We start from the raw sequence: 288358 nt of genomic DNA, 5'->3' as shown, positions 1-288358 counted from the left end.
GCTCTTTTTATTGAAGACTCAGGATCTGTGCAATAACGTGACACTTCCTACGTCGTCCATAGGGTCTCAGAGCCCGGGAAAACGTTGAACGATATCGAGGCAGGCTCTGGCTGAAACACTTTATCGCTTTTGGCAAGTGGCCACTCAGAGTACTATGGGCTTAGGCGCGTGCCCGCTTCGACCGAATGGTTTCTTTTCCTTTGTCTGTTTATCTAAACGCAGATTCCCGGTTGGAATATTATCGCTTTTTTATGAGAAAAATGGCATAAAAATTGATTTTAAACAGCGGTTGACATGCTTCGAAGTACGGTAATGGAATATTTAGAATTCTTTTGTCACGAATTGCGCCATGCTCGTAACCCTGATTTAGCCTTTAGGATAGTGTCTAGAACGCACGAACAAAACGCCGCTGTTTGGATATAACGATGGATTATTTTGGACCAAACCAACATTTGTTATTGAAGTAGAAGTCCTGGGAGTGCATTCTGACGAAGACAACAAAGGTAAGAACATTTTTCTTATAGTAAATCTGACTTTGATGAGTGCTAAACCTGCTGGGTGTCTAAATAGCTAGCCCTGTGATGCAGCGGCTATCTACTGAGAATATTGCAAAATGTGCTTTCACCGAAAAGCTATTTTAAAATTGGACATATCGAGTGCATAGAGGAGTTCTGTATCTATAATTCTTAAAATAATTGTTATGCTTTTTGTGAACGTTTATCGTGAGTAATTTAGTAAATTCACCGGCAGTGTTCGGTGGGAATGCTAGTCACATGCTAGTCACATGCTAATGTAAAAAGCTGGTTTTTGATATAAATATGAACTTGATTGAACAAAACATGCATGTATTGTATAACATAATGTCCTAGGGTTGTCATTTGATGAAGATCATCAAAGGTTAGTGCTACATTTAGCTGTGGTTTGGGTTTATGTGACATTATATGCTAGCTTGAAAAATGGGTGTCTGATTATTTCTGGCTCGGTACTCTGCTGACATAATCTAATGTTTTGCTTTCGTTGTAAAGCCTTTTTGAAATCGGACAGTGTGTTTAGATTAACGAGAGTCTTATCTTTAAAATGGTGTAAAATAGTCATATTTTTGAAAAATTGAAGTAATAGCATATCTAAGGATTTGAATAACGCGCCACAGGATTCAACTGGCTGTTGAGTAGGTGGGGACGCAGCGTCCCACCTAGCCCAGAGTGGTTAAAATGTAATATTGTCATTCAAAGAATTATAGATTAACATCTCGTGAATGCAACCGCATTGCCAGATTTAAAAAGAACTTTACTGGGAAATCACACTTTACAATAAACGACGTGGTATGCTCAGAAAAATAGGCTAGGCGATACATGTTAGCGCCATCTTGGAACCATCTACAATCAAAAATACTATCGTAAATATTCCCTTACCTTTGATTACCTTCATCAGAAGGCACTTCCAGGAATCCCAGGTCCACAACAAATGTAGTTTTGTTCGAAAAAGTAAATCATTTATGTCCCAATAGTTCCTTCTTGTTAGCGCGTTCTGAAGGCTACTCATAATGTACTGAAGTGCGCGGGACTTGTCGTCACGAATGTGCAAAAAAATATATTTACGTTCGTTGAAACATGTCAAACGTTGTATAACATAAATCTTTAGGGCCTTTTTCAACCAGAGCTTCAATAATATTCAAGGCGGACGATTGCATTGTCTTACTAAACGTTTCGAAAGGGGAGGGTAGCCATGGGCGCCTGCGTCATAGTAGTAAATGGCTTCCCCCTGTGACCAACTTCCCAAGCCTCTCTTTGGGTCAGTTTCTACCATAGAAGACTCACACCACTTTGTAAAGACTGTCGACATCTAGTGGAAGCCTTAGGAAGTGCTAAATGATTAATAAGTCCCTGTGTATTCTCTATACTGGGGCCATGAGGCAGGATCTTCTCATAGGAATTTACGACCTCTTCTGACCTCAGCAGCCTGGGTGTGGGAGACAGAGGTAGGGGGATGGTGCATAGAAAACCCAAATAGGGCAACGTCATGACAAAGCACTGTTCAGCAATATGTTTCTATTTCACACTGAGGTGTGGTGCTTAGCCTACTTAGGCCTATGGAAAAAGGACAGTGTTTTGTTAAGCATTTTCAAATACAGTAACTATTGTCGTGTAATCAGACTTGTCTATACATGAGTAAAATAACTATTAACAGTGTAAAAAACAAATTGGTCCTGTGTGGCTCAGATGGTAGAGCAGGGCGCACGGTTGTGGGTTTGATTCCCACGGGGGAGTAGCATAGAGAAAAAATATAAAAAATGTATCTTTATGTTGGCAAATGTTGGCAAATGTATTGCTAGCTTGATGTTTCTTAACATTACAGAATGCAATATGCAAATAACACCAGATCTCTCGTTTTCAGAGAACAAAGGATACACTTCCTTTTGTCTCAACAGACCTCAAAGTATTATTCTGACATTATGTCGGAAGGTCTGTTGCTGACTAGTTCTTCTGGAATATTTCAACATAGTCATGAACATAAAATATTTCCTGTAAACTTTAACCCAAAATGCATCTCTCATTTTTTTTACCCCACCTGTAAGCTCGAATTGTAACAACTTGTCAACTGTTGTTGTCTTTTTCTACATAGAGCTCAGTCTTTTGTTGCTGTTTGTTTGACTTATAAGTCCAGTCTTTGAGGTTTAACTATTGCTCGCCCAGACCTTGTTCTGGGTGTAGCAGGTACATCCGTGAAGACCTTGGTTGTTGGTGGTTCTGGCGATGCTGTGAAGACACTTGAATCTTCTCATGCAGAGCTTTTTTGTTGTCTGTTCGTGCGGACAGTCCAGTGGAGAAATTCCAGCATGTAGGATCGTGGTGCTGCATGTTGCCTCAGCACTGTTCCTTTGACTTTTGAGTCAGTCACCCACACCTGTTTTCTAGGTTGGAATTTGCTGAGGTTGGTATTTGCTGAGGTTGGTGACTCTGTGATGCTTGCTGAAGCATTGCTGATCTGCACTCCTTCTCTAATTTTCCTTTGACCTGACCACTGCTCTGTTTGGGAGTGATGGGTCTAGCATTGATGGGAGTATTGGCACTGTGGTACGATGCAGTTGTCCCATCAGCAGTTGTGCCGGGCTGAAGCCATTCTGAAGTGGAGTTGACCGATAGGCCATCAAAGCAAGGTAAGGGTCTGCTGTTTTCTTGAGGAGGTTCTTCACCATCTGAATGGTATGTTCTGCCTATCCTTTGCTTTGAGGGAACTTTGGACTGCTAGTGACATGGCAAAATCCATACTCTGCAGCGAAGTCCGAAAGGGGTCTTCCAGAGAACTGAGGACCATTGTCCGTAAACCAGGACCTTAGGTACTCCAATGTGAGCGAAGATAGTCTTCACATGGACTACGACGTCTGCAGACTTTATTAGTGACAGGTTTGCGATTTCCACATACCTTGAGAAGTTGTCCACTACTAGCAGGAAGGTGGTGCTTTTCAGAGTGAACAAGTCCGCTCCCAGTCTTTGCCAGGGTCTCTCTGGAAGTAGTGATGGTATGAGTGGTTCTGTGTGGTTTGTGAGCTCTTTGATGAATGTCCTCCAGTTAAACACAAGTTAATTCAGTTGCTGGCTGAGGCCAGGCCACAACACAGCTTGTTGTGCAGGTTCTCTGCACTTTACTACACCTTGATTAACCTTGTGAAGCTTGGTGAGTACATCATTTTGTTAGGCAGATGGAATAACAAGGCGTGTTCCTTTCAAGAGGAGACCATTGTGCACTGTGAGAAAAGCACATTCTGCCCTGTACAGTTTCAGTGGTCCTTCACATCCGCTGAACTCAGGCCATCTTTCCTGACACATTGTCATCACTTCTGAGCACACACTGTCAGCTTTGAGTGGTTCTCTCAGATTGTCCATGTAGGAAACACTCACTGGAAGCTGTTCCATGATGGCATCCGCATAGATATTTGTGCTCTCCATGAGCTCCTTTTCTGTAGCAGTAGCTTTGGCTTCGACTGGCGCACATGACAGGGTGTCTGCAGTCCACAGACTCTTTCCAGGGACATGAGCAATAGTGTAAGAATATCTCATCCTATCTCATAAGTCTCATCCTGAAGAACTGGATTCAAGGGGGAAGGATGTCCAAGGGTTGGCTCTCCAGAAGGTTCAGGAGAGGTTTATGATCTGTTTCCAACTGAAAGTGTTGACCAATGAGAACGCCCCAGAGCTTCTTTTTCCACTTGAGCATATCTCTGCTCGGGTGGTGTGAGAGACCGGGAAGAGTAGGCGACAGGTCTCCATTCCTCATTTCACTTCTGCAGCAGTACTCCTCTTTGTCCGTAGAAAGAAGTATCAGCTGACACCTTGAGCTCTTTGTTTGGGTCGTACAGGGCTAACACGGGTGTGGATGTTAGCTCCTCCTTCCGCTCTTTGAAGGCTCTGACTTGGTCGGCCCCCCAGTACCAGTGTTTTTTCTTTGAGAGTAGGTCTCTGAGAGGTTTGTCCTTTTCTGCTAACTGGGGGGATGAACTTTTCCAGCTGGTTCACCATTCCTAGGAAACTCTGCAATTTGCTGATGTTGGATGGCTCTGCCAACTCCTTGACAGCCTCTGTATTTGTCGGGTCAGGCTGTACTCACTTCCTGCTTTGACAGTTCACATTTGTCTATGTTTGGAGTTAAGCCGGCATTTTCCATCTTCTGAAATGCAGCATGAAGTCTTGCATCATGCTCCTCCTGTGTTTGGCCCCAGACTAACACATCATCCATGTAACAGATCACACCTTCCAGGCCTTCAGTGACCTCTGTCACCATTCTGTTCTGGAAGTGTTCAGGCACTGAAGCGATGCCGAAAGGCAGGCAGTTGAAGTAGTAATGTCAGATATATATACTGCTCAAAAAAATAAAGGGAACACTTAAACAACACAATGTAACTCCAAATCAATCACACTTCTGTGAAATCAAACTGTCCACTTAGGAAGCAACACTGATTGACAATACATTTCACATGCTGTTGTGCAAATGGAATAGACAACAGGTGGAAATTATAGGCAATTAGCAAGACACCCCCAATAAAGGAGTGGTTCTGCATGCCCAGGCGTTGTAGGGAGGTCATACAGGCACGTGGAGGCCACACACACTACTGAGCCTCATTTTGACTTGTTTTAAGGACATTACATCAAAGTTGGATCAGCCTGTAGTGTGGTTTTCCACTTTAATTTTGAGTGTGACTCCAAATCCAGACCTACATGGGTTGATAAATTGGATTTCCATTGATTATTTTTGTGTGATTTTGTTGTCAGCACATTCAACTATGTAAAGAAGAAAGTATTTAATAAGATTATTTCATTCATTCAGATCTAGGATGTGTTATTTTAGTGTTCCCTTCATTTTTTTGAGCAGTGTATATATATATATATATATATATATATATATATATATATATATATATGGAATCAAATGTAAATGGAATGGCTAAAATGTTCTTCAGTATCAAAAGTAAAAGTAAAATTATGAATAATTTCAAATTCCTTATATTAAGCAAACCAGACGGCACAATGTTCTTGTTTTGTTTTTATTGACGGATAGCCAGGGGTACACTCCAACACTCAGACATAATTTACAAACAAAGCATTTGTGTTTAATGAGTCTGCCAGATCAGAGGCAGTAGGGATGACCAGGGATGTTCTCTTGATACTGTAAATGTGTGAATTTGACCATTTTCCTGTCAGAATGTAATGAGTACTTTTGGGTGTCAGGGAAAATGTATGGCATAAAAAGTACATTATATTTCATTAGGAATATAGTGAAGTAAAAGTTGCCAAAAAAGTAAATTGTCTAGTATAGTACAGATACCCAAGAAAAACTACTTAAGTAGTACTTTCAAATATTTTTACTTGAGTACTTTAAACCACAGCACCTCGGACAGGCAGACGTGGATTTAAATACTTATTGTTGTCAAAAATGGATGACCAGAGTTACACTGTTAGAACTGAGGCGGTGTGCCATAGTAGGAAGACCACTTTATGCTTATCACCTTGCACTATCAGCTCCAATGTAAATAACATGAGTCAGTCTACCTCTGACATAATGTCTAGCAACATTGGGCTATTGTGTTGATACAGCATCAAGGCTCTTTTTCTGCCGCTCAGGTATGGCCGTGTTGAGTTTGAGCACTTCCTGGGCGGCCTCATCACCACACACAACTACGATGCACTCTACACAGAGAGCAGAGTCACCCTCTACATTAATAAAATGTAGCAATTACAGTTAAGTGCCTTGCTCAAGGGCACATCAATTGATTTTTCACCTTGTTGACTCAGGGATTCAAACCAGCAACCTTTCAGTTACTGGCCCAATGCGCTTAACCACTAAGCTACCTGCTGCCCTCTACACACCTGTCAACCTAGAACATAATTTCCCATGGCCAAGTCAAGTCCTTTGTCTGAGAAACACACATCTGCATTAAAGACACACATCTGCATTTTTTCAGTAATATTAAATAATCACATATGTGACCCACCGCATCAATTTGGTCTTTTGTAGCAAAATTTCTATAAAAGTAGAGACTCAGAGCTACAAAATGATATATCATACAGTGCAGTTGAGGAACAATGGGAAAGTAATTCTGCTTAGAAAGTTGATAAACTTGTAACCCAACTTTTGAGAAAATGTCCCTTGAATATTTTTGGTACACCTACAGGACAGCTCTTCCTTGTCTACACCTATTCATTATCGTTCACACCCTCTGAAGCCCCACCCATCTCTTTAAGGATTCACATGAGGCAGACAGAGTGAGTAAACATCCAACGATTTCAAGACTAAAAGTGGTGAAAGTAGTAGCCTACAATAAGGAAAAACTCCAGAAACAAATACACTTTACCTAGTCCTTGGCATATATCCTAATCTGACTTTGAAAGTGTCCAGATAAAAATATTGTATAAATATTAGATGATGCTTACTCAGACACTTGTCTAAATTAATGGGTCATGTGAAAGAAACGCTATAACCACCCCCAGCCACATCTAGCTAAACTGATGGGTCACTATTGTCTAGACATGTACACATGTTCATGAAATACAATAGATGGCCGTAATCACCCCAGACACACCTGGCTAACATGTTGGGTCTGTGGTGGCTAATTTCTGCATTACCAAATGAGGAGAGTTACAAACTTCACACACCAGTCAGAGTTATACTTAAAACTACATCTTTAATAATTAAGATGCTTTTGCAAAAGCACTTTGACTTTCAATGATGCGCTATCTCTAATGAACCATTGCAAAGTGACTACACAAAAGTACAAAGATCTTTTATAGCTAAGATACACCCCTCTCAACGTACATGATGAACCACAGATACATAGGATTTGTCACAAGGTTAATTTTTGTATGAAAGATATTTAGAAAACATATCAGACAGCAACTGCTGTATCAACAGTGTTCATTGTATAGACCAGTGTCTGGTCCTCCTACTCCAAACTGGAACCGTCTCTCCCTGGTACGGTATAGAACAGAACCATTAGCTCATGTCCTCTGGAATGCTCTTTAGGCATTATTATCAAAAGACATCGTAAATCTCCTATGTCAGTGCTTAAATATTTAAAAAACAAAAAAACACCTGGAAACCATGTGCTTGTTGTATTTGATACCATTCCACCAATTCTGCTCCAGTCATTAACCTGTTGGGGCTAGGTGGCAGTATTTGCACGGTCGGATAAAAAACGTACCCGATTTAAACTGGTTACTACTCTTGCCCAGAAACGAGAATATGCATAGATTTGGATAGAAAACACTCTAAAGTTTCTAAAACTGTTTGAATGGTGTCTGTGAGTATAACAGAACTCATATGGCAGGCCAAAACCTGAGAAGATTCCATACAGGAAGTGCCGTGTCTGACAATTTGTCCTTCTGTTGCATCTCTATCGAAAATACAGCATCTGTGCTGTAACGTGACACTTTCTAAGGCTCCCATTGGCTCTCTAAAGCCACCAGAAAGTGGAATGGGGTGTCTGCTGTCTCTGGGCAAAGATTTGTATTTCGCGCCACACGATTCCACTGGCTGTTGACTAGGGTGGGACCTAGCCCATAGAAGATAACACAATCCCGTTCTCCCCAATTAAAGTGCCACCAACCTCCTGTGATGGTAGACCAATCTAAACTTATCTCTCGGCATGTCCAGCCCAGCCATTACCTCAGACAATCATGGCTAGCGGGAATGTTTCTCTCTTGTAAACACATTTACAGAGTGAGGCTCTCAGCCTTTTACCTCCGCTTGGAGGAGACGTTTCTACTTAAGAAGACGAGATTCTATAAAACCCAATGACCTCTGGGGTGGTCTGTTATGTAAGCGAGCGAAACAAAAACTCCTTGACTAAACTCGGATCTACAGGCACTCAGACTGTGTGAAACCAGCTGAACCCAGAAATGTGCTCAAAACTGAGACCCAGCAAAGATGCCTGGGTAATGTCTCCTTTGCAGCTCACCTATTTTGTCGCCGGTGACATTTGTCTGAGTCAGGTAACTGACTAAATTACAATTAGCCACACAGGAGTGTCGTGACGTTGTATTAGTTAATGTGACGACTGTTGCTCATGGAATGATTAACAGTTTATAATTGCGTGATTAAATGAATCAAGCAATTAATCAAGCAATTATTAAGAGCAAGGCCTAGATTTTACTCAAATCCAATTTTAGACAACTAACTTCACATTTCATCTTTACCAAAACATTATCTTTGATTTGGATATTTTCCACACAACGTACAATGTATAAACATCAGGCATATACTGGGAAAACTCTTAAAGGTACAATGTTTTCATAATAACGTCATCTGTTAACCTTTAATAACAAAACAAAAATTACATACATTTTCATATTCCATCTCTCGTCATGACCACCATTGTGGCTGACGGAAACCATTGTTCCAAAGTCCCTTTATTGCATGTTTAATGTTCTGAGGCCAGTTCTCCATAGTGAGGACAAAGGAATTTCGACTGTGGCCTAAGATTTATCATGGGCGTGAGGGGTCATAAAACCCCCACATCCTCATACCCCTAGATCTCTCCTCCTCTGTTGGGGGTTGAGAGATAATCTGTAGGGTTGTGGTCTCCTGTAACCTGACCTGATCAGGACAGTCATGACAGTCCCCCTCTGGTAGGTTCAACTTGGAAGAATTCTGCATGTTGCAACCCACCATAAGAATGACCATCGGATGTTCTGGTTTGTGGATCATCATAGCAGCTCCCCCCCCCCCGTGGTTCACCCTGGTAGGATTTCCACAGGCTGCGGATCACCACCAGAATGGACCTGGGAGGTCCGGCAGTGGCTCTGTGTTCCGTCCCGTCGTCCGGTTATCCCGGCTAGTGGACCTAGGCAGTAACTTGGCAGACGTTAACGCACAACACTCAGGAAATACATCATTACATTTCCCCCCCAAACGAGCGGAGTTTTGGCTCTACTGCTTCCTAAGTGTCAAAGGAAATGAAATGAAAAATTGGAGTAGAGACATGAAAGTATACAAAATGTGTCTACCACACCTTAATCATCTAATATAGACTATGTTCTATATATGTCCAAGGTCTTGGCTAAATGGCTCTATCATGGCATTGTCTCTAATGTCATGTCTAGGGTGATCCTACTTGCAGGTGGGTAGTTAAGGCACTTGGAAAAACTTGGCCCCTGAAGGCCAAAGCTTACATCGGGGACATTACTGGGCTGACCTAGCGAGTTTGGGAGAGGAGGCTGGGACTGGGCCCCCCAAGGGGGTTTCCGCATCCATTGCCAACTTTCCAAAAATCGGGATCGCATCCGTCCCACGGGTGATCCTAGTATAAGACCTCATTAGGTCTTCCATTGCACGTGTGCGCCTGTGTACGTAGTAGGTGCACACGCCAAGGGAAATAAGTCCAAGGATCATAGTAACAGTCAGGATACTGTCCGGCACCGTCCAAGAGCGGGCGACAGACCAATCTTTTTGGTCTGTAGTCAGTCGGGTCGACTAAAAGTGCCTCATCCAGTACGCTAAGATCAACAGTCATGGGTCCCTCGTACTGGATTTGGTATTGAATGGCTTGTGGTAACTCAAGGGAACGTTTAGCAAAAGTGTCCGGCATTTCAATCTCTGTGTCTATCCTGTCGTCGGGAAGTTGGTATAGAGCGAGGTCGTCTATGTGAATAATCGCCCCTCTGGTACCTTAAAAAAACAGTCTGGTTGGGGAGGTTCAATTGGGTGATGGAGTCATGGCATTCGTAAGTCATAGTGGCGGACGCGAACGGTGTGTTGACCAACCATCGGTTCCCTACCACCTCCACTTGTGTGGTGGTGGCCCCATCCCTGGCTGTTAGTTAGGCTCTACAGCGTTCTTCGCTGGTGATAGCTTTAATACCACAAAGACGCTCAGTGTTATCCCTGACTAACGGTTTGCTAGGACAGAGGTAGTGGACATCTTTGGTTAGAGTACACATTAGCAGGTTAGGGGTGAGATAGAAATCTGGGTTGTTTTCCAGGTAAGCTACAACTGGGGGCGTGGCAATCTTTACGTGGGTACTGCCGCGCCAAAACCCTACATTGAGAACCGTTTTCAATCTATAGATATTCTCCAGTTCAACAACCGGCAGCGTCAGTAGAAAACCCACTTCATTAGGATCAACATCAACGTGTATTGGGATGGCGGACCCCAGACTATAGGCCAAATGTGACTGTAACGGCCTTATCGTGGTTGGAGTAGCTGATGTCAATATGTCGTGCACCATTGAGAGGGGTGCTAGATATGAGGGGATTCTTTTCATGGCCAAGTGGTCCATAGAAGAGCTAACTTCACGGAGAAAATCCTCCAGTAACAATCATACCAATTGGACATAGGCATAGTCATGGTTCATGACCTCTGCTAGCTTTCCAACAGACAGGATAGTTTTGTTCAGGAGAGTAGTGTGTGTGTTGACCACCAGAATAGTGTCCTGGAGAGACTTTCCCACATGTTGCAACCTGAGGGCCTGTGCCTTCATCTGCTGCTGGATACGTGGCATCTCTTCCATAATCTCCCTAACATTCCTCTTGACTGTGGCTAGACTGACTGTGTTGATGGCAGTGGTACCTAGGGCAAATAGTGACCCTACGGCTGCCCCTATCGATAGTAGCGCCCCGACGAATCGTTTTTCTCGCCTGGGCTCGGCTAGTTCTGACTGGGTTACTGTGAACTTTTGGAGTTGGGCCAACATATGGGCAGTGTCTAGCTGGGCGTGCTTAATTGCCTGGCTGGTCCAGTCAGCCCCGGCCCAACTCAAATGCGCCGCAGGTGGAATGTGTTGGCGGTACACATTCTCTGCATCTAGGCGGACATATACCCTCTGTGTGTGTACTCTCCAGTTAGTTATGAGGAGTCCTGGATTGTCGCGGAGAACGATTCCCGTAGGGGAGTCCGTTCGTGATTACGTCTGCTGGGTTGGTTTTGACCAGGGTGCAGAGTGTCAGGATTATCCAAAGGAACTCCATCCTACAGAAACGCATAATCAGAGATTGTTGGATTATTTCAGTTATTTGTAAACAAAATTGTTTTGACCACTATTTTTCTGGTTTTCTTATTTTGAAACAGTACAGCGCAGGACGATATCAATAGTGACAACAGATGTATATCTGGTAGCTGGGAAGAGAATAAAAGATATTAGGTGCAACGTACTGATCTCCTGGAAGGGATCAGCTGAGGGTACTTAAGCATTTTCTTAGTACCTCTGGCTTTGCTAGGGTTTAATCTATTCGGTGCTGGCTAGCACCCCTACTATTCCCATGGGGGGAGTGTACAACTTGATTTGGTTCCGGTGGACCCACTTTAATGTGTCGTTTTGTCGACCTTTGCTGATTTTGATCTGGTAAGCTACAGGTGATAGCTTCACCACAATCTCGTGTGGCCCCGTCCAGTGGGGCAGGAACTTTGTTGCGACGCCCGCGGGTTTGGTGTATATGTAGTACCACACCTTATCCCCGACCTCGAACACCTGGTGTGAGGCTTTTTTGTCGTAATAGGTCTTGTCACCTTCTGCACTTCTTTCCAACTGTCCTTGAGCATACGCAAAGGTAGTCTGGAGATGGGTCCGCAAGTCGGTCACGTATCGATGAACCGTGTAGGCGGTGGCTGCGGCGACATCTCCTGGTTGGTACAGGAGATGCAGTGGAAGTGTCATTTGCCGGCCCGTCATCATCTCGAAGGGTGTTATTCCCGTAGACCTGTTGCGTGTGGCTCTGATCTCCATCAGTACCAATGGGAGTTTGAGGTCCCAATCTTTGTGGTTGGCTGCCACATATTTCTTCAAGATTCTCACGATTGTTTGGTTCCTTTCTACCCTCCCCGAGCTCCTAGGGTGGTATGCAATGTGGAGTTTAGCTTTGACTCCCAGAAGCCTCCACAGTTCGGTCATTACAGCTGCTGAAAAGTGGGTTCCTCTGTCGCTGTCCACGGTTTCTCCTGGCAGGCCGAAACGACTGAAAACCTGGTTTAGTAAAAGAACGGCTGTGGTTTCCGCTGTGTCATTGGTTGCCGGCAGGCACTCCACCCACTTTGAATGCTCGAGTCACTGTGAGGAGATACTTGTTGCCTCTGGCTGACCTGGCAACTGGGCCGACCCAGTCGATCTGGATCGAGCTCCAGGGGTAAGACACACCCTTGCGTTGCAGGGGTGCTCTGTGAAGTGGCTTGGAGGGTTGAAAGTGGCAGCAAACTAGACACCCCCTCACGTATCGTGCCATGTCTTGTTCCATGTGAGGCCAGTAGGCCACCTGTCGCAATGTTTCACATGTAGCCTTGACCCCCCTATGGCCTCCACATGGCTCGTCATAGACATGGGCTATCATTATCCGCCTCTGTGTTTTAGGAACCACCCACATTTGAGCGGTGTCGGTTTCTGAAACATACACCAGTAGGTCATCTACAAGTGTGAGGTGCTGTTTAGTTGTGTACAGTGAACGCAAGTCGTGTGAACCTGCCAAAGCCAGTTCGGACACTGGGTGGTTGACAGGATCCGACAGGAACGCCATCAAAGTGGCGAGGGACTCGTCTTGGTGTTGCATTGCTACCAGGTCGCCATTCAGGAATGAATGCGTTAGCAACACAGTATGTTAGTGCGAAGACGTTTTCCGTGGTGCTACATGGCTACGCGTTACCGGAGACACAATAGCTTCCTCAGTGTTTTTTTTGTCTCAAGCATCAAACACCTAAGGGGTGCCGTGAATTGCACCGGATTTCGCCATGCTGTCGGCATGGTCGTTGCCAAGTTTGTCACGACCAGGTGATTTGGAGTGTTCCTTGACTTTCTTCCAATACACCTGTATGTCGTGTTTGGTGATGAGGTAATCACAAGCTAGAATGAGCTCTTTGTTTTCAACCTCTTTACCACTTGAAGTAGTCATGTGCTTTTGTTTCCAAAACGGCAAGTGGCATAAGAAGGTGCGTCGGTGCAGATCGCCAGTTCTGGCAATTCGTGTTTCACCGCCGTTTGCAGGGTGATCAGCACGCCAGCCACTTCTGCAAACTGGCTGGTCTTGTTGCCAAGTTGAAATTGAAGTGGTTTGCACGGAATGTCGTTGTGCCATACCAATCCCACCCCAGCTTGCAAGTGGTCTAGATGGTGGTAAGAACAGCCATCTACAAATGTCATCGGCATGTCGAGACACACGTTCTCTTTGAAGTAGTGATGGTTCGAAGGCAATGGCGGAGCGATGTCATGCGGGGGTGGTGCGGAGTCGGTTTCATCGTCACCACAGTGTTGACACACCGCCAAAGCACTGCCCAAAGGCAGGTTTTTCGCTTTTGCGTTGTTGATTACTACATCATGGCTCTGCAGCGTCATGAGCCAAGCCGCTATCCTGCTATTGTGTACAGCACCCTCACGGATTCGTTGGCTTTTCAGAAAAGTCACAGGCTGGTGACATGTTTCTATGATCACCTTTTGTCTGCCGACATAACTGGTGAAGTGTTTGATTGCCCAGACTGTCGACAGCAGCGCTTTTTTCGCAGTCTGAGTATTTGTGTTCAGCAGGGTTGAGTGTTTTGCTCGCGTAAGCAACCACGCGTTTGTCTTGGTCGTATTTTTGGTACAACCTAGCGCTAAGGCAGTGCTCTGAGAAACCGACTTCCAAAAATAATGTCTTGTCTTTGTTGGGGTATACCAGGCAGGGTGCCTCGCAAAGCAGTTTTTTCAAGGAAGCCACAGCTTCGTTGTGAGTGGCATCCCAAACGAATGGCGTGTCTTTCTGAAGAAGACGAGTCAACGGTTTTGACAAGTCGGCGTAGTTTTCGATGAATTGACGGGAGTAATTACATACTCCCAAGAAGCTGCACACCTCGTGAAGGTTTGTAGGTGTTTTGATGTTGCGGACTGCTTGGATTCTGTTAGACTGTGGCAGGATGCCTTCGGCACCCACCAGAAGCCCAACGGAGTTTACCTTGGTCCTGCAACATTGTCCTTTCATGATGGCCAACTTAGCTCCTGCAGTCCCGAGTTGGGTGAGAACGTGGTCCATTTCATTTAGGTGATGTGACCAAGTCTCACTTCTCATGAGAACGTCATCCACGTAAATTATCGTCCCCCTAGAGGCTGCGTCGGGCATTGCCTTGTGCAGGAAGATGTTGAACTCTGAGGGGGAGTTCGCATACCCGAATGGGCAACGATTGAACGTAAAGAGCTTGTTCGAGAAAGAGAAAGCCAACTTGTGTTGGTCATGAGGGTCGACTGTCATGGTCCAGAAACCATTCGCCACGTCGACGGTGGAGAAGTACTTGGCGTTTGCCACCTTTGGCAACTCTTGGTCGAGCTGTGTCATTGGCCAACGAGACAACAGAACCAGTTTGTTGAGTTGTCTATAGTCAATGGTAAGACGCCATTTACCCGTTGGTTTTAGAACGGGCCACACGGGAGCGCTGTATGTACTGTTACATTCCCTGATTATCCGTTTAGCTAATAAGGAATCTATAATCTCTTGTACCGCTGCGTATGCTGCGAGCGGGATTTTGTATTGTCTAACAAACGTAGGAGTTGCTCCGGGTGGCGTAGGAATACGCACCACCTGGAGACCCGTAACCCCACAATCCAGTGAGTCTGTCGACCAGATCTCACTGTATTTGTTAACCCCTATGGGCTAGGTGGGACGCTTGCTATTTCACAGCATTTTAAAGACAAGACTCTCCTTTATCTAACCACACTGTCCGATTTCAAAAAGGCTTTACAGCGAAAGCAAAACATTAGATTATGTCAGCAGAGTACCAAGCCAGAAATAATCAGACACCCATTTTTCAAGCTAGCATATAATGTCACAAAAACCCAGAAGACAGCTAAATGCAGCACTAACCTTTGATGATCTTCATCAGATGACACACCTAGGACATTATGTTATACAATACATGCATGTTTTGTTCAATCAAGTTCATATTTATATCAAAAACCAGCTTTTTACATTAGCATGTGACGTTCAGAACTAGCATACTTCCGGGGAATTCGCTAACATTTTACTAAATTACTCACGATAAACGTTCACAAAAAGCATAACAATTATTTTAAGAATTATAGATACAGAACTCCTCTATGCACTCGATATGTCCGATTTTAAAATAGCTTTTTGGTGAAAGCACATTTTGCAATATTCTAAGTACATAGCCCAGCCATCACGGGCTAGCTATTTAGACACCCGGCAAGTTTAGCCTTCACCAAAATCAGATTTACTATTATAAAAGTTTGATTACCTTTTGTTGTCTTCGTCAGAATGCACTCCCAGGACTGCTACTTCAATAACAAATGTTGGTTTGGTCCAAAATAATCCATCGTTATATCCGAATAGCGGCGTTTTGTTCGATGCGTTCCAGACACTATCCGAAATAGTAAAGAAGTGTCGCGCGCATGGCGCAATTCGTGACAATAAAATTCTAAATATTCCATTACCGTACTTCGAAGCATGTCAACCGCTGTTTAAAATCAATTTTTACGACATTTTTCTCATAGAAAAGCGATAATATTCCGACAGGGAATCTCCTTTTCGGCAAACAGAGGAAAAAAATCCCAAAGGCGGGGGCGGTCGGGGTCACGCGCATAAGCCCAGTGTCCCTTGATCGGCCACTTGAGAAAGGCGATAATGTGTTTCAGCCTGGGGCTGGAATGACGACATTCTGTTTTTTCCCGGGCTCTGAGCGCCTATGGACGACGTGGGAAGTGTCACGTTAGAGCAGAGATCCTTAGTAAATGATAGAGATGGAAAAGAAGTTCAAGAAATGGTCAGACAGGCCACTTCCTGTAAAGGAATCTCTCAGGTTTTGACTTGCCATTTGAGTTCTGTTATACTCACAGACACCATTCAAACAGTTTTAGAAAATTTAGGGTGTTTTCTATCCATATGTAATAAGTATATGCATATTCTAGTTACTGGGTAGGAGTGGTAACCAGATTAAATCGGGTATGTTTTTTATCCAGCAGTGTCAATACTGCCCCCTAGCCCTAACAGGATAGCATTCACCTGGATTCACCTGGTCAGTCTATGTCATGAAAGGAGCAGGTGTTTTGTATACTCAGTGTAGATTTTTCACTAATTCAATGGATTTATTCGACGAGGGATTGCAACGAATGAATGTATTATAAAGTGTGTTAGAGCCCACATTTACATCGGAACAACTAATTATTTTTCGTGTACATTGCTATATTTGTACCCTATAGTGTCCAGGCACCCCATTTTAAGAAGTTTGGCCACATTAGAAAGCCAGCAACACTCAGTATTATTCAGAGCTGTTTGTGTAGGGGGACCGAAGTGCTGTACAATGAGCTGTTGAGGGGCAGGCAGAGGGGAGGAGGGGGGTCCAGTCGGACGCTGTGCATCCCTGGAGGGTGTGGGGGAAGCTGCTGTCAGTACCTGGGACGCCCTGGACCATGATCTACGTTCTCACATACAAACTGGGTAAATCTGCTAGTCAGTCTGACAACCATGCACACTCTTTTCTCCATTCAGCTGTGGACTCATTTCTTACCACGAAATGTCCCTGTTTTCATGTCTAAGAGGGCCCATATCTAGGTTTTCCACTAGTTACGACAGCCACAGAAAAAATGGGCTATATCATAAACATGTATGAAAACATAACTTAGCTTTTTGGTCTTAATATAAGGTTAGGCATAATGTTAGCAGTGTGTTAAAGGTTAGTGTTAAAATCACATTTTAAGAAGAGAAATTGTAGAAGTTAAGCAAGGTTCATGGCTTTGTGGCTGTGGTAGTGACGACCCTGATCAAGGGCAGATCAACTAGTCTGATGATGAATAAAGGGAATGAGTGGGTTATTACCAGGCACTTGGTAGTGAGTCCAGAATCTAGCCTACTTAAAATTCTGTTTTTGGAAAATATGACATTTTGAGCTGTGTGAATAGCATTTATGTACAAAGAAACAGGTACATACATTTATATATATTGTGTGTGTGTGAGAGCAAGAGTTGATATGAACAGAGTTTAGTGTTTGGCAGCAGGAGGGGATTATGTAAGGATTAGAGTGTCTGTGGTGTTTTATTCATGGAAATTGAAATGGAAGACGCAGCATCACACTGGTGTTTGGGTGTTGGGATAACATGTTCTATGTACATGTGCATACATGTGCTTGTTTTTGAATGTTGTGCTATTTATTATAACCCACCCAATAATTACAATTTCTTGTTGCTGCAGGATTATTTTCCTGTTGTGGGAAACTGGTCCCCTCCCTTCCATGCACAGCCATACTTGGAGGATAGACTATGAGACACGGGAGAGATGATGGCAGAGCATGGGTGAGGGGAAGAGGGGGGAGGGATGTGGGGTCATTTTTAAGAGGGAAAAAGGAGGATGGCAGGGAGGCTGAAGGGGCGATGAATTAATGAAGAACCACCACATGGTGCCCAGAGGGAGACAGACAGCGATGAATAAAGGCAAAGAGGCCTAAAGAGAAAGGACAGTATTGGGATGGTACAACAGGATTTTTTCAATACTGGAACCAAACCAACCAGTGACCCTGTTTGGTTGTCCATAACACTGCTCCCCTAGATTGCATAGTCAGTGTTTGTTTGCTTTGTCAACAGCATAGATATCAATCATTGGTCAATACACTGGTGACATGTAGTTAGGGCTGGGTGATATTTCATATTTCAAGGTATACCGGTTTTGTCCTAGTTTGGTTGAGTATAAAGCAATCAGAAAGGAGAATGACCATTAAACCAATTAGAATGAATCTGTTGCCATCCTAGGGTTATGCACTACTCATAAAACATATTTAACTTGTTTTATTCAGAAACATAGAATACCGTCAAACACTGCCATGCAGTCAAAACATTAGAAAAATATTGTGATATGTTGATATGTAGGTTGATACATTGCTATGTTTTCATTTATAAAGCCCTTTTACAAAAAGTCCCACTGTCACGTTCCTCGTATTCTCCCTCATCGGAAGATATGTCGAAATCACTCGATGACCAATACGCAGCGGGTTGACTGTTCCACATCATATTTATTATAGATGGAAACGACAAAACAAAATAAACACGCAAAGGAGAAAGGTGACAGTTTCACAGGTGAAACGAAACACAGTGCAACATACAATTACCCACAAACACACAGACAAACACACCCTACTAATATAGGACTCCCAATCAAAGACAACTCAACACATCTGCCTTCAATTGAGAGTCCAGCACCCAACCTACACATAGAAAACCTAACCAAGAACCTAACCCAACACTCACAACCCCACTATACCATAACCAAACATAACTCTACCATGTCCTGACCAAAAATAATACAAAAATACCTAAGTATATGGTCAGGACGTGGCACCCACTCTACCTAACTTTATTTCCAACCTTTAGACATACGAGATACCACACCCAGTCTCAGGGATGGCTAACTTTGGAAATTCGTTTGTTCTCTAACCCTCTTCTCTCTGTCTGTTCATGTTTGTCCCTTACCCCTCTCTCTCTGTCTGTTCATGTTTGTCCCTTACCCCTCTCTCTCTGTCTGTTCATGTTTCTCCCTTACCCCTCTCTCTCTGTCTGTTCATGTTTCTCCCTTACCCCTCTCTCTCTGTCTGTTCATGTTTCTCCCTTACCCCTCTCTCTCTGTCTGTTCATGTTTCTCCCTTACCCCTCTCTCTCTGTCTGTTCGTGTTTCTCCCTTACCCCTCTCTCTCTCTGTCTGTTCATGTTTCTCCCTTACCCCTCTCTCTCTGTCTGTTCGTGTTTCTCCCTTACCCCTCTCTCTCTGTCTGTTCATGTTTCTCCCTTACCCCTCTCTCTCTGTCTGTTCGTGTTTCTCCCTTACCCCTCTCTCTCTGTCCATATTTGTCCGTTACCCCTCTCTCTCTGTCTGTTCGTGTTTCTCCCTTACCCCTCTCTCTCTGTCTGTTCATGTTTCTCCATTACCCCTCTCTCTGTGTCTTTCTCTGTTATCCATAATTTTTCTCTCCATCTTTCTACCTTACCCCTCTCTTTCTCTCTCCACCTTTTCCCTCTTTATGTCTCTGTCTTTCTGTCTCCCTCTCTCTGTCGTTCTCCCTCTCTGTCTCTCTGTCGTTCTCCCTTATTCTGTTTCTATGTCATTCTCTGTCTCTTTCTCCCTCTCTCTGTCTTTCACCCTCTCTATGTCTTTGTCTCCCTCTCTCTGTCATTCTCTCTCTCTGTCTGTCTTTCTCCCTCTCTCTGTCTCTGTTATTCTCTCTGTCTCTTTCTCCCTTTATCTGTCTCTCTCCATCTTTCTATCTTGAGTCCGCCTGCATTCCATCTAAAAAAGTTTGTAACAGTTCGTGCATATATTATGATGACATTTTGTGAAATTTTGTTTGTTTTGGTCTTTGGCATAGTTTTTTTCCACTGTTTGTGTACGAGCTGAAGTCGGTAGCTGAGGTCGGCCCCTTCGTTGGTGATAGGTCAACAGTAGGGATTCTTCAATTAAGTGTTTGTTGTCATTCAACGATAGATTAATCATTTTCATGCACATTTTTACACTTGAGAAATACTGCACCAAACATCTTAGTTAGATGTGAAATTGCCGACTAAGATCTCCTTGGCAAAAACGTCAAAATGAATGATAGATTTCTGGAGTTATCTTAGATTAATTCGGACTATTTTGAGGCTAAGGTGTCTCAAATTGAACAAACAGTTCTATTGCAATTTCTTTCTAGTTTTACAAGCGAATGTATTTTAAGGGAGTATGCGAGTATGCTGATGCCTTTATTACTCATCTCTCCAGGTTTCTCCTTTACCCCTCTCTGTGTCCTTCTCCTTTACCCCTCTCTATGTCCTTCTCCTTTGCCCCTCTTTATGTCTTTCTCCCTTACCCCTCTCTGTGTGTTTCTCCCTCCCTCTGTCTTTCTCCCTTACCCCTCTCTGTGTCCTCCTTTACCCCTCTCTGTGTCTTTCTCCCTTACCCCTCTTTATCTCTCTCTGTCTTTCTCCCTCTCGCTGTCTTTCTCACTCTCTCTCTCTCTCTATCTATCTTTCTCTCTTACTCTCTACTAGTTTCTAATTTGTGGATGCCTAATAAAATCCCCACTGAAATGGACAATTGTTGCTTTGAGAATATTTATAGAATTGAATAATCAGCCCTGTTGTGTTTGTCTGCACTCCCCTTTTAAATAATGAATGAGTTTGAATCAGTTGGAGCACTAAAAGCTGTAGAGACACAGAACCACTAGAAAAGAATCAAGAGTTGATTATTTCAGTGTAAGAAATATGATGAACTGCACAGTAACCTGCTGATTATTAGACATTATAAAGGCTTATAGTGCTTATAACATGTTATAACACATTATACCTGCAGGATTTAAAAGGGCAACCTGCTGTTTAAACAACCACAAAGGTTTTACCCTATCCAGTGTTTTGGTAAATAGCTCAGGGATGGGGTTGGAGGAATGTAACCACTCTCAAATCCATAGATAGAGCTATGGATGGAAGGACTGACCCTCCCATGAGATCAAAATTAGAGTTCTAACCATATTTTGAGGCTATACAGTGTTTGTTTACAATAAGGCCTACACTGTTTAAAAACAAAGGAGTAAAACAAGCTTATATTTTGGGTTTTTATGGGGTACGACAGTTTCAACTGGTGCTGGTGGGGAATAGTGATTAGTAGAGTAGCTGATAGCTGTTGATTTTAGCGCTGCTGTGGAATATAGAATATAGACGTATTGAATATCATCATAGCAACCTCTGTTTATCCCTCTCATTCTCCTGCCATAAGTTTAGCTGTCACATAGTAATGTCAGAACGTTTACGTGTGCGTTGTCTTAGCGTTCCCTCGCTCCAGGAGGTTATCAGCATCTTCTCTGAGAACTATTTTTGATTTCCTTCCTGAAAATAAATACCCTTATGAAAATAATCACATTTGCTACACATGGCAGTTGGTTCAGTCAAAAACATGAATCTCTCCTCCACCTGTCTGCCTCTCTCTCTGTCTGGCTTGAGCTGACGCTATAGTGAACTTGCAACATTGTTTCAACTGGGCCCTCAATGTTTCCCATGCTAATGAGCTCAGAACAGACATAGCTGTATTTGAGTAAGACAGAAGTGTTCAGGTAGCCTATTTTATGACGTGTCCACTGGAGATATATAGTGACAGCTCAAGCCAGACAGAGAGAGAGGCAGACAGGCCAAGTGGCACAGCAGTCTAAGGCACTGCATCTCAGTGCTAGAGGAATCACTACAAACCCTGGTTCAATTCCAGGCTATATCACAACTGGCCGTGATTGGGAGTCCCATAGTGCAGCACACAATTGGCCCAGGTCGTCCGGGTTAGGGTTTGGCTGTGGTAGGCTGTCATTGTAAATAATAATTTGTTCTTAACTGACTTGCCTAGTAAAATAAAGGTTCAATAAAATAAAGATATGGGATCAGCAACAGTGCTTGGCTTGGACTGAAATACAGTACCAGTCAAAAGTTTGGACAGTTACTCATTCCAGGGTTTTTCATTATTTTTACTATTTTCTACATTGTAGAATAATAGTGAAGACATCAAAACTGTGAAATAATACATATGGAATCATGTAGTAACCAAAAAATTGTTAAACAAATCACAATATATTTTAGATTCTTCTGTCATGCCCTGACCTTAGAGAGCCTTTTTATTTCTCAACTTGGTTAGGTCAGGGTGTGATTTGGGTGGGCATTCTAGTTTTTGTATTTCTTTGTTTGCCGGGTATGGTTCCCAATCAGAGGCAGCTGTCTATCGTTGTCTCTGATTGGGGATCATATTTAGGCAGCCTTTTTTCCCACCTTAGTTTGTGGGATCTTGTTTTTGGTATTGTGCTGTACGCCCTACTGAATGTTACGGTTTCGTTTGTATTTGTTTTGTTTTCGGTGTTCATTTAATACATTTAAAATGTACGCCTAACACGCTGCACCTTGGTCCTATCCTTCCATCGACGAGCATAACATCTTCAAAGAAGCCACCCTTCGCCTTGATGACAGCTTTGCACACTCTTGACATTTTCACAACCAGTTTCACCTGGAAATCTTTTCCAACAGTCTTGAAGGAGTTCACACATATGCTGAGCACTTGTTGAATTCTAAATACATTACAGACAGTGTCACCAGCAAATCACCCCAACACCATCACACCTCCTCTTCCATGTTTCACGGTGGGAACCACACACGCAGAGATCATCTGTTCACCTACTCTGCGTCTCAGAAAGACACAGTGGTTGGAACCAAAAATCTCAAATTTGCACTCATCAGATCAAAGGACCTATTTCAGCCGGTCTAATGTCCATTGACCATGTTTCTTGGCCCAAGCAAGTCTCTTCTTCTTATTGGTGTCCTTTAGTAGTGGTTTCTTTGCAGCAATTTTCTCTGAACAGTTAATGTTGAGATGTGTCTGTTTAATTTTGAAAAATATGTTTAACCTTTATTTCACTAGGGTAATTTCACAAAAATATTTTTAACCTTTATTTCACTAGGGTAGGGGGCAGCATTCGGAATTCTGGATGAAAAGTGTACCCAAATTAAACTGCTAGGTACTCGGGCCCAGAAGGTAGGACATGCATATTATTAGTAGATTTGGATAGAAAACACTCTGAAGTTTCTAAAACTGTTTGAATGATGTCTGTGAGTATAACAGAACTCATATGGCAGGCAAAACCCGGAGAAAAATCCAACCAGGAAGTGGGAAATCTGAGGCTTGTAGTTTTTTCAAGTGATTGCCTTTACAGTTTTCAGTGACTTAGGGTTCATTTTGCACTTCCTAAGGCTTCCACTAGATGGCAACAGTCTTTAGGACGTTGTTTCAGGCTTCTACAGTTAACAGAGAGCGAACGAGAAGGCCGGGAAGTTGGTGACTCAGAAAATAATATGACTTCCGTGGCGCGCATTCACGTGAGAGGTAGCTGTGTTCCATTACATTTTTGAAGACATTGGAATCTTCCGGTTGGAATATTATTGAAGATTTATAACCTCTCTAGGATATGTGGGACGAAATCTACGTAACAGCCAGTGTAATCCCGTGGCGAGTTATTCAAAAACCTAAAAAATGCAAAAACTTCAATTTTTCAAACATATGACTATTTTACACCATTTTAAAGACAAGACTCTCGTTAATCTAACCACACTGTCCGATTTCAAAAAGGCTTTACAACAAAAGCAAAACATTAGATTATGTCAGCAGAGTACCCAGCCAGAAATAATCAGACACCCATTTTTCAAGCTAGCATATAATGTCACATAAACCCAAACCACAGCTAAATGCAGCACTAACCTTTGATGATCTTCATCAGATGACAACCCTAGGACATTATGTTATACAATACATGCATGTTTTGTTCAATCAATGTTTTTTATCCGGCCGTGAAAATACTGCCCCCTATCCATAACAGGTTAATATCAAAGACTTGTTCTTATTCTGTCGTTATCGATAGTCTAAGAGTTTAACCACGTGGTATGGTTAAAGTTCATAAAGAGGAATGCATGGTCAAACCTTGGCCCTCTTGTTATCGAGGTAAGCTGGTCTCCAACCTTTAGCCATCTGGTAATTGAGGTAAGCTCGGTCTGGTGATAGAAAACCTTGGTAGGGGTTTTATTCGGAAGAGCAGAGAAGGGCATGTCCCATGACGCCAGACCATAACTGTGCTCATGGGCGGTCCTCGAATTTAGTTAAGACTCCAAAGGGAATTGGAGTGTCCTTCATTAAACAGTCCAAAATCACATTACACAATTTCACAAACAGTTCCATCCTTATTCATTCATTTTATACAACCATTTAGATGTAAGTCTCATACCTGAGACTCTTCTATAAACATGAATATGGTAATGTGGCCGTATTGGCTCTCATGAGTTTCACAAAATTGTACCAAACGGACCAGTTCGTTGCTGGATTCTTCACCGATCTTTTATACCTTCTCCAGAACTTAAATGTCATTCGGTTATCCAGTTCTGTGAGGTGGAAGAACTCCTTTTTTCTCTATGAAAACTCACTCTCTCTCTATACTGGGGCCATGAGGCAGGATCTTCTCATAGGACTTTACGACCTCTTCTGACCACAGCAGCCTGGGTGTGGGAGACAGAGGTAGGGGGATGGTGCATAGAAAACCCAAATAGGGCAACGTCATGACAAAGCACTGTTCAGCAATATGTTTCTATTTCACACCGAGGTGCGGTGCTTAGCCTACTTAGGCCTATGGAAAAAGGACAGTGTTTTGTTAAGAATTTTCAAATACAGTAACTATTGTCGTGTAATCAGACTTGTCTATACATGAGTAAAATAACTATTAACAGTGTAAAAAACAAATTGGTCCTGTGTGGCTCAGTTGGTAGAGCATGGCGCACGGTTGTGGGTTTGATTCCCACGGGGGAGTAGCATAGAGAAAAAATATAAAAAATGTATCTTTATGTTGGCAAATGTTGGCAAATGTATTGCTAGCTTGATGTTTCTTAACCTCTTGGGGCTAGGTGGGACGCTAGCGTGCCACCCGTGGTGCACTCCATCAACAGCAGGTGCATTTCAAGAGCGGCAAATTTGAATCCAAATAAATGTCAAAATTCAAATTTTTCAAAAATACAACTATTTTACACCATTTGAAAGATAAACATCTCCTTAATCTAACCACGTTTTACGATTTCAAAAAGGTTTTACGGCGAAAGCATAAATTTAGAGTATGTTAGGACAGTACATTTACAAGAGTTGTGTGTAATGTTTTGTCAAGTCAAAGACAGGGTCACCAAAACCATAAAACCAGCTAAAATGATGCACTAACCTTTTACAATCTCCATCAGATGACACTCCTAGGACATTATGTTAGACAATGCATGCATTTTTAGTTCTATCAAGTTCATATTTATATCCAAAAACAGCGTTTTACTATGGCATTGATGTTGAGGAAATCGTTTCCCTCCAATAACCGGCAGTCAAGTCAGCGTCACAAATTAAATAATTAAAATTAGAAAACATTGGTAAAATATTATATTGTCATTTAAAGAATTATAGATTTACATCTCTTGAACGCAATCAACTTGCCAGATTTAAAAATAACCTTACTGGGAAATCACACTTTGCAATAATCTGAGCACTGCGCCCAGAAAAATACGGCGTTGCGATACAGACTAGACGTCATGTTGGGGAGATCTAAAATCGAAAATACTATGTAAATAATCCATTACCTTTGATTCTCTTCATCAGATGTCACTTCCAGGTATCACAGGTCCATAACGAATGTAGTTTTGTTCAAAAAAGCTCATCATTTATGTCCAAAAATCTCCGTCTCGTTAGCACATGATGTAAGCCAGCCGGACTTCTCGTCATGAACGAGGGGAAAAAATATATTTCCGTTCATTCAAACATGTCAAACGTTGTATAGCATAAATCATTAGGGCCTTTTTTAACCAGAACATGAATAATATTCAAGGTGGACGAATGCATACTCTTTTATAACGTATTGGAACGAGGGTACCCAACATGAACTCGCGCGCCAGGTGTCTAATGGGACATCATCGTTCCATGGCTCTTGTTCGGTCAGATCTCCCTCCAGAAGACTCAAAACACTTTGTAAAGGCTGGTGACATCTAGTGGAAGCAATAGGAAGTGCCAAAATATTCCTAAACCCCTGTGTTTTTCAATGGGATAGGTTTAAAGTCAATACAACACATCAGGTATCCACTTCCTGTCAGAAAATGTCTCAGGGTTTTGCCTGCCAAATGAGTTCTGTTATACTCACAGACACCATTCAAACAGTTTTGGAAACTTTAGAGTGTTTTCTATCCATATATAATAAGTATATGCATATTCTAGTTACTGGGTAGGATTAGTAACCAGATTAAATCGGGTACATTTTTTTATCCAGACGTGCAAATGCTGCCCCCTAGACCCAACAGGTTAACATTACAGAATGCGATATGCAAATAACACCAGATCTCTCGTTTTCAGAGAACAAAGGATACACTTCCTTTTGTCTCAACAGACCTCAAAGTATTATTCTGCCATTATGTCGGAAGGTCTGTTGCTGACTAGTTCTTCGGGAATATTTCAACATAGTCATGAACATAAAATATTTCCTGTAAACTTTAACCCAAAATGCATCTCTAATTTTTTTTACCCCACCTGTAAGCTCGAATTGTAACAACTTGTCAACTGTTGTTTTCTTTTTCTACATAGAGCTCAGTCTTTTGTTGCTGTTTGTTTGACTTATAAGTCCAGTCTTTGAGGTTTAACTATTGCTCGCCCAGACATTGTTCTGGGTGTAGCAGGTACATCCGTGAAGACCTTGGTTGTTGGTGGTTCTGGCGATGCTGTGAAGACACTTGAATCTTCTCATGCAGAGCTTTTTTGTTGTCTGTTCGTGCGGACAGTCCAGTGGAGAAATTCCAGCATGTAGGATCGTGGTGCTGCATGTTGCCTCAGCACTGTTCCTTTGACTTTTGAGTCAGTCACCCACACCTGTTTTCTAGGTTGGAATTTGCTGAGGTTGGTATTTGCTGAGGTTGGTAACTCTGTGATGCTTGCTGAAGCATTGCTGATCTGCACTCCTTCTCTCCTTTTCCTTTGACCTGACCACTGCTCTGTTTGGGAGTGATGGGTCTAGCATTGATGGGAGTATTGGCACTGTGGTACGATGCAGTTGTCCCATCAGCAGTTGTGCCGGGCTGAAGCCATTCTGAAGTGGAGTTGACCGATAGGCCATCAAAGCAAGGTAAGGGTCTGCTGTTTTCTTGAGGAGGTTCTTCACCGTCTGAATGGTATGTTCTGCCTATCCTTTGCTTTGAGGGAACTTTGGACTGCTAGTGACATGGCAAAATCCATACTCTGCAGCGAAGTCCGAAAGGGGTCTTCCAGAGAACTGAGGACCATTGTCCGTAAACCAGGACCTTAGGTACTCCAATGTGAGCGAAGATAGTCTTCACATGGACTACGACGTCTGCAGACTTTGTTAGTGACAGGTTTGTGATTTCCACATACCTTGAGAAGTTGTCCACTACTAGAAGGAAGGTGGTGTTTTCAGAGTGAACAAGTCCGCTCCCAGTCTTTGCCAGGGTCTCTCTGGAAGTAGTGATGGTATGAGTGGTTCTGTGTGGTTTGTGAGCTCTTTGATGAATGTCCTCCAGTTAAACACAAGTTAATTCAGTTGCTGGCTGAGGCCAGGCCACAACACAGCTTGTTGTGCAGGTTCTCTGCACTTTACTACACCTTGATTAACCTTGTGAAGCTTGGTGAGTACATCATTTTGTTAGGCTGATGGAATAACAAGGCGTGTTCCTTTCAAGAGGAGACCATTGTGCACTGTGAGAAAAGCACATTCTGCCCTGTACAGTTTCAGTGGTCCTTCACATCCACTGAACTCAGGCCATCTTTCCTGACACATTGTCATCACTTCTGAGCACACACTGTCAGCTTTGAGTGGTTCTCTCAGATTGTCCATGTAGGAAACACTCACTGGAAGCTGTTCCATGATGGCCTCCGCATAGATATTTGTGCTCTCCATGAGCTCCTTTTCTGTAGCAGTAGCTTTGGCTTCGATTGGCGCACATGACAGGGTGTCTGCAGTCCACAGACTCTTTCCAGGGACATGAGCAATAGTGTAAGAATATCTCATCCAAGTCTCATCCTGAAGAACTGGATTCAAGGGGGAAGGATGTCCAAGGGTTGGTTCTCCAGAAGGTTCAGGAGAGGTTTGTGATCTGTTTCCAACTGAAAGTGTTGACCAATGAGAACGCCCCAGAGCTTCTTTTTCCACTTGAGCATATCTCTGCTCGGGTGGTGTGAGAGACCGGGAAGAGAAGACGACAGGTCTCCATTCCTCATTTCACTTCTGCAGCAGTACTCCTCTTTGTCCGTAGAAAGAAGTATCAGCTGACACCTTGAGCTCTTTGTTTGGGTCGTACAGGGCTAACACGGGTGTGGATGTTAGCTCCTCCTTCCGCTCTTTGAAGGCTCTGACTTGGTCGGCCCCCCAGTACCAGTGTTTTTTCTTTGAGAGTAGGTCTCTGGGAGGTTTGTCCTTTTCAGCTAACTGGGGGATGAACTTTTCCAGCTGGTTCACCATTCCTAGGAAACTCTGCAATTTGCTGATGTTGGATGGCTCTGCCAACTCCTTGACAGCCTCTGTATTTGTCGGGTCAGGCTGTACTCACTTCCTGCTTTGACAGTTCACATTTGTCTATGTTTGGAGTTAAGCCGGCATTTTCCATCTTCTGAAATGCAGCATGAAGTCTTGCATCATGCTCCTCCTGTGTTTGGCCCCAGACTAACACATCATCCATGTAACAGACCACACCTTCCAGGCCTTCAGTGACCTCTATCACCATTCTGTTCTGGAAGTGTTCAGGCACTGAAGCGATGCCGAAAGGCAGGCAGTTGAAGTAGTAATGTCAGATATATATACTGCTCAAAAAAATAAAGGGAACACTTAAACAACACAATGTAACTCCAAATCAATCACACTTCTGTGAAATCAAACTGTCCACTTAGGAAGCAACACTGATTGACAATACATTTCACATGCTGTTGTGCAAATGGAATAGACAACAGGTGGAAATTATAGGCAATTAGCAAGACACCCCCAATAAAGGAGTGGTTCTGCATGCCCAGGCGTTGTAGGGAGGTCATACAGGCACGTGGAGGCCACACACACTACTGAGCCTCATTTTGACTTGTTTTAAGGACATTACATCAAAGTTGGATCAGCCTGTAGTGTGGTTTTCCACTTTAATTTTGAGTGTGACTCCAAATCCAGACCTCCATGGGTTGATAAATTGGATTTCCATTGATTATTTTTGTGTGATTTTGTTGTCAGCACATTCAACTATGTAAAGAAGAAAGTATTTAATAAGATTATTTCATTCATTCAGATCTAGGATGTGTTATTTTAGTGTTCCCTTTATTTTTTTGAGCAGTGTATATATATATGCTTAGGTATCAAAGGTAAATGGAATGGCTAAAATGTTCTTCAGTATCAAAAGTAAAAGTAAAATTATGAATAATTTCAAATTCCTTATATTAAGCAAACCAGACGGCACAATTTTCTTGTTTTGTTTTTATTGACGGATAGCCAGGGGTACACTCCAACACTCAGACATAATTTACAAACAAAGCATTTGTGTTTAATGAGTCTGCCAGATCAGAGGCAGTAGGGATGACCAGGGATGTTCTCTTGAATTTGACCATTTTCCTGTCAGAATGTAATGAGTACTTTTGGGTGTCAGGGAAAATGTATGGCATAAAAAGTACATTATATTTCATTAGGAATATAGTGAAGTAAAAGTTGCCAAAAAAGTAAATTGTCTAGTATAGTACAGATACCCTAGCAAAACTACTTAAGTAGTACTTTCAAATATTTTTACTTGAGTACTTTAAACCACTGCACCTCAGCCAGGCAGACGTGGATTTAAATACTTATTGTTGTCAAAAAAGGATGGAAAGTGCTGCTAGGGTACACTAGGAGATCTACAAATCTCAGATCCCCCCCACCTCTCTCTCTGCTCTCTCTCACAAACATCCCATTTTAATCTCATCCAAATCATCTTGGCTTCTGGACTTCAAGGCTGTGTTGAAACAATGACTGGTAAATGTTCCAAGACTAGCTCAGTTAATCCCTACCATTGTGACAATGAGTCGTCATAATGCTGCATCAAATGTACATGATCTTAGGGGCATTGGAAAACACAATGGAAGTGATTTAATTTATGTACCCCTAATTGCACCGAATACATCTGTTTATCCTACAGCTACTGTAAGCAGTAATCATGAGCCTATAAACCAGAGTTACACTGTTAGCACTGAGGCGGTGTGCCATAGTAGGAAGACCACTTTATGCTTATCACCCTGCACTATCAGCTCCAATGTAAATAATATGAGTCAGTCTACCTCTGACATAATGTCTAGCAACATTGGGCTATTGTGTTGATACAGCATCAAGGCTCTTTTTCCGCCCCTCAGGTATGGCCGTGTTGAGTTTGAGCACTTCCTGAGCGGCCTCATCACCACACTCACAACTACGATGCACTCTACACAGAGAGCAGAGTCACCCTCTACATTAATAAAATGTAGCAATAACAGTTAAGTGCCTTGCTCAAGGGCACATCAATAGATTTTTCACCTTGTTGACTCAGGGATTCAAACCAGCAACCTTTCAGTTACTGGCCCAATGCGCTTAACCACTAAGCTACCTGCTGCCCTCTACACACCTGTCAACCTAGAACATAATTTCCCATGGCCAAGTCAAGTCCTTTGTCTGAGAAACACACATCTGCATTAAAGACACACATCTGCATTTTTTTCAATAATATGAAATAATCACATATGTGACCCACCGCCTCAATTTGGTCTTTTGTAGCAAAATGTCTATACAGGTAGAGACTCAGAGCTACAAAATGATATATCATACAGTGCAGTTGAGGAACAATGGGAAAGTAATTCTGCTTAGAAAGTTGATAAACTTGTAACCCAACTTTTGAGAAAATGGCCCTTGAATATTTTTGGTACACCTACAGGACAGCTCTTCCTTGTCTACACCTATTCATTATCGTTCACACCCTCTGAAGCCCCACCCATCTCTTTAAGGATTCACATGAGGCAGACAGAGTGAGTAAACATCCAACGATTTCAAGACTAAAAGTGGTGAAAGTAGTAGCCTACAATAAGGAAAAACTCCAGAAAAAAATACACTTTTCCTAGTCCTTGGCATATATCCTAATCTGACTTTGAAAGTGTCCAGATAAAAATATTGTATAAATATTAGATGATGCTTACTCAGAGACTTGTCTAAATTAATGGGTCATGTGAAAGAAACGCTATAACCACCCCCCAGCCACATCTAGCTAAATTGATGGGTCACTATTGTCTAGACATGTACACATGTTCATGAAATACAATAGATGGCCGTAATCACCCCAGACACACCTGGCTAACATGTTGGGTCTGTGGTGGCTAATTTCTGCATTACCAAATGAGGATAGTTACAAACTTCACACACCAGTTAGAGTTATACTTAAAACTACATCTTTAATAATTAAGATGCTTTTACAAAAGCACTTTGACTTTCAATGATGCGCTATCTCTAATTAACCATTGCGAAGTGACTACACAAAAGTACAAAGATCTTTTATAGCCAAGATACACACTTACATGATGAACCACAGATACATAGAATGGGTCACAAGGTTAAGTTTTGTATGAAAGATATCTATAAAACATATAAGACAGCAACTGCTGTATCAGCACTGTTCATTGTATAGACCAGTGTCTGGTCCTCCTACTCCAAACTGGAACCGTCTCTCCCTGGTACAGTATAGAACAGAACCATTAGCTCATGTCCTCTGGAACGCTCTTTAGGCGTTATTATCAAAAGACATCGTAAATCTCCTCTATCAGTGCTATCTCATAGAGGCCCATCCTCAGTAAAACACACACACATATACACACACACATATGAAGACAATGTTCCATTCTGTCCTCTTCCCTTTCTGTTATTCTGCTTAGCACCAGAGACAATTAAAGACAAGCCTGACCTCTCCCCTCTCTGGGCCCCAAGTGACTGAGCCCCAGCTGAGGGAAAAGTGCAACTGAAAGACACCAGAGTGCAAAGGGATATGTTACCCAACTAATTCTGATTCATCCGCCACAGGTCATGTAATCAATATCTTGCAAAGTGAAATATTTTTTAGCTAGCTATCTATAATCCCAACCCATTATCTACAGTATTAATGGATTGTTATAGCCAGCCACTATGCATTATGCTGGAGTATAAATCTGCAAGTAGCTAAAGCTAAGCAATTAGGTTCAATGTTAGCTAGCTAGCTCACGTTGGGCTATAACTAGTAATGCAAATGTATTTCTGACAAAATTAGGAACATAATATCTGAAAATGTAGTTAGACCTTTATCCGTATACATGCACGAATGCTTCCATTTGGTTTGTAGCTAGCTACAGATTGTTTGGCCCGTTGTTGTGTCAAGTCACTCCGGTTCACACTGGCCATGTGCATAAAGTAGTCCATCACATCAATTCTGGGCAGCAATGTTGTTGAGAGCATTAGCAACACATTTGCAGATCTCCATGGCTAATGTTATATTTTTCAAAAAAGCAGCGGTAGCAAGGATTATCGAAACATACTGAGCTGCTCATGTTATAGACAGAATCATGCAGACACAGGAGGCTGTTAAGGAGGGAAGGGGTCATAATAATGTCCGGAACGGAGCAAATTGAATGGCATCAAACTTGCCAAACTGACATGCCTAGTTAAATAAAGGTTAAATAATTAAAAAAATAACACCTGGAAACCATGTGCTTGTTGTATTTGATACCATTCCACCAATTCTGCTCCAGTCATTAACACGATCCCGTTCTCCCCAATTAAAGTGCCACCTGTGATGGTAGACCAATCTGAACTTATCTCTCGGCATGTCCAGCCCACCCATTATCTAAGACAATCATGGCTAGCGGGAAGGTTTCTTTCTTGTAAACACATTTACTGAGTGGGGCTCTCAGCCTTTTACCTCCGCTTGGAGGAGACGTTTCTATTTAAGAAGACGAGATTCTATAAAACCCAATGACCTCTGGGGTGGTCTGTTATGTAAGCGAGCGTAACAAAAACTCCTTGACTAATCTCGGATCTACAGGCGCTCAGACTGTGTGAAACCAGCAGAACCCAGAAATGTGCTCAAACCTGAGACCCAGCAAAGATGCCTGGGTAATGTCTCCTTTGCAGCTCACCTATTTTGTCGCCGGTGACATTTGTCCAAGTCAGGTAACTGGCTAAATTACAATTAGCCACACAGGAGTGTCGTGACGTTGTATTAGTTAATGTGATGACTGTTACTCATCGAATGATTAACGGTTTATTATTGCGTGATTAAATGAATCAAGCAATGAATCAAGCAATTATTAACTCATTAACCTGGGCACCATGGGAAAATTTGTTTTATTGAGTTTCTATTTCCCAAATTAACTCAAAGAATATCAGATTTTACAACAGTCGCTAAATTAATCAACCTCTAGTCTCATGTCTGAACATTGCATAATCCGGGAATCTGCACGAACCCGGGCTACACCAATGAGTTTACCACACCAATCTTAGTTGATTATTTATTTACTAGCAAGCTAAAATGATGATAAAAATACACATACACAAAACACAGTCTAGGCTATTGATTAGGACTTAGTATAACGGGCCAACACACTATGGCGCGTGTTACCCAAAATGGGGATTTCAAAGAGAGAGAAACAAAGAAAGTACACGAGAGAAATATACATTTGGGTTCATTTGTCAGCTATGCTTATTTAAACCTAGCCTTGCCCCGAACTGCTGCTCTTATGGGTCAGAATGTAATGATGTAATTACGTGTTGGAGGTCTCAGATGGGAATCTCCGCGTGGGTCGTTTAGGCTTCTCAATGACGCACTTCTCCGGCGCAACTCTCTGGTTGTCCTCACAATGTCAGTGTCCTTCTTGGCTTAGTGGTCTGATCCCTCGCCCTTGCTATGAAAGGGGTCTTCTGAGGACAGACAGCTCTGTAGCTCAGAGCTCACAGCTTAGTAATGGAACAGTGTAGATACCACGATTCAATGGAGAGTGGAGGCTAGGTGGTTCGGCTTGAATTTACCCGCTTAGACACAGCTACTCATCCGTAGCTCGTGTAGAAAAATATTTCTTTGTCTTCAACCTTGTGTTAAAGTTGCGACAGTTCGTTTCTGGTATCAGAACAAAATAGTCAGCACATAGTAACTTCTGATTTATTTGTACTTTAATTAATGCAAACACGTGTGTGGTAAATGGGTGGTTCGTATATGGTCTCACTGTTTTACCTCGCAGGGCAAACAGAGAAGAGAGCGTCACATTCTATTGTTCTCTCTTTTATACTCTGACAGAGATAGTTCCCGCTCAATGCTGGCCTGTCAGAGGGAGGAGGAGCGTGGTTAAAACTTGCTCCTCCTATCGTCGGCATGCAGGCTGGTCCCAGCGTCGTGACGCACTTCCTGTTGCCGGTTGTAGTTCTGGTCTTCAGCAGTTGATTTATCCATAGTTTATATACTTAACATTGTAGCATAGCTTCCCCAGTATATTATATAAGTTAAGCATACAAATAGCCAGTTCAACCCTAACACTTGTGTTTCGTTTTGGGGTTCGTTGACTTTGTTAGACCTCCGCTGCAGCTTGGGGTCACTTAGTCTGGTATGTTAATTCTTCACTCTCCTGTCTTATACCCTCAGGTCAGAAGTGGGCGTAACCGCCTTTAGGGCAATTCTCTGGGCGTACCAAGTTAAGGGACAAGGCCTAGATTTTACTCAAATCCAATTTTAGACACTAACTTCACATTTCATCCTTACCAAAACATTCTCTTTGATTTGGATATTTTCCACACAACGTACAATGTATAAACATCAGGCATATACTGGGAAAACTCTTAAAGGTATAATGTTTTCATAATAACGTCATCTCTTAACCTTTAATAACAATACAAAAATTACATACATTTTCATATTCCATCTCTTGTCATGACCACCATCGTGGCCGATGGAAACCATTGTTCCAAAGTCCCTTTATTGCATGTTTAATGTTCTGAGGCCAGTTCTCCATAGTGAGGACAAAGGAATTTCTCTGTGGCCTAAGGTTTATCATGGGCGTGAGGGGTCATAAAACCCCCACATCTTCAGACCCTTAGATCTCTCCTCCTCTGTTGTGGGTTTGGGAGATAATCTGTAGGGTTGTGGTCTCCTGTACCCTGACCTGATCAGGACAGTCATGACAGCACTATGGTTTTGAACACTGAGCTGTAGTCAATGAATAGCATTCTCACATAGGTCTTCCTTTTGTCCAGGTGGAAAAGGGCAGTGTGGAGTGCAATAGAGATTGCATCATTTGTGGATCTGTTAGGGCAGTATGCAAATTGGAGTGAGTGTAGGGTTTCTAGAATAATGGTGTTGATGTGAGCCATGACCAGCCTTTTAAAGCACTTCATGGTTACAGACATGAGTGCTACAGGTCGGTAGTCATTTAGGCAGATTACCTTAGTGTTCTTTGGCACAGGGACTATGGTGGTCTGTTTGAAACATGTTGTTATTACAGACTCAGACAGAGAGAGGTTGAAAATGTCAGTGAAAACACTTCCCAGTTGGTCAGAGCATGCTCGGAGTACATGTCCTGGTAATCCATCTGGCCCTGCGGCCTTGTGAATGTTGACCTGTTTAAAAGTCTTACTCACATCGGCTGTGGAGAGCGTGATCACACAGTCATCCGGAACAGCTGATGCTCTCATGCATGTTTCAGTGTTACTTGCCTCGAAGTGAGCATAGAAGTTATTTAGCTCGTCTGGTAGGCTCGTGTCACTGGGCAGCTCTCTGCTGTGCTTCCCTTTGTAGTCTGTAATAGTTTGCAAGCCCTGCCACATCTGATGAGCGTCGGAGCCGGTGTAGTACTTCACCACATTCCTAAAGAAACATTTAAACTTTTTACTCCGTACATTTTCCCTGACACCTAAAAGTACTTGTTACATTTTGAATGCTTAGCAGGAAATGAAAATGGTCCAATTCACACACTTATCAAGAAAACATCCCTGGTCATCTCTACTGCCTCTGATCTGGCGGACTCACTGAACACAAATGCTTAGTTTGTAAATTATGTGTCACACGCTGATCTGTTTCACCTGTCGTTGTGATTGTCTCCACCCCCTCCAGGTGTTGCCAATCTTTCCCATTATCCCCTGTGTATTTATACCTGTGTTCTCTGTTTGTCTGTTGTCAGTTCATTTTGTTTCGTTCAGCGTTTTTCCCTCTGCTCCTGTCTCTCGATTGTTCCTGTTTCCTAGTTTTCCCGGTATTGACCATTCTACCGGCCCTGAGCCTGCCTGCCATCCTATACCTCTGCCCCACCTTTCTGGATTACTGACCTTTGCCTGCCCTGACCTTGTCCTCCCAAGGAGCCACCATTGGTAGGCACGAGGAATTGCTTTGTGGCCTTATGGAAGGGATCCACACCTTGGCCGAACGACAAGGCCGGGCGTTGGACCTCTTGCTGGAGCAATTCCGTGGGTTGGCTGGGAGGCAGCCTACTACGACGGTAACCTCACAGCCCCTCAGTAACTCGGCTGTTAGCAGCATCGCCTCACCGGTCACTCCGCCTTCCCGGAAGCCTCGCTTACCTCCCCCGGAACGCTTCACTGGAGAGCCAGGCACCTGTCAAGTGTTTCTAGCTCAGTGTGCCCTCATCTTTGAGTTTTAGCCCACCTCTTTCCCCTCGGCCCGCTCTAAGATAGCGTACCTAATCACGCTGATGTCCGGTAGGGTGCTCACCTGAGCTACAGCTGTATGGGAGCAACAGCCGGCCATATACGTCAGTCTGGAGTAGTTTGTGGGAGAGGTCAAGAAGGTGTTTGATGCCCCATTCTCCAGGAGAGAGGCTGCCCGGAAGCTACTGCAGCTTCGTCCGGACTCTCGCAGTGTGGCGGACTATGCATTGGATTTCCGCACGTTTGCAGCTGAAAGTGCCTGGAACCAGGAAGCACTGTTCGACATGTTCCTACACTGAGTCTTGGAGGAGGTCAAGGACGAGCTTGCAGCCCAGGAATTACCGATGTATCTCGATTCCCTAATCGATGGGTGACTACAGGAACGACGGAGGGAGGGGAGTTTCGATTTCACTCGCCCGTCCAAGGCATCTCGGAAGTCCCCGACGGCTCTGTTGCCGAGAGAACCCAAGGCTACTCGAGGTTCCCCGAGAGTTGCCGAAGACAGCAGAGTCACCGTTTCCTGAGCCTATGCAACTAGGCAAAGCTGGGTTGTCTCCAGCGGAACGGCTATACAGGCTCAACACTAAGAGTTGTCTGTATTGTGGGACTCGTTGTCATTTTGTGTCCTCTTGTCCGTTAACCTCTATGGGCTAGGTGGGACGCCTACTCAACAGCCAGTTGAATCCTGTGGCGCGTTATTCAAATCCTTAGATATGCTATTACTTCAATTTTTCAAAAATATGACTATTTTACACCATTTTAAAGATAAGACTCTCGTTAATCTAACCACACTGTCCGATTTCAAAAAGGCTTTACAGCGAAAGCAAAACATTAGATTATGTCAGCAGAGTACCCAGCCAGAAATAATCAGACACCCATTTTTCAAGCTAGCATATAATGTCACATAAACCCAAACCACAGCTAAATGTAGCACTAACCTTTGATGATCTTCATCAGATGACAACCCTAGGACATTATGTTATACAATACATGCATGTTTTGTTCAATCAAGTTCATATTTATATCAAAAACCAGCTTTTTACATTAGCATGTGACTAGCATGTGACTAGCATTCCCACCGAACACTGCCGGTGAATTTACTAAATTACTCACGATAAACGTTCACAAAAAGCATAACAATTATTTTAAGAATTATAGATACAGAACTCCTCTATGCACTCGTTATGTCCGATTTTAAAATAGCTTTTCGGTGAAAGCACATTTTGCAATATTCTCAGTAGATAGCACGGCATTACAGGGCTAGCTATTTAGACACCCAGCAGGTTTAGCACTCATCAAAGTCAGATTTACTATAAGAAAAATGTTCTTACCTTTTGTCTTCGTCAAAATGCACTCCCAGGACTTCTACTTCAATAACAAATGTTGGTTTGGTCCAAAATAATCCATCGTTATATCCAAACAGCGGCGTTTTGTTCGTGCGTTCTAGACACTATCCTAAAGGCTAAATAAGGGTGACGAGCATGGCGCAATTCGTGACAAAAGAATTCTAAATATTCCATTACCGTACTTCGAAGCATGTCAACCGCTGTTTAAAATCTATTTTTATGCCATTTTTCTCATAACAAAGCGATAATATTCCGACCGGGAATCTGCGTTTAGATAAACAGACAAAGGAAAAGAAACCATTCGGTCGAAGCGGGCACACGCCTAAGCCCATAGTACTCTGAGTGGCCACTTGCCAAAAGCGATAAAGTGTTTCAGCCAGAGCCTGCCTCGATATCGTTCAACGTTTTCCCGGGCTCTGAGACCCTATGGAAGACGTAGGAAGTGTCACGTTATTGCACAGATCCTGAGTCTTCAATAAAAAGAGCCAAGATGAAACACTACTTCTCAGACAGGCCACTTCCTGCTTGAAATCTTCTCAGGTTTTGGCCTGCCATAGGAGTTCTGTTATACTCACAGACACCATTCAAACAGTTTTAGAAACTTTAGGGTGTTTTCTATCCAAAGCCAATAATTATATGCATATTCTAGTTACTGGGCAGGAGTAGTAACCAGATTAAATCGGGTATGTTTTTTATCCAGCCGTGCAAATACTGCCCCCTATCCCCAACAGGTTAAAAGACCAGGCTCACCGGTAGGAGCGAGTACTTTGTTGGGCCATATGGAGAACTTTTCTGCTTCCCTTACTCACACTCCGTTTCATGCCATTCTGCTGTGGGGAAACCAGTCAAAATCTCTCCGGGTCCTCATCGACTCTGGGGCCGATGAGAGCTTTTTGGACTCTACCCTGGCTTCCGAGATGAGCATCCCCACTCAGCCCCTCTCCATTCCCATGGACGTTAGAGCACTGGACGGGTGCTCTATAGGCCGGGTCACCGACAACACCACCCCCATCAGGGTACCACAGCAAAGCTATCCAGTTCTTGCTCATTAAGTCTCCTCAGATTCCCGTGGTATTGGGATTCTCATGGCTTCAGTGACACATCACCTCATTTACTGGTCTACTAGTGCCATCATGGGCTGGAGCCCATTCTTCCACGCCTATTGCCTGAAGCCAGCACAACCTGCCCCACGACGTCTTCCTGGGGGCTCGGAAGTTGCCCCGGACCTCTCTGCCATTCCCGCGGAGTACCAGGACCTCCGGAAGGTGTTCAACAAGGCCCGGGCCACTTCACTTCCGCCACACCGACCATATGACTGCGGGATTTACCTTCTCCCTAGCACTACTTCGACCCAGGGACAGCTGTACACTCTGTCAGGACCAGAGACCATGGCGATGGCGACCTATATGGGGACTCCCTAGCTCCAGGATTCATTTGTCCTTCTTCCTTTCCTGCCGGGGTCTCAACGACATAACGGTGAAGAACTGCTACCCGCTATCCCTCATCTCCTCGGGCTTCGAGCCACTTCAGGGGGCCACCATGTTTCCAAGCTGGATCTACGGAACACCTACCACCACACCAGGGACAAGTGGAAGACCACCTTCAACACGGCCAGCGGTCACTACGAGTATCTGGTCATGCCATTTGGCCTTACCAAGGCCCCTGCTGTGTCCCAGGCTCTGGTTAATGATGTTCTCCGTGACATGTTGAACCGGTTCGTCTTTGTCTACCTCGATGACATCCTTGTCTTCTCCCACTCCACCCAAGAACATGTGCTCCATGTCCGACAGGTTCTCCAATTCTTCCTGGAGAATCAGCTGTTTGTAAAAGCAGAGAAGTGTGAGTTTCATTGCTCCACCATCCCTTTTCTGGGTTACATCATCGCTGCAGGGAGTGTACAAATGGATCCCGGGAAGGTGAGAGAGGTGGTGGATTGGCCCCAGCCTACTTCCAGGGTGCAGCTGTAATGTTTCCTGGTGTTCGCCAACTTCTATCGTCGCTTTATCCGAGGTTACAACACCGTGGCTTCCCCCCTGTCAGCACTCAACTCCCCCAAGTTTCCATTCACGTGGTCTTCAGATGCTGACCGGGCATTCCGGGACATCAAACAACGCTTCACCACAGCTCCCATCTTGGTTCATCCTGTTGTGGGGGTGCTTTGCTGCAGGAGGGACTGGTGCATTTCACAAAATAGATGGCATCATGAGGTAGCAAAATTATGTGGATATATTGAAGCAACATCTCAAGACATCAGTCAGGAAGTTAAAGCTTGGTCGCAAATGGGTCTTCCAAATGGACAATGACCCCAAGCATACTTCCAAAGTTGTGGCAAAATGACTTAAGGACAACAAAGTCAAGGTATTGGAGCGGCCATCATACAGCGCTGACCTCAATCCTATAGAAAATTTGTGGGCAGAACTGAAAAAACGTGTGCGAGCAAGGAGGCCTACAAACCTGACTCAGTTACACCAGCTCTGTCAGGAGGAATGGGCCAAAATTCACCCAACTTATTGTGGAAAGCTTGTGGAAGGCTACCTGATACATTTGACCCAAGTTAAACAATTTAAAGGCAATGCTACCAAATACTAATTGAGTGTATGTAAACTTCTGACCCACTGGGAATGTGATGAAAGAAGTAAAAGCTGAAATAAATCATTCTCTCTACTATTATTCTGACATTTCACATTCTTAAAATAAAGTGCTGATCCTAACTGACCTAAGACAGTGAATTTTTACTAGGATTAAATGTAAGGAATTGTGAAAACTGAGTTTAAATGTATTTGGCTAAGGTGTATGTAAACTTCTGACTTCAACTGTAAGTATATTTACTTTTAGACTTTTACTTAATTAGTATTTTACTGGGTGACTTTCACTTTTACTTGAGTCATTTTCTATTAAGGTATCTGTAGTTTTATTCAAGTATGACAATTGCATACTTTTTCCCTCGCTGATCATGCGCAAGAATGTGAGGTGTTTTCAATTATGGAAACCAGTATCCGCAAAGAGCAGTGAAAAAGAGAAATTGATTACCCAAATGTAGTAACGCAATCGGATTACTTTCAGTTACTTTTGGATTCGTTATCCCTTAAGAGGCATTAGAAGAAGACAAAAAGGATCCATGAAATGCATTTGGTGTGTCATCTGACTTGTGATCAGACTCGCTCAGGTGAAACAAACTTAAACCTGCACCTTTTTTCAAAGCTGAATTGAATGTCATTGAAAAAACAGAAAGAATTTCTGAATTTAAAAGTAACTCAAGTAATTCAGTAATCATTTAGTTTTTCAAAAGTATCTGGAAGAGTAGCTTTGGAGAGGTTGTAGTGTAATCTTTCTGAGTAACTTGTCCAAAAATCTCCATTGGAATGTTCAAACAAGTTGGACAGGTAGCTTACAGTTAGTGTCCGGTCCCAGACCGTCTTGTGGCCTTGACAACCGCAAGGGGTAGCTAGTAAACCACACCCTTTACCACCAGCTGCAAAGGAGGATTATACATGAGATCAAAATGATAGTTTTAACCATGTTTTGAAGCTCTACAGTGTTTGTTTACAATTACATTGTTTACAACCAATGTAGTAAAACAAGTTTATATGTTGGGCTCTCATGGGTAAAACAGCTCATTTATAGGTTATATCCTTCAAGACTCAATGGCTAATTCATTTAAAAATCCAATAATGAATCTAGCTAATCCCATTTAAGTGAACCCCTTTTGGTCTACCGGTAATTGCGCCCCCCATATTGAGGCACAACTTCCATAGCCTAAGAAATCCCATTTTACTTCAATTTATAGTGTCTACATTAAATATTGAATTTGTTAACATCAACTCAAGAGGGAACCTTTCTAAACAATACACATCTGTTTTCATGTAACCAAATTGTGTCAGTTTTCTTCTACTGCTGGCTGCTGTTAATTTACTGACAACTTTATTGCGTTGCATGGAAAGTTTTACACAGTCTCGCAACCAGCAATGCCTGTCCAATGATAGTGTTGAATGTGGGCTGCACCATTTCTAGGTGGGGTTTTTCATGTATATAAATATATGAGTGCATCTTCCCAAGGCCCATGCAATCTGTCTGAGAAAGTTTCACAGTCTCTACCTTTGTCTAGCTGGTAAGATATCCCTTTTTTTATTCAACAGACCTTCTCCAGGAAATTGAGCATCTCGACTTCCAATTCTAGGTAACAATCATTTGTTCACTTCTCTCCTTTTTAGGGACTTTGAAACCATGTTTAGATGGGAAACTAACTTCACAGCTGTATGAATACATTCTAAATGCAGTGTAACGTTACCCTAGAGAACTTTACCATGCGTACATCCCTGTTTCTTTGTCACTCACGTCGCTCATATCAGATAGCCAGTGTGGCTGTGGCGTAGTGGTGATATTTCAGAATTATTTTTGATTCATTATTTTCTGTAACGGATCCATATACCTCAGATCCTGTTATGTCTTGAAAAGCATTGTGAACTAACTGAGTAAAAGTGACGAAAAGGTTCAAGTTTTGGGTGAGTTCTATCTACATGATTCCAGTTAGGTGTGTTCAGCACCAGATTTTTTGCCAACATTGTGAAATAGATGGTGCAGTGACAAATAATTAATCTGTGCACCCTCATAAACACACACTTCTATCCAGTTGTTCTAGGAATATAATTGTATTCTATGGAATGATGATTAGCCGATATAAGTGGCAGCCTATCATAGGCAGAGAAATGGTTTACTTTTGTGTTGGGGATGAGTCCATGAAATACAGTTTGAGAAATATATACATGGTCTGGTACTGTTACTGTAGCATATTCTGGCATCAAAGAAGGAGCTTTTCAACTCTAATTATTTTAGAAATTCAATAGACTTTGGTGTCAATATAGAGGATATTATTAATACTGTACTGTGGTTATTACTGAATCGCCCTGTTTCTCTCTGCAGACCTGTGCCACCATGTCCTTCTTGCAGCAGACCATCTTTCTGGGCATGGCAGATGACTCGGTAGGGTTCTGTTCCACTTGCTTGAGGGAAAGCCTAAAAAGAAAATCTTGTGGAATGTGGAAAAACTTACCAGGCTATGTTTGTACACTTGTAGCCAGTGATGTAAAGTACTTTTGTAAAAAACAAACGTTAAAGTACTCTAAGTATTTATGTAGGTTTTTGGAGTATCTTACTATTTATATTTTTGCCAACTTTTACTTTTACCCCACTACATTCCTAAAGAAAATAATATATTTTTTACTCCATACATTTTCCCTAGCAACCAAAAATGCTCGCTACATTTTGAATGCTTAGCAGGACAGAACAATAAGCAAATTCACATACTTATCAAGAGAACATCCCTGGTCATCGCTACTGCCTCTGATCTGGTCGACTTACTAAACACAAATGTAAAAAAACAAGAAAGCCATGCAGTCTGGTTTTCTTAATATAAGGAATTTGAAATTATTTAAACTTTTAGTTTTACTTTTGATTCTTAAGTATATTTTAGCAATTACATTTACTTGTGATACTTTAAGTATATTTAAAAAACAAAAACTTTTAGACTTTTACTCAAGTAGTAATTTACTGGGTGACCTTTACTTTTACTTGAGTCATTTTGACAATTGGGTACTTTTTGTAGCCGGATAAAGATTAGGGGGAAGGGGAGGGTGGAGGACAGAGGAAGAGTGAGCGAAAAATAGACGGATGTTGAGGATAGCGACAGAGAGGGTCAAAGAGAGTCTGAGAAACAAACTGCACAATTCCTTCTCTTTCCCCCTCTTTCCCTATTCCTTGTATGGGATGTTTCTCCCTTTGCTTCTGAACTATTCTCTACATTTTGTGAAGGTATCCATTGATTCACTGCATGGCAGCTAAATGAAATTGTTCTCTGTCTCAGACCCAACTCAATCAGGGCACTGTGATTCCCTACCCGCATTTCAGTGCCGATGGGGATGCAGGCATCTTGGATAAGGCCATCAAGGCCAAAGGTGAGGTTGACACACACACACACACACACACACACACACACACACACACACACACACACACACACACACACACACACACACACACACACACACACACACACACACACACACACACACACACACACACACACACACAAAAAAAAAAATAATGTTTGAATGTGTTTCATAGCAGAGAAGCTTAGTTGAATAGAACTCATTCTGTGTGTAACATGAAGCAGCATAGAAGGACATTCTGAGGGAATGTGACCGTGTGTACATTTCCGGGTCCGTGTTTTCATTGTCTCTTGCTGGGGAGTAGTCAGAGCTGCCTAACTGTAAACCCGGGGCCACACAGACACTTAATGTTCATAAAGAAATTGATAAGAGCTCATGGATTAGAGTACGCAACAACGCTTCTTATTGAGTCCTTCCATCTTGTCTCTGTGACCTAGGTGTAGATGAGAACACCATCATTGATGTGCTGGTGAAGAGGAGCAATGCCCAGAGACAGCAGATCAAAGCTAGCTACCAAAAGGCTAGTGGCAAGGTAAGACGGGACACCCCTAGGTGCGTTTGGTTTAGCATGTGCGGGTGGCGGCTCGTGGGTGGAATTCGCACTTTAGGACTAATGGAACAATGCAAAACGTGCAAAATCCAGGCACCTGGCGTACCTGGAAAGCTAAAACACACACTTGTGTATGACTGTGGAAGTGTGTATCAACCCTCTATCTGCAGCCTCTGGAGACTGCCCTGAAGTTGGCCCTAAGTGGAGAGCTGGAGGATGTGGTTCTGGCACTGCTCAAAACGCCAGCCCAATATGACGCCCAACAGCTCAAACTGGCCATGAAGGTACACATGCACTCACTCACTCACTCACTCACTCACTCACTCACTCACTCACTCACTCACTCACTCACTCACTCACTCACTCACTCACTCCTACTAAGAATATACAATACTACTTAGAATACAAACAAATGTGTATCTTTCCCTCCGTTCGGGTGACCTAGAGACGGTAACAGATACAATACAAATAATTAAAGAGTAATGATTACCTTCTAAAGAGGACACTGGGATGACGTCATGCTGTATTCTTGTTTAGCTGTTTAGTCAGACCCACCCACTTCCTAACACCCTACCCATAGTGACACTATTCTGCTGTATTATTGTATAGTTGTGTAGTAACGGTGGGACTTTTAAAATGGGTGGGACTGTCTGTCTGTCTTAATATGTGAGGAGACGGTAAGAAAAGTGGTGATGAGTACCTACTATACTTTTTGTTTAACGATACACAAGTCTGTGCATGTGCAGTGTGTGTGAGCCCAGCTAGCACATTTGGTTCCTTGGAAGTTGTGGGAATGTACGTTTTTGGTTTCCCATTGGTTCTGGGAACGAAGCCATAAGTTTCCTGACTGGTAAAATGTTTGCAGGGAGGTTCTGAGAATGTTGTTTTAAACGTTCTGAGAACGGAAGTGAAAGTGTCTTTTTCTGGGAACGTACATTTTTAGGTTACAGGAGGTTCTGGGAATGTTTAGAAATCCAAGCACCGACGGGACACATGGAAATTCATTTGCTTAAGCAATAATAATGCAAACACATTTATTTTTTATTTTGGCAGGCAGTGAGATTTGAACCTCTGACCTTTTGTTCTCTATCAATGGAATTATATTTTTAGTGAAGTTTCTTAAATGTGCTGAGAATGTTTCAACGCCAAACAACTATCCAGCACCATTCCCAGAAAGTTATGGGAAGGTTGTATGCAGAATAACCATGGGACAACCACCGTTTCACCAATCTCTAAGAAACATACGGTGCTCACAACGTTATGTGCTAGCTGGGAGGTGTCTGGCATAGTGGTAGACCTGTAAGTGCAGGTAGTGCCATGCTTCAGTCTGTTCTGTTCCATTTGGGGTATAATGAACATGGCCCAGCTCTTTATGTGTTTGTGTCATCCAATCCTGGGCTCTTTTTTCTCAGCTTTATGACTGATGTGACCCTTTTGTCCTTGTTGACCCTTCGCCCCTCTCACCTATCTCTCTCAGGGATTGGGCACAGATGAGGATACTCTGATTGAGATTCTGGCCTCCAGGACCAATAAAGAGATCAGAGAGATAAAGAAGGTCTATAAGGAAGGTGTGTAATATGTTTATGTCCACAATATGTAAATGTCCTGTACGTGATATGATAGTTACAACAAGACAATAATCATGGCTTTTTCTTGCTAGAATACAAAAACGAGCTGCAGAATGACATCAAGTCTGACACAGGCGGAGACTTCGGAAATGCTCTGCTCTCGCTCTGCAAGGTGTGTGTGTTTATTTATTGTTTCTTTAACCTCAGATGAATAGTATGGCACAATTAACCTCACTGCCCCCGCTCTCTCCCTCACATACTGTAGGCTACTAGGAATGAGGACTCCATCGTGAACCAGGAACTTGCTGAAAGAGATGCCAAGGTATGGAGGAGAGCTAGAGTGTGTATTTGTGTGTCAGAATTTTTTAAGAAATCAACGTTTGGCACTGGCACCCAGTGTCAATGTGTAATTTAATCCCTGTGTGTGTGATGCCTGTGCCTACTCTATCGATCCATAGGCCCTGTATGAGGCTGGAGAGAAGAAGAAGGGAACAGACTGCTCTGTCTTCATAGACATTCTGACCACCAGAAGTGCTCCTCAGCTCCGCCAAGGTGAATATGTGACAGCACAGCTCTATGTGAGCTAAAGTCTACTTTTATAAAAGTACAGACTCAGAGCTTCTGGTATATCATACACTGTAGTTTGACGAAACATGGTAAATTATGCTGCTAAACTTGTAAAACCACTTAGGAGACAAGTAGTAGCAATGCCCTTGCTAGAGTGCTCCTCTTTGTTTATGCCCATTCAGCATCGTTCACACCCTTTTAAGCCTTAGCCACACCTATTTAAGTATTCATATGTAAACACATGTAAGTCAGCATGGCATTGTCTTCCAGAAACTAGTCTCGCTACTTAAACTTTCTCCCACTGAACTTTGTCGATAAATAGCACCTGCTCAATTGAGGGCAGAAATGTTATTGAGAGTTGTAGCAACACTTTTGCAGTTGTCCAATGCTTTCCAAAAATATGCAGTAGCAAAGATGATCTATATACTGACCAGTATATTAATGTGGATGCTACCGTGATTACAGATAATCATTAATTAATTGTGAATAATGATGAGTGAGAAAGTTAGAGGGATAAATATCATACCCCCCCAAAATGCTAACCTCCCGTGTTATTGGTAATGGTGAGAGCATGGCCTGCAAACGTGTGGCAAGCAGGCATTTTCCCCAGCACTTTTACATTAGATGAGGTAGTGCTCCACCACTTTTGATTTTGTTTAATAATTTTTTTTACGCAAATGTGTTGAAGTCAAGGACAAACTGTTTCTTTGATTGACTTGCCTTGTCTGATAATTTGTCAACTCACACAATTAGTAGCCTATGTCCTTCTCATCAGAGTACTCCAGGATATCGGTGTGGGCTCACACCGTAGAACAGGGTTTCCCACACTCAGTCCTGCCCCCCCCGTGCACGTTTTGGTCTTTAACCTAACACTACTAAAAAATAAACGTCCACCCAAGGGAGGCCCCAAGACCGAGTTTGGGAAACTCTGCTGTAGAGCAATAGGATAAAGTGGCTTGCGCTCTGCTCACCCTGACCAAAAGTTACACTTCCAGTGTAGCAGGTTTAACAAAATTGACTGCTTTTGCACAAAGACCCCATCACCTCCTCCCTCCCGACACACTTGACCCTCTCCAATTCGTCTACCGCCCTGACAGATCCACAGACAACGCAATCGCCAATGCACTGCACCCTGCCCTCAAACACATAAACAAAAGAAATGCATATCTGAGGCTGCTGTTAATCAGTTACAGCTGGGCCTTCAATAGCAAAGTGCGCTCTAAGCTCATCACAAAGCTCACAACCCTGAGACTGAACTCCATATTCAACTGGTTCCTGGACTTCCTGACAGGCCGCCCCCAGGTGGTGAAGGTAGGCAACATTACCTCCATCCCACTGATCCGCAACACGAGGGGCCCCTCAAGGGTTCGTCCTCAGTCCCCACCTGTACTCCATGTATACCCACAACTGCATGGCCTCACGCCGTTCCAACTCCATCACCAAGTTCACAGACGGCATGACAGTAGCAGGCCTGATTACCAACAACGACGAGACAGCCTAGGACGTAGGCACTCTGATGGTATGGTGCCAGGTAAACATCCTCTCCCTCAACGTCAGCAAAACAAAGTAACTGATTGCGGTTTACACATCTCCAATGAGCTGAAATGGTCATATCCACACAGACATCGAGGTGAAAAAGGCACGGCAGCGACTCTTCAACATCAGGAGGCAGAAGATATTAAGCATTTGCCTGAGGGTCCTCACAGTCTCCTACAGGAGCACCATCAAGAGCATACTGTCAGGCTGCATCATGGCCTGGTACGGCAACTCCACCGCCACTGACTGCAAGGTTCTACAGAGGGTGTAACACTCAGCCGAACGTACCATTGGGTGCTCATTGCCTGCCATCCAGGAAGGCCAAGAAGATCATCAAGGACCTCAGACACGCAAGCCACAGCCTGTTCTCCCCGCATCCATTACTCAGACGCGGGCAGTAAAGGAGTATTATGGCAAAAACTGTCAGACTGACCAATAGCTTCTATCCCCAGACCATCAGGCTGCTGAATAGTCACTAGGCAGCTACCTGCCCCCCTCCTGCCCCCTTTGCAGCTCTCCCTATGCGTATTCTACCCCACCCCCCCCAACGAACATTTATGTACGCTCAAGAATTTCACTGTACACTACGATTACATCTGTGACCCTGTGCATGTGACTAATAAACTCATCTAATCTACTCATCTAAAATAATATTTAAGGGTGTCAATAATTTTTGACCCCTACCTTTTTGAATATTTAACAAGTATTAGCTAAAATCTCTTTATTTGAGCAATAGGACAAATATAATCACCCACAAAATTATAATTATTTTATTCCACACACACACTTGTTTTCTCACCACCTGTTAATTACGTTGTAGCCCTATCTATAGGGTTCTTTGTTTTTGTCATCACTTAGACACTGATGAATACTACTACAATCTAGATGTGCGTGTGTTTTCCCTTTTTTGTACACTGCACGTGCAACCACAAATTACTTGATACTGTTTGCGCATTTCAAGTACATCTCTCTCTCTCTCTCTCTCTCTTTCTCTCTCTCAGCGTTTGAGAAGTACTCCAAGTACAGTAAGGTGGATGTGACAAAGGCTATCGACCTGGAACTGAAGGGAGACATTGAGAACTGTCTGACTGCCGTAGGTGAGATAGCACTGCCAGGACCAAGCCTAGTAATGTTCCAATGTCTTTTAAATAATCTGTGCATCACTCTCAATCCATGTCTTCTGCTGTATCACACCCTTCACTGGGCATCAGTCCTGTAATATTACACTATCTCCTTCATTTTCCTCATGCAGAAAAAGCTCACGCTGTGAGCAAATTAACATTGGTCTCTCAAGACTAAAATAATAATAACTTTTTAATAGATGGGATGGCACATTATCCAAGGCACATTCACTATACTACAACTCCTGCAATGCACTGGTCATGTCATGGCCATTCCGATACCCTTGCGACACCTTTGGAGAATGCTGCCTCTTGTCTATGCTGCCCTCTCTTTCTATCTGTCTTTCAGTGAAGTGTGCTGGAAGCAAGCCTGCTTTCTTTGCTGAGAGACTCAACTTGGCCATGAAGGTCTGTTTACTGTTAAACATTCTTACAGTATGTTTTATGTGCCACATAAGAGTTTGCCCTGGGTCGTGTTCATTAGGGTATGCAACAGAAAATGTTTAAAAAATGAAAATAAGTGTTTCTTATCGGACAACTCTAGGTACCTGTTACAATCCATTTTCTACCTAAATAAAACGACCATGTTTTAAGATTTGACAATCTACAGAAGAACATGCAAATACTGTACAAGAAAGCACAAACAGATCTAGGTTCAAGCTAAGGACCTTGCACTATCTGGTTATAAATCTTCAGTTTGTGTGTCTGTGCCATACCCCAGGGTAAAGGAACCTGGACCAAGATTCTGACTCGTGTCATGGTGAGCCGTTCTGAAGTGGACATGGCCCGGATCAAACAGGTGTACAAGAAGACGTTTGGGAAAACCCTCTACCAGGAAATTCTGGTGAGCAAACATCTCAAAGTAGCAATAAAAGACAAGGAACTGTTCTCCCGACCCAGATTAAGCATAGTACTAGACTAAAAAGCTATTTCAACAGATCCTCCATTGAGAATGAGTTTAAATCCAGGACTAGACTTAATCGGGGTCCAGAGTTTTAAGGACATCATTTTTTATTTAACCTTTATTTAACTAGGCAAGTCAGTTAAGAACAAATTCTTATTTCCAATGACGGCCTACACCGGCCAAACCTGGACGATGTTGGGCCAATTGTGCGCCGCCCTATGGGACTCTCAATCACGGCCGGTTGTGATACAGCCTCTTGTCTCTTACCCCCTTAGAATAAGACCAATGGCGACTATGAGAAGATCCTACTGGCCCTGTGTGGAAGTGACTGCTAACTTTCTCTCCTCTCTCACCTATCGAGAATGGCATTCGCACCATTTTAGAAAACTGTACATGATGAAACAATGTGCACTTCCGAAAAGCAAAATATAATGGTTCATGACAAATATCTAAAATGGCAGTTCTGATGTATTTTTCGCTACATGCTAACAGCAATAAACACAGTTAGCATGTTAAGCAGCATTGCATAATTTAGCCTAGCTTCAGCAGACTTGGTGATCCATAGTGCAATATATCGCACACCAAGGATATACAGTGGCATTGTACCCTGGTTGGATAACTGGTCCTTTGTGAAAATAAAGCTTTTTATGTGGATCCAAATTGTCTGAATTTGACTGTGTATATATTTTTCATTCTAAAAAAAGAATGTTTATTATTAGTATACTTTTTTGCAATGCAGCCTGTAGCCTGTCTATGAAAAGTTATAATTTGATAATGACCCACCGAGAATGAACCACCTCAGACCATGTCATGAGTTACATTTACAACACTGTAAAATACAGACAGACATTGTGTAATACAAATGAAGATTCATCTCACTCTAGAATTTAGATGTACTTATTTGTATTAGGTCTACAGTAGCAAGACGTAATTTGGAAGGATGGTCACATGAGACTACAGTTACATGTAAGGCCATTCTTGAAGAAGACAGAGGAGAGTAGAATACATGTTTTGAACAAACAACTGACTTCTTAATCTTATTAACATAAGCCTAATTCAAATTCCAACATAAAGAAAAACTATGGAACCATCTCAGAGGCAGAAATTAACGAAAATATGTGTTTGTTCGGACCTGGGTGGTGTAATCAATAACACATTGTTAACCATGTAAGTAAAGAAACGACATTCAAACGTATGAATTTCAACACATTTTTTACATTTACATTTTAGTCATTTAGCAGACGCTCTAATCCAGAGCGACTTACAGTAGTGAATACATACATTTCATACCATGCATTTTTTTTTCTTTTTGCACTGGCCCCCCGTGGGAATTGAACCCACAACCCTGGCATTGCACACACCATGCTGGCGTTGCAAACACCATGCTCTACCAACTGAGCAACAGGCCTACACAGTAGGCCTACATTCTCACGGTCACGGAGGAATGCCGTGTCATGAACCACAGATATAGTAGGCTACTAGTAACAGTTTTTATTAGGCCTAAACAGAGAAAGATGTTTGTTTGAGTCTTGATTAAACTGAAAAACCCTTGTGGTTTGCTGCAAAAAAAAGACGTCCATTGTGGTATGGGTCAGATTGACCAGCACAGTTTAAACACACTCAAGACAGTCAAAGAATCACGTAAAAACAGCCAATACTTTATTTTGTCTTGTCAGACCTTTCAGAAAGAAGAAATACAAGAACATTTGATTTCAAAAACTCTATATTTAAGAACTATTTGTTAAAAATATTTCCTTTCTCACAAACAAGCATTTTCTGGACCTCATTTTTGAATGTCTGTCAGAGATCTGCTGTTCTCGCACTGAGAAGGAGAAGCTTGGGAAAGCTCCTTTTCTCCCAAAGGTAATGATAAAAGTGCAACCAGAACCAGTAAAAAAAATTACATCAAAGACACTTGTTTAATTTGGACCTGTGCAAATATCTATACAGATGAAAGCCTCCGGGTCAAAATGACCCACAACAACATGTTTGTATACAAAATCTACACAGACATTCCACAACACATCAGTGTGTCCACATTTTGAAGTTAGGTGCATGACCTAAATGAGGAAAAGTAACTTCATTTCATGGAGAAAAAGAGAGGTTAACTAGTATTTTGAACAACTCAAAAGTGGAAATGTGTCAAATTGAACCACAACATAATAGTAGGGTTAAATAATGTTAACTAGGTGGGCAGAGAGGTGGGTGAGGTGATGGTAAAAAGGGGGTACTTTGCATATTCTGAGCATAGAGATCCTTTTCAATTACCAGAGGGGCTTAGTCATAAACCCCTTAAAGTTCTACAAGTGGATTATAATGGCAGCCATTGTGGTAAAGGAGAAATCCAAACCAGGAATGAAGGACAGTAGAGGCATAATTTATGGTCCGTGCTTTCTGGGTTCCTTGGGACATCCCTACCCCATTGAGGTTTACATTTTAAATGGTTAAGGGTTAAGATTAGGGTTAGGGTTAGTTGTGGGTTATGGTTAGGGTAGGGGTTAAGGTTAGGGTTTAGGGTAGGGATGTCCCAAGGATTCCGTATAACACTGATCCATAATTTATGGTTGACACAGCTTGTTGTCCATTCAGGTCGTCACTATTTACCACAGCCACAAAGTAATCAACAACGCCTATTTCTACAATTTATCTTCTTAAAATGTGATTTTATACCCAGCCCTAACCGTAACCACACTGCTAACCTTATGCCTAACCTTAAATTAAGACAAACAACAAACAAATCTCATACATTTTGACGATATAGCCAATTTGCCTTTGTGGCTGTGCTATTTAGTGGAAACCAAATTTTTTTGGCCTTTCGCAGGTCGCAGACAATTCAGGAAATACGTAATTTTACCCTGAAGCTGGCGTTGTTCGATGGCTGGTGGCGAAGATGGATGGATGGCGAGGAGGAGACCTGTCTGAAGACTATGGCACGTTTTGGGAGCATGGAGAGGCCAGCGATAGCTAGACTAGTAAATCCAAATTTGTTCTTAACTGACTTGCCTAGTTAAATAAAGATTAAATAAAATAACAAAAATAAATAGTAAATTGGGCTAAGGAAGAGAAGGAGGGTATTTTTTATTTATTTAACCTTTATTTAACTAGGCAAGTCAGGTAAGAACAAATTCTTATTTACAATGACGGTATTGGAGAAAGGCAATCAGTGCGTCGTATGCAAGCAGTACACCAGATGAAGGCGCGAACTGAGGGTGGTGAACGAATAGACGTGGTTATGGACAGCGAGGAAAAGGAGAAGAGCAGAGTGCAGTGGGAAGATGTGTGTTGAGAAAGAATAGCGCTAAGTACAAACCGTATTCTGCTGTCCCTAATGTCTCAGAAATTGAACCCCAAAAGAGTGAGGAAGAATTACCTGTGGTGGCAGGTGTGGTGAAGACCTCTGAGTCCGAGCCTCGTCCGGATAGTCATTCAAAGGATGATTCGGGCCCAGTGGGAGTCAAATTTGGAAAGTGGATCCCTGCCTATTTGTTGATCCATATGCACTCTCAGGCTGGGTAGAAAAGAAGTTGGGTACTGTTAAATCAGTGAAGGTAGCTCGAAGTGGACTTGATTTTCTGTGTTTCTTCCGTCCAGAGGGAGTGGGCGCTTCTCGTCACAAGACTAGGGACAAGACCTATGACTTGCTTTGCTCTCCGGAGCAGGGCGCCTTTGAAAGGAGTGATTACTGAGGTGGTGTTAAGTGTTGAGGTGGAGCAACTAAAACATGAAATTCCCTGTGTCTGTGATGCCTGCCATTTGGTGCAACGCAGACCCAGTGGCAAACGTGGTGAAACTGAGAAGACATGGTCTGTCCTTTTGAGTTTTGAAGCAGAGTATTTACCTGATAAAGTCATGTTAGGATATGTCAGTTAACATTAAGAGCTTTTGGGCCGAGCCCACTAATGTGTGTCAGATACCCTTCTTAAGGTTATGTTGCAGCAGTGTGTAGGAGGGAGATTCCGAGAAGTGTACAGGTGGGCATGGGACAAAGGAATGTGTAGTATCGGAGGAAAAAACTGTGTGTCAATTGTGGGGGTGCCCATATTACTGTGGAACAGAAGTGCCCGGTGAGAGAGTGACAGGTTCAGGTAGCCAGGGTCAGAGTAGAAGAGAATGTGTCATATGCTGAGGCAGTGAAGGGAGTAGAGGATGAGTGGTAGGCCTGCGTGAAGAGGAGGTGGAGAAAAAGGGGCCGGAGGGCAGGCTGCTTTCTGAGAATTCGTAGGTGATCGAATAAACCCCCACTTCCTTCCATTTTGCTAGCAAACGTGCAATCTCTGGAGAATAAAGTAGATGACCTACGCGGAAGATTAAACTACCAATGGGACATTCAAAACTGTAATATCTTATGCTTCACGGAGTTGTAGCTGAATGACAACACTATCAACATACACGCTGTACGGGCAGGATAGAACAGGAGCGGCGGAATATGTATTTTTGTAAATAAAAGCTGGTGCACGATATCTAAGGGAGTCTCAAGCTATTGCTCGCCTGAGGTAGAGTATCTCATGATAAGTTGTAGACAACACTATATGCCTTACACTTTTTTTAGTGTTGCTGAGACGTTGATATTTTGCGAGTGTCGGCTCACTTAACCGCAGTGGCAAAAGTACTCCAGTATCAGCGTGTGCCAATAGCTAGAAAATTTGGTGGTATCATTTTTATAAATATTATAAAACGTTTATCCGAGTGGAAAGCATCAGGGTCAAATTACGTATTTACTGATATGTCAGCAACCCGCGAAAGTCCAAAAAAGATGAATAGGAAAAGAAGACTTTGCTGCATGAGCCCAAAGACTTATGGTGCTTTCAAGACCATGGGGAACTCTGAATATAACAAGGCCAAATCATGATGTCAGCAATCTTCAGGTCAGAAAGTTGGCGCTCTAGAAAGATGCCTGAGTTCCCGACATGGAATTCCGAGTTGGATGACTTTTCAAAAAGATTTTTCCCAGTTGGAGCTCGTCCCCCCCCTCCCGAGTTGCCAGTTGTCTTGAATACACTGAAGTCGGAAGTCAGAGATTTACGTGTCCCGAGTTCCCAGTTGATTTGAACGTGGCATCAAACATTACATTTGCTTACATGACGCCTGTGCTGACTCCACCAGAGAGGGATGAGGAAGCGACACATCTCACTCGCTCCTTTTTCTGATTGATATACAGTCAATGAACTAATCAGACCAGACCCAGCCCTCTATCATATTGGTGCCTATGGGAGAGCCACCCCTTAAACCTCTTAAGCTGACAGTCCTCGAAATCAGGCACTAGAATTACTTTAAAAAATATATATATATATTTACATTACTTATTTGATTGATTTCCGACTGAAGACAGCCATCCAGACCTTCCTAGGACCATGTAAACGTCCTCTGTCGAATAAACTTGTATCTGCCTCCCTCTATGGGTCGGCTGCATCATTACTGCAACGTTAGGTCAAATGGGCGGTACTTCAAAAACATTTATCCAGCTCAACTGCTTCACCGCACAGACACTGCAAAGCAATCGCTGAATTTGTCTCAAACAGGCAGATCTAACTTTCATAGCTATATGATAAAGAATGCGACCTGCACATGTCCTTAAACATAAAATAATTAAAGAAGTCATTTTGTGTGGAAGTCAAACATATATTTTACGTCGGAGGCAGACAAATTGCATATACTCAAAAAGACAAAATCATACCCTTTACATAGCCCTTCTTCCCTTGTCTATAGAGGGACGCATGCTGTTTAAAATAGCCCAAATGTTGATTTAGACATTCACAAATTTAACAGATTTTGACCATCACAGATGTCATGAGAGAGAGAATACAGTAGACGGCACACGTCAAACGTGTGATTTATGACCTTACTTTATGGGTCAGGTGTGTATGCCCATATATGGGCATCCAGCAGGACATCCTGTCAGGAAGTTCTCACACTCTCTAGGGAGTGTCCATATATGTACATCCTGTCTGGAAGTTCTCATGCTTTAGAGTGAGTGTTTATTTAACCAGATAGTGCATCTGTTCCTTTGAAGCTGTCATGATGATTGATGTGTAGGGACCTTGTTGAACTAGGAAATGTGTTGGAACATTTCAAAGAGTATGGCCCCCCTGTTGTAGTGACCTTAGGGTTGTTGTCTATGAAACAGGAATATCCGGGGTTATTGGGGGCAGCCGCATTATAAAGAAGAGCTGAACACTACAAGCGACCTCAATAAACTCCAGAACACTAAACATGAAATTGAAATAAACCCAGAACATTAAATAACAAATTAAACATGTCTCCTAGGCCAATTGTAGGTGTACTTTGTGCCTCGTGTCAAGAACACAATGACAAAAACATCGAAGACATTATGCGTGATGCCCCTGATTGTTTTAATGGAGTGCTGGATATGAGTGATGGACATATGGGTTACATTTTCCAACCTGAGGATTCAAATGTGAAGATTTTCACAGACAGCAGTCACAGCCCCCTTTATCAAACAAAACATGGGAGTTTTTCTTTTGCACTGCATATGAGAGAATGGCTTAAGATACGGCTAGCGCTATGCCAGATCGAACACGCCCTGAGTGGGACAGACCTGCCCGCGCTGGAAGAGGAAGTGTGCGGGCGAGATGATTTGAAAGCCATAAGAATCTCTTCAGTGGCGTATAGTCCAGACTCCAAAGTGACAATTTTAGCATGTGCCCAATTCAATAGTTCCAATGCTACAAAATCGGTTAGTTCATATGTATTCTCCAAAGCCTGCAAGGATGTGAACTATTTTGTGCCTGTCTTTACCTTTAAGTGGGGCGATTGTCATATATTCCTGGACATGATGAAACAGCTGGACAATCTTTTCCAACATCGTGAACAATTACGCCGCTGGGCGCTTCTATTCTAAAGACAGACCCAGGGTCTGAAGGCAAGACGTTTGATCTATCCTGGTAAAGAAAACATACTGAACCTGGAGTGTGCTGGACATCGTGCAGGGAAGAGACACTTTTTGGGAAGATGGGGAGTTAGACACAGACGGGTGTCTGGGTTAACCATATAGCCTCCCCTTTTTCTGTAAGAAAGGAATAGTAAAATTGCTTAACTAATTATAACATGTTTAAAAGGTCTGTACTAAATATTTAGAATTAAATAAAGGGTTTTCAAATTGTATCTCACCTTTAACGAATGTAATCTCAGTTTCTCTCTCTCTCAGTCTGTCTTGGAGAAAGGCTTTCTGGGAAAGGTGTGTGTGTGTTTCAAAACAATGGGTTTTCCCCAAAAAATTTTGGGGGGGGGTGTCTCTGCAGTTGTTTTAAAACAATGTTTTTTATTTTTATATGAATACAGTCTTTCCTACAACAGAAAGTTATAAATATAAGCATTTAAAGGGTATTAAAGTATAGTACTGTGCTGTAATAATATATATATATATATATATATATATATATATATATATATATATATATATTATATATACACTGCTCAAAAAAATAAAGGGAACACTTAAACAACACAATGTAACTCCAAGTCAATCACACTTCTGTGAAATCAAACTGTCCACTTAGGAAGCAACACTGATTGACAATACATTTCACATGCTGTTGTGCAAATGGAATAGACAAAAGGTGGAAATTATAGGCAATTAGCAAGACACCCCCAATAAAGGAGTGGTTCTGCAGGGGGTGACCACAGACCACTTCTCAGTTCCTATGCTTCCTGGCTGATGTTTTGGTCACTTTTGAATGCTGGCGGTGCTTTCACTCTAGTGGTAGCATGAGACGGAGTCTACAACCCACACAAGTGGCTCAGATAGTGCAGCTCATCCAGGATGGCACATCAATGCGAGCTGTGGCAAGAAGGTTTGCTGTGTCTGTCAGCGTAGTGTCCAGAGCATGGAGGCGCTACCAGGAGACAGGCCAGTACATCAGGAGACGTGGAGGAGGCCGTAGGAGGGCAACAACCCAGCAGCAGGACCGCTACCTCCGCCTTTGTGCAAGGAGGAGCAGGAGGAGCACTGCCAGAGCCCTGCAAAATTATCTCCAGCAGGCCACAAATGTGCATGTGTCTGCTCAAACGATCAGAAATAGACTCCATGAGGGTGGTATGAGGGCCCGACGTCCACAGGTGGGGGTTTACAGTCCAACACCGTGCAGGACGTTTGGCATTTGCCAGAGAACACCAAGATTGGCAAATTCGCCACTGGCGCCCTGTGCTCTTCACAGATGAAAGCAGGTTCACACTGAGCACATGTGACAGACGTGACAGAGTCTGGAGACGCCGTGGAGAATGTTCTGCTGCCTGCAACATCCTCCAGCATGACCGGTTTGGCGGTGGGTCAGTCATGGTGTGGGGTGGCATTTCTTTGGGGGGCCGCACAGCCCTCCATGTGCTCGCCAGAGGTAGCCTGACTGCCATTAGGTACCGAGATGAGATCCTCAGACCCCTTGTGAGACCATATGCTGGTGCGGTTGGCCCTGGGTTCCTCCTAATGCAAGACAATGCTAGACCTCATGTGGCTGGAGTGTGTCAGCAGTTCCTGCAAGAGGAAGGCATTGATGCTATGGACTGGCCCGCCCGTTCCCCAGACCTGAATCCAATTCAGCACATCTGGGACATCATGTCTCGCTCCATCCACCAACGCCACGTTGCACCATAGACTGTCCAGGAGTTGGCGGATGCTTTTGTCCAGGTCTGGGAGGAGATCCCTCAGGAGACCATCCGCCACCTCATCAGGAGCATGCCCAGGCGTTGTAGGGAGGTCATACAGGCACGTGGAGGCCACACACACTACTGAGCCTCATTTTGACTTGTTTTAAGGACATTACATCAAAGTTGGATCAGCCTGTAGTGTGGTTTTCCACTTTAATTTTGAGTGTGACTCCAAATCCAGACCTCCATCGGTTGATAAATTGGATTTCCATTGATTATTTTTGTGTGATTTTGTTGTCAGCACAAAGAAAAAAGTATTTAATAAGATTATTTCATTCATTCAGATCTAGGATGTGTTATTTTAGTGTTCCCTTTATTTTTTTGAGCAGTGTATATATATATATATATATATTGGGTGGGTTACTTTTAAAAAGTAATCCGTTACAGTTACTTGTCTAAAATTGTAACGTAACTTTCAGATTACCTAAACTCAGTAACGTAATCTGATTACTTTCAGCTACTTTTGGATTATTTCACCCATAAAACACATCAGAAAAAAAAGATGACCAATTAAACAACATTTATTGCAGGATGTTTGAGCCACATTAGAACACATCACAAAACATTGTGACACAAATGTATTTAAGCCCTGTATACCTGCCTAACATGCATCCAGCATCCTGATCTTGTCCATTTACACCTAAAAGATCTTATAACAGTCAGACCACAATGCGTCTTTTAATCATGTACACCTGTCTAAAAATGTGGGCACAAACACAACGTGCAGGACAAAGGATACATGTTAAAACTTGGCATATTTGTTCTTAACTGACTTGCCTAGTTAAATAAAAGGTTAAATAAATAAGTAAGGGCTTTAGTAGCACAGCAACATGGATGATACTAAACACTTATCCCAAGAGACACCAGTACAAAAATAAAAATGTATGCACCCTTTACTGTAAGTCATTCTGGATAAGAGCGTCAGCGAAATGACTAAAATTAGAAATAGAAATATGAAGAAAACAGTGTAATCACACATTTAGTCCACCAAGTCGTTTTTTAAGTTTAAGCAAAAAAAAGTGCAGCTTGGTGCAATAAACCCACATATCAGACATTGCATTGCAGTAGGCCTATTTTGAAGCTAGCCTACTCAGCTGATTGAAGGCAGAAATTGCTTTTGTATTGTAGCAAGAGGACATGCTCTAGATGAGCATCAGACATCCTGTTTCACTGAGGGGTAAAGAGGTTTCCACCATAGCTGAAAAGGCTCTCAACTGGGGCACTGGAGGGCAGTGTCGTGTTGTAGTTCAGAAACAAGTTCCGGGCTGTGGGGAATGATTTCAAGGAGTCCAAAGACTTGTCTTTGAGGAACTTCCTCAATACATCCTCTGCAGTGTCACTGGCCCTTGTCATTGCACCTCCGAACACCAAAACATTGTCTTCTGAGTCATCAGACTGGTTCTGTGCTCCCTCATCAACCTCTTCGGAGTGTGTGTTCTCCATAGAAGCTGCTTCTTTAACTAATGTGCTCCACATCTCTATCTTTCAAGGGTTGAGAGGTATTTTCTCTGAGAGCTTAGACTTTAAGCTTAGGATTGTTGGGATAAGAAAGCCAAGAAAACACTTCTCTTCCTGAAGAAGATCAATAGAGAATGCGAGTGGCTGTAGGACTGTACTGTACTCCTTGAGAAAAGCAATCTCACAAGGATGTAGTTTGCTGCTCACACCCAGGTCTTCACACATTTGCCCCAACTGGTCATCTGTGAGGGCTATGAGTTTGGAGATGGCACGGTACTCTGAGCTCCATCTTGTCACATGTTACTTTCATGCTTGCAATGTCCTCTATTACCTCTGAAGCTAATGTGGACCAGTGTGCTTTGTTCCAAATGGAGGAAACATTTTGACATTGCACTTCTGTACAATCGGGATGGACCTTGGGATGCAGCTTTGTTCACCTCATTGGTGGCGATGAGGTTGAGGGTGTGTGCCCCACAATTTGGAGGGAGAAAAAAGTTGCTCAACCTCAAGAATCGCACCCACCATCAAATCTCATTCCATCATTCATCTCACCTCGCTCCTCTTCATTTCCACTGAACTCCCAGAATGCCTTTACAAAGTTACTTCCATTGTCTGTCACTGTGGCCCTCACTTTGTGCTGAATTTTAAAGTCTGCATGTATTTCACTTACCGTGTCAGCAATCACATTGTAGGTATGACATCCTCTCAGTCTCGCACAAGCCAAAGCAGCTAACTTCCTCTCAGGTCTCCTCCTCGATCCAATGTCATGTCATAACGATGAAGCTCCTGTTATGGGCAGACCATAACAGACCATTTTAATCCCAGCCCCCTTCCCCGCAGGAGGCCGTTTGCCTTTTGGTAGGCCGTCATTGTAAATAAGAATTTGTTCTTAACTGACTAGTTAAATAAAGGTTAAATACATTTTAAAAAAATAATAATAATAATACCGGCATTTACTTGGGTTGAAAAAACAGTTGAACAGCAGGAAAACGGCAGTGTCTTTATTGATTTCGGTAGCATGTTACTCTGAAACCATAGCTAGTTAGCTAGCTAACTAAACCTGACAGTAAGCACCTTGCTATGCTGGGTTACAGGGTACAACTAGCTTTCAAAATGTTTTTCAAACCTTTCATTTAGCTATCTAGCTAGGCTATGTAGCCCAGTGAATCTTACCTATCTACAACTGATTGCTTTGTTAAAATAGATTTAATTTGCGAAATTAACAAATTAGCACAATTGCTATGATATCTTGCTAACTAGTAGCTAGCAACCGACAGTGCAAAGGTAAGTGAGCAGCATACCACATAGTGTAGGAGAGTTGGCAAGCAAATTAGCAAACTAAACAGGCTAGTTAGCTAGAAATCTGACTAACTAGTTTGCTAGTGCTGTCCGAAATCCCCGACATATGCTGGAACATTGGTAACATTGAGAAGACAACCTGTCTGTCTCCAAAGACTAGCTAGCTAAGCAAGCTAACGTGCCACACCTGCCAATCGTCATTCTTACCTCCAAGTGTTTTTCAGGTTTGAGGTCAAGTCTCTGGATGTCAACAGCAGCTTTCACCATGGGCAAACATAGTTTGCATTGAACTGTTACATTCCTTCCCTTTCTTCTTTGAACTCAAATTGTTATTTGAAACGCCATTCAAAAAATGCACTGCGTTGGCACGCCATACCTTTTTCTTTTGTGACCATGTATGTTGCTCATGCGGGAACATCAAAGTAGCAGTTTTTCATCTTTTAATCAAGACACAAACAAGCATCTTTCTCCATTTAGGCCTAATCAAAATGGTTATCAGTAGCCAATATCTGTGGTTCATGACACTGCATTCCTCCATGTCCGTGAGAATGTAGACCTACTGTGTTGAAATTCGTTGAGTTTGAATGTTGTTTCTCTACTCACATGGTTAACAATGTGTTACTGATTAGACTTCCAGGTCTGAACAACACATTTTCGTAACCTTTTGCCTCTGGTGTTTTTTTTACAGGTTTTTCCTCATTGAGATAAAATCTATTTTTCAAAGGAGACCTGGTTCGATTGTTAATTAGGCTTATGTCTATAAGATTGAGAAGTCAGTCGTTTTTTTAAAAGGTGTCTTCTACTTTTCTGTCTTCCTCAAGAAAGGCTTTACATGTAACTGTAGTCTCACGGGACCATCCTTCCAAAGCCTGTCATGCTACTGTAGGCCTAATACACACGTCTATCGAAATTCTAGTGAGATGGATCTTAATTTGTATTACACACCATGTCTGTGTTTTACAATGTTGTAAATGTAACTCATGACATGGTTCGTTCTCGATGGGTCATTATCAAATTATAACTTTTCATAGATAGCATTATTTTGTAGCCTAATTATTAACATGCAATGTTGCATAGAATGAAAAATATATACACACAAATTCAACAGACAATATGGATCCACAAAATGCTTTATTTTCACAAAGGACCAGTTATCCAACCAGGGTACAATGCCACTGTATATTCTTGGTGTGCGATATATTGCACTATGGATCACCAAGTCTGCTGAAGCTAGGCTAAATTATGCAATGCTGCTTAACATGCTAACTGTGCTTATTGCCGTTAGCATGTAGCGAAAATACATCAGGACTGCCATTTCAGATAGTTGTCATGAAACATATTCAGCATTTGGCAAGAGCATTTGAGGCATTGGAGGGGAATGTTTCATCATGTACATTATTCTCCATTGGCACTCATGCACTGTGGTAGACATTGTCTCCTGGTGAGATAAGGGAAAAAGTTAGTTGTCACTTCCACACAGGGCCAGTAAGATCTTCTCATAGTCTCCATTGGTGTCATCCTAAGGGGGTAAGAGAGAGCACAGAGTTACTTTACAAAATATAAATAATGTTTAGACACCAAATTACAAAACTGGGTGGTTCAAGCCCTGAATGCTGATTGGCTGAGGTATACCACGGGTATGACAAAATAGTTATTTTTACTGTCCTAATTACGTTGGTAAAGAGTTTATAATAGCAATATGGCACCTTGGGGGTTTGTGATATATGGCCAATACACCACGGCTAAGAGCTGTGTCCAGGCACTCCGCGTTGCGCGTAAGAACAGCCCTTAGCCATTGTATATTAGCCATATACCACACACCCTCAGGCCTGATTGCTTAAATATAACATATTTTGACAATTATTTTCAGATTCCATATTTCTCCATTTCACACATGGTCAGTCTTCTATCCTATCTCGAATTGGACCCAGAAATCGGAATACTTCATACAATGTGATGTCCTTAAAACTCTGATTAAGCCTATAACTGGGTTTAATCTCTTTCTCAATGGAGGATCTGTTGAAAAAGCTTTAAGGTCTAGTACTATGCTTAATCTGGGTTTGGGAAAACAGTTCCTTGTCTTTTATTGCCACTTTGGCAGTGGAGATGTTTGCTCACCAGAATATCCTGGTAGAGGGTTTTCCCAAACGTCTTCTTGTACTCCTGTTTGATCCGGGCCATGTCCACTTCAGAACGGCTCACCATGACACGGGTCAGAATCTTGGTCCTGGTTCCTTTACCCTGGGGTATGGCACAGGCACACAAACTGAAGATTTATAACCAGATAGTGCAAGGTCCTTAGCTTGAACCGAGATATAATTGTGCTGTCTTGTACAGTATATGTGCATAAACGTTTTCTCTAGTTCTTCTGTGGATTGTCAACTCTTAAAACTGAGACGTATTCATTAGGTAGAAAATTGACAGAAACAGGTAGGGAATACCTGGATGTGTCCAATAAGAAACACATTTTTGCTTTGAAAATGTTTGTCTAGTACATAAAACACACTGTAAGTATGTTTAACAGTAAACAGACCTTCATGGACAAGTTGAGTCTCTCAGCAAAGAAAGCAGGCTTGCTTCCAGCACACTTCACTGAAAGACAGATAGAAAAACCAGTCAGATGACATCATAGAGCAGCATAGACAAGAGGCAGCATTCTCCAAAGCTGTCGCAAGGGTATCGGAATGGCCATGAGGTGACCAGTGCATTGCAGGAGTTGTAGTATAGTGAATGTGCCTTGGATAATGTGCCATCCCATCTTATTTTAGTCTTGAGAGACCAATGTTAATTTGCTCACAGCGTGGGCTTTTTCTGCATGAGGAAAATGAAGGACATAGTGTAATGTTACAGGACTGATGCCCAGTGAAGGGTGTGATACAGCAGAAGACATGGATTGAGAGTGATGCACAGATTATTTAAAGACATTGGAACATTACTAGGCTTGGTCCTGGCAGTGCCATCTCACCTACGGCAGTCAGACAGTTCTCAATGTCTCCCTTCAGTTCCAGGTCGATGGCCTTTGTCACATCCACCTTACTGTACTTGGAGTACTTCTCAAACACTGAGAGAGAGAGAGAAAGAAAGAGAGAAAAATAATGATGTACTTGAAACGCTCACACAGTATCAAGTCATGTGTGGTTGCACATACAGTGTATGAAAAAGGGAAAACCCCACGCACATCTATATTCAAGTAGCATTTGTGCTGCATTGACAAACATTTTGCCCAACTTCAGTGTCTAACTGATGACAAAAATAAAGAACACTAATGTAATTAACAGGTGGTGAGAAAATAAGTGTTTGTGTGTGTGTACTTAAATAATAATTTGGTGGGTGCTTATATTCGTCCTATTTCACACATGTACAAGTGAATATTAGATGCATGTGTGACTTGGAAATGTATTTTTTGCACATCCCAAATCTGAGACAACCTCTCTCTCTCTGTGTGTGTGTGTGAGAGAGAGAGAGACGGGATTCAAGAAGTTGGTCATCTGGCGCTGGTTCCCTCTTCACAGTAGGGATTATTATTATTTCTTCAGAAATTCCTTTGTGAACATTCATGTGCCTTAATAACAAACGTGTATATTTTCTGTAAAATATGAATACATCTGAAACATGTTTAATTACAAGCCTAGTTTAGCCAAGGACAAAGTACTGAGTACACTGGAGCAACGAATTCTACTAGGCCTAACTAAAATTACTCTTTGTGGTTAAATTGTTTAAGCAAAAGATAGACAATTTCATCGCATTTACAGCAGCCAGTCAAGTTGAGCAGGCTCTGTGGTTGTCCCATTAGGCAAGAGATTTTTTTTAAACTGAACACAGAATTCCAGCAGCCGAACAGTGCTACATTGGGGCGTCGCAAAAGCAGCAGATTTTTTTTTACATTAGTGTCTAGTTTGAGAAACAGACGCCTCACAAGTCCTCAACTGGCAGTTTCATTAAAACAGTACCCGCAAAACACCAGTCTCAACGGCAACAGTGAAGAAGGGACGGAGTCGCCAGGATGCTGGCCTTCTAGGCAGAGTTGCAAAGAAAGAGCCATATCTCAGACTGGCCAATAAAAAGAAAAGATTAAGATTGGCAAAAGAACACAGACACTGGACATAGGAACTATACCTAGATGGCCAGCATCCATGAGTCCCTTCTTCACTGTTGACGCTGAGACTGGTGTTTTGAAGGTACTATTTAATGAAGCTGCCAGTTGAGGACTTGAGGCGTCAGTGTCCAGTTTGAGAAACACTAATGTACTTGTCCTCTTGCGCAATTGTGCACCGGGGCCTCCCACTCTTTCTATTCTGGTTAGAGCTAGTTTGCTCTGCTCTGTTCTGTGAAGGGAGTAGTACATTGCATTGTACGAGATCTTCAGTTTCTCACATGGAATAGCCTTAATTTCTCAGAACAAGAATAGATTGACGAGTTTCAGAAGAAAGGTCTTTGTTTCTGGACATTTTGAGCCTGTAATTGAACCCACAAATGCTGATGCTCCAGATATTCAACTAGTCTAAAGAAGGCCAGTTTTATTGCTTCTTTGAATCAGCACAACAGTTTTCAGCTGTGCTAACATAATTGCAAAAGGGTCTTCTAATGACCAATTAGCCTTTTAAAATGATAAATTAAAACGCAACGTTCCATTGGAACACAGGAGTGATGGTTGCTGATAATGGGCCTCTGTACTACTATGTAGATATTCCTTTTGTTTTTAAATCTGCCGTTTCCAGCTACAATAGTCATTTACAACATTAAAACCTGTTGGGGCTAGGGGGCAGTATTTTCACGGCCGGATAAAAAAAAAACATACCCGATTTAAACTGGTTACTACTCTTGCCCAGAAATGAGAATATGCATATAATTTGTAGATTTGGATAGAAAACACTAAAGTTTATAAAACTGTTTGAATGGTGTCTGTCAGTATAACAGAACTCATATGGCAGGCCAAAACCTGAGAAGATTCCATACAGGAAGTGCCCTGTCTGACAATTTGTTGTCCTTCTGTTGCGTCTCTATCGAAAATACAGCATCTGTGCTGTAACGTGACACTTTCTAAGGCTTCCATTGGCTCTCTAAAGCCACCAGAAAGTGGAATGGGGTGTCTGCTGTCTCTGGGCAAAGTACAGCAGCTCTGTTTGTGAGTGGTCAGCCTAGGGACAGTGAGACTGAGATGCGCGTTCACGAGACTTCTCCATTTTTTTTCTTTCAGCCTTTGAATGAATACAACGTTGCCCGGTTGGAATATTATCGCTATTTTACGAGAAATATAGCATAAAAATGGATTTTAAACAGCATTTGACATGCTTCTAAGTACGGTAATGGAATATTTAGACATTTTTTGTCACGAAATGCGCTCGCGCGTTACCCTTCGGATAGTGACCTGAACGCACGAACAAAACGGAGGTATTTGGATACAACTATGGATTATTTGGAACCAAAACAACATTTGTTGTTGAAGTAGAAGTCCTGGGAGTGCATTCTGATGAAGAACAGCAAAGGTAATCCAATTTTTATAATAGTAATTCTGAGTTTAGTGAGCCCCAAACTTGGTGGGTGTCAAATTAGCTAGCCTGTGATGGCCGAGCTATGTACTCAGAATATTGCAAAATGTGCTTTCGCCGAAAAGCTATTTTAAAATCTGACATAGCGTTTGCATAAAGGAGTTCTGTATCTATAATTCTTAAAATAATTGTTATGCATTTTGTCAACGTTTATCATGAGTAATTTAGTAAATTCACCGGAAGTTTTCGGTGAAACTTCCAGTGAATTTACCACAGAGGAACTCTGGAGCTCTGTCAGAGTGACCATTGGGTTCTTGGTCCATTCCCTGACCAAGGCCCTTCTCCCCCGATTGCTCAGTTTGGCCGGGCGGCCAGATCTAGGAAAGTCTTGTTGGTTCCAAACTTCTTCCAATTAAGAATGGAGGCCACTGTGTTGTTGGGGACCTTCAATGCTGCAGAAATTCTTTGGTACCCTTCCCCAGATCTGTGCCTCGACACAAGCCTGTCTCAGAGCTCTACGGACAATTCCTTCGACCTCATGGTTTGGTTTTTGCTCTGACATTCACTGTCAACTGCGGGACCTTAAAGAGACAGGTTGTGTGCCTTTCCAAATCATGTCCAATTAATTGAATTTACCACAGCTGGACTCCAATCAAGTTGTAGAAACAGCTCAAGGATGATCAATGGGAACAAGATGCACCGGAGCTCAATTTCAAATATCTACTTATGTAAATAAGGTACGTCTGTTTTGTATTTTTAATACATTTGCAAAATTGTCTTAAAACCGGTTTTGACTTTGTCATTATGGGGTATTGTGTGTAAATATTTAATTAACTTTAAAGTAAGGCTGTAACATAACAAAATTCCGGAAAAAGTCAAGGGGTCTGAATACGTTCCGAATGCACTGTATATATGGAAAAATAAATGAAAATCCATTGAAAATTGAAGGACATCTTTCGGTCGACCAAGATTTTTGTTGTTGTTGGGGACACCCCTAGTGGTTTTACAAGTTTATCAACTTTCAAAGCAACATAACTTTCCATGTTTCGATTAGACTTAAGCTCACAGAGCTGTGCCATCACATATTCACCTTGGCGGAGTTGAGAAGCACTTCTGGTTGTCAGAATGTCTATGAAGACAGAGCAGTCTGTTCCCTTCCTCTTCTCTCCAGCCTCATACAGGGCCTATGGACCGATAGAGTAGGCACAGGCATCACATACAGGATTCGCATTACACATTGACTTCTTAAATTCTCTCTCTTTCCTCCATACCCTGGCATCACTGTCAGCAAGTTCCTGGTTCACCATGGTGTCCTCATTCCTAGTAGCCTACAGTATGTGAAGGGGGTGGGTTTATTGTTCCAAACTATTCATCCGAAGTTACACACACACACACACACACACACACACACACACACACACACACACACACACACACACACACACACACACACACACACACACACACACACACACACACACACACACACACACACACACACACACACACACCTTGCAGAGCGAGAGCAGAGCATTCCTGAAGTCTCCACCTGTGTCAGACTTGATGTCATTCTCCAGCTCCTTTTTGTATTCTAGCAAGAAAAAAAGCCATGATTATTGGCTTGTTGTAACTATCACATCACGTACAGGACATTTACATATTGTGGACATAAACATATTACACACCTTCCTTATAGACCTTCTTTATCTCTCTGATCTCTTTATTGGTCCTGGAGGCCAGAATCTCAATCAGAGTATCCTCATCTGTGCCCAATCCCTGAGAGAGATAGGTGAGAGGGGCGAAGGGTCAACAAGGACAAAAGGGTCACATCAGTCAAAGCTGAGACAAAAGAGCCCAGGATCGGATGACACAAACACAAAGAGCAGGACCATGTTAATTATGCCCCAAACGGAACAAAACAGGGGACTACCTGCACTTACAAGTCTACCACTATTCCAGACACCGCACTGCTAGCATATAATATTGTAAAAACCAAATGTTTCCTAGAGCTTGGTGAGAACGTGGTTGTCCTATGGTTATTTTGCATACAACCTTCCGCGAATGGTGCAGGATAGTTGCTTGGCTTTGGAACATTCCCAGCACATTTAAGGAACTTGACATTACCTTAACATTATAGATCGAATTTAGGCCTAATTTCAGTTTGTGACAAAACAAGCAACTATAGCGTAGAGAATCATTGTACCATCGAAACCGCTATGAAATGTGACCCTTTCAGGACGCTAAACGTATGTCGCACGTCACTACAGGAGAGGCATTTCAATATAAACAAATACATTTTCTCAAAATGCATTTTTGGGCAGAAATGTCTTCTGGAACATGTGAACTTTCACGTGCCTTAACAAACATGTATGCCATCTGTAAATACGAATACAATTTTTAAATTACGAGCCTAGTTGGTTTAGCCACGGAAAAAGTGAGGAACCTTCCCGCTAGCCATGAGTGGCTGAGATAATGGATAGGCTGAGAGAAGAGTTCGGATTGATTGGTCTGATATGTAGCATGCTTCGGTCTATAACATGAGCTGCTCAGTATGTGTCGATAATCCTTGCTACCACAGCTTTTTTTTATATATAGAATTTTAGTCATGGAGAACTGCAAAAGTGTTGCTACTGCTCTCAACAACATTGCTGCCCTGAATTTAGCAGGCGCTATCGACAAAGATCAGTGGGAAACGGTTGTGATGGACTACTTTTTGCACAGTCAGTGTAAATCGGAGTGACTTGACAACAGGACAAACAAGTGTTCATCCATGTATACGGGTAAGAGTCTAGCTTCATTTTCAGGTATTATGCGTTTCTAATTTAGTTATAAATGAGTTGTTTTCATTTTAAGTTAAAGCGTACTGTTAGCTAGCTTGCAAAAGAAAGAAAGCTAGCCAGCCAGCAACCTAACGTTAGGTGGATGATCTGCAATCCATTTCCATTGCAAGAACCTAGTTGGTTCGCTTTAGCTACCTGAAAATTCATACTACAGCATTTCATGCATGGTGGCTAGCTACAACAATCCATTTGTACTGTAGCTATGGCTTGGGATTATGGTTTATTGTTCAGCTACCTACCTGTCTAAACAAAAGACTCAACTTCGCCAGACGATTACATATCCCATCAAGTTAGCCAGCTGTGTCTGTGTCACACCCTGACCAAAGAGAGCCTTTTTATTCTCTATTTTGGTTAGGTCGGGGTGTGACTAAGGTGGGTAATCTAGGTTGTTTATTTCTATGTGGGCCTGGTATGGTCCCCAATCAGAGGCAGCCATTTTGTTGTCTCTGATTGGGGATCATATTTAGGCAGCCATTTCCCCACTGTGTTTTGTGGGATCTTGTTTGTGTAGTTGCCTGTGAGCACTTCGTTTGCTTCATGTTTCGTTCGTTCTTCATTTGTTTTTTTTGTGTGTTTCATTCAATAAACATGTGGAACCAATATCACGCTGCGCTTTGGTCCGAATGTTATTACGACGATCGTGACAGTCTGGGGGTGATTATGGTGATCCATTATATTTCATGAACATGTGTACATGTCTAGACAATAGTGACCCATCAACTTAGCTAGATGTGGCTGGGTTGGTGGTTATAGCATTTCTTTCACATGAACCATCAATTTAGACAATATTTGTATAACCATTTCACTGTTCCGTTTACACCTTGATCCTGTACACGTGACAAATACATTTTGATTTAATATACTGTATATTTACCAGAAACGACAATATGAAGAACAGGACCTGCACCAAAGTCAGATTAGGATATAGGCCAAGGACTCGAGTGTATTTTTACTACTATTTTTGATACTACTTTCAGCACTTTTAGTATTGAAATCTTTGGATGTTTACTACACTACCTTACTCACTCTGTTTAGCACATGGCCTCATGTGAATCCTTAAAGAGATGGGTGGGGCTTAAGAGGGTGTGAACGATGCTGAATGGGTGTAGACAAAGAAGAGCTCTCTAGTAGGTGTACCAAAACATTCAAGGACCATTTTCTCAATGCGGAATTACTTTCCCATTGTTTCTCAATTGCAGTGTATGATATACCACTGTAGCTCTGAGTCTGTACTTTTATCCAATGTAAAAAAACACAATTTAAAATGTTGACACATAAGACTGAATTGAGGTGGTGGGTCACAAATATATTTTCCATAACCAATAATATTGTATTTTCAGCCGTATGAAACTGGTGTACAAAAGTAAGATGCAAAAACAAAACTTACCGGTAAGCATAGAAAAAGTGCACATAGAACAGATCTACTGCTTCTTAGAGGCTTGCTTTCAACGAGAATGACAGATGCATAACTCACATTTATATGGGAATTTGATCGGGTCGCCCAAAAAGTTACACAATGCAGCTTTAAATGTATTAATTGGCCACACCTGATCTTAATGAGTGCTTATTTTCGTTTGAAATGGTGTTTGTTTGAATAGACTAAAATTAACCACTTTGTATGCATTATAAAGATATGGCATGGCGCAATGAACTAATTCCATGGATAGAGAACAGAAGATTATAGGTTCGAATCGGACTGACTCCATGCCACAATAAAAAAAAAAAAAAAAGGGTTTGCATGATTAATAATGCCTTAGCAAATGAAGTTCCATGTGTCCTGTGATTGGAGTTAACGCAAACTAAGTTAGCCGTGTTATTATACTGAACAAAAATAAAATGCAACAATTTTAACAATTTGACTGAGTTACAGTTCATATAAGGAAATCAGTCAAATTAAATAAATTCATTAGGGTCTAACTATGAATTTCTCAAGACTGGGAATACAGATATGTAGTTGTTGGTCACAGACGCCTTACAAAAAAGGTGAACGTGAATCAGAAAACCAGTCAGTATCTGTTGTGTCCACCATTTGCCTCATGTAGAACAACATCTACTTCACATAAAGTTGATCAGGCTGTTGATTGTGACCTGTGTAATGTTGTCACACTCCTCTTCAATGGCGGTTCAAAGTTTCTGGATATTGGCGGGAACTAGGACACGCCATCATATAAATCAATCCAGAGCATCGCAAATTTGCTCAATGGTCTGGTGTGTATGCAGGCCATGGAAGAACTGGGACATTTTCAGCTTCCAGGAATTGTGTACAGATCCTTGCGACATGGGGCTGAAACATGGCAGTGGATGAATGGCACAACAATGGGCATCAGGATCTCGTCATTTTATCTACTGTGCATTCAAATGACCATTGATAAAATGCAATTGTGTTCGTTGTCCGTCGCTTACACCTGCCCATACCATAACCCAACAACATCGACATCAACAAATCGCTTACCCACACAACACCATAAACGCTGTCTGCCATCTGCCCGGAACAGTTTAAACCTGGATTAATCCGTGAAGAGCGCACTTCTCCAGCGTGCCAGTGGCCATCGAAGGTGAGCATTTGCCCACTGAAGTCAGTTACGACGCCGAACCTGCAGTCAGGCCAAGACAATGGTGAGGACGATGAGCACGCAGATGAGCTTCCCTGAGACGGTTTCTGAATGTTTGTGCAGGAATTCCTCGGTTGTGCAAACCCAGAGTTTCATCAGCTGTCCGGGTGGCTGGTCTCAGCCGATCCCGCAGGTGAAGAAGCCTGATGGAGGTCGTGGGCTGGCATGGTTACACATGGTCTGCAGTTGCGAGGCCGGTTGTACAATCTGCCAAATTCTCTAAAACAACGTTGGAGGCGGCTTATGGTAGAGAAATGAACATTCAATTCTCTGGCAACAGCTCTGGTGGACATTCTTGCAGTCAGCAAACCAACTGCATGCTCCCTCAAAACTTGAGACCTGTGGCATTGTGTTGTGTGACAAAACGGCACATTTTAGAGTGGATTTTCCTTGTCCCCAGCACAAGGTGCACCTGTGTAATGATAATGCGGTTTAAATCAGCTTATTGATATGCCACACCTGTCAGGTGGATAGATTACCTAAGCAAAGGAGAAATGCTCACTAACAGGGAAGTAAACAAATTTGTTCCAAAAATCTGAAATAACTTTGGGGGGGGGCGTTCAGCTCATGAAACAGAGACCAACACTTTACATGTTGCATTTATAGTTCTGTTCAGTATAAAAAAAGTCTAATTGAAACATGTTCACAGAACGTTATTAAATTACCTTCAAGTAACCTATAATTTACGTTCTCAGAACATTAATAAAACCACCCAGGAAAACTTTAAAGGAACCATAGGAACCTCCCTGCAACCATTTTACCAGTCAGGAAACGTATGGCTTAGTTACCACAACCAATGGGAAACCAAAAACATACATTCCCACAACTTCCTAGAAACCAAATGTGCTAGCTGGGCTCACACACACTGCACATGCACAGACTTGTGTATCGTGAAACTTAAAGTACTGTGAAATTTACAGTAGGTACTCATCACCACTTTTCTTACCGTCTCCTCACATATTAAAACAGTTCCACCCATTGTATAAAGAAGACAGACTGTCATTTTAAAAGTCCCACCGTTATTACACAACACTATAATAAAGCAGAATGAGTCACTATGGGTAGGGTGTTAGGAAGAACGGCAGAACAAGAATACAGGATGACGTCATCACAGCTTCCTCTTTAGAAACAATTCATTACTCTTTAAACATTTGTACAATACAGTATCTGTTACCATCTGTAGTATTGTATATTCTCAGTAGGAGTGAGTGAGTGAGTGAGTGAGTGAGTGAGTGAGTGAGTGCATGTGTACCTTCATGGCCAGTTTGAGCTGTTGGGCGTCATATTGGGCTGGCGTTTTGAGCAGTGCCAGAACCACATCCTCCAGCTCTCCACTTAGGGCTGACTTCAGGGCAGTCTCCAGAGGCTGCAGATAGAGGGTTGATACACACTTCCACAGTCATACACAAGTGTGTGTCTTAGCTTTCCAGGTGGCTGGATTTTGCACGTTTTGCATTGTTCCATTGATCCTGAAGTGCGAATTCCAACGAGTCGCCACCCGCACATGCTAAACCAAACGCACCTAGTGGGTGTCCCGTCTTACCTTGCCACTAGCCTTTTGGTAGCTAGCTTTGATCTGCTGTCTCTGGGCATTGCTCCTCTTCACCAGCACCTCAATGATGGTGTTCTCATCTACACCTAGGTCAGAGACAAGATGGAAGGACTTCTTCAATAGATGGGTTGGCTGACAACGTCACGAAAATGATGAGCGTGCATCGGTGTGGCCAGAAGGTGTGCATTATGATTCTGAATGGTCAGATAGCTAGCAACAAATAACAAAAAGCTGTCATGTAGGGAATCGTGGGTGTCTCGTTTAATATTTTTATTGATACCATGTCTTGTTTTGACTAATGCCCTGTCTATGCTAATATGGCTAAAATTCGCTAGATAGCTAACCAACAACTTAAGACGAAGTATAGCCAATCCCATCTGTTTTGCCACAGCTGTACACTCGTCGGATTTGTTGTTAAACAGCCAACCCGTCTCTAGGAAACACCATTGCCTAGCCTATCCATGAGCCTTTGTCCATTTTTTAACTAACACAAAACAATCTGTGTGGCCCCAGGCTTACGGTGAGAAATCTTTGACTACTCCCCAGCAAAAGACAATAAAAACAGACATGTACACACATGCTCCCATTCCCTCTCAGAATGTCCCCCTATGCTGCCTCATGTTACACACAGAGTGAGTTCTATTCAACTAAGCTTCTCTGCAATGAAACCCATTCAAACATTATTTGTGTGTGTGTGTGTGTGTGTGTGTGTGTGTGTGTGTGTGTCAACCTCACCTTTGGCCTTGATGGCCTTATCCAAGATGCCTGCATCCCCATCGGCACTGAAATGCGGGTAGGGGATCACAGTGCCCTGATTGAGTAAAGTCTGAGACAGAGAACAATTTCATTTAGCTGCCATGCAGTGAATCAATGGATACCTTCACAAAATGTAGAGAATAGTTCCATACAAGGAATAGGGATAGAGGGGGAAAGAGAAGGAATTGTGCAGTTGGTATTTTTGGTTTCTAATGTTTCTGAACCGAAGGGCTCCACCTACTATATTCCTTCTATGAATCACAAGATAAGTATGGTCATCCATCTCTCCTCCCATGACTCTCTCTCAGACTGACCCTCTTTCTTTACCCTCAACATCCATCACTTTTGCTCTCACTCTGTCCCCTCCTCTCTATCTGGCTAGAAATGTACAAACACAGTCTGGTAAATATTTGCAGATTTAAGGCTATTCCTCAAGCAAGTGGAACAGAACCCTACCATGTCATCGGGCATACCCAGATAGACGGTCTGCTCTAGGAAGGCTGCAATGAAGGACATGGTGGAACAGGTCTGCAGAGAGAAACAGGGCGATTCAGTAATAACCACAGTACATTATTAATAATATCCTCTATATTGACACCAAAGTCTATTGAATTTCTAAAATAATTTGAGTTGAAAAGCTCCTTCTTTGATGCCAGAATATGCTACAGTAACAGTACCAGACCATGTATATATTTCTCAAACTGTATTTCATGGACTCATCCCCAACACAAAAGTAAAATGTCTCTGCCTATGATAGGCTGCCACTTAGATCGGCTAATCATCATTCCATAGAATACAATTATATGCCTACAACAACTGGATATAAATGTGTTTGAGGCTGTACAGATTATGTATGTCACTACAGAACAAACTGCCCCATCTACCACACAATGTTAGCAAAAAATCTGGTGATGACCACGCCTAACTGGAATCATTTAGAACTCACTCAAAACTTTAACCGTTTCGTCACTTTTACTCAGTTAGTTCACAATGCTTTTCAAGACGTAACATGATCTGCTCACTCAGGTATATGCAACCGATACAGAAAATAATACATCTAAATAATTCTGAAATGTTACTACTACGCCACAGCCACCCTGGCTACCAGATCGGAGCGACAAAAAAAACAGGGAAGTTAGTTTCCCCATCTAAACACGTTTTCAACGTCCCGAAAAAGGAGAGTTCCTAAATGCAAAATATAAATGGTATGACAACAACAAATTATTGCTATCTAGGATTGGAAGTCGAGGTGCTCAATTTCCTGCAGAAGGTATATTGAATCAAAAATTGGATATCTTACCAGCTGGCCACAGGTAGGGACTGTGAAACTTTCTCAGACTGAGATTGCGGGGGTTGGGAATTTGCACAACCATATATATATATATATATATACACACGAAAAACCCCACCTACAGTAGCAACGGTGCAGCCCACACTCGCAATTCGTACCATTGGACAGGCACTTCTGATTGCAAGACTGCGTAAACGTTTCCATGCACCGCAATAAAGTTGTCAGTAAATTAATAGCAGCCATGTCGAACAAAACTGATAGTCCTGACACAATTTGGTTAAATGAAAACAGATGTGGATTGTTTAGTAAGGTTCCCTCTTGTGTTGATATGAACAAATTCAATATTTAATGTAGACACTATACATTAAAGTAAAATGTGATTTCTTAGCCTATGGAAGTTGTGCTTCGATCTGGTGTTACAATTACCGTTGGCCAAAAGGGGTTCCCTTGATTTTTAAATGAATGATATTGAGTCTTGAAGAATATAACCTATAAATACTTCATGACCTGCGTTACCCATCAGAGCCCAATATATAAGTTTGTTTTACTACATTGTTTGTAATATTTTTTTTTTATTGTAAACAAACACTGTAAAGCAGGGTCCCCAACTGGTGGCCGGGTGGTTTTATGTGCCCCCCCAAGTTTAATGAGCAAACATAATAGACTGTAAAAACACAAGGAAATAAGCTCCAAGTGATTCATATTTAAGAAATCTGTTCCTGAGTATTCCCATGCATAATAGAGAGACACGTGAACAAATATAAGCAAGGCTTGATATGATCTGTTTGGACTTCTTGTGGTCAATTTGCAGTCTACGTTCCGGCCCCCCGACCATCCGCTCAAGAAAAAAATAAGCAATGGCTGAATCTAGTGGATCCCTGCTGTAAAGTTTTAAAACATGACTAAACTATAAATTTTATCTCATGTATAATCTCATGTATAATCCTCATTTGAGGCTGGCGGTAAAGAGTGCCTCAAGGGTGTGGTTTACTAGCTACCTCCTGTGGTTGTTAAGGCCACAAGTCTGAGACCTGATGCTACCTGTAAGTTGCCTGCCAAGCTTGTGCCTGCCTCTGTCAATGTTTTTTAAGAGTTACCTACATATTTGTTTGTTTTGATACATCTCTATAGATTAGTGAGAGGAAACCACCCCTTTTCACTTCTCTTTGGTACTAGGTAAAACCCTTTTGGTTCCAACCTTTTAGGTTCTGCTTTGCCTCATTGAAAACATCTCAAATTCCTGTGCATGATGACTGACTGTCCATCCACACCTGTACCACACCTGTAGCAGGCAACCAGCAGACACCGCCCATAGATCTGCTCGAGCGTACACTCTTACAAAAAAGGGTTCCAAAAGGGTTCGGCTGTCCCCACAGGAGAACCCTTTTTGGTTCCAGGTACAACCCTTTTGGGTTCCCTCTGTGACATGGAATCCAAAAGGGTTCTACCTGGAACCAAAAGGGTTTTACCTAGTACCAAAAAGGGTTCTACAAAGGGTTCTCCTATGGGGACAGCCAAATAACCCTTTAAGGTTCTAGATAGTACATTTTTGTGTTCTAGATAGCCACGAGTGTTATATCATCTCAGGTTTATGGTGTACGTAAAACCAAATACGCCTGGTTATCTTTAACGTATGCCTATCATCCATGACTATGTGAACAGTGATTCCCAGAGATCCTCCTTTGAGGCTGGTGGTAAAGAGTGGCTCAAGGGTGTGGTTTACTAGCTATCTCCTGTGGTTGTCAAGGCCACAAGACTGTCTGGGACCTGACATTACCTGTAAGCTACCTCTCCAACTTGTTTCAACATTCCATGCTTCATACAATGGAGCTGTTTGTAGAAGTTACTCAGAAAGAGTAGGCTACAACCTTTTCAATGCATGCACATAATAGGGTTGGGGAGAAACTGATTACATGTAATATTGTAGATGATTCATTGTTGGATGACATTTAAATTCAGAAAGGATGTTTTTTTGTTATCGACCAAATTGTATTTATTTTGTAATTTCTTATAATAATCAGTTATCTCAGCAGGGTTGTTGTGAGAAGCTCTGTCACCCTGAGTAACAAGACTATCAGAGATAAAGTGAAATAACTTTCACTGGCAGTTACAATCAAAGAGGAAAAGACTGAGATTGCAGAGGCACAGCTGTGGATGGTCAGTCCTTGCATCCATTTATCTGTCTATGAATTTGAAAGTGGATACATTTCTCCACCCCCTCAGCTGTTTACCAAAAAAGTGGTGGGGTGTCCGCTTTGTTGTTGAATCCCAGATTGATCCTTAATGGACAGATATATTTTCTGAAAATACCTCATTGGACAGAATAAGGGGCACACCTCCCTACGCCCAGCAGCAAAAGATTAATTAACATTTACTGCATCCTCACTTTTGTAACTGTAGTGGTGCAGTCATTTTGTAATTAAACTGCAGTTTAACTGTAGTTATTTTGCAGTTACAGTGCAGTACATACTGCACAGTGGCGACCCGTCCTTCAGGGTGGTCGCCACTGAGCCCCACATTTTTAGCCCCACATTTGGGGGGGTGGGGGTTGCCTGCTTTGCATGTTATTTTGGCATTAATACGTGTCACATATCAGTTTTCAAACTATGTAAAAAAAATATGTATATACATTGAGTTAATATAGCCGCATGCAAACATGGTCTCTTTTTTGCTTTCCTGAGTAAGTGCTTTCTGTGGTGGTGCAGCCAGCGGAAAATACGGAGCGCTGGGGTTGATAATGTTCTCTAGTTGCGCTGTGATTGGCTCAATGTTTTGTTACTCATCGGGACACTATGTCACCGCCAAATCTAAGGGTAGAGCTAGAAATTCAAGCCCCTTGGGTGCTGCCATAGAGTTACAGTTCCCATTAAAGAAGGGTCAATTTCATTGGCCACAGATAAAAGGACGTCAAATCACTTTATAGCCACAGTAGCTTTGATTGGACAGATCATGTCAACGTCATACTTTCAAAATCTTAGCTAGTAGTCATCATCATGAATCAAATCGACAATCTACTGGCAAATCCTTTTTAATCCTTGTCATATGAAGAGAAATTATAGATAAAACGTATCGATGCTCATCGGCCATTGGACATTTTTAATTTTAATTTAATTTATTTAACCTTTATTTAACTAGGCAAGTCAGTTAAGAACAAATTCTTATTTATAATGACGGCCTACTCTGGCCAAAACCGGACGACGCTGGGCAAATTGTGCGCCGCCCTATGGGACATAAACATTACACAACTAGTTGGATATCGCAAATTCAGCAATGAGTGGTTTGGAAGGAATCAGTGGCTAACTGCAAGCATTGCAAAGCAATCACTAGCCTGCTATTCAACGGACCATGTTCTGAATTCTGTCGCTGTACATTTCAAAAGTGCTGAACAATTAGTATTATTGACTACGTCTGTCCTAGCTCGCTCATTAATGTCTTAATCGAAATGACGGATTGCCTCTTATCCGCTTGTTGTCCCTTTAAGCCGTAGTTTGTACATCTCAATTGTCAGTAGGAACCCCATTTGTTTAAGCAAGTCAGCCATATCAGCTATGTTTTTTAAAAAGGCAGTAAATGAGGCTGAATGAACTGTTTCGCTGCCAGACAAGGCTCCGCTGATAGCCAGGTGTAGCAGTGGTAAGGTGTTGGGACTGCTGTTGGGACAGCTTTCTGTAGGCCCTAACAGTTTGTGGGCACCGTTTGTCACCGTTATACTGCAATTCATGTATTTTTTGTGTTGTGGCTTTGCTATAATCGCCACTCATAGAAATTAACACAGTTTATTTTTGTAAAGGTAGGTATCGAGGATTGCCTGTGTCAATGTTTTTTTAAGAGTTACCTACATATGTTTGTTTTTGTCACGTCTTGACCATAGTAAGATGTGATTTTCTATGGTAGAGTAGGTCAGGGCGTGACAGGGGGTGTTTGGTGTTGTTCTATGTTTTCTATTTCTATGTTCTTAGGTTCTAGTTTTTGTATTTCTATGTTGGCTTGTTTGGGATGATCTCCAATTGGAGGCAGCTGGTCCTCGTTGTCTCTAATTGGAGATCATATTAAAGTAGGGGTTTTTCTTCCTGGGTTTTTGTGGGTGATTATATTTTGAGTAGTGTTTGATTCTCTCTGCGTCACGGTTTGTTGTTTTGTCAAATTCAGTTATTTATGTATTGCGAAGTTTCACGGATTAAATAAAATGTGGAACTACAACCACGCTGCACTTTGGTCTGCTCCTTTCGACAGTTTTGATAAATCTCTACGTTAGTGAGAGGAAACCTCCCTTTTTCACTGCTCTCCATAATTGAAAACACATTCCTGCGCATGATGAATGACTGTCCATACACACCTGTAGCAGGAAACCAGCAGTCACTGTCCACTGATCTGATCGAACCTACCTGGCCACAATGGTTATGTAATCTCAGGTCTATGGTGTACGTAAAAACCAAACACCCCTGATTATCTTTGCTGTAAGCCTATCATCCTTGACTGTGCAAGCAATGATTTCCAACTCCTGTCCTCCAGTCCCCCAACACCACACGATTTTGTTGTAACTCCAGAAAAACTCAGCTGATTCAACTCATTCAGGGCTTGATGATTAGTTGACAATTTGAATCAGGTGAGTTTGTCTGGGTCTACAACAAAAATGTGTGCAGTTGGGGGACTGGTGTTGGAAAACACTGCTCTAGAGATCCTCCTTTGACGCTGACAGTAAAGAGTGCCTCAAGGATATGGTTGACTAGCTAATTCCTGCAGTTGTCAACACCACAAGACTGTCTGGGACCTGACACAACCTGTAAGCTACCTGCTCAACTTGTTTGAACATTCCATGCTTCATAAAATGGAGATGTTTGGACAAGTTACTCAGAAAGATTAGGCTACAATCTCTTCAAAACTTGCACTTATTATAGTCTACTTCAGCGATTGGGAGCTCCAGTCCTCGGGGGCCTGATTGGTGTCACACTTGTCCCAGCTCCAGATAACACACCTGACTCCAACAATCAACTAATCATGATCTTCTGTTTAGAAAGCAATACATTTAATCAGCTGTGTTTGCTAGTGTTGGGGTAAAAGTGTAACACCACTCTGGCCCCCGAGGACTGTAGTTGCCCATCCCTGGTCTACCTATTTCATCAAGATAACTTGGTTACTTGTGACATGGCTTAATGGACTCCATGAAAACAAAAGCTATTAATAACCTATCAAACAGATTCAGAATATGCCGTTTGAGTGTTATGAGAATCATTACTGAAGACAAAATTGTCAATGATCAGTTATAATGATCAGTTCTTTCAGTAGGGTTGTTGTGAGCAGCTCTGTCTCTGAGTAACAAGACTGAATCAGAGAAAGTGAAATAACTTTCACTGGCAGTTACAATCAAAGAGGATAAGACTGAGATTGCAGAGGCAGTCAGGCCGATGATGGCTCGCCAAACACAACATCCCATAGCTGTGGCCCTTGGAGAGTTTTGTGGCACTCTTACTTGCTAGTTCCATGGCAGGGAGGCAGGGAGCCTAGTGGTTAGAATTTTAGCGCCAGTAACCGAAAGGTTGCTGGTTTGAATACCCAAGCCAACAAAGTGAAAATCTGATGTGCCCTTGAGCAAGGCACTTTACCCTAATGTGCTCCAGGGGCACTGTACTACTAATATGACCCTGTAAAACAACATATTTCACTGCACCTATCCAGTGTGTACACTGAGAATATCAAACATTAGGAACACCGTCCTAATATTGCACACACCTTTTGCCCTTGGACAGCCTCAGTTCGTCGGGTCAAGGACTCGAAAGCATTCCACAGGTATGCTGGCCCATGTTGACTCCAATGCTTCCCACAGTTGTGTCAAGTTGACTGGTTGTCCTTTAGGTGGCGGACCAATGTTTTGTATACTCAGTGTGTATGGCAATACAACATATTTATATATGTATGTGTGCCTGGCATGCATTGTCAACTGTGAGTTAGTGAGTGACTGGTGACTGACTGACAGGTCTGTATCTGTTTGCCAGGCTATGGATGTCCTCTGGGTATTTTGGGTAGTGGAAGCAGAAGCAGGGATGCTATTAGTCATTTCCTGCCAAGTCAGGGTGTTCATTAAAAAGGCATAAGTATGGGTTTAGGGCATCTGGGTTATATCAGATGCTTTGCTGATGCTCCCTTTGTGCCTTTCAATTCAGATCTTTAGATGGCGCATGGGTGGTTTCATAAGTTTTTTCCTGGCCATGTGACCTGACCAGAAAAACTTAATTACTGCAAATCTTACAGATTGTGGTTTTAAAGTAAGTCACTAATAGTCATCTGACCTTCCTGTTGGCCAGGTCACACTGTTTCTGCTCTGGACAACTCTGCTGTTGTTTGGCATGACAACAACCACAGCAACAACAATAACAAAGTTGGCGAAAGTTACTATTCATAAAGCATCTCAGATCTTGGATCAGTTTAGCCTTTTAGATGATAATTAATAAAATCCTGATGCTACATTTTAGCAGATGCTCTTATCTAGAGCAATTAGGGTTAAGTGCCTTGCTCAAGGGCACATCAACAGATTTTTCATTTAGTCTAGTTACAATCTCTAACTCACACACTGGAAACCCGATGATTGTTTGGAGTTCGTCCTCTGCAGCGAACGGGGCAAGCTAATACCAAAGTGGTAAAAACCCATCTTAAAGTTTAATATTTAAAGTGTTTTCAGAGTTTGTGTCCCAAGAAAAGCGAGCAGCGTTACAGCTTTTCCCTCAGCTTTTATTCAACCAGAGACTAGGCCGACGGAAGGGCGCAGGTGGCCGCAAGCATCGACGAGATGCCGCACCCGACGGGGTAAGAAGAAACGACTATCAGAGGCAGAGGAGACCGTTCACACGGTCCCAGAACCCACGGGACTGAGTGTCTTTAATTTATCAAGCAAGATATTGAGCCCTGCCCATGTCTCTTTGCTTAATAAAGGGTTATATTTTGTGCCTACAACCCAGTGCAACGATTCTGATGTTAAGGTAGACATGTTCAAGTTTTTTAGAAACATCTGTTTAAGGGAATACTTTAGCTCCCCTAATCCTGACACTTCTATTGAACCAGTAGGTTACTCACCTGTACATACTCCGACTCCTTTTAGAAGCAAGAGTTATTTTATACCTCCAGCCAATCGCAATCACTCTATTGAGACATATTTCAGACTTGTTGAAAAAGATGTTGCTCATCTCCTTAAGAACAAACAGGAGTCCAAATCTTTCCATAATTTACCTAAGGATGAAAAACAAGCTTTGCTTGATTTACAATTCGATACGTCAGTCCTTATTCGTCCTGCTGATAAGGGTGGGTCGGTGGTATTCATGGAGGACAGCTTATGTAAATGAGTGTCATAGACAGCTGCTTGACAACACCTTTTACAAGAAACTCAGAAGTGACCCTACTTCCCAATTTCTGAATACTATCTTTACTGTCCTAGATGGGTATTTAAATTCTGGTCAGATAACCAAAAAAGAACATGACTTTCTGGCTATTCAACACCCTAAAATTGCCACTTTCTATACTTTGCCGAAATTACATAAGAATGTTACAAACCCTCCAGGGCGCCCTATTGTAGCGGGCATTGACGCAGTAACGGCCCCTCTATCTACTTTTGTTGACTTTTTTATTAGACCACTCGCAGAACAGCTCCCCTCCTTTGTAAAGGACACCAGCAGTATGATCTCTATCATTGAATCTCTTGATCCTCTCCCTGAGAATACCTTATTAGTTACTTCTGATGTTGAGTCGTTATACACAAATATTCCACACGAGGGCGGTATTGAAGCTATGGAACATTTTCTTCTGCAACGTGACCCTAATGAACTACCTTCCAGTGCCTGCATTATAACATTGGCTGAAATAGTACTCACACATAACTATTTCATGTTTCTAAATGATTTCTTTATTCAGACGAAGGGTACTGCTATGGGATCCCCCATGGCTCCTAACTATGCTAATTTGTATGTGGGTTACATGGAGAAACAGTCTATTTTCAATCCTCTCAAAAATGTTTTCTTGCCTAACATCATTATTTGGAAACGGTATATTGATGATATTTTTGTTCTATGGAGGGGTGATGCAGAACAGCTCCAGGCATTCCATGCTTTTCTTAACTCCTGTTCTGAACATTTGAGATTTACTATGCAATCTGATACACGTCAAATCAGTTTTCTTGATCTTTTGATATTGTGTGAAAATAATGTTCTATACACTGATCTTTACACGAAACCTACTGATCGTAACAGTTTGTTGAGGGCTGATAGTTGTCACCCACTTCCCTTGAAAAATAGTTTGCCCTACAGCCAATTCTGTCGAATCAAAAGAATTTGCAAAAAACAATCAGATTTCGACAGAAATATGGCTGAGACGCACAGAAAGTTCAAGGAGCGGGGGTACAAAAATGATCAGATTAATATTGCCATTGAGAAAATTCAAAATAAAACGAGACATGACCTTTTTCAAGGTCAGTCTCGCAAAAAGACGCATTCTTGCGTTCTAACTACCCGCTATTCAAAGCGCTCTGAACAAATTAAGGGAATCGTTCACAAACATTGGTACATTCTAAAATCCGATGATAGTCTCGGTAATGTGTTTTCGGACCTTCCCTTGGTCGTATTCTCACGGGGCAGAAATCTCAGAGACCAATTGGTACACTCTGATTTACCACCCCAAGATATTCCTGAACAACGTCTATTTGCGCCCCTACTGGATGGAAATTACAAGTGCAATGGCTGTGCTCAATGCAATGGCACTTATAAATGTAGTATCCTCAAACAGGGAAATCCATCCCAATCAAAGGTGTTATCACGTGCACCACTAAGGCAGTTATTTATCTTATAACTTGTCCCTGTGGTAAAAATGTGGGTAAAACAAAGCGTGAATTAAAAGTACGTATCTCAGAGCATCGTAGCACCATTAGGTGCAAAAACTTGACTTACCCATTTGCGGCCCACTTTTTGGAAGCAAACCACTCGATTTCGTCTCTACGTTATATTGGCATCGAACATGTCACCCTCCCTAGGAGAGGGGGTGACCTCGACAATTTATTGTTAAAACGAGAGGCTGCCTGGATCTTTAACTTAAAGACCCTTGCTCCCTTCGGTCTCAATGTAGACTTTGATCTGAAGCCATTCTTGTGATTATTGTGACTTTGCCATTGTAATTGTTTGTAAGCTTGTGTAGTCTAAAATGAATCTATGATCGTATGCTATCCATTTGTTTTTTGTATGTTCTTTGTATGCCATTTTAATATTTCAGAGTTAACCAATGATATTAGGCCACACTTGGCCATGATTACAGACACCTGTGTGTCTTCTGACACTATATAAACGAGTCATCTCGCAGTGTTTGTGATGATTCCCTGATGAAGACAGCTTGGCTGTCGAAACGTTGGACATTACATTTTTGCATCTGAGCTCCTAGGGTGTGCGGCTCTCCCTTATTTTCAAGTTTTCTACTCCGCTAGCCAGCACCTCGCCTTAATAGGTGTGCGTTTCTTTTTCTTCTAGACAGCTTTTCCCTCTACCTACCTGGACAGCAGCAGGTCTCCAACATTGCCACAGCAGGGATCTGATCTAATTTAAAGTGCTCATTTATAATCAATCCAATATTTGATTTGATTGTTTGTTTTTATTGTGACGCTTCATTTAGCTTAATGTCATTAATAAGCTAAACGTGTGAATGAATTTCATACTGTAGTTGAGTGTCAGTAGGCCTACAAGTACAGATAAAAATGATTAGGCTGTGTAGGTTATTGATGATACTATTTGAAAATGTGCTATTGCATAGTGTTACAATGTGAATTACTTTGAGCATACAGATAGTGTAACTGTAAGTATTACGCTAAATGATATGGAGAGAACTCCATGACTGGAATATTTTGCATATCCGCAGAGCCTCTCTAGGACTCAGCATGCAATCTTATATGGTCTGGACCAACCTCAGTGTAAAGTAGCTCAGGCTAGCTGGTGAGATGGACACATGTGCTCCATTCACTGGGGGAATGTGCTCCATTCACTGGGGGAATGTGCTCTGTGAGCTGTTGGACATCTCCAGAATGCTCTGAGCTTGATTAACTTGTGATGCTATTTTTGTTGTTGCTGCATAGACAGACAAACAGTTAGTGTAAACTGCTGTCTTGTATAACACACACACACACACACACACACACACACACACACACACACACACACACACACACACACACACAGTTACTAAGGTTATGAAGGGCATGAGTGTGTCATGTAATCAAATTATGGTCTTTATATAATAGGCATTGCATGTGGTTTTTTCATGAATCTATGTTTATACATTTTTTGCAGCTTGGGACAGGGTTCAAACAATCATACATGCACACACCAATACATCATGTACGTTAACTCTTCGTGAACTGAGAACGTGTCACTGAAGTTTCTGGGGAACGAAGTAGGGAGGCACTGCTCTTTCGCCCTGCCATCAAAACAAAGTAAGTATGCCGCCAACTCACAAACACTTGTGCATGCACAAACACTTTGAGGGAGTTGTAACTAGTGTAGGAATATTTCGAAGGTAAATACAAAACGCAGAGACAGAGTACGAGAGGGCGAGAGTCAATAGAATACTAACGATCAATGGAAAGTGTTTTTTCTGTAATAGGGGATTAATGCAGAGTTTGACTATATATTGAGTCTGAAATAGCATACTTGTTATTTGGCCATTGGCCCCAGTTTTATTGCAAGGAATTCTAATTGGTCAAGCACAGGCTAGGGCTGGGTTATAAACTACATCCTGTCCCTTTGTTCACGGGAGATAATCACTGGAAAGCATCACTGAGGACAGGGGAGAATGACCATTTACTTCCAAGCATGATTTGTCCTAGTTGAATAAACCTATTTTCCTCCCCCTGATTTGCTTTGGGGTCTGTGTTGTTAAAGAATAACATCAACTGCAAACACTAGTCATATGGCAAATCAAATCAAATTTTATTGGTCACATACACATGGTTAATGCAAGTGTAGTGAAATGCTTGTGCTTCTAGTTCCGACAGTGCAGTAATATCTAACAAGTAATCTAACAATTCCCCAACTACCTAAGACACAGGTGAATGAGAATATGTACATATAAGTATATGGATGAGCGATAGCCAAGCGGCATAAGCAAGGTGCAATAGATATACATGTGGTAGGCAAAAGGTATACATGTGATATGAGTAATATAAGATATGTAAACATTATTAAAGTGGCATTATTTAAGGTTGCATTGTTTAAAGTGACTAGTGATCCATTTATTAAAGTGGCCAGTGATTGGTTCTCAATGTAGGCAGCAGCCTCTCTGAGTTAGTGATTGCTGTTTAGCATTCTGATGGGCTTGAGGTAGAAGCTGTTTTTCAGTCTCTCGGTCGCAGCTTTGATGCACCCGTACTGACCTCGCCTTCTGGATGATAGTGGTGTGAACAGGCAGTGGCTCGGGTGGTTGTTGTCCTTGATGATCTTTTTGGCCTTCCTGTGACATCGGGTGGTGTAGGTGTCCTGGAGGGCAGGTAGTTTGCACCCGGTGATGCGTTGTGCAGACCTCACTACCCTCTGGAGAGCCTTCCGGTTATGGGCAGAGCAGCTGCCGTACCAGGCGGTGATACAGCCCAACAGGATGCTCTCGATTGTGCATCTGTAAAAGTTTGAGTGTTTTTGGTGACGAGACGAATTTCTTCAGCCTCCTGAGGTTGAAGAGGCGCTCCTGCGCCTTCTTCACCATGCTGTCTGTGTGGGTGGACCATTTCAGTTTGTCTGTGACGTGTACGCCGAGGAACTTAAAACTCTCCACCCTCTCGACTACTGTCCCGTCAATCTAGATAGGGGGCTGCTCTCTCTGCTGTTTCCTGAAGTCCACGATCATCTCCTTTGTTTTGTTGACATTGAGCGTGAGGTTATTTTCCTGACACCACACTCCGAGGGCCCTCACCTCCTCCCTGTAGGCCGTCTCATTGTTGTTGGTAATCAAGCCTACCACTGTAGTGTCGTCTGCAAACTTGATGATTGAGTTGGAGGCGAGGCGTGCATGGCCACGCAGTCGTGGGTGAACAGGGAGTACAGGAGAGGGCTGAGAACGCACCCTTGTGGGGACCCAGTATTGAGGATCAGCGGGGTGGAGATGTTGTTACCTACCCTCACCACCTGGGGGCGGCCCGTCAGGAAGTCCAGGACCCAGTTGCACAGGGCGGGGTTGAGACCCAGGGTCTTGAGCTTAATGACGAGTTTGGAGGGTACTATGGTGTTAAATGCTGAGCTGTAATCGAGGAACAGCATTCTTACATAGGTATTCCTCTTGTCCAGATGGGTTAGGGCAGTGTGCAATGTGATGGCGATTGCGTCGTCTGTGGACCTATTGGGTCGATAAGCAAATTGGAGTGGGTCTAGGGTGTCGGGTAGGGTGGAGATGATATGGACCTTGACTAGTCTCTCAAAGCACTTCATGATGACGGAAGTGAGTGCTACAGGGCGGTAGTCATTTAGCTCAGTTACCTTAGGTTTCTTGGGAACAGGAACAATGGTTGCCATCTTGAAGCATGTGGAATATAGTGCCCTTGAGTTCCTTTCATCAAAATTGGACATTCTGCACAATATCTTTCAGGTTCTTTCATCTTCCTCCTACTCCGCAGCTCTCTTTTTTTTCTTTCCCTGTCATAGACCATTTCCATAAAACTGGCTATCTTCTCTGCTCTCCCCATCTCGTTCCCTACACGCCTGTTCTTTTCGCTCTTTTTCTCTCTCCCTCTTTTCAATTAAGAGTTTTTCTAGCCTTCTTATTTCTCCATCCACTCTCTTGCTTTTTGCTTCCATTTCAGCTATTATGTCATCTTCCAGTGATTCATCTTCATCTTTTTTTACCTGCATTTTTGCTAAGGCCTCACTTAATCCTTCATAACAGTTCAACTTTTCTGGGTTCCTTCCTGCACCTTGCTCAGTCTCCCCTGTCCTTTCTATGTCCTTTTATTTTACCTGAGAGGGCACAGAGGGAGTCTTCCTCTCCTATTCCACCGCTATTTCTCCCTTTATTTCCACCACTCCTGACACCAGGGGCTATTGCCCACTGGTGTATGGTGGAGGTTTTTCAAACCATTCCACCTTCCTGTCTGACTTTTCATTGTCTTTCTTCAACATTCCTCTAGCTTTCTATATACCTTTCAACAATCCTTCTCCTTTTTTTAAACATCCTCAGGACCCCCTTCTCTTTCTTTCTTGTCCTCTCTCTTCTTCCCTGTGTCACTTGTCTTATATGTTTTTACCAGCGTCTCCATTTCCTCACACACCGTGACATCAAACGTTCCTCCTTCTAGCCATCTCGTGCCCATTTTCTTGGTGCGTTGTTCCCATTTGAGATATTTTAGTAAATTCTTCCCTGCATAGGGGATACCTGGTGGTCAGGATTTCTACTGCCATTTTATTCATTTCTACCGCTTGTTTTCTTGGTCTCTCTACGGCCAGCCTTGGTTTTATTGTTACCAATATTTTCCTTAATGTTAATCTAGTAACAGTCTGTTTTTATTATCATTAATCTTCTATTTGTTATCCACTCTACTTATCTCAGTGCTACTGAAATTTCAACTTCTGGTTCTTTTATTTGTTGTCCGGTTATTCCTTTCCCTCTCTCAAACTCCTGCTCTTCTCCCAATCTCAGCCAAGGCTTTACTTAAATGTCTATGGGTACCAACACAAAATGTAATTTCCTTGATTGTGCTAGTTCCTCTAATGTACATCCAATTTGCCCTACTGTCTAATTCCTAAAACCACTCTCTCTCTGCTTTTATTAAGTATCTTCCAACAGTTTCGTTTAGCTCTGGGTGACTAGACCACACCCTATTTCATCCTACATCGATCCAGGTTACTTTCAATTTTCGAACTACTGTGCTGCACCCAGCATCAGTTGCTTTTTCCGTCTCTTTATTTAGATACCTATTCTCGTTGCATAAATACTTCCACTTTCACAACTTTTATTTTATTTCCTTGACCCAGAGAATGTTCTGTCTTGCAATGGGGTATTCTTTGTTTTGTTTGGCTCTTAATTCATTGCCCTAGTCTAGACATTCAGTTTATTTTATCTCTCCTAGATTCCATTTTTTTTCTGTCCAGTTTCTTAATAAGGAATTTTCTTTTCCTCTGCTAAATTGTGTTTTTGTTCAAGCAAATCCTCGTATTCTTATAATTTTCCCAACAATATGTTTTTATCAATTTAGCTTCTTATAGTGTCCGTACTATTCTTTGTTCCCTATTTTCATTCTGTTCCACCATTCACTTTTATATTTTTCTATCATTTATGTCCGGACGGCAAGTCCATATCCGGAATTCCCCTGCCCAAATTTCTATTATTACTATTTCCTGTGCCCACCACTGTTTAATCAGTTGTGTTTTAAACGTTATTCTTTCTCCTGGTTTACGCCACCATCTCCGAATGGTAAATTGAGGGGTTCTTATCTGTACCCAGTTGGTAGAGCATGGTGTTTGCAACGCCAGGGTTGTGGGTTCGATTCCCACGGGGGGCCAGCACAGAAAAAATTAAAATGTATGAAATGAAATGTATGCATTCACTACTGTAAGTCGCTCTGGATAAGAGCGTCTGCTAAATGACTAAAATGTAAAAATGTAAAATACCCACCTTACTCTTAAGCAGCGATCCAGGAGAGGTGCGTGATACCTTCTCCACCAACGACAGAAGACTTTCACACTCACTTTTACACACTTCTTACGCTAAGCGACCTGCAAATTCATCCCTTTTCTGATTACCCTTCCTCGACACAGAAAAGCGGTATTATACAGGTTTTTACCTGTCTGAGCAGTCCTTTGCTGATTCACTTCAACACAACACAACGGTAACCGCAGGATTTTTGCCTGCGTATGTAGCTGTTTATTGATACACTTCTCCGACACAAAGTGGTGTCTGGAGGTCTTTTTGCCTATCCATGCAGTCCCCTTGTGATACAATTCCTCAACACACCAGAGCATTATCCATAGGACTTTTATTTAATTTTATTCGACCATGCAGACGGACAGTTGCTGCCCCAAAATGGATTGAGCAGAACCGTCAACAGGGCAGACAGATTAATTGAACGAGATCGAACAAATGCCCCAGATGAGCGGCTGAGTGAATTGAATGACCCACCTGACTCAGACTGATTGAATAAGATGAATGAATTGCGCTCGCAACAAATTGCGATCGCAACCTCAAACAGGTTGAACAAACAAGTCCGGCCAAATTTAATCAGACAAAACAATACAAACAGATGTGGCACACAACTCCCCGATTGCAGTGGTCGCACCAATGTTACTACTATATTTTCACTGTTGCAACCCTCAAAGCTTTTTTCACCTTTTTTTTTTCATTATTTTCATGCATTTATTGAATTCAAAAGCTCCCAATATCTTTAGTTTGTTAAATTTGGAGAGACCCACTTGGTGTCCTACCACTGAGGCCGTGTCCTGGAGCGAACCACACAAAACTCTATACTATTTAAGCAAGAACTTTGCTTACCTTTTAAGTGGCCACGTTTGTGTAGTTCATCCAAAAGCGTCCACAACTACAGATTTTCACCGTTTCTGGTCCCCTTTTGCCACTCCTGGCAAGCTCGCCGTTTATGTCGTGGAAATATTGGTTCATAATATCTCTCAGATACCAGAGCCTGTGAATTCAAATAGACTTTATAACAAAGTAACAAGCCGAGTTGCTCCATGGACCAACTCGGCTTGTTACTTTGTAATAGAGTCTATTTGAATTCACAGGCTCCGGTATCTGAGAGATATTATTGAACCAATATTTCCATGACAGCAGGTGTAGTCAAGGGCTCTGGATTCCGCATTGATCTTCGTCAGGACCGCAGGAGATTGTCCAAACAAATTGCCATGCTGATGAGCTGGTCGAGTGACAGGTTGTCGTCACGGCAGGCTAACTCCATCTGTACCTCCTCCCGCAGTAGAATGCGGTGACCAGAGCCGACTCGTTCCATCCGGTGGAGGCCGCGATGGTCCGGAACTCCAGGGCGAACTCTGAGGTGGTCCTAGATACCTGGAGTAGTCGGAGTAGGTGCTCACACCCCTCTCGGCCCTCCACAGGATGATCAAACACCGAGTTGAAGAGGAGAGTGAAGATCTCGTAGGACTCGACCTCAGGTCCGCCCTTTTCGCAGACCACGGCGCCCCAGTCCAGGGCCGTCCGGTCAGTGCCGAAATGACGGTGGCCACCCTGTCTCTCCTATCGTAGTGAGCAATATGTACAGGTCGCATTGCAGAAGGAATCCCTTGCATCTCGCTGGCGCGTCGTCAAAGTGTTCCGGGAGGGACAGGGGTATTCCGCGGGCCGGCTCAGATGGGACAGAGGCAGGTTGTGGTGTGGGGGCTGATGCCGGAACCAGTGCTGGAGACTGGAGGGACTGCACATTCCCCTCTAAATGCAGGACGGTTGCCAGTATGCTGTCCATGGCACTGCCGAGTCTGGAGAGACAGTCCTCGTGATGCTGGACTGTCCTTACGATGGTTGCCAGCTCGGCCTTTCCCACTGTCTCCATTAGATGGTCGGTTATTCTGTCACGTTGTCTAATGATTGGAGACAGGTGCAAGAATACGTAATAGGGTTTTTTTATTTACTCCACCCAAACAAAAGAGTGAGGTGTAAACCTCTAAATAATACACGGGACGAGACCCGTAAAATAAGTGCACAATAGCATGTAGCATGGAAGCCGATACAACAGCACAGGTACTCACACGATCAATGGACATGATAACAATAACCGACAAGGACAATGGGGAACAGAGGGCACATACTGTATATAACATACTAATCAGGGGGAATGGGAACCAGGTGTGCGTAATGAGACAAGACAGTCTGGGGTTGGTGGTAATGAATCCAGTTCAGTGACGCCTAGAAGGCCGGTGACGTAGACCTCCGGAGCTGGTGCACGGAATGAGCAACAGTACCGGGGGGGATCCGTGACAACTAAGTATTGTTGTTGAAAGTGGTGGGCTGCATTTTGCTGCTGGATTAGAGCTGACTGCAGAGAAGAGCCAGGAGGTGGGACTGTGGAGAAAGGTGCTGTATAAAGACAAGCAGGGTGGGCGGTGACCATAAATACATTTGTAGTGGCTGTGTTGCCGAAAACATCGGACGTCAAACCTTCTGCGCATGTATGGGATTCCCTACTTTACAATTGTTTGATCCCACCGCTGCTGCTTCCACCTCCTGTGTGTGCGTGTGTGAAGTTGGGAGAGTTAGCTAAGTGTTAAGGTTTAATTTAGTTTGTATCATTTTTGGATACAATGTTAATGCCATAGTTGACATAACTGTTTGTTGTGCTTTAGCAGTCACCTTGATACATTGGCTGCACTAGCTAGCTGGTGCTTCGCTCGCGGTAAAGTTAACAGAACTGTGGGAAAGCAGTGTTCGACAGGCGCTGACAGTGAGATTTTCTACATTGTAGAATAATAATGAAGACATAACTACGAAATAACACACATGGAATCATGTAGTAACCAAAAAAGTGATAAGCAAATCAAAATATATTTTATATTTGAGATTCTTCAAAGTAGCCACCCTTTGCCTTGATGACAGCTTTGCACACTCTTGGCATTCTCTCAACCAGCTTCCTGAGGTAGTCACCTGGAATGCATTTCACTTATCAGGTGTGCCTTGTTAAAAGTTCATTTGTAGAATTTCTTTCCATCTTAATGCGTTTGAGCCAATCAGTTGTGCTGTGACAAGGTAGGGGTGGTATACAGAAGATAGCTCTATTGGTAAAATAACAAGTCCATATTATGGCAAGAACAGCTCAAATAAGCAAAGAGAAATGACAGTCCATCATTACTTTAAGACATGAAGGTCAGTCAATCCAGAACATTTCAAAAATTTTGAAAGTTTCTTCAAGTGCAGTCACAAAAACCATCAAGTGCTATGATGAAACTGGCTTTCATGAGGACGGCCACAGGAAAGGAAGACCCAGCGTTACCTCTGCTGCCGAGGATAAGTTCACTGCACCTCAGATTGCAGCCCAAATGAATGTTCAAGTAAGAGACACATCTCAACATCAACTGTTCAGACGAGATTGCATGAATCAGGCCTTCATGGTTGAATTGCTGCAAAGGAACCACTAAAGGACACCAATAAGAGGAAGAGACTTGCTTGGGCCAAGAAACACAAGCAATGGACATTAGACCGGTGGAAATCTGTCCTTTGGTTCAGATGAGTCCAAATTGTAGTTTTTTGGTTCCAACCGCTGTGTCTTTGGGAGATGCAGAGTAGGTGAACGGATGATTTCTGCATGTGTGGTTCCCGCCGTGAAGCATGGAGGAGGTGTGATAGTGTGGGAGTGCTTTGCTGGTGACACTGTCAGTGATTTATTTAGAATTCAAGGCACACTTAACCAGCATGGCCACCACAGCGATACACCATCCCATCAGGTTTGGGACTATCATTTGTTTTTCAACAGGACAATGACCCAAAACACACCTCCAGGCTGTGTAAGGGCTATTTCACCAATAAGATGAGTGATGGTGCTGCATCAGATGACCTGGCCTCCACAATCACCCAACCTCAACCCAATTGAGATGGTTTGAGATGAGTTGAACCGCGGAGTGAAGAAAAAGCAGGCAACAAATTCTCAGCATATGTGAGAACTTCAAGACTGTTGGAAAAGTTTTGAAGCTGGTTGAGAGAATGCCAAGAGTTTACAAAGCTGTCATCAAAGCAAAGGGTGGCTACTTTGAAGAATCTCAAATATAAAACATTTGGATTTGTTTAACACTTTTTTGGTAACTACATGATTCCATAGGAGTTATTTCATAGTTTTGACGTCTTCACTATTATTCTACAATGTAGAAAAGAGTAAAAAATTAAGAAAAACCCTTGAATGAGTAAGTGTGTCCAACCTTTTGACTGGTACTGTATATTTTTTTACTGCATCAGGGATAGCGTACACAGACATTTCGGCATTACACTCAATATGGCCACAGGTTCACCCTTCACAGAACGGTGACTTGAACGAAAATGTCCATTCTAGTCCCTCTATTTCTATGGGAGTAGCAAAGGGAGTGTGTTGGAGAGGATTGGTATATTTTGGTGTAGAGAGAATTAGGGAGCGAGTGGGTGGAAATTAAACTATGACTTTTTCTAGAATTCTTAGGAAAGACTGTGTGTGGATTCTCTACCGCTGACAAGCATCTCTGAATCTCTGCCCTCTGGGTGGAAGCAGAGGGGTCATGGAGGACCAGATCTACATCCCCCTACGAGTCAGCTGAACTGCATTATGCAGATACAGTGACATTCATATGTCAGAGAATATCTGGGGAAAATTAACATGAAAGAGTTTTTATGGTAGTATACAGTGCATTCGGAAAGACGTCTTGATTTTTCACACATTGTTACGTTACAGCCTTATTTTTCCCCCTCCTCAATCTACACACAATAGCCCACAATGACAAAGCCAAAACAGGTTTTTAGAAAATAAAAATTATAAAAATACATAATATTCAGAACCTTTGCTATGAGACTTGAAACTGAGCTCAGATGCATCCTGTTTCCATTAATCATCCTTGAGATGTTTCTACAACTTGATTGGAGTCCACCTGTGGCAAATTCAATTGATTGGACATGATTTGGAAAGGCACACACCTGTCTATATAAAGGTCCCACAGTTGACAGTGCATGTCAGAGAAAAAACCAAGCCATGAGGTCGAAGGAATTGTCCGTAGAGATCTGAGACAGGATTGTGCAGCTTCGAAGGTCTTCAAGAACACCGTGGCCTCAATCATTCTTAAATGGAAGAAGTTTGGAACCACCAAGACTCTTCCTAGAGCTAAAACAGGTGAGAGAGGAGAATAGGAAAGTCGTGGAGAACTACACTTCAGAGGACCATGAGGAAGAAATACAACAACATGGAGGACATGAAATGTAGTTATCATTGGGACTGACTAGGTTTGAACGCAGGTCTTCTACGTGCCCAAAGACTATTTCAGCTGAGCTTAAGTGCAATTTCAGTACTGTACAGCTTGACCTTTGCAGTTGTTTTGTCGTGGTGCAGATTACATGTTGGTGTTCTGTCGGATACGACCAATGAGCCAGGCCAAGCCAGCTCAGGGAGGGGCCATTACCGTGGAGCATCTGGACGATTACTCTGTTACCGGGGAAACGCCAAGGGGGCCAAGAGTTCCGGTTCGACTGGGTATTCAGTGGTGAGAGCTCCCAGGAAGATGTGTTCCAAAACACCAACATGTGATGCTGCCAATCTTCACATCCTTTTATTGGTTAAAAGTGAACTAAAGGAAACAAGAAAGGAGGAAAGCCTCTGCCAAAGCCCATCCCTAATCCCTTTACCCCATCGCAGATTCAGCAAGACTGTCACGAAATACAGCACTGAGATTGCTTGAGCGTAATCAGGGGTTGAATAGGTTCAGTTGAGGTGGTGGAACTGGAAATGTACTCAAAGGTATTTTTTTAATTGAGAATTTATCTTCTTGTGCGCATCATTGTTTAACTAAACCCAACCTCCTGCTCTTGATTGTTGCCAATGTTTTCGCTGGCCCACAGTAGCTCGAGGACATTAAGCATACCTGTTTGAACCAGTTATGTTTCCAGCCTGATCCAGTCAGCCATCGACGGCTACAACGTGTGTATCATTGCGTACATTCAGACAGGCTCTAGAAAGACATTCACCATGGGGGGTGACAGACCAGAGTAGCCCAGGCATCATGCATGCTGAGAGCGTTCAGCGCCATATTTGACATCCTCCAGGAGAATGCCACCAAGTTTGACTTTAAGGTGAGGGCTGAGAAGTCTCACTGAGCGAGGAGAAACTATTTGCCTATTGTACATCAGCAACAAGAAGCAAATACACCTTACAGTAAACATAAAAAAACCATCAAATTTTTTCTCCTCTCCCCTGTCCTCTCTCCTTTCCCCCTTGTCTCCTTTCTCCTCTTCGTGCTGGAGCTGTATAATGACTGGCTCCAGGACCTCTTTGTAAGTGGACCAAGGTCCTGAGTAGGCGGGTGGAGATTAAGAGGAACAGAAAGGGGCTTGTGTTTGCCCAGGGAGCAGAGTCAAAGGAGGTCCCCAGCGCCGGGGAACTCTTCACCATGTTTCAGCAGGCCAGCGCCAACCGCCATATCGCAGCCACCAGTACACCCAAACGCCCGCGCCCCATTTCAAAGGGGCCCTGTTAAATTGGTTTAGTCAGAGTGAGTGAATAGTAGGTACATCATTACAGACCCGGGCTCAGAGAGGGATAGCTGCCAAGCAAGGCATACGTAAGAGGAGATCGCGGGGTCTAAGCACAATGACTGGCTCTTTCATGTACTTCAGGGGTTAATGTGACAACCCTGATACCATCCTTCTTAATTCTCCCTCATGTCATAATGCTGTTTTGCAGAGAAAAAAGTAATAAATATATATACAGTACCAGTTAAGTTTGGACACCTACTCATTACAGGGTTTTTCTTTATTTGTACTATTTTCTACATTGTAGAATAATAGTGAAGACAAACTATGAAATAACACATTGAAACGTAGTAATCAATAAAGTGTTAATGAGATTCTTCAAAGTAGCCACCTTTTGCCTTGATGACAGCTTTGCACACTCTTCAGTTATCCCGGGGAAGCTCTAGCAGGGCAGAAATTTGACGAACTGACTTGTTGGAAAGGTGGCATCCTATGACGGTGCCACGTTAAGTCACTGGGCTCTTTGGTAAGGCCATTCTACTGCCAATGTTTGTTTATGGAGATTGCATGGCTATGTGCTCGATTTTTATACACCTATCAGCAACGGTTTTAGCTGAAATAGCTGAACCTAATTTAAAAGGGTGTCCACATACTTATGTATATGTATAGTGTACATCTTTATGTACACTAACTAATATCATAGGCTAATTCATTTGGGGCTCAACACCTGAGGAAGTGGAAAATCAAAACACATTAACTAATACCCACTGCTAGTAGCTAAGTAGTAATCCAACAGTAAATGTAATGTCCTAAAAACTTTAGTTGTAGTCTACTACCAATGAGACCTATAGGCCTATGCCCTCGCAATGGCTGGTGCACATTTAACGCTCACGCCACTCCATATCTCAAAAATTTATAAAATATTTTGGTTGTGAAATAGTTCCCATTGAGCTGAAAATTAAGTTGAGAAATAAAATATCTATATACAGTACAAGTCAAAAGTTTGGACACCTACTCATTCAAGGGTTTTTCATAATTTTTTACTATTTCCTACATTGTAGAGTAATAGGGAAGACATCAACTATGAAATAACACATGCAGTAACCAAAAGTGTTTATTTTAAATATTTTATTTGAGATTCTTCAAAGTAGCCACCCTTTGCCTTGACAGCTTTGCACACTCTTGGCATTCTCTTAACCAGCTTCCTGAGGTAGTCAACTGGAATCCATTTCAATTAACACGTGTGCCTTGTTAAAATTGCATTTGTGGAATTCATTTCCTTCTTCATGCGTTTGAGCCAATCAGTTGTGTGTCGTGACAAAGTAGGGGTGGTATACAGAAGATAGCCCTATTTGGTAAAAGACCAAGTCCATATTATGGCAAGAACAGCTCAAATAAGCAAAAAGAAACAACAGTCCATCATTACTTTAAGACATGAAGGTCAGTCAATTTGGAACATTAAGAACTTTGAAAGTTTCTTCAAGTGCAGTCGCAAAAACCATCAAGTGCTATGATGAAACTGGCTCTCATGAGGACCGCCACAGGAAAGGAAGACCTAGAGTTACCTCTGCTGCAGAGGATAAGTTCATTGGAGTTACCAGCCTCAGAAATTGCATCCCAAATAAATGCTTCAGAGTTCAAGTAACAGACACATCTTAACATCAACTGTTCAGAGGAGACTGCATGAAATCAGGCCTTCATGGTTGAATTGCTGCAAAGAAACCACCACTAAAGGACACCAATAATAAGAAGAGACTTGCTTGGGCCAAGAAACACGAGCAATGGACATTAGACTGGTGGAAATCTGTCCTTTGGTCTGATGAGTCCAAATTTGAGATTTGTTTCCAACCGCCATGCCTTTGTGAGTTGCAGAGTAGATAAATGGATGATCTCTGCACTGTGAAGCATGGAGGTGGAGATGGCATGCATTGCTGGTGACACTGTCAGTGATTTATTTAGAATTCAAAAGGCACACTTAACCACCATGGCTACCACAGCATTCTGCAGCGATACGCCATCCCCTCTGGTTTGCACTTAGTGGGACTATGATTTGTTTTTCAACTGGACAATGACCCAACACACCTCCAGGCTATGTAAGGGCTATTTGACCAAGAAGGAGTGTGATGGAGTGCTGCATCAGATGATCTGGCCTTCACAAACACTCGACCTCAGAGTGAAGGAAAAGCAGCCAACAAGTGCTCAGCATGTGGGAACTCCTTCAAAACTTTTGGGAAAGCATTCCAGGTGAAGCTGGTTGAGAGAAGCCAAGAGTGTGCAAAGCTGTCATCAAGGCAAAGGGTGGCTACTTTGAAGAATAGAAAATATATTTTGATTTGTTGAAAACTTTTTTTGTTACTACATGATTCCATATGTGTTATTTCATAGTTATGTTGTCACTATTATTCTACAATGTAGAAAATTGTAAAAATAAAGAAACCTTGAATGAGTAGGTGTCCATATATATATATCTCTATCTCCCCCATGGATATCATTGTTGAATACTCCTATCTTTCTCTCGCTCCCCCTCTGTCCCTCCATTCCCGCTAATTCTATAAGAGGCTAGCTCCATTAATTAACAAGTCTCTGAGTGCTCTGGGAGATGTGATCTCGGCCATGTCATCAGAACTGCCCTATATCCACTATAGCAGGATTGCCCAACTGGGTCCCGGGGGTGTTTTTTTATTTTATTTGTTTGACCTAAAAGACTAATAACACTAGCAAACAATTGTAGAAATCTGTTCCAAAGTATTCCCCCATAAGAGAGATGATCGTTTACAAATGTCAAGGTTTGAAATGATTACATTAAAGGCCGATAATATAACTGGGCTTCTTGCGGTAAATTATTTGTAATTATGTTTCAGGACCCCTGACCATGCTAATCTCCCTCATGTGAGAGATACTTACACACAAACACACCCCAAAACACCCGGACAACAACACAGACCTATAAACATACTCACCTATAAGAAAATAAACAAAATGGCCCATGCCCATATGGGTACAAAACGCTGAAATCACATCTCTTCATCCTTACCTGGCTGGAGCCCCAGGAAATGGATAAACTGTAGTATGCAAAACATAGGTAACCATTCTGCATAGTATCATGGTTTTGTCCGAAAAGGCAACCCTTGCTTGGGTTTTTCTTTGTATGACAGAGTGAGAGGATTTGATCAGTGTAAGGCGCAATATGATGAAACTTCCACCTAGCCTGTTAGAGGGCAAGGTGGAGCTCTTGATTACACCTGTCAAATCCTCTCAGCTCTCCACTAGTGCATAGGGTGTAGGGCTTACGGGTCCATTTGGGATTGGACCTATGTGTACTGTGTTTGCATGCATGTGTGTGAGCATGTCTGAGCGTGTGTATGTATGTGTGTACAGTATGTTTACTGTCTGGCTGGGGGCAAGGTTTATGGCTGGGGGGGGGGCGGCATTGCGTGCAGGGTGTTAATGGGAGCCCCTGGCCAGCAGAATGGGGCCCACATGGGCCCCCGGAGGACCAGCGGGGCAATTAGGAAGTCACTTGGCCAGTTTGTGCTTCTATTGTGGGAAAATCATTCAGTGTGAAGCGCATTAGCGTTCGCTTGGCAGGTAGAGGCCCGCACTGAGCAGCCCATGGCCAGCCACTGTCACGCAGTCAGATCCCATAGCAGGGAACAGACAGGGTCACACTCAAAGGCCCTGTCATGTTGGTTTTGAGAACGACGGGGAGTCCAATAAAATTAGAGCATTCGGAACAGGCAACAGGAGGAGGGGTGGGTGGGGGCTGAAAGGATGCCTGAGTTTTAGTGGTTTGAGGGGAGTGGATTGGGTACGAACTGGCATTTTTCTGGAAACTGTGTTACCACTGGTTTCTTTCACTAATTTCTCTTCTGGTGAGATATACACACACACGCACACACACACACACACACACACACACACACGCACACACACACAATGTCCCAGCAGGTGTCAATAAAAGTACAAATTCAAAATGGGCTTGTCTGATGTTGTTAGGTTATGAAAAAGATAGTTTTTACTTTGGTATAACACTGGTTCTTGGCGCAGTCTTACTTTAATACAGCAGAGTGGACTGGGTCAATCAGGTTACTTTAGGGGTAATTCTATTTCTGAATTAATATTCTTTTGGTGTTATTGCTTTATTATTATTATTATTTACCATGACTTTGTGTTTTCACCAAACTACAAGTAATGAGTTTAGCAGAGCTGGTATTAAACATTACGATCAAGACTAGAATGGCTCGGTCTGTTTCTCGTGAACCAGTAATATGTTCTTTCCTTCTGCTCCTTTCGAAGATAGTTTTTTTTATGCTATACTTTGTAATTGTGACAGTGTAATGCCACCCTATTTGTGAAATATGTTACTTGTTTTAAACTTGTCATACATTGAGTTGGAAATTTGTTTGTTCAGAATGTTATACAGTACATTCCCTTCCACAATTTGTTACGTTTCAGCCTTCTTCTAGAAGGCATTAAATAAAAAAAGTACTCAATCTACAGATTTTTAGACATTTTTGCAAATGTATTAAAACAGAAATACCTTATTTACATAAGTATTCAGACCCTTTGCTATGAGACTAAATTTAACTCAGGTTCATCCTGTTTCCATTGATCATCCTTGATGTTTCCACAACTTGATTGGAGTCCACCTGTGGTCAATTCAATAGATTGGACATGATTTGGAAAGGCACACACACGTCTATATAAGGTCCCACAGTTGACAGTGCATGTCAGAGCAAAAACCAAACCATGAAGTCGAAGGAATTGTCCATAGAGCTCAGACAGGATTGTGTTGAGGCACAGATCTGGGGGTACCAAAAAATGTCTGCAGCATTGAAGGTCCGCAAGAACACCGTGGCCGCAATCATTCTTAAATGGAAGAAGTATGGAACCACCAAGACTCTTCCGTAAGCTGGTTGCCCGGACAAACTGAGCAATCAGGGGAGAAGGGCCTTGGTCAGACAGGTGACCAAGAACCCGATGGTCACTCTGACAGAGCTCCAGAGTTCCTCTGTGGAGATGGGAGAATCTTCCAGAAGGACAACCATCTGGCCTCTATGGTAGGGTGGCCAGACAGAATCCACTTCTCTGTAAATGGCACAGATAGCCCACTTGGAGTTTGCCTAAAGACTCTCAGACCATGAGGAACAAGATTCTCTGGTCTGATGAAACCAAGATTGAACTATTTTTGGCCTGAATGCCAAGCGTCACGTCTGGAGGAAACCTGGCACCATCCCTACAGTGAAGCATGGTGGTGGCAGCATCATGCTGTGGGGACATTTTTCCACCGGCAGGGACTGGGAGACTGGTCAGGATTGAGGGAAAGCTGAACAGAGCAAAGTACAGTGCAATCCTTGATAACCTGCTCCAGAGCAATCAGGACCTCAGACTGGGGTGAAGGTAGAACAAGATGGCGGCGGGAAAAAAATGGTAGCCGTTTTACAGGCGCCTAACCGATTGTGCCATTGTTTTTTTTTCACGTTATTTGTAACTTATTTTTGTACATAATGTTTCTCTCACCGTGTCTTACGGCAAAAAAGAACTTCTGCATATCAGGACAGCGAGCAGTTAAAATCTTTGTCTATTTCGATGTATCTTCAACAAGCAGGACGCACAGGATGTGTGTCAGACACCCGACAAGGCCGAAATCCCCGTCATTGGCAAGAGAAAGATGCAAGTATAGAGGACACAGGGCGGGGTGCCTCGTAAGGATCCACCAACGGCGAGTGGGAAATCTGCCATTACCATCAATATGACTTGCCAACATACAATCATTGGACAATAAATTAGACAAGGTACGATCACGAATACCCTACCAACGTGACATCAAAAACTGTCCTTGTGTGGCCCAGCCAGAGCCCGGACTTGAACCCGATCGAACATCTCTAGAGAGACCAGAAACTCCCCAAATAAATGTGCCAAGCTTGTAAGGTTGTACCCAAGAAGACTCGAGGCTGCAATCGCTGCCAAAGGTGCTTCAAAGTATTGAGTAAAGGGTCAGGATACTTATGTAACTGATTTCAGGTCGATTTTCTAAACATTTGAAAAAAATATATAACCCTTTTTTGCTTTGGCTTTGTCATTATGTGGTATTGTGTGTAGATTGAGGGGGAAAAAATGCTGAAAATGTCAAGGGGTCAGAATACATTCCGAATGCACTCTATTTGCACAACCTCAATGGAATGTGCGGTTTGGAGCGAGCAGTCGCACTACGCTTTGCTCCACAGGTAATATTACACTTCATTACATTACAACGGTTTGATTTGTTTGATCTGAGCAATTTTTCTTAGCTAGCTACATAGCCGTCTTTGTATCAAAGATAATCGTGTAGTTTAGAGTAATTATCGAGGTTAGCTATCTTCGTCCTCCTAACGTAGTCATCACTGCTAGCTAGCTAGTCAACACTGCTAGCTAGCCAACCAGCTAACTTCTACCGACTAGCAGCACTGTAGAAACTATTACATTACAACGGAACGACTTGATTAGAGTAGTGTTAGTGTTAGTTAGCCAGCTACATAGTTATCTTTGCTGTCTTTGCATCTAAGAGAATTGTGTAGTTAGAGTAATTATCGAGGCTAGCTAGCCAGCCGCGACGCGACGCCAGACTTAGTCAACACACCTAGTCATCATTAACCCACTGCTAGCTAGCCAACCGTTACCGACTAGCAGCGCTGTAGATACTAATACTTTACAACGGAACGATTTGACTAGTGCAGTGTTAGCTAGCTAGCTACATAGTTGTCTTTGATAACTGTGTAGTTTAGTAATTATCGAGGTTAGCTAGCCAGCTATTTCCGTCCCCCGCTATTACCTACTATTACCGACGAGCAGCATTGTAGAAACTAAATACATTACAAAGGAACGTCTTGATTAGTGTTATGTTAGCTAGCTACAAAGTTGCTTTTGTATCATGACAAGGTGTAGTACTGAAACTAGAGGTTACCTAGCCAGCTACACGTTCTAAGTCAACAACGCAGCCACTGCTAGCTAGCCTACTCCACCAGCCAGCAGTACTGTATCATTTGTCATTTTAGTCAATAAGATTTTTGCAACGTAAGCTTAACTTTCCGAACATTCGAGACGTGTAGTCCACTTGTCATTCCAATCTCCTTTGCATTAGCGTAGCCTCTTCTGTAGCTTGTCAACTATGTGTCTGTCTATCCCTGTTCTCTCCCCTCTGCACAGGCCACACAAACGCTCCACACCGCGTGACCGCTGCCACTCTAACCTGGTGGTCCCAGCGCGCACGACCCACGTGGAGTTCCAGGTCTCCGGCAGCCTCTGGAACTGCCGGTCTGCGGCCAACAAGGCTGAGTTCATCTCAGCCTATGCTACCCTCCGGTCCCTAGACTTCCTGGCGCTGACGGAAACATGGATTACCACAGATAACACTGCTACTCCTACTGCTCTCTCCTCGTCTGCCCACGTGTTCTCGCATACCCCTAGAGCATCGAGCCAGCGGGGTGGTGGCACTGGAATCCTCATCTCTCCCAAGTGGACATTCTCTCTTTCTCCCCTGACCCATCTGTCTATCTCCTCATTTGAATTCCATGCTGTCACAGTTACCAGCCCTTTCAAGCTTAACCTGTTATGGCTAGGGGGCAGTATTTTCACGGCTGGATAAAAAACGTACCCGATTTAATCTGGTTACCACTCCTACCCAGTAACTAGAATATGCATATACTTATTACATATGGATAGAAAACACCCTAAAGTTTCTAAAACTGTTTGAATGGTGTCTGTGAGTATAACAGAACTCATTTGGCAGGCAAAAACCTGACAAGGTTTCAGGCAGGAAGTGGCCTGTCTGACAAGGTGTCGTTCTTCTTGTCTCTGTTTATTGAAGAGTGAGGATCTTAGCTGTCCCGTGACACTTCCTACGGCTGCCATAGGGTCTCAGAAGGCGGTAAAAAGCTGAATCGTGGCTTTGCAGCCTCTGGCTGAAAAAAAGTAGCGCGTTTGGGTAGTGGCTGGTTACAGTACTGTGAGACTCAGGCTCGTGCCCGCGTCGACCGAAAGCTTTGTTTACTTTCCTCTGTTTAGCTAAAAGGAGATTCCCGGTCGGAATATTAATGCTTTTTTACGAGAAAAATGGCATAAAAATGGATTTTAAACAGCGGTTGACATGCTTCGAAGTAGGGTAATGGAATATTTCAATTTTTTTTGTCACGAATTGCGCCATGCGCACGACCCTGATTTACCATTTCAGATAGTGTCTGGGACGCACGAACAAAACGCCGCTATTCGGATATAACGATGGATTATTTTGGACCAAACCAACATTTGTTATTGAAGTAGCAGTCCTGGGAGTGCATTCTGACGAAGACAACAAAAGGTAATCAAACTTTTATAATAGTAAACCTGATATTGGTGAGTGCTAAACTTGCCGGGTGTCTAAATAGCTAGCCCGTGATGCCTGGGCTATGTACTTAGAATATTGCAAAATGTGCTTTCACCAAAAAGATATTTTAAAATCGAACATATCGACTGCATAGAGGAGTTCTGTATCTATAATTCTTAAAATAATTGTTATGCTTTTTGTGAACGTTTATCGTGAGTAATTTTGTAAATTCTTAGTGAATTCGCCGGAAGTTTGCGGGGGGTATGCTAGTTCTGAACGTCACATGCTAATGTAAAAAGCTGGTTTTTGATATAAATATGAACTTGATTGAACAAAACATGCATGTATTGTATAACATAATGTCCTAGGTGTGTCATCTGATGAAGATCATCAAAGGTTAGTGCTGCATTTAGCTGTCTTCTGGGTTTTTGTGACATTATATGCTAGCTTGAAAAATGGGTGTCTGATTATTTCTGGCTTGGTACTCTGCTGACATAATCTAATGTTTTGCTTTCGTTGTAAAGCCTTTTTGAAATCGGACAGTGTGGTTAGATAAAGGAGAGTCTTATCTTTAAAATGCTGTGAAATAGTCATATGTTTGAAAAATAGAAGTTTTTGTATTTTTGAGGAATTTGTAATTCGCGCCACGCCTATCATTGGATATTGGAGCAGGTGTTCCGCTAGCGGAACGTCTAGATGCATCCTTATCATTTATCGCCCTCCAGGTTCCCTTGGAGAGTTCATCAATGAGCTTGACGCCTTGATAAGTTCCTTTCCTGAGGATGGCTCACCTCTCACAGTTCTGGGTGACTTTAACCTCCCCACGTCTACCTTTGACTCATTCCTCTCTGCCTCCTTCTTTCCACTCCTCTCCTCTTTTGACCTCACCCTCTCACCCCCCCCCCCTACTCACAAGGCAGGCAATACGCTTGACCTCATCTTTACTAGATGCTGTTCTTCCACTAATCTCATTGCAACTCCCCTCCAAGTCTCTGACCACTACCTTGTATCCTTTTCCCTCTCGCTCTCATCCAACACTTCTCACTCTGCCCCTACTCGGATGGTATTGCGCCGTCCCAACCTTCGCTCTCTCTCTCCCGCTACTATCTCCTCTTCCATCCTATCATCTCTTCCCTCTGCTCAAACCTTCTCCAACCTATCTCCTGATTCTGCCTCCTCAACCCTCCTCTCCTCCCTCTCTGCATCCTTTGATTTTCTCTGTCCCCTATCCTCCAGGCCGGCTCGGTCCTCCCCTCCTGCTCCGTGGCTCGACGACTCACTGCGAGCTCACAGAACAGGGCTCCGGGCAGCCGAGCGGAAATGGAGGAAAACTCGCCTCCCTGCGGACCTGGCATCCTTTCACTCCCTCCTCTCTACATTTTCCTCTTCTGTCTCTGCTGCTAAAGCCACCTTCTACCACTCTAAGTTCCAAGCATCTGCCTCAAACCCTAGGAAGCTCTTTGCTACCTTCTCCTCCCTCCTGAATCCTCCTCCCCCTCCCCCCTCCTCCCTCTCTGCGGATGACTTCGTCAACCAATTTGAAAAGAAGGTTAACGACATCCGATCCTCGTTTGCTAAGTCAAACGACCCCGCTGGTCCTGCTCACACTGCCCTACCCTGTGCTTTGACCTCTTTCTCCCCTCTCTCTCCAGATGAAATCTCGCGTCTTGTGACGGCCGGCCGCCCAACAACCTGCCCACTTGACCCTATCCCCTCCTCTCTTCTCCAGACCATTTCCGGAGACCTTCTCCCCTACCTCACCTCGCTCATCAACTCATCCTTGACCGCTGGCTACGTCCCTTCCGTCTTCAAGAGAGCGAGAGTTGCACCCCTTCTGAAAAAACCTACACTCGATCCCTCCGATGTCAACAACTACAGACCAGTATCCCTTCTTTCTTTTCTCTCCAAAACTCTTGAACGTGCCGTCCTTGGCCAGCTCTCTTGCTATCTCTCTCAGAATGACCTTCTTGATCCTAATCAGTCAGGTTTCAAGACTGGGCATTCAACTGAGACTGCTCTTCTCTGTGTCACGGAGGCTCTCGACACTGCTAAAGCTAACTCTCTCACCTCTGCTCTCATCCTTCTAGACCTATCTGCTGCCTTTGATACTGTGAACCATCAGATCCTCCTCTCCACCCTCTCCGAGCTGGGAATCTCCGGCGCGGCCCACGCTTGGATTGCGTCCTACCTGACAGGTCGCTCCTACCAGGTGGCGTGGTGAGAATCTGTCTCCGCACCACGTGCTCTCACCACTGGTGTCCCCCAGGGCTCTGTTCTAGGCCCTCTCCTATTCTCGCTATACACCAAGTCTCTTGGCTCTGTCATATCCTCACATGGTCTCTCCTATCATTGCTATGCAGACGACACACAATTAATCTTCTCCTTTCCCCCTTCTGACAACCAGGTGGCGAATCGCATCTCTGCATGTCTGGCAGACATATCAGTGTGGATGACGGATCACCACCTCAAGCTGAACCTCGGCAAGACGGAGCTGCTCTTCCTCCCGGGGAAGGACTGCCCGTTTCATGATCTCGCCATCACGGTTGACAACTCCCTTGTGTCCTCCTCCCAGAGTGCTAAGAACCTTGGAGTGACCCTGGACAACACCCTGTCGTTCTCCACTAACATCAAGGCGGTGACCCGATCCTGTAGGTTCATGCTCTACAACATTCGCAGAGTACGACCCTGCCTCACACAGGAAGCGGCGCAGGTCCTAATCTAGGCACTGGTCATCTCCCGCCTGGATTACTGCAACTCGCTGTTGGCTGGGCTCCCTGCCTGTGCCATTAAACCCCTACAACTCATCCAGAACGCCGCAGCCCGTCTGGTGTTCAACCTTCCCAAGTTCTCTCACGTCACCCCGCTCCTCCGCTCTCTCCACTGGCTTCCAGTTGAAGCTCGCATCCGCTACAAGACCATGGTGATTGCCTACGGAGCTGTGAAGGGAACGGCACCTCCATACCTTCAGGCTCTGATCAGGCCCTACACCCAAACAAGGGCACTGCGTTCATCCACCTCTGGCCTGCTCGCCTCCCTACCTCTGAGGAAGCACAGTTCCCGCTCAGCCCAGTCAAAACTGTTCGCTGCTCTGGCACCCCAATGGTGGAACAAGCTCCCTCACGACGCCAGGACAGCGGAGACACCTGAAACCCCACCTCTTCAAGGAATACCTGGGATAGGATAAAGTTATCCTTCTAACCCCCCCCCTTAAAAGATTTAGATGCACTATTGTAAGTGGTTGTTCCACTGGATATTATAAGGTGAATGCACCAATTTGTAAGTCGCTCTGGATAAGAGCGTCTGCTAAATGACTTAAATGTAAATGTAAATGAATGTTCACCATATAATGTTGAGCACGAACTGCTAGCTCTGTTGTTATTAGCATTATATGTTAGCATTTCAGCTGTGCTGTTATTTCAGGTAAACAAACTTGCATTATATTCTCACTGTTGAGGCACTGGAGAGTTTTTGCTTTAAAATCCAACAGGCATGGATACAGTTAAGAGACATTGAACTGAATGTTTCTATAGCTCTATATGCAGGTATTGTACCTTATATTCTCTAGGAAAGGGGGGCAGTATTGAGTAGCTTGGATGAAAAACATGCCCAAAGTAAAATGCCTGCTACTCAGGCACAAAAGAGAATATGCATATAATTAGTAGATTTGGATAGAAAACTCTTAAGTCTCTAAAACTGTTTGAGTGATGTCTGTGAGTATAACAGAACTCATATGGCAGGCAAAAACCTGAGAAAAAAATCCAACCAGAAAGTGGGAAATCTGAGGTTTGTAGTTTTTCAAGTGAATGCCTATCTAGTGTCTGTGGGGTCATATTGCACTTTAAGGCTTCCACTAGATGTCAGTCTTTAGAACCTTGTTTCAGACTTCTACTGTGAATAGGAAGAGAATAAGAGCCGATTCAGTCATGTCTGGAAAATTGGCATGAGCTCGAACATGCGTGAGAGTGAGCTGCCTTTCCTTTCAATTCTAAAGACAATGGAATTGTCCAGTTGGAATATTATTGCAGATTTATGATAAAAAACAGCCTAAAAATTGATTCTATACATCGTTTGACATGTTTCTACGAACTGTAATGGAACAATTTTGACTTTGTCTAGACTAAACTCGCTTAGTGAATTTGGAGTGCTGGACTAAACGCGAACAAAATGGAGGTATTTGGACAAAGATTAACTTTATCGAACAAAATAAACATTTATTGTGGAACTGGGATTCCTGGGAGTGCATTCCGATGAAGATCAAAGGTAAGTGAATATTTATGTTATTTCTGACTTCTGTTGTCTCAAATGGCGGGTATCTGTATGGCTTGTTTTGATGTCTGAGCGCTGTACTCAGATTATTGCAAAGTTTGCTTTCACTGTAAAGCTTTTTTGAAATCTGACACAGCGGTTGCATTAAGGAGAAATGTATCTATAATTCTGTGCATAACACTTGTATCTTTTATCAAAGTTTATGATGAGTATTTCTGTAAATTGATGTGCTCATTCACTGGACGTTTTGGAGGCAAAACATTTCTGAACATTACATGCCAATGTAAAAATGTGGTGTTTGGATATAAATATGATCTTTATCGAGCAAAACATGTATTGTGTAACATGAAGTCCTATGAGTGCCATCTGATGAAGATCAAAGTTTAGGGATTCATTTTAGCTGTATTTCTGGTTTTTGTGACGTCTCTCCTTGCTTGGAAAATGGCTGTGTGGTTTTTCTTGTCTAGGTGCTGTCCTAACATAATCTAATGCTATGCTTTCGCCGTAAAGCCTTTTTGAAATCGGACACTGTGGTTGGATTAACGAGAAGATTATCATTAAAATGGTGTATAATACTTGTATGTGTGAGAAATTTGAATTATGAGATTTGTTGTTTTGAATTAGGCGCGCTGCTATTTCACTGGCTGTTGGCGGGGCGTCCCACATTTCCTAGAGGTTATTCTGTGAAAATGTACAAAATTCTAATTAAAAAAAAGTATAAATGTAATGTGCATGTTAATTGTATTGCCGTGTGAATTGTGTGTGTGTGATTCTGCTCCAATCGAAGAAGGCAAGGTTTCAGTTAAGACACAATCGCTATTTCTATAACTATGCAGGTGGAAAATATGCTGAACAAAATACAGTTGAAGTCAGACGTTTACATATACTTAGGTTGGAGTCATTAAAACTCCACAAAATTCTTATTAACTTCACTAGGGTAGGGGGCAGCAGTCGGAATTATGGATGAAAAGCGTGCCCAAAGTAAACTGCCTGCTACTCAGGTCCAGAAGCTAGGATATGCTACTCAGGTCCAGAAGCTAGGATATGCATATAATTGGTAGATTTGGATAGAACAGTTTCCAAAACTGTTAAAATAATGTTTGAGTATAACAGAACTGATATGGCAGACAAAAACCTGAGGAAAATCCATCCAAGAAATGCTTTTATTTTGAAATTGCTGTTTTTCCATTGAAAGCCTATCCCCCATACAAAGACTAAGGACCCAGTTCACGATCTCTATGCCTTCTACAGCATGTGGCCAGTCTTCAGGCATTGTTTCAGGCTTTTACTCTGAAAAATGAGGGAGAAACAGCACTTTCAATGAGAGGGACAGTGGAAATTTCCAGACATGAGTCCAGCGCGTGACCGGGAGCGTGCCTTTGTTTTTCCTTTTCTATTGACGAAGTTATTGTCCGGTTGAAATATGACTGATTATTTATGACAGAAACAACCTGAGGATTGATTTTAAACATCGTTTGACATGTTTCTAAGAATTCTTATGGTACTTAAAAACAAATGTGTCTGAACGCGCTTTGTTCCATTGGATTACATAAAGAGGGACATTATCGAACAAAACTAACATTTGTGTAACATGGAGTCGGAGTGCAACTATATGAAGATCAAAGTCATATTATCGCTATTTCTGACTTTTGTTACTCCTCTTCTTGGCTGCTAACTGTTTAATGATTTGTCTGCTGGGCGCTGTTCTCAGATAATCACATGTTTGCTTTCGCCGTAAAGCCTTTTTGAAATCGGACAGCGGTTGGATTAACAAGAAGTTAATCTTTAAGCTGGTGTATAACATTTATCTTTTATGCATGTTTATTATGAGAATTTCTGTCTTGTTGAGTTTCACGCTCTGCAATTTCACCGGATGTTGTTTAAGACAGTGTTTTACTGAACAAAACGCGCTAACAAAATGGAGGTTTTTGGATATAAAGAGGGACTTGATCGAACAAAAGAAACAATTATTGGGTAACTGGGAGTTTGAGTGTAACCATATGAAGATCAAAGGTAAGTGTTTCATTTTATCGCTATTTCTGACTTGTTACTCGTCTACTTGGCTGGTTACTGTTTAATGATTTGTCTGCTGGGTGCTGTTCTCAGATAATCGCATGGTTTGCTTTCGCTGTAAAGTCTTTGAAATCTGACGCCATGGTTGGATTAACAAGAAGTTAATCTTTAAACCGATGTATAACACTTGTATGTTTCATGAATTTTTATAATGAGTATTTCTGTTTTTGAATTTGGAGCTCTGCAATGTCACTGGATGTTGGCCACGCTAGCGTCCCACACCCCCTAAAGAGGTTCACAAACTATAGTTTTGGCAAGTCGGTTAGGACATCTACTTTGTGCATCCCAACAATTGTTTACAGACAGCTTATTTCACTGTGTCACAAATCTAGTGGGTCAGAAGTTTAGACACTAAATTGACTGTAGACCTCCACAAGTCTGGTTCATCCTTGGGAGCAATTTCCAAACGCCTGAAGGTACCATGTTCATCTGTACAAACAAAAGTACACAAGTAAACACCATGGGACCACGCAGCCGTCATACCGCTCAGGAAGGAGACGCGTTCTGCTCCTAGAGATGAACGTACTTTGGTGCGAAAAGTGCAAATCAATCCCAGAACAACAGCAAAGGACCTTGTGAGGATGCTGGAGGAAACGGGTACAAAAGTATCTATATCCACAGTAAAATGAGTCCTATATCGACAACCTGAAAAGCGGCTCAGCAAGGAAGAAGCCACTGCTCCAAAACCACCATTAAAAAAAGCCAGACTACGGTTTGCAACTGCACATGAGGACAAAGATCGTACTTTTGAGAAATATCCTCTGGTCTGATGAAACAAAAATAGAACTGTTTGGCCCTAATGACCATCGTTATGTTTGGTGGAAAAAGTGGGTGGCTTGCAAGCCGAAGAACACCATCCCAACCGTGAAGCACAGGGGTGGCAGCATCATGTTGTGGGGGTGCTTTGCTGCAGGACGGACTAGTGCACTTCAGAATATAGATGGCATCATGAGGTAGGAAAATTATGTGGATACCTTGAAGCAACATCAAGACATCAGTCAGGAAGTTAAAGCTTGGTTGCAATGGGTCTTCCAAATGGACAATGACCCCAAGCATACTTCCAAAGTTGTGGCAAAATGGCTTAAGGACAACAAAGTCAAGGTATTGGAGTGGCCATCACAAAATCCTGACCTCAATCCTATAGAATTTGTGGGCAGAACTGAAAAAGTGTGTGCGAGCAAGGAGGCCTACAAACCTGACTCAGTTACACCATCTCTGTCGTCAGCAGGAATGGGCCAAAATTCGCCCAACTTATTTTGGGAAACTTGTGGAAGGCTACACGAAACGTTTGACCCAAGTAAAAAAATGTAAAAGCAATGCTACCAAATACTAATTGAGTGTATGTAAACTTCTGACCCACTGGGAATGTGATGAAAGAAATAAAAGCTGAAATAAATCACTCTATTATTTTTCTGACACTTAACCTTCTTTAATAAAGTGGTGATCCTAACTGACCTAAGACAGGGAATTTTTACTAGGATTAAGTGTCAGGAATTGTGAAAAACGGAGTTTAAATGTATTTGGCTAAGGTGTATGTAAACTTCCGACTTCAACTGTATGTTTTTTCAAGATCAGAGAATTGTCCAGCCCATTGGGTCTCTCACTACACCCCCACATGCCATGTCTTGAAACATGCAGACAGAAGGATTAGAAGTACATGTACATTGTAATACTTCTGACAGCCAACTTTCTAGTGCCACCAACAACTTCCGGACTTCATAGCATTCCCAGAAAGCATGGATTGAGTCATTATTAGTTTTACACTTGAGACATGACTCTGCCATTGTGCTATAGAATTTGAATTTTGTCTCTTGTATAATAAATTCTATACATTTGTTTATACTGGATGAAGCATAAATTTACACTACCAATCAAGTTTGGACACCTGTAATGAATACACCAGGAGAAAGAGGTGTAGATTGATGTGCAGAGCACAGCAGATGTTTGCACAACCTCAGGTTCCCCTCCGACATCCAACGGTGGGGGCGCACTGTGGGTAGGGACTGGAGGATGAAGAGGACTGTGGGTGACCGGTTTTAACAGAGACACATGGAAGGATGAGATTTTATACAGGCGGGGTAACTGGAGGCTGTACGTGACAGGGTTGATGTGATGGGTCATCTTGAAGGGACCAATGAAGCGAGGACAGAACTTTTTGTAGGGGAGGCGGATGTCTCTGGTAGAGAGCCACATGCTGTCCGGGGTGAAGGAGTGGCGTAGGTCAGCAGCATCTGTCAGAAAAAACGTTTCTGGGTATTAGAGGCTTCCTGCAGATGCCGGTGAGCGGTCTCCCATACCCGCTGTGATCAACGTAGTTCTCCATTGCCTCATTTTCCAGGATAGATGGGGGTAAACACAGCCCTTCGGTGGGGACACTCCAGGGAGTAAGTCAATAGCACAGTCTCCTGGGCGATGAGGTGGCAGAGTGGAGGCCTTGGTTTTGCTGAAGACATTGCTGTACTGGGCGTATTCAGATGGTATGGTGGGTGGCACTGCCGAGGCAGATTCCACAATGGTGGTGGCTCTGCAGGGTAGGCTGAGACAACTGGAGGAGCAGGTAGAAGACCAGGACAGTAGTTCACCTTGTTGCCACGAGATGGCAGGGTCATGACGACAAAGCCAGGGGTGTACGAGGATGAGTGGCTGTTTGAGGAATGAGAGTTCCATGAGTGTGAAACTCCAATCTGGAGGGTGACGCTCTGTGTCAGGTGCGCAATGAGGCCCGTGCCCAATGGCTGCTCGCCCAGGGTGTTAATCCTGCATGGCAGCGGGGGGGATCCTTGTCATCCCTCCGTGGGGGGGCGAACAGGGCAATGGCTGAGTAGATTATCTGTCCCTCCACAGTATAGGCAGAGTCCTTCTTGGATTCGCTTTTGACGTTCGATACACGGGAGAGGAGTATGGTCCAACTGCATGGGCACTGGAAGACTCGGACGGGATGACGTAATCATGGAAAGAGAAGGTTTCAGGTTCCTGGATGGTAGAGGTCTTCGGTGGTCGGTGATGAAGTGGTCGATGGAGATATGAATGTACTGATTTAAATCCCGAAGTCACCTCTACAGGACAGCTCCATCTGAAGTTCCCTGTTGAGCCCTCTTTGGTAGACGGTAAGAAAAGCAGCCTCAGTCCATCGAGTGCATACACAGCAGCTGAATTGCATCCTTGTTGAAGTTCTATGAGGAGGTCTCCTATAGAACGACTGGAGGGAGAGTGATCGAATACCTCTGAAGAGGGTGTGGAAATGGTTCTCGGATCCGAGTTCTGTGCTGTTGGCAGTCCATATGGCGGTGGCCCAATACAGGGCTTTGCCTGTGAGTAGAGACAATACAATCCATCCTGCTCTTGTCGGTGGCAAAGTTAGTGGGGTTGTGCTCAATGTATTTGCTGCATTGCATCAATAATCCCTAACATTTCCCAGGCAAACCATCATATTTTCCAGGCATGGGTATGAACAGAGGAGAGCTATGGGTTACGATACCTGGTATTGGAGGATTAGGGATAGGCTGGCAAATTTCCTCCACAAGCTCCTCTTGCTGGGTTAGGCACCGCTGTAGCTCCGCTGAATCCATTCCGTTTTTAGGTGAGGTATTCTGTAATGAATACTCAGGGAGAAAAAGGTGTAGATTTACACGCAGAGCGCGGCTGTCACGCCCTGACCATAGAGAGCCATTGTTTCTCTATGGTGTAGTAGGTCAGGGCGTGACTAGGGGGTGATCTAGTATATCTATGTTGTGTTCTAGTTTCTTTTTCTATGTTGGTGTTTTGTATGATTCCCAATTAGAGGCAGCTGGTAATCATTGTCTCTAATTGGGGATCATATTTAAGTAGTTATTTTTCCCACCTGTGGTTGTGGGATCTTGTTTTTTGTGTAGGTGCCTGTTTGCACTTCACGTTTCGTTTGATTCATTTATTGTTTTTGTATTTTGCTGAAGTTTAACGTTATAATAAAGATGTGGAACGCTACTCACGCTGCGCCTTGGTCCAATCATTACGACGAACGTGGCAGATGTTTGTCAAGCCTTCACAGAAGGCAAGAATCAAACACAGGTAGGCATTCAAAAACAAACAATACCTCACAACCATACAAACAGAAAGAACTGAACTAAATAGGGAGCTAATGAGACCAGGTGAGAAACGAACACAGGTGAAATCAATTAACAAAAATGAAAGACAGGGCTACGTTCCAGAACACAAAGAAACAGGGCTACGTTCAAGAACACAAAGAAAAAGAGCACAAGGTTGACTAAGAAAAGAAAAACAGGACCTTACAAAACCTACTCATTTCAAGGTGTTTCTTTATTTTTACTATTTTATACATTGTAGAATAATAGTGAAGACATCAAAACTATGAAATAACACATATGGAATCATGTAGTAACCAAAAAAGTGTTAAACAAATCAAAATATATTTTAGATTCTTCAAAGTAGCCACCTTTGCCTTGTTGACAGCTTTGCACACTCTTGGCATGGAAGATATCCACACCTGCAGAGCGCGTTACGCAAATAAATAAGGTACGTTTGAATAACAAATACTGAGAAGTGAGTAGGAAAGGCATAAATTCATAAATTTGAATTGTCCCCTTAGTGCATAAAAACCTATTATAAATATGGCCCCAGGAATAACCAGTCTAGTAGTTGACCCTTTATTGGAACCCTGGGCTTGCCTGTGATATATGTCCAGGGATGAGCCAAGACAGCCTTAGGCTAAGACTAGCTCTACCATGCTTTCGGAGCCCTGGTGTTTAACCCTGGTCTAACCCTAACCTAGAACAGTCCAGTGTAAATAAGAACCATATACCGAGCCAAGAGGCCACCATTCTAAAAGTAGACCTCCCTTTGTCTAGAATGGGGTCAATCATAATTGAGTAACATTTTTAAACCATACTGTAACCCTGAGTGTTTACCACCGCATTACTTACCGATTCCTTTCGTGCATTTCTGCTGTATTTGCCCCTTCAGATCAGAGCTGTCTCTACACACGCTCACCCTGGTTTGTTATTCTTAATAACTCCATAGTTTAATCCATACAATGAGCTCTGTGGACTAGAACTAAGTGAGAGACAAAGGGTTGATCACATTGCAGAGGCAGTCAGGGAAATGGGATGAGTGGTGGGGGGGGGGTCTCGTATTTTGCTAATTAACAACCGTTCTTTCAACCACCAAAATGATCTCTGCTTTAACAGACATTGTCGGAGTCTCTCCTATGACCACACACAGGCGAATACATTAAAAATGTGGGTAAGTCATGAGCTTTAAAAAAACTGTCTAAACTGTCTGCCGGAGTCTGAGGTACAGTAGCAGATAACACTCACTACTCCAGACCACACAAGCTCCCGTCCCGATGGGGGTTCAAGCCCCCATATCGGCCACTTCAGTCTATGCCCCTCTAAACCTTGTATCTCCCTCTCTCCATTTCCAGATGTCCTTTCAAATAAAATAAAGAAAAAGTGCTCCTAAACTGCCATGCTTGTACATTTGCAATTCAGAGAGCATGAGTGTTTCTCTGGCTGTTGGCCAATGTGAGTGTTTGTTATAAGATCAAGTTGCATATCCCGTTGTGCCTCTCAGTGGCATTTTAGCATGTAAATCTTGGTGGGGCAAAATCAACATTTTTGTTTTAGATGCATGCCAGCAAAGCCACAATACATGAATTGCACTATGAAGGTGACAAACTGTTAGGGTCTACATAAAGCTGTCCCAACAGCAGAGCTTCATTTTAAGCACCATAGATTGAATTCTTACCCCGCTACACCTGGCTATCAGCGGAGCCTTATCTGAAAGTTAAACTGTTAATTCAACCTCATTTGCAACCTTTTTAAAAAACATAGCTAATATGGCTGACTTGCTTAAACATATGGGGTTTCTACTGACAATTGAGATGTACAAACTGTGTACCATGGCATAAGGGAGTGATGATCCGTAATTTTGATTAAGACAATGAGTGAGCTAAGACGGACATAGTAAATATAACTATTTGTTCAGCACTTTTGAAATGTACAGAGACAGATTTCAGAACATGGGACGTTCTTACGGTATTCTACCTGTACACCAAGTCAGAACTGTATGATAAATAAAGGGGGCATATAAGCAGACAATGAAAGCTCTTACAATATTTGATGATGACATTTCTCTAAAACAAGCTATAGGCTACATGTGCACCACCAAGTGAGAACAGTAAGCTAATTTACAGTATGAGGGGGAAACAGCTTAATACACAACATACACTTAGTATTACTTTCTTAGCTACAGTTTACATATCTCCCGGGAATAATACACAATTTATGCAGAAGCATACAAGACATTTTTGGACTCACAGTTGTTCTGTGCTCACTTGAAAAGGAAGGTGGTGTGGCAGTCCTTCTTGTGGGCAAATTTTGTCATAAAACTTTATCATCAAAGTCTGGCATTCTCTAGATGTATGGTGCTTTCAACTGGGAACTCTGGAAAAAAAACAGGGTCAAATCATCACGTCAGTGATCTCCAGCTCGGAGCTCTAGAAAGAGGCCAGAGTTCCTGACATGGAATTCCATGTTGGTTGATGGTTCAAAATGTATTTTCCTAGTCAGAGAGATTTTTTTTCAGAGTTCACAGTTGTCTTGAACTCACTGAAGTCTAAGATTTCCCAGTTCCGAGTTTCCCGTTGTTTTGAACGCGGCAGAAGTGATACTGTCTTGACCAGCATGGCCAATGTATTCAACCTTTTCTGGCCCATGGTGTTGCATGTGAATGTTTATCCCTTTAAGCTTGGAAAAGAGACCCTTAAACCCAGACTTGGACCAGACCGAATAGCAGGCAAGGGAAGCGAAATAGGGATTGCTTTGCAATGCTTGCAGTTAGCCACTGATTCCTTACAAACCACTCATTGTTGAATTTGCGATTTCCAACTTGTTGTGTAATGCTCATGTCTAATGGCCGATGAGCACTGAGACATTTGTATCTATACAGTGCCTTCGAAAAGTATTCAGACCCCTTGACTTTTTCTACATTTTGTTACGTTACAGCCTTATTTTAAAATGTATTAAATCATTGTTTTTCCTCAACAATCTACACACAATACCCCATAATGACAAAGTGAAAACAGGTTTTTATAAATGTTAGCACATTTGTTTTTTTACATGTTTGCAAAATGTATTTACATAAGTATTCAGACCCTTTGCTATGAGATTTGAAATTGAGCTCAGGTGCATCCTGTTTCCATTGATCATCCTTGAGATGTTTCTACAACTTGACTGGAGTCCTCCAGTGGTAAATAATATAAGAAAAAACATTAAAAAAACGAAATACTGCAAAGTTTCCTATGAGCTAGAAGCACGGCAGCCCTCTCTGTAGGCGCCATCTTATTACATTGTCAGAGGTCGAAGGAATTGTCCATAGAGCTCTGAGACAGCATTGTGTCGAGGAACAAATCTGGGGAAGTTTACCAAAAAATGTCTGCAGCATTGAAGGTCCCCAAGAACACAGTGGCCTCCATCATTCTTAATTGGAAGCATTTTGGAACCACCAAGACTCTTCCTAGAAATGAGTAATCAGGGAAAAAGGGCCTTGGTCAGGGAGGTGACCAAGAACTTGATGGTCACTATGACAGAGCTCTACAGTTTCTCTGTGGAAATGGGAGAACCTTCCAGAAGGACAACCATCTCCGCAGCACTCCACCAATCAGGCCTTTATGGTAGAGTGGCCAGACGGAAGCCACTTCTCAGTAAAAGGCACATGACTGCCCGCTTGGTACCTAAAAACTCTCAGACCATGAGAAACAAGATTCTCTGGTCTGATGAAACCAAGATTAAACTCTTTGGCCTGAATGACAAGCGTCACGTCTGGAGGAAAGCTGGCATCATTGCTACTGTGAAGCATAGTGGTAGCAGCATCCGTAATGGGTCTGCGGTTAAACGACCACCCCTCATCACTGGCAAACGCTCCCTAAAACACTTCTGTGAACAGGCCTTTCTCATTGATTTGGCCGGGGTATCCTGGAATGACATTGACCTCATCCTGTCAGTAGAGGATGACTGGTTATTCTTTAAAAGTGCTTTCCTCACCATCTTAAATAAGCATGCGCCATTCAAAAAATGTAGAACTAGGAATAGATATAGCCCTTGGTACACTCCAGACCTGTCTGCCCTTGACCAGCACAAAAACATCCTGTGGCGTTCTGCATTAGCATCGAATAACCCCGTGATATGCAACTTCTTAGGGAAGTTAGGAACCAATATACACAGGCAGTTAGGAAAGCTAAGGCTAGCTTTTTCAAACAGAATCCTGTAGTACAAACTCAAAAATGTTCTGGGACACTGTAAAGTCCATGGAGAATAAGAGCACCTCCTCCCAGCTGCCCACTGCACTGAGGCTAGGAAACACTGTCACTACTGATGAATCCACAATAATTGAGAATTTCAATAAGCATTTTTCTATGGCTGGCCATGCTTTCCACCTGGCTACCCCTACCCCGGTCAACAGCCCTGCACTCCCCACAGCAACTCGCCCAAACCTCCCCCACTTTTCCTTCACCCAAATCCAGATAGCTGATGTTCTGAAAGAGCTGCAAAATCTGGACCCCTACAAATCAGCCGGGCTAGACAATCTGGACCCTCTCTTTCTAAAATGATCTGCCGAAATTATTGCAACCCCTATTACTAGCCTGTTCAACCTCTCTTTCGTATCATCTGAGATTCCCATAGATGGGAAAGCTGCCGCAGTCATCCCCCTCTTCAAAGGGGAGACACTCTAGAGTCAAGCTGCTACAGACCTATCTATTCTACCCTGCCTTTCTAAGGTCTTTGAAAGCCAAGTTAACAAACAGATTACCGACCATTTCGAATCTCACCGTACCTTCTCCGCTATGCAATCTGGTTTCAGAGCTGGTCATGGGTGCACCTCAGCCACGCCATCGATAAGAGACATTACTGTGCAGCCGTATTCATCGACCTAGCTAAGGCTTTCGACTCTGTCAATCACAACAATCTTATTGGCAGACTCAACAGCCTTGGTTTCTCAAATGATTGCCTCGCTTGGTTCACCAACTACTTCTCCGATAGAGTTCAGTATGTCAAATCGGAGGCCTGTTGTCCAGACCTCTGGCAGTCTCTATGGGGGTGCCACAGGGTTCAATTCTTGGGCCGACTCTCTTCTCTGTATACATCAATGATGTCGCTCTCGCTGCTGGTGATTCTTTGATCCACCTCTACGCAGACGACACCATTCTGTGTAGCTCTGGCCCTTCTTTGGACACTGTGTTAACTAACCTCCAGATGAGCTTCAATGCCATACAACTCTCCTTCCGTGGCCTCCAACTGCTCTTAAATGCAAGTAAAACTAAATGCATGCTCTTCAACCGATCGCTGCCCGCACCTGCCCGACCGTCCAGCATCACTACTCTGGACGGTTCTGACTTAGAATATGTGGACAACTACAAATACCTAGGTGTCTGGTTAGACTGTAAACTCTCCTTCCAGACTCACATTAAACATCTCCAATCCAAAATGAAATCTAGAATCGGCTTCTTATTTCGCAACAAAGCATCCTTCACCCATGCTGCCAAACATACTGTACCCTCGTAAAACTGACCATCCTACCGATCCTCGAATTCGGCGATGTCATTTACAAAATCGCCTCCAACACTCTACTCAACAAATTGGATGCCGTCTATCACACTGCCATCCGTTTTGTCACCAAAGCCCCATATACTACCCACCACTGCGACCTGTATGATCTCGTTGGCTGGCCCTCGCTTCATACTCGTCGCCAAACTCATTGGCTCCAGGTCATCTACAAGTCTCTGCTAGGTAAAGCCCTGCCTTATCTCAGATCACTTGTCACCATAGCAGCACCCACCCGTAGCACGCGCTCCAGCAGGTATATGTCACTGGTCACCCCCAAAGCCAATTCTTTCTTTGGCCGCCTCTCCTTCCAGTTCTCTGCTGCCAATGACTGGAACGAGCTGCAAAAATCTCTGAAGCTGGAGACTCTTACCTCCCTCACTAACTTTAAGCACCAGCAGAGCAGCTCACAGATCACTGCACCTGTACATAGCTCATCTGTAAATAGCCCATCCAATCTACCTCATCCCCATACTGTATTTATTTATTTATCTTGCTCCTTTGCACCCCAGTACCTCAACTTGCACATTCATCTTCTGCACATCCTACCATTCCAGTGTTTAATTGCTATAATGTAATTACTTTGCCACCATGGACTATTTATTGCCTTACTCCTTTATCCTACCTCATTTGGACATGCTGTATTTAGATTTTTCTACTGTATTATTGATTGCATGTTTGTTTATTCCATGTGTAACTCTGTGTTGTTGTATGTGTCGAACTGCTTTGCTTTAGCTTGGCCAGGTCACAGTTTCAAATGAGAACTTGTTCCCAACTAGCATACCTGGTTAAATAAAGGTGAAATTAAAAATATAAAAAATCATGCTGTGGGGATGTTTTTTCAGTGTCAGGGACTGGGAGGCTAGTCAAGATCAAAGCAAAGATGAACGGAACAAAGTATAGAAAGATCCTTGATGAAAACCTGTTCCAGAGCGATCAGGTCCTCAGACTGGGGGACAAGTTTCTGGACAAGTTTCTGAATGTCCTTGAGTGCTCCAGCAAGAGCCATGACTTGAACCGATCGAACATCTCTGGAGAGACCTGAAAATAGCTGTGCAGCAACGCTCTCCATCCAACCTGACAGAGCTTGAGAGGATCTGCAAAGAAGAATGGGAGAAACTCCCCAAATACAGGTGTACCAAGCTTGTAGCGTCATACCCAAGAAGTCTCGCTGCTATAATCTCTGCCAAAGGTACTTCAACAACGTACTGAGTAAAGGGTCTGAATACTTATGTAAATGTTATTTTTCAGTTTTATTTTTTATAAATGAGCAAACATTTCTAAAAACCTGTTTTTTGCTTTGTCATTATAGGGTATTGTATGTACATTGATGACAAAAAATGATTTAATCCATTTTAGAATAAGGCTGTAACGTAACAAAATGTGGAAAAAGTCAAGAGGTCTGAATACTTTCTGAAGGCACTGTAATTTTTCTTCATATGACAAGGATTGAAAATATTTGTGTCACGTCCTGACCAGTATAGGGGTTATTTGTTATTGTAGTTTGGTCAGGACGTGGCAGGGGGTGTTTGTTTTATGTGGTTCAGGGTGTGTTTTGTGTATGTGTTTAGGTAGAGGGGGTATTTGATTTATTAGTCCGGGGTTTGTTAGTCTATGTTCTATCTAGTCTTTTGTATTTCTATGTGTAGTTAATTGGGGTTGGACCTTCAATTGGAGGCAGCTGGTTATTGTTGCCTCTGATTGAGAGTCCTATAATTAGGAGTTTGTTTTCATGGGTTTTTGTGGGAGATTGTTCTTGTTTAGCTGTTTTGCCAAACGAGACTGTCAAGTTCGTTTTTGTTTTGGATACGTTTATGTGTTTTCCTTCTTCACCTAATAAAAAGAAGATGAGTATATATTTTCCCGCTGCGTCTTGGTCTTTACCCTACGACACCCATGACAATTTGCCAGTAGATTGTCAACGTGATTCATGATGATGACTGCTTGTCTAGCTTGCTAGCTAAGATTTTGAAAGTATGTTGACATGATCAGTCCAATCAAAGCTACAGTAGATATAACGTGAATTTACATAATTGTAACCTTTATTTAACTAGGCAAGACAGTTAAGAACAAAATCGTATTTACAATGATGGCCTACCAAAAGGCAAACGGCCACCTGCGGGAAAGGGGGCTGGGATAAAAAAAAAAGTTAATAAAAATATATAAATATAGGACCTAACACACATCACAACAAGAGAGACAACACAACACTACATAAAGAGAGACCTAAGACAACAACATAGCATGGCAGCAACACATGACAACACAGCATGAAAGCAACACAACATGACAACATGGTAGCAGCACAAAACACGGTACAAACATTATTGGGCACAGACAACAGCACAAACGGCAAGAAGGTAGAGACAACAAAACATCACGCAAAGCAGTCCAATGACCTTGATTCTTCTTGGATGGGCATTTCTAATGTAAATCTATGGCATCACCCAAGGGGGCTTGAACTTTCAAGCTCTCCCTGCAGATTTTGCAGTGACGTGGTGTCCCCATGATTGACAGAACACTGAGCCAATCACGGCGCAACTAAAGAAGATTACCAAACCCTACGCTCTGTATTTTCCGCTGGCTGCCCCACCACCACAGAAAGCACTGAGCTAGGCTGAAACACCTGCATTTTGGAGCTGCCTTACTCAAGAAAGCAAAAAAGAGACCATGTTTGTATGCGGCTTTATTAACTCCATTTTTTTTTTTTACATTGTTTGGAAACTGATATGTGAAACGTATTATGGGCAAAATAACAATGCAAAACAGGCAACAACAATAATTTTTTATTTTTTTTATTTAGCTAAACAGGTCGCCACTGTCGGGTGGCCACTGGTGCCTCTATACTGAGGCCTGAGGAATGTGGTTAAAACTCACTTAGGGTCAATATTTGAGAGCCTTTCTTTGTCCAAATTGAATGAAAGTAATTTTTTCTGATATGTTCACCTTGAAAGTGGTCTAAAGTTGAGTTGAGTCCATTCTTCATTCCAATCATGCTCATTAGTTTATCCTATGGCTCATATACTGTAACAGGATCTATCATGTAAGAGATGACATGGAGCCTTAAAACCTCTCTAGGGTAGGGGGCAGTATTTGCACGGCCGGATAAAAAACGTACCTGATTTAATCTGGTTATTACTACTGCCCAGAAACTAGAATATGCATATAATTGTTTGATTTGGATAGAAAACACGCTAAAGTTTCTAAAACTGTTTGAATGGTGTCTGTGAGTATAACAGAACTCATATTGGTGGCAAAAACCCGAGAAGATTCTGTACAGGAAGTGCCCTCTCTGACCATTTCTTGGCCTTCTACACTCTCTTTATTGAAAACTGAGGATCTCTGCTGTAACGTGACACTTCCTACGGCTCCCATAGGCTCTCAGAAGGCGGCAGAACGTTGAATGATGACTTTGCAGGCCATGGCTGAAAAACAGTAGCGCATTTGGTAAGTGGTCGATCTGAGAACAATGAGACGGGGACGCGTGTGCACGTGAAGAGTCCATTTTAGATTTTGAGTCTTTGAACGCAAACAGGGTTTCCCGGTTGGAATATTATCGCTTTTTTACGAGAAAAATGGCATAAAAATTGATTTTAAATAGCGTTTGACATGCTTCGAAGTACGGTAATGGAATATTTTTTTTAAAATTGTCACGATACGCGCAGGGTGCGTCACCCTTCGTTACCCTTTGGATAGTGTCTTGAACGCACGAACAAAACAGAGGATATTTGAACATAACTATGGATTATTTGGAACCAAACCAACATTTGTTATTGAAGTAGAAGTCCTGGGAGTGCATTCTGACGAAGAACAGCAAAGGTAATCCAATTTTTCTTATAGTAAATCTGAGTTTGGTGAGTGCCAAAGTTGGTGGGTGTCAAAATAGCTAGCCCGTGATGGCGAGCTATCTACTCAGAATATTGCAAAATGTGCTTTTGCCGAAAAGCTATTTTAAAATCGGACATAGCGATTGCATAAAGGAGTTCTGTATCTATAATTCTTAAAATAATTGTTATGTTTTTTGTGAACGTTTATCGTGAGTAATTTAGTAAATTCACCGGAAGTTTGCGGTGGGTATGCTAGTTCTGAACGTCACATGCTAATGTAAAAAGCTGTTTTTTTATATAAATATGAACTTGATTGAACAAAACATGCATGTATTGTATAACATAATGTCCTAGGAGTGTCATCTGATGAAGATCATCAAAGGTTAGTGCTGCATTTAGCTGTGGTTTGGGTTTATGTGACATTATATGCTAGCTTGAAAAATGGGTGTCTGATTATTTCTGGCTGGGTACTCTGCTGACATAATCTAATGTTTTGCTTTCGTTGTAAAGCCTTTTTGAAATCGGACAGTGTGGTTAGATTAACGAGAGTCTTGTCTTTAAAATTGTGTAAAATAGTCATATGTTTGAGAAATTGAAGTAATAGCATTTCTAAGGTATTTGAATATCGCGCCACGGGATTCCACTGGCTGTTGACTAGGGTGGGACGATTTCGTCCCACATACCCTAGAGAGGTTTGAAACCAGTTCAAATTTGAATTAATTTAATTGATATATAAATTACTTGAGCTTATACAACTGTATTCAATCTGGGGCGGCAGGTAGCCTAATGATTAGAGGAATTGGGCCAGTAACCGAAAGGTTGCTGGATCGAATCCCAGAGCTGATAAGGTAAAAATCTATCATTCTACCCCTGAACAAGGCAGTTAACACACTGTTCCCCGGTAGGCCGTCATTGTAAGTAAGAATTTGTTCTTAACTGACTTCCCTAGTTAAATAAAGGTTCAAAAAAAATTCACAGTGTGAGTTTTGTAAAACGGCCGCCCCACCACTTGTTTTGGTAAACAGTTGAGGGATGTGGCAGGAGAGATGTAACCACTCAAATTCATAGATGGAGCTTTGGATGCAAGGACAAATTAACCATGAGATGCTTTGAAGCTATACAATGTTTGTTTACAATTACATATTTCCAAACAATGGAGTAAAACAAATTTATTTTGGTTTCAGTTGGGTTTAGGCAGTTATGCTAAGCTTTTGAGGCAAGTTACATTCTTCAAGAATCAGTCTTTGTTAACAGTGTATAGCTTAGAAATGTGTTTAAAATTCTTTCTTTTTTTATCTCAATCTATGAATTTGAAAGTGGCCACATATCTCCAGTTCCATCCCACAGCTTTGTACCAAACCAAGTGGGTAGGGCTGCCGTTTGGCTGAAACACGAATTAAGGATTGTACCTTTCATTCTGGAGAGAATGCCAGTGATTGTGACCAAAAACAAACAAAGAATAACCACATACACAAACTTTCATCAGTTTTTATTCTCAGTCGCACTTTCAGATGCTAAATTAAGACAAAAAAAGACTAACAAATGAAAAAATGTAATTTTCACAAGACACGTGTTAACAGGCATAATTGATATCGGATTTCAAAAAGGGGTCTATTGTAGTCTGAATAAAGACATGTCTCTCAAATGGCTTCACTGCTGTGACATCTGTGGAATTCTTCTTTGAACATATACTGGCAATCAAGTTTAGATAATGTAAGAAACATATCTCATTCAAACACTTATAGTCATGGCTTTTCAGTGCTAGTTTTATCTCATAAAATAGAACATCACAGCATCAAAATTTGAATTTTACAGACGTGTCTCATCTTTCACCTTAACCTCTGGAAGAAGTCTGGTAGAATCCAAAAACTGTGTCTAATCTAGTCTGTTGGAGAGAGGGGAGAGCATATTTAAATGCTGGCAACTACTTACAGTAGGAAGGGGAAAGGAGAGAGAAAGTGAGAAAGAGATCTTCTCTTAAACCCCAGAGTTACAGATGAAGAGAAGGGGGTGGAAGAATGCGTTGAGTAGTAATGAACCCTGAGTGAACGCCGCATAGTGCCCAAGGCTCTGATCACTTATATAAAACAACACTTCCTCTCTCCCTCCCTAAGCATTTAGTTGAATTAATAACTACAGATAAGGATTTTAATAAAAGGCATTTGTAATTATGTTTCACTTGATGAAGGTGGAAGGACCAATCACTGTCCCTAATAGTTAAAATAATACTGGGAATTGCCCTGTATAAATACTGTTTTCAAATAGGCATAGATATTCTAACATTACATGCATATTGAGATATCATAAAAATGCTCAAGTTAAACCTATTCTATATGTATCTTAAATATCTACAATAGGATATAACATACTTCAACTAAAATCTTAACAGCTTCTAGGGAAATATCAATCCATTTGATGACCAACGAGGAAATGTATCTGAACAAATCCTTGGTTATGGCTACTTAATACTATTGCACACTTTGTACCGGCTTAACTCTGTCTTGACTCTTCACAGCTAGGAACTGCGTTTGTGTTTACAGTGGTAATGACGCCACTGCCAGGTAAAGATTTTGTGTTCAGTCTGTATAGTAAATATGTTTTGGTGTCTGAGTTTCCATGGTTTCTGTGCGTTATGATGATGTGGGCAAGGTGTTGCCCAGTCAAGCCAGTTGTGGCCTTATTGTGGTTGGTGCCGTATAGCTTAACGGACAGGACGGATCTAGAGGCGTGACGAGACACTGATCCTATAGGGGCGGGGCTTCATGGTGAGCCCAAAGTTGGTACTGAGGTCCAGCTCCTGTCCCGGAACATTCTCGATACACAGCCGGTGGAGGAGTGTTGTCAGGAATACAAACATCTCCAACCGGGCGAACCCATCACCCAGGCAACGCCTTTTCCCCATCCCGAAGATCATGACCTTCTCTGTCAGGTCTTTGTTGAGCAGTCCCTCTTTACCCAGGAAGCGCTCGGGGCGGAACACGTCTGGGTCACCCCACAGATCTCTACAAATGAAGAAAATGACAGCCAACCATTCACAACCACAACAGGGTTGTGTTCATTAGAGCACACAAAGGGAAACGTTTCGTAACTTGGAAACAAAAATTAGCAGAGTCCAGATAGTCAGTCCCTCACTTTAGTCCCTCCCTGCTGGTTGGTGCCTAGTGAACATGACCAAGATCAGTTGAACACTCAAACACATTCAAATAGATTGTGAGAGAGCTGACATCTCCAAAATGTAATGTCACCTCCTCAGTGTTGGGGAGTAGTGAACTACATGTAGTTCAACAAGTAATTTGAATACATTTTGCAGTAGCTTGGTGGTAGTTGAACTCAATTCAAATCTAGGTAGTCTTTTCAGTAGTTAATTACTTGCTTACCATGTAGTGGTGTAACTATAACTATTGGAACTACACACTACTTAAAAATATATATTTTTTAAAGTGAATTAGGCAAGAATGTTCTTTCTTTTTCGGCATCAGACCTGTTAAATTCTCAATTAATATATATATATTTTTGTTAAATAGGCTAAATTACACATTCTGTTAACATCTAAAATCAGATAAAATCTGACTCCAGAGTGATCTGTTCTTGCAATTTGTAGTCAATGACATTTCAGATTTAGATATGAAAATTCTTCACAAAGTAGTTTGGATATAGTGAACTACTTTTCCAAAGTAACTTCAGTTAAGTAAACTATATGTTTCTTAAGGGTTGCTTTACTGTAGCTTAACCTCTTCCATTCTGAAGTAATTGGTAACTTGGCCAGCTTTACTTTCAGAGTAACTTCCCCAACTCTGCACAAAGGACTAAAATGTAACATAAATTGAGATGTGTGCTTTAAAACACATACAGATAACACTCACATGTCATGATTAACCTGATACTGATTGATGAAGACACAGGTGTCCTTTGGAATGAAGTATCCATTGAGTGTGATGTTTTGTGTGGTGCTTAAGGGAAGAAAAGCACGGGGGAAAAAGACTATGTAAATATCAACTTTCTCAGAGATAACGCTTTGACCTGAACATGCTAACAGACAGGCACCATGCAGATGTAAATATTGCAAATTGTTACTGTGACTGTTATCAGAGCCTCACCAGTGTGGTATGGTGAAGGGGACATAGGATGTGTGACGGAACACCTCGTATAAGAAGGCCTCAGTAAAAGGCATCTTGGGCTTGTCTTCAAACCGAGGTAGTCTGGCTGGGCCAATGTGGTCGTCTGAATCAGAGAAAAGCAAAAACATAGTCACAATCAAAATACCTCGGTGAAGAAAGTGACAACAAAATAATGTACCTGAAAGTGAAAATAAAGAGAAAAGGATCAGAGACATTACAGAGGCAATCAGAAAAAGTGAGACCAAGGAAGAAAGAAAGACGGTTGAATTATTGGCATCTTGTCTTACATTTCCATTCGCAAGTAAGGAGATGATTTGCGTGGCGTGATTCTCGTATGGTGCAATACCCCTGCGTGTGATCCCCTTTGTTCCTGTCAGAGTAGACTGTCCAAGTATCCAAAATCTCTCTCTTTTTTCTCTCTCTCTGTCTCTGTGAATGAATCGTGCTTACTGAACAGACTGTACCAGTTTTCTCAGCCCACTTCAAAAATAGCTCCGGCGTTGGCGAATTCATGACCTTTTGCGTGTTACCATGGCGAGCAATGGTCTCTAGCCATTGAGGACGGAATGGGGGGGTGGGGGGGACGTGTCGCTCAAAGATTAGATCATTGTGTGGATCTGCACAGACGGCCTACCAAACTGGCTGGTACTGTAGGAGACTCTGCTCATTAGGATGTGCTGTTTGACAACACAGGAAGTACTTTCATTCATAAAACTCCTGAACTCTCACCTATTTTTATAAAACAAAGTGATTATTCTTAACAAGTAAAACAGACACACAAGCAGGCGTACAAAGAGACTAAGTATAAGAAGACAAGAAGTCTATTTAGAGCTACAAGGGCAGACTGTACAGTATTACAGTTTTCTATAGGAAAAGTACTCTTCAGTCATACAGGAAGAATTATTACTACACAGAGGATGTACAGTACCAATCTCCTGGTGTATTTTGACCTGGATGTCAGGAAACTTGATGAGGAATAAGAGGCTCCACTGTAAACCAGCTATGATGGTATCGAATCCTGTAATGTAAAAAAAAAAATGAATATGTAACGTTAGTTACAATCATCGTTATCACCGTCGTATCTATGCTATGAACGCCAACTTAATGAAGTTGCACTAGAGTTGGTCTGTTCAAACGTATTGTTCAACCCATCACTGCTGGGATTGGTGATCCTCCAGAAGAAAAATGCATCTGGATTTGGAAATTGAGTCTCAGCAAACATACTACAGCCACAGCCCTGAAATCACCATAATACCAAGGTCTGTTTATAAACTTCTCGTAAAGAATTAACGTACTGTGTAATAGCCTAGTGTTAATATGCTGTTTATAAGCAGAACTTCAAATCATTTGTTGCCAAACTTCTCTGTTCCATCTCTCTCACCTGCGCCAAAGATGTCGATGACAGTGTGTATGATCTGGGAGTTGGACAGCACTGCAGTGTCTTCATCCTCTTGCCGCTCCTCACAGAGCGCAATCAGAGCATCTGTGATGTCACGTATACAGTCCTGGAAACACACACATCATCACAGCTTTAGTTAACACTGTACTTTACACTCTACTTAATACCTGCAGCTGTATTTGTATTTATTAGGGATCCCCATTATCTGCTGCCAAGGCAGCAGCAACTTTTCCTGTGGTTAAAACACATTAAGACAATTACATTGCATATAAAAGAAAAGATAAAACAGTACATCAAACAGTACATCAGACCTCTGGTGCCATGTCTTGTGTGTTATGCATGGGTGTCCGAGCTGTGTGCTAGTAGTTTTAACAGACAGCTCAGTGCATTCAGCTCATCAACACTTCTTACAAAAACAAGTAGTGATGAATTTTCCCAAGTCCCTCTTTGTGGCACCTGACCACATGACTGAACAGTAGTCCAGGTGCAACAAAACTTGAGCCCGTTGGACCTGTCTTGTTGATAGTGTTGTTAAGAAGGCAGAGCAATGCTTTATTATGAACAGACCTTTCCCCATTTCAGCTACTGTTGCACCAATATGTTTTGAACATGACAGTTTAATGCTGTAATGCTTTAAAACTTATTAAAACTTCTTATGGCTTGGGGGCAGTATTTCGACGCCTGGATGAGAAGCGTGCCCAAAGTAAACTGCCTGTCACTCAGGCCCAGAAGCTAGGATATGCATATAATTGGTAGATTTGGATATAAATCACTCTAACGTTTCCAAAACTGTTAAAGTAATGTCTGTGAGTATAACAGAACTGATATGGCAGGCAAAAACCTGAGGAAAATCCATCCAGGAAGTGGGATTTCTTTGATGTGGGTATTTTCAATTGAATGCCTATAGAGTATCTAATGGGTTAGGACCCATATTGCAGTTCCTATGGCTTCCACTAGATGTCAACAGTCTTTAGACATTGTTTCAGGCTTGTTTTCTGAAAAATGAGACATTTTTACATTTTAGTCATTTAGCAGACACTCTTATTCAGAGCGACTTACAGTAGGAATTCACATTTCATACATTTTTTTTTTCTTCGTACTGGTCCCCCGTGGGAATCGAACCCACAACCCTGGCGTTGCAAACACCATGCTCTACCAACTGAGCCACATGGGACCTTTCTGTCAATGAACTGTAGAATCATGCAGTGCTGGTTTGCGCGTGTGACCGAGTGTGCGCCCTTCGTTGTTTTTCCTTTCTATTGAATACGCTATTGTCCGGTTGAAATATTATCGATTATTTAGACAATTGACAACTAGAGGATTTATTATAAACATCTTTTGACATGTTTCGACATACTTTACCGGTACTATTAGGATGTATTCGTCTGCATGTTTTGACCGCCTTTGAGCCAGTGGATTACTGAACAAAACGCTCCAACGTAACAGAGTTTTGGGGATATAAAGAGGGACTTTATCAAACAAAACAAACATTTATTGTGTAGCTGGGACTCTTGTGACTGCAACCATATGAAGATTTTCAAAGGTAAGTGATTAATATTATCGCTATTTCTGACTTTTGTAATTCCTTTACTTGGTTGTAAAATGTTTGTATGCTTTTGTAAGCGGTCCTCAGATAATCGCATCGCATGGTATGCTTTCGCCGTAATGCCTTTTGAAATCTGACAAAGCGGCTGGATTAACAAAAGTTAATCTTTAAGCCGATGTATAACACTTGTATTTTTTATGAATGTTTATTATGACTATTTCTGTATTTTGAATTTGGCGCTCTGCAATTACACCGGATGTTGTTGAGGTGGGTCGCTAGCGGAACGCCTGCGCCAGAAAGGTTAAAAGCATGTACAGTACCAGTCAAAAGTTTGGACACACCTACTCATTCAATGGTTTTTCTTTATGCTTACTATTTTCTACATTGTAGAACAGTAGTGAAGACATCAAAACTATGAAATAAAACTTATGGAATCATATAGTAACCAAAAAAGTGTTGAACAAATCAAAATAGATTTTATATTTTAGATTCTTCAAAATGACCACCCTTTGTTTTGATGACAGCTTTGCACACTCTTGGCATTCTCTCAACTAGCTTCACCTGGAATGCTTTTCCAACAGTCTTGAAGTTCCCACATATGCTGAGCACTTGTTGGCTGCTTTTTCTTCACTCTGGGGTCCAACTCATCCCAAACCATCTCAATTGTGGAGGCCAGGTCATCTGATGCAGCACTCCATCGCTCTCCTTCTTGGTGAAATAGCCTTTACACAGCCTGGAGGTGTGTTGGTTCATTGTCTTGTTAAAAAACAATTGATAGTCCCGCTAAGCGCAAACCAGATGGGATGGCGTATCACTGTAGAATTCTGTGGTAGCCATGCTGGTTAAGTGTGCCTTGAATTCTAAATAAATCACAGACAGTGTCACCAGCAAAGCACCCCCACACCATCACACCTCCTCCTCCATGCTTCACGGTGGGAACCACACATCATCTGTTCACCTACTCTGCGTCTCACAAAGACACGCCGGTTGGAACCAAATATCTCAAATTTGGACTCATCAGACCAAAGGACAGATTTCCTCCGGTCTAATGTCCATTGCTCATGTTTCTTGGCCCAAGCAAGTCTCTTCTTATTATTGGTGTCCTTTAGTAGTGGTTTCTTTGCAGCAATTTTACCATGAAGGCCTGATTCACGCAGTCTTCTCTGAACAGTTGATGTTGAGATATGTCTGTTACTTGAACTCTGTGAAGCATTTATTTGGGCTGCAATTTCTGAGGCTGGTAACTCTAATGAACTTATTGTCTGCAACTCTGTATCTTCCTTTCCTGTGGCGGACCTCATGAGAGCAAGTTTCAATATAGCTCTTGATGGTTTTTGCGACTGCACTTGAAGAAAGTATCAAAGTTCTTGACATTTTCCGAATTGACTGACCTTCATGTCTTAAAACCTCTCTAGGCTAGGCGGGACGAATTCGTCCCACCTACGTAACAGCCACTGCTATCCTGTGGCGCGATTTTCAAAACGTTAAAAATCCTATTACTTCAATTTCTCAAACATATAACTATTTTACAGCCATTTAAAGACAAGACTCTCGTTAATCTAACCACACTGTCCGATTTCAAAAAGGCTTTACAACGAAAGCAAAACATTAGATTATGTCAGCAGAGTACCAAGCCAGAAATAATCAGACACCCATTTTTCAAGCCAGCATATAATGTCACCAAAACCCAGAACACAGCTAAATGCTTCACTCACCTTTGATGATCTTCATCAGATGACAACCCTAGGACATTATGTTATACAATACATGCATGTTTTGTTCAATCAAGTTCATATTTATATCAAAAACCAGCTTTTTACATTAGCATGTGACGTTCAGAACTAGCATACCCCCCGCAAACTTCCGGGGAATTCGCTAACATTTTACTAAATTACTCACGATAAACTTTCACAAAAAGCATAACAATTATTTTAAGAATTATAGATACAGACCTCCTCTATGCACTCGATATGTCCGATTTTAAAATAGCTTTTTGGTGAAAGCACATTTTGCAATATTCTAAGTACATAGCCCAGGCATCACGGGCTCGCTTATTTAGACACCCGGCAAGTTTAGCACTCACCATAATCATATTTACTATTATAAAAATGTCATTACCTTTTGTTGTCTTCGTCAGAATACACAGCCAGGACTGCTACTTCAATAACAAATGTTGGTTTGGTCCAAAATAATCCATCGTTATATCCGAATAGCGGCGTTTTGTTCGTGCGTTCCAGACACTATCCGAAATAGTAAAGAAGTGTCACGCGCTTGGCGCAATTCGTGACAATAAAATTCAAAGTATTCCATTACCGTACTTCGAAGCATGTCAACCGCTGTTTAAAATCAATTTTTACGACACTTTTCTCGTAGAAAAGCGATAATATTCCGACAGGGAATCTCCTTTTCGGCAAACAGAGGAAAAAATCCCAAAGGCGGGGGCGGTCGGGGTCATGCGCATAAGCTAGTGTCCCTTGATCGGCCACTTGAGAAAGGCGATAATGTGTTTCAGCCTGGGGCTGGAATGACGACATTCTGTTTTTTCCCGGGCTCTGAGCGCCTATGGACGACGTGGGAAGTGTCACGTTAGAGCAGAGATCCTTAGTAAATGATAGAGATGGAAAAGAAGTTCAACAAATGGTCAGACAGGCCACTTCCTGTAAAGGAATCTCTCAGGTTTTGACCTGCCATTTGAGTTCTGTTATACTCACAGACACCATTCAAACAGTTTTAGAAAATTTAGGGTGTTTTCTATCCATATGTAATAAGTATATGCATATTCTAGTTACTGGCTAGGAGTGGTAACCAGATTAAATCGGGTATGTTTTTTATCCAGCCGTGTCAATGCTGCCCCCTAGCCCTAACAGGTTAAAGTAGTGATGGACTGTCGTTTCTCTTTACTTATTTGAGCTGTTCTTGCCATAATAAGGACTTGGTCTTTTGCCAAATAGGGCTATTGTCACGGTCGTCGTAAGGAGTGGACCAAAATGCAGCGGGTATAGTGATCATCTTCTTATTTATTAAAGAAAACACCCTTAAAGAAAACAAACGACGAAAACAGTCCGTAAGGTGCACAGACTATACAGGAAACAACCACCCACAAAACACAAGTGAAACAAACCCCAACTAAATATGGCCTCCAATTAGAGGCAACGACAACCAGCTGTCTCTAATTGGAGGTCCTACCAAAACCCCAACATAGAAATAGAAAAGCTAGATAAACACATAGAAATAGAAAATGTAGAACATAAACCAAAAAACCCGAACCACACAAAACAAACACCCCCTGCCACGCACTGACCAAACTACAATAACAAATAACCCCTTTTACTGGTCACAGCTATCTTCTGTATACCACCCCTACCTTGTCACAACACAACTGATTGGCTCAAACGCATTAAGAATAAAGAAATTACGCAAATTAACTTTTAACAAGGCACACCTGTTAATTGAAATGCATTCCAGCTGACTACCTCATGAAGCTGGTTGAGAGAACCAGAAGAATGTGCAAAGCTGTCATCAAGGCAAAGGGTGGCTACTTTGAAGAATAGAAAATATATTTTGATTTGTTTAACACTTTTTTGGTTACTACATGATTCCATATGTGTTATTTCGTAGTTTTTATGTCTTTGCTATTATTCTGCAATGTAGAAAATAGTAAAAATGAAGAAAGACCCTTGAATGAGTAGGTGTGTCCAAACTTTTGGCTGGTACTGTATGAGCCTTTATAATGTCTAATAATAAGGCTTATATGTTATGTCTCTCTAAGGAAGCCTATACATGTGCAGGGGGGAGTCCTAACCTAGCCACTCCAGGTTATATCTGTGTCATATTCCATATACTGATTTCTAATTAAATGTAATCCTTTCAAATTCACAAAACCCTAATACACAACTCGCCAATCAAATGTACCATCAAATTGTGAGAGTGAAACTGACAGTAAATGACAGCATCTTCTAGAAAACATGTGAGCATGTGTCTTCTACCAGATTGATAATTCCTCATTAAAGAGTGCGTGCGAGCATTTTAGCCCCTGCGCAAGAACAAAGGTTCACTTTAGCCTCACCCGATATATATAAGCCTGGTCTGGCCTGTCCTCCTACCTAGAGTATAGGTCTCTTATATTGTAGCTCAACTATTTCAATATTTCAAATAACTGCCTGTTCAATGTATTCCCTGCTGTCATATACAATCTGTTATATGTAACCTAAAATCACAAGCAAAAACATGCTTTCCAAAAAGGAACTTTCCTTTCTACCTAATGTACCTCTGCTCACGCTATATCTCCCTCCCTCTATCCCATCTCTTCCTTTCTTATCCCCCTGCATTATTCCTTCTCTCTCTGTCTATCCCTCTAGCACTGAAACAGATCCCTCAATGGCTGGCTGGTTTTCTGTGCCTCTGTACCAGAAGCTGATTGCACAGATCATATCTTTCTAACAGTTTACTTATCTACCAAATTCAGCTTAAATGTCATATGAAAATAGACATTACCGTCAACTTTCTGTTTCAGTGAATACACATTATAGAATATACGCCTCCAGGCAATAGTTTTAATAACACATCTATCAACATATCTTACCTCTGCCTCAAGCTGTAACAGTAGAACGGTTGAATGTCAGTTGGATATCTTATCATACATTGCAATATTATCATACCGTCTGCTTTCAGGGTCTGTTCAGTAAACACCAAACAGAAGAAAACTGAAACAGGGAGGGACTACGTGGACTTGTCCCAAAAAGGACTCATTTGAAATTTTCCACTGAAAAACTGTAGAAAATGTTTTCTGTGGCATGCTCTAATTTGCATGACTCAGGTGTGGCTCAAACCTTGTCAAAGGTCTCCAGGTGCTCCTCGATGTTGTGTTCCATGAAGCTGTTCATTCTCCTGATGTGCTGGACCATCTTCCGCAGGGACGGGCTCGGCAGGTAGCGGAACACAGGGAAGAAGTCGGCCATGTTGCCTGCAGCGAAGATCCGCAACACCTCGTTGTTGATGTGCACAATAGTGAGGAACTCCTTGTCATTGTAGTCATACCTCTTCCCGAAACATAGAGCACACACCACATTGGCCACCGACATAACCAGCGGGACCACAGGGTCCAGACCTAGCCCCTCGCTCGCCTCTGATCGCTCCCAAATGGCCTCCACCATCCCAGCTGCCTCAGCGCACACGTGCTCCTCTAACAGACAGGTGGTGTCGGGACCCCGCGGCTCTGCCTGCGAGAAGGTGTGTAGGGCGTTCTTGCAGAGCTTCTTGTGGAGCACCCAGGCGGGGCCATACTTCTCACTGAAGGTCATGCTGGTGCCATTGGCCACGGCAGAGAAGGTGAAGAGATCAGGACGTCCAGCGAAAGCCTCGCCCTGCCGAACCAGCGCCTGCCTAATGGTGGCATAGCCGCTAAGCACCACCACCACAAGGGAGCCCATACGCATCTGGAAGACGTCTCCGTACTGCAGCCGGAGCTGCGTCAGTGACAGGTGGATCTGGTCGCCCATCTGGAACAGGTTACCCACCAGGGGCCAGGGAGTCGGCCCCGGTGGCAGGGTGCCTTTTGGGTGTCCCGCGCCCTCTCGCTTGCGGCCCCTGAGAGCCACTAGAAGCAGGGTGAGGGTACAGAGAGCCATGGTGACTCCGGAGAGGGACATACTGAGTCCATCCTTGGGGAATATCCCAAATGTCAGACTCATATTGCCCTCTGAGAGCTCCCCAGCCAGGACAGAAGCACTAAGACACAAACTAGAATCTGGAAGAGAGAGTGAAAACAAATACTTTATCACTTTCATAAACATGAAAGAAAAAGAAAGAAAGAAAGATAATCTGTTCAGAATAGTCCTGTATGAGAACACAACTGTTTAGGTTTTTATTTAACAGAAATAAGAATCTATGATTTTATGGCAATAAGAAAATAATGTGGTATCTCCCAATGAACTACCAACATGTAGCCTACTTTTGTTTAACAAGTAGTCAATGCATAAATTTGATGACAATCAAAAGACAATGATATGTTACTCACCAGACGCGAGCAGTGAAAGTTCTCTGAAGTTGGAGACTCTCTAATGAGTGCAGTTTGACCTACCGCAATGCAAATTTCCGGGGGACGCAAAACTGGATACACTTTGCAAGAGGACTGGCGCTAGGCAGGACCAAGTACCACGAGAGGCAGCGACAAGATCAGCCCATTTAAGCAGACACTGCAAACTGGTGTACATTCAATTGAACAACTTCATAGAGCTTGATCTAGCATCCCATTATCAGCCTGAAAATGTCACCCTGGCACGTTTTTGCAAAAAGATAAAATGTCACAGTAGCTGATGTTTTCTCAATACAATGCAGTTAATGGAAAAAGATGTGTCACAGGGTTGATTTTTATCTCAGTACATTGCATTTAATGGGAAAAGATAAGCATCAGCCAATTTAATCTTATGTCAATAAATTGCAGTAAATGGGAAAATAGCACCATAATATGGATACATAGAGAAAGGCCTCACAGAAAAGACACACTACTCTCTCGCTCTGTCTCTCTCACTCTTTTTTAAAATCTATTTTCCCTCCTGTCTATCTCTCTCTTCCCACCTCCCTTCTTCAACCTCTCCCTCTCTCTCTCCCCTCTCTCTCCCCCTTCCCCCTCCATTATACCTACTTTCATCTTTCCTTCTTCCCTCTAACCTATTTCTCGCCCTCCTCTCTCTCCCTCTTCTCTCTCCCAACTCCACCTCTCTCTCCACTTTCCCACTTCCACAGACAGGATATTCATGCATAGATATGCATCAAGGGAATTGGACGATAGTGCATTCGGAAAGTATTCAGACCCCGTCCCTTTTTCCACATTTCATTACGTTACAGCCTTATTCTAAAATTGAATAAATACATTTTCGCTCATCAATCTACACACAATAGCCCATAATGACAAAGCCAAAACAGGTTTTTAGAAAATAAAAACAGAAATACCTTTTTTGCATAAGTATTCAGATCCTTTGCAATGAGACTCGAAATTGAGCTCAGGTGCGTCCTGTTTCCACTGATCATCCTTGATTGGAGTCCACCTGTGGTAAATTCAATTGATTGGACATGATTTGGAAAGGCAAACATATATAAGCTCCCACAGTTGACAGTGCATGTCAGAGCAAAAACCAAGCCATGAGGTCGAAGGATTTGTCTGTAGAGCTCTGAGACATCATTGTGTTGAGGCAAAAATCTTGGGAAAGGTACCAAAAAATGTCTGCAGCACTCCACCAATCAGGCCTTCATGGTTGAGTGGCCAGACAAAAGCCACTCCTCAGTAAAAGGCACATGACAGCCCACTCAGAGTTTGCCAAAAGGAACCTAAAGGAGGTTCAGACCATGAAAAACAAGATTCTCTGGTCTGATGAAACCAAGATTGAACTCTAAGGCCTGAATGCCAAGAGTCAGGTCTGGAGGAAACCTGGCACCATCCCTACAGTGAAGCATGGTGGTGGCATCATCATGCTATGGGGATGTTTGTCAGTGGCAGGGACTGGGACTGGGAATCTAGTCAGGATCAAGGGAAAGATCAACAGAGCAAAGAACAGAGAGATCCTTGATGAAACCTGCTCCAGAGCGCTCAGGACCTAAGACTGGTGCGAAGGTTCACCTTCCAAAAGGACAATGACCCTGAGCACACAGCCAAGACAATGCAGGAGTGGCTTCGAGACAAGTCTTTGAATGTCCTTCAGTGACCCAGCTAGAGCCCGGACTTGAACCCGAACTAACATCTCTGTAGAGACCTGAAAATTGCTGTGCAGCCCAATACCTTGACTTTGTTGTCCTTAAGCCATTTTGCCACAACTTTGGAAGTATGCTTGGGGTCATTGTTCATTTGGAAGACCCATTTGCGACCAAGCTTTAACTTCCTGACTGATGTCTTGAGATGTTGCTTCAATATATTCACATAGTTTTCCTTCTAATGATGCCATCTATTTTGTTAAGTGCACCAGTCCCTCTTGCAGCAAAGCACCCCCACACCATGATGCTGCCACCACCGTGCTTCATGGTTGGGATGGTGTTCTTCGGCTTGCAAGCCTCCCCCTTTTTCCTCCGAACATAACAATGTTCATTATGGCCAAACAGTGCTATTTTTGTTTCATCAGACCAGAGGACATTTCTCCAAAAAGTATGATCTTTGTCCCCATATGCAGTTGCAAACCGGTTTTGGAGCAGTGGCTTCTTCCTTGCTGAGCGGCCTTTCAGGTTATGTCGATATAGGACTCGTTTTACTGTGGATATAGATACTTTTGTAGCTGTTTCCTCCAGCATCTTCACAAGGTCCTTTGCTGTTGTTCTGGGATTGATTTGCACTTTTCGCACCAAAGTACGTTCATCTCTATTAGACAGAACACGTCTCCTTCCTGAGCAGTATGACGGCATGCTTGGTCCCATGGTGTTTATGCTTGCGTACTATTGTTTATACAGATGAACGTGGTACCTTCAGACATTTGGAAATTGCTCCCAAGGATGAACCAGACTTGTGGAGGTCTACAATTGTTTTTCTGAGGTCTTGGCTGATTTCTTTTGATTTTCTCATGATGTCAAGCAAAGAGGCACTGAGTTTGAAGGTAGGCCTTGAAAAACATCCACAGGTACACCTCCAATTGACTCAAATGATGTAAATTAGCCTATCAGAAGCTTCTAAAGCCATGACATCATTTTCTGGAATTTTCCAAGCTGTTCAAAGGCACAGTCAACTTAGTGTGTGTAAACTTCTGACCCACTGGAATTGTGATACAGTGAATTATAAGTGAAATAATCTGTCTGTAAACAATTGTTGGAAAAAGTACTTGTGTCATGCACAAAGTAAATGTCCTAACCGACTTCTCAAAACTATAGTTGGTTAACAAGAAATTTGTGGAGCGGTTGAAAAACGAGCTTTAATGACTCCAACCTAAGTGTATGTAAACTTCCGACTTCAACTGTATATCCATTTTATGGGCACAGTTTTTTTTTTACAATAGTTCTATTTTGTTTGTTTTTACTCCTGTCCTTCCTCTACCCTCAACCTCTCCCATCTATTTCTGAATTCATCTGGTTCTATTTGCCATATCTTTCCAATTGTGCGCTTTCGAAAAAGTTCTCAACCTGTATACGTTTTACGGGCACAGTATATTTTACATTAGTTAGCTTGTTGTTATTAGTTGTTATTAGTCCCAACCTTCAGCTCCACTCAATGCGTCCCATCTATTTCTTCACACCATCTGTCAGGGGCATCGTAAAGGACAGACCAAGGCGCAGCGGGTATCGTGCTCATCTTCTTTTTTATTACGAGTGAACACTTAAACAAAATAAATAAACCAACGCCAAACAACAGTTCCGTAAGGACACAAGGACTATACGAAAAACAACCACCCACAAAACCCGAAGGAAAACAGGCTGCCTAAGTATGGCTTCCAATCAGAGACAACGAAAGACACCTGCCTCTGATTGGAAACCACACTCGGCCAAACCTGGAAAACGGAACATAGAAAATGGAAACTAGAACCAAAAACCCCAAAACACACAAAACAAACACCCCCTGCCATGCCCTGACGATACTACAATGACAAAAGAACCCTTTACTGGTCAGGACGTGACAACATCCATGTTGGATTTCTATTTGCCATATATTTTTCAACTGTGTTGTGATGTTTCACAAAAGTTCTGAACCTTTCTATTCTCATTGTTTCTACAGATTGTAAATTGAAAATAAACATTTTTGCTGAAAGTATTATTATATTATTGATTGATTGACTATGACTTTTCAAATCGCCCAGTAGTGCTATCTGCAGGGTTAGCTCCACGTAAATGTTGCAATTCTTCAGCCATTCCTGGACCTGTGACCAAAAACAAGCTACATATGGACAGTACCAAAACAAATGATCTAATGATTCTGCCACTTCGCAGCAAAATCTGCATTGCTGGGATGGTTGTATCCCCCATATAAATAACATTCTATACGTTGCAAGAATTTTGTATAATAATTTACAAATTCTAAGTTTTGAATCCGGCGTCGTTTTGTGTATCAGTTCATGAACCATGTCAAAAATCTCTTCCCAACTATTTTGCAATCTATGTGGCATGGCTGTCAATTTTTTTGGTCCTTAAATTAAGCTGGTATACATTCTTATCGATCACGATTTTCTTTAACAAATTATGGTCTTTAATGCAGGGCCGACAGACAAGTTCCTTACTTTTTTCGCTGTCCAATTTCCTCTTCCATTTTTGCAGTAATGTTGCAATTAGTTGGTTATAATTTTGAGTAGAGCAGACATTTCCATATGTTTTTTGTTAGCTGCATGTGTGACATAACTCCAACAGTCGTAATTATGATATAATTTACGAAGATTATACCTTTTTTAAATGTTTTTTCAAAGAATGTTTTTTTTAATCAATTAGTATATTTGAGTTTAAACACAATATTTTTGTATTATTTGTCTGTCTTTACTGGTGGATTAAATTGAAATTGCAACCTTTCTATGGATTGTTTTAAAAATAGCGATATTTGGGAGATTATTTCCTTTTCAAATAACTGATAGTGAGAGGTTGTAAACTGAATAAAGGGGAAAAGGCCTTTCTTGAACATAGGGTGAGACATTCTTACTAATTTTCTAGAGAACCAGTTTGGATTTAAATATAACTTTTGTATGACTGAAGCCTTTAGTGAGAGGACCAATGCTTTTCTGCCCTCCGAATTCATATTCATTATATAAATAGGCCCGTTTACTACATGATAATGTAGAAGTAAAAAATGTTAGTGATCCAATATGAAATATAGTAAGTACTTTTACCCTCTTCACAGTTTTCAACTTTCTGAGAAGTAGCATGATTTACTATTTTACACCTAGGGTGTCACACCCTGATCTGTTTCACCTGTCTTTGTGCTTGTCTCCACCCCCCTCCAGGTGTCGTCTATCTTCCCCACTATCCCCAGTGTATTTATACCTGTGTTGAATGTTGCCAGTTCGTTTTGTTTTGTGAAACCTACCGGCATTTTTCCCCTTGCTCCTGTCTGTTCTAGTTCCTGTTTACCAGTTTTTCCCAGTTTTGACCCTTCTGCCTGCTCTGACCCTGAGACTGCCTGCCGTTTTGGACCTTTTGCACCCTATGTGGATTATTGACCTCTGCCTGCCCTTGAAATGTCGTTTTCCCTGCCCCTGTACTAGTAATAAACTTTTGTTACTTCAACACTGTCTGCATCTGGGTCTTACCTGAAATGTGATAGTATGAACTGGCCGGCACGTCATCCGGATCCAAAGACTGCCAGTGGACGTGGTCTCAGACCGGAGTCCTCAGTTCTCGTCCCAGTTCTGGAAGGCATTCTGCACACTCATTGGGTCGTCGGCCAGCCTGTCCTCTGGGTTCCACCACCAGTCCAACGGCCGTGTGGAGTCCCACAAACTTTCCCCCTGCTTCATCGGGTCTTTCACCATCTCCAAGATCATTAGCCCCTCTGCTGTTTGTCTTCTGTTGCCCCATACCCTCCGTATCCATCCCACTTTTCATGTGTCTAGGATTAAACCTATGTCTCAGAGCCCTTTGTCTCCTGTTTCTGCCTGTCCTGAGCCTGAGCCTGCCTGCTGTTCTGTACCTTATTGATTCTGCCCTGGATTACGGACCTCTGCCTGCCTTTGACCTGTCTTTTGCCTGCCCCCTGTTTGGGTCAATAAACATCTGTGACTCTAGCTGTCTACATCTGGGTCTTATCCTGAGTTCTGATAGACAAAGTATTCTGAGGAATGTACAGAGTGGTCCCTTTATGGATTATTTGAGAAATGATAAGAATTAAAGCATTGCACAAGACTTGACTTACTCCTAACCGGTAGAGCTAATAAATGCTTAGAAGATTTCCTCCTCTCTGGTAATGCATTTTGAAATAAGACCATACCCTGTCAAATAGAACCAATGAATATTGAACATGATTTTCTGTTAACTAAACTTAAAAGGCTTCAATTTATTGTACTCCTGATGGAGTTTTTTTAATATCCCAAATGATGACATTCTAAACCAATTCGTGAGTAGGCAAAATGGATACTGCATCTGTTTCCCTGTTATCTCAGGTGCCAAACTTATTATGGACCAAGTGCGACATCTCCTGGGGACGGAGACAGTGCAACCCAGTTAGTACATAATGATCCCTCCAAGGAATTACATATGAATCCTAAAAAAATTGACATTTAATAAATATTGAAGAATATCCAACAGAGATTGGAAATAACAATATAGAGTAACTTTTTGAAGGTACAGTGGGGGAAAAAAGTATTTGATCCCCTGCTGATTATGTACGTTTGCCCACTGACAAAGAAATGATGAGTCTATAATTTTAATGGTAGGTTTATTTGAACAGTGAGAGACAGAATAACAACAAAAATATCGAGAAAACCTAACAACTTCAATGACCAATTTCTCGGAAACAAGGGAAAAAAACTTAACCAAAATCACTGTGTCACGCCCTGACCGTAGATAGCCTTTTTATTTCTCTATTTGGTTAGGTCAGGGTGTGATTTGGGTGGGCATTCTAGATTATTGTATTTCTATGTTGGCCTGATATGGTTCCCAATCAGAGGCAGCTGTCTTTCGTTGTCTCTGATTGGGGATCATATTTAGGCAGCCTTTTCCCACTGGGTTTTTGTGGGATCTTGTTTTTGTTAGTTACTGTGTAGCCTGCAGAACTTTACATTCGTTCTTGTATTTTGTTGTTTTGACGGTGTTCACTTTATTAAAGGAATTTTGTTTTGCCTACCACGCTGCACCTTGGTCTCATCCTTCCGACGAACGTAACAGAAGATCCCACCAAAAACGGACCAAGCAGCGTGGCCAGGAGGAGTGGACATGGGAGGACATCCTGGACGGCAAAGGACCCTGGACGTGGAGTGGAGAGTATCGCCGTCCAAGGGAGGAGATGGAGGCAGCAAGAGAGGAACGGCAACGATACAAGGAATTAGCGCAACAACGGAAGCCCGAGAGGCAGCTCCAAAAAAAAGGGGGGGGGGGAGGGGGGGCACACGAGGAGATTGGCGGAGTCAGGGTTTAGACCTGAGCCAACTCCCCGTGCTTACCGTGGGGAGCGTGTGACCAGTCAGGCACCGTGTTATGCGGTGATGCGCACTGTATCTCCAGTGCGCATTCATAGCCCAGTGCACTCTGTGCCTGCGCCCCGCATTTGCCGTGCTAGAGTGGGCATTCAGCCAGGATGGATTGTGCCGGCTCAGCGCTCCTGGTCTCCGGTGCGTCTCTTCGCCCCTGGATATCCTGCGCCGGCTCTGCGCACGATGTCTCCGGTGCGCCTTCACAGCCCAGTGCGTCCTGTGCCAGCGCCCCGCATTTGCCGGGCGGAAATAAGCATCCAGCCAGGCCGGGTTGTGCCAGCTCTATGCTCGAGACCTCCAGTACGCCGCCACGGCCCAGTGTATCCGGTGCCTGCTCCACACACCAGGTTTCCAGTACATCTCCCCAGTCCGGTGAGACCTGTTCCGGCTCCACGTACAAAGCCTCCAGTGATGATCCATGGTCCAAAGCCTCCAGTGATGATCCATGGCACGAAGCCTCCAGTGAGGATCCATGGCCCGGAGCCTGTAGTGATGATCCATGGCACGAAGCCTCCAGTGATAATCCATGGCCCGGAGTCTCCAGTGATAATCCATGGCACGAAGCCTCCAGTGATGATCCATGGCCCGGAGCCTGTAGTGATGATCCATGGCACGGAGCCTGCAGCGAGGGTGCCCAGTCCGGAACCTGCAATAACGGTCCCCAGTCCGGAACCTCCAGCGAGGGTCCCCAGTCCGGAACCTCCAGCGAGGGTCCCCAGTCCAGAGTCTTCAGAGACGATCTGCAGTCCAGAGCCTCCAGCGAGGGTCCGCAGTGCAGAGTCTCCAACGACGGTCCAGAGTCTCCAGCGACGGTCTGCAGTCCAGAGTCTCCAGCGACGGTCTGCAGTCCAGAGTCTCCAGCAACGGTCTGCAGTCCAGAGTCTCCAGCGGCGGTCGGCAGTCCAGAGCCTCCAGCGACGGTCGGCAGTCCAGAGCCTCCAGCGACGGTCGGCAGTCCAGAGCCTCCAGCGGCGGTCGGCAGTCCAGAGCCTCCAGCGGCGGTCGGCAGTCCAGAGCCTCCAGCGGCAGTCGACAGTCCAGAGCCTCCAGCGACGGTCAGCAGTTCAGAGCCTCCAGCGGGGGTTCCCAGTTCAGAGCCTCCGGCGACGATCTACGGTACGGTCCGGTCCGTCCGGCAACGATCCACGGTCCGTTCCTCCGGCGACGAGCCACGGTCCGGAGCTTCCGGGGACAATCCACGGTCTGGAGCTTTTGGCGATGTCCCCCGAAATAGAGTTGCCACCGAGGATGGCAGATCCGCGAGCAGAGCGGGGTCTATGTCCCGAGAGAGCGGGGTCTATTGCTCCGGAGCTGCCACCGAGGCTAGATGCCCACCCGGACCCTCCCCTATTGAGTCAGGTTTTGCGGCCGGAGTCTGCACCTTTGGAGGGTGTACTGTCACGCCCTGACCGTAGAGAGCCTTTTTATTTCTCTATTTGGTTAGGTCAGGGTGTGATTTGGGTGGGCATTCTAGATTATTGTATTTCTATGTTGGCCTGATATGGTTCCCAATCAGAGGCAGCTGTCTTTCATTGTCTCTGATCATATTTAGGCAGCCTTTTTCCACTGGGTTTTTGTGGGATCTTGTTTTTGTTAGCTACTGTGTAGCCTGCAGAACTTTACGTTCGTTCTTGTATTTGGTTGTTTTGACGGTGTTCATTTTATTAAAGGAAAAAAAAATGTCGCCTACCACGCTGCACCTTGGTCTCATCCTTCCGACGAACGTGACACACTGAGAATACATTACATAGGATGAAGAAACAATACTCCAAGCCACAGTTCCATACTACTTGTCAGACATAGAAAACTGATACTGTATACTCATTGTTAGGGTGGGATTGATGTGGGGGTCCGTCGGTGGCTTTTGACAATTTATTTGGATTCCTCATGTCTTACTCAATGTTAGAACCAAGTTTTGTCCAAATCAGATGTTAGGTACTATATTTATTGAATATTATATGAATCCTATCAATTAAAATGGCCAATTTGGGTGCAATCCATTAGCTTAATATTTCAGAGATCTAATTATATTTCAACCAAATAATGTTGCAGGAATGTTAATCTTATCTGTTCTAACAATCTGAGATTGGGTGGGTGTCATGAGTTGCAGAAATGACATGGAACGGCCCTAATGTATAATGTTATGTTCTAAAAGCATTTTTAGAACATCACGTTCAACAAAGTTACCCAACATCGACGTGTAAATCAATGTTGTATGTTGATTTGAGCTTTACAGTTCGGCTTTAACACTAATGTAGAAATATACTTCAAACATGCATACAACATTGTGTAAAAGTATTATAAATTCTAACAGATTTGAATGACCCACAATCCTCTACAAACGGGACCAAATGGCAAGTTGTTGCAAAAACGTACAATTGTTAAGTTGATAGAAATATTATGTATCTGGAGTAAATTAAACACAATTTCCTTTGTTGTAGTTTTTACTCACAAATAAACGTTCAGATGTTGCAGTATATTTCATTAAAATAACATTTCTGAATATCATGCCTTTTAAACACATAAATAAGGAGTAAGATATTCAAATATTGAAGCTAATATTAACTAATGTTTTACAGCATGCTGAGACACTCAGTAGTCTAAATAAGCTTTCCCTAAATTGGTCACAGACAATCTGATCATCTGTTTGTTTGTAAATAGGATTTAGGATGCTGTTATGTCATGATTGTGAGGGTGTTACAAATACTGCCTACAGGCTTTAGACCTTTGGCCAGATTCCTAGGGTCTTTTTCCTTAGAACATGCAACACAAAACGTTTTGGAAGGGAAAACGACAAGAAACTTTTCTGAAGTCCAAGTGTTTTAGTCCGTTTTCTTGCTTGTGTAAAGCCTGATTTGTGAAGGTGGTGTGGCCATCTTGGCACCCTGTTTTTCACCTAATTAGCATCTAGGAGGAGGTGCACCCCTCCCTCTGCCCCTTCCCGGCCCTGGGGGTGGTCCTCTGGCGTTTCCAGGCGACCCCCTTGGGCCTGGGGCGCGGGTCACAGCCGCTTGGGAGTTTGGTGCTGCCAATGAAACATCCTTCTGAAGGTTAACCCCCTTGACATTGACAGCTGCTCCTGGACGTTTTGCCACCTTGGAATATTTGCTGCCCTTCTCGCTCATGTTGTCTGAAAAAGCAAAAGACAAAAACGGGGTGGATGTACAGCTATTTATTCCACATATTATTGTGTTACAACCTGAATTCAAAATGGATCAAATATTTATTTTTCTTACCCACCTACACATAATACCCCATAATGAAAAAGTGAAAACATGTTCTTAGATTTCTTTTTGCATAAAACAAAATAAATACATAAGTATTCACGCCCCTGATTCAACGCATGTTATAATCAGTCTTTCTGGGTATGTCTCTATGAGCTTTGCACACCTGGACTGCACAGTATTTGCACGTTATTCTTTCAAAAAGTATGCAAGCTCTGTCAAGTTGGTTGTTGATCATTGCTAGACAGCCATTTTCAAATCTTGCCATAGATTTTCAAGCTGATTTAAGTCAAAACTGTAACTACGCCACTCAGGAACATTCAATGTTGTCTTGGTAAGCAACTCCAGTGTATATTTGGCCTTGTGTTTTAGGTTATTGCTATGCTTAAATGTTAATTTGTCTCCCAGTGTCTGTTGGAAAGCAGACTGAACCAGGTTTTCCTAAAGGATTTTGCCTGTGCTTGGCTCTATTCCATGTATTTTTATTTTAACTCCCTAGTCCTTGCCAATGACAAGCATACCCATAACATGATGCAGCCACCACCAAAAAAGAACAAAGTAACAAATACATAAAATGATGTATCTTTTGTCTCTCTGTGTTTCAGAATTTCCCTCCAATTTGTAAGAGGCTGAATGTATCTCATCAGAGAAAGCATCCAAGCGAGCGAAACATCTCCCCTTTGTCTCTGTATGTGTAGCCCATCTATCTGATGCTGTCTGGTCAAAAATAGTAGGATATTGTTGCCACCAGTAGCATTGAATGTAAGGGAAGCCAGCGAGCATGTGGCCTCCCTTGATTAAAAAAGTATAAATGAATAGCCAATCAGCATTTAGCTAAACTGAGCGAGCTCAACTGTGAATGATCTTGGCGCACCAAAAAAAAGTGTTATGGGAAATCCGTTTGGATTTGGCTTCACACCAATCATATCACAGATGTAAAACATCAAAAGCCAAACATCATTGACAGAGAAAAGTTGAATTGTTGCATCTTGTTGTGTTGTTGTACTATGGTGGATAGCTAGCTAGTTAAAATTGGCACTTTCCTAAATTAGCCATGGATGGAGATAGGGATTTGGACTTGTAGTTTTACTTAATTCTCCATAATGACCAATGATTATAACGGCGATTGGGATCCGACTATAAATTCATATATTATGCCCCTGGCCTGAGAGGCTTGAAGTTCAATATGTAGCTAGATGTAGTAGGCTAATGTTAACTAGCTGGCTCATTGTTGCCAATAAAAGAAAGTTAGCCTTGCGAGCAAGCATTTTAGTCAGGCAGTCTAGGACAATACAAACTAAAAGTGTGTCCTGTATGACAGGCTAATAGACCGTTTTGGCAACATGAAGGAAAGGAGGATGGCATTGGCATTTCTCTACAAGTAGGGTGAGTCAACATGTTTTTTCTACTTATGCACAAACACACACACACACACACACACACACACACACACACACACACACACACACACACACACACACACACACACACACACACACACACACACACACACACACACACACACACACACACACACACACACACACACACACACACACACACAGGAATCAGTAACATGGACAGCCACCTGATATTTAGCTTACATCAATTGGACTAAATTGTTTTGGGAATCTAGTTGTCACTGTATTAGACTAAGCATAATTGATTTGATTGATGATGTTGAAGTTGAAATAGGGCTGTTTTCTTTGTGACTTGCGATAACTGTTCAAAATCAATAGCTGTTTAGTAGCCCGAAAATGTCGGAAACATTAACTTCATTGACCTTCCTGTAGGCCATGTAACTGTTTGTTACGTGCAATATGCATATGCATTGTGGACTCCACCTGAACTATGTTGCTCTCCGTTTTGTGATTAAACAAAGGTGTTGTTGAATTCATTGTCCCACTCTTCTTATTGGCTCGACCTTAGGCCTATATATCACGGTGGCAAGGCATACAGTGCCTTCAGAAAGTATTCAGACACCTTGACTTTTTCCACATTTTGTTAAGTTACAGCTTATTCTAAAATTGATTAAATAAATAAAAATCCTCAGCAATCTACACACAATAACTCAAAATGGCAAAGAGAAAACAGGTCTTTAGACATTTTTGCAAATTTGTAAAACAGAAACACCTTATTTATATAAGTATTCAGACCCTTTGCTCTGAGACTCGAAATTGAGCTCAGGTGCATCCTGTTTCTAAAATTTGATTGCAGTCCACCTGTGGTAAATTCAATTGAATGGACATGATTTGGAAAGGCACACACCTGTCTGTATAAGGGCTCACAGTTGACAGTGCATGTCAGAGTAAAAACAAAGCCATGAGGTCAAAGGAATTGTCCGTAGAGATTCGAAAGAGGATTGTGTCGAGGCACAGATCTGGGGAAGGGTATCAAAACATTTCTTCTGCATTGAAGGTGGCCAAGAACACAGTGGCCTCCATCATTCTTAAATGGATGAAGTTTGGAACCACCAAGACTCTTCCTAGAGCTGGCCGCCCGCCCAAACTGAGCAATTGGGGGAGAAGGGCTTTGGTCAGGGAGGTGACCAAGAACTCGATGGTCACCCTGACAGAGCTCTAGAGTTCCTCTGTGGAGATGGGGGAACCTTCCTGAAGGACAACCATCTCTGCATCACTCCACCAATCAGGCCTTTATGGTAGAATGACCAGACAGAAGCCACTCCTCAGTAAAAAGTACATGCCAGCCTGCTTGGAGTTTTCCAAAAGGCACCTAAAGACTCTCAGACCATGAGAAACAATATTCTCTGGTCTGATGAAACCAAGATTAAACTCTTTGGCCTGAATCCCAAATGTCACGTCTGGCACCATCCCTACGGTGAAGCATGGTGGTGGCAGCATCATGCTGTGGGGATGTTTTTTAGGGACTGGGAGACTAGTCAAGATCGAGTGAAAAATTAAAGGACCAAAGTACAGACAGATCCTTGATGAAAATCTGCTCCAGAGCACTCAGGACCTCAGACTGGGGCGAAGGTTCACCTTCCAACAGGACAGCCAAGACAACGCAGGAGTGGCTTTGGGACAAGTCTCTGAATGTCCTTTAGTGGCCCAGCCAGAGCCTGGAGTTGAACTGATCGTACATCTCTGGAGAGACCTGAAAATAGCTGTGCAGCAACGTTCCCCATCCAACCTGACAGAGCTTGAGAGGTTCGGCAGAGAAGAATGGGAGAAACTCCCCAAATACAGGTGTGCCAATCTTGTAGCGTCATACCCAAGAAGACTCAATGCTGTAATTGCTACCAAAGCTGCTTCAACAAAGTACTGAGTAAAGGGTCTGAATACTTACGTAAATGTAAAATTTCAGTTTTTATTTTTAATACATTTGTACAAATTTCTAAAAACCTGTTTTTGCTTTGTCATTATGGGGTATTGTGTGTAGATTGATGAGGGAAAAAAACATGTACCGTAATTTCCGGACTATTAAGCGCACCTGAATATAAGCCGCACCCACTGAATTTATTTTTTTTATTTATTTTGAACATAAATTAGCCGCACATGTCTATAAGCCACAGGTGCCTACCGGTACATTGAAACAAATTAACTTTACACAGGCTTTAACGAAACACGGCTTGTAACAAAAATTAATAGGCTTTAACGAAACACGGCTTGTAACAAAAAATAAATAGGCTTTAACGAAACACGGCTTGTAACAAAAAATAAAAAATTAGCAGTAAGCTTTAGTTGTCTTTTTGCACTGAGTCAATTCCTCACGCTGCTGTTTCCAACGTCTTATCATCGACTCATTAAGACCAAGCTCCCGTGCAGCAGCTCTATTTTCTTTTCCAACAGCCAGATCAATCGCATTCAACTTGAAAGCCGCATCATATGCATTTCTCTGTGTCTTTGCCAGGATGAGGGTGACACAATGACTACTGTAATTAGAATGATGGGAAGTTTGAGAGCGCTCAATTTAATCTAAACAGTAAACAAAAAAGTTGTTTGACCTTAACCCGTTCGGCAATTTCATTGGTCTAATGAAAGCTTCATGCCGGCAAAAAACTGAGCACGTCACAGAATGTGTTTTTTTGGAGAAAAATAAATTCAAAGCGGGAAAAATCCATATATTAGCCGCGTCATTGTTTAAGCCGCGAGGTTCAAAGCCTGGGAAAAAAGTTGCGGCTTATAGTCCGGAATTTACGGTAATCCATTTTAGAATAAGGCTGTAACGTAACAAAATGTGGAAAAAGTCAAGGGGTCTGAATACTTTCTGAAAGAACGGTATAAACTAACAGGTGTTCGAGCAAATAATGCATCATCACAACCCATAGGTTGCAATATGGCATTTTTTCTTTCTTCCCCAGTGATTTTACCCACGCATCGCTACTGTGATACTCAGTGGTGTGTTGTGTTGGATTTGCCCAAAACATAACGCTTTGTATTCAGGACATAAAGTTAATTTATTTGCCACATTTTTTGCAGTTTTACTTTAGTGGCTTATTGCAAACAGGATCCATGTTTTGGAATATTTATATTCTGTACAGGCTTCCTTCTTTTCACTCAGTCATTTAGGTTAATGGAGTAACTACAATGTTGTTGAGCCTTCCTCAGTTTTCTCCTATCACAGCCATTCAACTCTGTAACTGTTTTAAAGTCACCATGGTGAGATCTCTAAGCGGTTTCCTTCCTCTCCGGCAACTGAGTTAGGAAGGACGCCTGCATCTTTGTAGTGACTGTGTGTGTTGATTCACCATCCAAAGTGTAATTAATAACTTCAACATGCTCAAAATATTCAATGTCTGCTTTTTTATTTTTACTCATCTACCAATAGGTACCCTTCTTTGCGAGGCATTGGAAAACCTTTCTGGTCATTGGGGTTTAATCTGTGTTTGAAATTCACTGCTCGACTGAGAGACTTACAGATAATTGTATGTGTGGGGTACAGAGATGAGGTAGGCATTCAAAAATCATGTTAAACACTATTATTGCACAGAGAGTGAGTCCATGCAACTTATTATGTGACTTGGTAATCAAATGTTTACTCCTGAATTGATTTAGACTTGCCAAAACAAAGGGGTTGAATACTTACTGAAGTGAGACATTTCAGCTTTTCACTATTAATTAATTTGCTTAAAAAAATGTAAAACATAATTCCACTTTGACATTATGGGGTATTGTGTGTAGGCCAGTGACACAAAATCTCAATTTAATCCATTTTAAATTTAGGCTGTAACACAACAAAATGTGGAAAAAGTCCAAGTCGTGTGAATACTTTTTGACAGCTCTGCTTAGGAATGATATTATGATACAATTCACTCAAAACAAACTCTTTCTTCTATTGTTCTTTGAAGTGGGTTCACATTTTTTTCTTAATGCCAAAAAAACATCTAACCACCAGGTGGCGCTGAGTGGAGATGGTAGGAAGGTAGAGTAGGCTATATGAACTGACCTGGTGGGGGTGCTTCTTCCGCAGGAGGGGGGATTAGAGAGCGGTTGGGAAGAAGGCCAACCAGGTCATGCATCACCTGGTTGGTACTCTCCTTGTTGTTTCTCCGGTTCTTCTCCTCATCTCTAGCCTAAACACAACCACATATTGTACTGTCGGTGTTGCTGTATTCATATTTACACACCACCTCAGCATTACTTACATGCATTTAACTTACAGTACTGAATAACATGTCATTATTTACAGTATAGGATTTAAGTCATGAGAGACGGCAACTCAGTTGCTCATGGTCATTTACCATTTGCATCTTCCTCTTCAGTTCCAGGTTGGCATTTTGATAGTTTTTGGAGGTCGCATTCAGATAGTAGATGGCCAACCTGACACAGGATCACAGAACTCTTGATATTATGAGCATGTGTATGTTGCTATGACCATATGCGTGTTTGCTTTAGTGTGTTTGTGTGTGTGTGTACATACACCATCAGCAGCACAGCTGGTATGATCAGCCCAGGATTAGTTGCGTAGGTGAAGATATTACCAATGAACGCTGGTAGGTCCTTCTCTATTGTCTCCATAACAACATCATACATTTGCGCCCTTCCACTAGTAGACAAGAAACCAGCATTAGATGTGTGCCTAGTGTGTATGTGTGCGTGTGTGTGTGCATGAGAGACACCTGAAGGGGCCACAGTCAGAGGAGGGTGGCAGGGTCATTATGGTGTAAACCACAGGCAGAAGGCTGAGAAAGAGCACCAGGAGGAGGAGGCCCATGTAGAAGTTGTTGGATTTGGAGGCCTTGAAGACCCTCTCATGGGGAACGTTACAGCTCATCACGGCCCAGCACTGGTAGTACATCGAGGAGAGGAGACGCAGGACGTTCAGCCCTACCAGGCCAGGGGCATAGAACGCACCCATCCTGAAACAAACACAGACACAGAAATATGTGATAAACACAACTTACAGGGTAAGTGGAAATGTGTTGATGGTTTATGTGGTGTCTCATATTTCCTCACCAAATCATTCCTTGATTGAAGATTAATCCAAGCACGTTGCCGCTGATGTCAAACTCTCCATAAGACGGCTAGAATCACATATATATATTTTAAATAGTGCAATGAATGATATAAATAATGTAAACGTAATTCTGTTCATCGTCCCCCCTTTCTCTCTCCCTCTTCCTCTCTCTCAGTAATTAACTTCCCAGGGCAGTGTCCTGTGTCTTGGTGAATGTGAAGGATCACCTATCGTGCCAGATGTCACTGTGTGGTATCAAGTTTACTTGTTCTCACACATACAATAAGCAAAGAAAAACAAAGTAAAGAGCAATATAGTAGTGCTGGATTGTATTGATAGTGAGTAACTATACCTTGTTACCATACTACCATACATGTTAATACCACTTTATCCCATACTGTAATGTAAAGTGCTACCAAAATGTCTTACGATACAATGGGAACACACACACAGTAGAACAGTAGTTAAGTTATGCTTCGGAAGCCTAGCACGTACAAATCCAGCCTCCAGGTCCCAGCACCAGCAGTAGTTGAGGAAACGCACAATCACGGCTCGCACAAAGTCACCAATGAGGATGGTCAGATATGTCACCTGGATGTCAGAGACGGTGAGCTTCACAAACTCCTAGAGGGGCAGCACAGAAGGGAAACTAAACATGAAATGCCCAGCATGTCACACAGCCTCAGTCTCATCACTGGTGCATAATGACAGGAACTTTATGGGCTGCCCAGGTCAGGTGGAGGAAAAACCAGGAGGAAAAACAAAAGAATAAAAACGGTGGTCTGCCACCGCTATGTTCAGTGATAAAGGGAAAACGGAGGAAGAACACGGGTCGTCCTCACTATGCCAACGTCGGTCTCCCAGCACGGCCCTCTGATGACATCAGCAGGAGGGATCTCCGGAGGGGGGATGTCAGTAGTGTTGTGGTAGGTGCTGTAGTTGGCATAGTACTCCTTCAGACCCCAGATAGTGGCATTCTTAATATTCTTCTCCTGTTCCAACTGTACACATGTTAACACACAAAGACAGGTTCAGGTCAGTAAGTAAAATATACATTCATACAATATGTACTGAACACACACACAGGTGAATAAACACACAAACATCCATTTGCAGGTACATAACACTGACACATTGTCTGGTACCTTTTCGTTGACATCATCAAACAGGGCGAACAGGAAGGTGTAGAGGTTCCCGAGGAACAGGGCAAAGATGCGGCCCAGCTGCCACTTGAGGGCGATACGAGGGTGGTACTCCTCCAGCTCAGCGATAGTCTCAAAGAGAGGGGGGCACACCAGCCCCAGCAGTGACATCACAACCTCCACCTGGAAAGTAAAACACAACCAATCACCAGGATGAAGACAGAAAAAATACTTTAATAAATAAGCATTAAATAGTGAACGTACTATTGTTAAATTAGTATATCATTATAAAGATGTATTAGCATTTATAAGCATTATAAGCATTACATTCATAAACATGTATAACATGTATCATAACATTTATAAACATGTAATAATTTTTAGCAGCTTATTCATGAAAGTTATTAAGTGTAACCCAACTGTGGTATGATATATATTTTTTATAAATGTTATAATTTTGACTATCATGACAACCCAGATAATAGCACAACAACCTACAACTGAAGAAAACAGGACAAACACCAAATGTACATTTCTGGCTCACTCCTTTTGACTAGATGAAACATAGCACAGCATGTATCTGATCATAACAACTCAACCTGCCTCGTTCTTTTCATACCAGGAGAGCGTATTCTGATCTAGTTTTGCAAAGTCCTGAGACCTCTTGACCACAAAATAGATGAGGAAGCCACTGCCCCCCAGGCTGCAGAGAATGAAAAGGTTGGCTAGAACCCGCAGGAACCTCCGCAAGTGGATGTTCTCATCCTTCTGGTTCTCCTGTTCGTCTACTATGGATTCCTACTGAGAACAGTCAATTAGTGAGAAACACAGTCGATACTATGGTTGAAAATAGTAAGTGTCTAGGCCCGTACATGTAGTACATTTTTACATATATATGATTCTTGGGAGATTGAAGATTTTTAAAGATAAGAACAATGGATATTAGTTATGTCATAAACAACAGTATCTTGTGCCAAGCTAGTGGAAGGTCGGTATACTAGCTATGGATAGGCCTAAGTGTTATCTGCTGCTGTGTTTACCTTAAAGCTGGTGGTGATGGAGGCATACTTGTTGTCAGCTGTCTCTGGGTTTCCAATGAGGTAATCCCAGCTGGTGAACATCTTAAAGGCGAAGGTAAACTGTCCATCGTCCCCACCATCTCCTCCCTCATCCGAGTTACGGGCCATCCTGATGGGGGGGGTGTTGCTGGCATCAATATTTCAGATACTGTTTGTGTGTATGTGGATTAGTTTGTATTTACTTTGTGCATATGTGTACGTTCACGTGTGTGTGTTTTACCCACGTTCTAATGACCACCATCAGGCTGTAGCCGAAGATGCCAACACCGACCAGTAGGTAGGACAGTGGCAGTCTGAACTGGAGGAGTCCGATGGTGCGTTCGTCATTATAGTAGCCATAGAACAGAATAGAGTACTTGCAGTAGCCCTGGTGAAATTAAGAAAAAGAATCATGTTCATATGCAAGTCATTCATCCGAATTTAAGCTGACAGTGACAAGTACAATTGACATACTGAAAATGTGTTACACTTTAAAGGACCCCCCATAACAAGTTGCCGCCACTATTTCGACGCCGTTTCCTGTCCGAAGAATGACGAAGGCTACTTACACATATTCAGAAATTGAAATATACATATTCATTGAATTGATAGGCTACAATAGCTTTGCTCATAATCATTCATGCCGCAAATGACATGTAACATGTAACTATAAGTTTCTTGAATTTTCTTTTGCGGGTTCCTTTGCATTATCTGAACAGCCACTTGTGGGTTCTAGCTATCGTTACACAAATCAAAGCATTCATCTTCGGGGGGAATACATAATAACGGTGAAGACATCAAAACTATGAAATAATACATATGGAATCATGTAGTAACCAAAAAAAGTGTTCAACAAATCAAAATATATTTTATATTAATTATTATTCAAAGTAGCCACCCAATGCCTTGATGACAGCTTTGCACACTCTTGGCATTTTCTCAACCAGCTGCTCAGGCAGCCAAGTGGACACAAGGCTGTTTGGCTCATCTCAGTCGCAAAGAGGAATAACTTTGCAGCTGTTTCTGATTAATAAATAATGCCACGCTGGTGGGTGGTAACATTCAAGTAAAACCCAGCCCTGAAACTAAACGTAGGCTGAAAATAATTTGATTGTCCTATAGGATTTGTACGAAGTGGGCAGTACGGATTTGTCACTTCAAGCCCGAATATATAATACTTTGACTAAAACGACGACTTATTGACTTAAATTGTTGTGCAACATCATGGGTAAGCTCTGGCCATCGTCTTTCAGCTTGAAAAAGTGGATTTCTACTGGTGTGGATGTTTAGGTACAATACAGGTATAATGAAATATGATGCTGTTATTCATGAACATGTTTGACCCCTAATGTCTTAAAATCAATCATTTAAAAGTACTGTATGTACTGTAACACATTTTATGTATGTTTGTTTCATATGTACAATCATATGAAATAAACCTGAACCTTAAGTAAACTAAACAAGGTGTTTAAATATGGCATCACTCCAAAGATCCTCACTCCAAAATCAAGGAGGACGGAGTAGTCCATGGCTTTGGCCTGCTGCGCTCTGGGAACAGTTTTCCTGGGTATAGACCCATACGGAAGACCCATCATCACCTCCAGACAGAAAGAAAGGAAAAATGAAAGGGAAGTGGGGAAAAGACTGTAAGAATGAGACAGTGAGTCCCTCCTTCGATATCTCTCCATATGCTGACCAAATGTACTGCAAATATTTTGCAAAACAATGTGCTTTTATGTGCTTAAGGGAAAAAGCTGCTCACCTCTGGGAGAACAACAAGACCAAACATTAACCCAAACAGGACCAGGTTTAGACCGTACATCCACCGCAAGAAGATGAAGTAAGAAGCCACAGATGACCCAAAGTGACCTGAGGGTTAGAGTTCAAACTCCAAAAGTTACATAATGAATAGATAGAACTACATTACATGAACAAGACAGAAACTCATAGCTTTAAATAATGGTACCCACTCTCAACCTCTTTAATCTTTCTTTCCCATGGAATACAGGCTGTTTTGAAATTGTCAAAGTCACGGTTGAACTTGATCATTTTCTGAAACAAAAAAGGTTAAGAGAGAATATTTGAAAATAAAAGTTTATCACAGAAGTACTGTGTAGTTCCTGATGAGAAAAAATCATGAAGATTATGGTGCACTTATGATTTAACCCTTAGCCTACAATTTCTGTGCTCCAGCGGAAATCAAATTAACATAATAAAAAAATCCCCATCAAAATCCGTCTCTTTAAGCTAGAGATATCAGTTTTTGCATGGGCTGCGTCTCAATCCACCACATCTGCCGACATGATTGCAGAGAAGGTGGCAGAGATAGAGTGGTGTTTGTCAGACCATGTGACATCCCGAAACTTCAGAACATACTTCCTTTCGATTATTTTTTTCAATGTTTCATCCAATATATATATTTTTTTAAATAAAAAGCCAAATCAAATAGCTAAATGATCCTTGGTATTACATCTTAAAACAATTCCATATGTTAGTGTAGACCCCCCGTCCCCCCTTTCCCATCCCCGTCCCCTGGTTTAGACAGGGCTTAGACTCTTAGAGGGTTAAATGTGTATTTTACATGCCATATCAAATAACATCAAATAACAGGTGTAGACCTTACAGTAAAAATACTTACAAGCCCTTAACCAACAATGCCGTTTTAAGAAAAAGATGTGTTAAGTAAATAATAGATAAGTAAAAAACGAAATAGTAAATAATTAAAGAGCAGCAGTAAAATAACAGTAGCGAGGCTATATACAAGGTGTACTGGTACAGAGTCAACGTGCGGGGGCACAGGTTAGTCGAGGTAATTGAGGTAATATGTACATGTAAGTAGAGTTAAAGTGACTATGCATAGATAATGAACAGAGAGTAGCAGCAGCGTAAAAAGAGGGGGGGTGGGGGCAATGCAAATAGTCTGGGTAGCCATTTGATTAGCTGTTCAGGAGTCTCATGGCTTGGGGATAGAAGCTGTTAAGAAGCCTTTTGGACCTAGATTTGTCGCTCCAGTACCGCTTGCAGTGCGGTAGTAGAGAGAACAGTCTATGACAGTCTGTGGCTGGAGTCTTTGACCATTTTTAGGGCCTTCCCCTGACACCTGGTATAGAGGTCCTGGATGGCAGGAAGCTTGGCCCCAGTGATGTTCTGGGCAATACGCATAACCCTCTGTAGTGCCTTGTGGCCGGAGGCCGAGCGGTTGCCATACCAGGCGGTGTTGCAACGAGTTAGGATGCTCTCGATGGTGCAGCTGTAGAACCTTTTGAGGATCTGAGGACCCATGCCAAATCTTTTCATTTTCCTGAGGGGGAATAGGCTTTGTCGTGCCCTCTTCACGACTGTCTTGGTGTGTTTGGACCATGTTAGTTTGCTGGTGATTTGGACATCAAGGAACTTGAAGCTCTCAACCTGCTCCATAACAGCCCCTTCGATGAGAATGGGAGTGTGCTCAGTCCTCTTTTTCCTGTAGTCCACAATCATCTCCTTTGTCTTGATCACATTGAGGGAGAGGTTGTTATCCTGGCATCACACGGCCAGGTCTCTGACCTCCTCCCTATAGGCTGTCTCATCGTTGTCGGAGATCAGGCCTACCACTGTTGTGTCGTCAGCAAACTTAATGACGCTGTTGGAGTCGTGCCTACAGCAGAGGACTGAGCACGCACCCCTGAGGGGTCCCCGTGTTGAGGATCAGTGTGGCAGATGTGTTGTTATTTTTTTACATTGTATTTAACCTTTATTTAACTAAGCAAGCCAGTTAAGAACAAATTCTTATTTACAATGACGGCCTACCGGGGAACAGTGGGTTAAATGCCTTGTTCAGGGGCAGAACGACAGATTTCTACTTTGTCAGCTCGGGGATTCAATCCAGCAACCTTTCAGTTATTGGCCCAATGCTCTAATCACTAGGTTACCTAACCTTACCACCTGGGGGAGGCCAATCAGGAAGTCCAGGATCCAGTTGCAGAGGGAGCTGTTTAATCCTTAGCTTAGTGATGAGCTTGAGGGCACTATGGTGTTGAACACTGAGCTGTAGTCAATGAATAGCATTCTCACATGTCCAGGTAGGAAAGGGCAGTGTGGAGTGGAATAGAGATTACATCATCTGTGGATCTGTTGGGGCAGTATGCAAATTGGAGTGGGTCTAGGGTTTCTGGGATAATGGTGTTGATGTTAGCTATGACCATCCTTTCAAATCACTCCATGGCTACAGAAGTGAGTGCTACGTGTTGGTAGTCATTTAGGCAGGTTACCTTAGTGTTCTTGGGGACAGGGACTATGGTGGTCTGCTTGAAACATGTTGGTATTACAGACTCAGTCAGGGACAGGTTGAAAATGTCAGTGAAGACACTTGCCAATTGGTCAGCTCATGCTCGGAGTTCACGTCCTGGTAATCCGTCTGGCCCTGCGGCCTTGTGAATGTTGACCTGTTTAAAGGATTTACTTACATCGGCTATGGAGAGCGTGATCACACAGTCATCCGGAACAGCTGATGCTCTCATGCACGCGTCAGTGTTGCTTGCCTCGAAGCGAGCATAGAAGTAATTTAGCTCGTCTAGTAGGCTCGTGTCACTGGGCAGCTAACTTAAGTCTTAACATATTGAAGTTATAAATGCATAATTTGTGTGAATTATTCATAATGATTCAGTAGGACATAACTATTCTTTAAGACTGTGGACTCAGTTGTCAAGTTAACACTTGGCCTAGGAAAAGTTACCTTAGCCATTATGACTTTGTAGGCGTAGAGCTTCCTCCCTTTGCCCTTTCCCAGAGCCCCCTCAAACTTCTCCACAAACGCCTGGCATTCCCTACAATTCAAACCCACAAAGAATAATGACCCATCAACCAACAAAAAGTATCAATCACTGGTTTGATAAACCACCCACCAATAAATCAGTTAGAAGCTGGTCAAAGAACATCAATCAGCAAAGCCAATGCACAGAACTCGTAAATAGTTCAAAGGGTAATGGACAATCTATCTACTTTGTCGTTCCATAAATTAATTAAAGTATTTCACAAAATAAATGGACATTGGATCAGGCAATGTAGCATCAAAGACAAAATTATATTTGAATTGAATTTTTTTTTAAATAAGATGACATCACAAGTGATACATGAGTTATTGTATAAGCCTTAAGGAATGTGTAAAGTACTGTAGTTAAAGAAAAAAGAGAAAACAGCACAGCAAGAGCAAGTCCCTATGTGAAGGCAATCAGCCAATGGGAAATCAGTGGAGGAATACACATGATGGTGGCCATTTTGTTTACTTGAGGAGTTTAAGCCTTCTCTTCATGCGCCACGGTTTGTTCCTTAGAGTGGCTATCAGCTTCTTCTTCTCCTCCACCTCTTCCTTCTGAGCAGCCATCTCCCCCTCTGACAGAGAATCCTCGTCCCCTGACTCGCCTGAAGAAGAAGAGCTATCAGAAGAAAGAGCTGTTACCAAGCACCAGGGGTCAAGTCAGGGTCAACCATGTGTCAACCAGAGTAGAGTTATAGCTCCGGTCAGACTGTCTTTGCTAATAGTGGGCTGTGTGGCCAGAGGCTTTACACAGTGCCCAATTATCATGGTACAAACTTTGAACTAGTCACATTATGTTGAAATGCATCTGGCAGACCAACAGAAAATACAAAAAGAGAACATTGCTTTGGCAATGTAAGCATATGTTTCCCATGCCAATAAAGCCCTTAAATGTAATTGAATTGAATTGAAATGAGGAGACAAAAGGGGACATATGCAAGTCAAATAACATATCCTAAAATAGTCCAGTAACCTGGTCCTCCCATCGACCCAACCAGACACGAACTCAAACCCCATTCTGACCATGTAATCCCTCAACTCAATGTTATGAACCAACACTACCCCATGATTGAGCCAGCACAAATACCACTACAACCCAACTCTATTCTGGTGAAAAATACTGTTTATGCATTACCAAAACTTTAGTGGGGACATTTTGAGAATGTTAAAATGGTTTGACACTTTTGACAGAGGTTCCCAGGGATGACACAAGGGATGTCCCATCACATGACTATACGTTTTCTCCAATTAACATTTAGTTAACACATTCTAGAAACCTTGAAAACGACCATAATTGGATTATTTCCCCAAACGTTCTTATAACCATTACAGCATCTCCTTCTACTAATGTTTATCAAATATTTTTTTCTGTATTTAAAAAATAAATAAATCAGGAATGTTGTCATGCTAAAGTTAGCTGGAAACCAATTGGACTTAACTGGGACTCAATTGGAACGTTACATTATAGGACCGTTCACTGTTTGCTGGGATGAGACATATTTCTCAAAGTATCAAGTTTTAATATCCCCATAGCCCAATAGCCTAAAATCCAGAATCATGTAAAATGTGGGTTTATGTTTTGAAATAAAAATGTGTTTAGAGTTTAAAAGCGGATTGTAAAAGTTTGTAGATGGTTTATAAGTGGTTTATAGATATTTTATTAGTTTAAAGTAGGGATGCACGATATATCGGAATCGGCCGATATTATCTAAAAATGCCAACATCGGCATCGGCCCGATGTCTAGTTTAATGCCGATGTGCAAAACCGATGTCAAAGCTGACGTGCATACCTATACACGCCATGAAAAATACATCACTACACAGAAAAGTACTAAGCGCACGCTTCCAACAACTAAACAAGTTTAAGTCCAGCAGTCATTTGAAAGATTAAGGACATTTCAGCTAGACAACTCAAAGGCGAAATAATTTAACGCCAAGACAATGGAATTCATTGCCCTTGACAATCAACCATGCTCTGTCATGGATGATGTTGGCTTCGCCGACTGGTCGAGCCCTGGTACACACTATTTCGTACTGGATTTCGTACTGAGGAAAGCCGTATTGCATGCTCAAGAATGTGCTGGTTCTCGTGCCGCTGCTGCCATTTCCATGGCATTTGAGAACATGTTTGAAACTTGGAAACATGAACACTCCTGACTCCATTTGAACAACTGACTCGAGAACTAAGCTCAACTGCGTCTGCAACAGACGTGATACCCATTGAAACTGCTCAACAAAACTGCCAACAGACCGTGGGGTTAAAACTTACAAAAGTACTCGAGGCTGTGAACAAGTGATTCGGTGGCATTCTCTCTGAGCCTCTGTACTGTGTCGCCACCATGCTCGGTGCTAGGTACAAGGACCGTTACTTCGATGCAGACAAGAATCAGAGCTTATGTGAAATATTACAATCACAGCTGGACAAGATGGAAACGGACACAGTGACAGTGCGCACCGAGGAAGAGAGGCCACGGACAGACAGAGCTGAAACTTCACTGCCCCACAGTGACTGTACGTACATACCCCAACCAGAAGCCATGGATTACAAGCAACATTTACACTGAGCTAAAGGGTAGAGCTGCCGCTTTCAAGGAGCGGGACTCTAACCCGGAAGCTTATAAGAAATCCCGGTATGCCCTCCGACGAACTATCAAACAGGCAAAGTGTCAATACAGGTCTCACGTCCTGACCATAGCAAGATGTGATTTTCTATGGTAGAGTAGGTCAGGGCGTGACAGGGGGTGTTTGTGTTTTTCTATGTTTTCTATTTCTATGTGTAAGTTCTAGTTTTTCTATTTCTATGTTGTTGTTTTTTGGGTTGATCTCCAATTGGAGGCAGCTGGTCCTCGTTACCACTGATTGGAGAACATATTTAAGTAGGGTTTTTTCTTCCTGGGTTTTGTGGGTGATTATATTTTGAGTAGTGTTTGTTTCTCTTTGTGTCACGGTTTGTTGTTTTGTCAAGTCAGTTATTTATGTATTGCAAAGTTTCAAGGATTTAATAAAATGTGGAACTACAACCACGCTGCACTTTGGTCCGCTCCTTTCGACAGCCGTGACAACAGGACTAAGATCGAGTTCTACTACACCGGCTCCGACGCTCGTCGGATATGGCAGGGCTTGAAACTATTACAGACTACAAAGGGAAGCACAGCCGAGAGCTGCCCAGTGACACGAGCCTACCAGACGAGCTAAATACCTTCGATGCTCGCTTCGATGCAAGTAACACTGAAACATGCATGAGAGCATCAACTGTTCCGGATGACTGTGTGATCACGCTCTCCGCAGCCAATAAGACCTTTAAATAGGTCAACATTCACAAGTCCGCTAGGCCAGACGGATTACCAGGACGTGGACTCCGAGCATGCGCTGACCAATTGGCAAGTGTCTTCACTGACATTTTCAACCTCTCTCTGTCTGAGTCTGTAATACCAACATGTTTCAAGCAGACCACCATAGTCCCTGTGCCCAAGAACACTAAGGTAATCTGCATAAATGACTACCGACCCGTAGCACTCACGTCTGTAGCCATGTTATGCTTTGAAAGGCTGGTAATGGCTCACATCAACACCATTATCCCAGAAACCCTAGACCCACTCCAATTTGCATACCGCACCAACAGATCCACAGATGATGCAGTCTCTATTGCACTCCACACTGCCCTTTCCTACCTGGACAAAAGGAACACCTATGTGAGAATGATATTCACGACTGAACAAATGAACAACGAAACAGCACAGCAAGTGAAAGAAATAGGTTTTGATGATAATGTTTTACTGGTAATGGTGACATACGTAAATGCCAACTAAATAACTTTTTGGTCAGTGTGTGTGTGTGTGTGTGTGTGTGTGTGTGTGTGTGTGTGTGTGTGTGTGTGTGTGTGTGTGTGTGTGTGTGTGTGTGTGAGACCTTTATTTAACTAGGCAAGTCAGAACTTCTTAGAGCTAGGGTCCTTTTTTCAGAATTTCTGCTTGACTGACGTGCCCAAAGTAGACTGCCTGTTACTCAGGCCCAGAAGCCAGGATATGCATCTAATTGGTAGCATTGGATAGAAAACACTTTGAAGTTTGTAGAAATGTTAAAGAATGTATGAGACTATAACACAATTGATATGGTAGGAGAAAATCCAAAGAAAAACCAACCGGAAATTAGTTTTTTCTTTAGATCCCATGCACTTTCAATGGAAAGCTATGGGTCCTATGCAATTCCAGCTCCCAGATTGCAATTCCTATGGCTTCCACTAGATGTCAAAATTCTTTGTTTAAGGTTTCAGGCTTGTTTCTTCGAAAACGAGGAAGAATTTTGAGTTTTGGTGCAGGGAGTTACAGTTGGAAGTCAGTCTGTGGGCGCGCGACGAAGAGGACACACACTTGCTAATTTTACTTTTCTATTGAACATACCTCTTTCCGAATGAAATATTATAGTTTATTTACATTTTAGGGTACCTGAGGATTATATAGAAATGTAGTTTGACTTGTTTTAACCTCTCTGGTATCATTGGGACGCTAGCATCCCACCTCGACAACAGCCAGTGAAATTGCAGGACACCAAATTCAAACAACAGAAATCCGATAATTAAAATTCCTCAAACATACAAGTATTATACACCATTTTAAAGATAAACTTCTTGTTAACCTGTTAGGGCTAGGGGGCAGTATTTACACGGCCGGATAAAAAACGTACCCGATTTAATCTGGTTATTACTACTGCCCAGAAACTAGAATATGCATATAATTATTGGCTTTGGATAGAAAACACCCTAAAGTTTCTAAAACTGTTTGAATGGTGTCTGTGAGTATAACAGAACTCATATGGCAGGCAAAAACCTGAGAAGATTCTGTACAGGAAGTGCCCTCTCTGACCATTCCTTGGGCTTCTTGACTCTTCCCGGTCGGAATATTATCGGTTTTTTACGAGAAAAATGGCATAAAAATTGATTTTAAACAGCGGTTGACATGCTTCGAAGTACGGTAATGGAATATTTAGACATTTTTTGTCACGAAATGCGTCGTGCGTGTCACCCTTCTTTACCATTCGGATAGTGTCTTGAACGCACGAACAAAACAGAGGATATTTGAACATAACTATGGATTATTTTGAACCAAACCAACATTTGTTATTGAAGTAGAAGTCCTGGGAGTGCATTCTGACGAAGACAGCAAAGGTAATAAAATTTTTCTTATAGTAAATCTGATTTTGGTGAGTGCTAAACTTGCTGGGTGTCTAAATAGCTAGCCCTGTGATGCCGGGCTATCTACTGAGAATATTGCAAAATGTGCTTTCACCGAAAAGCTATTTTAAAATCGGACATAGCGAGTGCATAGAGGAGTTCTGTATCTATAATTCTTAAAATAATTGTTATGTTTTTTTGTGAACGTTTATCGTGAGTAATTTAGTAAATTCACCGGAAGTTTGCGGTGGGTATGCTAGTTCTGAACGTCACATGCTAATGTAAAAAGCTGGTTTTTGATATAAATATGAACAAAACATGCATGTATTGTATAACATAATGTCCTAGGGTTGTCATCTGATGAAGATCATCAAAGGTTAGTGCTGCATTTAGCTGTGGTTTGGGTTTATGTGACATTATATGCTAGCTTGAAAAATGGGTGTCTGATTATTTCTGGCTGGGTACTCTGCTTACATAATCTAATGTTTTGCTTTCGTTGTAAAGCCTTTTTGAAATCGGACAGTGTAGTTAGATTAACGAGAGTCTTGTCTTTAAAATGGTGTAAAATAGTCATATGTTTGAGAAATTGAAGTAATAGCATTTCTAAGGTATTTGAATAACGCGCCATGGGATTCAACTGGCTGTTGAGTAGGTGGGACGATTTTGTCCCGCCGACCCTAGAGAGGTTAACAATAATTTAATATTTTAACCAATATAAGATACTTGTATGTGCATAAATGTTTAATATTACGATTATTTATTTGAATTGCGCACCCTCCAATTTCACCGGATGTTGTCGACAGGTGTCTCGCTGACGGGACGCCTAGCCCTAAATTTAAGATCAAATTCTTATTTACAATGACGGCCTACCCTGGCCAAACCTGGATGACGCTGGGCCAATTGTGCCCCGCCCTATGGGACTCCCAATCACGGCCAGATGTGATACAGCCTGGATTCGAACCAGGGACTGTAGTGACGCATCTTGCACTGAGATGCAGTGCCTTAGACCGCTGCGTCCATGTGTGTGTGTTAACTATTTAACTGTACTAGAATGCTTAAAAGGCAGCAAAAAAATTAAATATCGGTTATCGGTATCGTTTTTTTTTTGGCAAGGAACATTTCTGATATCGGTATCGGCCAAAAATGTCATATCGGTGCATCCCTAGTTTAAAGATATATAATATACAGTAGCATAGCACACACCCCCGCAGCCCACACCCCCGCAGCCCACACGAGGTGGGAAGGCCCCCTAAAGCTCGGAGGCCCTGCCCAGATAGCATATGAGCACATAATAGGCTATAGCATATTGTTTTCAATTACAGGAAATTAGCTTTAAATCTGCAACATTTTCTCTCAGCCTCATGGCAAAATGTGCAGAATTTTAGGAAATTAGCTTTAAAAAGGCAACATTTCATAATTTCATCATATATATGTATGTGTATATATATATATATATATATATATATATGTATGTGTATGTATGTATGTATGTATGTATGTATGTATGTATGTATGTATGTATGTATGTATGTATGTATGTATGTATATATACACATACAGTGCATTCGGAAAGTATTCAGACCCCTTGATTTTTTCCACATTTTGTTACGTTACAGCCTTATTCTAAAATGGATTAAACATTTTCCTCATCAATCTACACACAATACCCCATAAAGACAAAGCGAAAACAGGTTTTTAGACATTTTTAGAAATGTATAAACATGTTAAAACAGAAACACCTTATTTACATAAGTATTCAGACCCTTATGCTATGAGACTCAAAATTAAGCTCAGGTGCATCCTGTTTCCATTGATCATCTTTGAGATGTTTCTACAACTTCATTTAAGTCCACTTGTAAATTCAATTGATTGGACATGATTTGGAAAGGCACACACCTGTCTATATCAGGTCCCACAGTTGACAGTGCATGTCAGAGCAAAAACCAAGCCATGACGTTGAAGGAATTGTCGATAGAGCTCTGAAACAGGATTGTGTCAAGGCACATATCTGGGGAAGGGTACTATCAAAATTCTGCAGCGTTAAAGGTCCCCAAGAACACAGTGGCCTCCATCATTCAGGCAGCCTGGCGTGTAGGAGAGTTGGCCCAGTTACCAAAGGGTTGCTGGATCAAATCCCCTAGCTGACAAGTTAAAATATCTGTTGTTCTAACCCTGAGCAAGGCAGTTAACCTACTGTTCCTCGGGCGCCGAAGACGTGGATGTCGATTAAGGCAGCCCTCCGCACCTCTCTGATTCAGGGGGGTTGGGTAAAATGCGGAAGATACATTTCAGTTGAATGTATTCAGTTGTGCAACTGACTAGGTATCCCCCTTTCCCATTCCTAAATGGAAGAAGTTTGCCACCACCAAGACTCTTCCTAGAGCTTCCTAGAGCTTGCCGCCCGATGGTTGCTCTGACAGAGCTCCAGAGTTCCTCTGTGGAGATGGGAGAACCTTACAGAAGGACAACCATCTCCACAAAACTCCACCAATCAGGCCTTTACGGCCTGATTGGTGGAGCCACTCCTCAGTAAAAGGCACTTGACAGGCCGCTTGGAGTTTACCAAAATAACTCTCAGATCATGAGAAACAAGATTCTCCGGTCTGATGAAACCAAGATTGAACTTTTTGACCTAAATGCCAAGCGTCACGTCTTAAGGAAACCTGTCATCATCCCTACGGTGAAGCATGGTGGTGGCAGCATCCTGCTGTGGGGATGTTTTTCAGTGGCAGGGACTGGGAGACTAGTCAGGATCGAAGGAAAGATGAACAGAGCAAAGTACAGAGAGATTCTTGATGAAAAGTTGCTTCAGAGTGCTCAGGACCTCAGACTGGGGCGACGGTTCACCTTCCAACAGGACAACGACCCTAAGCACACAGCCAAGACAATGCAGGAGTAGGGACAAGTCTCCGAATGTCCTTGAGTAGCCCAGCCAGAGCTCGGACTTGAACACGATCTAACATCCCTGGAGAGAACTGAAAATAGCTGTGCAGCGACACTCCCCATCCAACATGACAGAGCTTGAGACGATCTGCAGAGAAGAATTGGAGAAACTCTCCAAATACAGGTGTGCCACGCTTGTAGCGTCATACCCAAGAAGACTCAAGGCTGTAATCACTGCCAAAGGTGCTTCAACAAAGTTCTGAGTAAAGGGTCTGAATACTTATGCAAATGTGATATTTCAGTTGTTGTTTTTTTTCAATAAATTTGCAAAAAAGCCTGTTTTTGCTTTTTCATTATGGGATATTGTGTGTAGCTAGATGAGGGGGAAAAAATACATATTTTATTATAATGCTGTAACATAACAAAATGTGGAAAAAGTCAAGGGGTCTGAATACTTTCTTAATGCACTGTATATATACATATATATATATATATATATATATGCTGAGAGGAAATGTTGCCTTTTTATATATGTATCTTACAAATCAGTAATACACTATTATTATGGAAAAATTGCAAGATTGTTATAATGCTTTTATTGCATCGAACGGTTGTTTTATTCGACAGAATAGAGTATTCTGTTAACTATTGTGTGTGTGTTCTACTGATGATGGGCCTCTATGAGATAACACTGACAGAGGAGATTTACGATGTCTTTGGGTGATAAAACCTAAAGAGCATTCCAGAACATGAGTTAATGTTTCTGCTCTATCCCGTACCAGGGAGAGATGCTTCCAGTTTGGAGTCGGAGGGACAGACACTGGTCTATACAATGAAAACTGTTGACACAGCAGATGCTGTCTGCTATGTATTATAAGTATCTTTCATACAAATCTTAACCTTGTGACCCATTCTATATATCTGTTGTTCGTCATGTACGTTGAAAGGGGTGTATCTTGGCTATAAAAGACCTTTGTACTTTTGTCTCGCCATTCTCAACGGATCATTAGAAATGGTGAATCGTTGACAAGTCATTGCTATTGCAAAGCTCTCATTATTAAAGATTTAGTTTAAGTATAACTCTGACTTGTGTGATAAGTTTGTCTCTCCTCATTTGATAGTAAAGAAAAGAACCACCACATTGAAATAGTGTTATTGTGTGAAATGTATTGTTTCAGTGCTTGACAGATAGTGAGCTAAGGTCATTGTCGTTGCATTTTGTAACACTTTTGTGCAACCCTATAACCCAATTTCATGACTCAACTCCCTGAACTAATTAATCAATACAGTCTGTCAGACTCCTCCTTCATACATGAGGGTGTGTTGAACATGGAGATATGTGAGAGAGATGGCCCTCTCAAAGGATACTGCACCTGCTGTACTTTGCGTTCTTCATTTTCTTGTCTTTCTCGTTCCCTTTGTCCTTCACTCTTTTGCCTTTAACGTCACTTTTCCCTTTGGCATCGCCCTTCTTCTCCTTGTTCTGCCCTTCTTTCTGGTTCTTGCTAGTCCCTTTTCTGCCTTTCCTTTTCTTCCCTCGTTCTTCTTCCTCAGTCTCCTGCTTGACTGCCTTTTTCTTTCTGCCTGCAGCCTTTTGGCCCTTCCACTTGATGCTCTTCTCCTCTTCCTCATCCTCTTCCTCGCTGTCCTGGACCTTGGCCTTCTTCTTATGAGCCCTCTTCCCCTGTTCCTCGTCCTCCTCTTCCTCGCTGTCTTGGACCTTGGCCTTTTTCTTATGAGCCCTCTTCCTCTGTGCCTCGTCCTCCTCTTTCTCTTCCTCATCGCTGGTGGCCTGTTTGCCATTCCGTCCCCCGGCTCGTGGAGAGAGTTTGACTTTCCTGTTTCTGTCTCTCCACCTGATCTCATCTGACACACACACACACACACACACACACATACACACACACACACACACACACACACACACACACACACACACACACACACACACACACACACACACACACACTTATATATTTCATAGAAATAAAAACAGACAGACAAAGGCTCTGTATATCCATAAATGACATTAAAACCTGAACAATTAAACAAACATCTAAATCAGCCAGGTTGCCAGCCTCCCCATGGTTATTGCTAGTGGTGTAATGGAGGGTAAACGCAAGACAGTTGGGTAGAGGGCACGACAATGCCTATTCCCACTCAGGAGACTGAAAAGGTTTGGTATGGGTCCTCAGATCCTCAAAATGTTCCATAGCTGCACCATCGAGGGCATCCTGACTGGTTGCGTCACTGCTTGGTATGGCAACTGCTCGGCATCCAACCGCAAGGCGCTACAGAGGGTGGTGTGTACGGCCCAGTACATCACTGGGGCCAAGCTTTCTGCCAACCAGGACCTCTATACCAGGCGGTGTCAGAGGAAGGCCCTAAAAATTGTCAAAGACTCCAGCCACCCTAGTCATAGACTGTTCTCTCTGCTACTGCACGGCAAGGGGTACCGGCGGGGCTAATCTAGATCCAAAAGCTCCTTAACAGCTTCTACCCCCAAGCCATAAGACTGCTAAACAGTTAGCCAAATGGCTATCCAGACTATTTGCATTGACCCCCTTTTTTATGCTACTGACTGTTTTATCTATGCATGGTCACTTAACCCTTACATACAGTGGGGAGAACAAGTATTTGATACACTGCCGATTTTGCAGGTTTTCCTACTTACAAAGCATGTAGAGGTCTGTAATTTTTTATCATAGGTACACTTCAACCGTGAGAGATGGAATCTAAAACAAAAATCCAGAAAATCACATTGTATGATCTTTAAGTAATTAATTTGCATTTTATTGCATGACATAAGTATTTGATACATCAGAAAAGCAGAACTTAATATTTGGTACAGAAACCTTTGTTTGCAATTACAGAGATCATACGTTTCCTGTAGTTCTTGACCAGGTTTGCACACACTGCAGCAGGGATTTTGGCCCACTCCTCCATACAGACCTTCTCCAGATCCTTCAGGTTTAGGGGCTGTCGCTGGGCAATACGGACTTTCAGCTCCCTCCAAAGATTTTCTATTGGGTTCAGGTCTGGAGACTGGCTAGGCCACTCCAGGACCTTGAGATGCTTCTTACGGAGCCACTCCTTAGTTGCCCTGGCTGTGTGTTTCGGGTCGTTGTCATGCTGGAAGACCCAGCCACGACCCATCTTCAATGCTCTTACTGAGGGAAGGAGGTTGTTGGCCAAGATCTCGTGATACATGGCCCCATCCATCCTCCCCTCAATACGGTGCAGTCGTCCTGTCCCCTTTGCAGAAAAGCATCCCCAAAGAATGTTTCCACCTCCATGCTTCACTGTTGGGATGGTTTTCTTGGGGTTGTACTCATCATTCTTCTTCCTCCAAACACGGCGAGTGGAGTTTAGACCAAAAAGCTCTATTTTTGTCTCATCAGACCACATGACCACATTTTCTCTTGTCTTTTCCGGTGTCTTGTGTGAATTTAAATATGCTCTCTCTAATTCTCTCTTTCTCTTTCTTTCTTTCTCTCTCTCGGAGGACCTGAGCCCTAGGACCATGCCTCAGGACTACCTGGCTTGATGACTCCTTGCTGTCCCCAGTTCACCTGGCCGTGCTGCTGCTCCAGTTCCAACTGTTCTGCCTGCAGCTATGGAACCCTGACCTGTTCACCGGACGTGCTACCTGTCCCAGACCTGCTGTTTTCAACTCTCTAGAGACAGCAGGAGCGGTAGAGATACTCTCAAAGATCGGCTATGAAAAAGCCAACTGACACTTACTCTTGTGTTACTGACTTGTTTCACCCTCGACAACTACTATGATTATTATTATTATTCCTCATGATCATTGATGCCCCACGAGGTGAGATCTTGCATGGAGCCCCAGACCGAGGGTGATTGACCGTCATCTTGAACTTCTTCCATTTTCTAATAATTGCACCAACAGTTGTTGCCTTCTCACCAAGCTGCTTGCCTATTGTCCTGTAGAGGTTGGACAGGTTGGAGTCTGTTTGATTGAGTGTGGACAGGTGTCTTTTATACAGGTAACGAGTTCAAACAGGTGCAGTTAATACAGGTAATGAGTGGAGAACAGGAGGGCTTCTTAAAGAAAAACTAACAGGTCTGTGAGAGCCGGAATTCTTACTGGTTGGTAGGTGATCAAATACTTATGTCATGCAGTAAAATGCAAATTAATTACTTAAAAATCATACAATGTGATTTTCTGGATTTTTGTTTTAGATTCCGTCTCTCACAGTTGAAGTGTACCTATGATAAAAATTACAGACCTCTACATGCTTTGTAAGTAGGAAAACCTGCAAAATCGGCAGTGTATCAAATACTTGTTCTCCCCACTGTACATGTACATATTACCTCAATTATCTCGACTAACCTGTACCCCCGCACATCGGTACTGGTACCCCTGTATATAGCCTTGTTATTGTTATTTTATTGTGTTACTTTTTTTCTTATTTTAGTTTAGTTTACTTTTTATTTATTTATTTTTTAGCAAATATTTTCATACTTACTTTTTAAAAATCTGCCTTGTTGGTTAAGGGATTGTAAGCATTTCATGGTTAGGTCTACATCTGTTGTATGTTCCAAATAACACATTTTGATTTGATGATTTAGTTTACCCACCTTTTGTGGAAAAATGCATTGGAAGTACAGATGAAGGATCTTAATTTGAGTCAGTTTGCTACAGCATGAAAATAATCCTGCAGCAACAGGAAATGTGAATTATTATGTGGATTTAATGAATGGACATTTTTGTAGGAAAAATCAAGACAGAAATTTCTAAGTGGAAATTACAAACTTCATAAGCATTTTTAAACCTCAAATACACTACACATTTTAAATCTCCTGCATTGCAGGAAAGTTATCCTGTAACAGGGTGATCAAATTAAGATGTTACTTTTTTCACCGCTACTGGCAATTAGAGTTTTCCCACCTATTTCTTTTTACCACTACATCACTGGTTTATGACTATCCTAAAAGTCCCACTCCAGCCTCCCTAGAACATCATTTATCACCTATTTTATATAACCTTTATTTAACTAGGCAAGTCAGTTAAGAACAAATTCTTATTTACAATGACGGCCTACACTTACTTAACAAAAAGCACATCTCCATACGTGGTCCAGGTGTCCTCTGACATGGTACAAGTGAGGGGGTTGGGTCTTTCCTCTTTTTAGCCTTACATTTTTCCTCTATTGTTCCCGCAAGCAAGGGGGGAGGCCAATGACATCAGAGTGCACCATCAAACCAACTCCTTGAATTGCCAAATCCAATTTCGCAAATATGTCTAAAAAACACTATTTTGCTCAAAACATATATTTTTACCCTTAAGTGTGTGAACTTTACTGTATTGATATGTTGAATATCGTTATGCAACGGGAAAAGTTCAAAATTAGCTGGAGTGGGACTTGAATTCTTCGAGGTTATTGCATCCTTGAACTCATCATTTAGAATAGTAAATGTCATAATCTTTTACACAGTGTCTCCCCTTTAGAACGTCATATTTTCAGAATAACACATTATTCCAAAATCCGACATTTGCAGCTGTTGGACAATTAAACAAACAGGTAAACTCATACACACATAAACACACTGTCACGACTTCCGCCGAAGTCGGTCCCTGTCCTTGTTCGTTCGGCGGTGGACGACACCGGCCTTTTAGCCATTGCCGATCCACTTTTCATTTTCCATTTGTTTTGTCTTTGTTTTACACACCTGGTTTCAATCCCCCAATTACTTGTTCATTATTTAACCCTCTGTTCCCCCGTGTTTGTTTGTGAGTGATTGTTTGTATGTAATACGGTCCGTTATTGTGGGCTAGTTTATTGCATTTGTATTATTGATTCTTTGAGTAAATATCGTTGTTTACTCATATCTGCTGTCCTGCGCCTGACTCCTCTACACCAGCTACACACAGGCGTATTACACACACACACATCAAACACTTTCTCCTTCTTATGACTTACCCTCACTCCCACTGTCTAACTCTCCATCGATATCCATTCCCACTATAAAAAATATATATACATTGTCAGTCAAAAGCTCTACAAATATTGTGCTTTGTCTTTGAACCATGAAAAATCTCACAATCTTACTGTTTCATGTTTAACAGTATGGATTATGTTCCATGTTATAGTACATCTACAGATAGGATCTTAATTTGAGCACTCTTTTGTTGCTGAGAAATGCAAACTTGTAGTGTATTTGAGGTTTGAAAAGTATTTTAATGTTTGTAATTTCCACTTTGAAATTTCAGACTTGATTTGACCTAATGAAAAATGTATCAACCCCTTCAAAAATGTCCATTAATTATAATCCACATAATAATTTACATTTCTTGTTAATGCAGAATTATTTTCCTGTTGTAGAAAACTGGCTCAAAGTAAGATCTGTAGTAGTTAGTACATCTGTTCCATATTTACTACAAACACATCAAAGAAAGAGAAAAACTGAATACTCTTCAGTGTTCAAGAGAAATTCAAAAGAATAAATATTTCCACTCTGGAAAACAAAATGGATAAATCCTACCCACCCTCTTCCATTTTAATTGCAATGTCATTTTTCTTCCGAGGAGGCATTTTGGCTCAGTGTTGTCCTCTTATTAAGCTCTTCAGTTCAGCCTGCTCTCTCCTTCTCACGGCAGGTAGATCTCAGGTAAGCAGACAGCTGTCACACCTGTGCAGGTACTCACACACTCTGACAGGTGCACCAGTGTTTGGGCTACTAGACTTGCTGTCTCCCTGACAACCACCAATGATAAGAGATTATAATATTTAGGCCTGAAGAAGAAAAACGAAATCTAAAGAGACAATAAAGTGGTAAGAAAAGTGTGTCAATCAAAAAGTCAGTTGATCTCTGACTTACAGCATGTGTGTAGACACAGATACAATACACTCGCACACGCACACACAAGCACTTATACTCACACACCTTAGACACTTGAATTAGTGCCTTAATGTGTACATATAAACCATTAGTCACCTGTTTTGCAGCAGTACATAGTTTTGACAAACAGTTGGAAAATTCACACCAATAAATTCCATCATATACGCAACTCTTACCCTGAAATTTGAAACCATAGCACTATCTATTTATTTTTTTTATTTTTATTTCACCTTTATTTAACCAGGTAGGCTAGTTGAGGACAAGTTCTCATTTACAACTGCGACCTGACCAAGATAAAGCAAAGCAGTGCAACACAAACAACAACACAGAGTTATACATGGAATAAACAAGCGTACAGTCAATAACACAATAGAAAAAAAGGAAGCCTATATACAGTGTGTGCAAATGGCGTGACGAGGTAAGGCATTAAATAGGCCATAGTAGCGAAGTAATTACAATTTAGCAGACTAACAGTGGAGTGACAGATGAGCAGATGAGGATGTGCAAGTAGTGATACTGGTGTGCAAAAGAGCAGAAAAGTAAATCAAAACAATATGGTGATGAGGTAAGTAGATTGGGTGAGCTATTTACTGATGGACTATGTACAGCTGCAGCGATCGGTTAGCTGCTCAGATAGCTGATGTTTAAAGTTAGTGAGGGAAATATAAGTCTCCAGCTTCAGTGATTTTTGCAATTCGTTCCAGTCATTGGCAGCAGAGAACTGGAAGGAAAGGCAGCCAAAGCAGGTGTTGGCTTTGGGGATGACCAGTGAGATATACCTGCTGGAGCGCGTGCTACAGGTGGGTGTTGTTATGGTGACCAGTGAGCTGAGATAAGGCGGAGCTTTACCTAGCAAAGACTTATAGATGACCTGGATCCAGTGGGTCTGGCAACGAATATGTATCGAGGGCCAGCCGACTAGGTCATACAGGTCGCAGTGGTGGGTGGTATAAGGGGCTTTGGTAACCAAATGGATGGCACTGGGATAGACTGCATCCAGTTTGCTGAGTAGAGTGTTGGAAGCTATTTTGTAGATGACATCGCCGAAGTCGAGGATCAGGAGGATAGTCAGTTTTACAAGGGTAAGTTTGGCGGCGTGAGTGAAGGAGGCTTTGTTGCGAAATAGATAGCCGATTCTAGATTTGATTTTGGATTGGAGATGTTAAATATGAGACTGGAAGGAGAGTTTACAGTCTAGCCAGACACCTAGGTATTTGTAATTGTCCACATATTCTAGGTCAGAACCGTCCAGAGTAGTAATGCTAGTGGGGCGGGCGGGTGTGGGCAGCGAATGGTTGAAAAGCATGCATTTGGTTTTACTAGCGTTTAAGAGCAGTTGGAGGCCACGGAAGGAGTGTTGTATGGCATTGAAGCTCATTTGGAGGTTAGTTAATAACACAGTGTCCAAAGAAGGGCCAGATGTATACAGAATGGTGTCGTCTGCGTAGAGGTGGATCAGGGAATCACCCGCAGCAAGAGCGATATCGTTGATATATACAAAAAGAGTCAGCCCGAGAATTGAACCCTGTGGTACCCCCATAGAGACTGCCAGAGGTTCGGACAACAGGCTCTCCGATTTGACACACTGAACTCTGTCTGAGAAGTAGTTGGTGAACCAGGCAAGGCAGTCATTTGAGAAACCAAGGCTATTGAGTCTGCCGATAAGAATACGGTGATTGACAGAGTCGAAAGCCTTGGCCAGGTCGATGAAGACGGCTGCACAGTACTGTCTTTTATCGATGGCGGTTATGATATCGTTTAGTACCTTGAGCGTGGCTGAGGTGCGCCTGTGACCAGCTCAGAATCCGGATTGCACAGCGGAGAAGGTACGGTAGGTTTCGAAATGGTCAGTGATCTGTTTATTACCTTGGCTTTCGAAGACTTTAAAAAGGCAGGGCAGGATGGATATAGGTCTGTAACAGTTTGGGTCTACAGTGTCCTCCCCTTTGAAGAGGGGGATGACCACGGCAGCTTTGCAATCTTTAGGGATCTCGGGCGAGTCCCAACAAAGCAGAGTTAAAAAGAACATGTGTAAATACATATTTTAAATAGTAACACAATGAATAACAATAGTTTGAAAGAACTTGACGGTCATAGGTGATAATGGTGTGAGTTTTCTCTACAAAAAAGTAAGGATAAACATGAAAAAAGTCACAAGACAGCAAAGTCGGTTGGAGCACGTAAGATGTCGACCATCTCCGTCGGCGCCATCTTGAACAAACTCCTGGAACCGCCACACTTCCTGGAACTATGAGGGTGTGATGCTGAAACCCAAGCCCGCTGTATCTTTCCTCCTCTGCGTAGCTCTTCTTCTCCCACCCTCTGTCCTTCTCAAGTTCCCTTCCAGACACCACTGTAGCTGAACAGTACACACAGTGACTTATGCTCCATGTAAGGTCAAAGAGGACAGCAAAGCATATTTACAGGGGGAAATGAGTTACTGTGTTTACGATTATATCCTTTATTATTAAGGACAGTATCTATCAAGTACTGATGATGATGATGAGTGGGAAACAAAGTAAGGTGTTTGCCAATGTTTGTTGAAGTCTGCGGATTGATCTCTAAAAGTGGTTCCAACATGGTTCATTATGATTCGATTGAGAAGTTGAAAATGCTTTCCTGGACCAGTTGATCTGGGGACCAATGTTCCATTTACCAGAACTTCTTCACAACTACTATTCATGGACCTGTTGAGAATGTATGCAATTCTACACACAACCTCTGATAATATCAAATTGGGCAAGAAAATAAAGCTGACTGATGGCAAGGTGGGAGAGAGAAATCAGTGCCCTTAATTGCCAGTGGTTAATAAGTGATGCCTGTCTGTAGTACTATAACATTGAGATATCCGGTAATCAAGAACCATGCGGTCATTGTTCGGATATCTTGTCCAAGGCAAACACAGTCCTCTCTCACTAGGTAAACAATTAAAGGGGAATTAAACTCAAAAATCTAACATTTTCCAGACCATAAAAATGTAGTTTTTCCTATGGTTTTGCATTAACATGGACCCAAAGGACATCACATTTTGTTCATCTATAATTTTAAAGAGGTGTAATTTTGAGAGTTACAAACTGATAAAAATCTTAAACCTTGGCTATGAATAAATCGATGTAGGCCTAGATTCTAACTGATTAAGCCTATTCAGACTAGAGTGGGATGATAGAAAGTGTTTCAATTTGTGGTGTTTTATTCTGTTTTCTGCCATAGGACTACTGTACAGTGCTGGCGTTGTAGACCATGTAGCGCCGTCTACTTGCTCAGTTTGTGTGTTCTAGCGCTGTCTACTATACAGCCTATTGCATATGTCTCAGTAGCAAATACTGCTTACATTTTGAAGCAATAATCAGTAATCACAAGGTGTTTGTAATGTTATTGTCATAATGCTAGGATGGTAGAGGGCGGGTGGGGGAGGTGGCTGGGGCTAGGGCTGGGGTGGTACAGCAGTAGTGGGCCGGTGTGGCTGAGATGCGAGAACCTAATTTCATTCTCAGGGCTGACCTGGTGAATAATGCAAGGTAACCAGAGACATGGGCTCTATGTAGTTAACACAGCTAATGCCACACTTCCTGCAATTATTAGGGCATGATGCTGAAACCCAAGCCTCGCTGTATCGCTCCTCCTCTGGGTAGCTCTTCTCCCACCCTCTGTCCTTCTCAAGTTCCCTTCAAGACACCACTGTAGCTGAACAGTACACAGTGACTTATGCTCCCTGTAAGATCAAAGAGGACAGCAAAGCATATTTACAGGGGGAAATTAGTTACTGTGTTTATGATTATATCCTTTAATATTAAGGACAGTATCTATCAAGTACTGATGAGGATGATGACAACGAGTGGGAAACAAAGTATGGTGTTTGCCAGTGTTCGTTGAAGTCAGTGGATTGGCCTCTAAAAGTCATTCCAGTTCATTATGGTTCGATTGAGAAGTTCAACATGCTTTCCAGGACCACTTGATCTGGGGATCATGGTTCCATTTACCAGAAGTTCTTTACAACTACTTTTCATAGACCTGTTGAGAATGTATGAAATTCCACACACAACCTCTGATAATATCCAAGTGAGCAAGAAAACGTGGGAGAGAAATATCAGTGCCTGTGATGCTCTGACATATCACGTCACCCTTCTTTAAGGGTGATTGATATGTGATGCCTGTAAGTAACAAGAACATCAGCCACGCTCAAGGTCCTAAACGATATCATAACCGCCATCGATAAAAGACAATATTGTGCAGCTGTCTTCATCGACCTGGCCAAGGCTTTCTACTCTGTCAATCACCACATTCTTATCGGCAGACTCAACAGCCTTGGTTTCTCAAATGACGGCCTCGCTTGATTCACCAACTACTTCTCAGACAGAGTTCAGTGTGTCAAATCGGAGGGCCTGTTGTCCGGACCTCTGGCAGTCTCTATGGGGGTGTCACAGGGTTCAATTCTCGGGCCGACTCTTTTCTCTGTATACATCAATGATGTTGCTCTTGCTGCTGGTGATTCTCTGATCCACCTCTATGCAGACGACACCATTTTGTATACTTCTAGCCCTTCTTTGGACAGTGTGTTAACTAACCTCCAGACGAGCTTCAATGCCATACAACTCTCCTTCCGTGGCCTCCAACTGCTTTTAAATGCAAGTAAAACTAAATGCACGCTCTTCATCCAATCGCTGCCCGCACCTGCCCGCCAGTCCAGCATCACTGCTCTGGACGGTTCTGACTTAGAATATGTGGACAACTACAAATACCTAGGTGTCTGGCTAGACTGTAAACTCTCCTTCCAGACTCACATTAAGCACCTCCAATCCAAAATTAAATCTAGAATCGGCTCCCTATTTTGCAACAAAGCGTCCTTCACTCATGCTGCCAAACATACCCTCGTAAAACTGATTATCCTACTGATCCTTGACTTCGGCGATGTCATTTACAAAATAGCCTACAACACTCTACTCAGCAAATTGGATGCAGTCTATCACAGTGCCATCTGTTTTGTCATCAAAGCCCCATATACTACCCACCACTGCGACCGGTATGCTCTCGTTGGCTGGCCCTCGCTTCATATTCGGCGCCAAACCCACTGGCTCCAGTGTCACGCCCTGACCAGTAATAGGGATTATTTGTTATTGTAGTTTGGTCAGGAAGTGGCAGAGGGTATTTGTTTTATGTGGTTCGGGGGTTATGTGTATGTAGAGGGGTGTTGTATTTTTGTGTTCCGGGGTTTTTGGATTATGTTCTTGTTTTGGTATTCTAGGTTTTTCTAGTTTGTGTATTTCTTTGTTGGTCTGTGTGGTTCTTGATCAGGAACAGCTGTACATCGTTGTTCCTGATTGAGAGTCATATTTAGGGAGCTTGTTTTCACCTGTTTGTTTGTGGGTAGTTGTATTTGCACTGCTGTTTGTTTAGCCTGCAAATCTTTTAAGCTGTCATTCTTTGTTTATTGTTTTTTCTGTGTTCGCTATAATAAATATAACTATGAGCACGCAACCCGCTGCACCTTGGCCAAATCTCTACGACTACCGTGACAGAACTACCCACCATCAACCACGGACCAAGCAGCGGGGAAAGGAGCAGCAGGAGAAGAATTATATGGACTATCTGGAAACCTGGACATGGGAGGAAATTCTGGACGGGGCTGGACCTTGGCATCAGGCTGGGGAATACCGCCGCCCACCGGAGGAAATAGAGGCAGCCAAGGCGGAACGACGCCGGTATGAGGCATTATACGCGCCGATGGGGAAGCCGGAGAGGCACCCCCAATCATTTTTTTTGGGGGGGGGGCACACGGGTAGTTTGGCTGGGCCAAGGGTGAGCCCTAAGCCAGCTCCCCGTGGTTATTATGGGGAACATATGGAGTGGAGAGCGCCGAGGTATGCTGAAGTGCGCACGATCTCGCCCATACGCACGCACAGTCCGGTGCGAGTGATCCCAGCCCCTCGCAAGTGCCGTGCTAGAGTGGGCATCCAGCCTGGTAGGAGGATGCCTGTGCAGCGCATCTGGTCACCGGTGCGCCTCCTAGGTCCAGGCTACCCTACGCCCGCTCTACGCACGGCAACCATCAGGCCCCTGCACAGCCCAGTTCGCCCTGTGCCAGCACTTCGCTTGTGCAGGGCTACTAGTTCCATCCAGCCAGGACGGGTTGTGCAGGATGTGCGATCAAGACCGCCAGTGCGTCTCCATGGCCCGGTATATCCAGTACCGCCACCACGCACCAGGCCTCCAGTACGTCAGCCCAATCCAATTCAGCCTGTTCCCGCTCCTCGCACTAGCCTTGAAGTGCGTGTCTCCAGTCTGATACCTCCAGTACCAGCCCCACGCACTAGGCTTCCAGTGCATCAGCCCAGTCCAGTATGTCCTGTGCCCGCTCCTCGCACTAGCCTTAAAGTGCGTGTCTCCAGTCTGGTACCTCCACTACCAGCCCCACGCACTAGGCTTGCAGTGCGTCAGCTCAGTCTCGAGCTTCTGACGACAGTGCCCCGTCCAGAGTGTCCGACGACAGTGCCCCGTCCAGAGTGTCCGGCGACAGTACACCATCCAGAGTGTCCGACGACAGTGCCCCGTCCAGAGTGTCCGGCGACAGTACACCGTCCAGAGTGTCCGACGACAGTGCCCCGTCCAGAGTATCCGGCAACAGTACCCCGTCCAGAGTATCCGGCAACAGTACCCCGTCCAGAGTATCCGGCAACAGTGTATAGTCCGGAACCGAGTGAGATGGCCTACAGTCCAGAACCAGTTGAGACGGCCTACAGTCCGGAACCGAGTGAGATGGCCTACAGTCCGTAACCTGTTGAGACGGCCTACAGTCCGGAACCGAGTGAGACGGCCTACAGTCCGGAACCGAGTGAGACGGCCTACAGTCCGGAACCGAGTGAGTCTGCCTACAGGCCAGAGCTCCTAGAGTCGTCCTACAGTCCGGAGCTCCTTGAGTCGCCCTACAGTCCGGAGCTTCCAGAATCGCTCTACAGTCCGGAGCTCCGAGAGTACAGTCCAGGGTCTACAGGGACACAAGTCAGGCCGAGGTATTTGGGAGGAGTGGACTGGTCAGGGGGTGATCTTAGGCCCGAGCCTAAGCCACCTCCACTGTAGGAGGTTTGGGGAGGGGTGGTGTAGCACAGGAGCCGTCGTTGACGGCAGCCACCCTCCCTTCCCTCCCTTTAGTTAGGGGTTTACTTTTTTTTTTTTTGAGGTGCATACGGGGTCTGCACCTTTGGGGGGGGGGGGGTAATGTCACATCCTGACCAGTAATAGGGATTATTTGTTATTGTAGTTTGGTCAGGACGTGGCAGAGGGTATTTGTTTTATGTGGTTCGGGGGTTATGTGTATGTAGAGGGGTGTTGTATTTATGTGTTCCGGGGTTTTTGGTGTATGTTCTTGTTTTGGTATTCTAGGTTTTTCTAGTTTGTGTATTTCTTTGTTGGTCTGTGTGGCTCTCGATCAGGAACAGCTGTACATCGTTGTTCCTGATTGAGAGTCATATTTAGGGAGTTTGTTTTCACCTGTTTGTTTGTGGGTAGTTGTATTTGCACTGCTGTTTGTTTAGCCTGCAAATCTGTTAAGCTGTCGTACTTTGTTTATTGTTTTTTCTGTGTTCGCTATAATAAATATAACTATGAGCACGCAACCCGCTGCGCCTTGGTCAAATCTCTACGACTACCGTGACATCCAGGTCATCTATAAGTCTTTGCTAGGTAAAGCCCCGCCTTATCTCAGCTCACTGGTCACCATAGCAGCATCCACCTGTAGCACGCGCTCCAGCAGGTATATTTCACTAGTCACCCCCAAAGCATATTCCTCCTTTGGCTGCCTTTCCTTACAGTTCTCTGCTGCCAATGACTGGAACGAATTGCAAAAATCACTGAAGCTGGAGACTCATATCTCCCTCACTAACTTTAAGCACCAGCTGTCAGAGCAGCTCACAGATCACTGCACCTGTACATAGCCCATCTGTAAATAGCTCATCCAACTACTTGATCCCCATATTGTTATTTATTTTATTGCTCCTTTGCACCCCAGTATCTCTGCTTGCACATTCATCTTCTGCACATCTATCACTCCTGTGTTTAATTGCTAAATGGTAATTACTTCGCCACTATGGCCTATTTATTGCCTTATCTCCCTAATCTTACCTCATTTGCACACACTGTATATAGATTTTTTATATTGTGTTATTGACTGTACGTTTGTTTATTCCATGTGTAACTCTTGTGTTTGTGTCACACTGCTTTGCTTTATCTTGGCCAAGTTGCAGTTGTAAATGAGAACTTGGTCTCAACTGGCCTACCTGATTAAATAAAGGTGAAATAAAAAAACTAATATAAAAAATTTCCCAGGACATAGACATATCTGATATTGGCAGAAAGCTTACATTCTTGTTAATCTAACTGCACTGTCCAATTTACAGTAGCTATTACAGTGAAAGAATACCATGCTATTGTTTGAGGAGAGTGCACAATTTGAACATAAGAAGTTATTAATAAATAAATTAGGCACATTTGGGCAGTCTTGATACTACATTTTGAACAGAAATGCAATGGTTCATTTGCTCAGTCTAAAACTTTGCACGTACACTGATGCCATCTAGTGGCCAAAATCTAAATTGCACCTGGGCTGGAATAATACATTATTGCCTTTCTCTTGCATTTCAAATATGATGGTACAAAAGAATGGTTGGTTTTTTCTTTGTATTTTCTTTTACCAGATCTATTGTGTTATATTCTCCTACATTCCTTTCACGTTTCCATAAACTTCAAAGTGTTTCCTTTCAAATGGTACCAAGAATATGCATATCCTTGCTTCAGGACCTGACCTAAAGGCAGTAAGACTTGGGTATGTCATTTTAGGCGAAAATTGAAAAAAGGAGGTAATCCTTAAGAGGTTTTAAGAAAGCAGAGCAGCGCTTTAGTATGGACATACTTCTCCCCATCTTAGCTACTGTTGTATCAATATGTTTTGACCATGACAGTTTACAATCCAGGGTTACACCAAGCAGTTTAGTCATCTCAATTTCCACATTATTTATTCCAAGATTTTGTTGAGGTTTAGTGAATGATTTGTCCAATACAATGCTTTTAGTTTTAGAAATATTTAGGGCTAACTTATTCCTTGCCACCCACTCTGAAACTAACTGCAACTCTTTGTTATGTTTTGCAGTCATTTCAGTCACTGTAGTAGCATTACATTTACATTACATTTAAGTCATTTAGCAGACGCTCTTATCCAGAGCGACTTACAAATTGGTGCATTCACCTTATGATATCCAGTGGAACAATCACTTTACAATAGTGCATCTAAATCTTTTAAGGGGGGGGGTTAGAAGGATTTATCCTATCCTAGGTATTCCTTAAAGAGGTGGGGTTTCAGGTGTCTCCGGAAGGTGGTGATTGACTCCGCTGTCCTGGCGTCGTGAGGGAGCTTGTTTCACCATTGGGGTGCCTGTAGCAGACGTGTATAGTGTTGAGTCATCCGCATACATAGACACTCTGGCTTTACTCAGTCAGTGGCATGTCGTTAGTAAAGATTAGTAGTCTAAACACTGAGATGCAGTGCCTTAGACCGTTGCACCACTCAGGATCCCCAAAATAAGCGCCTGTTGTGTTCAGTGATTTAAGCAAATAAACACCCAAGTCTATTAATTGAAGTTAAGGTATTTCATCTCAGAGTCTATACCAAGGCCGGAGATAGAAACACAATCATGTATTGATAAACAAACATTGAACAACAATTCTCATTTTGCATAGAATTGTGGGTTGTATGCAGCATTTCTTTTTAAATTGTGCAATTATTTTTACATGTGCTCATTTGCCAGGTCACTCCTACAATCATTTGGACCTCAAAACATGTTTTATTTATTTTTTTGTATTCTATCAGAAAACTGAGTTTGGCCAATATGTTTTTTGGGTGCATTTTCCAATTTGTTAGGGGCCTAATCCTAACAGGGTGGAACCTAACAAGGTTGACATTTTGAGCCTAAATTAGCTCTCTGAGTGAGCAAGATTGAGCTAGCTACAGCTACAGTGCATTTGGAAAGTATTCAGACCCCTTGACTTTTTCCATATTTTCTCACATTAAAGCTTTATTTGAAAATAGATTAAATAGTTTTTTTTCCCTCAATCTATACCCAGTACACCATAATGACAAAGCAAAAACAGGTTTTTAGATTTTTTTTGCGAATGTATTAAAAACAAAACTGAAATATAACATTTACATAAATATTCAGACCCTTTACTCAGTACTTTGTTGAAGCACCTTTGGCAGCGATTACAGCCTTAAGTCTTCTTGGCTACAAGCTTGGCACAGTTGGATTTGGGGAATTTCTCCCATTCTTCTCTGCATATCCTCTCAAGCTTGTCAGGTTGGATGGGGAGCATTGCTGCCCAGCTATTTTCAGGTCTCTCCAGAGATGTTCGATCAGGTTCAAATCCGGGCTCTGGCTGGGCCACTCAAGGACATTCAGAGACTTGTCCCGAAGCGACTCCTGTGTTGTCCTTGCTGTGTGCTTAGGGTTGTTGTCCTGTTGAAAGGTGAACCTTCGCCCCAGTCTGAGGTCCATAGTGCTCTGGAGAAGATTTTCATTATGGATCTCTCTGTACTTTGCTCCGTTCATCTTTCCATCAACCCTGACTAGTCTCCCAGTCCCTGCCACTGAAAAACATCCCCACAACATGATGCTGCCACCACCATGCTTCACCATAGGGATGGTGCCAGGTTTCCTCAAGATGTGATTGGCATTCAGGCCAAAGAGTTCAATCTTGGTTTCATCGGACCAGAGAATCTTGTTTCTCATGGTCAGTCCTTTAGGTGCCTTTTGGCAAACTCCAAGCGGGCTGTCATGTGCCATTTACTGAGGAGTGGTGTCCGTCTGGACACTCTACCATAAAGGCCTGATTGGTGGAGTGCTACAGAGATGATTGTCCTTCTGGAAGTTTCTTCTATCCCCACAGAGGAACTCAGGAGCTCTGTCAGAGTGATCTTCGGGTTCTTGGTCACCTCCCTGACCAAGGCCCTTCTCTTCCGATTGCTCAGTTTGGCCAGGCGGCCAGCTTTAGGAAGAGTCTTGGTGGTTCCAAACTTCTTCGATTTAAGAATGATGGAGGCCACTGTTTTCTTGGGGACCTTCAATGCCGCATACATACTTTTTTTTTTGGTACCCTTCCCCAGATCTGTGCCTCGACAAAATCCTGTCTCGGAGCTCTACAGGCAATTCCTTCGACCTCATGGCTTGGTTTTTCTCTGACATGCTCTTTCAACTGTGGGACCTTATATAGACAGGTGTGTGTAACAATTCCTTAACGCTAGCCTATCAATAAACACTAAGGTGTTGAAGTGTAGCATGTGCTTAGAACAATCCCACTGCAATGTATGATGCAATGATGTCTTGCAAGAAAAATCCTACCACACCGTAGTATGGCAGTGCAAATTCAGTGTTCTCCAAGGAAAGGAAATCTTCGCATGCAAATCTTCGTATTGGTGTCCTGGGTTCGGGCGGCTCACCATCCTTGGTGGAACTGAGTCCATACTCAAAAATCCTGACCAAATCCCGGCGTCAATCTTTCCCTTAAGCCCTTCACAGCACGTTTGTATCCTCATTGAAGATAAGTGAGTGTTAATATATAGTTCTCTCTTTTAGTTCAGTTTTATATAACTTCAACGATTTGAAACATAGTTTTTCTTCCATGGAATGGCGGTACCTCTTCACGCTCCGTTCTAGTTCTTTTTCAGCATGTTGGCGCCGACTGGTGTATAACGTGAAGTTAGGAGAGGGACTAAGAGAATATTGAGTTTTTATTGGCTCAAAATAAACTGCTTGTCATGCATCTTCTGACAGCTGATTTGTAATATCTGTCAACTTAAACATTTTAATAGCAATATAGTATAATATGTTTGGTTACTGGAATCGCACTAGTAACGATAAGTATTCAACATTAGCTGACCTGCATTACATGTGCCTTTCAAAATCATGTCTAATCAATTCAATTTACCACAGGGGGACTCCAGTCAAGTTGTAGAAACATCTCATGGATGATTAATGGAAACAGGATGCACCAGAGCTCAATTTTGAGTCTCATAGCAAAGGGTCTGAATACTAATGTAAATACTATTTCTGTTTTCTAAAAACTGTTTTCACTTTGTCATTATGGGGTATTGTGTGTAGATAAGGAAAACATGTTTTTCATTCATTTTAGAATAAGGCAATAACGTAACAAAATGTGGAAAAAGTCAAGGGGTCTGAATACTTTCCGAATCATTGTGTTTTAACTTTTTTTCTCTACAATATAGTCTAACAGGGTGGGCATTTATGAGTGGAACCTACAGACTAACAACATGAAATATAGATAAATCTGTTTATTTTTATTCAGCTTTGCACCATAGTTTTCCCACCAAAGAAATTATGACACTTCCTGCATGTCAGGTCATTGTAGGAAGGGGGTGTTTTCTTAAACGGAGAATGACAACAAACTAACAGGGTGAAAAGTGGTATCAGGGACATACAGAAAATCTTTAATAAAATTAAAATAAAGATGATAATCATGAAAAAAACGTAATTGATGATAGGACTAAAACATAATGATGAAATATTTTATTATATATTTATGGCTTATAAGTTGATAAATGACACCTGGGGACATGGCAAAAACGCCTACATCCACTGACAAAAAGTGTTTAAAATGCATAAAATTCCCTTTCAGGCTCCATATTTTGGTGTTTTTAAGGTAAAGGACACCTGACCTTATATTTAAAGCCTTTTGGAATCCACATTTTACATTAAATAAGAACAGATATTTCCTGGGGACAGAAAAGGCACAGCATCGAAGGAATGATCCTATCGGTAGAAATGTGTTCAACATCCACTGAAGTAGCTAGCAAGTTTATACAGTAGTTGCATTGGTAACAGTCCTAGCTTGCTATTATGACAATGTAATTCAACAATGCCAATTCCACTTTTGCTTTAAAAAGCAGCTCAAACATAGAACATGCAAGAATGGAATTCATAGCCATTGAATTATACCATGCATTATAGGGAAATAACGCATGCTCTAGAATGCCCTTCAAGCCAATCAGAAACATGTATTCAACAATGCCATGGGGGTCAATAAGAAATAATTTGTTTTCCCAATTTGTGGGCATGGTCGAGGGGAATTCCTTACTATCACGTGAATATCGAGTATTGGAGTATTACACTGTATAATGTATTAACTCATCATAATGTAAAAAAAAACATAATTTTTTATGTAATAGAACTGGATAATAATAAATTTCTGGATAATATAATAAAACTGTTATTAAGATAATATTTGTTTCCATAATATAAGAACTTGATAGATTCATTAGTTAGTATAATGTTATCAGGTCAATAACATTTTGACCTGTCAGTGTCAAAATGTTTTATGTTGCTTAGTGTGCAGAATAGTTAGAACAAATTAATTAGAAAGTAGTACAAATGAATTTAGCACCAATTCAAAAAGTAACACTGGTACAGTCACAGTTCACATAACACTGTTTGAAAAAAAAGGTCCATTAGAACTGTACCTGGTAATAAGGAATCCCTATTACCAGATGCAATATCTCTGATTTCAGTCTGGTCTTAAAGACTATACGTAACATAGTAAATGTAAATCCGGGACACTCAAATTAGTCTGATATGTTACGTTTGGTATGGTTACATGAGAGAGAAGGTTACTTAAGGCAAAAACAAAAGGAGGGTGGTTGGTCGGGCGAATAACGCAAATGTCTAGTAATCCAAAAGTATTCGAATGTCATCACGTTCAACTTTGGGATTTTAAATAATTACTACTTTGCAACTACTTAGCATGTTAGCTAACCCTTCCCCTAACCATAACCTTAACCCTTTTAGCGAACCCTAACCTTAGGTTAAAGGGATAACTCCTAACCTTAACCCAGCCCCTAACCCCTAACCCCTAGCCTAGCTAACATTATCCATTAAGTTAACGTTAGCATTAGCCACCTAGCTAACGTTAGCAACAACAAATTGGAATTTGTAACATATAAATAAAGGTTAAATAAATATCATACGTTTTGAAAATCTGTAGCATGTTGTACGAATTGCAATTCGTAACATATCATACAAAATGGATGATGGACATCCACAAATTAATACATACCATACTAAATGGAATGTCACGGATTTATGTACATAATAATACGAAATGCTCTGAGAACAGGTTGCTGATTTTAAAGTCACTTTAAGTGTCTTTTACTTTCTGTCTCTGACATCAGAGAATGCAGGGCTGGTGTGTGTGTGTCTCTATAAAGTACTTGCCATTTCCACATTTGTGACAGCAGTCATACTCTGTGTCTCTGAGTTTGGGACCCTCTGAACTCTGGGTGCTGGTTGCAGTTGATTACCTGGTAGGGTCTCAGGCATTCTGTGGATCTAGTGGCAGGAGGGGGAATATGATAGCCACTCTTTCTCCACCCTCATTTTCTCCTCTATCTCCTTAGAAAGGAACAGAGGAGAGGACATGAATTATGTAATAACTTGGTGTGAATCAAAGTTTCAGAAACAAAACAAAAATGCTAATTAAGCATTTTTTCACAATTAATTTTTCCATCTGTGATTTTAGAACTACTTCATGTACGGTCTGTTTCGTGTAGGCTTACCCTGGCGTGATGTTTTGATAACATGCAAATCTCTGTCAGACAAGGTAACTTTTATCAATAATTAGCATTAAGAATATTTGAAAGTCAATTGAGGCGAATATATTTATAAGTCACCGTGTCCGAGAGAGAATTACACGGCTATCAAAATGTCACGCCAAGGTAAGCCTACACCAAACACACAATTAATTCACATTTTTTGCAAAATTCATAATGTGAAAAATGAATGGAGGAAAAACCATTGGAACGATTTCCATGTTTTTATTGGTATTATGACATGTCCACTGTGGCGGACTATTCTTTTCACCCCTATGAGATTGCTGAGGCATTGTTTCGCTGTCGCCGTGGCAATTCTAACCCAGCTTTTCAAGCCTCCTTTCAGTGCTGCTATATTACTCTTCTTCTTGCTCTCTTTATTTTGCTGGGGGGGCAGAAGCAGCTACTGTACAGGAATGGCACCAAACTTTATGACCGATATTACAGGGATCACATAATGTTTTGTTTACGCAGTGGCTGTGGTTCCGTAACTTCCTCGAATTCCCCACCCAAAAAAATGTCAAAATGCTACTTGTCTGCCTCCTGCTTATGTTTTTGATATTTGTAATATTGTAGCTTAGATATACTGTCATAGCCTAAATCCCTGGCTATTCCCTATAACATGTAGTTCAACTAGTAATGTAACTACATTTTGCAGAAGCTTAGTGGTAGTTTAACTCAATTCAAATCTAGGTAGTGTTTTCAGTAGTTAATTACTTGTTTGCCATGTAGTGGTGTATCTATAACTACTGGAACTACACTACTTTTTTGGCAAAAATAAAATATGAGGGAAGTAGGTAAGAATTTCCTATCTTTTTCGCCGTCAGACCTGCCTAATTCTCACTTGAAACGTTTGTGTTTAATAGGCTAAACTACACATTATGTAAACATCTGACTCCAGAGTGCTCTGTTCTTGCAATTTGTAGTCTATGACATTCAAAGTAGTTTTAGTTAATTAAACTATATTTTTCTTAAGGGTAGCTTAACTTCTTCCAGGGTGAAGTAATTGGTAGCTTGGTAAACTATAAACTATTTTCAGAGTAGGTTCCCCAACACTGCATTTTGAAATGTTTATTAAAATCGCAGCGAAATGGGCTGTCTATCAGATAATGTAAACTGTGGGACCCTTGTTATTGACCAGTGAAATTAAATACTCTGGCAGTTGCTGCTCTCTCATGGACAGACTATGTCAGTGCAAGTACCACACACGGGCTATAATAGAAAAAGACAGTGTGAGAACCTTTTCATTAAGACTACCAGTTTGAAGTTTCTTCCTTAACTCCTGGTTGGCTTATTTGTAGCTTTTGGATATAGACTGCTGAAATAAATGGCATAACTGTGTGGGGGGGAGACAAACACCAAATATTATTTTTTACATTGCTATCTTGTATATATTCCACATAAAATAGGTAGACAGTCTATAGCCTGGGGACTGCCATGTGAAGCAATAGCCCTGACTACTCAAACCATGAGCAGCAGGAAAGGACGCACCAGGCCAGGGTTGGAGGTGTAGCTGAACACCTTCCCTAACCAGGCTGGGAGATCAGATTCCAGCATCTCCTGGATCACATCAAACATGCGGCTCTTCCCACTGCAATCAGAGATGAGAAACTGTCATCACACAACAACTGGCAATCAGGCTGTCAGGCTAGGAAAGCATGATTCTGAACATTAAGGGGCGGTTTACCGTGCACAGATTAAGCCTAGTCCTGGACTAAAAAACAAGCTCTTTTGAGAATCTCCATTGAAAATTATGTTTTTAGTCCAGGGCCAGGCTTCATTTTTGTCTGGGAAACTGCCCCTAAAGGTTACTGAATAACCCACACCCCAGACTGAAACCTGTGTGCGTGCGAGCGTGCTTGCATGTGTGTGTGCGCATGTTTACATGCGTGTTTTGTCATATACAGAATACAGGTGTTTCTCTGTTACATGAAGGGGCCACAGTGGAAAGAGGGGATGGTGACTATGGTATAGATGGAGGCAGCGTTGAGCGGAAGAGGGTGACCAGTAGCATAGCCATGTAGAAGTTGTTGGAACCTGAGGCCTTGTACACCCTCTCCTAGGGAACGATACAGCACATGACGGCCCAGCACCTCAGGTACATTGAAACATGCCGTCTCAATCAGAGGTGTAAAAATACTTTAAAGTACTACTTAAGTTGTTTTTGGGGTATCTGTATTTTACTTTACAAATTAATAAAAAATGAAAAGCTGAAATGTCTTGAGTCGATAACTATTCAACCCATCTGTTATGGCATGTCACGTCCTGGCCAGTATATAAGGTTAATTGTTTTGTAGTTTGGTCAGGGCGTGGCAGGGGGTATTTGTTTTATGTGGTTCGGGGTGGTGTGTTTGTGTAAAGGGTGTTTGATTTAGTATTTCCGGGTTTTGGTTTATGTTTAGTTAATTATATGGTTAGTCTAGTGTGTGTGTTTCTATGTTTGGTTGATTGGGGTTGGGACTCTCAGTTGAAGGCAGGTGTTGTCTATCTGCCTTTGATTGAGAGTCCCATATATTAGGGTGTGTTTGTATGTGTTATTTGTGGGTGATTGTTCTGTGTGTAAGCCGTATGCTTTACCAGACTGTTTGTAGTTGTTTCGTTTTGTAATTTTGTATGTTCATTTTTGTAGTTAATAAAAATCAAGATGAGCATACACGTACCTGCTGCGTATTGGTCCTCCTTCACCGACGACAACCGTGACATGGCAAGGCTAAATAAGTTAAGGAGTAAATATTAGTTTAACAAGTCACAAAATAAGTTTCTTGGACTCTGTGTGCAATAAAAGTGTTTAACATGATTTTTGAATGACTACCTCATCTCTGTACCCCACACATACAGATAATTGTAAAGTCCCCCAGTCAAGCAGTGAATTTCAAAGACAGGTTCAACCACAAAGATCAGGGAGGTTTTCCAAATGCGTCGCAAAGAAGGCCAGCTATTGGTAGATGGGTAAAAATAAAAAAGCAGACATTGAATATCCTTTTGAGCATGGTGAAGTTATTAATTACACTTTGGATTGTGTATCAATACACCCGGTTACTACAGATACAGGCATCCTTCCTAACTCAGTCGCAGGAGAAGAAGGAAACCACTCAGGGATTTCACCATGAGGCCAATGGTGACTTTAAAACAGTTAGAGTTTAATGACTATGACAGGAGAAAACTGAGAATGGATGAACAACATTGTAATTACTCCACAATACTAACCTAATTGGCAGTGTGAAAAGAAGGAAGCCTGTACAGAATAAAAATATTCCAAAACATGCATCCTGTTTGCAACAAGGCACAAAATACTGGAATAAATGTGACAAAGCAATTTACTTTTTGTCCTGAATACAAAGTGTTTTGGATTTCACCCAAAAATAACATATTACTGAGTACCACTCTCGATTTGGGATATACATCGAAAATAAGGTCTGAGGTTAACACAGGTTTAGGAGATCTTATACGTTTTGTTCTATGAGATAATATCAGTCAGTTAATATGACCTTTATGAATTATGAAGTCTTTGTGATTTATGTGCTTTTTAAAATCACATAAATGCTTAAAAATTCACAAAATGATGTTAGCTGATTCAAATGATCGCATAGCACAAAATGTTTAAGATCTCCTAAACCTGTGTTTACCACCGACCTTGTTTTTGGCGTTTATCCAAAAACCCTACAAAAAAAATGTTTTCCCATAGGCCTTGTCTAATGAACCATGGTGGAGTTAGTGCCTACAAAAAGACACTATTGCTCTCTATACATTAATACATTAATGTACACTCAAACACAGAGACATGTAAGAACATTTTGCATTAATAATTCAAAAGGAACTGTAAACAGGCATTACCCAGGGATTATCACGGACAACTCCTTGCTATCAACCAATCAGCATCCAGGATCCAAACAACCCATTTTATCATTAGGCTAAATGACTGCCAACATTTTAATAAAATGATTAACGACATGTTTTCATTAAATACATTATTTTAATGAATACATTTGTTTTATTTTTGAGGGCCACTTTGAGGACCAATGAGAGCAGTAGTCATAAAGGTACTCACTTCCTTATCACCACCATGTAGCTGTAGGCCACAGTTCCCATGGCAACCAGGAAGTAGGAGAGGGGCATGCAGAACATGAGCCAGCGATGGTGCGCTGGCTGTTGTATTAGCCATATATAGAAGAGTACAGAATACTGGGCGTTGCCCTGGGACACACAAATATGATTCAGATTTCAATTAGTAGTAACAACTTCTCGACAACTTAAAAAACAAAGCACGCACACTGTGGCGCACACACACATTAGAAGAGTCATGTTAGTGGTAACGTTACACAGTGAACACATTACACAAGTGAAAAAAATTATGAATGACCCCCAAAGTCCCATAAGACAGCAAAGTCTATGGCTTTGGCTTCCTCCACTCTAGTGACAGTCTTTCTGGGCATGCTGCCATACAGCCTGCCCATCAGAGACAGAAATAAATCAAGTTAGAGTTACAGTATCTGTAGGTCCTTGAGGTGCTTCAAAAGCCTGGGGCCTCATTTATAAAAAAAATATAAAATATTAGTTTTTATACAATATGTCTGCGTATGATCAAATATGAGGAAATGTGGTTTATATCATGTCCACACCCAAGTCGCACCAAAAAATTGGGCCCAATTTATGATATATTTTTTACTTATAGATTTTCAGATATGAGAACATAAAAACAGTACAACCCCAACCCCTCATTCCCCCATCTATCCTTCCCTCCCTCCCTCCACCCCTCCCTCCACACCTCCACCACTCCCTCTACCCCTCCCTCCACAACTCCACCCCTCCCTCCACACCTCCACCCCTCCCTCTACCCCTCCCTCCACACCTCCACCCCTCCCTCTACCCCTCCCTCCACAACTCGACCCCTCCCTCCACACCTCCACCCCTCCCTCCCATCCCTCCACCCCTCCCTCTACCCCTCCCTCCACACCTCCACCCCTCCCTCTACCCCTCCCTCCACAACACCACCCCTCCCTCCACACCTCCACCCCTCCCTCCCATCCCTCCACCCCTCCCTCTACCCCTCCCTCCACAACTCCACCCCTCCCTCCCACCCCTCCCTCCACACCTCCACCCCTCCCTCCACACCTCCCTCCTATCCCTCCACCCCTCCCTCCCATCCCTCCACCCCTCCCTCTACCCCTCCCTCCACAACTCCACCCCTCCCTCCACACCTCCCTCCCATCCCTCCACCCCTCCCTCCCACCCCTCCACCCCTCACCCTCCCTCCACACCTCCCTCCAGACCTCCACCCCTCCCTCATCCCTCCCTCCACCTCTCCCTCCACCCCTCCTTCCAAATCCACCCACCCACCCACCCACCAAGGCATCATACAAGGATAACATATATAAAAAATAATAATAATAGGACAGAAACATAAACAGTAATAGAAACAAAAACAATGGAAAAATTTAAATACAAATAAAATCGGTGTCATAATTATAGATGAATCTTATCAGCACAATATATGTCCACTAGAGCAGACATGACTGCTTACCAAAATATGCAAGTTACACTAAGTAAAATACAGGCTCTTCACGTATTGTATTAATGGAGACCAGGTTAAGTCAAACTTTTGTCAGAACCCATGCACAGTGTACCTAACCTTCGGACACTGTGCTAACAAATCTCCAAACGAGCTTCAACGCCATACAACACTCCTTCCGTGGCCTCCAACAGCTTTTAAATGCTAGTAAAACTAAGTGCATGTTCTTCAACCGATTGCTGCCCGCACTCTCCCGCCCGACTAGCATCACTACTCTGGACGGTTCTGAACTACAATATGTGGACAACTACAAATAGCTAGATGTCTGGTTAGACTGTAAACTCTCCTTCCAGACTCACATTAAGCATCTCCAATCCAAAATTAAATCTAGAATCGGCTTCCTATTCCACACAAAGCCTCCTTCACTCATGCCGCCGAACATACCCTCGTAAAACTGATTATCCTACCGATCCTTGACTTTGGCGATGTCATTTATAAAATAGCCTCCAACACTCTTCTCAGCAAACTGGATGTAGTCTATCACAGTGCCATCCGTTTTATCACCAAAGCCCCATATCCTACCCACCACTGCGACCTGTATGCTCTCGTTGGCTGGCCCTCACTACATTTCCATCGCCAAACCCACTGGCTCCAGGTCATCTATAAGTCTTTGCTAGGTAAAGCCCCGCCTTATCTCAGCTCACTTGTCACCGCCTTTCCTTCCAGTTCTCTGCTGCCAATGACTGAAACGAATTGCAAAAATCTCTGAAGCTGAAGTCTTATATCTCCCTCTCTAACTTTAAGCATCAGCTGTCTGAGCAGCTTACCGATCACTGTACCTGTACACAGCCAATCTGTAAATAGCACACCCGACTACCTCATCCCCATATTATTACTTACCCTCTTGCTCTTTTGCACACCAGTATCTCTATGTGCACATCATCATCTGCACATTTATCACTCCAGTATTAATGCTAAATTGTAATTATTTTCACCTCTAGGGCCTATTTATTGCCTACCTCCCTACTCTTCTACATTTGCACACACTGTACATAGATTTTTCTATTTTATTTTATTTTGTGTTATTGATTGTACGTTTGTTTATGTGTAACTCTGTCTTGTTGTTTTTGTTGCACTGCTTTGCTTTATCTTGGCCAGGTCGCAGTTGTAAATGAGAACTTGTTCTCAACTGGCCTACCTGGTTAGATAAAGATGAAATAAAATAAAAAATGTAAAAGAGGCAGAGATGACATGACCTCCTTAACCCATTGCAAGAAGGGTGGCTTTGCAGACTTTCAGTGAAAGAGGACAAGGCGGCGAGCTAGCAGTGATGCTATTGCATTCGCCTGATGTGTGGTAGGATTCTGGTCTAGGGGAAGTACCCCAAAAATGTCAGTGAACGGGTTGGGGCTAACAGTTGTACTACACATATGTGAGAGTGCCTCAAAAATGGGGTCTCAGAAGCCACTCAAAGATTGGCATGACCAAAACATGTCCCGTAGTCTCTGGACTGGTGGCATCTCAAACACTTGGGGTCAACATTTGGATATTTTTGCCAATCTGTCATTTGAGTAATGGAGACGGTGCAAAACTTTGAACTGATGGAGCCTATGACTTATGCAAAATAATGAGGTGTGGATACGCTTAATACTGTGTTGCCATATATCATCGGGTAGCTCGCCACCCATGTCGTGATCCCATGCGGATTTTGTATTTGCCAAGGAAGGCGGATCATTGTTTTGTATTATGTCATATAATCTGGAGATTGTGCCCATCAGATACGGGTTAAGATCTAAGCACCTCTCGACTGGACACTTTGTGGGCTTGAGTGGAAATTAGGGAAATATTTTTGGGCGAAGCTGCGAGTTTGCAGGTATCTAAAAAAAGTGGGTATTGGGAATATTATGGTCAACCACCAGAGTATCGCATGAGACTAATGTGTTATCAACAAATAGGTCACCAGACCATTCCTATGCCAGAACTGGATCAATCTGTCAATCTGTGACGCTGAGAAGAAATGATTAGATGTTAATGGAGAGAAGCAACTTGCTTGTTTAAGGCTAAAGTGATTTCGGAATTGAGACCAGATTTAAGGGAGTTCTTGACAATGGGATTCAAAACATGGGTGCCAAGGTTCATGGGCAGTGGGGAGCACAGGAGTGATACAGGAGAAGTTGTAAGGCTTGACTGTAACTCCATGATGGCCCAAGTTGGACCATCCTTGTTTTCAAATACTGGCCCCAATTCTGAGTTGAAGATGAAGTGTGCTCTTACCTCTGGCGCCATGACCAGGCCTAACATCAGCATCTTACTTCTGGCACCATGACCAGGCCTAACATCAGCATCTTACCTCTGGCACTATGACCAGGCCTAACATCAGCATCTTACTTCTAGCACCATGACCAGGCCTAACATCAGCCTCTTACCTCTGGCGCCATGACCAGGCCTAACATCAGCATCTTACTTCTGGCACCATGACCAGGCCTAACATCAGCATCTTACCTCTGGCACTATGACCAGGCCTAACATCATCCTCTTACCTTTGGGACCATGACCAGGCCAAACGTCAACCTCTTACCTCTGGCACCATGACCAGGCCAAACATCAGCTTCTTACCTCTGGCGCCATGACCAGGCCAAACATCAGCTTCTTACCTCTGGCGCCATGACCAGGCCAAACGTCAGCCTCTTTCCTCTGGCACCATGACCAGGCCAAACGTCAGCCTCTTACCTCTGGCACCATGACCAAACAGCCCAAACAGGATAATGTTGATGCCATACATTCACCTCAGGAATATGAAGTAGGAGGCAACCGAGGAGCCAAAATGGCCTTTAGGAGGCACAAAAACAGTCATGGTACTGTGTTTCTTCACACTGAGGAGAATGAGTTAAAACAGGGGTTCACAGAGTGACTTACAAAGACTCCAAGGAGGTCGGCAAGAGGACCCTCAACAAAGTGATACCCAAATTAGGAGGGTGAAACGGGATAAATTAGGAGCCAAAATTGTTGTCAGACTTGAGGAACAGATGTAAGTGTGTGCTAAGGGAAGTTGAAACAAAATTACATTCAGGGAGGACAAACAAAACCTTGCAGGGATACAAAAGACAGGGAGAGGTAAAATACATTCTTACTCTCAATCTTTTTGATTTTCATCTCCCATGGAATGCAAGCAGTTTTGACGTTTTCAAAGTCCCGCTGAAAGTTAATATTTCTAACGGCAAAACTAGCAATGTCATGAAATAGATCCCACAAAGGTCTGCTGACTATAATTGTGTTGTAAAGGATCATAGATAACTGGTACAATTAATATGACACGCAATAAAGAACACACAAAACTTTGGTCCAAGTATCAACAAATCAATGTCCTTCCCACTGGGCACAGACGCCAATTCAACATCTATTCCACGTTGGTGTAACGTAATTTAATTGAAATGACATGATAACAACGTTGGTACAACCAGTGTGTGCCCAGTGGGTTGTCACCAACCGACGACTCTGTCCTCCCCCCACACCATGCCTTTATACGCATACAGCTTTCTGCACTTTCCTTTCCCAAGAGATCCCTCATATTTCTCCACAAACTCCTGGGACTCCCTGTGAAATATGTGGCAGGATTAGTTACTGTTACCGGTACTGGTACTGGTACAATTCAAATAACCATAATTATTTTTGCACCATACACGATGCTCTGGTTTACTATGTGCTTCTCCAACATCCTAAACAAGCTCCCTGGTCCCTTCTTTTTCTCATCTTTTTTCCTCTTCCCCTCACATCCCCATCCTCCTCTCCCACAACCTCCATCTCTTCTTGCGCCATTTTTTTTCATTCTTTCATTCCTGAAATTCTTTGTATTTTTGGCAACTGTATCATTCTTTACTTCTTCCTGCCTCTCATCCTCTCCCCTTTCCATTTCCCCTCCTTATTCCTCTTTTCTTCCTCTCGTCTCTTTCTGGTCTATCCTCCAATTCCTTCCATTTATTATTTTCTTTCTGTCCCTCTCTTTCTTTCTCTCCTCATCTTTCGCCCTCTTCTGCCTCATTGTCACACAAATAGATATGCAGGAGGGGTGAAGTCAGGCGCAGGAGAATCAAGTACGTGGACACACGTTTAATTAAACAACAGTCCACAATGCCGAACAAACAAGGCAGGGTAAATCAATTCCCTCAGTCCTGGAACGAGTCGGGACGCAGCCCAGCAACCCTAATGCAACCCAAATGCCCAAAAATGCGTAACGGCCTGAGAAACGATAAATCCTCAACATACAATCACTGACACGAAACAATCCCGCACAACCCCAAACCAAAACAGACAGACTAAATACCCTACTAATTACTAAACACAAAACAGGTGCTACCCTACACAGACATTACCAAAAGAAACAGAAAAGGAGATCGGTGGCAGCTAGTAGGCCGGCGACGACGACCGCCGAGCGCCGCCCGAACGGGGAGAGGCGCCACCTTCTGTGGATGTTGTGACACTCACATCAATAACTGTGTCCTCTTCATCAAAACAGAGATCTGGTAGTCGTCTTCATAATATTTTAATCAAACAATAATATTATAATCAAACAATAATATTATATCAAACAATAGAAAACAGGAAACAAATGAATTGGTAGGACACATGATCCTAATGGGACAGTAGGCAAGATAGAGGCGCCAGTAGGTGACATATCTACTGCAACTCCTGTCCATGTTGGTCACTTTAGTTTATCCCTTCACATACCACCCACCCTAGCTCTCTCCCTCTCTTTCTTCTCTCTCCCTCCCAAAATCTCTCTCTCTCTTTCTCTCTTCCTCCGTACCTCCATTCCTCCCTCCCTCTTTCTCCCTCCCTCTTTCTCCCTCCCTCTCAGATGCAGGCTGTTGTCAGAGATCCCTGTTAAAATCTGGTGGTAATTGGGGACACAGGTCGTGAGAGGTGGACCAAGGAGTGCACAGTGTCGTGTGACAAGGGTGTAGGCAATAAGAGTGGACAGCAGAGATGAGTGTTTCCTGACTTGGACACAATGCCATATGTCAACACCTCCAGCAGCCATTCTACAAATATTGAGACAACTAAAATATATATAAATATTGATTGATTGTGAAGGCCAGGTCATCCATCACTCTCCTTCTTGGTCAAATAGCCCTTACACAGCCTGGAGGTGTGTTGGGTCATTGTCCTGTTGAATAACAAATGACAGTCCCACTAAGCGCTAACCAGATAGGATGGGGTATCGCCTGATTCACGCAGTCTTCTCTGAACAGTTGATGTTGAGATGTGTCTGTTACTTGAACTCTGTGAAGCATTTATGTGGGCTGCAATTTCTGAGGCTGGTAACTCTAATGAACTTATCCTCTGCAGCAGAGGTAACTGTGGGTCTTACTTTCCTGTGGGGGTCCTCATGAGAGCCAGTTTCATCATAGCGCTTGATGGTTTTTGCGACTGCACTTGAAGAAACTTTCAAAGTTCTTAAAATGTTCCATGTTCCATGTCTTAAAGTAATGATGGACTGTCATTTCTCTTTGCTTATTTGAGCTGTTCTTGCCATAATAAGGACTTGGTCTTTTACCAAATAGGGCTATCTTCTGTATGCCACCCCTACCTTGTCACAACACAACTGATTGGCTGAAATGCATTAAGAATGAAAGAAATTCCACAGCTTTTAACAAGGCACACCTGTTAATTGAAATGCATTCCAGGTGACTATCTCATGAAGCTGGTTGAGAGAACCGCAAGAGTGTAAAAAGCTGTCATCAAGACAAAGGGTGGCTACTTTGAAGAAAATATATTTTGATTTGTTTAACACTTTTTTGTTTACTACTGTACATGATTCCATATGTGTTATTTCATAGTTTTGATGTCTTCACTATTATTCTACAATGTCGAACATAGTAAAAATAAACAAAAACCCTGGAAATAGTAGGTGTGTCCACACTTTTGACTGGTACTGTATGCATGAAAATACTCCAAAAAAAAAGTGACATCTGTACTAGCGCCTCATATGAAACATTTGATTTTAAATCCAAAATACTGGAGTATAGAGATACATTTAATATTTTAGCTTCACTGTCCAAATACCTATTGTGTTGAGTGTAGATATGATAGAACAAAGAACCTATCCTTGAACTTTGGATGTAACCTACTGTTTTGTTCTTTGTAAAATACACCTCTGGACCGTACTATGATGTTGCATGAGTATGTAGGCTAAAAAGTTTGTCTTATATTACTCTGGTTGGAGAGATTGTGTGCAGGTAAACTTAGCTACAAACATAGGGGAATCCATGTTGGGATAGGTGAGCGAGGTCCTCAATGCAACCTGAGCCCTTTATCCCACAACAACCCCTATGACCTTAGCCAAATACAAAACACACATACATACAGTACCAGTCAAAAGTTTGGACACACCTACTCATTCAAGGGTTTTTCTATATTTTTACTATTTTCTACATTGTAGAATAATAGTGAAGACATCAACTGTGTGTGTGTGTGTGTGTGTGTGTGTGTGTGTGTGTGTGTGTGTGTGTGTGTGTGTGTGTGTGTGTGTGTGTGTGTGTGTGTGTGTGTGTGTGTGTGTGTGTGTGTGTAAGTGATACATTGTGAATCATTAGATCATATAAGCGGGTTTAGAGGGTAGTGATCACTGCATAATGAATGTGGTAACTGACTCAAACAACAGATTTGTTGTTATTCACATATATCTCACGACATGGGTCACAGTGGCAATAGAATCCATCACAACTACACAGAGAGTCAATACTGTGAATTTTGAATATTGCATCTTAGTGAGATCAATAGAAAAACAAGACGCAGTCATCAGTGGACTGATTAAAGGAGTTAAAAGTGTCAACAGATCTGTTACAGGGAACAGTTTACCCTTTAGGCATTTTCCTAAATAGTCACTTAACTCTAACAGAGTAAACTCTTGGTTGGATTATAACCAGTCTAGTTTTTCTAAAAAGGCCATATCAATTCCTTGGAGGGGGGAAGAACAACTTTGAACTATCTTACTGACTTTCTCTTTCTTGAATAAACTTCGACAGAAAAAGGTGGTGTGTGGTGTACACAGATTCAAAGAAAACAGGTTGGTGTTCATTAGGGCACACAATTGAAAACTTAGGAAACATTTTGCCATGAAAAATAAATGAGCATCTTCTTGTTTATGTTAAGATTGTCCCTCCCTGTTTCAGTTCATTTTCTTCCGTTTGCTGCCTTTAAAGCAAAGTGTCGGGGCTGCTGTGTGAGTCTATGTGTATGCCAGTGTTTCTTTGCGTGTTAGGGACCTCATAACCAGTGACCTTTCACTGTGGAATGCAGTGCTAAAGAGTTGTTGACACTAAACATGAAGAAGCAGGGAGGGTTTCCTCCCAGCGGCAAACAAACTCTGCTGTTTGTTTCTAGATGAGAGAGAGAGAGGTTAGTGTGTGGTGAGTAAGGCAGCGTCACAGGCGTCAGGGACAAGAACCAATAGTAAGAGGGCGGGATTAGAGATTAAGGGCTCTGATTGACAGCTCACACCCTGATGGAGGCGGAGCAGTACTCAGCAGACACAGACACACGTGGCCATTTCCATCTGCACGAGGAAGCAGCAACAAAGACCAGCCAGTCTGGAGAACAGAGGATACCTGCTGCACTCACAAATGTGCACGCGTACACACACACATGCATGCACACACACACACACACACACACACACACACACACACACACACACACACACACACACACACACACACACACACACACACACACACACACACATATTCACTCCATAAGAATTCCCTCAAATAAAACACGCCAATACACATAGCCTACCTGCACAATACCACACACAAAAAAGAGACACTATAATACTCTCACTTTACTTCACAACTTGTATTATATTTCACTGAAATATACCTCAAATTACAGTGAACAAGCACACTCATATACCCAGTGCTGCTCCGTCGCTGGACTTCCCCAAACTTGCCCCAGTGTAATATGATCATGGTTATTCCCCCAAACCTCCAGTCCTGGTGGTGAGTATATGGGAGGGATGAGAGGAGGGCAGTAGGCATAAAGACTGAGGCTTTGGACTCCTCCCTTTTGAAAAAAAAAAAAAACAGAAAACAAATTGATGAGGGCTGATCAAGTGGTGCCGAGTCAGCAATTCACATTCCATTCAGATATAATTGTCTCTCTTTCACAAGCACATGTACTCACTGGCTATCTCTCTCTCTCTCTCTCTCTCTCTCTCACTCTGACAAGCGCTCTCTTCTTTTCTTTTGCCATAACAAGGAATGTCTAACCTTTTATTTTGTGCAAGAATAAAAAAAACTTGAATGAAAAATGCACTGGAGAACACCTTAGTTATAAAAACCATGCTCTCCCTCATAAAGCCAATGATCAAAATGAACAGACCCCCTCTGTAATCTGATTAAACATATTGAACCCTTTCTGCACCCCCTTTAATGTGTCCCCACCACCCATAACCCCTCTCAGACTGAGGCTGCATAAACAGAGTGGGGTGTGGATGAACTTTTGTGGCAGCGGCATTTGTCCTGTGCAGTAAAGAGCTTATCATGCACAACACAACATGGTTAAGCTGCCATTTCACCAACCCCTTGATCAACAGTGTTATACACTGACGCTAGACAGACAAGGTCTGTCTGTCTGTGTGTGTGTGTGTGTGTGTGTGTGTGTGTGGGGGGGGCTAGTAACCGAAAGGTTGCAAGTTCAAATCCCCGAGCTGACAAGGTACAAATCTGTCATTCTGCCCCTGAACAAGGCAGTTAACCTACTGTTCCTAGGCCATCATTGAACATAACAATGTGTTCTTAACTGACTTGCCTAGTTAAATAAAGATGAAATAAATCTGTGTGTGTATCACCCTCTGTGTGTGAGTAGAATGTAATTTGAATGTGTATTTTGAACATCATGCACATTAAAACAGTAGGCCTATCACACTGTATACATAAACACATAGAGGACATTGACACAATGATTCATAAGACCGCTGCCCTGTCTCTTTTCCTTTTTCTCCCTTCCTTTTTCTCCCTCTTTCTTTTCATCTATCTATGTATGTATACCTATCTTAGCCCATGGGCTGTACAGGCAGGCAGTTCCAGATACTGTACAAACAGACACACCTGTATGTTGTTGTTGTCATTGCTACTTTGTCAACTCACAGTTTCTCACATGCCCCTGTCAAAATTGGGGGGTGGGATAGGATATTCTATACCTTACCCTTTAACCTCCACATACAAAACCCCTCATAAATCACTTTTAAGGCTAAAAATATGTTCCTTCTTTCGCACTCTCAGGACTGAGCAAATGCAGATCTCACACCCCAGTGACCCAGTGTTACCTTAATTGGGGAGGACAGGCTCTTAGTAAAGGCTGGAACAGAATTAATGGAATGGTATCGAACACATCGAATATGTGGTTTCCATGTGTTTGATACCATTCCCTTGACTACATTCCAGCCATTATTATGAACCGTCCTCCCATCAGCAGCCTCCTGTGTCTCACATGTACTGTATGTCCCAGCCACACACATAAACAGGGCTTGAGCACAAACATATTTTGTTTTATTGTCAGGGAATGGGAGACTCAGTGTACGCACACAACACCACAATTGTATGATAAAGGCACATTATCAGTCTCCGTATTGGACCCAGTGGCCCTTGAAAGGCTCTGTTATGCCAAAAGCAAACGCTAGAGAGGCAAAGTTTCAATTATTGGTCTTGTTTTACAAACATTTTTATTAAACACTTGTTGTCCCACAATATTGTTCATCGGATGTTCCTCGGCGTCTTTGAAAGGCATGACGCAAATGATTTGCAAATACACCCAACTATTTACTGTTTTCATGGAGAAAAAACTGTCAGTTTACTTTACAATCTGGCCAGAATGGGGCTTGTGGGGGGGTTCCGTCTGTTCCCCTATTTATGCATTTTGGTGGGCGTCTATTTGTGCTGTTTAATCTATCATTGTTTGTTTGTGTGTTACAGCTTGTGTGATGATAAATCCTGGGCGAACACACTCCCCTCACCACCAATCTAGGGTTCCAGCAAAGAGCACCTAACACAAACACACGATATCCCACCCCAATGTTTTTCTTCAGCCTGGGACGTTCTGTATGGTGATAGAAGGAGTGATGTTTTGGACGTGGAAGGTGTGTAGCCACAGGGCAAATACACATCCACTGAAACCACAAACATGTTCTCACATAGGGAGCAGAGTGGTAGGCCATGTAGTGTGTCAATGTCTGGATACCCCAGTGTCTAATGCTGTTTTTGGTTTCATTGTGTGTGCAGACTATAGGATCTCGACCTCCTTGGCAAGATTCTCACTCCAGAATTACGTTTACTGCACATACCAGACAAGTTTATCATGAAAGAGCATAGGAGTCAGTACCTCCCGACAAACAGATAGTGTGTGTCTGATGGGTATGTCACCCAGGGGCGGAAATCCCGGGGGGGACGGGTGACACACGACCCCCCCATCCTGGGAAAAATATGATTTGTCCCCCCAATATATCACTGAAACATAACTATGTAATTTAAATAATATTAATAATACGCAATGAAAGCAATTGTGCTGATTATAGACACTTAATAGCGCGTTTTTAAGTTTCAAAAGATTGCGACCGCCCCACCCTTTGCCTCACAATGGTTTGATCCACTGCCAGTTCCTTAGTTGGCAAGGTAACAGAGGGGTCGTATCCACTGTCTGAAAGGCACTCAATGAACGTAACTGACGTGAGGTTAATCCAGTCAATCGCGCACACACTAGCTGAATATGCAGAGCTAGCAGGCAAATATTAACTATTAAGCTAGCTAGTAATTATTCCATTTATGTGGCCTCGTCAAAGATGGAATCTTTGCTATCGTCAATTTATTCCAAGATTAGCATGCAGATGATGTAAGTTAGTGCTTCAAAGTCCCTGTGATAAGGTTAGCGATAAACTGAAGTCCAAACTGAACAGAACTACACTCTCTTCTACCATTGTCTTAAATATATTTAATGGTCTCGTTGCAAAAGCTAAATTGTCGCATGAGTACTTTTATTTATTTATTTTATTTCACCTTTATTTAACCCGGGTAGCAAAGATTATAGCAAACACCACTGAAACGGAATTGGTGCTCGCTAGCTTTGCAAATTCAGCTATTGTTGGAAGCCAGCCAATATGAAACAAACTATTAAAATTACAAAAGGTTGCAGCATATGTTGTGTAAATGGTGAACTCATACAGCTGTCAACTCTTGTCATTTTAATCCGTTTCACATTTGCTAGCTACCTTTTAGATCGAAGCCCAAATAGAATGATAAAAGATAAGATGATAGAAGCCCATCTCCTACTGTTAATAACACACACACTGTGTGTGTGTAGCCAGCCAGCCAGGTAGAAAAATGGCAGAAAAATAAAAGACGGACATCAGAGTATTTTTCAGTACACCAAAACGCAAAGTAAGAACCCTAGTAGCCTAATATCTCAAAGACTAGTTGATAAAATGTTCATAAGAAAGAAATGAAATTCTAATGGAAATGTTTCACAATGATGTCATTGGGCAGAGCAGGCAACAGATGGCACACAGACAGCAGAGTTGGGGACAGATTTGCAGGGACAGACTGGCAGAGACAGGGAGTCTCAGGTAAGTTTGTTGAGTCTTTGTTTGGCAACATTATGAAAGGTTCTAAATTTTTTTGACTTGTAAAATAGGAACATAATTGGAAAATGCCATGGATACCCCCACTCTCAACTTAAACTGGTGACTGAACTAAGATTTGTTAAAGGCAATGGTATTGCTGTTGTGATTAGTTGTGTAGTTTTGGGTACCGGTAGTTAGGAGTACGGCAAACACCTTATTTCTTTGGTTCCTCAATATACATTTACCATATTACAATGTAGGCTATGTGTTACAGCACTACTTTTGGTGTCCCCCTCAGGAATTGCTCTTGAGAAAATTTCATGTAATTGTCCCCTCCAAAGTTGATATCAGATTTTCGCCCCTGATGTCACCCCTAGATTTGTTTTGCTGTTCTTCTTGATTCTTGACTGGGGTGGGGAGAGGAAACGAGCCCGCATTGCAACACCCACACAGCTAGTGACGTTACGTTTGATACCGGAGCACCGAGTAATGCTTGGAACTGGCTTTGCAGTGTATAGACAGACTACTGCGAAGCAGTGTGAGGACGCCTGTATCGCTTTATTAGAAGCACGTGCTCAATGACGTCAGAAGCGTCGTTTTTGTCGAACAACCACCTGCATTGTTTGATATTAGTTTCAGTTGAAGACAAAAGGCGATCTCCGGTGTGTGGGACGTCATCTATAATAATTTGGCTTCTCTAAATTATTTTGACCAGAATGTGCCACTTGCCTACACTATGTTGACTAAAGACTCGAGTAATGAACCTATTTTCGACACAATTGGCTGGATAGCCTCAATGCTTCAAGAAGCTGTCTGTGGTGGACAAATAAATCTGTGATATTCTCACATATTAAATACGCATATGTTATCACAAGCCTGTCAACGTTATTTGAATGACTAATTTAGACACATACATGAATAAAGTTAATGTTATGGCTCGATACCCACAGACTATACGTGGGTGGATGACGAATGAATGCCCAACCCCTTGTACGGTACGGTGTGAGACACTCCGGCCAGGGGTTCTCGGGTAGCCAATCACAGTACGTTCTATTCCCGGTGACATCATCCGCCACTCCTCTTACTATAGAATGAAACGACCGAGAGAGAGAAAGGAAGAGAAGGCACAGCCTCCGTCAGAGAAAAGAGCGATAAATACATTTTGGGGAGAGGATTTGTTTAAAAACGACTGCTTAACCAGACCATACATATTGTGTGATTCCGATCAATTTGGGCAGGTGAGAATCGAGATTTGAAACGGTGGGTTGTCTTGGTGTATGGTTGAAGACAGAAAAAAGGGACACCGAAGAATTGGATCAACATCAACGTAATATGGAATTTCGTAAGGATTATTATTATTATTATTATTTGTTTAATATAATCAATTAACTTTATAAATGTGTGTATTGTATAGGGGAGAGCCTAGTTATCCTTTATGCCTGGTAAACAAGGTCTAGCGAGGTAAAGTTGTCACCACCTCACTGACAATATCACAAGCCTTCGAACGTGTTAGTCTAGCTGTGCCAGGGGAAAAACAAGACAGGAAGCAGGGTCGCTAACGTTACAGCAACCGAAGGTTATGCTATCGGTTTTCTATATTTAAAAAAAGGTAAACTAGTGATATATTTAAGGTACTTTTTCGTATTTGTGTTTTGTCTAAAGATAATTTTAAAATGGTACGTACGTTATCAGTTAGCTACCTAACTAGTTGCTATTACTAACCGAATTGTTCGTGTTTTGATCGGATGAGTTGACTGGTTGATTTTAAAATGAGTTCCATGTTAGATTTGAACGACAAATGAATGTTCCATTGAACACGACATTGAGTTCAGACATTCTTTGTCTGGTTACCTTGCTAACAACATTCTATGCAAAGAGTCATTATAGGTAACTAGTAACGTTATGGGAGCTATCAAACGACGTCCAAACAACAGGAAGAGATGAGTAGCAAACAAAGAAAGCACAAAAGAACAAGGGTCGAAACGTGGATGATTGATGTCTAGCTAGCTACTTCATTAATCTAGTTACAATACATTGTGTGCGACAAAGATGGCTTGCTAGCACTATTATTGCTTTTGGTCTCGGCAATGTTACTTGTCTAGCTAGGTCTTGTCTGGTAGCATTTTTTTTCTGTACTGTAGCGTGACTCGGTGATTTTTGGGCCACATCCAATGTATTTCAGTGTTTTCTTTGTTAGCTGTTTGTTTCCTTAAGAGGTTGTTGATTAATGTCACTGACCATGATATGAGTCATTGGATAGCCTAGCCTGATTAAAAATCTAGATACTGCGTTTTGCCAGCTGGTGAACATCATGAAAGTGTTCCATGACGGTTGACCTAACTAAACAAGGCACTGCTCAGATTCGATTATCTGTAGTAGACCTTACTTGTTAGTTGTATTAGCGACATTTGAGGTAAAGCTAGGCAAATCTGTGCAGCCTTGGTTAGGTCTATCCTCGTGATTAAAAAGCACATTGTGCCAAGCCATTTCCCCCAAATGGTGTGATGAACTGTAGGATAGGCTACAGTCACGAAACAAATTAGCCTAGCTGGTGTTTGATTTAAATTCTAAACTGTGTGGTTTGAGCCATGAATTCTGATTGGCTAAAAGCCATGGTATATCAGCAGTATACCACGGATATGACAAAACATTTAGTTTTACTGCTCTAATTACATTGGTAACCAATTTATAATATCAATAAGGCTCCTCGGGTGTATGGAGGTGTGATATAGGGCCAATATACCACGGCTACGGGCTGTGCCCAGGCATTCCGTCGTGCGTAAGATCAGCCCTTATCCATGGTATATTGGCCATATACCACACCTCCTCGGGCCTTATTGCTTAAATATATAGTCACTATAGACTCTGAATTTATCCACTTGAAGTACATTGCTTGACATATGGCCTAACTGACATTCTATCGGAGAGCAGCAGGGCCTGGATGGCAGTAGAGCAAAATACTCACCACCTTTGTCTGTCCAATAAAAATAATGTTGACTTGCAAATGCTATTTCTTTCTCTGTGAGAAGATGCGTGAGAGCGTTCGTGTTCCAAACATGCCCAGGTGGAAAATATAGATTGTCGGGCGTTGAGCAGGTCACGATCATCTTACAGCTCGTGACATTCAAACATTTTCTCCAGGCAACATCAACAATTTTGGTGCTTTCAAGAGACTTTGCTGTGTAGTCAGCCGGCAGACACCTGATGCAGTCGAAGAGGCTTTAAGGAAATCCTTGTGTGGGGGGGTTGGAGACTACAGCATACACGTGTGGTTAAGTGCAAAGGCTGACAGGCATATTGTTTGTTGATCGCAGGGCCATAATAACACTGACATCTCAGAAGGTTCTGAGTAGGCTGCTGTGGCTCCTTCCCAGAGCATTTGACATGTTTTGGTCATGACTACAATGGGATAAGCTCCCCTAGGGACTGGAGGTGTCAAGTGCCACCTGTTTCATTTTAGCTTTATTTTTGTGAGCGATATCATAGATCTTTAATGTAATATTCAATTTGGTTTAATGTTTATTTCCCTGCAAAGTGTTGAAGCCTACTTCGTCTTGGGGAAGTTACCGGTTGTTCGTTACCTTGAGTGTCTTGCTGACACGCTCAGCTGCGGCCAAGGAGAACATGTCTCAATTTGTTCTTCTCACTATTTGTTCTCCTGTTTTCTTGTGCACAATGAAGAATTTCATCATCAATTTTACATATAAACCAGATTGCATACCAGAGAATACTATAGACCTCAAGAAAGCCAGTCAGTTGATTATTGGCATTTTTTTTCCCAACACTTTTGATAAACAGGGCAAAATAGAAATTGTCCTATAACAGTTAGGATCAGCTTGATCTCCCCTTTAAATAAAGTACACACCGTGGATGCCTTCAAAGCAATGGGAACCTTCCCAGAGAGGAGAGGCAGGTTAAAAAGTTTAGCAATAGGCTTGGTAGCAATAGGCTTGGTGACAATAGGGGCAGCAACCTTTGAAGAAGAAAGGGTCTAAACCATCTGACCCAGATGTTTTTTTGCGATCAAGTTTAAGGAGCTCCTTGGACTCTGACTGCCTGCAGGGAGGAAGTTTGTAGCGTGGCAGGGGAAAAATAGGTAGGAGCATCGGGGCTAGTCGCATTAGAAGGGGTGGGAGATGAGGACATGTTGAACAGGCAATGAGGCATGGCTGAGTCCAATATGAATCCTGATTTATGAAGTGGTGATTTTAAAGAGCTCAGGCATGTGCTCATTGCCAGTAACAACCATATCATCAACATTAAGAGACATGGGAAGCTGTGAGGAGGAGGGTTTATTCTCCAGGTTAACTGTTTTCCAGAACTTATTGGGGTTAGACCCACATGGATAACTGCTCCTTAAAGTAACTGACTTTGACCTTCCGAATAGCCTGAGTGCACTTATTTCTCATTTGCCCTAACGAGAGCCAGTCAGCCTGAGTAGGTGTGTGCTGAGCCTTTTATCCAAATGGAATTCTTGAAATGGAGTAACTCTGCCAGATCACGGTCGAACCAGGGGCTGACCTGGTTTTTAACTCTCATTTTCTATACGGGGGCGTGTTTGTTAACAATACCACTGAAAATATAAGGAAAAAAGGGTCCAAGCATCTTCGACAGGGATCAAGCTGATTCTATACCAATTTACAGAGGCCAAGTCATGAAGGCTTGCTCATTAAAGATTTTTAGCGAACGTCTATGACAAATCAGGACAGGTCATTTCATTGAGCAGCCATTACGAACACAGTCTGTAAAACAATGATCATTACAGAAAACACCAGACGGATACCTATCAGGATTGATTGTGAGGATAACATCAAGGAGAGTAGCCTTTTCTGTGTGTTTGGAGTCATACCTTGTGGGATTGGTAATAATCTGAAAAAGATTTAGGGAGTCCCATTGCTTTAGGATGGTGGTTTAAGCATGTCCCAGTTTAGGTCACCTAGCAGGACAGATTCAGACTTAGTGTAAGGGGCCAGGAGAGAGCTTAGGGCAGGTACGGTTCAGGCCGGTGCTGATGGAGGACGATAACACCCAGCAACAGTCAACAAAGAGCTATTTGAAAGTTTAATGCTTAAAACCAGCAAATCAAATTGGGAACAGACTTGGTGGAGACAACATATCACTGAAGGTGATCCTTGGCAAATATTGCCACTCCACCGCCTTTGGAAGATCTGTCATGCCGAAAAAGGTTATAACCAGAAAGGTTAACATTAGTGTTCAAAACACATTTTCTTAACCTCGTCTCAGTAATGACCAACCCATCTGGATTGGAGCTGTGAACCAACAATTTTTTTTCATTTGATCAATTTTAGGGAATAAGCTTCTAGTGTTAATGTGCAGAAAACCCAGTCTTTTACGAGAGCAGAAATCAGTGAAGCAGATATCCAAGCACAGTCAGCAGATATCCAAGTCAGAATTGGGGCTAGCAACAGTAGATGGGCCAGGGTGTACATGCACATTTCCATATATCATCAGAAGTAATACAATCGGGGCACAACAGAGGACAGGGAATGCTCTGCAGTGTTGATTTATGACATTTGAATGTGCATTAGATGGCAACAAGATCATATTGTACAGCAATTTCATCAGGTAACATGAATACAAAGCCGGCGAGAGGTGGTTAGAATAGGATGGGGGACCAAGAGTCTGTATAACCAATAGAGAGTCAGAGTACCCAACTGTGGGACAGACTGTTTGTTCCCACACTTGGGGAAACAAGCAAGTTCATGGTCAACAAAGCACACAGGAGTCATGAGGCAAATAGCATAAAGTGCAAGAAAAAAATATAACAACTTGGGGCCATTGAAAGTTCAGAGTCACTCCCCAACAGTGCATGTGTGCTGGAGGCAAGCGAAAGCTCGGGAGTGTGGCGGGGATACCTGTTGCAGACGGGGAGGTGGGCCAGGACAGACGGTGAACAGATCGCCAGGTGGAATCCAAGCAGCAGGCAACGGGAGTAGGTGTCACACTCACTTGGGAGAAGTTTTTTTTCGGGAAGCAGATTTCTTGTAGAAAATCCCAGCTAGCTAACGTAGCTACCAAGTCTCTGTCCATGTTTTTTCCATGTGGAAAAGGAAATCGTTAGCTAGCTATATTTCTTCAGTTTTGACAAATGGTCCTTTACGACATCCAAACAAAGTTGTCCTGTGGCTGTTGTATTTTGGAGATTGCGAGGAGGATATCTTATGTGATCGTAGCAACAATATTGTTTCTTATTGAGGTCATTTACAATTGAAGTGTCCTGATTGCATATCAGTTCAAAATAGAGATGAATCCAGGGCTTACTGTATTGTAATGACCTCTGCACAGATGGAGGGGGCTTCAAAGGCCTCTGAAATTGATATGTACCCACTGATTCTTGAAGGATATACAACTTATAAATGCCTCATGAGCTTAGTTCAACTGTCGTACCCCATCAAAACCCAAAGTATAAGCTATGTTTTATTCCTTTGTTTGTAAACAAGCACTGTATAGCCTCAACGTGATTAAAGCTAATTTTGATATCATGGATGGTCAGACCTTGCATCCATAGCTCTCTTTGAATTTGAGTGATTACATTTCTCCAGCCCCACCCCTCCCCGCTTTTTACTGAAACGGTGGTGGGAAGAACGCTTTGTTTCAACTGCTTATTGCCCCTTCGATAGTAGAATCCTTGCTTCAGGGGATGTCTTTTCGATTTCCCCCCCGTTTCTTTATTAGTCTTAATGTTCCTTTCTGGTATGTTATTTTCAAATATATGTGCCCAACCACCACCCTGACATCTAGTAACCTACAGTACCAGTCAAAAGTTTGGACACACCAAACTTTTGACTGGTACTGTAGGTCTCACACTCGCTGTCACGCATGTACTCTAACAAGATACCTTGCTCCCATTTGTCAACAGCGATGGCCCAAGAGACTAACCCAAGCCTGACGCCTGTGCTTTGTACCACTGGCTGTGGTTTCTATGGCAACCCCAGGAACAACGGCATGTGCTCGGTCTGCTACAAGGAGCACCTGAACCGTCAGCAGAGTAGTACCCACGGCTTGAGTCAACTTAGCCCAATGGGTAAGTTCCTCCTCCACCCTGTTTCTTACTGACCACACACACAACCCAAATCTACTCCAAACAGTGTGTCGTTGTCGTCCCCAAAACCAGACTCTCACCAAAGCGGCATTACATTGCATAGGGAAGTTATTTCGCTCTGCTAAAATTAGCATAAACATTATGGGCCAGCTGCACTGTTGAGGAAACTGTTGAACAACAAAGTATCTTATCCCATCTGAGGTTGATGTCTTACTTTTGCTGTCTCTCAGGAACAGTTGGTAGTCCTACCCCTGATGCCTCAGCCATCCAGCGACTAGAGGCCAGTCTAGCCAAAGAAGACCCTTCATCTGGCTCTGCTGCAGACATGGCTAGGTAAGGGGTGTGTGTCCCCGCATGTGATACAATGGATGTCTCATTACTTTTTGCTCTCTCATATCTCTAACTTATTATTTTCTATCAATTGCCCCCTCTGCAGAACTATTCAAGGCTCTCTTCCAGTGACTCAACAAATGACAGAGATGAGCATCTCAAGAGATGATAAAGCAGAGCCTGGTAAAACGCACACTTCTAGAGCCTGATATAAAACGCACTTCTAGAGGGAAACATTGCTCTGTTCAACCCACTAGCATTAGCGTATACACTGAGTGTACAAAACATTAACACCTTCCTAATATTGAGTCCCCACCCCTTTGCCCTCAGAACAGCCTCAATTTGTCGGGGCATGGGTAATACAAGGTGTCGAAAGCGTTCCACAGGGATGCTGGCCATTTTCACTCTAATGCTTCCCACAGTTGTGTCAAGTTGGCTGGATGTCCTTTGGGTGGTGGATCATTCTTGACATGCACTACCGTTCGAAAGTTTCGGGTCAGTTAGAAATGTCCTTGTTTTTCAAAATCAAAAAAGAAATTGCCAATTAAAATTACATCAAATTGATCAGAAATACATTGTAGACATTTGTTAATGTTGTAAATGACTATTGTAGCTGGAAATGGCTGATTTAAAAAAAGAAAAGAAATGAAGGCTATTCCATGTGAGAAATTGCCAAGAAACTGAAGATCTCGTACAACGCTGTGTACTAATCAAATGTATTTATATAGCCCTTCTTACATCAGCTGATATCTCAAAGTGCTGTACAGAAACCCAGCCTAAAACCCCAAACAGCAAGCAATGCAGGTGTAGAAGCACGGTGGCTAGGAAACACTCCCTAGAAAGGCCGAAACCTAGAGGAACCAGGCTATGAGGGGTGGCCAGTCCTCTTCTGGCTGTGCCGGGTGGAGATTATAACAGAACATGGCCAAGATGTTCAAATGTTCATAAATGACCAGCGTGGTCAAATAATAATAATCATAGTAGTTGTCGAGGGTGCAACAAGTCGGTAACACAAGAGTAAGTGTCAGTTGGCTTTTTCATAGCCGATCTTTGAGAGTATCTCTACCACTCCTGCTGTTTCTAGAGAGTTAAAAACAGCAGGTCTGGGACAGGTAGCACGTCCGGTGAACAGGTCAGGGTTCCATAGCCGCAGGCAGAACAGTTGGAACTGGAGCAGCAGCACGACCGGGTGAACTGGGGACAGCAAGGAGTCATCAAGCCAGGTAGTCCTGAGGCATGGTCCTAGGGCTCAGGTCCTCCGAGAGAGAGAAAGAGAGAATTAGAGGGAGCATATTTAAATTCACACAGGACACTGGAAAAGACAAGAGAAATACTCCAGATGTGACAGACTGACCCTAGCCCCCTGACACAAACTACTGCAGCATAAATACTGGAGGCTGAGACAGGAGGGGTCAGGAGACACTGTGGCCCCATCCGATGAAACCCCCGGACAGGGCCAAACGGGTAGGATATACTACTCCCTTCACAGAACAGTGCAAACTGGCTCTAACCAGAATAGAGTGGGAGGCCCCAGTGCACAATTGAGAGAGAGAGGACAAGTACATTAGTGTCTATTTGGAGAAACAGACACCTCACAAGTCCTCAACTGGCAGCTTCATTAAATATTACCTGCAAAACACCAGTCTCAACGTCAACAATGAAGAGGCGACTCCGAGATGCTGGCCTTCTAGGCAGAGTTGCAAAGAAAAAGCCATATCTCAGACTGGCCAATAAAAAGAAAAGATTAAGATGGGTAAAAGAACACACACACAGGACAGAGGAGCTCTGCCTAGAAGGCCAGCATCCCGGAGTCGCCTCTTCATTGTTGACGTACGCCTATATAGATATTTCATTGAAAATCTACCCTTTCCAGCTACAATAGTCATTTACAACATTAACAATGTCTACACTGTATTTCTGATCAATTTGATGTTATTTTAATGGACAAAGTATGTGCTTTTCTTTCAAAAACAGGGACATTTATAACTGACCCCAAACTTTTGAACGGTAGTGTCCATGGGGAAACTGTTTAGCGTTAAACCTAGCAGCGTTGCAGTTCTTCACACAAACCGGTGGGCCTGGCACCTACTACCATACCCTGTTCAAAGGCACTTAAATATTTTGTCTTGTCCATTCACCCTCTGAATGGCACACATACACAATCTGTCTCGAGGCTTAAATATATATATATATATTTTTTTACCTGCCTCCTCCCCTTCATCTACGCTGATTTATTTTGTGTATTTTTTTAATTTTTTTAAGTGGATTAAACAAGTGACATCAATAAGGGATCATAGCTTTCACCTGGTCAGTCTTTCATGCACAGAGCAGGTGTTCCGAATGTTTTGTACACTCAGTGTATTTAGATGCACCCTGACTTAAGTCCTTGTACTTGAGTGCTAAAACACAGGAACTCTGTTTCATTTGAATCTCCAGACTGAAAGAAGTGTATATTTAAGTGCTTTTCTCTGTTTTCTCCTTCAGTTGTGACTGAGCCTACTGCTTCTAGCCCTGCCACTGGTGACAAGGCTAAGGGAGACACCCCCAATCCCAAGAAGAATAGGTGCTTCATGTGCCGCAAGAGGGTGGGCCTAACAGGTGAGCATGCCAGAGCAGGATGTGGTGCTTTTTCAAAGAAATGGAATGACAGGATTGAGCAATATGTATGCTGTTTTTGCTGAAGAGATTGGCCATGTTTGAGGCCGCATGCACAAATTGACTATTGATGGGGTTCATGCAATGTAAAACACTTCTTTCACATTTGTGATGGTCTCAGATCTTTATGACTGTATAAGTAGTGTCTAACATGGCAGGAACCCCATCAATGTCACATATTGATCTAATAATCTGCACAAGGCAACTGCAATGTAGGGAGTTTGGAATGTAACTCTTATTCCTGTGTGTCTGGTCTTAAGAGGCACATTTTTTTTTTATTGAGTTGGTGTTTGGTTCCTACAGTGGTTTCCCTCTAATTTCTGACCTTTGAACTCTACCCCAGGGTTCGATTGTCGCTGTGGGAACCTGTTCTGCGGTCTCCATCGGTACTCCGACAAGCACAACTGCCCTTACGACTACAAGGCGGAGGCAGCTGCCAAGATCCGCAAGGAGAACCCTGTAGTGGTCGCCGACAAGATTCAGAGAATATAGGGTTAAGAACCATCCACAAAGACTGAAGTATGATTGGACCCTCGACATGAACATTGGCATGAGTGGCAAAAGGATATCGGACTCGTTTTTAAAATCACAACCTTGAGAAAAGTGAAAGAGACCTTGCCTGAGGGGGAGATGCATGAACGATCACTATTTGTCTTGTTTTTTTATGTTTCCGTTTGTTTTTCCTGTGTCTTTGCCGATATTCTGTTTTTTGTTGTCTTTTAAAAAGAATCCCAGGGTACCTGTTGATGAGACGTAGTGAATGTGGGAGATGGATAGAAATGCCATAAATAGAGCCACCATGATCCACCCCTTCAACAGGTCAGAGGCATGTCTGTTCTGCGGAACCTATTTCTATCTGGACGTTCCATCACAACGTTGTGCCCCACTGAATACAGCCCCTGAGCTGTTTGGCCGCTTTGTTGCCAAATAGACAACGGACATTTTGTCTAAAGTTGTATGCACGTGCAGTATCCCGACGAGTTCAGTTGTCTCCATTTCTACTCTCCATTCACATCAGTTGGTCGGGTCAGTTGTCCGAAAGGTATGACCGCTCGAACTGCAAACTTTTCCAAAATGCATGTGGTCGTTGTTTCAAACTTCTGTGTGACCGTTTCCGCCACTGGGCACTTCTGCCACAGTGCTCTCTCACAGCTGCTACCCTAGCGTGCATGCAATTGCAAACATATTCATGGGAAAACAGCTGTTCACTAATTTGTATTGAACACAAAAGGTAATATGGCAGAGGGCTCTGTCTGTACACAGTGTTGTACCCTCGCTGTCTTGCATGACAAAGACACGTAAGCCTCTCCGACCTGCCTACCTCGCAGCAGGACATGTTTCTCCTCATCGCATTGTGCGTGTGAAGCCTTCTCTTAAAATCACTTCGTTATTTCCAGGTGAGGGGGTTACCTCGATAGGCCATTTTTAGGTAACCTGGTCATCGGGCACCGTTTCCTTTTGATCAAGTGACTGACAGTCATAAGAGGTGTGAGAACGGGGACAAAAAAACGTTTAATTAACCAGCTATCATGTGGGACTGAACTTTTAGTCAAGGAGTTCCATCAGAATCTCCCAACTGGCTCTCATGCAGAGGGTTGCGTACACTGACCCTGGTGCAGTTCTGAGTGAGGCTTGGGCACTACCCGTCTATGTTACCTGATATATGGGGGTATGAATGGGATAGCGCAACCCATGCAGTTGTGTAAAATATCTGAATGAATTGGCATCACTCGACTAGTGCTAGGTCATTTTTGTGAATCCTCAGACATTAGCACATGTATTCAGTGTAGTTAGGCTATGTGATCCAGCCATGCTGTGTGTGTGTGTGAGCACATGGTTGTCAGTGTGTGTGCGCCCCCCTCCTTAGTCTGAAGCAATATGGGTTAAACAGCACAAGCTACAGGAGCATGCCAGAGCTACGGTTTGAAAAAGAGATTACAGAGTTGGACAACTTCTCTTTTCAGCTTTCTATCCGCTCTGTGTGTGTGTGTGTGTGTGTGTGTGTGTGTGTGATCGAGCCGTGTCTTTTCTTTGGGGGGGCTGTGTTGATCTTATTTTTGTTCTGTAGGGATGTGAGTTTTTTTTTTTAAGAAATTTCGGTTTCCCCTTTTGATTGTTAGTTTATATGCAAATTTGTACAAAACTGTTTTATGTATTACATATCTTGCTACCCAGCATTACAGCAGCATTGTATCATGTAAATAGACTGTACAGAGAGACAGTACAAGGCCTGGTATTGGTGGTTTGGATTACAGCTTCACTTGTTATCAACGATGTCATTTGGATCAGGATCCCACATTGTATATACATGCATCTGTTGTCTATTGCGCCTGTGAGCTCAACTATGCTATAGCATTACAAGTAGAGGTTGGAGTGTTAAGGAAAAAGGATTGCCTGGGTAAAGGTGAATGTGTGCCAGTCACTATCTTTTTCAAACTTTTTTTGCACACCTGTCATATGCTTGGGGGAGTGTGTTGGCAGATGGTGTCACGCTGGCAGCTGCTCAGACAGCTGAGGCCGGGGCAGAGAGGAAGACCGAGAAGATGACGACTACTAAGCTCAACTCCCTGCCCCAGTACCCCTCCGTCTGAGCAGGGAGAAGAACGAGGACAGCTGATGTGGGACATGAGCATCAGAGAACCAATGTGTTCTGTTCAACCTGACCCAGGAACAGCTGGGGAGGTCCTGTAGCCTACCTCTGAGGGTTGGGACAGACGCACATCTACCCCCTGGTGAACCCCTGTCTAATGTGTCTGTTTCGCTTGCCATGTGTTAGTGAGTGTGCATATGTCTGGAAAGCTGGCTCAGTGTGACAGATGTGGATTTAACATGAATGCACCTTAGTCTACTGTGGGGAGTTAAGAACACTGCGAGGGGACAACGGGAGAGCTAGGGCAACTACGGTAGGAAGGAGATTGTTCCAAATCAACCTCTAGCCCCTACACCAAGGCACTCCTGTAGATCTGAAGGGATTGGATAAGCATTATGGTAGTAGCTTCGTCTTGCCTTTTAGATTAGCTGGGTGGAAATATATTGCTTCTATCTATACAATCCTCTCAGTTCTACAGGATGGTTTAGGAGTTGGATTTTAATCCAGGGTGTGAGGGCAATAGGGGAGCATTTTGATAGGTCAGGGCGAGTTCACTGTGAACATAGGGAATGGACATGTTTGAGATTCTGAAGGGTTGACCCGAGGTACCATCACTGAACTCTGTGTGACCAGTCTGAGCCTGGTCCCAACGATGACACTCCCTTACCATACAGAACACTAAAGACACTCCTAGAAATAAATACTCTACTATACAGAACACTAAACAAACAGTCAGAGGAATACTTGCTCACTGTCCCATTCATCCTTTTGAACCTGTTCTACTTCATCATCTCCCTTAAGACAGGCGTCCCCCACTTTAGCCCAGAATGGATGGATGAAGAGAAAAGGGGAGAGGGAGTCATGAGTTTTTAGGCATGCTATTGACCTAGGTTTAACAATACGTGTCAGTAGCCATCTAGGAAGCTTCCTTTAAGTCAGAGGGAGAATCTGTTGCGTTCTCCTCGCCTCCTAAAAACGCATTGGATGAGAAAGCCAGATGTTCCTCCTCTGACCTCCAATGGGTTTTGAGAATGAGGTGAAGAGAGGACAGGAAGAATAGGAGTGGTCACAGGATACGTGTCATTGAGAGAGAGTGGAGGGTAGAGAGAGAAAAAGGGGAAGATTGACAAATGGTGTGCATGTAGACAAATCAGTGGATGAATGATTGAAGACTGGGTAAGCAGGGATGGGGCAAAAATAACCAATTCTGAAAGTCAAGTGTTGAAATAACATGATTAAAAGGCCAATGGTAGGTCCAGAGGTCACAGCTTTTCACTGACTGGGAAATAAAGGAAAGTGCTATTCGTCTTGACATAGGGAAGATCTCAATTGCATACTCATCTTCTCAAAACCCATTGAATGAGAAATTCTGAGGTCCCACCCCTGACCTTTTCCTCCATTGGGCTTTGATGAGGAGAGAGGATGCAAGGATATTGCATTTGAGATCTTCCCTAGTTTTACATTACTACACTTTGAAACTGGTAACCAGGGTTCGGGTGAATTCCCATTTCAATTCCAATTCTCTACAATGTGGAAAAAATGGAATTGGAGTTCAGTTTACTTTTTGAATTGACTGGAAGTCCCAGAAATGATTGGAGTCATGGCAGCAGCGAAAGTCAAGTAATAAACCACAAAGTCGCCAACTTTAAAGGTGAAAAATATATTTGACTCAATGCAGTATTGTCATTTCATACAATATAAATGAGTCATTAAAAAGCTACGACAAAGAAATTCTTGTTTACAATGTATTTTTATAACGAACTATAGTGATTAGTGGATAGAATCTACAGTATATTCTACAACAGTGGTTCCAAAGCTTTTTTGGTTATTGTAACAACTGAATTTTGCTCTGCCCTGAAGTACCCCCTCATGTGCATTTTACCAGTAGGCCTATGGTCTCATGAGTCTTCAAGTACCCCCAGTGGACAGGCGAAGTACCCCATGTTGGGAACCACTGTTCTACAATAACATTATATGTTTGAATGAGTGTGCCTGTTAGATGTAAAGCACATCATGTCCAAGTGATGATACGTCGCCTCCTGGTGTCCATCCTCTGTAACTGTCATCTTGTCCGGGCTCCCTGCCCAGCAGCTGCTCAGTTTCAGGCTGCTCAGAAGCCTGCTGGCGGTCATCAGGCCCGACGCCGTCTCCATGGAGACATCACTACGGGACCAGGTTGAGGTGGCAAACAACTGGTCAAATCGTGTGCACATTTAGAAATGAACAGATTTGACAGCATACACAATTGCTTCCAGTTCCCGTGATAGACTCACACAGCAAGTTAAAAAAGGGGCCCATGACGCATCTGAAGGAGTACTGATCCATGTGGTTGTCGGCACTTCATGTTCTCCGCCAGGTCATACCAATGACAATAGACACACACCTGGGTCAGTGGGGGAGGGTGATCATCCTCAAATTTTCCTCACTCACCGTTTCTCAGCCCTGAGCTCGATCATGTCACGGAAGTGACATCTGACTCAGCTGGTGTTTCGCTGATTCGAGAGATGTCATCTAGAATAATGGCACTGTTGTGTTCTTGCAGGTATTGTAAAGATACTGTTGGAGAGTGTAATAACGTTCCAATAAATCTACAGTTTACACAAACACCTTTCAATAGCCTTACACATTACCTCACACAGACAAGTCCATAATAAAACACGTATCAAATGTAGGCTACATTGAATAAACATTTGACTTTAGGGCTACCGTTGTCAACAAACAGCACATTCATAGACCAAACCTACAATTAAGTGATAATGTACAAGAAGCCGGTGTTTGGAGGAGCTAGACAATAACACAGCTAACATACTTCAAACTGGACCCGGAAAGACTTAAAACTAGCTGCACTTAGTGTCGTTTGACTTTTTTTCAATTGACATGTCTTTGTACTGTATATATCCATTAAAAGTGCCAGCTGATTCATGATTTCGCCTGGCTGAGAAACGCTGACTCATCCTGACTCCGTTCATTACTATGGGACAGCTGGAGCTCGAATTTTAATATTGAAACAATGTTGCACATGTCAGAGACAGACTGCAATATTCATATATATCTGCTGTTGAAAACGAAATGTTAGTCTAAAAAATGTGGAGATTGTTCTATCCGACTGCGCAATCCACTAGAGTAAATAGGCATTTTAACGTCAGATTTAACTGGTGGTAACTTGTGGAATAGACACCAGCTGGAATGCGGTTTTAACCATTCAGGATTAGACCCGTTGTAGGCAATAAACTTTATTTGTGGGTGCGAAATTCAAACCCACTATCCTTGCAAGTGCCATGCTCTACCAACTGAGTTACAACTGAGCTACAGGGGACCAGCCTCTGCAGGTGGGTCTGGGGGCATTGAATATTTTAATAGAATCGATTGTTTTATCGTGGGGACTTATTGATAATGTGTTAAATGTAAAGAAACAAAAGACACATTTAGACTTAAAATCTTGCAAATACTCTTTAATAAAATATTTCTAAAATCTTTTCCCTTTTTACTTTGTAGCTTTTGCTACAAAACTCAGCACTGTAGCACAGAACAGCAGTGACACAATAACATTGGATAAAACCAAGTACATAAAGATTTAAATACAGTCAATGATCATAATCAACAAGGATACATTATACATGTATTAGACTCAATATATTAGAATGTCTCCTAAAGCTAAATTGCGTGGGTTTTACATTTAAGAAGAATTTAAGCTGGACACATACAAAGCTACACATGCATTCAAAAACACACACATATTTTACTTGACTTAGAAATTTAAAAAAAGACGCAGGTGCATGAGAAACAATGTGACAACTTCAAAGAAAACCGTAACCTGCACACTGCTCTCGCAAGTATCACTTAACAGCAATATTGGATTGTACTGTATGTAAGTACATTAGATGATTGAACACACATCGTAATAATCCCTCCAGTTGAACACATTTTCCAATCACCTATCCTGTTACAAAAGCAGTCAGGTAGACTGGTAGAGGATTGGAAAATGGACAGATGACAAGCCAACAACAAATCCCAGATCTATGGGCCCTCTACGAATGGGACCACTCGCTTCCCTGCCACGTACACCTCCACAATATTACGATCATCTCCTGAAGGAGGAATAGAAAGGGGGAACAAAGAAATAAAAAAGAACTTACAACACTTAGCAACCTCATCAAGAGTTTTAGAAATCAAGGACCCAGTTTTTAGTCCCGGATGGGGCTATCCCCAAATTTGCCAAAAATACTTTCATGGCACGTCATAGCCCCAACTACCAAACTCTGAATACATGCAACCTATTGTGTGAGAGACACAGTAACAGAGATGAAACACTTACCCAAATTCAAGAACTTCTCCAGGAGCACCTGAAATCACATGGAGCCAAGATGAATGTCATGTCCGGTGAGTGAATCAGTCACTTTCTGAGTTGTGGATTAGAATCCTGTCATTTGGATTTAAGTCTGATACAAGTCACACATTTAATAAGACCTGGTTTGACTTGGTTAAGATACAATGACTCAATATGTCCACACCACTGGAGGCCAAAAGATTGCTCTATGTATTGGTTTCTACCTTAGGCCCCTCCTCGTGATTGATGAGGTCAATGGGTCCTCCTGCTGCATCTGTGTTCACCCGCAGAGCGTCAAAGTCTTTCCCCACCTCAAAGTTTCCTGTATTCTCATCCAGGGACAGGGCTACAAACCAAACAATCAAGCCAGAGCTCAGAATATTAATCAATTATTAAAAATTCATCAATAATGAAACAAATAAACCATTGGGTGCATTCAAATGTTTGACTGTAGCGCAAAGTGGATATACCTGTAGCGTCATATTTCAGAAATGTCTATGTATTTCATTGCAATTTAGATGATTGCAAACAATTTTGTTTGCTTGACGTCCCCCTGCAAGAGTTTGTCGATGTAGCGATGCTCCAGCACAGGCGTTTTGAAAAAGTAACTTTTGAGCGCATGCATCTGTATCAATTCATAAATCCTCATGTATCCGATCATTCATGTATTGATTTAATGACAGTGATAACAGCCCATCCACCTCATCCCCCTCCAGACAAGTCTCCCACCTTGGCTGCCTCCCAGTGTGGCCAGTCTGAAGACCTCCTCGAATGTGAGCGTGTGGTACTGGGTGTCCTGGATGGTCAAGGCTTTAGAGGTGTCCAGTGTTCTCCGCACAGCATCCAACATAGAAGGAGAGTATCCTCCTGCCACATCTACAAGGTCGGACATAGACACACGCACAGGTGCATACACAGATAAAACCATGTTTTTCTTAAAACTATACTAACGGGAGATTACATGTACCTGTGTGCTAAAATAAACTCAGATTAGTTTAACGTTACAGTGTCATGCCAGTTTGATACCAGAAATCGGCAACTTTCGTCTAGGTTCTCTAATGCCGCCCCCAATGAAAAAAACAACCTATTGGGATCATTCAAACCCGTAATGAATGTAAAATACTCATTGTAAGAATATGAGCGTAAGCCTATATTTCATAAAACATTTAATCAAAATAATATAATCTGTGTCACTTGAAAAATACATCTTGAGAAGCACTTGGACACATCAGATCATATAAAGCAATCACGATTGCCTTGATTTAGTTGCAAATTTCTAACATGGAAAGTTCAGGTACAGTTGAAGTCTGAAGTTTACATACACCTTAGCCAAATACATTTATACTCAGTTTCACAATTCCTGAGACATATAAATCAGAGTAAAAATTCCATCTTAGGTCAGTTAGGATCACCGCTTTATTTTAAGAATGTGAAATGCCAGAATAATAGTAGAGAGAATGATTTTTTTTTCAGCTTTTATTTATTTCATCACATTCCCAGTGGGTCAAAGTTTACATACACTCAATTAGTATTTGGTAGCATAGCCTTTAAATCGTTTAACTTGGGTCAAACGTATCAGGTAGCCTTCCACAAGCTTCCCACCGTAAGTTGGGTGAATTTTGGCCCATTCCTCCTGACAGAGCTGGTGTAACTGAGTCAGGTTTGTAGGCCTCCCTGCTCGCACACACTTTTTCAGTTCTGCCCACAAATCTTCTATAGGATTGAGGTCAGGGCTTTGTGATGGCCACTCCAATACCTTGACTTTGTTGTCCTTAAGCCATTTTGCTACAACTTTAGAAGTATGCTTGGGGTCAATGTCACTTTGGAAGACCCATTTGCAACCAAGCTTTAACTTCCTAACTGATGTCTTGAGATGTTGCTTCAATATATCCACATCATTTTCGTCCCTCATGATGCCATCTGTAGAAAAAGCCCATGGAGTTGGTGGAATAATCCTTTAATTCATTGCCACTTACTCAGCTGGGCCAGGGGCGCTTTAATTAGGTCAGGTGGAAATGTCCGACAGATCTCCACTCCATAAAATGAGGAAATCACCATCGCCTGATCGCGCTGCTTTCTCTTCCTTCACTCTGTCAAATCCAGAAGTTCTGTGCGTCCATGAATCCACGTAAGTCCACCGACTCTGTTACCTTTCATCTGAACTATCTGTTGCGATCGGGAGAGTGGGCCATCAGTTGTTGTTTGAAGTTATTATCGCGTGGCTTGGAGCGCACGCTTCAAACATTTTGTCTAATGTGAATGGTCAATGATTCCGGCCCTACGGATCATAATAGGACAATTATGCAATTGGTATGGTTAATATGTAATGAAATTCCGTGTATACATGAAGACACTTGAAAGGGTGAAATAAGAAAGTAATTGTTTGTTGAACTGATCGGCTCTGATATCCAACTAATGGCGATTTATAGATTGAATAACCGATCACTGTTTGTATTATTCTTTCATGATAAATAGTTACGAGCTTAAATTACTCACCGACGATTCCTATTGACTTATTAATTAACTGGATTGTTGAATTCCCTAAATGATGTTAACAATGAATGATTGTTATGATTAGATCTTTGTGATGATGGATTTGATTGGATACACGTTATTCTGTTTCCTTTGTTATGCAGCACAGACTACTCAGTAAATATACCACTTTATGGTTAAAGGAATTCCTGCCTCAGTCTCATCCATTCCTCTGTCACCTGACCCGTGACCACCTGTTCACCCTCACTGTCAGTCAGCCTACCTGTCCAGCTACCCACACAGATTCCACTAATCTTTCACCATCTATTTTGCGAAGTGCATCAGTCCCTCCTGCAGCACAGCACCCCCACAACATGATGCTGCTACCCCCGTGCTTCACAGTTGGGATGGTGTTCTTCGGCTTGCAAGCCTCCCCCTTTTTCCTCCAAACATAACCATGGTCATTATGGCCACACAGTTGTATTTTTGTTTCATCAGACCAGAGGACATTTCTCCAAAAAGTACAATCTTTGTCCCCATGTGCAGTTGCAAACTGTAGTCTGGCTTTTTTGTGGCGGTTTTGGAGCAGTGGCTTCTTCCTTGCTGAGGGGCCTTTCAGGTTGTTGATATAGGACTTGTTTTACTGTGGATATAGATACTTTTGTACCCGTTTCCTCCAGCATCTTCATAAGGTCCTTTGCTGTTGTTCTGGGATTGATTTCCACTTTTCGCACCAAAGTACGTTCATCTCTAGGAGACAGAACGCGTCTCCTTCCTGAGCGGTTTGACAGCTGCGTGGTCCCATGGTGTTTATACTTGCGTACTATTATTTGTACAGATGAACGTGGTACCTTCAGGTGTTTGGAAATTGCTCCCAAGGATGAACCAGACTTGTGGAGGTCTACAATTTTTTTGTGGAGGTCTTGGCTGATTTCTTTTGATTTTCCCATGATGTCAAGCAAAGAGGCACTGAGTTTGAAGGTAGGCCTTGAAATACATCCACAGGTACACCTCCAATTGACTCAAATGATGTCAATTAGCCTAATCAGAAGCTTCTATAGCCATGACATTTTCTGGAATTTTCCAAGCTGTTTAAAGGCACAGTCAACTTAGTGTATGTAAACTTCTGACCCACTGGAATTATGACAGTGAATTATAAGTGAAATGAATCTGTCTGTAAACAATTGTTGAAAAAATTACTTCTGTCATGCTCAAAGTAGATGTCCTAACTGACTTGTCAAAACCATAGTTAGTTAACAAGAAATGTGGAGTGGTTGAAAAAAACTAGTTTTAATGACTCCAACCTAAGTGTATGTAAACTTCCGACTTCAACTGTATATTTCAACATTGTAATCATTTTTTGGATACAATACACATAGATTAAAAAAAAAAAAAAAAACTATACAGAACCCTGTGCTCTCAGGTAAAAGGAACATTATCTGTTTTGTAGTGTGTTGTCATGGACTCACCTGTGCCAAGCCCTAGCTTTACTTTGTGGTTCAAAACCCTGCGGACATCTAGCATACCACTGCACAACCTGGAGAGGAAAATATAGGGAAATGAGAGAAAGAAATAAAGAAACCGAGAATATGGACAGGTGAAAGACAATGGTTGAGGATTTATAAATAAGATTCTTATTTTATATAATTTTACCCTATCCAGTTAAGAACTCAGCAGTGATACTCAATATCCTATCAGCACTCAAGATAGCACAGAGAGCGAGAGAACAAGAAAAAGATAGCATCAGAGTTATCCTCAGTGAATAAGTTTCAGATAGATACCAAACATGGATAATATAGGATTATTCAATAGTCAGTCCTCCGGATATTGTAACTGAGATACATTTTGGTCCCTCGGGGCGAAAGGCTGACTAATCCTTTGGCATTGTCCTTGATCTTCCTTGTACTCCTGGACAATTTCCCATGCAACTCCATGTGTCAGAGAGCACCTAAATTAAGGCCGAGCCTAGACTTTAGGTGTGGAAGGAGAAACACTTACGAGATGTTGGAATTGGGACAGTGAGCGATGGACGCCCCTGTCTCCCTGAACAGCTTCAGCTCTCCATCGGTCAGGTGACAACCATGAGCCAACACCGTCTGGGAACCATCATCATCATCATCATCATCATCCTTACTACCATTACCACATTACAGTGCATTGGAAAGTATTCAGACCCATTCACTTCAAAATGTTGTTCCGTTATAGCCTTATTCTAAAATGGATACATTTTTTTCCCACATCAATCTACACACAATACCCCATAATGACAAAGCGAAAAAGTGTTATTTTATTCTTTTTTTTAACAGAAATACCTTATTTACATAAGCATTCAGACCCTTTGCTATGAGACTCAAAATTTAGCTCAGGTGCATCCTATTTCCATTGATCATCCTTGAGATGTTTCTACAACTTTTGAAGTCCACCTGCGGTAAATTCAATTGAATGGCACACATGATTTGGAAAGACACACACCTGTCTACATAAGGTCCCACAGTTGACAGTGCATGTCAGAGAACAAAAAAACACGCCGTAGAGCTCCGAAACAGGATTGTGTCAAGGCACAGATCTGGGTAAGGGTACCAAAACATTTCTGCAGCATTTAAGGTCCCCACGAACACAGTGGCCTCCATCATTCTTAATTGGAAGAAGTTTGGAACCACCAAAACTCTTCCTAGAGCTGGCTGTCTTGCCAAACTGAGCAATCGGGGGAGAAGGGCCTTGGTCAGGGAGGTGACCAAGAACCCGATGGTCACTCTGACAGAGCTCCAGAGTTCCTTTGTGGCGATGGGAGAACCTTCCAGAAGGACAACCATCTCTGCAGCACTCCAACAATCGGGCCTTTATGGTAGAGTGGCCAGACGGAAGCCACTCTTCAGTAAAAGGCACCTAAAGGGCTCTTAGACCATGAGGATTCTTTGGTCGGACGAAACCAAGATTGAACTCTTTCGCCTGAATGCCAAGGGCAACGTCTGGAAGAAACCAGGCAACCCTCATCACCTGGCCAATACCATTCCTACGGTGAAGCATGGGTGGCAGCATCATGCTGTTGAGATGTTTTTCAAATAAGTTTTTGTCACATGCGCCAAATACAGATGTAGACCTTACAGTGAAATGCTTACTTACAAGCCCTTAACCAACAATGCAGTTAAGAAAATACCACAAAAAAGTAAGAATAACAAATAATTAAAAGAGCAGCAGTAAATAACAATAGCGTGACTATATACAAGGGGTACTGGTACAGAGTCAACGTGCGGGTTCACCGGTGTCGAGGTAATATGTACATGTAGGTAGAGTTAAAGTGACAATGCATACATAATTACTGAGTAGCAGCAGTGTAAAAGAGGGGGGGGGGGCAATGCAAATAGTCTGGGTAGCCATTTGATTAGCTGTTCAGGAATCTTAAGGCGTGGGGGTAGAAGCTGTTTAGAAGCCTCTTGGACCAAGACTTGGTGCTCCGGTACCGCTTGCCATGCGGTAGCAGACAGATCAGTTTATGGCTAGGGTGTCTAGAGTCTGACAATTTTCAGGGCCTTCCTCTGACACTGCCTGGTGTAGAGGTCCTGGATGGAAGGAAGCTTGGCCCCGGTGATGTACTGGGCCGTACGCACTACCCTCTGTAGTGCCTTGCGGTCAGAGGCCCAAGCAGTTGCCATACCAGGCAGTGATGCAACCTGTAAGGATGCTCTCGATGGTGCAGCTATAAAACCTTTTGAGGATTGAGGACCCATGCCAAATATTTTCAGTCTCCTGAGGGGGAATAGGTTTTGTCGTGCCCTCTGCGGCAGGGACTGGGATACTAGTCAGGATTGAGGGAAAGATGAACAGAGCAAAGTACAGAGAAATCCTTGATGATGTCCTGCCCGCTCTGGAGTAGGTTATCAGACTGGGGCAAAGGTGCACCTTCTAACAGGACCTCAACCCTAAGCACACAGCCAAGACAATGCAGGAGTGGCTTTGGGACAAGTCTCTGAATGTCCTTGAGTGGCCCAGCCAGAGCCCGGACTTTAACATCTCTGGAGAGACCTGAAAATAGCTGTGCAGCAACGCTCCCCATCCAACCTGGCAGAGCTTGAGAGGCTCTGCAGAGAAGAATGGGAGAAACTCCCCAAAGACAGGTGTGCCAAACTTGTAGCGTCATACCCAAGAAGAGACGAGGCTGTAATTGCTGCCAAAGGTGATTCAACAAAGTACTGAGTAAAGGGTCTGAAAACTTATGTACATTTGATCAGTTTTTTATTTTTAATACATTTGCAATAACTTCTAAAAACCAGTTTGTGCTTTGTCATTATGAGGTATTGTGTGGAGATTGAGGAGATTTACACTTTTTTTTTTTTTAAAGGCTGTAATGTGGAAAAAGTGAAGGGGTCTGAATACTTTCTGAATGCACTATTCATCATTGTCATCATTTTCACCATCGCCAATATCATCATGATCCTTAGAGCTATCGCCACCACCATTATCATCATTAGCAATATTATGATTTCATTATCAATAGAACGTCCTTGTGGTGAGGTGGTGTGTGTGTGCGCGCGCGATAGGCTAACCTTGTCTGTGAGAAGGTTGTGTCTGTGGTAGACATCTGTGTAGGAGTCGTAGTCTGGGAACAGCTCCTTCACCAGATTCACCTCCTCCTTTGTCTCACTGATGTGACTCTGGGGATCACAGAAGATCAATTAATTGTTTGAATGTTCAGGTGATTATCAATGTGTATGAAAGCAAGAGAGAGAAGGGTAGAGACAAATAAGGTATCATCAAAGCAACACTCCATTGGAACCTCTTGACTTGGTTGCCGTGACAACAGGCGAGCAAGGCTCACCTGGATGTGCAGGTCGTTGTTCTGGGCGATCTCTCCCAGGTGGCCCAGCAAAGCGGCGGAGCAGGATGGGGCGAAGCGCGGGGTCACCACTGGCCTCACAAGGGGGTACTGCCCCAAACAAAACAGAAATACACCCAGTGAGAAACACCGTAAAAAGCTCCTTTCACAGATTCTGATCACAAATGTGCTTGTGCCATTTTGGTTTGTATTGAGGGAATGGGATACAATGCCTACATGGGTTTGTCACTGACTTGTACATGTTCCCTTAGATTATGTTCTAGCGAGGCAAAGGAGTCTTACCTTCTTCTTCAAGAGCTCACCAATGAACCTAGAGCAACAAAACAATATTTCAACGTGTTTTTCCTTCTTCAAAAGAATGCTGTATTACCAGACACAACCAAGTAAACACTTGACAGGAGTTAAGACTGCTGAGGTGTAGTTATTAATCGCGCAAATGTTGCACCGTTGCAAAATAGAAAAATCTTCGACCATGGCAAAAAATGGTGTAACAGAAACCAATTACTCTAAACGGTTGTTTTTACTACAAAAACATGTTTCTATTGTACAAATTAATGGTAGGTCCCTCCCCGTTTGGTTCCTAGGGGGAATTCCGACCCAAGTTAAGCATGCGTAAATGTAACCTAATTCCGTTTTTATGAATTTAAGCATGAGAATATTAACCATCTATTTGTTTGGGGTGGACATCAAATAAATGAAGGTGTAGCGGAGGTGTGTCTACAGATACACCGTATTCTGACCGTAACTTAATTCCCTCAAATACCCCACCTTTACACACAATGAAACAATTAATAAGGTCTAGCAAACTGTCGGTTACAAGCGGAACATCTACTTAATTTTTTTCGGATATAAATTGCAGTGGTGTTATTTCTAAATTGATAAGATAGCTCTCATCAATATAAGTAAATGAGTAAACTGTTTGGATAAGGGGATGGAAAATAGATGAATTGTTTTGGATCCATTTGACCATATGATCGCTGGAGACTAATGTGAAACCAGTCATATGGCAGCAAACTGAAGCATATCAACATACCACCTTTTCTACAATAAAGTCTATGAAATGCTGGACTAATAACTAGGGAAGAAATTTGGGACACCCAAGCTATAGGCTTCTGTAGCCATACGCAAATAACATATAGCGCCAAACCTAATTTCTGATTATATCGTGTTTAATATTAGCCACTATTGGTAGCCACCGTCAGTTATACCCACATGCATTTATATCCGTTGTGGCTTTAGTGTTAGTTTCCTTACATTTTGCATCATTCTATTACAGCGTTCGTTTACCTTTCTTTCCTCTGTCACGTTCGTGTGGTTGTTCTTGAGGATCGCTAGCAATAGTTGATCATATTAGTTGCGCATTCATTTGGGACATGTAGCCTATTTGAATCATTATGCAATGCAGACTTGTGAAGTCTAGAACGAGCCAGCCATTGACGCAATGATGTTATTTTTCTTCATTGATTCAATTTTCATGCAAAAAAGGCTTGGAGCATTCAAGTGAAGTGCACCCAATGTAGGCTTCCATCACCTGCTTATACATAGAATACAATATTATTAAATAGTAAAGAAAAGTTTATCGCCCTCTTCCTCCAAGGAAATTATTTTCCGTGACACCTTACAGTTACGGTCTTGAGTCATGAGAGAGTCAAAAGGCCATTGTGAGTCAGTTAAGAACAAATTGTTATAGTCACGTCCTACCCCGGCCACACCCTAACCCGGAAGACGCTGGGCCCGATGGGACTCCCAATCACGGCAGGTTGCGATACAGCCTGGAGTCGAACCATGGTCTGTAGTGACGCCTCTAATACAGATGCAGTGAGTCTGTAAACTCTTCCTGTTCTACTTGTTAGCTATTTATGTATACAGCTTGCCCCCCATATGTAAACTCAGCAAAAAAATAAATGTCCTCTCACTGTCAACTGCATTTACTTTCAGCAAACTTAACATGTGTAAATATTAGTATGAACATAAGATTCAACAGACAAACTGAACAAGTTCCACAGAAATGGAATGATGTGTCCCTGAACAAAGGGTGGGTCAAAATCAAAAGTAACAGTCCGTATCTGGTGTGGCCACCAGCTGCATTAAGTACTGCTGTGCATCTCCTCCTCATAGACAGCACCAGATTTGTCAGTCCTTGTTGTGAGATGTTACCCTACTCTTCCACCAAGGTACCTGCAAGTTCCCTGACATTTCTGGGGGGGGAAATGGCCCTAGCCCTCACCCTCCAGACCAACAGGTCCCAGACGTGCTCAATGGGATTGAGATCCGGGCTCGTCGCTGGACATGGTAGAACACTGACATTCCTGTCTTGCAGGAAATCACTCACAGAACGAGCAGTATGGCTGGTGGCATTGTCATGCTGGAGGGTCATGTCAGGATGAGCCTGCAGGAAGGGTACCACATGAGGGAGGAGGATGTCTTTCCTGTAACGCACAGCGTTGAGATTGCCTGCAATGACAACAAGTTCAGTCCGATGAAGCTGTGACACACCGCCCCAGACCATGACAAACCCTCCACCTCCAAATCAATCCCGCTCCAGAGTACAGACCTCCTTGTAACGCTCATTCCTTCGACGATAAACGCAAATCCGACCATCACCCCTGGTGAGACAAAACCATGACTCGTCATTGAAGAGCACTTTTTGCCAGTCCTGTCTGGTCCAGCAACGGTGGGTTTGTGCCCATAGGCAATGTTTTTGCCGGTGATGTCTGGTGAGGACCTGCCTTACAACAGGCCTACAAGCCCTGTCCAGCCTCTCTCAGCCCATTGCGGACAGTCTGAGCACTGATGGAGGGATTGTTCGTTCCTGGTGTAACTCGGGCAGTTGTTGCCATCCTGTACCTGTCCCGCAGGTGTGATGTTCGGATGTACCGATCCTGTGGAGGTTTTGTTACAAGTGGTCTGCCACCGTGAGGACGATCAGCTGTCCGTCCTGTCTCCCTGAAGCGCGGTCTTCGGCGTCTCACAGTACGGACATTGCAATTTATTGCCCTGGCAACATCTGCAGTCCTCATGCCTCCTTGCAGCATGCCTAAGGCACGTTCATGCAGATGAGCAGGGACCCTGGGCATCTTTTTTTTGGTGTTTTTCAGAGGCAGTAGAAAGGCCTCTTTAGTGTTCTAACTTTTCATAACTGTGACCTTAATTGCCTACCGTCTGTAAGCTGTTAAGACACTAACGACCGTTCCACAGGTGCATGTTCATTAATTGTTTATGGTTCATTGAACAAGCATTGGAAACAGTGTTTAAACCCTATACAATAAAGATCTGTGAAGTTATTTGGATTTTTACGAATTATCTTTGAAAGACAGGGTCCTGAAAAAGGGACGTTTCTTTTTTTGCTGAGTTTATTACCCACCTGTTAGTTTCCCCTTCGGACTCTTCTGGCGTCTCTTTGTAATGTGGGATAAAGTTGTTTGTGTCCATACACACCTTGCCCACAAGGGCACGCTGTCCAAAATCGTCTGCAATGACAAGAAACATTGGCAAAGGTAACCAAAATCGTTATGAGTAGCACTTGTCATGACTATCAGACTGGACTCAGAAGTGACCTTTGTGATGTTGTTCATTAGGCATTGCGGAATAACTTAAATAATAAACAAAAGCTAACATGCTGACCAGACCACACGTGCGCATGTTGATTTTGTCCACCCCACACCTTATGCTATCAGGACACGTAGGTTGAAATATCAAAACGAACTCTGAAACAACAGGGTTGGGTAGGTTACTTTCTAAATGTAATCCGTTACAATTACTAGTTACCTGACCAACATTGAAATCCGTAAAGTAACTTTGGGATTATCCAAACTCAGTAATGTAATCTGATTACTTTGTTACTTTCCCCTTAAGAGGCATTAGAAGACAACAAAAATGAATATTACCAATTGAATGACATCTATTGCAGGATAAATCAATGTTAGAGTTTACATAGCTGGCCATAGGCTTCTTCTAACCCATTTTTTTTTTTTACTCCAGAAAAGAATAAGATTAGGCTATATCTTTACATTAAAAACCAAAGTCGATCAGATTTCCAGTAATAACAATTAATTTATTACCCCTTGATCTTCAAGAATAGGACTTGGAAATATAGATTAGCCAAATTGTTATTAGCCTACCCTATTGTTTATGATATGATTTTGTTTTCATGGAGGTTTGATTGTGTCGAGAAATATTGCTCATAGAATGACATGCTTTGAGCACTACTGAAAAGTGCTATTTGCATGTGAAAAATGTATGCCATAGGCTGCATTTGCTATAAGCCTATTGTTTAAATTGTTGGTGACACTTTGAATACTCGATAATTTGCAGTTTAAGTCTATCAAAAGGGCGCGAGTTTGAGGATGTGTCCGTTAGACCTATGGACATAGGTTTTTGAATCAGCATGAATTAGATATAGCAATAAAAGCCCCACAGTATGGAGCACAATAGCACAGAGGAGTTGGGAGAACCTCCAGCAAACTTTTATTCCAAAGGATGGGATCTGCACTATGCAGCTGTTGCAAGAGCACATTTTTTACTGGCTGTCCACTGGTCGCAAAAACAATGCTTGGTAGGCAGTCTGATTCACATCAATGCGCTATGTAGATATCAATAAGTGATACCTGTATCACCCATAGGCTACACCACTGCTGTCGTCCAAGTGTTTATTCAAGTTGGATAATCTTTAGATACCGACAGCAGTCACACCATTGAAACTCCTTTGGTGTGTCATCATAGTGGTCTCTGACTTGTGGTCAGACTTGCTCAGGCTGAACAAACTTCAACTTTGTTCAATGCTGATTTGGATTTTATTGAAGAAAAAAAAAAGGGGTCCAAGGATTTGTTGGCAAACATCCTTTATTTTAAAAGTAATCCTAGAAGTAATCAAAAAAATGTTTTAAGTATCTTTAATCTGATTACAATATTGTTTGCTGGTAACGTAATGGATTACAGTTAGTTACTCCAAGCCTGTGAACCAACTATATTTAATTTGGGGGCAGGTCGAAAAGCATTAAACATTTATAGCAATTTAGCTAGCTAGCTTGCTGTTGCTAGCTAATTTGTCCTGAGATAAACATTGGGTTGCTGAAATGCACAAGGTCCTCTACCCCTGACAATTAATCCACAGATAGAAGGGTAATCTTTGGAGGATTTTTAGGATGAGTGATGCAACCACCAAAGGATAAACATTCCAGGCATACAGTTAGTGGATGAGAAAGTGACAAATTCTACTCACTCCTCCACATACAAAACCTTATGTTAATTTATTGTTCTGCGCTGGTGTTTGTAAAAATACTTTTCATTACAGCAGGTAACCATAATGACGGCATGGAGCAAATTAACAAAACGGTCACACTAGATTCCCCTAACTGAAAGCTCAAACTGACATAAGAAATGAAACATTGCCAATTGCTTAACTACAAAACATAAAGCATGTGCGCCAGAGGCTGGCCTAGCGGTCAAGACAGCCTCCTCCAGATAACTGGGATCCTCCTGCGGCGAGTGTTAGAAACCCCACACAGCCATCTTTGATTTTGTCTATCCCCTGCTATCGGTCTACCTACTTTTCTGTCTAAAGAAAACATACGAAAGAGCAGTGGAGTTCAATTCCCATTTTAAACAAGAGACTGGGATTGATACTATTTTACATAACTTGCTCATGGAAGCATGTGTGTATTCCAGGTACAGTTGTACACTTTGTGACTAAGGTTAATGTTTAGGTCCAGTTCAATAACCTCCTATACTCTAACTATATAACATGCCTGGGTCCTTTCCTTCCTCATCAATTTTTACTTACGTAATAAACACAATAGTTATCCAAAGGAGAGGAGACGACTGGTAACAGGTCAAAGTTCAATATACAACCACACTGATTAAAATCACACAAATGTCTGGGCAAAATTCAACCTCAGCAAATGTGCAATTGAGCAGTAGAGTGTGTGTGTGCACTTGAGTGTTTATGTGTTCTCACTTGCGATTTGGCCCAACAGGAGAGAAGCGTCGGTGTGTATGGTGGCAAAGTAGCAGGCCGTAGTCGTTCCATTTCTCAGGGTTCTTTTCTGAAATAGACAGGTATAGCATTCGTATTCAGACCGTATTCACACCCCTCTCTCACTGCAATGTCACCTGCCCAAGCCTACTGTGTGTAACAATGTATCTAGATTTCAGATTTTCTATGCCACTGTCCCACTGTGAGCTTTCCTTTTGGTAGCCAAGGAAGCAACCTTAAAGGCATAGGGCCAATTCCGACCCAAGTTAAGCACGAGGAAATGGAACGTAATTCCCTTTTATGCACTTCTCTATGCGCTTTCTGACCCTAAACTTAAGCATGAGAATATCATGCTATTCACCTGCTATTCGTTTTGGGTGGCGATCGCATAAATTAAGTTGTAGCGGAGGTGTGTCTACAGATACGCTTCATTCTGACATAATTCCACCACTTTACACGTGAGGAAACCATGAAAAAGGTATAGCGAACCTACCGGTTGGTTCCAAGTGTAAAAAGCATCAACTTTATTTTTTCAGATAGAAATAATACCATTCTCCATGCATTGTAATTTACAACTTGATAACAGCTAGTTAAATTAGTAATCCATTTGGATAATTGTAAATATAAATGACTTTTTTTTTACACATTTTTATTTTAAAATGCGCTGGAGAAAATGTGAAACCAGTCATATAGTAACAAACTGAAGCAAACTTTCCCACATTACATTTTATATCCCGTGCTATTATGCAGAATAAACATTTTACAGCCTTTTAACTTGCAGGGATGGAAACTCTAGAATGTCTTAATTATAGGCTACCCCGACTTTCTGTTTCCTACTTCTATCATGTTAAATATTAGCCACTATCAGTATCGACCGTCAGTAGGCCTAATAACCACACATATTCAACTGTGAATTTACTGTTAGTCCCCTTCAGTTGGTATAGCCTACATTTTCATTCCATTTAATTACATTTCTTCAATTACCTTCATTTGCATCCTCTAAACGCCATTACAGCCATGTGTTTTCTGCTGAGGATCATTAGTAAAGGTTGATAATATAAATAAAGAAAACTAAATGACAGGTAGGATAGTATAGTCGTTATGGAGCAGAGGGCAGACTAACAGTTTGAACCCGACGGATGGCGCAGTACTTGTCATTATACAGTTCAATGGTTAGTGCAGGCAATATAAGTGGGTATAGCCTACTATAGTACACTATTCTCCTTATTTTAATTCCATGTACACTAATCTTCCAACATTACCATGGGTTTAAAAAATGTGGCAATTTCCAGAATGAATCAAACCACTTAGTACATAAAGGCTCTCTAAACCAGTTTATGATTCTTAAAAATACTTTCCTAACCCTAAATAATCTACAAAATCAAAGCCTTTTTAAATCTACCAATTGGTGGTGAAACAGATGAATATGCATACATTTAGATGGATTTCTTTCATTGATTCCTGATATTCTGAACCCCTTCTCTCCATATATTCTAGTGAGTCTGTCGACAAACTTCAAACTAAAAGGTATTTAAAAGGAATGGTTTAAGCCAAATGTACTGAAAACCCCATTGAATGAATGAAAACGCTGAGAAAATATGTTAGCCATCAAGTGGGAGGGTTTACATATATTCTCCTCGTGCAAGGGAACTACATCCCTGCGCAGCAGTGAATTCCAAAAAGCGAGAAATGTTTGCTGCTCCTGCATGTCCTTTGTCACTGCCATATTAACCTCTGCCACACAAGACTTTAAAATGATAAAGTTAGTCTTACAAACATTTAGAATAGGAAATGGGGATAAAAATTGTCTAGGATCTTCTATGCTAATCTGAAATCTACTAGTGGGTCGTGTGCATTTGGATGTGCAACAACATACGTTTTAAAACATTGTGAGTTTCTTATTAGACAAGTTCAGGTTGTCCCTTCTGTGTTTTCTTGCATTTGGTGCATACTGAACAGGGCACTGATGACTTCTATGGGCTGAGGTGTGTTAGTGTGGCCCAGACAGCTCACCACAACATGGGTGTAGACGTTGCGGGCGAACTCCAGGTCTTTGTAGCAGGCCTCCACTGGGAAGGTGTACATGTTGAGCCACTGTAGCAGGGGCATGTCAAGGGCTGTGCCTGCATAGCTGTACTGAGATGCGTGGATGTGGGTGTCCACCATCCCTGGCATGAAGAACTCACTACAGACAACGACGACAACAAAATGGGCTTTAGGATAATAACTGGGAGGATGTGTTCTGTCACAAACAGATGTAATGAAGTATTTGGAATCAGTGTTACTCTCATAGGAAGGACTCTTCACTCACTGCTGTCCAAGCTGTGTAACAGCCTCAAAACCCCACTTCTGTGACAGACGGTCCACTTCCTTCCCACTCCCAATGAAAGCAATCTGTCAACATGAGAACCAAACAGATTAGAGCAACAGAGCCAGCTAGACTCAACAAGGTGTTCAATTCTTTTAAATATAATTTATCCATAGATTGTTATGTAAGCTATTGTAACACATCAGGGGTATTAGATTACACATCAATACACACCCCCCCCCATGTAGGGTGTCTTGCATCACATCCATGACCAAGCAAAATATAGTTACAAAGTCTGACTACATTTCACACAGGTCCTTTGGAGCCTATACATCTTCCGCTCATGCATAACCCTAGTTATATTCGAGTTACACATCGCACAATTATAATAGATAAAAGAAGACAAACCAGTTTAATTGTAAGACAAGGTTATTTGTGTAAATCACACAAAAATGCTAAATATAATTTTGGCGTGGGGGAATTTGTGTTTGCCAAAGCTTGTCAGAGTATTTAGAAAATATTTCCCGGAGCCGATGCATGTTTGTAAAATGTACAGACTCGGACAACAAATACATAATGGATACAAGACTAGAAAAACATTTAAGTGTACTATGTAAATTAGGCTAATCAGGTTTAAAATACAAGTTCTTCATGCCTACATACCTTTGCCCGCCCATTTCTAAATTAATTGACATAATGCTGCTCGTAAAAGATATTAAAATACAGTTTCCTTCTGTGACAGACCTTCCCCTCGGTGTCCACTCCCAGTAGCCTATCCTCCAGAATTTCCACGGCTGTGTGATAGGTGGCGTGCACAAATGTTCCCCTGTAGACGTGCGCAATTCCCGCAGCGGATTCGTTGGAGCTCATCATCTTGGTAAATGGCAAAGAGCAGGGTCGAGCAGTCTGATAATAAAATGAATCGCGTCAAAGTTTTATACTCGGCGATGATAGTGGGCAGTTATCTGCGCACCAAGGAGCGACTCCACCTGTTGGCACAATGAGACTAGCCAATAAGCGTGCGCCCGCATGGACAGTCATAGCGGGTTTTTTTCTCCACATATTGAGGGACATGATTAAGTGCACCGGGCTACGGCCCGTGACATAAACGGATAAAAGCGGTGAGGGAGGAGCACCTGTCTCAAATCGAACAGTATAGGCAAATCTGCTCCACTCGTTAAATGTTGTCAACAAGACAGCATGATGCAACTTCTCATAAACGTATATATAATTTCCATAATATATAATAGCATTTTCAAACTAGTTCTCATTGGGAAGGCAGATTAAGTGGTTATCCAAAGCCATCGATTTTGCATGTGAACCCAAAATCCTACACATACTCTACAGAACTTTTGTTTTGAGCCGATTTCGCAGTCCAAAACGGGACACCTGGTTCACACCCGGGAGGCAAGGCGGTTACAAAACGAATGCCATCAACGCTAACGCGAATCACCCGGGGCAGAATCCCCTCATTCGTTTGTTGACAGGTCGCCAAGATGTAGTCTCTTTACAATAAACAAATCATTGTACAATGAGGCTATTAAGATATTACACACTCCTACATCTAGCCTACAACTATTTAGCTTACATCGCAAGAAGTTGTTAAGCACACGTCTTGTTTAAATGGTGTTGGTTGTAAAATAATGAAACTTACGCCATTAATGTATTATTAGCTTATAGCAGGCTTATCAAATTAGGTTATTATGCATGAGCAATGATGCATTAGTCATTTTCGTATCATAGTGTCGCTCTCCAGTCTCCGTAAGCAATTTTTGGAATTGCCTAGACGTGTTATCCAAGGTGTGCGTAGACATGGTAACAGGTGAGAGGAGAGTGAGGTATAGCCTATATACTATAGACTTACCTCCGTCCCTCCCAGGGACTCAACATTTTTTTTAAACAAAATTGTAAAGGGGAGGGAGGTAAAGAAATATATTGAATAATATTCACCACCTTTGTTGCAGACGCCTAAATTAGTTCATTAGTCAAGTTTGGTTTTTAAATAGGCTTATACCCCCATAATCAACCACAAAGACCAAGGAGCTTTTCCAATGACTTAGGAAGGGAACCGAATGATGTGTTAAAGACATCGAATACCCCGTTAAATGGTCAAGTTAATAATTAAATGCCAACTACATAATTTGAAAAACATCCCAATGATAGCCACTTGGTTTCAAAAGGATATCACTTATAACTGCCTCATGAATTTAGTTCATATGACTAACCCCGTCATAACTATACATTTTAGGTTACTTAAACATGCTTGTAAAAAAAAGTATAGTTTCAACCATATTTTGAAGCAATATTAAGAGATTGGTAGGATACTAATGATGTATGGCCCAGTAGGTCATGTAAATTAACCAACATATTCAAATGAAATGACAGAAAAGACAATCATATTAACACTAGTCACTGTAGTTTTAAAGCAGACTGTGCTCAAAGAAGGACTGCATTTGCATATTAGACTATGCTTTCAAGGTAAGGAAACAGTTTTGTTATTTGGGTTTGTCCCTTTAAGTTAGATAAAGCATGTCACTGGACTTTTGATCATGCGTTTGCGATTACGTGTGTTTGAAAAAGCAGAACAAACCCATGTGAGCATTACTAAAGGCACTAAATAAAACCCTCTCTGAGATCATCAATGAATTCTGGTAACAGCATGGTAACAAGTTAGCATGACTCACAATGTCCCCATAGCCTTAACCTGAAAGTGAGAGAACTGAGAGACGATGTCCCACCATGGCCAACAGAGGGAAGCAAAGAGCTGAAATAATATATAATAACCTCCCTTACCCTCAGAACTGCCTCAATTCTTCAGGACAAGGTGTCGATAGCGTGCCATTGGGATGCTGGCCTATGTTTGACTCCAATGCTTCCCAAAGTGGTGTAAATTTAGCTGATGTCCTTTGGGTGGTGGATCATTATTGATACACACAGGAAACTGTTGAGTGTGAAAAACACAGCAGCGTTGCAGTGCTTAACACAAACCGGTGCACCTGGCACCTACTACCGTACCCAGTTCAAAAGTACTTAAATCTTTTGTCTTGCTCATTCACCCCTTGATCGGCACACATACACAATCCATGTCTCAATTGTCTCAAGGCTTAAAAAGGGCACCAACAAATATCTACAGCATTGAAGGTCCCCAAGAACACAGTGGATCCAGCATTCTTAAATGGAAGAAGTTTGGAACCACCAAAACTCTTCCTAGAACTGGATGCCTGGCCAAACTGAGCAATCCGGGGGAGAAGAGCCTTGATCAGGGAGGTGACCAAGAACCCGATGGTCACTCTGAGAGCTCCAGAGTTAGTTTGTGGAGATGGGAGAACCTTCTCTGCAGCACTCCACCAATCAGGCCTTTATGGTAGTGTGGCCAGACAGAAGTCATTCCTCAGTAAAAGACACATGACTATCCCACTTGGAGTTTGCCAAAAGGCACATAGAGGACTCTCAGACCATGAGAAACAAGATTCTCTGGTCTGATGAAACCAAGATTGAACTCTCTGGCCTGAATGCCAAGCGTCACGTCTGGAGCAAACCTGGCACCATCCCTATGGTGAAGCATGGTGGTGGCAGCATCATGCTGTGGGGATCTTTTTCAGCAGCAGGGACTGGGAGACTAGTCAGGATCGAGGGAAAGATGAACGGAGCAAAGTATAGAGAGATCCTTGATGAAGTCCTGAGCGCTCTGGAGCAGGTTCTCAGACTGGGGCGAAGGTTCACCTTCCAACAGGACAACGACCCTAAGCACACAGCCAAGACAATGTAGGAATGGCTTCAGGACAAGTCTTAATGTCCTTGAGTGGCCCTGCCAAAGCCCGGACTTGAACCCGACCAAACATCTCTGAAGAGACCTGAAAACAGCTGTGCATCGACGCTCTCCATCCAACTTGGCAGAGCTTGAGGAGATCTGCAGAAAAGAATGGGAGAAACTCCACAAATACAGGTCTGCCAAGCTTGTACACCATACCCAAGAAGACTCGAGGCTGTAATCACTGCCAAAGGTGCTTCGACAAAGTATTGAGTAAAGGGTCTGAATACTTCTGTAAATGTGAAATTTCCGTTTGAGTTTTTTATAAACTTGCAAACATTTTTAAAAACATGTTTTAGCTTTGTCATTATGGGGTATTGTGTGTGTAGATAGAGGGAGGAGGAAAACAATTTAATCCATTTTAGAATAAGGCCGTAACGTAACAAATGGAAAAAGTTAAGGTCTGAATACTTACTGAACGCACTGGTTATCTTTTTTCAATGGGAAATGCTGCGGGGTCACCATAATGACTTTCCCAGTAACACGTGTCAATTATCCTATCGTGTTTTAAAGGACAACGCTTCCTTAAACCTATCAAAACATGACAATTGATATCCCAGAGGATTTATTACAAAACAGTTAATTGAAAGTGGGCTTTGTTCATTTAATGTTCCAACCCCAAATACAAGTAGGCTGTTGTATGAGAGTGGTGAAATCTACAGTGAAGAGCCTTCTATGCAAAAGTATGTATAATCAGAGGATATGTATATTAATACATTTAAATGAATACAGTAGAGGTACAGTAAGGGTGATCTTGGTTTGGCTGTCTTTAGTCTTTGAAACGAACATGTGCCACATCAGCAATAGGGGCCTTGCCTCCTGCATTCTCAAGACCTGAGTCACTTGCAAAGTCCTCAAAGTCACTGCTCAAGTTGCCAAAATCCTCATTGTCAAACTCATCTAAGTCTTTCTTCCTCAGAGTGCATCCTGTCTTCTTTTGATTGGTGTCTTCCTCCTCTTCCTGCTTCTTTGTGTCAACCCTATTAGGTGAAAGCAGAATGAAAAAAAAAAAAAAAATCATGTAAAATGTAACCCTTTAGATTTTTACAGTCTGAAAGTAGTAGACCAACAGCACGTGGTTATTCAGACGCAAGCCTATTGAACTAATAGTGGATCGGGGACAATTCTAACACATTTGTTTTACTTTTGGCCAGTTGAGTTCAAAATGTGATACAAACAACTTAGATTTGTCTGCTACAAATTGATGTACAGTTAAAGTTGGAAGTTTACATACACCTTACTGAGTTTAAATGTATTTCACAATTCCTGACATCTAATTCTATTAAAAAGTCCCTCTCTCAGGTCAGTTAGGACCACCACTTTATTTTAAGAATGTGAAATGTCAGAATAATAGTAGAGAATGATTTCGGCTTTTATTTTTTTCATCACATTCCCAGTGGGTCAGAAGTTTACATACACTCAATTTGTATTTGGTAGCATTGCCTTTACATTGTTTAACTTGGGACAAACGTTTTGGGTAACCTTCCACAAGCTTCCCACAATAAGTTGGGTGAATTTTGGCCCATTCCTCTTGACAGAGCTGGTGTAACTGAGTCAGGTTTGTAGGCCTCCTTGCGCGCACACACTTTTTCAGTTCTGCCCACAAATGTTCTATGGGATTGAGGTCAGGGCTTTGTGATGGCCACTCCAATACCTTGACTTTGTTGTCCTTAAGCCATTTTGGAAGTATGCTTGGGGTCATTGTCCATTTGGAAGACCCATTTGCGACTAAGCTTTAACTTCCTAACTGATGTCTTGAGATGTTGCTTCAATATATCCACATAATTTTCCTCCCTATGAAGCCATCTGTTTTATGAAGTGCACCAGTCCCTCCTGCAGCAAGGCACCCCCACAACATGATGCTTCCACCCCCGTGCTTCACGGTTGGGATGGTGTTCTTCGGCTTGCAAGCATCCCCCTTTTTCCTCCAAACACAACGATGTTCATTATGGCCAAACAGTTCTATTTTTGTTTCATCAGACCAGAGGACATTTCTCCAAAAAGTACAATCTTTGTCCCCATGTGCTGTTGCAAACCATAGTATGGCTTTTTTTAATGGCGGTTTTTGAACAGTGGCTTCTTCCATGCTGAGCGGCCTTTCAGGTTGTGTCGATATAGGACTCGTTTTACTGTGGATATAGATACTTTTGTACCCGTTTCCTCCAGCATCTTCACAAGGTCCTTTGCTGTTGTTCTGGGATTGATTTGCACTTTTCGCACAAAAGTACGTTCATCTCTAGGAGACAGAACGAGTCTCCTTCCTGAGCAGTATGACGGCTGCGTGGTCCCGTGGTGTTTACACTTGCATACTATTGTTTATACAGATGAACATGGCACCTTCAGGCGTTTGTAAATTGCTTCCAAGGATGAACCAGACTTGTGGAGGTCTATAATTTTTTTCTGAGGTCCTGGCTGATTTCTTTAGATTTTCCCATGACGTCAAGCAAAGAGGCACTGTGTTTGAAGGTAGGCCTTGAAATGCATCCACAGGCACACCTCCAATTGACTCAAATTATGTCAATTAGCCTATCAGAAAGCTTCATGACAATTTTCTGGAATTTTCCAAGCTGTTTAAAAGGCACAGTCAACGTAGTGTATGTAAACTTCTGACCCACTGGAATTGTGATAGAGTGAATTATAAGTGAAATAATCTGTCTGTAAACAATTGTTGGAAAAATTACTTGTACCATGCACAATGTAGATGTCCTAACCGACTTGCAAAAACGATAGTTGGTTAACAAGAAATTTGTGGAGTGGTTGAAAAACAAGTTTTAATGACTCCAACCTAAGTGTATGTAAACTTCCGACTTCAACTATAGCCATCATTTTAAAGCAAACAGAATGCATAATTTTTTCTCAAACAAGGAGAGTTACAACTGAGGGTCAATTGTAACATACTGTAAACAGTGTTTGTGGTAAAATGAAACAAAAAAATATCCTATAATTAACACGTGCATCTCAAGAATGAATACATTTTATTGATCATAAAACTATTTCGGGAAATAAAATTTGCTGAGCGTGGCACAGTGACTTGCCTCTTCACATTACTTTGTGACTAAACTGAGCACGTGCACGGTGAATCACATGATTCTAGCTGGTTCCTGATTGGAGATGGGGAAGACCGGGGAAATAGCCTGTCAGTTTCTACGCACTCATGTTATTAGCGATTACTACTAGGTTACATTTATAAGCAGACAATTTCAAACACTAAGATGTGTTCATGTCAAGTGCAGTGAAAATATGTTTAGTTGTTTCAGAACAACCAGTAATTGGAACAGAACTTTCTGCCTTCACCCCCATTTCATTTATTTTCTATTTGTTAAGCACCTTGAAATGCATTTGTTGTAAGAAATGTGCTATAGACATGCAAATAAAATTTAATTTGATCCAGATTTAAAGCGCTAACATGAGTACTGAAACAAATTCATAAGTACTTGAACACGAAGGGTTTTCACCACTGAATGCCATTTAAAGTTGCCAGAATTCTCACACGCATTTCATAATAATGTGTTATCATGACTTCTCTGACAAAGACTTCTGTATAGTCGAAATGCTGTAATTATGGTGTCCCAATAAAGCACTGGAGAGCAGTAATATTCTGTTGGCCACCCTCTCATGCCTTTATTATAACATGACTTATACATAGAGCTAATCTCGAGGTATGAAAACAATTAAGACTGGTATTTTTTTTAAATAAACGATCCCTTTAACATGCTATACTGAACAAAGCTTCTCAAATTTTGTGCACAAATGTCTACATCCCTGTCAGTGAGCATTTCTCCTTTGCCAAGATAATCCATCCACCTGACAGGCATGGCATATCAAGAAGCTAATTAAACCGCATGATCATTACACAGGTGCACCTTGTGCTGGGGACATAAAAGGCCAATCTAAAAAGTGCAGTTTTGTCACAACACAATGCCACAGATGTCTCAAGTTGAGGGAGCGTAAAGTTGGTATGTTAACTGCAAAGCGGTTGCCTGAGAAGTTAAGGTTAATTTCTCTAACATAAACCTCCTCCAAAGTCGTTTTAGAGAATTTGGTAGTACGTCCAACCAGCCTCACAACTGCAGACCACGTGTAACCACGCCAGCCCAGGACCTCCACATCCGGCTTCTTCACCTGCGGGCTCATCGGAGACCAGCCAACCGGACAGCTGATGGAACTGTGGGTTTGCATAACCGAAGAATTGTGCCGCAAATTTCTGTCAGAAACCATCTCAGGGAAGCTCATCTGCATGCTTGTTGTCCTCATCAGGGTCTTGACCTGACTGCAGTTCAGCGTCGTAACCAACTTCAGTGGGCAAACGATCACCTTCGATGACCCCTGGCACGCTGGAGAAGTGTGCCCTTCACGGATGAATCCTGGTTTCAACTGTACCGGGCAGATGGCAGAGTGCCCCAGTGGGGTTATAGTATGGGCAGGCATAAGCTATGGACAACACAATTGCATTTTATAGATGGCAATATGAATGCACAGACATACCGTGTTGAGATCCTGAAGCCCATTGTCGTACCATTCATCCCCCGCCATCCCCTCATGTTTCAGCATGATAATGCACAGCCCCATGTCGCAAGGATTTGTACACAATTCCTAGAAGCTGAAAATGTCCCAGTTCTTCCAAGGCCTGCATACTCAGACATTGAGCATGTTTGGAATGCTCTGGATCGAGGAGTACAACAGCGTGTTCCAGTTCCCGCCAATATCCAGAAACTCCATACAGCCATTGAAGAGGAGTGGGACACCACTTCACAGGCCACAATCAACAGCATGATCAACTCTATGCGAAGGAGATGTGTCGCGCTGCATGAGGCAAATGGAGGTCACGCCAGATACTGTCTGATTTTCTGATCCATGTCACTACATTATTTTTAAGGCATCTGTGACGAGCAGATGCATATCTGTATTCCCAGTCATGTGAAATCCAGAGATTTTGGCATAATGAATTTACTTAAATTGACTGATTTCCTTATATGAACTGTAACTCAGTAAAATCTTTGAAATTGTTGCATTTATATTTTTCAGTGTAGTTTCCATTTCTTAAATCCAAAAGGACAGTGTCATGTAGTATGTTGATAGCGGTCATTCAAAACACCAAATTACATGCTAAATGAGAACATATTCATTGTAAGCTAAATAATAACTAAGGTAAATGTGTACTACTTGTTTTCACCCAGTAGACGGCAGTAGAAACAGACATCCCTGTTCCCAAGCAACACCTCTGCCAGCTTAGCCCACTGCTTGTGGGCTTTAGACTCACACACACCATAGAGTAGGAAGTAGGAACACTCACGGAATTACGATGTCCTCTTTCTTCCCACACTTGGCACAGAGCTCCAGCTTCAGGGCACAGGGTTTACAAATGACGTGATACGCATCCTTCACGGTCTTCTGAGAACATTTCACACTGAAACACATAGAAACACTCCCTGAATACCCATGTCCTTCTCTCACACCCCTTCACTAGCCAACATTTCACCCATACATATCCCCAAAAGCTTCCCTTGGTCTTCCTACTAAAACACAATTAAATTGGACATCCATGTTTGGTTTTGATTTGGAGTGGTAGCATCTAACAAGTGCATTTACTTATTTCCTGGGCACTGCAAACAACGACTTTCCAATCAGAACAGTCTACAGATATACCTTCCAACACGGGATGCGTACTGCTAAAACAAGTACAGTCATTTGCCGAGTACTTAGCTTTCCCTGTGGCTCAGTTGGTAGAGCATGGTGTTTACAGCACCAGCATGGTGTGTGCAATGCCAGGGTTGTGGGTTCGATTCCCACGGGGAGCCAGTACAAAAAAATGCATGAAATTAAATGTATGCATTCGCTACTGTAAGTCGCTCTGGATAAGAGCGTCTGCTAAATGACTAAAATGTAAATGTAAAATGTACTTAACGCCAACACTTATGTCCTAAGACGGAATGTTACTGTTAAAATAACTGTACTTACTGTTATTAAGTACAGCTGGTAGCCTAGTAGTTGAGAGTGTTAGGCCAGTAACCGTAAAGTAACGGTAAGGTAACTGGTTCGAATCCCCGAGCCGACTAGGTGTAAAATAACCCTAAACCTTGATCTAGGCACTTAACACTAATTGCTCCTGTAAAACGGTCGGGGTAAGAGTGTCAGCTAAATGTAAAACAATCAACTGTAAACATGACGTCAAGCTTTGTAGGGTTAGATAAGTATGGAACGCCGTTTCGGTCTTTGCGTGTCAAAAAATACACACGTCAATTAACACTATTTGACGTGTCAAATAAACTTGTTGACCAATCACGACCTGAATATGACTGCACGTCACAAAGTGTTGATCTTTTTTTTTTACGTCGTTATTACACATTGACTACACTATCACTCGTATTTCATATGTCAGTCACAACGATTCATCAATACGTATGCTATGATGCTGGTAAAGTTCTCTCGCGCACCTACAGTGCTGGTCATAAAAAAAGCTAGCTAGCTGATGGATGCAAACAACGTTCTTCCCCAAAAACATAGCAAAACGTCAATCTGTTTCAGTAGCTATATAGTTAGCTAGCTAACTATATAGCTAGGTGTCATCTAAAATAACCCTAATTTATAAGACAGTTCTTATTTGATTAATGGTGGTCGGACCCATCTGTGAAGGTAGCCACAATAGTGGACTTTGAGGTTAGCCTTCAAAATAAAAGTATGTCATTGAAAGTGATGCAAATCAAAACAAATAGTAGAATGCCGCCATAATAATGGTTGGAATGTTATATAAGAATCAACAAAATACTACTTGTTCATTTGACAAAAATCTGTTGAAATCACACTGGATGTATTAGACTAGAATTGCATTGGGGGCCATACTTATTTCACTGTACAGCCTTACCTACAGATTGTGGATCAATGACATGGGTTATCAGTCTACTCAGTGACACCCAGAGAACATTAGCGTTGTAGCTCTTATTGCTGGACTCTGAAACAACTTAATTGAGCCACATTTAATGTCAACCTACTATGTATATTGAACATTATTCGTTTTGAACTCTCCAGAGACAGACAGCAAGTGTGGTAGAGATGCTATGAATGATCAGCTATGAAAAGCCAACTGATATTTACTCCTGAGGTGCCGACCTGTTGCGCCCGCTATAACCACTGATTATTATTTGACCCTGCTGGTCATCTATGAAAATGTGAACATCTTGGCCATGTTCTGTTATAATCTCCACCCGGCACAGCCAGAAGAGGACTGACCACCCCTCAGCCTGGATCCTCTCTAGGTTTATTCCTAGGTTCTGGCCTTTCTAGGGAGTTTTGTCTAGCCACCGTGCTTCTACACCTGCATTGCAGCTTCAGGGCACAGGCTCATATACTACCCACCACTGCGACCTGTACGCTCTCGATGGCTGGCCCTCGCTTCATACTCATCACCAAACCCACTGGCTCCAGTCATCTACAAGACCCTGCTAGGTAAAGTTCCCCCTTATCTCAGCTCGCTGGTCACCATAGCAGCACCCACCTGTAGCACGCGCTCCAGCAGGTATATCTCTCTGGTCACCCCCAAAGCCAATTCCTCCTTCGGCCGCCTCTCTTTCCAGTTCTCTGCTGCCAATGACTGGAACGAACTACAAAAATCTCTGAAACTGGAAACACTTATCTCCCTCACTAGCTTTAAGCACCAGCTGTCAGAGCAGCTCACAGATCACTGCACCTGTACATAGCCCATCTATAATTTAGCCAAAAACAACTACCTCTTCCCCTAGTGTATTTATTTTGCTCCTTTGCACCCCATTATTTCTACTTTGCACTTTCTTCCACTACAAATCTACCATTCCAGTGTTTTCTTGCCATCTTGTATTTACTTCGCCACCATGGCCTTTTTTTGCCTTTACCTCCCTTATTTCACTTTGTATATAGACTTATTGTTCTACTATAGTATTGACTATGTTTTACTCCATGTGTAACTGTGTTGTATGTGTCGAACTGCTTTGCTTTATCTTGGCCAGGTAGCAATTATAAATGAGAATTTTTTCTCAACTTGCCTACCTGGTTAAATAAAAGGTGAAATAAAATAAAAAAATAGAAATTGCTTGCGGTTTTAGGCTGGGTTTCTGTACAGCACTTTGTAACATCAGCTGATGTAAGAAGGGCTATATAAATGCATTTGATTGATTCCTGAGGAAAAACAATACTGCACAGATGTTTAAGTCTGATAACTGAGGATATCTTGGGTATTGAGTAGACTGATACCCAATCCTTAGGTAAAGCTGTACAGTGCAATATGAATGTCAATACACACAATAGGCTGACTGGGGAGGTGATTTCACAGTCACAGTCCCGCGATAAGAGCTACAACGGTAATATTTGCGTAAACTCTTCACAGTTGTGTTCTGTGGGTGTCAGCAAGTAGACTGATACCCCATTTCATTGCTTCACATTCCAACCTTGTTTAACATTATCTAGTCTAAATATGGCATGATTCCACCAATTGTAAAATTCTGCATCACTTTCAAAGAGGTGCTTTTATTCAAAGGCAAACTGCAAATTCCACTAATGTGCCTACTCCTTATTGTGGCTAGCTTCACAACATATAACCCAGTCGAACCTCACTAGCCAGATGAAGCTAGCAGGCTGCTTATAACGTTAACCATGTTGCCCAAAGCTAAGTAGTTGGCTAGTTATTTATTTTCATGAACTGAAGTTCAATTTCAATAGGCGAACAACAAGTGGCTACTTAGCTAATACTTACAAAGGATTCCTAAATCATTGCTAAGAATATTGAAAATGACTGAAGTTTCTACTGGTCAGTGTTTTCTGGCTGGTTGTATTGGTGCTAGCTAGGTACCAAGCTAAAGCTAGTTAGCTACCCCAGAAGTAGTGGTCAAACAAATAATGCCTTATTACCAACGCGGTATTGTAAACATTGTTCGTGGACCGAGGTAAAGAGATTCAGGTTGGATAGTCGCCTGTAGTTTTCCTTATGTCCACCAACAGCGGTTAGGGACTGTCAACATAGTGACAAATCACATTTTTGAAATTGCAATAGCTCTTTGACCATTACTACTAAAACTTTCAAAACTGGTTCTAGCTAACCCGATGGAATAGACACACATTGCACACACTTTGTTTTTTGTCGATTTACATCTCGCACCATTTTCAATTATTTATTTTCAATAGCTCCTTGGTCATGTGACCTGACTTCAAACAAGGTTCAGGATGTACACTCAGTGGGCCTACACATTGCACACCCTTTAGTTTGTCCATTTTCATCTCACGCAATTCTACATGAATTTAATGAAATTAGAAATATTGAAAAACAACCTGTAACCTACTAACTTCAAACAAGGTTCAGAATGTCCACTGACCCTTCTATATTACAAACCCTTTAATTGGTCCATTTTCATCTTACACGTTTTTACATGAATTTCTCACACTTCCTAATTTCAACAGCTCCTTGGTCATGTGACCTACTGACCTCAAACTACTTTCAGAATGTCCACGGACTGGCGCGTTGAGTCTAGTGAGGTAACGTGACCAATCCAGGAGAAGATGACGGGAGCCCCGGGGAGAGTTCTTTTCTTTATGAAGGGCAGGGCGCCTTGGAATGGGTTTGCCCCGAGACGGGCCCATTCCCTGGAAAGCGTTGCGGTTCCGGTGGCGTCCTGTGAGCACTCGGTCCTGGAATATGGGGCTTTTGGTCAAGCATGAAAATGTGAGGGCGGTTCCACCAGACAATGATTTTCTGTAGGGCTCTTGTAAACTAATCCTACCTTGACAGGAAGCCAGAGAGAATGATGGCGCGAACGCATCCCTGGCTTTGGCTGGGAGGGGGGAGTTAAGTCCTGGGAGACAGATGATGAAAGTGTACTACTGACATCAGTCGGATCACAGAGTAGCTGTGATGAAACATTTAAAAACACACGTCCCCTGTATACTTAGCTAACTCTAAACCGCAAAGGTTTGAATCCAACGTTGGTTTCGGCTGGTCCCGCTAACAGTGGAGCACTAAATGGAATCTGCTTAGCGGTTATGGACACTGCCAGGTCTCAGGTCCGCCTGGGTGCCGGACTCTACACATTCTATGTGGGAGCTCTCCTCCACACTCCTTGGAGCATGTAGTGGAGATGGCATGTGCCTTACCATTAGCTGACACTACCAGGCCTCAGGCTTGCCTGAGTGCGGGACACCACACATTGTAGGTGGGGAGGTCTCCTCTACGCTCACTAGACTCGAGGCGGAGACTAAACACATTGGCCCCACAGTGAAAGGGAATTGCATGGATCTGGCTTATGCCCTACGAAGTGGGGAGAGGTATCTCCAGCTTGTCTGGGGAGGGAGCCCTACACCTGATGTGGGTAGTACCATCCATGCCCAGTGATTTGCTGTGGACCCCAAAAATGGATGGAAGAAGCCTAGGTTCCTACTGGGCACGGATCACTGAATGTCAACTTGATTAAATTCAAAAGGAGCGTACCCACCTGTCGCGGTCGCACTCAAATCACCCATGGGGTGACTGTGACCCGCTCATGTCAAGTAAGGAATATTGATGAAGCACTGGTAAAGGTGGTTCCTATGGCTGTGTCCCAGAGGGCTGACTGGGAAAGTAAATGATTGAAAGGGGATGATTTTCTGTTGCTTCTTCCGACACCTGGTTGATGGTGCCGCTAAATACTGCGACAAGTATTTGTTTTTCAATCCTATAAGTATTGTGCTGGCACTTGATGTCGATTGGGTGTAAAAAAAAAAAACAGTTAAAGTCCGCTGTAGGTTAGTAGCGGCAACTTATGTCCAGTTTGTAAGACAGAATAGCCTCTGATGATACCGCCGGACGTGACTGGACTGGATGTCAATTTGATGATATCTGACTGTTGCATGCTACCCTTCGTGGTTGCACTCAAACCACCTTCGGGGTGTAAACAGCAGGACATAAGAGTCTCTTGAGGTAGCCAAATGCCTTGTCATCTAAATAGTGACACGCATGAATGGATGAACGAGATTCCCCACCTACTATCTAGCAAAACCACAGCCAAGGGAACAGGCTTGACGGAATCAGCGGGGAAAGAAGACCCTTTTGAGCTTGACTCTAGTCTGGCACTGTGAAGAGACATGAGATGTAGAATAAGTGGGAGGCCTCGGCCAGCGGTGAAATACCACTACTGTTATAATTTTTTCACTTACCCAGTGAGGCAAGCCCTGAGCGAGCTCGTGCTTCTCCCCGCTCCGGGGACAGTGGCAGGTGGGGAGTTTGACTGGGGCGGTACAACTGTCAAACGGTAACAGGTGTCCTAAGGCGAGCTCAGGGAGGACAGAAACTTACCGTGGCGCAGAAGGGCAAAAGCTCGCATGATCTTGATTTTCAGTATGAATACAGAACGTGAAAGCGGGACTCACGATCGTTCTGACTTTTTGAGTTTTAAGCAGGAGGCGTCAGAAAAGTTCCCACAGAGATAACTGGCTCGTGGCGGCCAAGCGTTCATAGCGACGTCGCTTTTTGATCCTTTGATGTCGGCTCTTCCTACGATTGTGAAGCAGAATTCACCAAGCGTTGGATTGTTCACCCACTAATAGGGAACGTGACATGGGTTTAGACCATCGTGGGACAGGTTAGTTTTACCATACTGATGTGTTGCTGCATTAGAAATCCTGCTCAGTACGAGAGGAACCGCAGGTTCAGACATTTGGTGTACGTGCTTGGCTGAGGAGCCAATGGTGCGAAGCTACCATCTGTGGGATTATGACTGAACGCCTCCAAGTCAGAATCCCCCCTAAACTTAACAATACCGTAGCGCCGCAGATCTTCGGTTAGCCCGGGACAGCCTGCCTCTTTTGGCAGGTGAGTAGAGCCGTTTGTGACTGGGTTGGGGTGTGGCCGGATGAGTTGCCACACCTCTCTACTGATGCGCACTCCATGTTTGTGGGGAACCTGGTGCTAAATCACTTGTAGACGACATGATTCTGGGTCAGGGTTTTGTACGTAGCAGAGCCGCTCACTCACTGCGATCTATTGAAAGTCAGCCCTCAATCCAAGCTTTTGTCGGGGACGGAAGGCCTCTTCCTCCACCATCCTGCTCCTCCATTACTTACGGGTTACCAGGTGCACGCAGAAGGTCCAGGGGACAGAGGCTGGACACAGAGTGTGAGAGCTCAGGTGGGTAGAAGGCGTAAGACATTGGGCTCTGGATAGGTAGGGGGCTAGGTGGTGGTCGCCCATCTGCCCGGCCCATCCTCGGGGAATGTGACTCAGGTTGGGACTCGCTGTGGAAGTCAGTGTCACCAGGTGCACGAGGAGGCCTCCCAAGGCGGGGGGCACTCAGAGTCCTGGTGACACTTTGACTCAGACTTCCTCAGATCTCAGACTCAGGGGGCTGTGGGCAGCACTCAGGCTGTGGAGGTTGGAGTGGGGACAGTCTCTGAGTGGAAAAAAGTGGGCGGGTTACCAGGAGCACGTGGTTCCTGACAGCGGGACTATAGATGTCTTAGTAATTCCAGGGAGTAAGCTATACTTTAACAGGCTGACCACACCGTTCGCGTCGCCAAGGGCTAAAATAACAAGTCCTTTCTATTTCTGACGCAGATCGCACTGCAAGTCCTGCCTCTCCCATCTCCTCATTGGTTTATAGAAGCAGGTACCCACATGCCATCTCCTCATTGGCTATACCCACGTGGGTGATTGAAAGACAACTGTGTTGCCGGTCGGTGTAGTAATACTATGAAAGTTTAGATGCCAATCACCATATAAGTTCAAAGAAGAAAAAGCCTGGAAGGAGGAGAGATGACTAGAAACGATTCGGTTGACTGTTTTATGTGTGTATTAATTGTCGGAATAGAAGACCTTGTGCATTTCAGGTAAAATAACAACTCAATGTTTATATCCCAGGACAAATTAGCTAGCAAGTGCAAGCTAACTAGCTAAATTGCCATAAATGTTTAATGCTTTTCGACCTGTCCCCAAATTAGGGAGAGCAGGTGTGGAGGTCTGTAGTTCCAGGGAGTAAACTATACACTCTCAGGCCCAGGGAGAGGGCGGGGAGTGTAGGCCTAGAGGCCAGCAGTCAGAGGTCACCAGGTCAATGGGGGACTGCCTGGAAGTCAGGAAGGCCTCAGGGAGAAGGCCCAAGTGAATAAGTGTGTGAGTGACACTGTCCTTCAGGGGAACAGAGCAGGCAATTCATGTAAAATTGTGTGAGATTAAAATGGACAAACAAAAGGGTGTGCCATGTATAAGGCTAGTCAGTGGATATTCTGAACCTTGTTTGAGTCAAGTAGGTCACATGACCAAGGAGCTATTGATATTTTGAAAAATTAAAAAATGAATATAAAATCAAATGAGATGAAAACAGACAAACTAAAGGGTGTGCAATGTGTAGGCCCACTGAGTGTACATTCTGAACCTTGTTTCAGGTCAGTAGTTCACATGACCAAGGAGCAATTGAAATGTAAAATCACCTGAGACGATAATTGACAAAGAAAAGGGTGTGCAATATAGAAGGGTAGTGAGTGGACATTCTGAACCTTGGTTGAGTCCAGTAGGTCACATGACCAAGGAGCTGTTGAAATTACAAAGTTTTAAAAATTAATGTAAAAACATGCGAGATGACAATGGACAAACTAAAGGGTGTGCAATGTGTAGGTCCACTGAGTGTACATTCTGAACCTTGTTAGAAGTCAGTAGGTCACATGACCAAGGAGGTATTAACATTTTAAAAAATGTATGTAAAATCGTGGGAGATGAAACTGGACAAACTAAAGGGTGTGCGATATAGAAGGGTAGTCAGCAGACATTCTGAACCTTGGTTGAGGTCAGTAGGTCACATGACCAAGGAGCTATTGAAATTCAAATGTAAAAGTTTGTACTTTGTTTACACTCCCTAACTATTTCAACTGGGAATACAAAATGCTGCTCAGATTTCCACACGTTTATTAGATTGGGAAAGCAAATGAATGTCCAAATTGTGAAAATAAGACCTGTGCAATGTTGTGCACAATTTTTCCAACTTCATACTTATTTGGAGTCTGGCTCAAGTGCGAATATCCAACCTGAAACAACCAGTGTGTACTTGTTTGTACAGCTTTGACAGTGTTACTGATAGTTGTGGTGGCGCTTGCCTTGCACGTGCAAATTCAGCACACACAACGTTCTATAATAGTATTGTGTTATTTGACGTGTCAAAAAGTGTTATTTGACTTGTATCTTTTTTGACACGCAAAGACCCAAACGGTGTACCATAGATAACGTGGGGTAAATGTATGCACCTTGGTACATCCTACTTCGACTTGGCTCTCTATTGGATCAAAATGTTCTCAAACGACACTGAGTGCATATATTTTTAACATGTGTGTGTAACGTACTAACCATGTTCGGGGTTGGGTGAGGGATTTGTATTTGTTGTACTTGACTTTCCACTCAATAACTTCCTTGCAGCGTTGGCACAACCCGTCGTGGACCTTTGAGTTTGCTATCTGCAACAATATCAGCACCAGATTTACACAGGGAAAAGTAAAACAGACCTAAAATCAGCCCAGCATTATCCATACGGATGGTAGACAGTTGCCAGACAGAATGAATCCAAATGGTTTGCTAGCTAGCCAACTGTTTTGCTAACATACTGCCATCATGTCTTGTATTAATGACGGCGCTATGGAACGTTAGTCAGTCATACACCGTACCTTTACTTGAACACTTGCTCCATATTTGTCGTTCTTGTAAGCAGTCGTGTTTTGGTGCTTCTGTCCTCGCGAGCGAGATGCGTTGCCTTTTTGAGAACTCATTTTGCTAAAATCAGAACTCAGATCCCACAACACATGGCATGACAAAATAACCCGGAAGAATATGTCTCGTCATGAGTGACGTCGGATAAAGAGTTACAATTTAACTTTGCAAAATCTCAATATCAACGTTTAATAGCATAAAGATCCACATGTGAATATAGTATTGTTCTAATTGAAATATCGTATTGACACTTTCTCTTTTAGATAACGCATTTCCCTTATCCCATTCCGAAACAAAATTAAATAATTACGTCATTCTACACCGAAGAGGTAACGCCTTCAGCAACCTGATTGGCCTTTGTTAGAAAATAGTAGTTTCTAATTGGCTTTCTTATAAGCCAATCCAATCATACCGGCGTCACTACGGTTTCGATGTTTTTTTTGTTAGGTTTTCCGTAGAGAAGACAGTCAGCAAGCAACAGTGGTTTAGCTACAAGTATTGAACCTGTGACTGAAGTCAACATTATATAACATATTTATTTTACATACGTCTTGTGGAGGCATTTAAGTTAATATCCGGACCACATGGACAAGACTGAGTGTCAAATAGTTGGAGCTTGGTTTGGGTAGACAGTAGTCGTGTGTAAACGTCAAGAAGATTCATAGCTACCCTGCTAACCAGAGTGGACGAAGGGAAGATAAGCGAAGGCATTTTCGAGTCAAACTGCCTGGTTAACGTTAGCTACTTGTACGCGTTATCTGTCTACGGCAGTTAACTAGCTAAGTTACTCGCCAGAATCATCGAAATACTAACTACAATCCGCAACATTACCAGGTATGTGTGTGATCCTCTTCGGGTAGCCTAGCTAGCTACTATCAAAGATTTTCTATTGACTATTAGCTCATTAATAACGTCAATTATTGGCCTTTAGGAAGTACTTCTCTTTCGTTTAAGGGTGTGGCGTAAACATCTTCGATATTATGCATCTCAATCACGTCGCGTGAAGAAGGGGGAAGGAGTTCCCATCGGTCGTTTGGCGACCCGTTACTTTACTCAGAGCAACGATTACATCCGTAACACAACGACGTGTTGCTGTACCTTTGCCGACCACTGTTTACTTTTCAGTCATCATAGGCTGGCAAAGGTGGCCCTACCATTTATTTTCTTTAACGTTAATATATAATCGCTACGAATAATTTCTGGCAAGCACCTCCGACTAGAAAGATTAATCAAACGGTATATACCAATTAATTGTGTATTACAGCCTGATTAATCAGACTACTTGACAGGCGTTGCTAAATCTCCAGTACCACCGTAAACTAACGTTGTAGCTAAATTTATCAGGATGTCTATAGCCAGGCCTTGTTGGATAGTCTCTTAAACAAACCCTAGCTGATGTGTAACGTTATGGGGTCCCCTAGAATCTGAATTGTTTTTATAGATGTGTTGGCTGACAAGTCATGAAAAAGATGTGTGCGCTTCCATGGGGTAGAACTTAGCCTGTTGTTATTCTGGATGGCCAGATTGCTTGCAAGAATGACAAGACAAGTGAGTGCTAGGGGAGGTGCTGTGGGATTATTTTAAATACTCTTTCCCCTAGGAGAGAAAGTCAGTTTTGGCAGTGTGGAGAACCTCCTTGACACAGAGAAGAGCAGTTTCGGTTGAGTCAACAGTCTTGAAGCCTGACTGGTTAGGGTCAAGAAGACCGTCCTGAGCGAGATAGCGAGAGAGTTTGTCAGAGACGGCATGCTTAAGTGTTTTGGAAATAAAATAAAGATGTGATACCGGTCTGTAGTTTTGGACATCAGAGGGGTTGAGTGTTGGTTTCTTGAGGAGTGCCTCTGGCTATTTTGAAGTAAGAGGTGATACAGCCATTGGTCAGCGATGAGGAATGGGAGAACGTCGATGAGGTCGAGCTGGCAGGTTGTCGGGCGGCCGGACCTCACTAGTCACAGGATTTCATCTGGAGAAAGAGAGGGTTGAAAGAGGTCAAGGCGTAAGGTAGTTCTGTGTGAGCAGGACCAGTGGACTCAATAGGCTGAGTGAATGAGGAGTGGCTTTCGCCAACCTCCTTTTCAAAGTAGTTGACAAAGTTGTCTGCAGAGGGAGTAGGGAGGGGATGGAGGATTAAGAAGGGAGGAGAAGGTGGAAAATAGCTTCCTAGGGTTCGAGGCAAAAGCTTGGCATTTAGAGTAATAGAAAGTGGCTTTAGCAGCGAATAGAGAGGAAGAGAAGGTAGAGAGGAGGGAGTGAAAGGATGATAGGTCCGCCATGAGGTTAGTTTTCCTCCATTTTCGCTCAGCTCCCTGCAGCCCTGTTCTATAAGCTTGCAATGAGTCACTCAGCCACGGAGCAGGAGTGGTGGGGACAGTGCAAGTCATAGGATGAGGATAGTAAGGTCGAAAAGGTGGAATCAGGGAACAGGAGGGAGAAGGATTTAGAAGAAGAGAGATGATAGGATAGAACAGGGTAGTGGGAGAGTGGGAGCGAAGATTGCGATGGCGCATGACAATCTGAGTGGCTAGGGCTGGAGAAGGAGACAGAAAAGGAAACAATTTAGTGACCTGAGACCTGAAGAGGGGTTGCCGTGACGTTAGTAGCCGAACAGAATCTAGTAGAGATGACATCAAGCGTATTGCCTGCTTTGAGTGGGAAGGGGACTGGGAAAGGGTGAGGTCAAAAGAGGCATGGAGGGGAAATAAAAAGATGAAAAGAAATGAGTCAAAGACAGACATCAGGAGGTTGAAGTCGCCCAGTACGAAGAGCGGTGAGCCATTGTCAGGAAATGAGCTGAAGCTCATTAAGGAATTCTCTAAGGGCACTTGGTCGGCGATAGATGACAACAATGTTAAGCTTGAGTGGAGAAAATAGAAAATCTCAGCTTAGGAGAAATGAGCAGCCCTGTGCCACCACCGCAATGACCAGATGCGCTCGGACTATGAGAGAGAACTAGCCAGATGAAGCGAGAGCAGCTGGAGTAGCAGTATTCTCTAGGGTGATCCATGTCTCCACCAGGACCAAAAAGTCTAGGGACTGAAGGGCAGCATAGGCTAAGATGAACTCTGCGTTCTTGACCACAGATTGGCAGATCCAAACGCTGCCGGAGACCAGGAATTCCACATGGGTTTTGTGCGCAGGGTACACTAAATTAGAAGGGTTGCAGCCAAGGGGTGGGGAGCATCTGTAAAGCCTACAGGGAGAGGAGCAAACTGGGATCGAAAACACACACATAGTTGCCAAAGCTACAAAAGAGCAAAATGAGATCTGAAAGTAACTAGGTGAAATACTCAAGAGAGTGGTGTGGAGCCTTCCTCTCTTTCCTTCCTCCAATAACTCAGCAGAACCGTCTTAGTTTTGACGATGAGACAGCCGCTGTCACTGACTACCTAAACCACAACAGTCACAAATTGCCCTGCCCCTTAATCCTATTTGATGTGTCAACGATCAACAGAAAGTTCTGTGCAGTCATTAGTTCACACACCAAGTAGGCTACTGGGAAGACAGGCAACACTTCAAGTAGATGGCCCTAGCTAGCAAAAAGACAGTACTAGACTACAACAGATGAAGACAAAAAATTATACTTATCACTCCTGGAGGTATCAGGAGTCTTCAAGCTATAGAATGAAGCATTATATAGCAATGGACCGAAGTTAGGATTGACACTTTGAGGCAGACAGAATAAATGCTCATCAGTGCTATAGCTGTCGAATGATCTCGGGGCCAAGGGAGGCCATGCATGCAGAAGGGAATCGATAGTGTATGTAAAACCAGCTCTGTGTTAAGGGCAGGCCTAAGAGGAGTTCATGTGCATTTCCCACTTGCCCATATGTCTAACAGGGTGGGTAGAGAACTTTGAGAATCGCTGCACACCAGCCTAGTAACCTAAACACAGTAATGCTATTTTATAGCTTTTTCTCGAGCTCGAGTCGCGAAGCACAAATACATTTTTAGCCTCAACGTGTTTAGATAAGACTCTATATTTGATAAGGGGTTTCTGTTTAAGCTGAGGTGAAGTCTGGTTATAGGCTTTAACGTATGTGGCTCAGTCTGTTGGTCTGTTTGTGGGAGGCATGCATCAGTGGTCAAGACTGCCGTGAGCCGCAGCTGTATGTCTGTGTGTGTGTCTGAGCATATTTTTCAAAATGGCTGTCAATAACTGGGGTGTGCTTGTGCACCGAGCTGGAAATGAGACAATTAACCTAACCACACGTACAGACCGCACACACATACCTTAAACCCTCTTTCATTTATCCTCAGTCTTGGTGAGATCAAGCTAATGTAGGCTATTGAATGTGCCATGTCAATAATGCCCTATTAGTAATAGTGAATGGTAATGTCTCCTCTCATTCCCCCTTCCCCCAGCAGTGTTTGAGGATGAACCACCTGTCCCTGAGTGAGCTGTGCTGCCTGTTCTGCTGCCCTCCATGCCCCAGCAAGATCACCTCCAAGCTGGCCTTCCTGCCCCCGGAGCCCACCTACACCCTCATGTGTGATGAGAGCGGTAGCCGCTGGACCCTGCACCTGTCTGAGCGCGCAGACTGGCAATACTCAGCGCGTGAGAAGGACGCCATCGAGTGCTTCATGACGCGCACTTCACGCGGGAACCGCATCGCGTGCATGTTTGTGCGCTGCTCACCCAACGCCCGCTTCACACTCCTCTTCTCACACGGCAACGCGGTGGACCTGGGCCAGATGAGCAGCTTCTACATCGGCCTGGGCTCGCGCATCAACTGCAACGTCTTCTCCTACGACTACTCTGGCTACGGGGCCAGCTCGGGGAAACCCTCTGAGAAGAACCTGTACGCTGATGTGGACGCCGCCTGGCATGCACTCAGGACACGGTGAGTAAGGGGACGAGGGAGGAGGGCAGATGTGATAGGTGATGGTGGAGGAGTGAGATGGCAAAGAAGTGGCTGGTTGTGACGTTGATGTGTCCTACCAAGAGTTGCTGACTATCGTTCCACCTAAAGCTCGCACCATGGCTTAAACATCCTTGGTTGGAAAGCGAAGTGGAGAAAGCATTTATTTTTCTTTACATTAAATTATGTGTTTGAAAATGTGTAGGATAGGGGCTTTCTCCTCAACCTTCTACCCGGCCGCCCCAAGGCAATGGTTTTCTGTTCATCAGTTCCTCTCCCAATCCCTCTGGCCATCCATCTATCAATGAATCGATCCCCACGTAACCTCTAGTCTCCAACACTCTCCTCTCTCTCCCTCCTATCTCGCTTCTCTCCTCCCTTTGTCCTCTATGACTTCCCCCTCTCCCGTTTTATTTTCTCTTGCTAGCTTTTACTGGCAGCTCTGCTCTATGTCCCAGGTGGGGTCCCGCACTGACACACACACACACACACACACACACACACACACACACACACACACACACACACACACACACACACACACACACACACACAGACACAGACAGAGAGAGCTTCCCTCTATGGATTCTACACATCCCCTTCCCCTCTGTCCTGTCCTTCATTCTCAGCTGAGTCTTTTATGTGTGTGTCCGAGCGTATGTGAGATGTTTCGGCTACATATTGTTTATGCACAGTTTTGGGGGGAATAAAAGTGCAGACTTATTTCCTGCATCATGACAACAAATCAAAGGGACAAACAAATGAGTCAGAGAAAGGAAGAAACATCCAAATACACAAACGGGAAGAGGGTAACTAACACAGAGGTCACTCGGACCCAAATTGCCCACTGTGATGACATTGACAAGAATAAGTGTTTCTCCATATAGTAGGCCCCCTCGCCCCCATGGGACAGGTCTGAGAGTAAAGTTAAACAGGAAACCATTACCGTACAGGGACTAGCCTACATACAGACAGACATACTGTAGCTGGGGCTGAGAAACATGTGTGCCTGCTACCATCTGTGTGATTCTCCTGCAAATCTCACATCCGTTTGACTGTAGCCATTCTCTTCTGTTGCTGATCTCCCTCCTACACATATTACCTGTGTGTGTGTTGTGTGCCATTTTCCTCGTCTTAGCCTACTTGTTCCTTTTGCACACACACACACACACACACACACACACACACACACACACACACAAGAAACAACCACAGTCCTGTGGAAACATGCGCGCACACACACTGTCACCAGTGACCGTTTCAGAAAATCAGCTTTAAAATGGAATTTCGTCAAAGCACAACAGAATCAGGCTTGATCGAATTATCCTCCGATAGAGGAGGATGCATGTCGTGGGATGTGGGTGGGGTTAGAGAGAGGTGGGGTAAGAGAGAGGTGGGGTTGGGTTGGAGAGAGGTGGGGTTGGGTTGGAGAGAGGTGGGGTTGGGTTGGAGAGAGGTGGGGTGGGGTTGGGTTGGAGAGAGGTGGGGTGGGGTTGGGTTGGAGAGAGGTGGGGTTGGGGGTTGGGTTGGAGAGGTGGGGTTGGAGAGAGGTGGGGCGGGGTTGGAGAGAGGTGGGCGGGGTTGGAGAGAGGTGGGGCGGGGTTGGAGAGAGGTGGGGCGGGGTTGAGAGAGGTGGGGCGGGGTTGGAGAGAGGTGGGGCGGGGTTGGGTTGGAGAGGGGTGGGGTTGGGTTGGAGAGGGGGGTTGGGGTTGGGTTGGAGAGGGGTTGGGTTGGAGAGAGGTTGGGTTGGAGAGAGGTGGGGTTGGGGAGGGGTTGGGGAGAGGTGGGGTTGGAGAGAGGTGGGGCGGGGTTGGAGAGAGGTGGGTGGGGTTGGGTTGGAGAGAGTGGGTTGGGTTGGAGAGAGGTTGGGTTGGAGAGAGGTTGGGTTGGAGAGAGGTTGGGTTGGAGAGAGGTTGGATTGGAGAGAGGTTGGGTTGGAGAGAGGTTGGGGAGGGGTTGGGTTGGAGAGAGGTGGGGTGGGGTTGGAGAGAGGTGGGGTGGGGTTGGAGAGAGGTGAGGTGGGGCTGGGGTTGGAGAGAGGTGGGGGTGGGGTTAGAGAGAGGTGGGGGAGGGGTTGGGTTGGAGAGAGGTGGGGTGGGGTTGGAGAGAGGTGAGGTGGGGCTGGGGTGAGGTGGGGCTGGGGTTGGAGAGAGGTGTGGGGTTGGAGAGAGGTGGGGGTGGGGTTAGAGAGAGGTGGGGGTGGGGTTAGAGAGAGATCGAAGAGTAGGAGCAAAAACATTAAATCTTCAGATGAGTTCATTTGATTGTAAATTACACAATAATTTTATTGCTATGGTAGCCAATAGTTTTTGTTTCTTGGACACACTGACCTGATTTCTCTCCTCCTCTCTTCCTCCCGTTGTCCTCTATGACCCCCCCCTCTCCCCTGCTTTGGAAATCTGATGCATATGCTGCACACTGATTTCTGTTTGAAGCAGCTACTGTCTCAGTTACCAATGAATGGATATCGGGCGACAATTCCATTGACTGATTTTCAACACATAGGGTGAAAGAGGTCATCTCAAACTTCTCTGGACACCATTCTCATGATGTGTCATTGTCACAATGTAAGAAATCAACATTTGAAGCATATTTCTTGGACAATTGTTTTTTGGATGACAGTGTATGAGAACTCAGTGTGAAAAAAATGTGACTTTAATTTCCCTGCTGTAAAACAGTATATTGGCAGATATAACTATCGGTAAGTTTTGTCCCCCCAAAATCGGAATCTGCATCGGACCAAAAAAACGCATATTGGTCGTGCTCTAGCTTTGTGTGTCTGTGTCATCTATTTAAAAATAAATAGAAAATATGGGGGGTTTCTCGTGGCCCAACATATAGGCTAGATACCTATTAACTAACTGAGGAAGGTTTCAAGTTAATGTCACATGCACAAGTAAATGCCTTTCTTTCAAACCCAACAATGCAATAATCAACAACAATATAATACTAGAAAAAACATAGACCCCAACAACTTACTATTGGAATGGGAATATGATTGCATAGTGGTTCCATAATGTGATGTGGCTAATTCAGTCGGCCTAAATGACACATACAGGAACTAGCCCTAGATATTGAAATGATCATGGACTCTCAGTTCTTGCATCCATAGATTCATTTTATGTAGGCTACCCTTTTTGAGAATAGTTACATTTCTACAAGCACCATCCCTCAGCTTTTAACCCAGTGGCGGAACTGCTTTAGACTGAAAAACAAATGAAGGATTGTTATTAACTCTGGCTTTGGGTGGGTGGTCTGGATTTGCATGGCTGCACTACCATTAGCTATTAGGGGTGTTTTGTGTGAAAATCTTCTGCTCACATTTAATTCTGCAGTGTAGCTACATAGATACGGATAAAATATTCAGGAGGACAACACTGAACTCAACATCACAATCTGGCTTATGGCTTCAGACAGTAATGTGACACTGATCAGCAGAGCTTTGTCTCTGGCAGAGTGTTAAACTGCACATCAGTGAGGGGTAGAGTCACTGCCTGTTTCCATGCATGAAGGCTACAATAGTTTGGACGTCTGTGGGACAGACTCTTTGCATTGCAAATTCCGTAACAAATCTCTAAGGATGAAGAATGAAGCAACATCAACAGTTATAGTACTGCCATCCCATCTACCAGCGTCGGCTCCCATTGGTCAGAACCAGAGGGGAGAACCGTGAGACCGCACAACATAGGTGGTGGGGTTTGTAGTCCATGTTGATTGACAATAGCCTAATTTACATGATCAGGTAAGAAGAGGCTGTGCTACTTTTAATTTGGCCCAAGGCTTAGTATAGCCCAGCTCTGTGCCCGATTTGGGTGCTTCCAACCCTGCACGTTTTCAACTGGCCAGGGCTTGGTGTCTCCAACATCACATAGTATTCCACCCCAAATCTATGCCAGGTTCTGCCCCACTTTGTCACCCATCCACTGGTAATCCAAAGATTCATGTAATTTCTGTCCCATAATTGCCAAACTGACTGACACCCTCAAGATAGAAGCTGACCCTAATGGCAGATCCAAGATCATCCCACCCTTCCCAGAAGTCTTATTTGTAACCATAAAGAGGGCAAAAAGACACAGACCTCAGATCAGCGCAATGGGAAACTTCTACCTCCACCTTGCTGCCTCTTAGCCATGCCACTGCCAGACACAATTATCAACGCAGCATATGATCCTATTCTCCATTCTACAGAGAGCCCTGGCCTCCTTTATTTAACAGTCAAATGGTTCATCTTGGTCCTGTGTTTCACTGCCCCGTGTTTGACTTGAATTCCAGAGACATGTCTCTCCATGGGGCGGCGCACAATTTTCCCAGCTTCGTCCGAGTTAGGGGAGGGTTTGGCCGGCAGGGATGTCCTTGTCCCATTGCGCTGTAGTGACTGCTGTGGGCCGGACGCATGTACGCTGACACAGTCGCCAGGTGTACGGTGCTTCCTCTGACACATTGGTGTGGCTGGCTCCTGGGTTAAGCGGGCATTGTGTCAAGAAGCAGTGCGGCTTAGTTGGGTTGTGTTTCGGAGGATGCACGGCTTTCGACCTTCGACTCTACGGGAGTTGCAGCGATGAGACAAGACTGTGACTACTGATTTGGATATCACAGAATTGGGGAGAAAAAGGGGAAAAAGTAAAAAATAATATATATATACTGCTCAAAAAAATCAAGGGAACACTTAAACAACACATCCTAGATCTGAATGAAAGAAATAATCTTATTAAATACTTTTTTCTTTACATAGTTGAATGTGCTGACAACAAAATCACACAAAAATAATCAATGGAAATCCAATTTATCAACCCATGGAGGTCTGTATTTGGAGTCACACTCAAAATTAAAGTGGAAAACCACACTACAGGCTGATCCAACTTTGATGTAATGTCCTTAAAACAAGTCAAAATGAGGCTCAGTAGTGTGTGTGACCTCTGCGTGCCTGTATGACCTCCCTACAACGCCTGGGCATGCTCCTGATGAGGTGGCGGATGGTCTCCTGAGGGATCTCCTCCCAGACCTGGACTAAAGCATCCGCCAACTCCTGGACAGTCTGTGGTGCAACGTGGCGTTGGTGGATGGAGCGAGACATGACATGTGCTCAATTGGATTCAGGTCTGGGGAACGGGCGGGCCAGTCCATAGCATCAATGCCTTCCTCTTGCAGGAACTGCTGACACACTCCAGCCACATGAGGTCTAGCATTGTCTTGCATTAGGAGGAACCCAGGGCCAACCGCACCAGCATATGGTCTCACAAGGGGTCTGAGGATCTCATCTCGGTACCTAATGGCAGTCAGGCTACCTTGGGCGAGCACATGGAGGGCTGTGCGGCCCCCCAAAGAAATGCCACCCCATGACTGACCCACCACCAAACCGGTCATGCTGGAGGATGTTGCAGGCAGCAGAACGTTCTCCACGGCGTCTCCAGACTCTGTCACGTCTGTCACGTGCTCAGTGTGAACCTGCTTTCATCTGTGAAGAGCACAGGGCGCCAGTGGCAAATTTGCCAATCTTGGTGTTCTCTGACAAATGCCAAACGTCCTGCACGGTGTTGGGCTGTAAGCACAACCCCCACCTGTGGACGCCGGGCCCTCATACCACCCTCATGGAGTCTGTTTCTGACCGTTTGAGCAGACACATGCACATTTGTGGCCTGCTGGAGGTCATTTTGCAGGGCTCTGGCAGTGCTTCTCCTGCTCCTCCTTGCACAAAGTCGGAGGTAGTGGTCCTGCTGCTGGGTTGTTGCCCTCCTACGGCCTCCTCCACATCTCCTGATGTACTGGCCTGTCTCCTGGTAGCGCCTCCATGCTCTGGACACTACGCTGACAGACACAGCAAACCTTCTTGCCACAGCTCGCATTGATGTGCCATCCTGGATGAGCTGCACTACCTGAGCCACTTGTGTGGGTTGTAGACTCTGTCTCATGCTACCACTAGAGTGAAAGCACCGCCAGCATTCAAAAGTGACCAAAACATCAGCCAGGAAGCATAGGAACTGAGAAGTGGTCTGTGGTCCCCACCTGCAGAACCACTCCTTTATTGGGGGTGTCTTGCTAATTACCTATAATTTCCACCTGTTGTCTATCCCATTTGCACAACAACATGTGAAATGTATTGTCAATCAGTGTTGCTTCCTAAGTGGACAGTTTGATTTCACAGAAGTGTGATTGACTTGGAGTTACATTGTGTTGTTTAAGTGTTCCCTTTATTTTTTTGAGCAGTGTATAAAAAGAGTGGGGAAACCCATAAAAAAAATGTTGACCCAGGTATGATAGACTTGACTCACTACATGACTGTGTTTTGCCTGTGGTTGACTACAGGTCATAGTCTATATGAGATGTTTGGCTTGTGCGAAAGGAAGCTGTGGGCCTACTGACTTTGAACGTGAATTATTTATCTATTTATCATATCTAAAAGCTCTCTCTCGATGCCTCCCCTTTAGCATCCTGCCGCTCTGTTTTATGTGTGTGTTTCTCTTGCAAGTTAAATGAGGGCTGGAGATGGGGCTGTGGCGGTCATGAAATGTTGTCAGCCGGTTATTGTCATGCAAAAGTCTGCCGGTATCATGGTAATTTACACTTAATTATCATAAACACGTTTAGCATCTCCAGGCCTGCATGCATACAAGCCATTGATGCGCGCCTTTGGAACGTCTACATTTTAAAAAGTGTAATATACACAGTCATAATAAATCCATGATTTATTTTAGCCAGGTCTAAAGAAATCTGTATTTTATTAGCTCATATATAGGCTATGCTAATGCATAAGCTCTAATATGCATATGGTGTTTTGAATTAGTCATCACCTTAGAAAGCGCTGTCCATTTTAGTTGTTAGGCTTTGAAACAACATGTTTTTTCACTCCGTTTCAACCTGTTGTTGAACTTGTTCTTCAAATTGACCAATCACTTTGAGGTGAGTTTTAAAAGCAGATACTGTTTTAATGATAAGTGTTTGTGATTTTAGGTTGCATTTGCATTGATGTCAGAGAGGAAAATGGTTTGTGTTTGCACGCGCTCGTGTTCCTATGTTCTGGTGCAGGGGGAGGTCCTGTCTTACCTGCGTGTTCAGGTGACTCAATCATGAGTCAGCAGGTGTGTCCCACACCATCAGCAGACACACTTTATTGGTACATGCAGTACTGTACAAAAGTTTTAGGCAGGTGTGAAAAAATGCTGTAAAGTAAGAATGCTTTCAAAAATAGACATGTTAATAGATTATATTTATCAATTAACTAAATGCAAATTTGTTGTGACCACCCTTTGCCTTCAAAACAACATCAATTATTGTAGGTACACTTGCACAAAGTCAGGGATTTTGTTTGGCACATAGTCAGGTGTATGATTAAACAATTATGCCAAACAGGTGCTAATGATCATCAATTCAATATGTAGGTTGAAACGCAATCATGAACTGGAACAGGGGGAATAAAACTGGGTGAGGAACAGCCAAACTCAGCTAACCAGGTGAGGTTGCTGAAGACCGTTTACTGTCAAAAGTCATACACTCTGACAAGACTGGGCACAGCAACAAGACACAAGGTAGTTATACTGCATCAGCAAAGTCTCTCCCAGGCAGAAATGTCAAGGCAGATACGGGTTTCCAGATGTGCTGTCCAAGCTCTTTTGAAGAAGCACAAAGAAACGGGCAACGTTGAGGACCGTAGATGCAGTGGTCGGCCAAGTAAACTTACTGCAGCAGATGAGAGGCATATCATGCTTACTTCCCTTCGCAATCAGATGTCCAGCAGTGCCATCAGCTCAGAATTGTCAGAAAACAGTGGGACCCTGGTACACCCATCTACTGTCCAGAGAGGTCTGGTAAGAAGCGGCCTTTATGGAAGACTTGCGGCCAAAAAAGCCATACCTTTGACATGGAAAGCGACTCAACTATGCACGAAAACACAGGAACTGGGTTGTAGAAAAATGGCAGCAGGTACTTTGGACTGAAGAGTCAAAATGTGAAATATTTGGCTGTAGCAGAAGGAAGTTTGTTCTCTGAAGGGCTGGAGAGGGGTACACAAATGAGTGTCTGCAGGCATCAGTAAAGCATGGTGGAGGTTCCTTACAAGTTTGGGGCTGCATTTCTGCAAATGGAGTTGGGGATTTGGTCAGAATGAATGGTCTCTTCAATGCTGAGAAGTACAGAACTTATCCATCATACAATACCATCAAGGAGGCATCTGATTGGCCCTACATTTATTCTGCAGCATGACAACGACCCCAAACATAGTTCTTAATGACTTTCGCTGTATCTTCAGTGTAAAGAAGAACAAGGGGTCCTAGAAGTCATGGTATGGCCCCTACAGAGCCCTGATCTCAACATCATCGAGTCTGTCTGGGATTACATGAAGAGAGAGAAGCACCTGAGGCTGCCTAAATCCACAGAAGAACTGTGGTTAGTTCTCCAAGATGTTTGGGCCAACCTACCTGCCAAGTTCCTTCAAACTGTGTGCAAAATTACCTAGAAGAATTGATGCCGTTTTGAAGGCAAGGGGTGGTCAAACCAAGTATTGTTTTGATGTATATTTTTCTGTTCAATCACTTTGCATTGTGTTAATTGATCAACTATTAACATGTATTTTTACACACACACACAGAGAGCGAGAGCGCACACTATTTGTGGAACTAAAAGGGTTGGGTTTTGTCAGTGGGAACCTGCTGTGAGGGATGTCCACTCAAATAGAATAGTGCTGTTTCATTTTCTTTTCACTTGGACATGTTCCAGCAGTCAATCCTTCCAAGTCTAATATTGACTGGTAGCCTAGTAACAGATTTCCAATGAGGTTTCAGACAGATACCCACTGCAGCCTCTGCCCCAGGAAGTGAAAACAACAAACTTCCTGATCAATCATATTATTGATTGGAGACAAAATGAAGGTCCCTTCAGCAAACACACACACACACACACACACACACACACACACACACACACACACACACACACAGTAGTGCCCATGGCAGCCAACACAGTAAGTCGTTTTTAATGTCATTTGGTATGGTATGGGTTGTAGTGAGTGTAACTCGATTTTCAGTTCCGACTGACATGACTGAGGGCAGGAGAGAGAGCAGTGATTAACGTACGTAGCAGCGGGTCCTCCTCAGTTAAAAATATGACCCAGTATAGAACACGAGACCCAATTATCTTATAGCCTAGCTGCTTCTCCCTTCTTGACATCTATTGTCAGTGGTTCTGTTCTTCCCTTATTTCTGCACTTTCATTTGCTCTTGCTCTCTCTCGCTCTCTCTCTCTGCGTTATAGATTGGATTGGTCTCAGGGAATAAATTGATGATTGGGTAGTGGAGAGCTTGTATAACCATGGAGCGTGCTCAGTGAAGTAAAGTGAGTTCATGCTGAAATTGGCCCTAAGTTGGCCTGGCAACACACACACAGTCACTTAGATTCACCTGATCCACTAGTGTTACAGTCCCTGGCTGTACTTTATATCATATATTTTACATGAACTGTTATAAACATTACACACAGTGTGTTTTGACATATGTTAGGTTTTGGCCAGCCTGCTTTAGCCTGGCTAGTCTGTTTGAGGTAATGCTGCTGCTCAGAACAGTTGCCGGCAAAGAAGAGGCTGAATTTAAAATTCCTCACCCACATTTGAGGATTCTAGTTCTTAATATAGTCTAGTTCCTATGGGCCCTGTGCGCCTACTTAGTCCACTCTGTCATCAGAAGGTTTTGACCTCCTGTGAGCCTCCATGCATCATATGTCTGTGCTGTCACTCTCCAACCAGTTGGATGACCTACCCTTGTGTCAGTGTTCTACAGGCTGGACTAGGTAGAACTGGTGATGTTTGTGTGATCAGTCCTGCAGCGGTTTATAGCCGGGAAAGTCAGCTGACTGGCTGTGTTGGTCACATTCTCCATAATCGGCTGTGGAATGCCTTTCTCGCTCTCCTCTCTTTTTCTATCTATCTTCTGCTTGTCCCACCACACCCCTTATTGACACGTCAATGCTCCCACACCGACTGATCCTAGACTTAAGCTCCCTCCTGACTACTGGACTTCTGACCTGAGTGGGGTGATGGAATCTTGTTAATAGCGACTGACTGACAAACTGTCATCATCCTTCTCTTGACTAGGTCTACATCATCATCATCATCGACATCCTACCTTGTCATCGTCCTTACTCAGAGTATCAGGAAATTGATGCTGTGTAGCTGATGATAATGTTCTGTGTTTGTGCCCCCAGGTATGGTATTAGGCCAGAGACTGTGATTGTGTATGGTCAGAGTATCGGTACGGTCCCTTCCGTGGACCTGGCGGCACGCTACGAGAGCGCCGCGGTTGTCCTGCACTCCCCCCTCACCTCTGGCATGAGAGTGGCCTTCCCAGACACCAAGAAAACCTACTGCTTTGACGCCTTCCCCAAGTGAGTGACACACACACACAGAGCATAAAGCAGTCATGTTTGAGTCACTCTGAACTCAAATGCTCCATCTGGTGGTCCTTGGTTGCTGCCAGGTTATGGCGAATCGTAGGACTGTGACTGTCATGGAATTTTGGATGACGCTTATTGGTCAGCCAAATGACCATAGTCACCATTATAACTGTTCAAATAACCTTTGGGAAAGTGCGTATTTAAAAAAGAAAGACACATTTTCTCATCTCCTCCACTCCCGACTGCATGTTGTGCCATAGAAATAGGATGAATAGAACAGGTGTCCCTATTCAAGTCAATGACGGCATAATGGGTGGCCATTGCGAGTCTACCCATAGAGCAAAGCAGGAAGTAAAAGCAGGAAGTATACTCATCAATATGTGCTGTGATTTGTTGATTAAACTCAATTGACATTACACAAAATACATTCCATTGCATGACCCACATCAGATAATCTAACTGCATTGTCCAATTTTCAGTAGCTATTACAGTGAAAGAATACCGTGCTATTGTTTGAGGAGAGTGCACAGTTATGAACTTGAAATTGTATTAATAAACCAATTGGGCACATTTGGGCAGTCTTGATACAACATTTTGAACAGAAATGCAATGGTTTATTGAATCAGTCTAAAAGTTTGCACACACACTTATGCCATCTAGTGACCAAAATCTAAATTGCACCTACCCTGGAGTAGTACATTATGGCCTTTCTCTTGCATTTCAAAGATGATGTATTATATTTTACCAGATATGTGTTATTCTCCTACATTAATTTCACATTTCCCCAAACTTCAAAGTGTTACCTTTCAATTGGTATCAAGAATATGCATATCCTTGCCAGGGCCTGAGCTACAGGCAGTTAGATTTGGGTATGTCATTTTAGGCGAAAATTGGGAGAAAAGGGGTCGGATTCTCAAGAGGTTTTATTATAATTTGAATGAACATTCTACATTACCATGGAAATTATTGCATCACAATACCAGGCAGCCATTACGAGTGTACCTATGAATTGTATTTTTTTTCTATGGTTATTTTATTTTCATAACCGTTGGCTATACGGTAATTGTGCCAGCCGTAGAGAATTGCGCTGTTGACAAGTCTAAAAGGGTAAACTGCCTGCTGTTGAAATTACCACATTGAGTTATTTTAAATCCTATTCCTGTCATCTGTTTATCATTGCTTGGAAATTATACTTGCCTAACAGTTCCTTTCCTCTGTTCTTTCCCTCGTGTGTGTGGTGCGTCTGCCCATCTAAACTCGCCTCCCAAAGTATTGACAAGATCTCCAAGGTGACTTCTCCAGTGCTGGTGATTCACGGGACAGAGGATGAGGTGATCGACTTTTCCCACGGCCTGGCGCTGTACGAGCGCTGCCAGAGGCCCGTGGAGCCCCTGTGGGTGGAGGGCGCCGGCCACAACGATGTGGAGCTCTACGGACAGTACCTGGAGCGCTTGAAACAGTTTGTGGCCCACGAGCTCGTCAACTTGTCAACTTGACTTCACCCCTCAATCACACACCTGCTGCAACTGTGAACTTCTCAAATACCCACCCTTTTGTTTTTTCTTTATTTGTATTTTCTTTTCTTTTATAATTTGGAATTGCACTGTGTGTGTGTGTGTGTTTGGGGAGTCGGACGGACAATGGACAGATATGTGCTCAAGGGGATTGTGTGTTTTGTGCATAGAAGAGCAGTGGATTTTGTGTGTCACACATTTTCTGCCTTTTAGAAGAATGCGGTCCTGGTCCATTGTAAGGATTTTTGAGCATATCTGAGAGGTTTGTGTCGAGCAGCCATGCTGGATCGAAGACTGGACCGCAACTCATCCCAGTCCATCTTGACGAAGGAGCCAAGTCTGATTCAATGTAGTCAACGTGGATATTTTGTTATTGTGTATTTGTTTCTATTTTAAATATATAAAGTTTGCATGTATCACGTGACTGAGAACTGTACGAGACAAGTCTGACATTTTTAAGATGGCAGTGCCAGTGTTGCCAAAAGTTCAGCATATTGAAGAAAATGGCATGCAACTATATTGTACGTACAACATCCTAGAAATATCTCCAAAGTTGTTTAAGCTGTACAAAGTTTTTGTTATTGTTATTACTATGTTGTTTTTCATGTATTCTTTCAGTAAGCTACTACGACTCCATCGTAGTATGAAGAACGTTTTTTTCAGACCAGTGACATGCTGGATATTTCCAATTTAAAGCTGTATAATGTACATGTAACGTTAATAATAAAGCTTACTTACCAATTCAGAGGAATAGTATTTCTAGATATTTCTTTTGTATACAAACTGCCTGTACACCTGGTAGCTCTTAATCAAGCTACGTCATAAAGACTCATGCCACTGATGCTGTAAGAAAGCATAGAAAAACAGTATAAATCATTCATGATTGATTGGGAACTGTTTTTATGACAGTTTTACCGAGGACGCAACTGAACGATTTCTTCTTTTTGCACACTTTTTGCTTTTGTCTTAACTCATATGATATTTTGGAGCCTTTGTTTTCTTTGAGAAACACTTAACGCTGAACGAGGTGAAACATTTACCAATCACATACTTTATTGTATTAGTAGGGCACTGACTAAGCCTATAGAAGCAGATGTTAAGTGCTACTGAATGCTATAATAGACTATAGTTTTCTTACTTTTAGCTGGGTAAATGCTGTCTAGCTTTAGCCCATGGGTGCTACTGAAAACCAGGTCTGATTAACTGAAATATTTTGATTGGGTGTTGTTACTAGAGTAATCAAAAATTGTTAGGCTTTGGTTGTTAGTACTAATACTTCCATCCATTTTGACTTTATAGATAATTTTTGTGCTGGACATTTGTATTTCTTTCACTAGCCTCTAATATCTAAATGTAAGTTATTAGTACTTTAACTGTTCATATGAGAATTACGCATCCATCTGTGGTGAGACCATTTTGAATTATTCCGATGACTGTTGAACTAAATTTGGTCACCTAGACTAATGTAATTTTATTATTTTCTAAGAAGGTTCATTACTGAAGGAAATTATATAATATGTTCTTGATAATAGTTATAATAAAATGGATATAGACAAAAACAAAACAAAATATGCCTGCTTTTTTTTTGCTAGTGTACTGAATGTGTACTTGGCAAGTTCAAGTATATTGTCCCAGGGGACACTTGGTTTTTCAGTATATGTGCATAAATAACAACATTGAACATATAGAATCCACATGGATCACAATGAGACACAGTTGTAGGTAATACAATGGGCTTGTCCAAGTCATTGGCCTGACAGCCAATTATATACAGTAGACTTTAGTGATCGACATTAGCAGCAGTACACAAGTATAACAATCAAAGTTGCCTAATAAGTGAAGTGCTCCGTGCATTCTTAGATCATCTCGTGAACAATGTGTCAATGTACTGACAAAAACAAAAAACATCACCATCATCCTCAACATCTTCATCATCCCTAGCCTGCCTACCTCTTCTCTGTATTCAAAAGGGCAATGGCCATAGCGGTAAAGGAGTGCTTGCACCTGTTAGTCTTAACAGTGGGGAATCTAAACCAGGAGCCAGACCTGGAACTCATGGTGTAGGGGGGTAGGCACAGTCAGACAGGATGAATTCTGCCTTCCTCGCCACTTGTCTGTTGTACAGATCAGACAGACTACTCTGCTGGACTCCTGTGATCTTACTGCCCACTTTCACTATTTCTAGCTAGTGCATTTTTTACTTTTACACCAAGGTTGCCGTACCAGCAAATCAAAGAAAATGTTAAGGCAGACTCTATGTACGACTTATAAAAGACTCATCAAGGTCCTTTCTACCTGGAACTTTGCCAGTTGTCTGAGACAAAAAAAGGCATTGCTGGCCCTTATACATGTCAGTGTTAGAATCAACGTTATTATCAATAATTTGTGCCAAAATACTTGTAGTTGTCAACAGTGTCTACCTTCTGGCCCTTGATGAAAGTGTTCTGAGGGGTAGGGGGTTGACACCTGAAATCAATACACATATTTGTTTTTTGTCACATTCAGTTGTAAGAATGCACTGTCACACCAATGTACAAAATCATCAACAACAGGGCCATGGGCAGTTTCATTATCATGAAGGAGACTGACTATTACAGAGTGGTCCGCAAACTTCAGGATGTGTCTGTTCTCGTTCTGGCTACGACAATCATCAGTGTACAGGATATATTGTAGAGGAATGGCGAGAGGACACACCCCTGGGGTGAGCCTGTTTACGATGATAGCTCCCCTGACAAGCACCCATTCACCGTCCTTCACCCTCTGTGTTCTGTTGGTTAGAAAGTCAAGGATCCATCCCACTATATGAGTCTACTCCAAAATTATTAGTGAGTTTGTTCACTAACAGATGGGGCTGAATGGTATTAAAAGCAGACGAGAAATCAACAAATAGCAGCTTGGCATGAGTTTTGGTACTCTTGATGTTTGCATAGAAGATCAAGTAGGGTGTCAAGCATCCTGTACACCCAGCTTAGCCCTATATACAAACTGAAACGGATCAAGATGGTGCTGTGTCTTGTCCAAAAGCTTTCTTAATCAGTTTCTCAAAGGACTTCATGACCAAGGAGGTCAAGGTGACTGGTCTGTAGTCATCAAGACTAGACAGACTCACAAGATGACATGCACCGTTGTGTAATAATGCTTTAATCACTTCTTGAGCTGATTGTGACAGCTGGTGGTGCATGGTACACTGACTGAGATAGACGGTGCATGGCACACTGACTGTGATAGTCGGTGCATGGCACACTGATTGTGATAGCTGGTGGTGCATGCCACATTGATTGTGATAGCTGGTGGTGCATGCCACATTGATTGTGATAGCTGGTGGTGCATGGCACACTGACTGTGATAGCCGGTGGTGCATGGCACACTGACTGTGATAGTCGGTGCATGTCACACTGATTGTGATAGTCGGTGCATGTCACACTGATTGTGATAGCTGGTGGTGCATGCCACATTGATTGTGATAGCTGGTGGTGCATGGCACACTGACTGTGATAGTCGGTGCATGGAACACTGACTGTGATAGTCGGTGCATGGCACACTGATTGTGATAGTCGGTGCATGGTACACTGATTGTGATTGCCGGTGCATGGCACACTGATTGTGATAGCTGGTAGTGCATGCCATATTGATTGTGATAGCTGGTGGTGCATGCTGCATGGCACACAGACTGTGATAGACAGTGCATGGCACACTGAATGTGATAGTCGGTGCATGGTACACTGACTGTGATAGTCGGTGCATGGTACACTGATTGTGATTGCCGTTGCATGGCACACTGAATGTGATACCCGGTGCATGGCACATTGATTGTGATTGCTAGTGGTGCATGCCACACTGATTGTGATTGCTCAATGAAAGCCTATTGTAAAGTAGAGATTTTGTAAGATGGTGCCACACCCCACAGGGATAGAGTACAACAGTATGAGTCATAATACCCATAAAACCTAGCAGTCAAAGAAGGAAATGGTTCCAATTGTTTTTACATCATACATTTTTCCCATATGGGAATTTTAGAAACATTTAAAATAAGTTCTGTGTTTTGTGTAGGCTTACCTTGACGTGATGTTTTGATAACCATGTATATCTAATTAGCTGCTTATGTGGCAATCATAAAGAACTGCAAATTACATGATGATCTGAATGAAACTGCTGAATCGAGGCAAAGGTAAGAATCTCTGAATTTACTATCTAATGTTAGCTAAATTTAGTAATTCATTATTGGCTACATTTCAGAAAAATTGACAATTCTGTGAACGGTCTTATGCAAGTTTTAAATTGACATAATACCTGTTAGCAAAGGTGTCAGCTAGAGATGACGAGCAGGAGCTTGCAGCGATTTGTAGTCTTGCATGATGTTTACTTTGATGCTAATTAGCATTTTCGAATATGATGAAATAAAGTCAAATATATTGATAAAAGTCTCCTTGTCTGAGAGAGATTTACATGGTTATCAAAATGTTATGCCAGGGTAAGCCTACACTAAACACAACCCTTATTTTAAGTGTTTCTAAAATCCCCTATGGGAAAAATGAATGGTGTTAAAATGATTGGAACCATTTCCCTGTTTGACCGCTAGGTTTTATGGGTATTATGACACCTCCACTGTGGGGCTCTATGTTGTCGACACTAGTGGGCATGAAACTTAGCCTGATTAACACATCTGTTCAGCTATTACATTCCACTCCTTGCCACTTCTGTCATTTACCAAAGATTTGGAAAAGACTGGAACCCAGACAACTTGGTGGCAACCATCTTACAAAATAAAGGTTGAATAAAAATAATAATAAACACATCAAGGAAGGAGCAGTTTTTCCATTAACCTTTATGCATGAGTAAACAGCACACAACTGACAGGAATGACCCCTGGGTCAATTTCCTGATATGTGGACCCAAAACAAGGGATGGGATGTTCTGATGGTATTTGGTAGTCTGAGAGGGATAGTACATGGCATGTTTTGCATGGCACACTGATTGTGAAAGCTGATGGTGCATGGCACACTGATTAGGATAGCTGATGGTGCATGGCACACTGATTGGGATAGCTGATGGTGCATGGCAAACTGATTGGGATAGCTGATGGTGCATGGCACACTGATTGGGATAGCTGATGGTGCATGGCACACTGATTGGGATAGCTGATGGTGCATGGCAAACTGATTGGGATAGCTGAGGGTGCATGGCACACTGATTGGGATAGCTGATGGTCCATGGCACACTGATTGGGATAGCTGATGGTGCATGGCACACTGTTTGGGATAGCTGATGGTGCACGGCACACTGTTTGGGATAGCTGATGGTGCATGGCACACTGTTTGGGATAGCTGATGGTGCATGGCACACTGACTCTGATAAAAGACTCCGGCCACCCATGTCATAGATTGTTCTCTCTGCTACTGCACGGCAAGCGGTACTGATGCAGTCTGGGACCAACAGGACCCTGAACAGCTCCTACCCCCAAGCTATAAGACTGATCGGAAGTTAAGTTAGTTAGTTAAATAGTTAACCAAATAGCTACCCAGACTATCTGCATTGACCCTTTTTGCACTAACATTTTTGACTCTTCATATAAGCTGCTGCCTGCTACTTTTTATTATCTATTTTATTGCCTTGTCACTTCATTCATAGTTACATGTACATATCTACCTCAATTACCCCGTACCCCTGCACATCGACTTATTACTGGTACCCTTTGTATTTAGCCAAGTTATCATTACTCATTGTGTATTTATTATTACTTTTATTATTACGTGTTATATTTTTAATTTTTTTATTTTCGCTGCATTGTTAGGAAGGGCACATAAGTAAGCATTTCACTGTTAGTCTACACCTGTTGTTTATGAAGAACGTGACAAATATAATCGGATTTGATTTTGATAGTTCCATGGTGCATGGGACACTGATTGTGATCGCTCAATGAAAGCCTATTGTAGAGTAAGTGTGGTAACATGTTAATCTGCAACACCTGCAGATGTAATGCATTAGAAGACATGACAACAACCTCCCTTGTAATGCTTTCTAATAATGAGCCTGACTAAGTACCAGTCATTTTTTGTCAGTTGAAATGTTGATACATAGAGAGACATATCATAAGCCTCACCATAAGACATTGAAGGCTCATAGATGCTTGTAACAATTTATAAAGCATTATATCAGCAGGCTTGAGGTAAAGTGTTGCCGTAAGGGTCAATACAAGAGACTACACCACCCTCTAGTGTTGATGTGCACATACTGTATTCACTTGTAAATAAAAAAGGTGTGACTTCAGCAGTGGTGAAGTACTTTCAAGTAAAAATACTTGAAAGTACTACTTAAGTAGTTTTTTTGGGTGTCTGTACTTCACTTTTTATATTTTTGACAACTTTTACTTTTACTTCACTACATTCCTAAAGAAAATGTAGTACTTTTTACTCTATACATTTTCCCTGATTCCAAAAAGTACTCGTTAGCAGGACAGGAAAATGGTCTAACTCACACACTTATCAAGAGAACATCCCTGGTCATCCCTACTGCCTCTGATCTAGCGGACTCACTAAACACATGCTTCTTTTGTAAATTATGTCTGAGTTTCGGCGTGTGCCCTGGATATTCATTTTTAAAAAATATATAAAAATGGTGCGGTCTGGATTGCTTAATATAAGGAATGTGAAATGATTTACACTTGTACTTTTACTTTTGATACTTAAGTATATTTCAGCAATTACATTTACTTTTGATACTTAAGAATATTTAAAACCAAATGCTTATAGACCTTTACTCGAGTAGTATTTTACTGGGTGACTTTCACTTTAACTTGAGTCCTTTTCTATTAAGGTATCTTTACTTTTACTCAAGTATGACACTTAGGTACTTTTTCCACCACTGTCAGTAAATAGAAAACCCAACTGTATTTATTGTTTGTGTTAACTTTTCTATCCCTTTCCAAGCACACTACCAAATACCATCTGAACAGCCTATTCCTTGTTTTGGGTCCGCATATAAGGACATTTTCCCAGGAGTCCTTCCTGTCAGTTGTGTGCTGTTGGTAGAGCATGGTGCTTGCAATGACAAGGTTGTGGGTTCGATTCCCATGGGGGACCAGTCCAAAAACATATGAAAATGTATGCACTCACTGCTGTAAATTGCTCTGGATGAGAGTCTGCTAATTGACTAAAATGTACTCTTACATTAAAGTTAATGCCAAACTGCTCCTTCCTGGATGTGTTTAGGCCTACTACCAAATATCATCATCCCATTTCTTGTTTTGGGTCCACATATCAGGACCTCGTCAAGCGGTTCAGATCTCTTGGCGTAAATGCTTAGGTGTTGGGTTGACAGTCGCTGGACCCGCGATTGAGTCCTGGTCAGGGCAAACCCCTGAATTCACTAAATTTGTGTTAGAAGTGGGATGGCACTTGTGAGGCAATTGCAGAGGCATGTATACTTGATGTGAGGGACTTGGTATAGAGAAGTGTAGGGACAAGATAGCTCCTGAAGGAAGGGGGTAGTGCAGTGACCTTAACGCAACACCTAGCAACCTTGTCAATGGGTTTGGATCTCTTGGCATAATGGCTAAGGTATTGGGTTGACAGTCGGGCCTGAGTTTGAATCCCAGTCGAGGGGCTACCCCCGAATTCGGATACATACAGTATATGATGATAGATGAATAGACTGCATTAGCCTAGGTTGTTATTCTCAAATCTGTCTTCACATTTGGATTAGGGTTGGAAATGAGGCTACCCTAGGATTAGATTTGGAAATAAAGTTAGGCCTTGGTTTGAGTTCTGATAAACTAGGGGTTGGAGATGATCAGGGCTAGTGTATGTTTAGTTATGGGTTGAACTGATAAGGCTATGGATAGGGTTTAATATATTTATCTATTACTCCACTTGATCGTTTAATATTTACCGTTAATTATTTATGAGTTATCACTGACTCCCTGGCTAAGTGCCTGTGCCATGTGCTCTGTCCTCCAATCGCGCTACAGCAGGGAGAAGCCCCTGACTGCAGCATGCAGTTCAGGGCCGGGCTCAATGTGGGCGGAGTCAAACGTCGGGGCCGGGCACAATGTGGGAGGAGTCAAACGCATTTAACCTGAACCCTTCCCGTCTCCTTAAAGGTCACCCAAGTTGAGGTAAACGTTGAAAGTATCAATATCAACGAAAGCGAATCTTAATCGAGCCTAACCTACATGGATTAAAATATAAACCATGGAAGTAAGTGAGACTGTCAATATGCATAATGTACTTTGTAATATTCATGTTATACCAGTGCAGTGGTATATTTTTATGTAACCAACTACCGCACCGATGTTAGCATAGTGCTAATTAGCAGCCTTTTGCACGTGAGCTAGCTAATTGCTCACAATGAGCGAATCTTATTTGGACAAATTTGCCTACTTGAGCAGTAAGCCTAGGTTTACATGTACAGTTATGTAATCGATTTGATCATTGTTTTTTTTTGTGTTTCTTCAATGTATGCCTTGTGTTTGGCTGGCTCTAAATGTGTATCGTTGATGCCGACCGCCATTACCTAAGTTACACATAGTGAGTCTACACAGCCTAGACATAGTATATACAATAATGAAATTAAATGCCTATTGCTTATTTTATGCCTTTCTAATTATCATGCCATTTATGTCGATCCTTATTTTCTTTGTTAGTGTTATTGGAGGGCGAGTCCCAAAATAAAAAATGCAGCAGCAGTCAACTTCATCACTGCCCCTTCTGCACATATAAGGCTGAACAATATATGGCCAACAACCGCATCAAAGGTCATGCTTCAGTGTGGCACAAAGGTACTATTTCTTTCTTTGTTTATTGAATATATTTGACGTTCACGTTTTTTTTATTTGCCCTATTTTTTTTCAGTTACATAGGTGTATTTAGTTTAATTGTATAACTTGAGACTTTACTGTTATTCCTCTCTTTCAGAGTTCACAATCATAAAGTGTGGCTTCAGTTGTAGAAATGCGACACGCTGTGTTTGCTTCAAACAGCCATGTCACTGCTACTTGGTTTCCACCAGCATCATTGAACCCCATGGATCACCTGCCGGTAATTTCTTTAATGATTCATCCATTTCTTATTGTGTTGGCTATTATTTTTGTAATAACGAAGTACTCACGTTTTATATTCAACGATTGTTTTCCTTTCCTAGGAGAATGCAGCAAGTCTGCAGTGGATTCTTATTTCAGTATGAGAACCTGGACATTGGACAATATGTGTAAGTAAATTTAGTTTTGCCTTTGTTATTGTTTGTTTACTGTAAAACGAAGTTGCTCATTGCCGATCTTATTCTTTGCTAGAATTATAATGCGTCATAGCTATGTTTCATTTACCACTACCTTTCTTTCAGTATAAATCATACAACTTTAAAGTCATAGGTTTAAAGGTTGTATGTCAAAATGTGTCTGTTCATATTTGAACACATTTAACAGATACTGAGGCCACAAGCTAGGGAGATTTTCTTTCTAGATCTTTCCATGGCACTGGCTGGAGAGATGAAAGTCGCACCCAACAGATTCAGGTTTTTAGGGCACCCGGTTTCATCCCATCTGGATAGTGGTAGTTCAGTTTTAGACCACTTATCCATGATTTTTTAATTTAAAAAAATAAAATATGGCTCTGTTTTATTTAAAGTAAAATGTAATATGTAAAATATGTATGTACGATACATAATTTCCCATTTGTGCATTAAACAGATGGAAACAGAACCATAGATAACATTATCAGTTGGGGCAGTTCTCTTTGAACCCATTATGACCCCCCTAAAAAATGCGTTCGAGCCTCTAGGTGCTACCAAAGCAAGGTTTCTCAAACAACTGTGGGGTGTTTGTTTTGATGGTAAGATGCTGGCTATTCAGCATATTATATTAGTCCTATTTTCTGTTATAACATATGAAAAGTTATTATTATTTCTGTGCTTGCAGCATGCAAAGCACTCTATTGTTATTGCTCACACTTTTTTTTGTTTATTATTCTTGACACTTTTTGGGACCTATTTCCTAAAGTTTTTACACTACATACACAATTCATACATCAAACTCCTGCAGAGTTGGATGCTGATGTGACATGTTGTGACTTCTTGGGGGGGTTGTCTTCTACATCCTGAAATATATATCCCGGGGGGGATGTCTTCTACATCCTGAAATATATATCCCGGGGGGGGGTGTCTTCTACATCCTGAAATATATATCCCGGGGGGGGATGTCTTCTACATCCTGAAATATATATCCCGGGGGATGTCTTCTACATCCTGAAATATATATCCCGGGGGGATGTCTTCTACATCCTGAAATATATATCCCGGGGGGATGTCTTCTACATCCTGAAATATATATCCGGGGGGGGGGTTCTCATTATTGTTGTTATCATAACTATCAAACTACTTAACTTACAGTACACTGTTTACATTGCAATGGAAGCACAGTGTGATTTCACTGAGGTATGTATACATTTTGAAATTCTGATCACTAGTGGATATAATGTTTTTTGAGATTACTATCCGATTGTGTGATTTTCTTTTTCAAAGGAAAACATGCAGCAAATTAGGCGATCGTGGTGCCTAGTTCTCCTGCAAAACTTTCCCATGTCGTAAGTGTTGAACATTATAAAAATGTATAATTTTCATCCTTAAAATCCCTTTCACTGTAGCCAGACTGACCTGAATATATTTTCATATTGAATGTATGTAATGTATGTAATGTATGTCACTAAGGTCTGAAGAAGGGAGGTTGAAAGATCGAAAAGGGCAGCGAAAACAAAACACACTACAGGTAGGAAGTGTCATGATGAGTGGTATAGTCTTAAACCAATGTTTAAAGACTTAACCCTCCTCTCATATGATGAGCGGTATAGTCTTAAACCAATGTTTAAAGACTTAACCCTCCTCTCATATGATGAGTGGTATAGTCTTAAACCAATGTTTAAAGACTTAACCCCCCTCTCATATGATGAGCGGTATAGTCTTAAACCAATGTTTAAAGACTTAACCCTCCTCTCATATGATGAGCGGTATAGTCTTAAACCAATGTTTAAAGACTTAACCCTCCTCTCATATGATGAGTGGTATAGTCTTAAACCAATGTTTAAAGACTTAACCCCCCTCTCATATGATGAGCGGTATAGTCTTAAACCAATGTTTAAAGACTTAACCCCCCCTCCAATATATTTCAGGATTTCAAGACACCCCCCCCCCCCCCCAAGAAGTCCCAGCATGTCTCATCAGCATCCAGCTCTGCAGGATCAGGTACTGTATAGGCTATTAGCTAAAGTAAGGTGCATTCTTGTACACACATCCCGAGAGGTTCCCTTACATTACTTAATGACCACCATCTGTTTTCTGTCTAGACGATACTGAAAACAAAATGCACGGCGAACTGGGAGCTGTGAACTGGGTTTGTAGTCAACTGTGTGTAAGGCTGAAGGCATGATGCATGACAAGATATAATAGTTGTGATAACTTGTTGAGTAGTTATAGATAAAACCCCTTTAGTAATAGGGGCTTTTGTTTGTATGGTGGTATTGTGAAAGTGGGGTGTAATTTGACTTGATCACCCAATGAGACTCTACTCATATTTATTCTTCCTTTTTCTTCAAGGAAGCAGATGTTCTTCAAAGAGACACCCTAGAGGCAGCAAGGAGGTGCGAACGACAAAGCATTTAAAGGCATTGATTCCCTCCCTAGTGTAATTAGGATGGACGGGAAGACCACATTACAAC

General features: G+C 42.5%; 8 protein-coding genes and 1 pseudogene across 12 annotated transcripts; 4 read left to right on the top strand and 5 right to left on the bottom strand.

Annotated features, from left to right (window-relative positions):
• The first annotated feature begins 41995 nt into the window (after window positions 1–41995).
• Window positions 41996–50840, top strand: LOC106585349 (annexin A1). Of its 2 annotated transcripts, none has more exons than XM_014171439.2 (13): window positions 41996–42097; window positions 42910–42969; window positions 43850–43940; window positions 44372–44466; window positions 44655–44768; window positions 45962–46052; window positions 46145–46224; window positions 46318–46374; window positions 46511–46604; window positions 49157–49252; window positions 49626–49684; window positions 49998–50120; window positions 50456–50840. In XM_014171439.2, exons 2-13 carry the CDS (start codon window positions 42922–42924, stop codon window positions 50513–50515), a joined length of 1008 nt encoding a protein of 335 aa, XP_014026914.2. In that variant the 5' UTR covers window positions 41996–42097; window positions 42910–42921; the 3' UTR covers window positions 50516–50840. The 2 variants fall into 2 exon arrangements, with proteins under 2 accessions (XP_014026914.2, XP_014026913.2); XM_014171438.2 differs by having other exon boundaries at window positions 42012–42166.
• Window positions 50841–62712: 11872 nt separating this feature from the next.
• Window positions 62713–76317, bottom strand: LOC106585707 (annexin A1). Its single transcript, XM_014172225.2, has 13 exons — window positions 76148–76317; window positions 75304–75375; window positions 74827–74917; window positions 74083–74177; window positions 73792–73905; window positions 68773–68863; window positions 68599–68678; window positions 68359–68415; window positions 68178–68271; window positions 64564–64659; window positions 64132–64190; window positions 63717–63839; window positions 62713–63117 (listed from the first exon to the last, which is right to left on the bottom strand). Exons 2-13 carry the CDS (start codon window positions 75361–75363, stop codon window positions 63058–63060), a joined length of 1020 nt encoding a protein of 339 aa, XP_014027700.1. The 5' UTR covers window positions 75364–75375; window positions 76148–76317; the 3' UTR covers window positions 62713–63057.
• A 19849-nt stretch (window positions 76318–96166) lies between these two features.
• LOC106585300 (kinesin-like protein KIN-14E) lies at window positions 96167–97302 on the top strand (annotated as a pseudogene).
• Window positions 97303–126881: 29579 nt separating this feature from the next.
• LOC106585708 (cytochrome P450 1A1) lies at window positions 126882–138173 on the bottom strand. Its single transcript, XM_014172227.2, has 6 exons — window positions 137293–138173; window positions 130900–131023; window positions 130447–130536; window positions 129498–129621; window positions 129264–129350; window positions 126882–128402 (listed from the first exon to the last, which is right to left on the bottom strand). Exons 1-6 carry the CDS (start codon window positions 138151–138153, stop codon window positions 128120–128122), a joined length of 1569 nt encoding a protein of 522 aa, XP_014027702.1. The 5' UTR covers window positions 138154–138173; the 3' UTR covers window positions 126882–128119.
• Window positions 138174–148065: 9892 nt separating this feature from the next.
• Window positions 148066–195861, bottom strand: LOC106585352 (transmembrane channel-like protein 2-B). The gene is made up of 21 exons (XM_045706625.1): window positions 195785–195861; window positions 193204–193327; window positions 176886–176950; window positions 171614–172087; window positions 162648–162797; window positions 162098–162188; window positions 159354–159435; window positions 159146–159252; window positions 158883–158981; window positions 157629–157771; window positions 157366–157513; window positions 156929–157123; window positions 156329–156508; window positions 156026–156184; window positions 155679–155807; window positions 155183–155250; window positions 154846–155085; window positions 154647–154772; window positions 154468–154546; window positions 154173–154299; window positions 148066–148672 (listed from the first exon to the last, which is right to left on the bottom strand). The coding sequence occupies exons 1-21, from the start codon at window positions 195859–195861 to the stop codon at window positions 148443–148445; spliced, it is 3093 nt and encodes a 1030-aa protein (XP_045562581.1). The 3' UTR covers window positions 148066–148442.
• A 14073-nt stretch (window positions 195862–209934) lies between these two features.
• Window positions 209935–223224, top strand: LOC106585353 (AN1-type zinc finger protein 5). Of its 2 annotated transcripts, none has more exons than XM_014171445.2 (6): window positions 209935–210201; window positions 215740–215904; window positions 216153–216255; window positions 216359–216435; window positions 218737–218850; window positions 219251–223224. In XM_014171445.2, exons 1-6 carry the CDS (start codon window positions 210192–210194, stop codon window positions 219397–219399), a joined length of 618 nt encoding a protein of 205 aa, XP_014026920.1. In that variant the 5' UTR covers window positions 209935–210191; the 3' UTR covers window positions 219400–223224. The 2 variants fall into 2 exon arrangements, with proteins under 2 accessions (XP_014026920.1, XP_014026921.1); XM_014171446.2 differs by lacking the exon at window positions 209935–210201 and adding an exon at window positions 210379–210468.
• Window positions 223225–224933: 1709 nt separating this feature from the next.
• LOC106585711 (guanine deaminase) lies at window positions 224934–244349 on the bottom strand. Of its 2 annotated transcripts, none has more exons than XM_045707208.1 (14): window positions 242157–244349; window positions 241416–241498; window positions 241118–241289; window positions 239087–239174; window positions 236495–236600; window positions 233418–233440; window positions 233113–233222; window positions 232841–232948; window positions 230295–230392; window positions 229766–229833; window positions 226554–226700; window positions 226049–226170; window positions 225813–225840; window positions 224934–225585 (listed from the first exon to the last, which is right to left on the bottom strand). In XM_045707208.1, the coding sequence occupies exons 1-14, from the start codon at window positions 242283–242285 to the stop codon at window positions 225515–225517; spliced, it is 1353 nt and encodes a 450-aa protein (XP_045563164.1). In that variant the 5' UTR covers window positions 242286–244349; the 3' UTR covers window positions 224934–225514. The 2 variants fall into 2 exon arrangements, with proteins under 2 accessions (XP_045563164.1, XP_014027707.2); XM_014172232.2 differs by having other exon boundaries at window positions 233113–233220; window positions 233413–233440; window positions 242157–244347.
• A 1424-nt stretch (window positions 244350–245773) lies between these two features.
• ci085 (CI085 protein) lies at window positions 245774–260000 on the bottom strand. The gene is made up of 4 exons (NM_001141657.2): window positions 259864–260000; window positions 259550–259656; window positions 250517–250630; window positions 245774–246203 (listed from the first exon to the last, which is right to left on the bottom strand). The coding sequence occupies exons 1-4, from the start codon at window positions 259963–259965 to the stop codon at window positions 245993–245995; spliced, it is 534 nt and encodes a 177-aa protein (NP_001135129.1). The 5' UTR covers window positions 259966–260000; the 3' UTR covers window positions 245774–245992.
• Window positions 260001–260326: 326 nt separating this feature from the next.
• Window positions 260327–277401, top strand: f108b (Abhydrolase domain-containing protein FAM108B1). Of its 2 annotated transcripts, none has more exon segments than NM_001173759.1 (4): window positions 260327–260740; window positions 264272–264747; window positions 274954–275133; window positions 276413–277401. In NM_001173759.1, coding segments are annotated over 3 exon segments (873 nt in total). In that variant the 5' UTR covers window positions 260327–260740; window positions 264272–264280; the 3' UTR covers window positions 276639–277401.
• Window positions 277402–288358: the final 10957 nt, after the last annotated feature.

This window comes from Salmo salar, chromosome ssa24, assembly GCF_905237065.1.
Source record: "Salmo salar chromosome ssa24, Ssal_v3.1, whole genome shotgun sequence".
In the NCBI taxonomy this organism is placed as follows: domain Eukaryota; kingdom Metazoa; phylum Chordata; class Actinopteri; order Salmoniformes; family Salmonidae; genus Salmo; species Salmo salar.
The sequence above is the reverse complement of the archived record's forward strand: the minus strand, read 5'-3'. Positions and strand labels throughout refer to the sequence as shown.

Excerpts from the sequence above, each read along its gene's own strand:
- ci085 (NM_001141657.2), bottom strand. The coding sequence starts at position 259,965 with ATGAGTTCTCAAAAAGGCAACGCATCTCGCTCGCGAGGACAGAAGCAC. Across the intron at positions 250,631-259,549 it reads CTCACCCAACCCCGAACATG|TGTGAAATGTTCTCAGAAGA; the intron begins GTTAGTACGTTA and ends TATGTGTTTCAG. Across the intron at positions 246,204-250,516 it reads AAAGAGGACATCGTAATTCC|GGTTGACACAAAGAAGCAGG; the intron begins GTGAGTGTTCCT and ends TTCACCTAATAG.
- LOC106585349 (XM_014171439.2), top strand. The coding sequence starts at position 42,922 with ATGTCCTTCTTGCAGCAGACCATCTTTCTGGGCATGGCAGATGACTCG. Across the intron at positions 46,053-46,144 it reads AAAGAAGGTCTATAAGGAAG|AATACAAAAACGAGCTGCAG; the intron begins GTGTGTAATATG and ends TTTTCTTGCTAG. Across the intron at positions 46,605-49,156 it reads TGCTCCTCAGCTCCGCCAAG|CGTTTGAGAAGTACTCCAAG; the intron begins GTGAATATGTGA and ends TCTCTCTCTCAG.
- LOC106585708 (XM_014172227.2), bottom strand. The coding sequence starts at position 138,153 with ATGAGTCTGACATTTGGGATATTCCCCAAGGATGGACTCAGTATGTCC. Across the intron at positions 130,537-130,899 it reads CATCGACATCTTTGGCGCAG|GATTCGATACCATCATAGCT; the intron begins GTGAGAGAGATG and ends TTTACATTACAG. Across the intron at positions 129,622-130,446 it reads CAAAATACACCAGGAGATTG|ACGACCACATTGGCCCAGCC; the intron begins GTACTGTACATC and ends TCTCTGATTCAG.
- LOC106585353 (XM_014171445.2), top strand. Across the intron at positions 216,256-216,358 it reads TCTGCTGCAGACATGGCTAG|AACTATTCAAGGCTCTCTTC; the intron begins GTAAGGGGTGTG and ends CCCCCTCTGCAG. Across the intron at positions 216,436-218,736 it reads AGATGATAAAGCAGAGCCTG|TTGTGACTGAGCCTACTGCT; the intron begins GTAAAACGCACA and ends TTTCTCCTTCAG.
- f108b (XM_014172045.2), top strand. The coding sequence starts at position 264,281 with ATGAACCACCTGTCCCTGAGTGAGCTGTGCTGCCTGTTCTGCTGCCCT. Across the intron at positions 264,748-274,953 it reads TGGCATGCACTCAGGACACG|GTATGGTATTAGGCCAGAGA; the intron begins GTGAGTAAGGGG and ends TTGTGCCCCCAG. Across the intron at positions 275,134-276,412 it reads TGCTTTGACGCCTTCCCCAA|TATTGACAAGATCTCCAAGG; the intron begins GTGAGTGACACA and ends CGCCTCCCAAAG.
- LOC106585711 (XM_014172232.2), bottom strand. The coding sequence starts at position 242,285 with ATGATGAGCTCCAACGAATCCGCTGCGGGAATTGCGCACGTCTACAGG. Across the intron at positions 241,499-242,156 it reads GAGTGGACACCGAGGGGAAG|ATTGCTTTCATTGGGAGTGG; the intron begins GTCTGTCACAGA and ends TCATGTTGACAG. Across the intron at positions 236,601-239,086 it reads CCTGTTGGGCCAAATCGCAA|ACGATTTTGGACAGCGTGCC; the intron begins GTGAGAACACAT and ends TTGTCATTGCAG.
- LOC106585707 (XM_014172225.2), bottom strand. The coding sequence starts at position 75,363 with ATGTCCTTCATTGCAGCCTTCCTAGAGCAGACCGTCTATCTGGGTATG. Across the intron at positions 68,272-68,358 it reads TTGCTGACAGTGATGCCAGG|GCCCTGTATGAGGCTGGAGA; the intron begins GTATGGAGGAAA and ends ATCGGTCCATAG. Across the intron at positions 63,118-63,716 it reads CCCTCTACCAGGATATTCTG|GATGACACCAATGGAGACTA; the intron begins GTGAGCAAACAT and ends TTACCCCCTTAG.
- LOC106585352 (XM_045706625.1), bottom strand. The coding sequence starts at position 195,861 with ATGTTCTGCATGCCCCTCTCCTACTTCCTGGTTGCCATGGGAACTGTG. Across the intron at positions 172,088-176,885 it reads GTGTGTGAGTACCTGCACAG|GTGGAGAGACAGAAACAGGA; the intron begins GTGTGACAGCTG and ends AGATGAGATCAG. Across the intron at positions 154,773-154,845 it reads TCTGACTGTGGCCCCTTCAG|TGGAAGGGCGCAAATGTATG; the intron begins GTGTCTCTCATG and ends CTTGTCTACTAG.